The sequence below is a fragment of the Chiloscyllium plagiosum genome, unplaced genomic scaffold (genome assembly GCF_037043375.1).
Source record: "Chiloscyllium plagiosum isolate Xiang-an unplaced genomic scaffold, Cpla_swu_hap1 HiC_scaffold_33, whole genome shotgun sequence".
Taxonomy (NCBI): Eukaryota; Metazoa; Chordata; class Chondrichthyes; order Orectolobiformes; family Hemiscylliidae; genus Chiloscyllium; species Chiloscyllium plagiosum.
Genome location: NW_028270171.1, coordinates 52,786,057 through 53,074,414, shown reverse-complemented (window position 1 = coordinate 53,074,414; position 288,358 = coordinate 52,786,057). Strand labels below are relative to the sequence as shown.

General features: G+C 44.1%; 1 non-coding gene across 1 annotated transcript; it reads left to right on the top strand.

The window, feature by feature from the left end:
• The first annotated feature begins 89,791 nt into the window (after positions 1–89,791).
• trnas-gcu (transfer RNA serine (anticodon GCU)) lies at positions 89,792–89,873 on the top strand. The gene has a single exon. It is a non-coding gene; the product is annotated as a tRNA-Ser (tRNA).
• Positions 89,874–288,358: the final 198,485 nt, after the last annotated feature.

Sequence of the window (288,358 nt, the reverse complement as noted above, 5' to 3'; positions counted from 1 at the left end):
CCCGTCCATATTCACAGCTACATCATTTCTGAATACCACAAATATTAAAGTGGAGAATGCTAAAAATCTCGTAACATCAGGTTAGAGTCCAACAAGTTTATTCGGAGGCACTAGCTTTCGAAGCGCTACTTCATCAGGTGATTGTGCGCTTTGATGAAGAAGCAGCACTTCGAAAGCTAGTGGCGCCGAATAAACCTGTTGAACTATAATCTGTTGTTACGAGATTTTTAGCATTCTCCACTCAGTCCAACACCAGCACATCCGAATCACAAATAATAAGGGACACAGCACTGATCCCTGTAGTATACTCTTGGACACTGGCCTCCAGTCACACAAGCAGCCGTCTACCACCACCTTCTGTCTCCTACCACTAAAGTTCATTTGGATGCAACTTGGCACGTCACTAAAGAGTCTTACCTGTTCCCTGGTTATTCTGTTCCGCTGGACACACTTGTCGAATAACTGGGAATTCTCCCTACTCTTGCGCTGCCAGCAGGTCTCCATGCCACTGTGTTAGTTAGTCCCCTACGCGTGCAGAATTTCCTCCTTATTGCAGCCTTAAATGGTCGTCATTTATCCTGCCATTATTTGCCTTGAATGTGGATTAGACAGCCGGAGAAACATCCTATTAATTTCCAACTTGTGACATGTTTTGTGAATTTTATACATTTCACAGTGACCCACCTCTCATTCTTTGAAACTTTAGAGAACACAGGCCCAGTTTCCTCATCACACAATCTGGCCAATTGAGGATTTAATCTGTAGAATGTCAATTGCACTTCCTCTGTGGTCAGTATATTCTTTCTCAGGTTTGGTCACCAAAACTGTACTCAGTATTCCAGGTACAGTCTCATCAACACGCTGTTAAACTGCTTCAACATGTCTTTACATCTATATTTTAATTCCCTTAAAGGAAGGCAATCCAAACTTTAACTTACCACTTGCATATAGCCCTCCCAATACCCTTCACATTCATTGCATTTACAAACTCATTGTGTGAGTTCTTATAGAAAGCCTTCTGATAATCTAAAATATGCAAATTCTACTGGTTCCCCATTATCTCTGCTGTAAGAATCAACTTCAAACAATTCCAAAGCTTGTCTAGTATTATTTTCCTTTTAGAAATGCATACTGATTTTCTCCAATGTTGTTGTTAATTTCTAAATAATGAATATCACATCATATATAATAGATTCCAACAGTTTCCCCACAAATGTCACGTTAATTAGTCTGCAGTTCTCTACACTATCTATTCTCCCCTTTGTAGATGCTTCGATCACTACCGTACATCTATAGTGCTTGGATCACGTTTACTAATGTCCATTTATCGACAATGGCTTCCAGACTATGCAGAATGCACTGGGTAAGAGAACACAGTCATCGACAGTGCAACTAACGCTTCTATTAGTGGTTTATTTCTGAAGATTTTGGTATGAAGTACATCTGGTTTGTCAATGTTAGCAATGCTCAATCCAGCTGCATGTTCAAATAAAGCCTTGCTACTGATATAAATTGACTTTATGTTTTTCGATCCACAAGTCTTATATAATGACGTCGTATTTCTGGGAGATTTTCTGGATCTTCCTCCATGAAGATAGATGCAAAGTAACTGGTTATTTGTTGGCCATTTCCCTGTTATCCATAATAAGCTCGTCTCTCCTGATTGAAGATTTCCACATTTGACTTTGCTTTTCTCTTTCCTTTGAAATATAGAACATAGGTTTATGCACTCTTTGTGTTCCTGTTTGTTTGCATGCATGTTCGCTTTTTGATTTGCTTACCCATTTCATCGCCCTCCTTTTCTGGATTGTACATTTCTGAGAATTCTCAGGATTCCACTATATCTGGAATTCTTCTGAAGTCACTTCCTGTGATTAATATAATTTTTAATTTATTATGCTAATCATTGCCAACTCACTTTCTCACTCTTGGGTGTTTTACCTGAAATAAATAGACATATTTTTCAGACTTTGTTGCATTTCTATAAATCTCCTGGTCCTGACCAGATATATTCAGGAACACTGCAGGAGGACAGGAAAGAAATAACGGGGGCCCTCGTTGGTAATTTGCATCATCGGTAGCCATTGGGTGAGGTCCTGGAGGGTAGTGAATGCTGCACCCTTATTCAAGAAGAGGGACGAAGAAAAACCTGGGAACCATATACCAGTAAAACTAAAATCAGTAGCAGATAATTTACTTAAGAAGATTTTGAGAGAGAAGATATACATGCATTTGGAAAGACAGGGCTTTGTGAATGGGGGAATCATGGCACACCAATTTGTTAGACTGCTTTGATGAAGTGACCAGTAACTTTGACAAGGGCTTGGTTGTATACATAGTCTATATGGATTTCAGTAAGGCCTTCAATAAGGTTCCACATAGTACGCTGCTCTGGAAGGTTAGATCGCATGGAATTGAGGGGGAGCTGGCAAATTATGTCCAAACTTGGCTTGATGATAGGAAGAAGAGGGTAATCGTGGAAGGATGCTTGTCACACTGGTGGCCTGTGATGAGTGGAATGCCTCAGGGGTCGGTGCTGAGACCATTACTGTTTGTTTGAATCATATATATGCATTCATATATTACACGTATCTATGATTTAGCTGAAAATGCACGATTTGTAAGTTTCAAGGTGACACTAAAATAGGTGGTATCGTAGACAGTGAGGAAGGTTAACAGAAATTTCAGCAATTACAGCAGTACCTTGATCAGGCGGGGAAATGGGCCGAGAAATGACAAATGGAGTAAAATACAGATAAGCGTAAGTCCTTGCATTTTAGAAATTCAAATCAAGGTAGGGGTTTCGTGGTGAATGGCAGGGCCTTAAGGATTGCAGTGAAACAGTGGGATCTTGGAATTCAGGAGCACCGTTCTCTGTAAGTGGAGTCCCAGGTAGACAAGGCAGTGAAAAGGGCATTTGGCACACTATCCTCCATCAGTTAGAGCATTGAGTATCGAAATTAGAAAGTTCTGTTGCAGTTATACAGGATGTTGGCGAGTCCGTACTTGGAGTATCATGTTCAGTTTTGTTCAATTTGCTCGGGGAAGGATGTTATTTAACTGGAAAGAATGCAGAAGAAATTTACAAGGGTGTTGCCAAGACACAATGGTCTGAGTTATAGTGAGAGGTTGAACAAGCTAGGAGTTTGTACTTTAGACTGTATGAGGCTGAGAGGGAGCTGATAGTAGTGTATAAGATCATGGGAGGCATGGATAGAGTCAATGCACTCAGTCTTTTTCTCCCCAGGATTGGGTAATCACGGACTAGAGGGCATCAATTTAAGGTCAGAGGGGAAAGAGTAAAAGTGAACCTGAGGGGCAATTTCTTTTACACACAGGGTGGTATGCATATGGAATGAGCTGCCAGCAGAAATGGTTGAGGCGGGTACATCCACAAACTTTAAAATAAATTTGGACAAATACACAGGTAGGAAAGGATTAGAAGGATACAGGGAAATGGCAGGGAAATGGGGTTAGTGTGAATGGACATTTTATTCGGAATGGACCAGTTTGGGCCGAATGGCCTGTTTCCGTGCTGGAAGACTCGATGAGTCTCACAACCATTGTTCTCCCACTGAATGTTATATTGTATTTTCCCAATTCATTGGAGCGTACTTGACATTCTAGCCTCTGGGCTTCCATAATGTTTGATCAGAATGTTCAAACATTCCACATTGAATGCAGACGCCGTGTAAAATACAACATATTAATGTCACTATTCCTCCAAAGCTGCTTCAGAGCAAGGTTAGTAATTAGTCCTTCCGACCACACAACACCAAATCCGAAATAATCTGCTCTCTCGTTTGGTTCACAACATACTCTTCAACCTACCAGATATACACTTATGGAATTTATTTTTCACAACATTAGCAGTCACTTTGTTAACTCAGTTTCGATGCAACTTGACACCATCCATTATTACTGCAGGACCCACGAGTATTTGTTACTCGTTCACAGGATGAGGGCTTCTCTGGACAACCAGCATTTACTGGCCATGCCAGACGGCAGTTCAGGGTCAACAGCATTGCTTTGGATGTGGAGTGACGTCTCGACCAGACCAGGTAAGAATAACCGTTTCCTTCCCTAAAGGACATCAGTGAACCAGATGAATTTTTCCAACAATCAACAATGAATTCCTGATCATCATAAACCCTCGATTCCAGATACTTCTTGAATTAAATATCCACAATCTGCCATGGCAGGATTTGAAACCATGTCCCCAGAACTTTAACTGGGTCTCTGGGTCAAGAGCCCAGCGATAATATCAGTATGCCATGGCTTCCCTTAGCATACAGTTGCATATATGATTTCCAGAGCATATGATGCAAAACATTTGCGGGACAGTTTTGGTTCAGATATATAACACATCAAGGTTGTTTCTCCTTGCTATTTGTAAGAGCCCCCAAAGTGATTCTGTGGAATCTGAGAGACAGAGCCTGTGTCGTTATTAGTGATAGACTTGGATAAGGCATTCGGGGAAGCTCACCTCGATGCTGACATGATCTGAAGAAATGTTCAGCAATACAGGACAAGCATCAATATCCACCCCGCTCTGTCAGGATAAGTGTCACCGTATATTCTCACTGCTCCCTCACACTCACTGTATGTCTCATAGCACCTACACTCAACCAACGCTCACGCTCCATCTCCAATAAAGGCTCAAGCACGACCAATCTCACTGTTGAATTCAGCACCTTCCCTCCCCCACATTTTCTGTCTCTGACGCAATAGCCCCGCACACTAATAACACTGCATGGATATAACACTGTGGACAGACTCCCTATGGCTACCTCGCAATGTCACACCTCACCTACTCCAGCACTAACAGCATGGTCATCCACTCCCACCCTCACTCATTCCCTCCCTTTCTCCCATTCCAGTAGAAACAGCCTGGAATAGGACAGAAAGGGCCAGGTCGGGTGATGGAGTGCCGGATATCTGTTCCCTCATCCCCCTACCCCGACATGTGGGGAGGAACCTGGAGAGAGCCGAAGTGGACCAGGAGGCCTTGTGTGGAGATTCTGAAGCATCCACCGTATAAGGAGCAGTGTTCATTAAAGAACAATTTTCAATTCAAACCTACTGTCAGTTACAACCTCATCTCTCTCACTCGCAGAAGAACAGATGCCCCATTGCACAAAGATGCAGGCATCGAAATACACAGGTGTATTGGTAAATACCCCAATATACTAACATGCACAATGCATACAAGGAGATAAGCATGCACACACGTAGAAGCACGCAAAGACATATACCGTCACACACAAATAGACACAAACACAGATAGAAACACACAGGCTGATACACAGACAGACAGACATAATCACACAAATACACAGATGACAAGCACATGGACACACACAACACATAAATAAACATTAAGACACAGACCACGAGTGCCATTAAGACACAAATAAATACGTTTTTGATTTTTAAGGAGATCAAGGATTCTCAGGAGAAGGTAGGAGAATGATGTTGAGGAACATATTAGAAATGACTGAATGGCATATCAGACTCGATAGGCCAAATCGTCTAATTCTGCTCCTTTTTTAATGCTCGTGTGGTGTTATGCTATCAGGAATTCTCTTCCTGAGACAGCAACAGCATCATATTTGATTGGAAAGAGTCAGTGGTAATATGGGAAAAGATTGGAGGGCAGAATGGTTAATGTCTATTCGTAGTTATTGTACCACTCTCTCCGAGAAGGGGCAGTGAATTTATGTGAGGTTAACCCAGTATTAAAAAAATGGGTCCCACAATGAAAGAAGGATGCCCCTTTCCCTTTACTGTTGTGCTATCTGTGGTGTCCTCGCCCTCAGGGAGCACTGAAGACTCTAGGTTGAGCTTGACTGATCTTTGCTGGACAGGAGAGTCAATGTTTATTGGGAACAGACAGGAGACGGATGGTCACACACACTCGAGTCAACCATGAGCATTCTGAATGGTGTTACCAAATGGCCAACTACCGCCCCTATTCCATGCGTTGTTCCCTCAATCCACACTCCCGGCCGTTACAGAGATATACTGCTGTCCCGACCCCATGTGCTGTTCCCTCAATCCACCCCTGGATGCTGTTACAGAGATATCCTGCTGTCCCTAACCCATGTGTTGTTCCCTCAATCCACCCCTCGATGTTGTTACAGAGATGTACTGCTGTTTCTTCTCCATGTGTTGCTCCCTCAATCCACCCTCGATGGAGTTACAGAGATACACTGCTGTCCTTACACCATGAACTGTTCCCTCAATGCGATTACAGAGTAGAGGACCATCCCATTCAGCCAGACTGGATCGTTACAATGAGACGGGAGGAGACCTTTCTGCCTCTCTAAGTAATTATGCAGACATATAGAATGAAGTAATTCAGCTCGTTGAGTACATTACACAGCCCAGGACGAGGCCCGCCTGAACTGCTGCACAGGAACAGGGATGCTGTCACTAACAGGAAATAGTCAGTAGAGATATATGATTTTTAAAACAAAGTTGTAACTAGTTTTGCCTCAGAGATCACTGTGTAGTCAGCAATGATCAATAATCTATGTCAAATATTTGGATGAGGGACTGAATGGATCAAAGCTGAATTACTTTGTACACCAAAATGATCATTCAATGTATCTTCAAATGGAGGTAGTGAATCTGCATTATGATGTAGACAGGGAAGGTTAGTGAGCATACCCTCAACAGAAATAATATTATGTGATTTGTCTATTGCAGTCGGAAACAATTTAAATGGAGAGAGATTGTAGAACTCTGCGATGCAGATGTTTTTCATATTCTTGGTACATGAATCATATGAAGTCTGTCTGCAGGTGCAGCAAGTGATTTGGAAGGTAAGTGGAATGATGCTGTTTGTGGCAACGGGTATTAAGTTTAATTAGGAATGTTTCATTGTATCTCTACAGCGCATTGCTGATAACACATCAGATACACTGGGTGCAGTTTTTATCCTCTAAACTAAAAAAAAGGTACAATTCCTTTCAAAGATGTTCAAAGATGCTTCCCTTTACACATTCCTGAAACGAAGGCCTTTTGTTTTAAAGGATTATCTGTTTCGATCTTAGATGAGAAATCTTATTGAACCACGATTTTCAGAGAAGTGTTTTGGCTGGCTAAATATTTTCTCTTGTTAAGGAGACTAAAGCTAGATAATATTTTTTTGAATGAGATGCATTGGTATTAACACAAATATTATGAAGATATCAAGCTATTTTTAAAAATTATGCAGACGCATGTAAACATGTCATCAAATTATAAAGAGGGCACTTTTGTCTTTTGCTAATGAAAGGCACTATGCAAAACAACAGCAATGATGCTGCATACAGCATACAGTCTATTATCATCCATTCCAGAGAATGTACATGGAGAGTGCGCATTGTCCAGTTTGGTGTTCAGTTGACATTAGTGGAAATTTCCACACAGACACTAAGAAAAATATTACTTGCTTCAGAAGCAACAGCCAATTGGTCTCTCTCTCTTACTTTGTTCTGCCTGAAAACAAAGTATGAGAGCAGAAAATTCGCGAGTCATCTTTACCACTCGTCGAGGATTCCTGATGAGGATTCATAGGAATCTCTGTACAGGTCGAAGCAAAGGGAATTCAACCAAATCCAACTGTTCCGGGAATAAATCCGCATTCTCAGACATTTCTGTGAGCAGAATAACTTCAAAGACAGAAAAACATTTGGGACCCTCTAACATTTCACCATTTGTTCAGAAATCAACTTTCTGTGTCTCAGATTTTTTTTAGAAAATTACCCAGTCTGAGACCTTTTTCATTGGACTCAGCATTCAACTCGTCACATATAAAATTTGCTTTCACCAATAGAGGAGTGGGAAAAGACAGGGGTGACGCTCCAATATTGGTCAGAACACGAACAACAGATTCTCAAAGGGTTGGTAAGATGTGTATTCCCTTCCCCAGAAGTTTGTGACGACTGGATATTTCCATTTGTTCAAAATTGTCTGTGTTAAACATTTGACAGACAAATGAATGTAGGAAAATGGTGAACTGACAGAAAAGTGCTGCTGAGACCTTAATCGGATCATAGTGCGTGGTAGAGCAGTGACAAAGTGTCTGATGACCCATTCTTGCTCAACAGTCCCGTCTTACTATGTTGCATTCAGCCTCTCACATCTCGTGCATGGTGCAGACGGGGGCCACTTGCTCCAAATACCTGGTCCACAGTAACACAGGATCTCATTTAATCCCTCACAATTGTCACACACAGATTAGTACAGAATGGAAAATGTTATTGGAATCCAGACTGGGTTCGTAAGACGCCTCTAGTCTGTTTACAGAGTGCCCCCTCTCTGCAACTTGTGCTTCATTTATTGGTCTTGGTCTAGACCAATATTCATTATGAATAAAGCCCCATAACGCATTCAGATATGACTCAAAAATGATTTGCTCTCCATGATTGCAACATTCAATAACAGAACGTCCAGGAAAATTACAGCCGTTTACTTTGGAATTACAGAAAATGAAAACACAAGGAACAGGAATAGGTAATTCGGGCTGACAAGCCATTGTATACGATCATGGCTGATCTTTGTTTGCATTAACTCCTCCTTAATGCCCAGTTCTTCATACTGCTCAGCTCTCTGACGGGTCAAAATTCCATCGACCTCCTCTTTAAATACTTTCAATGATATAGCTCCCCTAACTCTCTAAGCCAGATAATTCCTGACAGTGATTACCCCCTGTGAGAGGAAAACACTCTCTACACATACACCGTCACCTATTGAAATGAAAAGGAGGTGACCACAGGGGCTCAGGGAAGAGTGAATACCCCTGATATCAAGGCAGTATTTGACTGAGGATGGCACCAGGACCACCTACTTATTTGAGCTGAATGGGAATCAGGTGTAACCTCCGCACTGGATTGGGTCTTTCAGAGCACAAAGGAAGATGTTTGTAATCAGTGGCCGGCAATCATCTCAGTCCAGAGACATCTCTTCAGGAGATCCTCAGATTAACTTCCTCAGCACAAACATTTTCAGCTCCTTCGTCAATGTCTACGTGCCCCCACTCACGGCGCCCCGCATCCATCACAAGGTCAGAAGCGGGGTGATCACTGAAGATCACACAATATTCTGAACATTTTCCCCCCTCAGCTCCTAAACAAGTCTGCGTCCATATACAGCAAGACCTCGATAGCATTCAGGTTTGTGCTGTTAAAGTGTCGTTAACATTCATGTAACAGCACAGCCAGACACTGCACATTTCCACAGTTAAAAGAGGAGCTCATTCAGCGTCTCAAGCTGGTTCCACCCGGATATGTGGAGGCCATTCAGTCCATCGAAACGACTGAACATGAAGAGGGACAGCCCATTCAATCCTCCTGCATGTTCCATAAGAAGCGTAGGGGTCTGGTCAGTACATTGAGCTGTTAAACAGTAATAGGCAGAGCCCAACCTGACCCCTAAAACTGTGCTATGGAACCAGGAGGAGACCATTCACCCCTCGAGACACTTACACAGGAATAGGAGGGTGTCATTGATGCTCCAACCTGAAAAACGAATGGAGCTGACAATGCACTCATAGACTGCTCACAATGCTCCTCCTGGCTCCATTGCCTGTGGAACAAATGATACTTTAACGTGTTTTGCCGGCAGTGAGGAAGGCAGCCAAATGTTTTTTTGCCAAGCCTCAAGGAGGCATCTTCCATCTCTAAGAAAACAGACCCATGTTCTGCGTGGGGGTCAGTAGCTGATGGGAATAGTTAACTGTTTTAGAATGAAGGTATTGTGGCTCCTGTCTGGGTGGTGGATAACGTGAAGGTCTATGCATGATCACACACCGAATGCACTGTCTTAATGTGGGAAATGTTTAGTCAAAACTGGCCCTCTCTCTCAATCGAAATGGGGAGTTGCGTGAAGTGAGACGAACGTTCTCAGAGGCTTGTAAGCCATCGAGTATCATGTTAACCAAGTAACCGACAAGCCATGGAATTTATCACCGTATTAGTGTCTGTTTGGAATATAATGAGTGACTGTCCATCCCCTTAAGGTTCAATGCAATCACCTCTTATTCCTTCAAAGCGCTACAGATTAATCCTTATGCACTTCCAATGGTACAATCATGCCAACAATTAGTCTGGTGAAATTCCTTTACACTCTTTCTGCCAAGAGGATTATTCCTTCGAAAGGAGAGAAAATCTGTGCACAATACCTCAAATACTATCTCAACAACACTCTCAGGGTTGATCACAATAATTCTGATCCCTCGCTTAGCTGTCTCAGCTTCTTTCCGGTGGTACAAAAAGCCACCGCTGCGAATGATGTGGAATTTTGAAGTTTCTTACATCTTTGCATTAGTCATCGCCAGAGGTTCCGATGGAGATGAATACCACTCTCGGAGGGAGATTCAATCCAAAAGAATTCACTCGGAACAGGGGATGGTCACCTACCTGAATGGAAATGATTTGTGGGAACATGGAAATCGAACAGAGGAAGGGAGCTAGCTTTCCTGTTGTTCTTCCCTCACGGGATGTGTGCAGCCTTGGGCAGACCAGCATGTTATGCCAAACTTGAACTGCGTGGCTGTTTCACCTGTTCCACAGGACAGTAAAGAGTAAACAACATTGCTGTGGGTTTGCAGTCACACAAATACCTGACCAGGGAAGGATAACCCATTGCCTTCTCTAAAGGACATGAGGCAAACAGATCGGCTTCCGTTTAAAATAAGTGGTGATGATTTCATTTGCATTTCATAAACTTCCTTCATGATACATCAAAAGATTATTATTTTGTGCCTCACAATTATGAGTCAATGACTTGACCACCATACGCTCTCTGCCCATCTGAAAAATTCTGTGCAGACAACAAATTAACCATCTCACGTGCAAGTATTTTGTGACTGAAGCATAGTTAGAAGGGACTTGAAACGGTTATATCTGGACTTAACAAAGTCACCAACGATGGATTATTCAGCAGTGGCACTGAGGCTGAAAAGGAGACTAAAATATCCTGGTAGTGGTCCAGGGCAGTGTTGGTGAGTGAGGAGAATATGTAGAAATGTAAACCTGAAGGGAGAAAAAAAGATAATGGAGTTTGCAAACAGTGTGGTTTCTCCACGCATATTGTTGGGTAAGTTGTGAATAGTAATTTGCCAGTTATAATTTGCAAGGAATAATATTTTACACTGGATATGAAAATGATGACTTCTAAATTCTAAAATTTGAATGTGAACAGCAATTCAGTTCAACTCAGCTTAATCGTCAGATGGAATGACTTACCAGGAACACCAACTGTAGCAAGGATGGGATATTAACCACCTTGAATAATCCAAAGGATATCTTCGATCCGTGAGGCTAATTATATCCAAGGCTGAGAAAGATAGTAAAGACACCAGGATAAACTTCTGTCTGTTATTGCAATATTCCAGTCTAATGTTCTCAGACTCTGATCCATTATTGGAACATTCCAGTCTAATATTCTCAGATGCTGATCCATTATTGGAACATTCCAGCCTTATGTTCTCAGATTCTGATCTCTCCTCCCTCCTCTCTCGAACTGTTGTAACCTGTTAGTGCTGACGGTGATACTCCTGCCCATACTATGGGAAAACACATTGAACTGAGTCCCGAATTAATAGAAGAGGCAAACCCTCCAGTGACACATTTAGGATCTACGTAGACTGACATCAATTACATTCGCTGAAGAAATAGCTTCAACCAACGCCTTTTAATACAATGCTGTTTTATTAAAATTCAAAACAATGATTTTTCTTTTGCATTATTAATGGGGTAGGTGAGGGTGACTGATGGAGCAAATGTTGGGGCTGGTAGATCAATTGCGTGTAACCATTCAATCTGCCTTGGACATGAGAGTAATGCCAAAAGTTTATCAGAATGTAAACATGCATTCTGTTTATAAATGGAAACATACATTCTGTAACTACTGACCAAGCATTATAATTTCAATAAAACATTGAGACCATTTTTATAGTTCATGATCTGAGGGGAATGTTGCCTGAGATAACGTGGGGTTATAACAGACAAATGGCATGAATATGTTAACAGAGAATTGTACGTGACAAATGCAATTCAGTTTGATATTCCAGGATCAGAGGGGGCCGACAAGGCCTGTGCTATTGATGTTATTGATATTAATGAACTGTGTGGAAGTGTCATTTATTGGACTTTAATTACAGTGTGATTATGGCATTGTGGAGGAGATAGAAAACAGAGAGACTTTGGGGACATGGCAGTTCAGACTGGAGGTAGGGACAATAATATTCCCCAGTCATCAGTATTGGAATGTTACTCTTTATAACTCTTTATAACTCATATGAAGAACAGATTAAAGGATACATTTAAAGTGAGGAATGAGCACTGATATTTGTTTATTAACACAAAATACAGCGACAAAATGATTTTCTGTCCATACTAAACATAGAGATAAGATAGTTAAAATTGAGCAATATAAATCGAAATGTGTATTACAAAACCGTGGAAATGATGTGGAAACGTTATCAATCATTATTTGACCCACAGCTGAGATGCTGATTCCCTGTCTAACAGTGATCTACCTCACTGAGATTCACTGGCATCGTATCTCAGTATCGAGTGGGTTTCTCAGTGCTTGCTACTGTTCTATTTAAGTTAATCCACTTTCTACCAGGGTCCGGGGTTTATGCTGCCTGACCTGCTGTGCTTTTCCAGCAACACATTTTCAGCTCTGATCTCCAGCATCTGCAGTCCTCACTTTCTCTCCGGGGTTTAGATGCTACATTAAGAACAGGGAAGGTACGAAAAGTAGGGAGGGTGGCATTGTTAATCAGAGACAGTATTACAGTGGCAGAAAGGATGTTTGATGAGGACTTGTTTACTGAGGTAGTATGGGAAGAGGTTAGAAACAGGAAAGAAAAGGTCACCCTGTTGAGAGTTCTCTATAGACCTCTGAAACGTTCCAGAGATGTAGAGAAAATGATGAAAAAATGATACTGGATTGGAGCGAAAGTAGAAGAATAATTGTTATGGAGGACTTTAATTTTCCAAATATTGACGGGAAATGCTACAGTTCAAATACTTTATGTGGGTCAGTTTTTTTGTCAAATCTGTGCGGAATGGTTTCCTGACAGTATGCCGATAGGTCAACAAGGGACGAGGCCAAATTGGATTTGATACTGGGTAGTGAACCAGACCAGATGTTTGATTTGGAGGTAGGTGAGCAACTCGGTGATAGTGACCACAATTCGGATTGAAAGGGACAGGTGTACACCGCAGGGCAAGTGTTATAGCTGGGGGGAAAGCCTATTATGATACGATTAGGAAAGGTTTTAGGATGCATGGGATGGGGAAAGAAACTGCAGGGGATGGGCACAATTCAAATGTGGAGCTTTTTCAAGGAACAGCTACTGCGTGTCCTTGATAAGGTTATACCTGTCAGGAAAGGAGGAAGTGGTCGAATAAGGGTGCTGTGCTTCACTGAATAAATTGAATCTCTTGTCAAGAGGAAGAAACAGGCTTCCTTCTCCATGAGGTTATGCTGCAGCTGTACAAATTCTGGTGCAGCCACACTTTGAGCATTGAGTACAGTTCTGGTCGCCGCATTATAGGAAGGATGTGGATGCATTGGAAAAGGTGAAGAGGAGATTTGCTGGGATGTAGCCTGGTATGCAGGGAAGGTCTTACAGGAAAGGCTAATGGACTTGAGGCTGTTTTCATGAAATAGAAGAAGGTTGAGAGACATGCAAGATGATCAGAGAATTAGATATTTTGGAAATTGACAGCCTTTTTCCTCGGATGATGATTGCTAGCGTTAGGGGATGTAGTGTTAAAATGAGGGATGATAGATTTCAGACAGATTTCAGAAATAATTTCTTTACACAGAGAGTAATAAGGGCGTGGAATATGCTGCCTGCCCAACAATAGTAGACTCACCAGCTTTAAGACCATTTAAATGAGCATTGAATAAACATAAGGATGAAAATGTAATAGTGTCAGTTAGATGGGCATCAGTTTGGTTTCACAGGTCGGTGCAACATTGAGATCCGAAGGGCCTGTACTGCGCTGTAATGTTCTGTGCTCTTGGACATACAATGGGCTGAATAGCTTCCTTCTGTGATGTAACAATTCTGAAGTCCTCTGACACACAATAAAAGCTTCAGGTGCCTGGAGAGGCAAGTTGGTCCAGTCCGGCATTTATAGTGGTTTGTCTCTGCAGCTTCCGGTTGTCAGTTCTCGCTGTCCGCTGCAGTGGCTGGTATATTGGGTCCAGGTCGATGTGCTTATTGATTGAATCTGTGGATGAGTGCCATGCCTCTAGGAATTCCCTGGCTGTTCTCTGTTTGGCTTGTCCTATAATAGTAGTGTTGTCCCAGTTGAACTCATGTTGCTTGTCATCTGCGTGTGTGGCTACTAAGGTCGTGTCGTTTCGTGGCTAGTTGGTGTTCATGGATGCTATTTTCCAGCTTGTCCTATGTAGTGTTTTGTGCAGTCCTTGCATGGGAATTGCAAAATCACTATAAATGCCGGAGGAAACATCACAGAAGTGCTTCACAGGAGGCTCCCAAGCACTGAGGATGTCACCTAGACAGGGGACGAAACGTCTGCAACACAAATTCCCAACTCGGCGAACAGGACCACAACGAAGGGCTTCACACTCTGTCATAAAATTGATTTTAACGCAGATGTAATGAAGACATCAACCGATTTCTTAAAATTATGCAAACACATGTAAACATGCCATCAAATTTTACAGCTGGGATTTTGTTTTTTTGTTGTTGCTAAGGAAAGGCTCAATGTACAACAGCAGTAATGATGCATTTGCATATAGCACCTTATCATCCATTCTAGAAAATGTTCAAGGAAATTACCCCTGGTCCTTTTTGATGTTCAGTTGGCATTATTGCATATTTTAGCACAGGGTGGGAGAAAAATGCCTCAGAAGCAGCAGCATAGTGCCCCCCTCTCATTTTGTTCCGCCTGACAAGAGGAAAAAATCCTGCGTCATCTTTACCAATCGTGGGGGTTTTCTGTTGAAAGTTTATTTGGCATTTTACCACCATCTGACGCAAAGCGAATTGAAACAAATCCAACTGTTCCAGGGCGATATCCCATTACCAGCAGCTTGTGTGAGCAGAAGAACTTCAGAGGACAGAATAACATTTGGGACATTCTGTCATCTTTCCATTTGTTACGAGTTCAGCCATTATGAAACTCTGGAAAGTATTCATTTTTCTGTTTTATCTTAAAATGTGTGTGTTCATGTGTGCATGCAGCTTCACATTTTGCGAGAAGATGAGCCAAGCTGACACTAATATTATTGGCCTTATCACTAAACTTTGAAATTTGTTGGAACCAGTGGAGGATTGTGACTGCAAAAGGAATCAGTGACCCTGTAACATTGGTTGGGGAACACGAATGAGAAATTCTGAAAGAGTTGTACAAGTGGGAATTCCCTTTCCCAGAAGTTTGTGATGTCTAAGTGTTTGCATTGAACAGAGAATTGAATGAAGGAAAATGGTGCATACAGTAAAGTGCTTCTAAGACCACAACCAGATCAGCCACGAACTTAGTGCCTGGTACAGCAGTGGCAAAGTGGTTAATAACCCACTCCTGTTCCTCACTTAAATGTTCCAATGTTCTATTCAGCCCAGCACAGGAGCAGATGGAGGCCACTTGCTCTAAATACCTGGTCCACGTTTACATATGATATCATTCAGTCCCTCCAGACTGACACACACAGCTTGGTGTGGGTTGGAAAATGTTATTTGGAAATCCACTCTGGGTTCGAAAGACGCCTCTGGTCTCTTTACAGAGAGCCTCCTCTCTGCAAATTGTGTTTCATTTGTTGGTCATGTAGTGGATCCAGATTCACTGTGAATACAACCCACAGACATCGCTCAGAGATGATACACAAAATACTTTGCTCTCTCTGACTGCAACATTCAGGAAAATTACAACCATTAACTTTCCAGTTACAGAATATGAGCTCATAAGGAATAGGATGAGGTAATTCGGCCAGTCAACCCTGCTGTGCCATTGTATACCATCATGGCTGATCCACTGTCCGCATCAACTCCATTGAATTCTCAATTCTTCACACCCTTCGACTCAATGATAGTGGGTAAAAAACAATCTCCCTCCTCTGTAAATACTTTCAGTGATCTAGCTCCCTGGATTCTCTAGTTCAGATAGTTCCTGACATTCACTACCCTCTGTGAGAAGAAAACACTCCCCACACAGATACAATTACCTATTAATATGTTCAAAACAGGGGAACACAGGAGCTCAGCTAAGAGTGACAGACCCTGTCATCAAGGCAGGAGTTGGCTCAGGATGGTATCAAGGAACGCTGACTACATTAAATTTAGTGGGCATCAGCCACATTATCTCCTTTGGTTGGGGTCATCCATAGCACAACGGAAGGTATGTTTGGTTTGTGGACATCAGTCCTTTCAGTCCCAGGACATCACTTCGGGAGATCCTTCGGGGAGCTTCCTTAACATAAACAGCTCCAGCTGCTGCATCAATCCTTTCCTCCAGCATAAGATCAGAAGTTGTGATGGTCACTGAAGATCAGGCAATTTTCAGAACATTTTGTCCACTGTCAGCTTCTGAACCAGTCTGTGTCCATATGCAGCAAAACCCAGACAATATTCAGGCTTGTGCTGTTAAAGTGTCGGTAACATTCATGTAACAGCACGGCCAGACACTGCACATTTCCACAGTTAAAAGAGGAGCTCATTCAGCATCTCAAGGTGGTTACACATGGGTATGTGGGAGTCATTCAGTCCATCAAAACGAATGAACAAGAAGAGGGACAAACCATTTAACCCTTCTGCCTGTTCCACAGGAAAAGCAGTCTGGTCAGTACATCTAATTGCTAAACAGGAACGTGCAAAGTCCAATCAGATCATTAAACGTGTTCCATGCGACCAGGGCGAGAACATTCATCTCCTCCAGGGCTTATTCAGGAATAGGAAGATGTAATTGATGATCCAACGTGACAAAGCAATGGAGCAGAGACTGCACTCAGAGACGGCTCAATGATATTCCTCATGGCCCCATTGCATGTGGAACGTGTGCTATTTTAACATGGTATCCTGGTAGTGAAGAGAGAAGCCAAATATTTTATGCGATGTCTCAAGGAGGCATCTTCTACCTCCGAGAAGACAGACCCATGTTCTCCATCAAGGACAGAAGCTGTTGGGAAGGTATTGTGGGAAGGTATTGGGAACTGTGTTAGAGTGAAGGTATTGTGGCTGCTGTCGGGATTGTGGATAACATGCCGTTCAGTGCAGACTCACACACCAAATGCATTGCATTAATGTAGGGAGACTGTATGCAAAGCCTGAATCTGTCTCTGTCAATCGACATGGAGAGTGGGGCTGAAGTAGGGGAAACGTTCTCAAAGGCATTTAAACTTTCGAGAATTATAATCCGAGTAAAAAAAAACAAACTATGGAATTTATCACGTTCATAGTGTCTATTTAGAACATAATGAGTGATTATCCATTCCCCTCAAGTTTCAATGCAATCACCTCTTATTCTCTCACTGCGCTACAGATTAATCTTCACTCACTCCTCATGGTACCATGATCCCAGTGATTAGTCTGTTGACATTCTTTCATACTCTCTCTGTGACGAGGAGATCATTCCTTATAAAGGAGAGAAAATCTGTCCACAATACCCTAACTACTGCCTCAACAACACTCTCAGAGATGATCACAATAATTGAATTACCTCACTTTTCCGTCTCTGTTTCTTTCTTGTGGTGTGAAAAAGCCATTCTTTTTCTATGCCCTGTGACTGACGTGAAATTTACAAGTTCCTTACGTCTGGACATCAACATCAATAAAGCCAACACCAAACATGGAGATGAACATCACTCTTTTGAAGAACTTCAAAGATAAAGAATACACATAAAACAAGGAATGGTCACCGCCTGAATGGAAATGAGCTGTCGGAATATGTTAAACAGGCAGAGGCAGGAGTTATATTTCCTTTTTTTTAGATTAGATTACAGTGTGGAAACAGGCCCTTCGGCCCAACAAGTCCACACCGACCCGCCGAAGCGAAACCCACCCATACCCCTACATTTACCCCTTATCTAACACTACGGGCAATTTAGTATGGCCAATTCACCTGACCCTGCACATCTTTGGACTGTGGGAGGAAACCGGAGCACCCGGAGGAAACCCACGCAGACACGGGGAGAACGTGCAAACTCCACACAGTCAGTCGCCTGAGGCGGGAAATGAACCCGGGTCTCTGGCGCTGTGAGGCAGCAGTGCTAACCACTGTGCCATCTCCTCACGGGATGTGTGCAGCCCTGGTCAGGCTGGCATGTTATACCGATCTGAAACTGAGTGGCTGGTTCTGCTGTTCCACAGGACAGTAAAGAGTAAACTATATTGCTGTGGGATTGCAGTCACACGGAGACCTGACCAGGCAAGGATGACCCATTGCCTTCTCTAAAGGACATGAGGCAAACAGATGGACGTTTTCTCACAAATGATAATGGGTTCATTTTAATTGTGTCAACTTCCTTCATGAGATATCAATGCATTATTATTCGATGGCAGTAGGTTAAGAGTCTACGACTTGAGTACTATACACTCAAGTCTTACATCTGACAGATTCTGTGCAGAGACCAAGTTAAACATCTCAAGTGCAATTATTTTGTAATTGGCACGTGCTTTGAAGAGACTTGAAGAAACAGCTGTATCTGATTTAACAAAAGCACAAACGGTGGTTCATTCAGGAATTGCACTGAGGCTGAGGAGGCGACTGGGATATCATAATGGTGATATTAGACAGGATTGGTGTGTGGGGAGTATATAATAATGTAAATTTGTGCAGGACAGAGTTTGAGAACAGTCTGGTTCCTTCTCGCATATCAGTAAAAAATTGGTAAATAGTAATTTGCTTTATATATTATATGAGGAAAGGAATTTTTGATTGGAACCGAAGACATTGGTTTCCCTTTTCCACAATTTCCATATCATGAGCAGAAATTCAGTTTAACCCAGTTTAACGGTCAAAGAGAATGACTTACTAGGAACACCAACTATAGTGAGGATGGGATAATAACCACCTTGAATAATCCAAAGGATTTACTGGATCCGCCATGCTAATGATATCCAAGGCCGAGAAAGAAAGTAAAGACCCAAGGAAAAACTCCTCTCCATTGTTGGAACATTCAAGTCTAATGTTCTCAGATTCTGATCTCTCCTCCCTTCCCTTTGGAGCTGCTGATCCCTGTTAGTGCTGTCGGTGATACTCCCTCTCACACTATGGGATCATACATTGACAGAGCCCATTTATCGTTTAACGATGGAAACCATCCACTGGAATAATTAGAATCGACAGAGATTGACAACAATCACAGTCGGTGAACAAATAGCTCCAGTAAACCCCTTTCAATTCAATATTAATTTTATTAAAATTCAAAATAACGTTTAACATTTACACATTAAGCATGGGATATGTGGGAGTGACTGGGAGAAGGGATGTTGGAGATGGCAGATTGTTTGTGTGTAATCATTCAATCTGCCTTGAATATGAGAGTAATGACAGAGGATTGTTGGAACATAAACCAGTTTCTCCATTTATCAATGGAAACTTATAGCCTGAAATTACTGATCACTGATTATATTAATGAGTGAAACTTTATGTTGCCTAATCTGATGGGAAAATGTGCTTAAGAAAACATGGATTATAACAGGCAAACTGCATGAATATGTTAACAGAGAATCTTACGTGACAAATACAATTCAGATTGGTATTAGAGGATCAGAAGGGGCAAGTGAAGGTCATGCTGTTGATGTTATTGATGTCAATGAACTATGATGAAGTATCATTTATTGGACTTCAATTACTGTGTGATTATGACATTGGGGAGGAGACAGAGGAATTGGAGGAAATGGCTGCTGCGACTGGAGGGAGAGATAATTATATTGCCAGTCATCAGTATTGGAACGGGCCTCTTTATAAATCATAACGTCAGAATCATGACGCATCTCTCGTGAGGGATGAGGACAATCTACATTAACCGTAAGACCAGAAGACATAGGAGCAGAAATTTGGCCTTTCAGCCCATTGAGTCTGCTCCGCCATTTGATCATAGCTGTTAAGCTTCTCAACATCACTCTCCCGATTTCTCCAAATAACCCCTGATCCGTTGAGGAGAATCGGTGGAGCACCTTTCTGCAAGCTCTCCTCCTCTTCAATGCTATCTGGCACTCTTCATGTCTTTGCACTGTCTGAACTCAGGCTGTGGGTGGCACGGTAGCTTAGTGGTTAGTACAGTGCTAGGGACACAGGTTTGATTCCCACTTCGGATGACTTCCAGTTTGGGGTTTGCACATTCTCCCCATATCTGCATGGGTTCCCTGTCAGTGTTCTGGTTTCCTCCTGCAGTCCAAACATACGCAGATTTGGTGAAATGAGTATGCTAAATTGCCCATAAATTACGTTATTAGTCAGCAGAAATGGGTCTGCCTGGGTTACTCTTCGGAGGGTTGGTGTGAACCGATTTTGCCAAAAGGCCTGTTTCCACACTCTGGTGATTTTAATACTAAAAATTATCCAAAGTGCCCTCAGTTCCTTCATCTAGATCGTTAACTGTATAATGTGAAATTTGGTCCTCCCAACACCGAGCCTTGTGGAACAATGCTTGTCACTGACTGCCATCGTGAGAAGGCACATTCTACCCTTACTCTCTGCTAGTTTTTATCGATGCTAGCACGTTGCCTCTGTCACCATGGGTTCCCTTTCTCAATAACCTCCAGTGTAGCAATTTGTCAAAGGACATCTTGAGGTATAGGTAGATAATATCCATTGGTTCTTCTAATCTGCTCAGTATTCCTCAAAACATTCTAGCGGGTTTGTCAGACATGCCCGCCCCTTGATGAAACCATGCTAACTCTGCCCCATTTTACCATCTACATCCAAGTATTCAGAAATCGCATTCTTCATGATGGATTTCAGGATCGTACCCACAACTGAAGTTAGGTTAATCAGTCTGTAATTTTCTGTCTTCTGCCTTAATTCGTTGTTAAACGGGGTGTCACGTTCGCGATTTTCCGGTCCACTTTGTCCTTTCCTGATTCTAGTCATTCCTGAAAGATCACAACTAATGCTTGCACTACGCCTTCAGCTATCTCCCTTACAAGGCTTGGGTGTAGTCCATCTGGTCCAGAAAATGTATCTGCATTCTGTCCATTCAGTTTCCTAACCCGTTCTCTTTGGTGATGACCACCATTCTCCGTTCTTACCCTCACTCTGTTGAATTTTTGCGAAATTAATCGTGTCTTCCACTGTGAAGACTGATGCAAAGTTCCTCAGCCATTCCTTTGTTCCATGCCACTACCTCTCTGGCATCATTTCCATTATCCACTTTTGCCTCTCGTTTGCACTTTATAAATCTCAGTGGCTAGCTTACCCACTTATTTAATTTTCTCCCTCCTTATACATTTTTGTTGCCCTCTGTTGGTCTTTGTAAGCTTCCCAATACTTTGGTTTCACACTGTCCTTCACCACATCATATATTTCTCTCTTTTGCTTTGATGCTATCCCTGACTTCACTCGTCAGCCATAGTTGCTTCATCCTCGTTGTACCATGACTCTTTCTCCTTGCAATGATTCTCTGTTGTGTATCCTAATTTACTCTTAGAGCCTCCTGCCATTGCTTTTCTACTGTCTTTTCTGCTGGGCTACTGTCCCCGTCAATTCTACCCAGCTTCTCCCTTATGCCTCTGCAGTTGCCCTTATTCAGCTGAAGTACTGTTGCCTCTGATTCTATCTTCTGCCTCTCAAATTGCAGGATAAATTCAACCATGTTATGATCGCTGCTTCCGACGACTTCCTTCAGTTTAAGCTCCCTTATCTAGTCTGCCTCTTTGCACAACACTAAAACCAGTATTGCCTGTTCCCTCGTGGACTGCACCACAAGCTACTAAAAAAAAAACACATCTTGTTCACATTCCATGAATTGTTTTTCTTACAATTCACTACCAATGTGATTTCCCAGTCCCCCTGCATATTGACATCGCCCATGATCACTGTAACCTTGCCTTTCCTACACATCTTTTCTATCTCCTGATATATCTAATGGCCCAGCTCCTCACTACTGTTTGTCGGCCTGTATAAGACTCCAACTGTGGTTGCTTTAATATTGTGCTTCCTCAATTTTACCCATGCAGATTCTACACCATCTGACCCTATGTTATTTCTTGCTATTGATTTAATTTCATTTCTTACTAATAAGGAAACCTCACCTCGTCAGCCCACCTGCATATCTTTTGGATACAGTGCATATACTTGAATATTTAGCTCCCAATCCTGATCCACTTGCAATCATGTCTCCGTGATGCCCATCACGTCATACCTGTCACTTTCGATCTGGGTCACGAATTCATTTACACTATTCCTTATACTGCATGCATTCAGACATAACACTGTCAGTCCTGTATTAACCATCCCTCCTCTCAATGTCATTCGTTTTCCAGTGTGCTCAAAGTTTATTTGTTAATCATTTCTAGATACTCTATCCTATTTATGTCTGTGATGGAGGTTTTCATAATCTATCCTGAATTCTGCACTTTTACCTCCTCTTTTAATTCAGGTTTCTGATTACCCCATAACTGATTCCCGTTCCCCCACTCCTCTTCCATTTACATCCCTGTCTTTCGCCCTAGTTAAGCAAATCATTCGGACTCTGGTCCCAGCATGGATCCGATAAAGGCTGTCCCATCAGAACATCTACTGCAAACCCACAGACAACCTCACAATGCATCACTTCTCCAGCTTGAACCCAAAACATATTAAAACAGCCAGCATCTATAGACAGGTCCTATGCATACACCGGATCTGCTCAGATGAGGAGGAACGTGATGGACACCTGGAAGGACTCAAGGATGCCCTCACAAGAACGGGGTACGATGCTCAACTCATCGACTGCCAGTTCCGATGTGCCACAGCAAGGAACCGTAATGACGTCCTCAGGAGACAGACACTGACAGGGTACCCTTCGTTGTTCAGTACTTCCCAGGAACTGAAAAATTGCGTCGTGTTCTTTATGACCTGCAAAACATCATCAATGAGGATGAGCACCTCACCAAGACCTTCCCCACACCTCCAGTACATGCCTTTAAACGCCGCCAAACCTCAAAAAGATCGTTGTTCGTAGCAAGCTGCCCGGCTCTCAGGACAACTTCAAACAACCATGTCACGGTGGACGCTTCAAGACGAATCAGAGTGTGGACATGGATACCACCATTGCACGTGGGGACACCTCCCACCTTGTACATAGCAGGTACTCATGTGTCTCAGCCAACGTTGTCTATCTTATTAGTTGCAGGCAAAGATGCCCGGAGCATTGGTACATTGAGGAAACCGTGCAAAGGGTATGGCAACGGAAGAATGGGAACTGCACAACAATCAACAGACAGGACGGTTCCCTCCCAGTTGGGGAACACTTCAGTGGTCCAGGGCATTCAGCCTCGGACCTTCGGGTGACCATCCTCCAAGGTGCACTTCGGGACAGGCAGCAGAGAAAAGTTGCCGAACAGAGGCTGATAGCTAAGTTCGGTATCAGAGGGAGGGCCTCAACCAGGACCTTGGGTGAATGTCACATTACAGGTGACCACCATTGCACTATACACACACACAGATGCTCCTACACACACACACACACACACACACACACACACACACACACACACACACACACACACTCACATACACACACACACACACACTCACATACACACGTATACACGTACAGAGGCGCGCACACAGACACCCACACACACCCTTACAGACACAAACAGACACTCCCACACCCACACGCACTCCCACACGCACCGCCAGACATTCTGCATTCACTAGACAAACACACATGTACTTTCTCACACTCACAACCCCCAATCCAGACAGACACACACACACAAAGACCCACATGGACACAAAAGTGGGGTGAATTTGTCCTTGCAGGGTGACATTGTATTTTGCTCAAAAACTGCATGCATTCATGTAGAACTCTGAGCTCAAAAACTGCATGAAATTATGTAAAACGCCGTTATCTCACTTTTTAGATTAGAATCAATCTAAGCACTATGACATATACAGAGAACACAGGGGGCCAACACCTTCAACATATTATCTAGATATCACCATTGCTAACAGCTAACCCGAGAATGCAACTTTTTAAAAAAACATTTTGTGATTTACAAATGAAAGAAGTGAAACTATCACTGTATTCTAACAGATGAAAGGCTTAACAGACACTCATTTTTTCAATGTATGATTTCAGTTACGTCACACTGTAAATTCTTGCTATAAATTATGTGTTACGATTGAGCCCTCCACTATCCCTGATGAAGGAGCGTCGCTACGAAAGCTAGTGTGCTTCCAATTAAACCTGTTGGACGATAACCTGGTGTTGAGTGATTTTTAACTTTGTACCCCCCGGTCCAACACCGGCACCTCCAAACCATCAGAACAGGTCCTTTCTTCCCCAGAAATCAAATGTGTTTATTCAACACAAAATACAGGGACAACACGATTTTCTGGACAAACCAAAATATGAAATGTACAAAGAGATAAGATTGTTAAAATACACTCATGATATCGAGCTATATGAGTGAAATGTGGATTACTAAACGATGGAAGTGGTGTGCAAACTTTTTAAGTCATTACTTGACCCACAGCTGAGATGCTGATTTGCCCTCTGACAGTGATCCCCCTCACTGTGACTCTCTGGCTCAGTCTCTCGCACAGTGACTCAGGAGGTTATCGGTTCCTGTTACGATTAACACAGTCCATTTAAATTAATCCACCTTCTCTCTGGAGGCAGTCAATTAGTCTATTGGATTCTGTTTAGCTGTCAGCCACTCAACGCTGTGATATTATAGGAGATAAATGATCTAGGATCACAACCAGTATCAGCATAGTGCTCACAGGGTATGGCTCCCAGACAAAGAGCTTGCGGTTCAGGGGAATGTTTAAATAAAACTTCCATCTACTGTCTATTTCTCCTCATGCTGCCTCCTGGTCTGTCTAATTTAATCCTAGTTTCACACCCCTTCATTTCTCACTCAGTGTGGCACTCCGTTCTCCTGTCTGTTTATCTCCCTTCACATTCTCTCTTTATATTTCATTCTCTCTCTCTGTCTATCTCCAATAACTCTCTCTGCTTTCAGATAGTGTAGTTGGAGAGCTCGTGGGTGTACGAAGGACTGAATGGCTTCCGTCTCTGCTCTATTAATTCTGAGGTTCTCGGACCCACAATAAAAACGTTAGGTGCCTGTAGAGACAAGCTGGTTCAGCGAAGGATACAGGGCACAATCATCCATTATCTCTTGCTGTTCTCTGGTATACAGCGACTTCGAAATATCTATCCAAATAAAATAGATAGAAGTTCGAATAGTCAGGAGGACGTTCGCCAGATGATATTGCAATCAGGATTTAATAAACAGTCGCCACACACAAAATGTGGATTTGCCTCATAGCTCATCCTCCCAATTAATACTCCCTAGCTCCTGCCTGATACTGACGTAACTTGCCTTACTCCAATTCCATAGCTTCTCAAAAGGTCCTGACTTATCCATGTTCTTAGCTATCTTAAAACTGAAGGAGTTTCCAAAATGATTCCACAATGCTGTCCCCCTGAAATGTCAGTCACCTGTCCAGGCTCATTACCCAATACGAGGTCCAGTATGGCCATTCCTGTTGTGGATTATCCACATACCGTTTCAAGTAACCCACTTGGATGCATCAGACAAATTCTGCCCCGTCTAATCCAGTTGCTCTAAGTGAGCCCCAGTCAATATTGAGGATGTTGAAGTCATTCACTATGACAACTCTGTTTTTATTACACCTTTCCATAACTGGCCCACACATTTGTTCTCAAAGTCTCGGTGGCTGGCAAAAGGACCATAGTATAATCCGAACAACAGTAATTGCATCAATCTTATTTTTGTGCAGTACTCATATTGCCTCAGTGGATGAGCCCTCCAGTACGAGCTCTCTGAGTGCAAATGCAACATTATTCCTGATTAGTAATACAGCTCCTCCACCTCTTTCACCTTCCTCTCTATCTCGTCTAACACAACAAAATGCTGGGACGTTGAACGCCCAGTCTTGTCCCTCTCTAAACTAAGTGCCTGTAATGGCTACAACATCATGGTCCCATGTATTGAATCAGGCCGTAAGCTCATCTGCCTTACCATTAATAATCATTGCGTTGACATAAACACACTTCAGCCCAATGCCATCAGGTCCTGAGTCAATAGGATATATACAAGAAGCAATCTCCGATATATGGATGATTGGGATTTGCAGGCCGGTAGGATGTATGCAAGAAGGACGGGATGGACTTGAACTGGCAGCGATTTCCTGGCAGGCAGGTTTGCTGTTGTCACTCAGGAGGGTTTAAACTAGTGTGGCCGTTGGGGGGAGGGGGGCGCAGTGGGAAACAGAGCAGTAGATCCACCAGTACACGACTGAGGCGGGGTTGGCGACTCATCCCAGTACAGCTAAGACCAAAAACAAACAGGCAGAGGTTACTGATTACAATGGGCCTGGCAATCTGAAGTTCGCTGATTATAATGTGAGGAGTATGACAGGCAAGACGGATGAACTTGGAGCTTGGGTGAGTATATATAACTGTTATGTTAATATTATAGAGATTTGTTTGAGAGAGGGACTTGGGAATCCCAATGATACACATATTGGAAGTGCTACCTCCTCTACCAGTTCTTTGCCCATGTATTTAACTCTACTATCATCCTATTCCTAACCTCATTGGCACATGGAATAGCCTTGTCGCACCAAAATTTAAATATCATTTCAGCACAACTCCGGCAAGACTTTTTTTTCTTTAATATGGACAGACTTGACAATAAATACTTAAGTGTGAGTTCATTAACTGGGAAAGAGGAGTCATCTGAATCAGTCTAATGATGACAGGATCTGATATTTATCACCTCCATCAAACCTGCTTGACAACGAACTCCATTTTCCCAAAGCGGCGTGGAAAGGAGGAGGAGTGAAGCGAGGCCTGCCGGGAACGTTAGGGCTTAATTTATATCTGGGCAGTGGCTATACCAAGATACTACACGTTTCTCTGCTCAACACCCCCCTCCACTAACCGGAAGAAAAGGTTCCTGTAAGGTAAGGTTTTTATTTCATATCCATCTTTTTCATTTATTTAAGTGCATTGTTTGGTTTTAGTTAGTTCATATAAATTTAAGTTTACAATGGAAGAGGATGTCAGACCCGTGGCATGTGACTATTGCTTGATGGGGGAGCTTAGGAACGTGTCTGACGTTCCTGACTCTTACAACTGCAAGAAGTGTGTCCAGCTGCAGGTGTTGTTTGACCGCATGACGGCTCTGGAGCTAAGGATTGACTCACTGTGGAGCATCCGCGATGCTGAGGACGTTGTGGATAGCACGTTTAGTGAACTGGTCACACCGCAGGTTAGGATTGCTGAGCGAGACAGTGAATGTCTCCAGCTAGCATATGATGCAGAAACAACACATCCCCCGACCCGCCATCGTTATTGTATTTAGCTAGTGCTGGATTTGTTGTTTTTTTACTTTTTAACTGTTTTTATATCTCTGCTCATGCAACTTGTAACCAATAGATGAACTAAATTCAATTTAAGGCAGATTCATATTTCGCAGAGTCCCAATTAGCCAATCAAATCACATCCTTCCTTTGTCAAACTTGCACATTATCATCTGAAAGAATTCTGGCAGACTTGTCAGCGAGTTCTCCCCTTGACAAATCATGCTGACTCAGACCTATTTTACTGTGCACCTCCCAGTACTGCATTACAAGGGCCCAGTTCTTCAGCAAAATATCCCAGGCCAAGCCATCTCCAGCTGCTTCATCAACATCCTTCCCTCTATCAGAAGCTCAAAAGCGTGAATGTTCAATGACAAATGTGCAATTAATACCAAACACAACTCCTCAGTTGAAATTTAACATAGCACAATCAATTAGAGATTGCGCTACTTTAGATTTAGTCCTAAGCAATAAGAAAGTATAATTAATAACGTCACTACAATGGACCCTGTGAGATCTGACTGTGGCGTCGTTCATTCTGGAATGCTGCTGGTTGTCAACCATTATGAGGACTGATGCAAAGCACCTATTCAGTTCATCCTCCAATTCTCTGTTCTCCGTATCTCTGCAGCTGCCCTCGTTTTCAAGTTGTCCAATGTTCACTCTTGCATCTTTTCCTTTTATAGATCTTAACTAAACTCCTTAACTTAACAGTCTCCTTTCATATGAGGAGCTAAATTATGCGTTCCATATTCTCCACCTTATTGTTTATTTTAAATTATCCTCTGCTGCTATAGAAAGGCTTCCCAATCTTACAGAGACTGAGGGAGAATATTCCAGGGAATTGACTGCAGAAGGCAACATGTAACTACACTAACCCTGTTAGCCATCATTGGGTGGCATGGTGACACATCTCTGCTGCCTCACAGTGCCAGGGACTCGGGTTCAATTCCAATCTCTGGAGCCTATCTGTCTGGCGTTAATACAATCTCCCCATGTTTGCATTAGCAGCATTAACCCCTTTCGTCTCTCCACTGTCTGTCTCCGTGTTTATGCCATTGGCAGTATTTCTGCCTCAGGTCGATGAAGAAATGCGGCAAATGCAACCAGTTTTCGTAAAAGCGACCCTGGTGTTCAGGCTGCCCTGGGTAACAGGAGACTTGCCTGGCTACTCGTGTGAGCGCAGTGTCACTGATTTCCAAGCTATCCCTCTCAGTCCCTCAGTCCATCCATCACTGCATGCAGCCTTTCATCAAGCCACTCCTGAGACTCCCCAGAACTCATCGCCTGGCAATGGTTGCTCCCTAACAGGGCTGGCTACACAAAGACACTGGGCACTTTCTGACCCACTAGGGATTCTGGGTGAAGACACAGACATTGAAAGGAACAGAATAACTACAATTCAGTTGAATAGCAAAGGCTGAATGGCATCCAATGGCGTGGTATACATCCTAACCGAGCTTGGACTAGACTACGAAGGGATTGCACATCCAGGGCTGTCAACAGGGCTTTAAACTAAATAGGGTGAGGGTGGGCAAGGTCAGATATTGGCGGAATTAAGAAAACCCGAGTTAAAGGAGGAGGCAAGAGTGCTGAACACAGGAGAAGTTATTAAAATCTCCAACACAGACATAAATATGACAGAGTGTATGGAGAGTGTTAGAAATCAAACTTCAAGCACACTGGACAAACGAATGACAACATGAAGAGGTTAATACAGGACTGAAGGCGTTATATCTGAATGTATGCAGTGGAAGGAATAGAGTAAATGAGCCTGTGGCGCAGGTCAGAATTGGCAGGTATGACGTGGCGGGCATCACGGAGACATGGCTTCAAGGGTATCAGGACTGGGAGCTGAATATTGAAGGGTATACATCTTATTGAAAAGATAGGCAGGTGGGTGGAAGAGGTGGAGTTGCCTTATTTATAAGAAATAAAACTAAATCAATAGTAAGAAATTCAGTAGGGTCAGATGATGGGGAATCTGTGTGGATAGAATTGAGGTATCGAAAAGATGAAAAAAAAACATAATTGGAGTCTTGTACAGGCCTCCAAACAGTAGTCAGGAGCTGGGGCACAAGATACACCAGAAGAGAGAAAAGATGTGTAGGAAAGGCAAAGTTAGAGTGATCATGGGGATGTTAAAACGAAAGGTTGTTGAGAATGAGGACGGGCTCAGCCAGTTGGAGGATGGTGGTGGTGTTGGGTGCAGTTCAGAACTTTGTTCCAGGAAGAAGCGGAGAGTCCTGAGACCATCCTAATGGGGGTGGGGGGTGGGGAGGGTGTTGGTGGATGTGTAATGGGATGGTACATCCATGGGAACGAGGAGGTGGATGGAACCTGCAAAATGGAAATTCTGAAATTTGTGTAAAGTGTCAGATGAATCACGGATGTATGTGAGCAGGGACTGGACCAGGAGGGATTACTGAGTCAAAGTAGGAAGGGATGAGTTGTTTGTAGCAGGTGCAGACTGAAGCAATGTATCTGCCTGGGCCAAACTGTTTGTGGAAGACTGGAGGATATGGAAACGACCTTTGCTATCAGAGGGCGATCAGCTTGGTGCCATTGGCTGCTGTTTGGGAGGGCAGTGTGGCGAGGGGGTGAAGGAGGGGATCACCAGGAGAAATTAGATCAGTTATCGCAGTTGGTACAATGGCCTGTTGTGCCATGGTGGGGGTCGTGGTGTAGGAAATGACTTGTTATATGTTTTTCTATCACTTGATTCTTGTTCAGATTGTGCAGCTATTCTGAATTTCTGTATCTCCATCAAGTGTAGACCACATGTATTTTCTCGCCTAGTGTGGCGGCTCAACAGTTCTTCAACATTTTTTTTTTACAGTATATGCAACAATGGGCGTTTGTTCTAATAATTTGCTTCCAATTCAAGGAAAACGTGAGAATATGATTTTGAATTCCGGCAGTGTGTCCATTACATGCAATTTAATTGAATCTTTATCCTCATCACACTCACTCTTTCAAACAAACAATGAATGAATCCGTAAATTCTGCAGATTTTTCTTTCAGCCCTGACGATTGTTGGGAGTGTTACAAAGTACACACTTCAGTGTCACGGAAAATATAAATGTTCCAGTGCAAGGTGCCAAATCCTGGTCCATCCTAAATTATTCACAAGCTTTATAAATAAAATATGCAGAGGTGGCAGAGCATACGTAAAAAGAGAGTTCAGCTCTGTGTTCAAAATGCTATTTCTGGCTCCCTCATAAAAGACCTTAACTACATCACTCTGTAAATTCCCCAAAATAAGAACAGCAAGAGACTGTCCCACTATTTCCATTGCTGTGAGCATCATGTGGCGGTAAGGTTACACAGCATCCTGGCTTGAATCAATGTCATTGTCCCTTCACTGTCACTTGTTCAGAATCCTGTGGCTCTCTTTGAGACATATCAGTTAGTGTCCCTGCACCGCGAGGATCACTGGAGTTCACCACCATATTCTGAATGGAAATTAGACATAGGCAATAAATGCTGGTCTTGCTAACGGAATTCACCTTACAAGAACAACTGACAGGAATCTGTTCTATTAAAGGCATCCATTCTAACCTATCTGATTTCTAACGCAGTTTTACTGAGGATTTTACTTTGACCTAAGCATCTGATCTTTCCATAACTCGATGAAGCTTCCACGAGGTTTTGCAGTGCTGATAAAAAATCAATTTACATGTTGTGCTCATCATTCTGAAAGGGAGAGACTTTGTGCGCTTAAGAATGCGTTCATTATTTGTCAGTATCTAAAGGCAATAGCAACGTAGAAACTAAGATCAGGAGTAAGTGATTGGGCAACTTGAACCAAGTCTGCCATGTGATAAGATCATGGATGATCTGATTGTGGCCAGAAACACACATTCCTGATATGCCCTATAACATTAATTCATGATTCATAGGCGATAAACTGTCTGACTGTGTCTTAAGAATATTCAATGTCTTACCTTCCATCACTCTCTGGGAGGGAAGTTCCCACAGACGCAGAACACTTTGAGATGGTTAAAACAATCACCAACTTCTTCACTAGGATATTCTCCAGTTTCCAGGAGTCCATCCATTTCTGAAAATCTCTCGCACAAATTGAAATATTGTTTCAGCATTCAACTTGAATAGACTACTCAGAATATTATTGGTTTAAACAGGATCATACGCCATTTGCCTAAACCCCAACTGATACAAGGCCATTCTGACAATGCTTCCTTCAGAGATAAATGCTCCTGACAGTAATCAGGTGAGTGAATTTTCTCTGGACTGCTTTTCATGTCATTGGGCCCTCAGCTCTCCTGAAGTAATCTCACCGTACCCTGCAAAACTGTAGGAAATCGTCCCTACTCCTGAATGTATTCTCTTTCAAAAGGTTTGAAAATTTATATTGCGTCCCTATGATGTGCACGCAACGTGTTTTTTTTTGCCATCCAGGTGCCTGATTCCTCTGTGCCTCAGATTTGAAATCTCTCCATTGGATTAATGCACTGTTTTTCCATTCAAACCACCAATCTATTCAAACACTGACACACTTTTCCTGCTAAGCCCCATATACCAATATATCATTCACTTGACCCACTTTGAACTCTCTATCTTATTATGAAGTGGAGGTCAACATCCATCTGATAATTAAAAACAATGCACCCAGCGAAGATTTCCTCGCCTTCTGATATGGTAAGGGAGTGTGACAAGTGATGTAACCCATCTCCTTTTTGACACCCAGTTTGTTTTCAACGAGTAGTTCAATGAAATGAAATCCTTTCAAGAATTCTGTAATTAACAATTACTATTTGCCTGTCTAGGGGTGACACCGTGGCTCGGGGCTAGCACTGCTTCCTCACAACGCTAAGGACCTAGGTTCGATTCCACCTCTATGTGGAGTTATCACATTCTACTCGTGTCTGCATGGGCTTCAAACACGTGCTCCTGCTTCCTCTCACAATGTGCAGGTTACTTGAATTGGGCATGCTAAATTGCGCACAGTGTTCACGGATGTGTACGTTAGGTGCATTAGCCAGGGGTAAACATAGTTAATAGGGTAGAGAATGCATCTGACTGGTTTATTCTTTGGAATGTCAGTGTGGACCTAGTTCGTCTGAAGGGCCTGTTTCCCTACTCTAGGTATTCTATGATTCTAACTTTAACAGTGAACAAATCACTAACAAACCGAACAATCTCTCTGTAGCTAATTACTTATTATGGAATAAAACAAGATTTTCCTGATATGCGGTTTCATTAATGCGGATTCCACTCATAAATCCATTATTAGTAAGAACAAAATTAAACTTAGTTCTCAAAGATCATCCAGAATGGGCTCTCTTGAAATTTCTGTATCTTATTCCCTCGTCTTTCTCTGTCTGAAATGTCTTCTCAGTTGTTTTCTGGTTTCAAGAATATTTGCTCAGCATGTTGTGCAACTTTATTGATGGATAGAGCTTTTTAGGCAGAGTATGGAGATTTTTTGTGAGACCCCAATATATCTTTCACAGATGACACTTCCCTGTCATCATTTGTTCAGATAGCAGTGGACTCTCCCCCTCTGTCCAATTGCCTCGCTGTTATATATATCTCCTTGACACAAGAAATTCTTATTATATGATTGGTTTCATATTGTTAACACTAAAATGGATCCTTAATCTCCAAGTGCCGTTTTAAGTTAATTGGCAGCATTTGAACTGTTGCCTGGATAAAAATGCTGCTTGGGCCTGATAACTGAACGGGTTTGATCCATTCTGTCAATTTGCGCACCTGCAAACTGCTTACCCACAGACATTCGTTCTTCTGTTTAATCACCGAAAAATACCTTACCTTTTCAAAGGTCATCATGGTATTGCCCCAAATTTTGCAAGTTCGCCGTTTTTACGCACCAATAGACTGATATGCATACCTCCACCTCTATAATAATAGTCCGATCAAAAAATCTTATTTCAAAACCAGCCAGCTATCGATTCTTCTCCATATTCCTGTCTTCTTTTCTTATTCTTGGGGTTTCTGCTTCCCAGGTCTTTGGCTGATAAAGGTACCTGTCAGAGAACAGATCTTTATGCTACTAGTCTGGACTTGTTGGCGGCTTGCTGCTCTTTTCCGCTCTGGCCAACTGTTCAAAATGTTTAATATTTATACCCCAAAAGATTGGATTGTTTCATTGGGTTTAATATTGTCAAAACACTGAATACAAACTTGATTAGCATTTGGCATCTTGGCACATTATTTAAACTGATTGGCTGAATTTGAATTTGAATTTGTCTCATAGCAACCTAGATACTGCTCGCTGTTTGACCAAATATTACATATCGATTAGATTAGATTAGATTACATTACAGTGTGGAAACAGGCCCTTCGGCCCAACAAGTCCACACCGACCCGCCGAAGCGAAACCCACCCATACCCCTACATTTACCCCTTACCTAACACTACGGGTAATTTAGCATGGCCAATTTACCTGACCCTGCACATCTTTGGACTGTGGGAGGAAACCGGAGCACCCGGAGGAAACCCACGCAGACACGGGGAGAACGTGCAAACTCCACACAGTCAGTCACCTGAGGCGGGAATTGAACCCGGGTCTCAGGCGCTGTGAGGCAGCAGTGCTAACCACTGTGCCACCGTGCCACCCACATTTTTAATTATTTCCAGTACTCTGGGCAGCCTTTCAACTCTCTTGAAGGTATGGTACACTTAAAAATTCAGAACACTGTCCACCCTATATAAACCTTTGCTTATCTTATATAGATCAATTCAGACAGGTCTCACCCTTCTTTGCTCGAATGAAAACAGCGGCAACTACCTCAGACTTTCCTTCTAAGACCTTCCCTCCAAATCAGGCAACATCCTCGTAAAACTCTTCTGAACTCTTTCCAAACGTTGTACGTCCTTTCTGTAATGCAGCAAGCAGAAATATAAACAGTACTCCAAGTGTGGTCACAGGGGAGTTTTGTGCACCTGCAGTATGATCGTTTGGCTCCAAAATTCTATCCCTCTTCCAATGTAAGCTAACATACTGTATCCCTTCTTAACAAGCCTATTAACCAGATTGGCAATTTTCAGTGATCTACATACATTGAAACCGAGATCTCTCTGCTCATCGACACTGCCAAGAATCTTGCCTTTGTCCCAGTACTCTTTATTCCTTTTGCTTCTTCCAAAGTGAATCAACTCACACTCTTGCATATTAAACTCAAGTTGCCACCTCTTAGGCCAGCTCTGCAGTTTATCTATGTCCCTCTGTAACCTGCAACATCCTTCAGCACTATCCACACTTCACCAACCTTCGTATCATCATTAAATTTACTAACATATCTTTTTTTATGCCCTCATCGAGGTAATTTATACAAAGGACAAATAGCAGTAATCCCAACAGGTTCCTCTGTAGGAACTACATTTTGTGGTGTCGTCTGTGAAAACGGAAAGCATTGATTTTGTGCCTCTGCCATTTTTGAGTTTTTCATCGTTACCTTGTCAGTTGCAAAGAGCCATCACTTAGTTTCACTCTGCGCTTATTTTTTTATGTACTAGTGAAAGCTACTGGTATCAGTATTTATGTTTCCGTTCATTTCCTGTCATAGCTCCTTTTAATGTTGTGTGTTAACCCTTTGCTGATATTTTTCGTTTGTTTTCATTAATTCACAGGAAGAGGGGATTGCTGCGTAGGCCGGCATTTATTACCTATCCTTGATTTCCCAGAGGGCAGTTAGGAGTTATCTACATTGCGGTGTGTCTGGAGTCACATATCGGTCAGACCAGCGAAGGATGGCAGTTTCCTTTCCCATTGGACATTCGTGAGCTTCTCCTGACAATTTATTCATGTTCACCATCTGTTTGTTAATCCCAAATTTGAATTCAAATTCCACCACCTGCCATGGCAGGATTCGAATCCAGCTCCCTAGAACATTATCTGAGTCTCTCGATGAACAGTTCAGCTATAATGCACTAGGCCACTGCCTTACCCAATCCAGCGGAGTGTGACTAACTTGTGCAATATGATTTGTCCTAGTTTTTGTCCTCATGCTGTCATTGACGTCCTTATCTAGACATGGATACTTTTTCTCTGTCATGCGATTCCTCTTCTCTCACAAATATACTTTAATTGAGAGGTATTTAGTATCCCCTTAAGTATTTGCCAAATTTCTTCATCTGCCTTGCCTTTGACTGTTCCCCCACATCCTAGCAACACCTTCCTTAGGCCACTGTAAGTATCATTACCCAATACTAAGGCTCTCGTATGTGACTCTGTTCTCACTCTTTCAATCTGAATTTGAAACTACAGTATGTTGTGGTCATTCTTTCCAAGAGGATCCTTAACTTTAAGATCGTGTTTTCATTCCTTCCTTATATCAAATCTAATGTAGCCTGCTCTCTGGGTGGTTCCTTGACATGCGTTCTCAGAAACAATCCTTCATATACTCTACGATTTGTACCTGGAGCCTACCATTTGCCAAGTTGATTAATTGATTCAATATGCACGTTTATCCAACCGTTGTTAACTTGGCACGAACCCTCATTATTTCCGACCTCAGAAGTACTTCGGGGAGACGGTGGCTGAAAATTACTCTTCCAAAGAGGTTTCTTCAGTTGCTTTTTATTTTCACCTGGACTGATTTTCATTTTGTTGCCACGTGCCAATACTATTTCTTAATATAGCCTTGATATCATCCTTAACCAATACACCAATTTCTCCTCCTTTACCTTCATATCTATCCTTTCGGAATACAGAGTACCCATGGACAGTTCACTGTTCAGTTCTGATCTTCCTGTAACCATGTTTCAATCATTCTTACCAAGTCATACCCATTTATCTCTGTATCTACTTCCAGCTCATCAATTTTATTCCAAATGCTGTATGTTTTTAGGCCTAAGGCTTTTAGATAAATTCTTTTGATTTGTTTTTCCCCTTTACTATTTCCTTGAGTACGAGTTTCCTGATCTCACACACCTCACTCCTTCACTAACCCTGTACATTCCATCTTCATTTGTTAATCTCTGACAAACATCTCTATCATTTATTCCAAATTCCAACTCACCTTTTGGACTGATTTGATTCCTTCTCGCAGCATGGTCATGAGACTGGCCGTGCCTGATGCCCTACTCACCTCTACCTACTGCTCAGTTCTTGACCTGCTGCTTTGTTTCCCAGCCTCCTGGTTTATTAGTTTAAATACCCCCAATTTGCACGAGACAACCTCCCCACTAGGATGTTTGTGCTCGTCCAGTTAAGATGCAATCTCTCCATTTCTTAAAGAGGCGCCAATAATCCAGACATCTGAAGCCATCGCCTGTGAACTAGCTATTTTACCATATGTTAATCGTTACCCAATCCTTACCCCTTTTACACGAGGCACTGGGTGTAATTCAGACATTACAGAAAATTGTTTTCTCCGTCTGCTCTCTGTCTCTCTCTCTCTCTCTCTCTCTCTCTCTCACACACACACACACACACACACACAGACACACACAGACACACCCTTCATTACTTTGGAGAAGAATACCTGTAACCTTATAAATAATCAGAATGGTAAGTGAAATGAAGAAATTAGTTATAGGTAGGATGCGAGAAATTAGAGTAATAAAAAAATACTCCTGATTGATCAGAACAGACGAAGATGCAAACTTATTGCAGTAATCAAAATTATGAAAAAAAGGGTAAAATAAGAATACCTCGTTTCTCTTAACTGGCATTGCAGCATCCCAGTTTCAAGATCGTCGGCACAAGACCTCGGAGTGAGATAAAGCAAAAGTTCTTTATGGAGAAAGTTGTTAGGAGATGGAATGCCCTGTTTGGGAGATTTATGAATGAAGATTCGAGAGGGAACTGGATATATATTTGAAAGTTCCGAAATTAAAAGGCAATAGTGATTGAGGCGGCAAGTGGGAGGATTTGGGAGACATTTCACAAGCTGATGCATACACCGTGGCCCAATAGCCTCCTTGTGTACATTTAAATTCTGTACTCTATCATGTACAAATGCAAGTCAAAGCCAGTATCAGATTATTTCCAATTGTAAATGTTGGCAAATATCTGATCATTTTGCTGCAGCATAACCATTTAACATGCAAGTATTACAAGGTCAGCTTGATGATGAAGTCTAATTAGAACTCAGCACACGAATATTTTATATCATGTAACCCTACAAATGAAACAAATATTTCCTTTGCTTTGCCACAAAACTCTTTGAAAATGTCTGACTGTTCAATCACACGGATGGATGTTCATCGTTCTTTTTCACATTTTACATTAACTACCATTCATTCTAAAAATTGCAAGGTTTCAAATTATTGTTCACTTCAATTTAATAACACAAATCATTTATTCAAACTAATATTCTCTGTTCATATTGAATTATTGTCATTTTTCAATTGTTGGTAAAGAGCTGAAGCTTGCACATTTAGTGAGAAATTAAACTGATTGATTATATATACATTTGTAAGAACTTTATTTCTATAAGATGGTTCAATCGCTTTCTTACTCTAAAAATGCAATCATTCAGAATCCAACGACTTTCCAAATGTTGGAGCGACGATGTATTCTTTTGAATACTGACAATGAGTATGTAATTGTAGCGAGCTTTGAGAATATTTGTAGCTCAGGTTAAGGTTTTGGATGTAGGCTTGCTCGTTGAGCTGGGAGGTTCATTTCCAGACTTTTAACTATCTTCATCCTCAGTGGGCCTCAGGCGAACTAACACTGAAAATTCCTGCTTTCTATTTATATGTTTGGGTTCCTTTGGATTGGTGATGTCATTTCGTGATGTTATGTTATTTCCTGTGGTGAAGTCACGTTCTTTTCCTTCTATCAGGGGTGGTAGTTGAGATCTAACTCGATGAGTTTGTGGACAGAGTTTTGGTTGGAATGCCATGCTTCTAGGAATTCTCGTGTATCCTCTATTTGATTTGTCCTAGGATGGATGCGTTGTCCCAGTCGAAGTGGTGTCCTTCCTCATCCGTATATGTGGATACCAGTGAGAGAGGATGATGTCCTTTTGTGGTTAGTTGGTGTTCATGTATCCTAAAGTATGTAATTGTGATCAGCACTATAATCAGATAACACGTTCTTTGTTCGATATTAAATAAAATATACATTCTTTTTTTTGTATCATAAAATGATAGCAGGAAAGTATATTTTAGTTCCATAAACATAATATCAACCTAATTGTTTTCAGAGATGATGCAATTATTGTTTGTTTGAATAATGATATTTCATATTTTTGTGAATCACAATTCACAAACATAGCAAATGTTTGATTTTTTTCAGATCAGCTTGCAATCATAACCTACAGTGAAAAAAGATTTTGAAAGATTTGAATTCAGTCACAGCTGCCTGTGATACTTGGTAAGACCTCGTTCTGCTCTTAAATGAATCCAGAGAGCTTCCACCTGGCTCAGGGCAGTCATTCAATCATTATTTCACAACAAATTATTTCGACTCCATCTTCGGTCTGAGCCTTGCCCAGAGGCAGATGAATGGACATGGAGTGTCAGAATCACATCGCACAAGTTACTTATGGTGATGGCATCTGTCCTGCCTTCCAGACTCCAAACATCTGCTACCTGGACCTGACGCTGGGTGAAGACGTCAACAAGTTGACAGTGTTCTGCAGCACATTGTGTCTCGCAAATAAACCTCGAAAACTGTGTCCAATAAACAGTGTCCAGTATCAAAATAAAATTGTACATCTCTGTTGATGGACAAAAAGTAATACACGGGTCACCCAACAGAATCTATCTGAAGAAAACAGCAGCAAATGGCAAGTCCAGCATCACGTTAATAACTGAAGTTGACGGATTCTGTCTGGTGTAGGTCGTCACACACATATTCTACTGTTACTCAGGTGACTGTAAGAATGCACACCATAAGTGGACGTCTTGGACTAACGCCCCTACAAAGCTTCTTGATCTCACACACATCACTCCCTCACACATTCAACAACTTGTAAGAATCCTCAAGCTGGTTGAAGCATGAAACACAGAACAGTACGGCACAGTGCAGACATTTCGGCCCTTGACGTCCACCCAACCTTTTATCCTACTCTAAGTTCAGACTAACCTACGTACCCTTCATTATGCTATCATTCATTTGCCAATCCAATATTCGCTTAATTTATCCCCAATGCAGCTGACTCTACTGCAGTTGCCAGCAGTACATTCCACCCATGCACCATTCTCTGTGTAAAGAACCTACCTCTGACATCTCCACTAAACCTTCCTCCAATTACATTAAAGTTTTTCGCCCTCGCGATAGATATTTCCACCATGGGAAAAGATCCCTGGTTATCCACTCTATCTTTGACTCTCATCATTTTGTACACATCTATCAAGTCATCTCTCATCCTTCTTTGCTCCAATGAGAAAAGCCCTGAACTCTTCTTTGTTACCATCCTGATAAATCTCCTCAGCACCCTCATTAAAGGTTCCACATCCTTCCTAAAATGAGGCGACCAGAACTGATCACAATATTCTAAGTGTGATCTCACCAGCTCTTAAACCCTATCCCTATGTAAATGAAAACATCATACGTCTTCTTAACAATCTTATCAAACTGGGTGGCAACTCTGAGGGAGCTATGACATGGACCACAAGATCACCCTGTTCCTCCACAATGCAAGAATCCTGCCTTTTTTTCTGCATTCAAATTCGACCTTCCAAAATGAATTGCTTCACACATTTCCAGATTGAACTCCATCTGCCACTTATCAGCCCCGTTCTGCATCCTGTCAATGTCCCATTGCAAACTACTACAGCTCTCCACACAATCCACAACTTCAACAATAAATGTAACGTCGACATACTTACTAACCTACCCTTCCACTTCCTCATCTAAGTCAGTTATAAAAATCACAAACAGCTGAGGTCCCAGAACTGATCCCAACCGAACACCACTGATCACTGAGCTCCAGACTGTATACTTCCCATTTACCACCACTTTGTGTCTTCTGTGTGCTAGCCAGTTCTGTATCCAGACAGACAGGTTTCCTTGTATGCCATCCCTCCTTCCTTTCTGAATGAACCTGCCTTGGGGAATATCATCAAACGCCTTGTTAAAATCCATGCACTCCACATCCATTGCTCCACCTTCTTCAATGTGTTTGATCCCATCCTCAAAGTTTTTAATAAGTTTTGTGAGGCATGACCTGCCCCTCACAAAGCCATGCCGACTATTTGTAATCAATCTATGATTTTCCAAAAATCATAAATTCTGTCTCTCAGAAACCCCTCCAATACTTTGCCCAATACTGATGTAAGACTGACTGGTCTGTAATTCTCAGGATAATTCCTAGTACCTTCCTTGAACAAGGAGTAACATTTACCGCCCTCCAATCATCTGGCACTACTCCAGTCGACAGTGAGGATGTAAAGATCATCGCAAAGGGCGCAGGAATCTCTTCCCTGTCTTCCTGTAGTAACCTCGGATTTCGTCCGTTTGGCCCAAGGGATTTATCAATTCTTGTGTTTGTACTTGAATTCAATCTGTACTTCACCTCAAAATGTCTAATCCCTGTCCAAACAAATGATTGACTGCTTTCCATATCAGGACTATATGCAGTGCTGCCTTCTGGAACACGTATGGTTCACAATATCCTGTCAATCGTGAAATGGGAAGGTACCAATTCCTTCCTGATGAAGGGCTGATGGCCAAAGCTTTGACTCTCCTGTTCCTCAGATGCTGCCCGACTGGCTGTGCTTAACCACGTTTCGATTCTGATCCCCAGGACCTTCAGTTCTCATTTTCTCCATTACTTAGAGCTCTCCCCTCTGCACACTGAACAGGGAAATAATCAGCAGAAACTCATTGCATGTGGAGCTGCCTGTTTATTTCTGGAGAGTTGCATTTGATGAATACATTTATTAAAAGAGAAATTACAATTCAACAAATATACATTCATTCCCAGAGTAACAGATTTGTTCATGAATTGGGCAGCTTGAGAACAAACAATCAATGACCGAAGAACTCCGCGTTGTAGAGTATTCCAGGTGTTATATACCAGGCTGGATGTCATTTACCTCAATGCTGGGAATATTATCCGACAGACAGATATGATAAGGGAACAATGTGAAATGGGGTAGTGTGACATTTTTACCATCACAGAGATGTGTTTGAGGGAGGTCAGGGCTGACAATACAATATCCAGTGGTACAAGAACTATAGGCACGACAGGAGAGGTGGTAAAAGAGGAAGTGTTGTTACATTATTAATTATAGAGTCAGTTACTGCAGTAAGAAGGGTCTTCTAATGAGGCTTGGTGGTTATAGCTCAGGATCAAAACCATGACAGACACACCGTTGGGGATATATTGTAGACTCCCAGATAAAAGAAAGTACAGGAGCTGATATAAAACCAATTTCCTGAGGTGTGTAAATATAACAATAGGATCACTATATTCAGGAATTTCAATTCCAAACATTGATTCAGGCAGTGATAACTTTTTTAGAGGGGACAGATGCCTCGAAAATTATTCCACAGAGCTCCTTATATCAACGTGTAGCAGTTACAACAATGGGCGGGGCTGTGCTGGGCCTCAGCGTGGGGAAAGAAGCCAGTCAGATGTTGCAGGCAAGATTGGGAGAGCATGAAATGACTAGTGGCCATCACTCATATGTTTTGAGTTTGCTTTGGAAAAGACCCAAAAATGTTTGAAAAATAAAAGCTTTTTGGATTTGGGAGACCGATTTTAGGAAAAATTATGTCAGGATCTGGCCAAAGTACGGTTGCTTCTGGGTGAAACTGTAACAGAACAGCGTGGGGCGGGGGGTTGAGGGATCACTTTATAAAAATGGGATTGATGACAGTGTTGGCCCAGCATGATTTAGGAAAACAAGCCAAGAGCACCTCAGATGTCGACACAAATTTCGAACAGAATTAAAAAGGATAGTGAAGCCTAAAGCTGTTACAAAATGAGGTCAATGGAGGTCCGAAAAGAATATAGAAAGTGTAGGGCTAAACTTAAAAAATTAGTAGAAGAGCAGAAGTGGAGGCGGGGAGTTAAAACATTCGAGAGTAAGATTAGCAAGAATTCAAAGACATTCTTTCGGTTTATTAAGGGGAAGAGGATAACGTGGGAGAGAAGTGGGAGTATTATGGACCAAGGGGGTGCACGGAGCCAGCGAATATGTTAAACAGGGACTTTCTTTCGGCTTCAGATTGAGGAAGGAGTTCCTGCATTCAGGGAGAGAGACCGTGTGATCCTTGAGTGAATTGATACGGAAGCTAACGAAGAATTGGAAGTTTATGCGGGATAGAGAGTGGGAAAATCCACAGATCAGAATGAACTGTATCTTCGGCTGACGTGGAAGACGAGTGAGGAGATTACAGTCTCTTAACTTTTCATTTTTGTTTTGCCTCTGGCCACAGAGAAGATGTGATCGGACAGGAGAATATCTAATATTGGTACAACTTTCAAACAGAGTGCTAGAAATACCGCATGGGGTTAAAGACCACTATGTCTCACATCAGTGAGAGGGAAAAATTGTAGAAGATTCTGTGGGCTGTTGAGGCTCGCCCATTAAATATATTCAGGGTTGAGGCAGACTGATTTTTATACAAATATTATGGGGAAAATGCAGAGAAGTGGATTATCAAAATAGATCTCATCTAATTGAGCGGAAACGCAGACTCAGTGAGCGGATAGACATACTGTTTTTTTCCTATGTCGAATTGTATCATTTTTACAATAGGCTTGTATTCACTGGAACGTCAACCTCTCTCGCTATGGAGTGAGACACAATTTGGAATGCAGTCGACGGATTCCAGGAATTCATAAATGCAGTACTATTAGACAGAAAGGACCAAGGGACTGTGACAATGCGGATTGGCTGTCGGGATGAAGATTAGCATCAGCGCAGTCAGCACGACCAAACGGAAGACCTCAGTAAGACACCCTCCAAGACCAAATTAGTGACTTTGTTTGGAGAGCAGATAGTCAGTGGCAAGGCGTCAAGGAGTGCTTAAAGCTCAAGTGCTACATCATTGCAGTGTCTCCATCTTTCCCTAACCAAAACTAAGTGCGAAGGGGTTGAGAGACACGCTTTTGCTAGTAGAGTAAGTAGCAATGTTTGGCTCAAGATGCTTTGCAAAGCAACAGCTCAGCAAAACCTACAGAGAAGCTCAAGTAAAGTCCATTCAACTTTAGTGTTGCAACAGTGGTGATAGCAGTTATGACAGTTGCACGTTCCGCCTACGGGATGTGGGATCTCAGGTAAATTTCCACCATCCCTGAAGACTACACGTGTGGAAAGTGAACACAACTGCGATACCTGGGAGACCGTGTTCGGGATCTGGAGCTGAATGTATTCAGGATAATCCGAGATACTGAGAACTTCATAGATAAGAGCTTTCTTGTTGTGGTCACACCCAAGACCCGCAGCAATCATGTTTCTGCAATGACTATAATATCCCAGTTCCACATTAAGATTCATGCCATGATTTCTTCAGGCTTACCAGTCAGTCCTGTTGCATTTAAATAAAGGCAATTTAATCCAACAGACAGTCCTTGCTTCCTGTTGTGTTCAAGACAGAGAGGAGGTGGACGACGACCTGGAATGGCGAACAGAGTAGGCAGAGAGTGCAGGAATCCCCGGTGGCCATTCCCGTCGAAAACAAGCACACCGTTTTGGATACTGTTCAGGGGAATGACGGTTCAGGGAAAAGCAGCAGTAGCCAGGTTGGTGGCATTACCATTGTCTCTGGGTCACAGTAGGAAAGGGTAACGCTAAACAAGACCTTAGAGATAGGAGAGTCGATTGTTAGAGGGACAGATCAGAGATTCCGTGGCCTCAAACGGGAATCCAGGAAGGTGTGTTATCTCCCAGGAGCCAGGATGTCTCCGAGTGGCTGCAGAACATTCTCAAGGTGGAATGGGAGCAGCCAGAAATCATTGTGCACATTGGCACAAATGACACAGGTAGATATAAGAATGAGGTCCTACAGAGTGATTACTGAGAACTAGGAGAAAAGTTAAAAACTAGGACATTGAAGGTGGTAATCTGCTGATTACTTCCAGTGGGATGAGCTAATGATAGTAAGAACAGGAGGATATGGCAGATAAATAAGTAACTAAAGAATTGGTGCGGGGTGGGGGGGGGGGGCAGAGAGATTCAAATGTTTAGATCATTGGTGTCTTTTCTGTGACAGGGTTGACCTGATCAGGAGATACAGGTGGCACATGCAATGTGGAGGAGAGCAATATCTTGTGGGCGAATTTTGCCAGTGCAACAAGGGAGGGTTTAAACTATATTGGCGAGGAGGGTATTCTCATGATCAGGGAGTCAAGTGCAAGGCTGCAAGGAAATACAGTAATCAGAAACAGTAAAGTGAAGAGACAGGTTAGGCTGTAAAACGACAGGGAGCAAGGAATGCCTGTTGGATTAAACTGCATTTATTTCGATGCTAGAGTGCTGGCAGGTAAGACCAATAAACTAAGGGCGAGGAAAGGATGGGTGTGATTGGGATAATACAGCCTTTATAGAAACATAGCTAAGCGAGGGACAGGACTGGTTGCTTAACGTACCAGAGTACAGGTGCTTTAGGCGGGACAGGGATGCTGGAAGGAGGGGAGGAGGAGTTGAATTTCTGATTAAGTGGATTATCACAGCAGTAATCAGAGATAAAATAACTGACCAATCACCAGTGAGGCTTTGTGGGTGGAGCTAAGAAGTAGGAAGTGGATGATGATGTCACCGGGTTGTACTATAGGCCTCCAAATAGCCAACGTGAATTAGAGTAACAAATATGCATGGAGAAGAGAGACATCCAGGAGCAATGTGGTTGTCATAACAGTGTATTTTAATTTTTGTAGCAGACTGAGACTGCCGGAACGTTACGGAATTTGATGGAGTGGAATCCGATAAGTGTGTTCAGGAAAGTTTCCTCAAGCAGTATGTAGAGGGTATTACTTGGGAAGGGTCAAAACGCGAACAACTCTTGAGAAACAGACCAGGACAGGTGACTGAGGTGACAGTGGGGGAGCACTTGTGGACCAGTGATCATCATTCTATTAATTTTCAAATAGCTATGGAGAGGGACAAAACTATGGAGAGGCTCAAGTTCTAAACTGGGACAAGATGAATGTTGATGGGATTAGACAGAAGCTTGCAGGGGTCAAGTGGAGTAGTATGTTTGCAGGTGAATGGTCTCCTGGCTAGTGGGAGACCTTTAAACGTGAGATAGCTAGAGTTCAAAGGTTTTTATGTTCCTGTGACAGTGAAGGGCAAGGTTGGCAGGAATGGGGAACTCAGCATGACAAGAGATATTTAGGCGTTGACTGAAAAAAGGGGGATGCGTGGCTCAGGTACAGACAACTGGGATCAAGGGAATCCCTGGTGGTATATAAGGGATATAGGAATCTACCTCTGATGGAAATCAAGAAGGGGACAAAGGTGCGAAAGAATCTTGGCTGAGAAAATTGGGATGAATCCAAAGAGGTACTTTAAGAGTATGAAAGGAAAGCAATAACTACGTGAGAGAATAGGACCCCTCAAATACCAAATTGGACATATATGTGTAGAACCATAAGAGATGGACGAGGTCCTCAGCAAATATTTCTTCACTGTATGTACCGTGGAGAAAGACATAAATACTTAGGAACTTGAGGAAGTTAGTGATAATATCTTAGGGGCAGTCCATGTCACTGTAGAGGAGGTATTGGGCACACAAGGATGATTGACAGTGGATTAATCTCACGGATCTTAACAAGTATATCCATGAACACTGCAAGGAGCTAGAGAAGAACTTGCGAGGACCCTTGTTAAAATTTTTTTTATCACCATTAACCAAATTTGAGATTCTGGAAGACTGGAGGATAACAAATGCTGTGCCTTTATTCAAAAAGATCTGTAAAAGAAATGTCAGGGAACTATAGACCAGTACGTTTAACATCATTGGTAGGTACATTACTTGAGAAGATACCAAGGAATAAGATGTACATGCATTTGGAAACGCAGGGTCTGATTCGGAATAGTAGGCATGGCTTTGTGCCTGGAGGTTTATGCCTAAAACCGTTTTAAACTTAATTGATGATGTGACCCGGAAGGTTGACTTTGGCTGGGTGTTAGACGTCGAAACGTATGGTGCTGGAAATGCACACCAGACCAGGGACAGCATTCAAGGGACAGGAGAATCGATATTTCAGGTATAACCCCTTAATCAGGAATGTCCAAACATCGATTCTCCTGCTTCTCGGATGGTGCCTGACCTGTCGTGCTTTTCCAATGCCATACGATTTTCGCTCTGATCTCCAGCATCTGCAGTGCTCACTTTCTCCTCTTAGTATTAGTCTGTATGGATTTCAGTTACAACAGAACAGGATGAATGTTTTCAGCTCCTCGACACTGATATACAGTAACAGGAGCAGGCTAATCAGCCCCTCAAGCCTATAAAACTGTACCCAGAGTAAATCACGCAGCACCAGTATCCTGATACACAGCAACAGGATCAGTCTATTCAGTTACTTGAAGTCCGTAACACAGGAAATCGAAGAGAACACAAACTGACTGAACTCTGGGGTACACTGGAATAACACGAGGCCCTTTAGCTCCTCAAGCCTGCCTTTCCCTTCAGTAACGTCAGGGCTGATCTGGTCTCGGCTGCAATTTCTCTTTCATGCCCAATTCCTTGTAGCCCTTGAATCTCTGAGGTGTCAAAATCCATTGACACCCATTCCCACCCCTCCCAAACATTTCTGTTATGCAACTGTGTGAGACAGAGAGTCCCCAACATTCTCTACCCTCTGAGAGAAGGCAACACTCCCCACACATATACCTTGGCCTATTGACATGAACAAATGATACAAACTCAGCGTCAGAGTGGCTGGCTATGACATTATGGCAGGATTTGATGGTGCAAGGTGTCAAGGAGTCTGTATAAGTTTGAACTGAATTGGATCAGGTGTAAACTCCCCACTGATTCATTCAGAAAACAGTGTGGTTGGTGGACAGCAATCCTCTTAGTCCCTGGATATCTCTGTGGGCAATCTGCAGGATAGCTTCCTCGGCACAAACACCTTCAGCTGCTTCATCAATGTCTTTCCCTATGTCATTCTATCAGAAGTGAAGATGTTCTGTGGAAATCTTATAAAACTTCAAAACCTGAACAACATTCATGCTCATGTTGTTAACGTGTAAGTAACATTCATGTAATAGCACTGCGCAACCCCGAACATTTCCACAGGATAAAGAGAGGAGCTCTTTCAGCATGTCAAGCTGGTTTCACAAGAATGTGAGAAAGCCATTCAACCCATCGAAACTATTGGACAAGCAGGGTCACAGCCAATTCACTCTGTCCTGCCTATTACACCTGAAGAGATTTTTTTAAAAAAGGTAAAAATTGAAAACCAGGAGGCTGGAAGACCACACAAAGCAAAGCAGCATCAGGAGGGGGAGTAGTCAGCACCTTGGGTGTAACATTTCTTAAGGAGTAGGGATTGAAGTAAGGAGGTTTACAGATAAAGATGCGGCGTGGGGAGGAGGAGGTGGTGTGGTGAGTTGGGGATAGATCAACACTGGTTAAGGGTACCACCGAATTAGTCGATTGCAGGAATGAATCCAGTTGGAAGCTGGAAGAAGGGTGGATCAGAGGAATGGAAGGGAGGTGAAGGGCTGGGAAGGGAGGGGGAGGTGATGGGAAGAGAGTGGGAGGAATTGGAAAGGGAGTCAGCAGATTGGAAGGGAGGTTATTTGAAATTGGAGTACTCAGTGTTTTCGAGACACTAGCGACACTGACACATCAAAAAGAAGAGGCCATTCAGCCCCTACAAACTGTGATACTGAAACAGGAGGATGTCTTTGATGCTGCAACATGACAAACTAATGAAACAGAGACTGCAGAGACAGATTGATCCATGTTGTTCCTCCTGGCTCCATTGCTAATGGTACACACGTGTTAAGTTAACATGGTTTGCTGATCGTGAGGAGGGACTTGGTTTGTATCAAGTTCCAAGGAGGCATTTTCCATCACCGAGATGTTATGGACGAGTCTAGATCACTCAAAACATTCTTGAGCAAACAACCTAGAGCATAACTTTGCAATTTGTTTCATTAAGCGTACAATGAAAATTACGTGGTGTAGTTTAGCTATGTCGACTACTGATTTTAAAACAGACAAAAACTTTATTCACAAAAGTACACAATGAAACACAAAGACAGAATAAAGTCCCCCTACAGAACTCCACCGATCAGGCTCGACTTAATTATGCTGTTCCGAATGCACATAACAGTCCCAATAAGCAAACTCCCTTTAAAAACCAGTATAAATGGAACACAAGCTTACAGGTTGAAGTTGAACGGCAGAAAAGAGAGAGAGTTTCCACACAGCTCCCTGTTGAACTTCCCAGTTCTAGACTCAACCGAAAGCTGCTCAGCTCAGCTCGTTCAGCAAAAAGAGCTCACCACTCCCCTTTCATTATATAAGTCACTTCTCAAGCCCAACATTTTGGCCTTAAGTCTCATCTGTTTACAGATAAACAAAAGGGCACTGAAAACCCTTTTAGTCTCTGTACCAAGTCAGACTGACCAGAATCAGGCCCCTTTTTATTGTCCCTCTGAAAAAAATCAAGGACAGAGTCCACCTGAGCCAAGAATAAGCTTCTTGACAAAAATGAGACTAGGTTTGTGACGCCTCCCCCCTTAAAAAATAAACCATAAATACCAAAATATGGCTGCATTTTTAACCATTCAAACTCAGTTGGTAGTTTAAAAACGCACATATGCACTATAGCAACTGGAAGCATGCAAACATGCACAACCCCATGCAAATTCAGGCCGCAGTACACCCACAACCAAACGCCTCCATATCTCATTCAAGTTTCAGAAACGCATCGGCAATAACGTTTTCACAACCTGCCACATGCACAATTGTCATAATGAATGGCTGCAACAACAAGCTTCATCGAAAGAGTCTGGCATTTTTGTCCTTAATTTTGTCCACAAATATCAATGTGTTGTGATCAGCATATACAATTGTCTCAGATGCATCGCTGGTGATATAAACACTGAAATGTTGTCATGCCAACACCAAGCTTAAATTCTCTAGATCCACCGTTGAATATTTCTGTTGATGAAGTTGAAAATGTCCGACTGTTCTCTTGATTCCCTCGTCATCTTCCTGCAGGAGCACCGCACTGACACCCACATCACTGGCATCGATAGCCACCTTGAAAGGCTTTGTGTAATCCGGTGTGGCTCATACTGGGGGCAGTGGTTAACACAGTTTTTAGGCTGGCAAATGCCTTTTGACACTTTGCTATCCAGTGAGAATTCATGCCCTTTTTTAATAATTTGGTGAGTGGAGCAGCCATACTGCTAAAGTTTGGCACAAACATTCAGTAAAATCCAGTCAATCCCAGGAACCGTAATACTACTTTTTGTTCAAAGTTTGTGCGAAGATTTGTAGCTCGGGTGCTCGTTGTTGTGGTTCTGTTCGCCGAGCTGGAAGTTTTTGTTGCAAACGTTTCGTCCCCTGGCTAGGCGACATCATCAGTGCTTGGGAGCCTCCTGCGAAGCGCTTCTTTGATGTTTCTTCCGGTGTTTATAGTGGTCTGTCCCTGCCTTTTCCGGTTGTCAGTTTCAGCTGTCCGCTGTCGTGGTTGGTATATTGGTCCAGGTCGATGTGCTTGTTGATGGAGTTTGTGGATGAATGCCATGCCTCTAGGAATTCCCTGGCTGTTCTCTATCTTGCTTGCCGTATGATAGTATTGTTGTCCCAGTCGAATTCATGTTGCTTGTTGTCTGCGTGTGTGGCTACTAAGTATAGCTGGTCGTGTCGTTTCGTGGCTAGTTGATGTTCATGTATGCGGATTGTTAGCTGTCTTCCTGTTTGTCCTATATAGTGTTTAGTGCAGTCCTTGCATGGTATTTTGTATACTACATTCGTCTTGCTCATGTTGGGTATCGGGTACTTCGTTCTGGTGAGTTGTTGTCTGAGCGCGGCTGTTGGTTTGTGTGCCGTTATGAGTCCAAGGGGTCGCAGTAGTCTGGCAGTCAGTTCCGAGATGCCCCTGATGTATGGTAGTGTGGCTAATCCTTTTGTTTGTGGTATGTCCTCGTTCCGTGGTCTTTCTCTTAGGCATCTGCTGATGAAGTTGCGCGGGTATCCGTTTTTGGCGAATACCTTGTATAGGTGTTCCTCTTCTTCTTTTTGCAGTCCTGGTGTACTGAAGTGTGTTGTGGCCCTTTTGAATAGTGTCCTGATGCAGCTTCGTTTGTGTGTGTTGGGGTGGTTACTTTCATAGTTTAGGACTTGGTCTGTGTGTGTGGCTTTCCTGTATACTCTTGTAGTGAATTCTCCGTCTGGTGTTCTCTGTACCATCACGTCTCGGAATGGGAGTTGGCTATCCTTTTCTTCTTCTCTCGTGAATCGGATTCCTGTGAGTGTGGCGTTGATGATCCGGTGCGTTTTTTCTATTTCCGTGTTTTTAATGATTACAAACGTGTCATCGACATATCTGACCCAGAGTTTGGGTTGAATTTGTGGTACGACTGTTTGTTCTAACCTTTGCATAACTGCCACTGCAATGAGTCCCGAGATTGGTGATCCCATGGGTGTTCCGTTGATTTGTTCGTAAAGCTGGTTGTTGAATGTGAAGTGTGTTGTGAGGCACAAGTCCAGTAGTTTAAGTATGCCGTCTTTGTTGAAACCGGAAAGCAACAACACCCCCAGATTCTATGGATTACCTAAAGTACACAAACCAGACATCCCACTCAGACCAACTACCAGGGACACCATCATACAAACTGGCCAAAGAACTACAACAGAAACTGAAACACCTGGTCAGCGGATCCAAACACTCTATACAATCAACACAGGATTTCTTGGACATCATCAGAAATATACACGTAGACAAAGAAGAAACCATGATATCATTCGACGTGACGGCACTGTTCACTTCAATTGAAAAAACCCTAGCCAGAGAAACAATAGCCACCTACTGGACATACAGAACATAAAACAGGACGCTGAACCTATCAACAAAGACGGCATACTTAAACTACTGGACTTGTGCCTCACAACACATTTCACATTCAATAACCAGATTTACGAACAAATCAACGGATCACCCATGGGATCACCAATCTCGAGACTCATAGCAGAGGCAGTTATGCAAAGGTTAGAACAAACAGTCCTACCACAAATTCAACCCAAACTCTGGGTCAGATATGTCGATGACACGTTTGTAATCATTAAAAACACGGAAATAGAAAAAACACACCGGATCATCAACGCCACACTCACAGGAATCCGATTCACGAGAGAAGAAGAAAAGGATAGCCAACTCCCATTCCTAGACGTGATGGTACAGAGAACACCAGACGGAGAATTCACTACAAGAGTATACAGGAAAGCCACACACACAGACCAAGTCCTAAACTATGAAAGTAACCACCCCAACACACACAAACGAAGCTGCATCAGGACACTATTCAAAAGGGCCACAACACACTTCAGTACACCAGGACTGCAAAAAGAAGAAGAGGAACACCTATACAAGGTATTCGCCAAAAACTGATACCCGCGCAACTTCATCAGCAGATGCCTAAGAGAAAGACCACGGAACGAGGACATACCACAACCAAAAGGACTAGCCACACTACCATACATCAGGGGCATCTCGGAACTGACTGCCAGCATACTGCGACCCCTAGGACTCATAACGGCACACAAACCAACAGCCGCGCTCAGACACCAACTCACCAGAACGAAGGACCCGATACCCAACATGAGCAAGACGAATGTAGTGTACAAAATACCATGCAAGGACTGCACTAAACACTATATAGGACAAACAGGAAGACAGCTAACAATCCGCATACATGAACATCAACTAGCCACGAAACGACACGACCAGCTATCCTTAGTAGCCACACACGCAGACAACAAGCAACATGAATTCGACTGGGACAACAATACTATCATACGGCAAGCAAGATAGAGCACAGCCAAGGAATTCCTAGAGGCATGGCATTCATCCACAAACTCCATCAACAAGCACATCGACCTGGACCCAATATACGAACCACGACAGCGGACAGCTGAAACTGACAACCGGAAGCGGCAGGGACAGACCACTATAAACACCGGAGGAAACATCAAAGAAGCGCTTCGCAGGAGGCTCCCAAGCACTGATGATGTCGCCTAGCCAGGGGACGAAACGTTTGCAACAAAAACTTCCAGCTCGGCGAACAGAACCACAACAACTACTTTTTGTCGATGGTGTGGGAATTTCCCCACTACTTACGTTTTTTGCATCTCATGGGGCTATTGGTCCATGTCCAATAACATGGCATAGGAACGTGACTTGGGCTTTTGCAAATTCACATTTAGCTATGTTTGTAACAGTGTTGACTTTTTCATAGTCCCCACATGACTGTGGGGTACCATCTCGCTTTGGCATCATGACTATAGGTGAGTTCCAGTCACTGCAACTCACTTCGATTATGCATCTTGGAGCATTCACTCTATCTCTTTCTGAACCTGTGCCAACTTTGGAGGGTTATGCCTATAACGCTGTTGCTTAATCGGAACAGCATCTCCTATATCTACACCATGCACAATTATGCTAGTACTTCCCGTTTAATACCGTATATATCCCAAAGTGATAATAATAAATCTTTTAGGTAATTTTGATTTTCTTGTGGAAGGTAACTCAATAATTTATCCTAATTTTTGAAAACTTTCTCATTGTTCAATTTGATTTGAGGAATGTCCCATTCAGAATCCTCTGAACTTGGTTCTTCCTTCTGTGTTGTAATTATGAACACCTTCTCCTCTTGCTTTCTTTCACTATCAAACTATCTTTTGAGCACATTCTTATGACACACTTTGTGAGATTTCTTCCTGTCAGGAGTCATTAGCAAGTAGTTCATCGCACTAAATTTCTTAACAATTTGATAAGGTACGCAAAACCTTGTTTTTTAAAGGCTCATCTGTTTCTGGAAAGAACACCAATGCCTTATTCCCGATTGCAAACTTGTAAATTTGTGATTTCGTATCCACTTTCTGTTTCATTGTATGCTGTTATACTTTTAAATGCTGTCTCGACAACTCTCCAGCTCTATTTAATCGTTCCCTAAAATTTGACACATTGTCCAAATGGGTGGTCTCTGAATTCTGACTTTTTAATTTCTCCTTCATCAATTTTAATGGTCCTCCTAGTTCTTGTCCAAAAAGTAATTCAAATGGACTGAATTTGGTCGATTCATTCGGTGCATCTCTGATTGCAAAAAGTTCATAAGGAATTTCGTGATCGCAATCATCTGGATAATCCTGACCATAAACGCACAACATAGTCTTCAGTTTTTGATGCCATCTCTCTCGTGCTCTCTGTGACTCTGGATAGTGAGCAGTAGATTTGAATTGTTTTATTCCCAAGTTATCCATCACCTCCTTGAATAGTTTGGATATGAAGTTTGATCATTGATCTGACTGTATCATTATTGGTAGTCCGTATCTAGGAAAAATATTAAGTTTTCTTTCCACAACCCTTTTAACTGTGATGCTGCAAAATGAGATTGCCCTCTGGATATCTAGTCGACACATCCATTATTGTTAATAAGTACTTATTCCCACCTTTTGTTTGTGGTAGGGGACCTACGCAGTCAATCAAGACTATTGTGAAAGGGTCGTCAAATGCTGGAATAGGTATTAAAGGTGCAAGTTTTATTACTGCCTGCGTGATATGTTTGACACGTCTGGCAAATTTCAGCTACATCTTTGTATAGTCCAGCCCTGTAAACAAATCCTTTTATTTTAGCTGGTGTTGTCCTCACCCCAAAATGAACTCCAACTGGTAGCTCAAGTGCCAATCGCGGCACCTTTTTTCTGTACCCATCTAGCAAAACATTTTAATGAATTTCTGCCATGTCTGATCTGATTGAAAGTGTGGTTGTCTACATTTCTTCATTAAGACATAATTTGTTAAGTAATAACAGACAGGAATGCTTTCTTTCTTGCTCGCTAAATGCCTTTTGATATAACTGTTTTAATTCCTCATCTTTCTGCTGCAAGTCAATCAGCTTAGCAGAGCTAAAAATACTTGCATGTTTTTCCTACTTGCTCCTTCTCTGTTCTACTTATCTGATCAAAATAACATTCGGATAAGTCTACATCAGCTTCTTTTTGATCCATGCCTTTTGATCCCTCCTGCTTCAACCTGAACATTGTGATCTGTGATCAAACAGTCAGGGAAAATTCCTGGATAAACATTCTCCAGGTCTTCCATTGCCTGCATCTCCACTGGCTTTTCAGCTAGAGGAGGCAGCACGCCTACCAGCGAATCAGCTATATCATTTGCAAGGACAAATTTTATTCCTGGAGCTGAGAGTTTGGGGTCCAGTACTCCTATCACACATTATCCACTGTTCTCCCTTTACATAACTGAGCACTTTTTGTCTCACGATGAATTCTTGTTACCAGCCCATTTTCTGGCAATAGTCTCTCAGGCGTGCATATCTTCTCATCCCTCAGTATTGCTGACTGAGAAGATCCTGTCTCCTTCAATATATTCCCTTACCTATGACTACTGGCCTATGTGAATAAACTTTACCCTTGTATGTATATTTTAAGCATATTTGGCACATATTCCTTGATCAACTTCTGATCATCTTGTACACTCTGAGGCAGTTGTCTAACTTCCCTTATGCTTTTTGTTACTGGTCCAACAAATCTTCCAGGGTTGTCTGGTTTTCCTACATCTGGTTTTCCTAGCCCACCAACACTGTGATTTTGTGTGGCCCATTTTATTACAATGAAAACACCGGGGGCATTTAGCAAGAAAGAGAGTGAATGCATTCCTATCTGTTACTACTTAACAAATGATGTCTAAATGAGGAAATGGAGGCCATCACTTCTTTGTCCCTCTCAAGGGTTTCTTTATTAACCTATGGTAAATTATCCTTATTATCTTCATTGAGATCTACCTTTTCCTTTCCACGTGAGGATATCGCTTTGCTCCAATTTCTATCCCCCATGGACTGAAATAGATTCTGAAAGCCAAACTGAGTTTATGGACCAACTGAGAATCATCAGCCACTTTAGCTGATAACTTTGCTGTTTTAACTCTCTTTTTATCCACATGAGGTCGCACTGCTTCAAGCAGTGAATATTCGAATTTCTCCAAATTACTTATCGTTCGAAGTGCAACGTAGGATTGCTTGCTTTATTCAAGCTCATATTCATCTATCAAAATTACTCTGTTTGATCCTTTCAAACTCAATGTAGTTTTGACCAGGATCCCTCATTAGATTCCAGAAGCCAGATCCGTCCTCTGATAGGGATGCGAATGCCTCACGAGCGCTACCTAAAAGTTCCGTTTGTATTAACAAAACCCACATTGACTGTGGCCATTGCATTTGTCTAGCCACCTTTTCAAATGAGTTGAAAAAGTCTTCCATATTCTTCTCATCAAACGTAGGCAATGCTTGACCGAAGATAAGCTTCTGACTACCAGGAGAAAGTGAGGTCTGCAAATGCTGGAGATCAGAGCTGAAAATGTGTTGCTGGAAAAGCGCAGCAGGTCAGGCAGCATTCAGGGAACAGGAGAATCCTGAAGAAGGGCTTATGCCCGAAACGTCGATTCTCCTGTTCCCTGGATACTGCCTGACCTGCTGCGCTTTTCCAGCAACACATTTTCTGACTACCAGGGGTTTGCTCATCCTCACTCATTTCCTCACTAACGCTACCCTCAGCCTTTATCTCCAGTCCTTTATGCTGACTTTCCTTTTTAAAGTGTCAGTTTTTGCTGTTCAAAAGCTCTCTCTTTCTTTCTCCTTTGCTGCTCTCTCTTTTTTCCATCTCTTCTGCTGTTTTTCCCTCTCTTCTGCTTTTAAATGTAACTCTAACTGTTTCATTTCTGCTGTCCTTTCCTTAAATCTCGCCGCTAACTCAAGCTGCCTCATTTGCAATTGAATTCTTGCCACCTCTGTAGATTCTGATGGTTTCTCCAGCAAGTTTAATTGAGAGCTACGGCTGTAAGTATCTCTCCTTTCCTCACAGAAGCAGGCAGGTCCAATTCCAGCTTCACTGCTAATTCCTGCAGCTTGGTCTTATTCACTTTTTTCAAACCTTCAAAAGTCATTGCATCCACATCCAGAAAACGTTTGGCGACTGAAATAGCCATTGCTATCCAAAGCTTCGTCTACCCAACAAACCCAACACCCGAAATAAAGACACGAGCACCTCACACTCGCTGTGTGAACTCCCGCAAAGAGCCCCCAGTCTGTTATGGACTGGGCTAGACAACTCAAAGCACTCTTAAGTAGGCCGCCCAGATCATAACATTGCAACGTGTTTCGGTAAGTGCACAATGTAAATTACCCGGACTAAGTTAGCGAGTTTGTCTACTAGATTTTAAAACAGACAAAAACTGTATGCAAAAAGACAAAAATTTACACAATGAAATACAAAGAACAGAATAAAGAAACCCTACTGAACTTAACATATGCAGATAGACTTAATTATGCTGTTCCAAATATACACAACAGTCACAATAGGCAAACTCCATTGAAAGACCAGTATAAATGGAGCACATGCTTTCAGGTTAAAGTTGAAGGGCAGAAGTCTCATCTGTTTACATATAATCAAAAGGCCTCTGGAAATCCTTTTCATCTCTGTACCAAAGGAGTCAGGCCCCGTTTAATTGTCCCTCTGATAAACATCAAAGACAGGGTCTCCTTGAGTCAAGGAACAGCTTTTAAACCAAAATGGGAGTAGCTTTGTGGCAGAAAAAAATAGGCTAGTGTTCTGTACGGGGGTCAGTAGCTGGCGGGAATGGCGAACTCTTTCAGAATTCGACTGCTGACAGATGTGTGAAAAACATAACGTTCAGTGCAGGCGTACACACCAACTGCACATTGAGATGATAAGATTTCATTCAGGACCTGGAAGTCTCTCTCAACCAACATGGTGGGGGAGGGAGAGTGTCCAGAGAGCTATGTACATTATCATGGAGTCATAGAGTCCTATAGCACGGAGACAGGCCTTTAGCCCAAACTGGTTCATGCTGACCAAAATGTTCATCCATGCTCAGCCCATTTCTCTGCACTTGGCCCAAATCGTTGTCAATGTTGCCGATCTATATATTTGTCCAAATGTGAAGACGTGTATTGCAGAAAACACACTATGTTTCACACTATCACGTTTTGTTTTGGAAATAATGACTGTTCGTGCATAACGTTCAAGTTTTAATGCAATCAGTTTTTATTCTTTTTGTAGCGTTACAGATTAAACACTAATTTCCTTCACACTCTCCTCATGGTACTAAAACTGCAGGGATTAGTCTGGTGAAACTCCTTTATTCTGTCTCTATGTAGCAAGGAAATTATTCATTACAAAGGAGAGAAAATCTGTTCACAGTGTCCCACGTCCTATCTCAAGAACACTCTACAAATGCAAGAAGATGGCTTCACTCTTACACTTTAATCATTTTGCAATGAACTTACTGTCAGTGACTCATGACCAAGGACATTCAGCTCATTTTCAACAGGAGCACTTCCCATTATCTCGCCTTCTCATAAATACAAAATGAAAATTGATGGTATGTTTTGCCAAATCATTTCTTTGCCTTATGAAGCAAAGCCACTCCAACAGCATCATCACTATTGACATTGGAGATGGTTGGAGATGCTGAGGAGGCAATGGCCTAGCTGTATGATCTCTGGAATATTAATTCAGGGACCCAGGTAATGACCCAGACCCCGGATTGCAATTCCACCTCGGCAAATGTTGGAACTTGAATTCAATAAAATATCAGGAATTAAGAATCAAATAAAACAATGAAACCATTGTCGATTGTCCTACCTGGCACCCCCATGCCCTTCAGGGAATGAAATCCAACATCTTCACCTGATTGGGCTTATGTGTGACACCAGACCCACATTAATATGGTTAGCTCTCAGTTGCAGTTTGAAATGGCCAAGCCAGCCATTCAGCTATATCAGTCACTATAAAGTCTCAAAGAAATGAAACCGGACAGAACTAAGCACTGACTATTTATTGCCCACATACTGCTCTGGTCAGCAAGGCAGCTCACAAACACCTTCTCAAGGACAATCGTGAAAGGGAATTAAATATTGGCCCAGCATCCCATTCATGAATAAAAGAATATGTTTACACTCAGGGAAGAGAGACAAAGCTACATATCTCACTTTAAACAGTAACTCTGATGTATACCTTACATGGTCACAGTTTTCAGTAATATGGTAACAGGAGAAAAATAAATAAGGTTAATCTCGTTTGTTTTCCATCCCAGCTAATCATCAAAAATGCGTTTGCTAGCTTCTTTCCCTCTGTCGTTCCCTTTCTCTATCTATTCTACTCATTCCTTCTCCCCTTTACAACAGACGTCCCTGTCACCAACATCAATCACACTATTTTCCGAGCAGCGTTCACTTCTGATGTCTGGTCATTGGACTCAAAATGCCAATTCTTTTTTTCTCTCGATCTGAGGCTGCCAAATCTGCTCAGTTTCTCTGGCACTTTCTCATTCTTTTTGATTCTGATCTCTTCCATCATTCTTTGATATATTTAACCTTTACTGTTGTTATTACATGGGATGTCTGCATCGCTGACAGGGGCAGTATTTGTTGACCCTTTACTGTGAGCTTATTCCCGAAGGTAGTACAGAGCCAAGCACATTACTGTGGGTCTGATGTCAGTCTTAAGCCAGATGTCTTTTCCAAGCGACATCAGTGAAATAGATAAACTTTTTGGACTAAATGCTGGTGATGCTATGGTTATAATTATTTAAAATTAATTTTATTTCCAATTCCTGAAATTTGAATTTACGTTCTGACATAATTTGTGGTAGGATGTGAACAGTGTCTTTATCTGTAATAACATGTGCCTCTGAGTTACATTTCTTGCAACAGTATTACACTGACACAGCGTCCCTATCATGAGGTTACTTTAGAGACCAGAACAAGGTAGTGATCAATATATTTGCAACTGAAATCATGCTTCGAGGAGACCTGTAAACATAAAGGCATGAATAATGGTTTATTAAGCGTCAGCGTTGATCCCAAGATGGTGACTGGGGATATTATCGAGCTGATCGTGGATAGGTTTAATGATGGACAGAATACCGAGACATAAATGAATTCCGGGTAAAAATGTTCTTCAGGATTGCGAACAAACTTGCTCTCAGGTGTTTGTGAGGGCGCGAGTGTGGACGGTTCTGAAATTTGTGGATAATGAATGGAATTTGCATTTGAAACTGAAGTCAACATTTTCCGTCTTTGCCAAATACCATCGTCGATTGTCAGAAATAACAAGGAAGTTCGCCATGGTTTATGGGATTAGTAAATGGATAGAGATGGAGGTACTTACCAGGAACACCAACAATAGCGAGCATGGGATAGTAACCTGTCTGAAGAATCATCAGTACACTGAATATCCGATCTGATAATGTCGACCAATACCAGGAAAGATAGAAAAGACCCGAGGACAAACTCCTGTCCATTGTTGCAGCATTCCAGTCTAATGTTAGCAGATTCTGATCCATTAATGGAACATTCTAGACGATTCTCAGATGGATACCTCTCCTCTTCCTATCTCTGCAGCTGCTGATCACTGTTAGTGATGGAGGCGATGCATCTGCTGATACAATGGCATAAAGCATTGCAAGAAACCCCTTACTAATTGGAGAGGGAAACCGTCCAGTGACATCATTAAGATCCATGGAGACTGACATCAATCATAGTCAATGAACAAACAGGCGTTGTTCATTTGCAATCCTGTAACCGCCTGAACCTCCACCACCACCCCTCTCAAAAACCACAATCCAGATATTGTTACCGTGCTGGTCGCTCCTCGATTAGAACAGGCACTAGCCAATATATTTACAGTGGCTACATTGACACTCCATTACACGGGAAATGTGGATTTGACTGGGCATTCCTTTCATTGACCTAATGAGGCAATTTTGTATCTTCAGCACTCAATATGCTTCAGCACCTTTTTTTAAAAAATAAACTCACAAACACCTTAACACACTTTATTGGCTTCAAAGCAGGAAGACTTACATAGTTTGTATTCAGTCCAAAGCCAAATGTAGCATATATTGTCACAAAGCCGGTCCTTCTACAAAGTTATATAATCCTTGAATTTTCTTCTTCAGTGAGGTTCCAAACGACCCAAGATTCCAACACGTCTGAGTTTTGAAAGGTTCATTTGGGGTCCCTTTGTTTAAACCTAACTGGAAATGCCTCAGACAGAACACGTTCAAGTCTTTAAATAAAAACATGTATAATCAAGCGGACGTGGCCAGCTCTCTAACTGGGCAGATCGATTCAGTTTGGGGGTTAGCTGAGTTAGGGTCACTGTTGAAATTGGACGCTCTCGCCCTCCTTCTCTTCCGACCTCATCACCTGTAAGCTTTTTGTATCAGATTTACTTTTTGTGATAAAGCATTTTTTTTTTTGCAATTCTTGCAAGTATATTGGAACAACATTCTAAAGTCAGGATAGCCTCTTGGTTGGATAACGCAATTTCGTTGGGTATTCTACTTTTAGTTTCATATGCATCATGCTGTAATTTGGTAAATTAAGTCTGTTTGTTTAAAACCCGGCAGTCTGACCAGCTAATTCTCTCCGGGAATATCCACTATACACAAACCTTCAACAAATACCAAAGTTACGTTTGGACTACCTGCTTAAAAATGTTTTGAGGGTTCTGGTCTGGTCCATAACAGATTGGAGGAGGGGGGCTTTGCGGAATTTAGACAGCGAGTGGTAGATATTACAGTCTCGTTTCTCGTGTGTTGATTTTTTGCGTAAATAGACCTTCAGAAAACAGTAGCTCTTGCAGTCAACAAAGGGTGTTTTGGAAATGGGAGAATCGACCTTGGGAGTTTTACAAAATGCACATAAATCCAAGCTGCGGGAGTTAGTAGACAAGCTGGAGTTGAAGCTCCCTCCTAAAATGAGGAAAGATGAGATGATTGCAGCAATAGCTCAGCATTCCAATTTGCTGGAAACTCCACTGGAGTCTGTAGAAATGGCTAAACTTCAATCACAAATAAAGCAGCTTGAGTTCGAAGCAGAAATGAAGCAGTTTGCGTTACGACTAAAATTAAACGATCAACAAAGAAAATGAATTGGTTTTATCCAGAAAAGAGAGAAAAAAAAACAAATGGCTTTAGCAGGAGAGAAACAAAAAGAGAGAGCGTTTGAGCTCCAGAGATGGACATTGTGAGTGGAAAGTCAGCTGAAAACGATGGTGATGAAGGCTGAAGGTAAGCTTAGTTTGCAACAGCGTGAGGATGAGCAAACTCATGGTAGTCAAAAGCCCGGTGAGATACTTTTTAAGTATATTCACGCCTTGCCTAAATATGATGAGTAGGATATGGAAATCTTTTTCATTTCATTTGGAAAAGTGGCTAAACAATTGCAGTTGGCATGTGGGTTTTGTTGATCCAAACGCAACTTGTAGGTAGAGCTAGTGAGGTATCTGCAACAATATCAGAGGAAGGATCTGGGGAGTATGAGGAGGCCGAGAAAGTGCATTTGATCTGGGAAGTATGAGGAGGCCGAGAAAGTGCCAGAGGCCTATAGACAACATTTCTGAAATCTTAGGAGTGACTCTGGTCAAACCTATATTGAGTTTGAAAGGGTCAAAGAAAGTAATTTTGATAAATGGGTAAAAACTTTAAAAATCGAGCAAATCTATGATGCACTTAGAGAGATAATTATTTTGGAGGAATTCAAAGATTCATTGCCTGAAGTAGTGCAAACTCTTGTGGAAGAGCGGAGAGTTAAAACAGCAAGGTTAGCAGCTGAAGAGCATGATGATTATGAATTGTTTCATAAAACGCATTTTGGCTTTCAGAACCAGTTTCAGTCCACAAGGGATTGGAATTAGGGCAAAGAGATATCCTCACGTGGAAAGGATATGTAGATCTCAGTGAAGATCAGAAGGATAACTTACCACAGGGTAAAAAGGAAACCCTTGAAGGGGACAAAGAAGCTAAAAAGCTCCGGTGTTTTCGTTGCAATAAATTAGGTCACAGGAAATCACTGTGTTTGTGGGCTATGGAAAAAAAAAACAGATGTCGGAAAACAGGATAAGCCTGGGAGTTTTATTGGAGCGGTAACAGAAAGCACAGTGGAGGCAAGAAAGCTGCATCAGAGTCTACAAGCTGATCGGAGGTTGGTTACGGAGGAAGTGCCAGATCCGCGTATAAAACATACCTGCAAAGGGAAAGTCAGGAGTAGCAGATAAAGAGGAAGCAATATTAAAGGACACAGGATGCTCAGTCTGTAATGCTGAAAGATGAGAAGGTATGTACTCCTGAAGGACTATTTCCAGAAAAGGTACTGCTGAAGTGAATTCATTTGAGACAAATATCACACAATTTTGTAAAGCGGGGATGGAATGTCCAGTAAAGTGTGGATATGTTGTGGTAGGAGCATTGGACAAATTGTCAGCTCCAGGAATACAACTTGTCCTTACAAAGTATATAACTAATTCACCGATAGAAATGCTGCCTGCTCTGGTTGAAAAGCGAGTGGAGACATTGGCAACTGAAGCAATGCATCGGGAGCCTCATCCTGGAATCTTTCCTGATTATGGGGCAACAAGGTCACAATGTCACCAGCTGAAACAGGAGTGATCACAAATGTAAAAATAAGGAAGCAGAAGTGGCATTGTCAGAGACATTGTTCCATCAGATAGTTGAGACAAAACTGGAGTAAATAGGTGATAATGGAAATATGTTTAGTTCAGCTGAACTAATTGAGTTACAACATAAAAATGAACATTTAAAGCAGTTAGCTCCCATGGAATCCAGGGAAAGTTAACCAATTGGATGCAAAAATTGTGTTGAAGGTATGATTAGTACGTTTACAGATAACAGCAAAATCTGGTGCAGTGGACAGTGAGGAAGATTCCCTTAGAATGCAACAGCAACCATGAATGCGGATATAATCACGCATTTAAAATATATCTGGATAGGTACATTAATAAGAATTTTTCAGAGGTATATTGGCAAAATGCTGGGAAAATGAGACGAGATCAGATTAGGATGTCTGGTCGGCGCAGATAATTTGGACAAAATTGTCTGTTTCCGTGCTGTTTCACCCTCTGATTCGATCATAGGAATGAGGAAAAGTTCCAAAAGGCCTTTAGAGTGGAGATTCTCTTCCCAAATTTTTGTGGTGCTTCTTTGTTGACAATTATTCAAAGATGTTAGCTAGTTAAATATTTGACAGTGAAGTGAATCATGGATAATAGGATTAGGACAGGACAGTGGGGCTGAGACCCCAACCTGATCAGCCACAATCTTAGTGCCTGGAGGATAAGGCTCACAGTATCCAATGACCCATTCCTGCTCCTCAGTCCCATGTTTCTGTGTTCCATTCAGCCTCTAAAACCTGGTAGAATGGAGCAGTTGGAGGCCACTTACTGGTATCACCTCGTGCACAGAAACAGAGGAGACCATTCTGTCCTTCAATACTTTCCCACATGGTTTGGATGATCTGGAAAATGATATTGGAAAACCCAGGCTGGGTATGAAAGAGGCCCCTCATCTCTCTTCCCAGAGCTTCCCCATTCTGCAAAATATGTTCCATTTGTTGGTCACGTTATCGACCAATTTCACTGTGAACACAGCTCAGGTACCTCACCCAGAGATGGCTCAGAAAATCCTCTGGACTCCCTGACTATAACATTCAATATCAGAACTTCCTGGAAAATAACACCCACTAACTTTTCAATGTGAGAACATAGAAACAGAAGCAAGTCATTCGCTCCCTACCCCCACCCCTCAAGATTGACTTGCCCTTCAGTAAGATCATGGCTGATCTTCTCTCGGTCTCAAGTCCTCTGTCATGCCTAAATATTCGTAGCACTCAACTCTGACAGGTCAAAATCCATCTAAAGCCTCTTTAAATACTTTCGTAGAACAGAGAACATTGGACAGTACAGCACAGTACAGGCCCTTCGGTCCTCCATGTTGTGCTGCTCTTTTATCTTATTCTAAGATCAAACTCATCAAAATACTTAAGTGCATTATCCTTCATGTGCTATCCAAGCATCATTTAAATGACCCGCAGGTATCTGACTCGACCAGCATTGCCGGCAGTGCATTCATGCACCCAACATTCTCTGTGTAAGGAACCGAGCTCTGACATCTCCCCAAAACCTTCCTCCATCACGTGAAAATTATGTACCCTCGTTATATACATTTCTGCTTGGGGAAAAGGTCTCTGGCTATTCACTCTATCTATGCCTATCATATTGTACATCTCTATCCAGTCACCTTTCATCCTGCTTCACTCCATTGAGAAAAGCCCTAGCTCCCTCAACCTTTCTTCATAAGACCTGCTCTCCAGTCCAGTCAGTATCCTGGAAACTTCCTTCTGCACCGTCTCTAAAGCTTCCTCATCCTCCCTAGAATGAGGTGACCAGAACTAAACAAAATTTTCCAAGTGTGGTCTACCCAGGGCGTTACAGATCTGCAGCATCACCTCGCGGCTCTTAAACTCAATCTTCCTGCTAATTAAAGCTAACATACTATGCGCCGTCTTAACAACCCTATCACAATTTGGGTGGCAAACTTAATGGATCTATGGACATGGAACCCAAGATCTCTCTTTTCCTCCACACTGCCAACAATCCTGACTTTATTCCTGTATTCTGCATTCACATTAGACCTTGCAAACAGAATCATTTCATGCTTTGCCAGGTTAAACTCCATCTGCCACTTATCAGCCCAGCTCTGCCCTGTGAATGCCCCATTGCAACCGACATCAGCCCTACACACTATGTACCAGTCCACAAACGTCCGTGTAATCGGTAAACTTACTAACCCTCTCTTCCACTTCCTCATCCAAGTCATTTATAAAAATCACAACGAGCAGCGGTCCCACAACCGATCCCTGCAGAACACCACTGGTCCCTTTCAGTGACCTAGCTCCCTTAACTCTCTGTGTAAGAGAATTCCTGATATTCATTTCCCTCTGAAGAAAACATTCTCTGTTTCTCCACCATGACCTACTGAAATGAACAAAAGAGGGAACACAGGCGCTCAAGTAAGAGAGACTGTCCCCGAAGTCAAGGCAGTATTAGACTGAGGATGGCATCAAGGAGCCTGAGAAAAATCGCATTAATGAGAATCGATTATGACCTCTCCACCGCTCGGAGTTGTTCACAGCACAAGGGAAGGTATTTATTTTTGGTGGACATCATTCATCTCAGCCGTGGGGTATCTCTGCAGGAGATTCTCAGGGTCTCTCCCTCAGCCCAGGCATCTGCAGTTGGCCAGCGGGGAATCCCTGCAGTGTGGAAGCAGGCCATTCAGCCCATTGACTTCACACCGATCCAAAGTGGGGTTATTCACTGAGGACTACGCAATGTTCAGAAAAAATTTCAGCCCTCAGCTTCTGAATCCATCTGTGTCCATGTGCGACAAGACCTAGAGAACATTCAAACTTTTGCTGTTCAAGTTTTGGTAACATTCATGTAACTGCACTGCCAGGCACTGTGCATATCCCCAGAAAAAGGAAAAACTCATTCCGTAGCTCAATGTGGGTTCACAAGAATATGGGGAAGTCATTCACCCCATCAAAACGACTGGGCAAGAAGAGGGATAGCCCAATCAGTCCCTCCTGCCTATGCCATAGAAAGACAAGGAGACCGCTCACTCCCATGAATCATTTGCACGGGTCAGAAAGAGACCATTTCATATCTGGAGCCATTTAAAAAGCTACAAGAAGTGGTCATTCAGCTTCTTAGGTCACTGACACAGGAAGAGGAAGGTGTCAGAGATGCTCCAATATCACAAACAAATGGTGCATGGACTGCTTTAACTTGTTCCATATTGCTTCATTACTCATAGTACGTATGTGTTACTTTAACATGGTTTTCTGGCAGTGGGAATGAAGACAACATTTTTACCCATTCACCAAAATGTTGTCGATTCCAGGAAGTTAGACCCATGGTCTCTATGTAGGTCAGAAGCTGGTGGGGAATGGCTAATTGTTTCAGTATGAAGGTATTGTGGCTGCTGACAATGTAACATTCAGTGCGGGGTCACACAGCAACTGTACATTAAAGTTAATTCAGAGTCTGTACTTCTCTGCCTTGAGACATGGGCTCTGCAGAGGCATGGACACTACCACTATAATGAGTGTCCAACTATAACCATCAAGTTTCAACTTCCCTCATATTGTTACATATTAAACACGAGTTTCTTCACTTTCTCCTTATAGTAACATCATGCCAGGGTTTAGTCTGGTGAAATCTCTTTGGACCGTATCGCTGACAAGATCATTAGTTATTAATCAGATTATGTCTGTACACAATATCCCAAATAGTCTCCAAACAAAACACTACCATTGGGAAAGATGCATTACTCTGGTACTTTAATCATTTTGCATGAAGAGCCATATAACATTTACTTGCTGCTGCGTAAAAATTCTGTCAGTGATTTATGACCAAGTGCATCCAGGTCTGTTTCAACAACAGCACTTCCCAACTTCTCACTATTTAATGAATATAAATGTGAATGATGATATTTGTTGTTCCTGTCTGAAACATTTTATGTTTTGCGAAGAGCTATTGCCCAAACACTGATCCTACTGATACCCCACAGTGTTCACTCCAGATAAAAAAAAACCCACTACTCTCTTCATTCCCTCGATTATCCAACTTTTAATACATTCAGTGCATTCCACTCCTACCTACCCATGGACTCTAACATTCACACCTCACCTGCATTCAACCATGTCAAATATCTGCTTAAAATGCAAATACTCCACTCCCATTGGTTCTCAATTGTCGATATCACTACAGACAACCTCCACAAAACCCAGCAGGTTTATCAAAGATCATTTCCCCTTCCTAAATCTAGGCCGAATCTACCGAATCATGTCATTATTTTCTAAGTGTCTAGTTGTCACATTCCTCACAAAAGGTTACAATGTTTTTCTCACAGCTGATACCAAGCTAACCACTATTTAGTGATCTGTTTACCCTCTCCGTCCTGTTTTAAATATTTAGGTTTACAATAGCTGCTTTCCAGTCTGCAGGATCCTTTCCAGAATCTAACCAGCTTTGAATAATAATCAGTAATTCCTTCACTCGTTCTACTGCCACCTCCTCAATACTCTGGGATGTAGCTCATCAGATGCAGCAACATACCAACCTTCAATTTAATTAGATTTTCAAAGAAATAACTTTTTATCAATTCTAATTTCTTGCTGTTACTCATTTTAACCAGTCACTATGTTCCCTTGTATTTCTGGAAGGTGGTTTTTGTACCTTCCTCAGGGAGATGGACTCAATATATAGCTCTCAGCGGACAGGTGGCTTCTGTCAGCTAGTCAATACATCGGAGGACTGCACTTCGGTGATGATGGATATGTTATTCGCTCCTGTCTGGAAAGTGCCAGAATTAATCTAGTTTAATTCATGGTCAGCATCAGCACAGTCCTGTCACTAATGTGAAGCTACATAGCATACTGAACGAGGGAACAAAGCTCAGTGACCACCTCAAATTTGAAACTAACTGGATTCATACCATACACTTGGCCCAGCTGAGACAAATGTCCCGGGAAATCACAGGGAGAATAGTGCACTGTCCTGCTCCTTCCTATTTATACAGCTTCCGTTCTGTGGAATTTCATGTCCATTTGTTCACCATGGACCCAGACACTCTGTAAATGCAGTGTACAGAGTGGGCTAACCAGACCCAGCGGCTGACAATACAAATCCGAGATAAGCATCCACAGAAACTCCACTGATTTTCCAAAGTCAGGAACAAGTCAATTCCCCATACGCTTGGTGCACGCATTCAGTTTTGAAAACTATTTCCACTCCCGAGTTTCTCTTCCTGGTTGAGAAAGCCGTTGCATCTCTGCACAGTCCCACAGTAAACGTTTCTCTCCTCAAAGAAGCATTTGACAGTGTAACATTACTTTTCTCTGTATGTCAGCAACTATAAATGCAGCACCAGTATTGCCAATAGATTTGATCATGACACTCAGAAAAGAGAGATAGAGGGAACCTAACTCACTATAAACAGGGACATATCTAAATGGACGTGATATTCAGGAATATGGGAAGTGGGGAAATGTGAGATTAATTTGCCAATTTGTTTTTCTTTCAGTTCATCATCAGCAATCCCTTTGCTTACTTTTCATTTATTTTCCTCTCTTTTTCTGGCAATTACCCCGTCCATTCTATTTAAACCTGGCCCCCACCTCACTCTCCAAGCTAACCATCCCTGATGCCAGGATTAAGAATATTATTTCCCAGTTTGCTTTCAGTTGTGAAGCAGGGTCACTGGACTCCAACCGTTATCTGCATTGCTACTGACAGAGGCTGCCATACCTACTGAGATTCTCCAACAATTTCCGAAGGTGGAGAATTTTATTTTCGATCTCTAGCACCCACCGTTCCTCAGTTTATTTCACCTTTAATGCTGTTGTGTCACGGGATGCCAGTCTCACGGGAAAAGGCAGCATTTGCTGTCCATCACTAATTGTCCTTGACCACGCAGCCATTTGTCAAAACAAAATGGAGTCAACAATTTTGTTGTGGGTCTGAAGTCACACTGAGTTCATACTGGGCAATAATGTTAAGTTTCTTTACCAAAGACTATCAGTCAAATAATAACAATAAACCCTGACGGTTTCTGGTTTCCATGAGTGAAATTAGGTTTCATTCCAAGTTTTGTCATTCGAAGTTAAGCTCTGATATGAGCTGTGGTAGGATTTTAAACACTGCCTTAGAGTCACAGCCCGTGCCTCTGAATTACCCGTCTAGTTACATTATCACTCGGATACAGAGTCCTTATTCCCTAATCCATATTCCCTAGTCACTGCCCGAGTGGCTTGGCGGGGAAATCAGTTTAACTACCAACAGTCAAAAGGATTTTGGGAAAAAAAGAGAAAGAGAGATTGAGAGACAATTTCATGCAAGAGCACAGATTTCAGAATGTTGAAATGAAGATATTTCGAAAGCATTATGCAATATGAGCCTGTATTCCCTGTAAAGATAAATGAAGGGGACATTGGTGTTAGTAAAGATGATGGAGAGTTTTGGATGAGCATTTGTTCTGCAACTTTGTAACTGGGTGTGGGGTCAGCAGAGTCTTCGACTCATTGGTCTGAATCTAACAATAATTTGTCTCAGTGACATTTTTAATGAGTGTGACGAGGGATTGTACGAGGCTGAGCTAGTTTCTTGGTGCTATCGTATCGAACTCACCTCATTAACTACCCACTCAATCTCATAGCATTACACTCATTCAATGCCAGCCCAATTCTCCAAACCAACATGGCTGAAAGGACTTACCATCTCACTGATGCCCCTGGATATTCCGTGATCACTGGTATTGGTGCCATCTTTCAAATTGTTGAACTTTCTCACTTTGGAGCGACCCTGTAAAGTTGACCCCGCACATGGCGGATAAGGGGAATTAACACAACAATTTTTCATCTCTCTCTCTCTCTCTCTCTCTCTCTCTCCACTTATGTTATATTCAAACACAATTCGTAATGCTGGCTCACTCTGTCTCACTTTATTCTATTCAGCCAAACAATGTTTCCAAACACGTGTCCCGTTATTAAATACAATTTCGAGCAGAGAACGTTTTTATCCTCAGCTGTTATCTTGACCGTTATCTGAATTGTACCACTATTCTTGTAATGAACGTTTCTTTTGCCCTTTATCTGTGACTGTTTCTGTCTGTAGCAGTTACACTGTCTCTCACTCAGTTGGCTGGACGGCTGATTTGTGATGCAGAGGGAGTCCAGCAGAGCAGTTTCAATTCCCCCACACTGACAGAGGTTACCATGAAGGGGACGCTCTCTCAACAATGGGCAACCTAGCATGGTCAATCCACTCTAAACTGCACATCTTTGTACTCTGGGAGGAAACTGGAGAATTGGGGAGAACCCATATAGATACGTGGTGAATGTTCAAAGTCCACATAGAGGGTCACCTGAGGTTTGGAATTGAACCCAGCTCCTTGGTGACGTGAGGCAGCAGTGCTAACCACATATCCATCATACTCCTCAGTAGGTTCTATTAATTGCCTGTAGCTGACTAAAGAAATCTAACTGAGTTGTTCTGATAACTGAACCTGTCTTAGACCTTTAGCATTGGCCATATTACCAACCTGGTTACATTTAAAATCTGCTGTGAACAGTAGAGGAGTGGGACTAGAAAGGGAAACAGTGGCACCCTCCAACCTCAGTCAGAACCGGAGTGAGGAGAAATTCGCAAAGTGGGAATTCATTCAAGTGGGAATTCCGTTTCCCAGCAGTTTGGAAGGGCTGAATCATTACATTATTTTGAGGTTGGCTTAATCTGATTGTCCATAGACAGGTGAATCAGGGATAATGGTGCATGGAGAGAAAAGTGCAGCTGGGAACACAATGAGATGAGCCATGAGCTAATTGACTGATGGAGTAGTGTCAAACGGCCGAATGGCCTACTCGTTTCCTCAGCCCTGAGTTTTGATGTTGATTTCAGCTCTTCGGACCTGCTGCACAGGAGCAGATCGAGGCCACTCCGAAACTTAGGTGTAGGTTGGGAAATGTACTTGGAAAATCCAGGCTGGGTCAGGGAGTGACACCCCCTCCCCCCACTCCAATCCCTGTTTCCAGGCTTCTCCTCTCTGTAACTTCTACTCCAGATGTCGGTTATGTTACAGACCTAGGTTCGCTGTGAATACAGCAACCATACCACACACAAGGTCAACTCAGACAAATCCTCTGCTCTCCCTGAATGCAACATTTTACATCAAGACTTCCAGGAAAATAACCAGTTATTTTCCAAAAGCATAACATGAGAACGTACGAAATAGGTGAGTAGCGGGTTATTCGGCCCCTCAAGCCTGCACTGTCAATCAATAAGAACATGGCTGGTCTACTCCAGGGCTCAACTCCACTTTCCTGCTAACCCCTTGTATCGCTCAACTGGCAGATATGTCAAAAACCAATCCAGCCCGTCTGTAAAGACGTTCAGTGTCCCAGCATCCACACTCTCTGAGTTCGGGAATTCCAGCCATTCACTACCTTCTGAAAAAGATAATCATTTACATCTCAGTTTGAAATCGATATTCCTTATTCTGTATCGACATCACTGAGTTCGAGACTCTGCCCTGGTGTGGAATCACGTTCTCAACACCTACCTTGTCAAGCCCACTCTGTATTTTGTCCGTTTCAGTAATGCCACCCTCATTCATTTAAAGCACAATGAATAATCGCCTCAGCATTTTTGATGTATTCAATAAATCAACTCTTTCATCCCAGGAACCAGTCTAATGAACCAACACTTCTGCATCGGCATGCTGACGTTATGTTTCATATACAGGAATACTCCAGTCCGTTGTACTGCTCCTTTTTTGGGAGTCTTCCCCATTAAATAAGAGCCTGCCTTTTGGTTGTCAGTGTCATCCACAAACTTGGATGTCTCCTGCACTGAGCTCCCGTCGTCAGGCTATCAGTATAGACTGTAAGCAGCTCTAGCCATCGCACTGATATTTGTGGTCTTCCAGATGATACTTTTTTCATAAAGATCGATGTATCCTGACTCTCTGATTTCTAAGTGTTCACCAATTGTCATCTCATGCTAATGCATTATCCGTCATAATATGAGCTTCTGTCTTCTGTAAGAACATTTATTTTGTGATACCTTGTGGAAAATCTCTAGAAAGCTTCACGTCTACCAGTCCACCTTTATCAAGGCCACTTGTCACATTCTCAGGGATCTCCAGAAAAACCTTTGTATGATTTTACAGGCAAAATATAGTTCGCCTTTACCAAGACCATGCTGACTCTGTGTGAAGCTTTTTAAATGTCTTCCAGTCCCTTCCTTAACAACAGACTCTCAGAGATTCATAGCAATAAAGGTTAGGCTGAATTGTTCCTGCTTTCAGTCTAGCTCCTTTCTTGAAGACGGTCGCCACATTGGAAGGTCTCCAGGTTCACTGGATCACTCCTTTAATCCAGAGAGTTATGGGATATTCCATACAGAGTCACCAGGCACTCTGTGACCACTTCTTTTTAAACCAGCTATGAATTGCTGATGACCTGTTTACCTTTGGTCTTATCTGTTTGAGAAATGCCTTGTTCCTTTTGTTAGACGGGTACTTCCCTCCTATTACCATTTTGTTTATATAATTGAAATATTTACAGCATCTTCACCAGTGAGGAACGATGTAAAATACTGGTGTAAGTGATCTATCTGTTCCCTGTTGCCAGTTTCCCAGTCACAACCTCCAAATGTCCTCAATATACCTTTCTTTTTACCAAAGATCTCGCACACCTCTTGAACTCTTCTTGCACACATGGAAAAGCTCGTGCTGCTTGTTTTTACATTACTAGCCAATTTTCTTACATCACTTATTTTCTTCCCCTTTCGTCGTTTTCTATATTCACACAGTCATATCGCGCACACATACAATCTTTGGTCCAACATATCCATGCAAGCCAGATTTCCCAATATAAACTAGTCCCATCTGCTTACACTTGGCGCATACGCCTCAAAACGGTTCCCATTCGTATGTTTGTCAAAATGCCTTGTAAATGTTGGAGATGTACTTGCATCTGCCAGTCTTCCTCTGTCAGCTCATTCCATAAACACATCACCCTCTGTGTAAAAGAAGCTCCCTCTTCCTCCCTTTTAAATCTCCCCTCTTACACCGTAAACCTATGCTCTCTATGATTTCATTTTCCTGTGCCAAATCTTCTCTCACAAAATTCATTTTCCTATCCTGTCGAAAAGACCTTGGCTATTCACCCTATCCATGCCTTCCATGGTATTATAAACTTCTAGAATGTCACCCCTCAACCTCCTACACTCCATCTGATTCTAGCTTCAAGAACAAGCATTTAAAGATAAGCACTGCAAATTTGAAACAATATTAAAAATGATAGGTAAACAGCACTCAGCCCAAACTTCATACTGTTATTTGTTTTCTCCATGTTACAATACTAAGGCAGCATGAAAATCTTACTACTGACAATAAAAAGTCAAACAGCTGAATTCCTTTGTCTAATGGCTGTGATGATCTCTACAGTGAAAACGTATCTCTGGCCAGATCTATATAATACCACATGTTCAAACTTCTCCCTCCTGGCCTCCCTGTGACCTTGTGTGGTTGTGTCTTCTTTATCTTGCACTCAATAGAGAGAACTTCTTTCCCCCATTCACATTTTAACTTAATTCATTTATATCATCTTCTCGTTCACCACTGCTAAAAGCCTGTTTATCTGTTCTCACGCCCTCTTTTGCCTGTTACTTACCGCCCCCCACCAACCCACCCCCACCTCTGCCAAGGGACTAAAATGCCCAAATTCCAATCCTTTTCAGTTCTGAAGAAGTGTCACACTGGACTTGCAACGCTAACTCTGTTTTTATGTCTCCGCAGATGCTGCCAGACCTGCTGAGTTTCTCCAGAAATAAATAGGCACAGAATAAATTTTCAATTAAACAAATAATTGTGGATACTGGAAATAAAAATATAAAAATTGCTGGAGAAACTGGGAAGGGTCACTGCGCCTGAAAGATGAACTCAGCTTTCACGACACAAGATGCAGCTAGACCTGCTTAGTTTCTTCAGCAATTTCTGTTTTTGAACAAGTTCCTATGAAGTGTGTCAAATCTGCTCAAACGCCCTGTCCAACACAGAGCGCTGTACAATGGGAAGTGAACAATAACGGAAAGTGCACAAGTTAATTGGCTCTGAAACGACATAAGGCTGGCATCACTGATACGACAAAACTCTTAATCATGTTCAGGGAGAAAAACAGAGGAAAAAAAAATTCACTTCAAACACGGAAAATGGTATTACGGGAAAAAAAACGATTCAGATTAATATGTTAAAGTATCGGAGTAATTTAACATATTGGAGGCGTGACATCAGGGAGAGACTCTCAACAGAATGAGAAATATGAAACTGGAAGTGTTCGCACATTAGAAACCAGGTTAGGTCACTGAGTACGTTGCTGATGGGTGAATGGGCCTCGGTGTGAACTGGGGGAAAGTCAGTGGAATTGGTTTGGAGATATTGCAGCTCCCACTGGGTTATCATGTGATGCTGTAGATCACAGCAGCAGCCGCAGTACAATTGCATTCAATCACAATTCATAATTTATCCCCCAGGATAATCCATCAGTCTATCGTTACCATTAAACCGAGAGATGGTTCAGTGGCGATTTTGGGTGAACATGCCAGAGTCAGAACCATGTCTATCTAAACCTGATGACAACCCATTAAAGCTACCGCACTTGACTGGTTACATTCCAAGCAGCAGAATTACCATCTGATGGAGAGGGGGAAATGATCCCAGGACTAACAGATAAGAACGAAGCTCAGCAGTCCTGTCACATTCAGTCATCAATGTCCAAGGACGATTAAACAACTTACTCGAGGAGAGGACTCTACAAATATCCCCATCGTAAATAACGGAACGGCCGTGTACATCAGCGTAGAAGACAAGGATGTAATGTCTGCACCATCCACAGCAAGAAGAGTTGAGTCGATAATCCACCTCATCCTCCTCATGATGCTCACAGAATCACAGATGCCAGTCTTCAACCGATTCGATTTGCTGCACATGACATGTAGAAACAGTTGAACACAGTAGCTAAACAAAGGCAATAGGCCCTGACCCCGTTCCTGCAATAGGATTGAAGACTTGTGCTGCACAACAAGCCGTGTCCTTCGGGAAGCTGTTTCATTCCAGCTCCAAATCTGACATCTGCCTGGCCACGTGGAAAATTACTCAACTATATCCAGTCTCATAACAAGAGAATGACTACAGTCTGACCATTTACCACGCCCTCAGTCCCGTCGCGATAGTCACATTGGTAGGAGTTCTTTTTAACAGAGCTGCCCAGTAGCATAGAAATAACCTGCTCAGTGTGATTTCTGACAGGTCCCCATGAGGAAATGGTGCTGTTGTGGAATTGTCACTGGATTACAAATCCAGAGCAGGATAATGCTCTGGCAGCTGGTGGAAATTAATAACAATTAATAAAGTATGGAGATATAAAATCTGGCGTCAGTAACAATGTCGATTGTAAACGCCAATTTCCTTCCCCACTGTACTTTCAAGAAGTGAATATCCTGTGCTTTCCTCGTCTGGCCTAAAAGTGACTGCAGACACACAGACATGTGAGAAACTCTTCAATGGTCTCTGAATCGGCCAAGCAAGACACTCAATTGTATCAAACCCCTCCGGGTCTTAAAGGATAAAACCGGACAGAACACCCAGCACCAGCCTCGGCATTGGAAAAGGGAATTGGAAACACAGTCCTGTCATCCTGCAGAGATCTCCTTCCTAACATCTGAGAGCTTGTGACAACAGTTATAGAGCTGCCCCACAGACTGCACAGAAACATCAGGAAAGGAGGAGGTCTTTAGACACATTGAGCTTTCTCCATTCTAGTTCATGGTGAAAATTTTCTCAATAGTTTTCCCCACACAGTGTTCATAACCCTTCGTATGTTTAAACATCGGGACATATAAAATAAGAATTACTCCCGTCCATCAATTTTGCTCCTCCATTCAATATACAGGTAGTTCTCCAATAATGTGGGTTTATTAAAAACGATTTGGCTGCAACACGATTATTAATTGTGCACCTTTCTTTATAAAGCGAGCTCCTGTTCACTGGGACGTGATTCCATTCCCGGCCCCAGCTGAACAGCAAAACCCAGCCTCAGGATCCTCTGTCTGCCAAATGCACCCTCAATGTGTTCAGCTAAACCAGGAATGTAATCCGCTCTGCAAGCCTTGAAACTGCGACTGAAACTGGAAATTGTTATCGAGTTTTGAGAAGATTTGTGGCACAGGTTGAAGTTCTCCATGTATGAACCTTCCAGCGAGCAAACCTCCATCCAGAACTGGGAATTGTAGTCGACATTGAGAAGAAACTTTATTTCAAACCAGGGGAAGAATCTTGGGGAGAAACCTTGGGATGGCAGAGAGGCTCAGTGGTTATCACCAGGGACCCGGGTTCAATTTCCGCATTGGGTGACTGTCTGTGTGCAGTTTGCACCTTCTCCCTGTGTCTGCGTGGGTTTCCTCCGGGTGCTCCAGTTTCCTCCCACAAAGATGTGCTGGTCAGGTGAATTGGTCATGCTAAATTGGCCATAGTGCTAGGTGTGTTAGTCACGAGTGAATATAGGGTCGAAGAATGAGTCTGTGCGGGTTACTCTTCGGAGGGTGATGTGGACTTGTTGGGCCGAAGGGCCTGTTTACATACTATCGGGAATCTACTCTAACTGTAAACCCGCAGCAGCGTCATGTGGTCAGTCAGCTCGCGTGCTTTCAGGTGAAGCCCTTGTTGAAAGGTACAGTGCTGTAGCCGGTAACTGTAGTGTGAAAGTGGTATATTTACAGCACTATTAAATTACAATATATGGTTTAAAAATTTACGTAGACTGTGCTGTTGTTTGTGTTACGTTGACTATCATTTTTGTTTTGATTTTTCCTGACATTATTGGGCGTTCGCCCCATACACGCTTTTCCTCATAGCCCCCATTATTTATATTGCACCACTTTCTATATTTCGGTGTTACACAAGAACACAGCTGCCGAGCTATCAGAGAACAACCTGCAATGATCGCTAGTCCTCTATCACCACACCATTCTCCTGCTCTCTTCCCATCCCTTTCCTGTCTAAAAATCATTATTTATATTCAGTGCCTTGTTTTCCACAGCCTGATCTGGGAGAGAATTCCCCAGGTTCAGCAGTCTCTGAGTGCAGACATCTATTCTCATCTCAATGCAGAGTGGCCTGCCTGTACCTAATACTGTGTGCCTTTGTTTTAGACGCCCCAGACTGGGAAATCATCATCCCTGCTTCCATATTTTCTCCTCCTGTCAGAGTTTTATATATTTCACTCGTTTTCCTAAAGCTCATGGAATACAGGCCCAGTAACCCCAAACTCTGCTCCCACAACAAGCCTGTCATACCAGAAATTGAACTTGTCATCCTTCACCACTCCCCCTCAATGTCAGTTTGTCCTTTATCAGGTAAGGACATTAAAACTGCACATAATACTGCACAATGTTTGAGATGGGGCCTCACCAAGGCTCTGTGCAGCTGCAGTAAGACGCCCTTAGTCCTGTACTCAAGTCCCCCTGAAATGATGGTCAACGCACCACTTATCTTCTTAACTGCTTTCACCGTCGATAATCAAACAATCACAGAAGCATATAATCTGGACTGTCAGAAAAGCAATACGAACTACATTAGTCCCTCTTTTCCATGAGATCTGTAGCCATAAATGTTATGATACTTCAAGTACATTTTAACGGTTTTTGAGGTTACTCATCACAACTATCCTCTCAGGAAGTTTAATACTGACCCAACACCCTCTGGGTAAAAAACAATCCTCATATCTTCTCTAAACCTCAAACCCTTCACTTTAAAAGTGTGCTCCCTTGTTGTTGTCCCTTTTTACAAAATGGAACAGTTGCTGTCTATCCACCCTGTCCATGCCTCTTGGAATCCCATCCTTCTGAATCACGTCCCCCTCAGCCTTCTCTGTTCCAAGGTAAACAACCCGATCCTATCAAGCCTCTCTCCGTAGCAAATCTGCTCCATCCCAGGGAACATCCTGGTGAATCTCCTCTGCAACCTCTCCACTGCAATCGCATTCTTCCATAATGTGACTCCCAGAACTCCACACAGTATTCCATCTGTGGCTGAATTAAAATTTTGCATAACTCTTACAATCTATGTCTCGATGAATAAAGGCTATGCCGACAGGCGCATGTGACTTCTAAACTTACCGATTACTCTGCCTAGTGACATTTAGGAATGTGTCGAGAGACACCCTCGGAGCTTCCTAGTGTGCTGTCATTCATTGAGTCCTCCCCTGTCTGATTTCTTCTTCCAAGGTGCATCACCTCATATTTATCAGGTTTACATTCCATCTGCAATTGCTCTGCACATCTGATCATTCCGTCTGTATCTTCCTGTAACATAAAACCTTTCTCCTCACTGACAACCACCTGGACAATATTTGTGCTAAACGCAAACTTACTTAACACACTCTCCCCATCCCCTCCTCCACATTCACATCTAAATCATTTCTGACCAACACAAATAATAAGGGACACAGCACTGAACCATGTGGTACGCCAGGGGAGACTGGTCTCCAGTCACACAAACAATTTTCTACTCTCTGTCTCCTGAGAGTACAATGAACAACATTGTAAGTTGTTCATTAGTTTCCCATGCGGGGCTTTGACAAAGGTCTTGCTGAAAAACCATATAAATCACCTCTTCAAAAAAAAATCAATAAAATTCGTTCGGTACGACTTCCCTCTGATATCTTCATGCTGGTGATCCTGATCAAACAATGCCTCTCTAAATGAAGATCAATTTTCTCAATCTCTATTTTCCCCAGTGGTTTCCTTGACAATGATCTGATACTCACTGATCTACAGTTCCCTGGTCTACCTCCACCCGCACTCCTGTAAAGGCTCTAGTCCTCGAAGCACCTCCTATGTGACAGGGTCCTACATAAACATTTGAGTCAGTGCCTTTCCTCCCTTGCCTCCAACAGCAGCCTGTGAAACAACTCATCCAGACCTGGGGACTTGTCCAATTTTATACCAGCCAAAACCATCAATCCCTGCTCGCATCTTATATCAATCTGTTTAAGAACTTCCCAGTCTATCTTCTTGAACTATGTATCTGCCTCCTGATTCTCCCAAGTTAAACAGATGGGAAGCTCTCATGTCACAATCCATCAATGTTTTCCAGCTTCGCACACAGATTGCCCTCTTGTTTTCTAATGGGCCCTGATTGTTCCCTGGTTATTCTGTTCTGCTTGATGTTCTTGTGGAATATTTTGAAATCCTCGCTAATCTTGCTCACACTTTTCAATGCCCCTATGTTCGTCACTCCCCTCTGAGTGATATTTTGAAAGTTTCATTTCGATCACCTCTCATTCTCTGAAACTCTACAGCATACAGGCGGAGTTCCCTCATTGGACAATATTGCCATCCGAGGGAGTAATCTGGAAAACGTCCACTCAGTATATGAGATCAGTATGATTTACTTGGATCAGGAAATCAAAGCTGTACTCAATACTCCAGGTACAGACTAACCAACATTATGTGTCACTGGTGCAGAACATTTTTACTCCTTGTCGGTGCAAATTAGTTCAGAAGCTGGAATCTGTACTGAAACCAAGACATGGAGATCATAGTGAATCAGATATCATCCATGGAGAGAGAGCACAGAGCCTTTCATCGTCTATATTCTGATTCCCTTCAAACAAAGGGAAACTTAACTTTTACCTTCCCCCATTTGCGTATGTTCCTCCCAATACAATTTTCTTTATTGTTTTACGGATAACTTACTATATGAATTCTTTAACAATCCTCCTGATATCCAACTAGACCACTTCTACTGATTGTCCATTGTTTATGTCGACAAGAGACATCTTCAAGCAAAAATTTGGTAAATGTTGCCTTCCCTTTCAGAAATCTAGCATCATTCTCTAGACTATGCTATAACTTTCCAAGTGTCCAATATCACATTCTTTATAATAAATTCCGACAGATTCCCCATTGTGAACAATAAGTTAACTGGTCTGTAGTTCACCATTCCCCCTCTTCTTCACTTTGTAAATCCTTACAATGCATTTATAACGTTCCAAATTGAATATGGAAAAATAGAATGATTCCCAATGCAATTATTATCTCTATTTCTGTTTTCTCTGAAATTCTGGTATGAAGTACATTTGGTCCTTCAGACTTATCAATACAGTTATGTTTTCAAATGCTATCTCGTCACTGATTTTAGTCTTTAGTTACACAAGTCCCATGGTCACTTGGTATTTCTGGGAGATATTCTGGACCCTCCTCCGTGAAGACAGATATAAAATAACTGTTTAGTTTCCCTATCATTTTTCTGTTCTAGCAATAAATTATCCTGTCCACACATTCACTGTTCCACATTTGACCTTGTTTTTATTTTCCTTTTAAATGTTCATAGAGGTTTTTCGACAGTCCTTTTGTTTCTGGTTAGTTTGTATTGCTGTTCTCTTTATACTTTACTTATCAGTTTATCTGTCCTCTTTGGTTGCGTCCAAAGGTTCAATGAATGCACAATATATGACCCCTTTCTAAGGCACTTTCTTCGATCTCATGTAATTTTTAACTTCTTTTGTTCACCATCGTTGAGTTTGCCTTTTGTGAATTATGACTTGGAGGGATATATGTATATTACAGACCTTACAGTGCTTCTGTAAATAACAGATATTGCCTGTCTTTCATTAAGTCATTTTAACGTACTTTCCAAATTCACTAAAGCCAACTTTACTCTTGTATCTTAATGGCTTGCACGACTTAGGTATATATCCATAATATAAGAAAAAGAACTGCTTGCATTCAGACGTCATGTAAAATTCAATATTTTAAGATCACTATTCACCAAAGATCCTCAAGAGCAAAGTATTCGATTTGCTCTTCTGATCACACAACACCAATTCCAAAATTTCCTGATCAACAGCCCGGTGCTCAACATACTACTAAAGCAACCCGGCTCATACACACTCAACATTAACATTCACTTGGGTAAACAGTGGTTAGACGTAAATTGAAACTGTCCATTATTACTGCAGTACCCACAAACTTGTATGTCTAATTTCTTGTTTTATAACATAGCCAACATTTGCATTGCAGCTTTCAATTTGATACGTAACTCACATGAATGTTTGCTTCTCCTTGCTGTTTCTAAGATCACCTCAACAGATTCTGTGAAATCTGAGTGACGTGGGCTCTGGCGAGGTTAATGGTAGATTCAGGCGAGATGTTTGGAGAGGCATATCTCAACACGGATATTATCTCACCACCTCTTACCCGTTCTTCTCAAGCGGCATTGTAAGATTTTCTCCAGATTTCCTGTTATACTGGTGTAGTAGAGAAGGGCAATGAACTTTCAGCAATGCTGTGTATTCCCCAGAGAGTTGAGACTGCTCTAACCTGGGTGGGAACCTTATAGCAGGCTGGTAAAGTGCTACTGCTGCTGTACAGGATCTTCGTGAGATCAAATCTGGAGTCGTGTGTACAGATGTAATCTCCTCACTGAGGAAAGGATATTGTACATAACTCAAAGATTGTTCCCTCAACTGAATTCTGCAATAAAGGTGTTAATCATCGAATCTCTCCAGAGTGGAAACAGACCACTTGACCCATCGACAACACACTGATACTCCGAAGATCATCCCATCCAATCCCCACCACCCACCCCACCCAATATTTATAACCTGGCATTTTCCATGACTGATGCGCCTAGCTTCCACATCCCCGGATATTATGGGTAATTTAGCTTGGCCAATCCACCTAACCTGCATATCTTGGGACTGTGGGAGGAAACTGGAGACTGAAATTGAACTAGGATCGCTGGTGTAGTGAGACAGGAGTTCTAACCACTGAGCTATCCAGTGTGGGCAACATCATTTGCCTGCATATTTCAGACCTTGAAAAGTGGCATTTGAGCAGGGAGATTCCAGAAGTCCCCAAAACTGTGATTGAACGACAGGAGGAGAACATTGAGATCATGAACGGCTTGGTCAGGAACAGAAGCAGGACATGCAAGTCCATGAGACTATAATGTATGAACACCAGGAGGACATTTCGCCCAGCGAGTGTGTAAAGAAGGAACAGATTGAGTCCAATCAGCCACACATGCCTCTTATACAGCAATTGGAACAGATCTTTTCCAGCCTTGTGCCTGTTACACAGGAATTGTTAAACGGAACACAATGGTTATAGAAAGGGTAGAACTTCGAATAACCAGCTTCACTCGGGAATGATAAGTGGTGAGAAAATTATTCGGATTGAAGACAAATTGTTAGGATGCGTTATGACAGAATTAATAACAGGAGATTTCCAAAGTCAAGCCACAATCCAGCACAATCAACATAGTTATATGAAGGATAAATCATGATTGAATCATTTGACTAACTTTCTTTAAAAAAAAACGTAACAAGCAAGGTAGATAATGGGGTTTCTATAGATGTATTATATCTGGACTTCCAGACATCAGTGCGTAACGTGTCACAAAAGATTATTATGCAAGACAAAAACATTTGGGATTAGGAACAATTTACTTGCTAGGGGAGAGGATTAGCTAACCAGTAAAAGTCATGATATGGAGCCGTTTGATTTGGACTGCGTTGGACAATGTCAAAAATGAAATGAAACCCATTAGAGTCCAATGGGTTTATTTTAAACACAAGGTTTCATTGTGCTGCTCCTTCATCAGGTGTAAGCGACAGGAAGACCTTAAACACAGAAGATATAAGGAAAAGATCAAAGGGTTGTACAACTCATGCACATGAATTGTACACACACCTAAGATGGCTCTTAAATACTTAATCAGTTAGAATGGAGGTGCGAGTTTGATTGGTTAATATGAAAATTGCCAAATTTATTTCAAGTCACTGCCTGGAGATACCTTCATGTATTATCGATGTAAATGAAGTAACACGTGCGGTCAGACAATGTATTCTAAGCTTGACGCCTTGTTTGGACTCTGTCTGTGTCTTGACCTGGAGTTAGACTGGTTTTATTTACAAAGTACGACTTATAAAATAACACATTGACTGAATGTCTACAAATTGTATGTTTTGGAACAAAATAAAATGTATCTGCAAATACAAATGGGAAAATGTAAATTCAACCCACAGATTTATATGTGCATTCGTGTGTGTGCGTGTGCATATGTGTGAGAGAGGGGTGTGTATGTGTGAAGGGGAGACAGAGACATTGTCTGTATGTCAGAGACAGTGAGGTGGAGTGTGGGTGTGAGTGCGGGAGGGAGAGAGAGTGGTTGTGTGTGCATGTGTGTGTGACAGAGTGCAGTACGTGTGTGAAATGTGAGAGAGGGTGAGTGTGAGTGTGTGTGAGGGGTAGAAAGGGAGAATGTGCATCAATGTATGTAACAGGGAGAGTGAGAGGGTGTGCTTGTCCGGCTAAGACACAAGCAGATATGGCTGATCCCTTTCCCCACACACACTCACTCCATGATTTTCAGAGCTTCTCCTCTCTGCAGCCTCTGCTCCATTTGTTGTTCATGTTACAGACCCAGATGCTGTTACTACAGTCCCATGCTACGTCCCGAGCTGGGACACCAAATCCTCCGGTCTCCTGGAATGTCTGAAGCAGCTGACAGCACAACTTCTAGCAAACAATCCCCAGTACCTCCACTAAGAGGAGGCAGTCAGAGTCCCCTCAGCTACAGGTTAGATGCCTTGTCCTTTACAATTATACTCAAGGACCTTCCTTGCATTACTGACCGCACCATCAACTGAGAGGGACAAATAGAGGCATTCCATGGGAAGGCGCATACCAAGATTCAAACACGTGAATCAAAGCTCCTGGAACACCCTTGTCCATGGAGTATCACATGGGACACATGGAGAAGTGAACAACAGCCTGACACACACTATTTCAATGTTTCTGAGCTTCACCATGCCATCACTCGATACACGAGGGAGTCAAAATCCAATGCCAGGGAAAGACGCAAAAAAAACCCAAATAATTAATTAACTGATAACTTGGTGAAAATATGGATAAGGAGATGGAGGGACTGTATTAACTGGATAAGTGAGACAACGATGGGCCCAATCACAAGAATGCAAACATTGAATAAATACATCTCTAGATCAGCTGAATTGGTCAATTGCCTCAAATTCTAAATCTGCTTCACAGAACCAGCCCAGACACCTTAAATTGGGGTAAGGTAACGGCCAAGATGGAGAGCTGTGCAGGCCGTGCTAGTGGATTACTCCATAAACCGGACTATCTGCACAGCATGGGGAGCATTGCAAACCTTTGTCAGGATATTGCAACCTCTTCCACCACTCTCTGTCTGGACCTTTGAGTCAATTTTGTATCCAAATGGCTAGTTTTCCATGTATTTCATATGAACCAACCTTGCTAAACAGATGACCATGCACAATGTTGTTCAACACCTTACTGATGTCCATATCGCCAATGTGCACCTCTCTACCTCAATTAATCTTTTTAGTCATTTCTTCAAAAAAATCTCAGTCAAGTCATTGAGACACAACATTGCTTCCACAAAGCCATGTTGACTATCCCTAATCCGTCGTTACCTTTCAAAGTGCGTGAAAATACTATGCCTCATAATTCCCTCCAACAACTTACCCACCACTAACGTCATACTCACTGCTTTTCCTTATTACCTTTCTTAAATTGCTTAAGTTATGGCACCACGTTAGCCAACCTCCAGTCTTCCGGCACATTACCAGTGGCTATTGATGATAGCACGAGGCCTAGCAATCACTTTCCTTGCTTCTCACAGAGATCTAGCGTACATCTAATAAAAGTCAGGACATTTTCCTTCCTTTGCATATTTTGAGACCTCCAGCAGCTCCTCTGTGATGCAGACACTTTCCAAGATGTCATTACTTATTTCCTAAATTATTTAGCTTCCACATCCTCCTCCACAGTAAATACTGGTACAAAATATTCGTTCAGTATATCCCCCATTTCCTGTGGTTCTGCATATGGGCCGCCTTGCTGATGTTGAAGGATGTCCTATTCTTTCCACAGTTACTGTTTTGTCCTTGACGTATTTGAAGAAGCCAAAGCTATCACATGTCCCCTGCTTTACGCTCGCAATTTCCCTCTCAAGTATACTATTGTTGCCTTCAGTCTCTTCTATTGATTCACTTTAAATCAGGAATTAAGAGGCAAATGCTGACCATTCCAATTGTCGAAAAAATCCATCTGGTTCACTGATACCCTTTAAGGAAGCAAACTGCCATGCTTAACTGGTGTGGCCTACATGTGACTCCAGACCCACAGCAATGTGGTTGACTGTTAACTGCTCTCTAGGCAATTAGGGATGGGTAATGGATGTTTGCCTAGCCAGGAACGCCCTCATCCCGTGAATGCATTAAGAAAAATCCCTCAATTCCTGCTGTCTATACCTCACATATTCTTCCCTCTTATCCGTGACCAGAACCTCAATTTCTCCAATCCTCCAGCATTCCTTACACGTAACAGCCTTACCCTTCAACCTAAGAGGGACATACTGTCTCTTTACTCCTGACATCACATTTTTGAAGGCTTCTCACTTCACAACTGACCCATTTGTCTGCGAATATATATCCCAACCGACTTTGACATTTTCATTGAGTAGGACAGAGGGCTTGTCTGCATGAGGCTGAGCTAAATGATGCTATCCTATCAAACTCACCTCATTAACTACCCACCCCACCCCATGGAGTCCCTCCTATTCAATGCCAACCCGATTCTCCCATTCATCATGGCTGGAGGTTCTCACCATCGCCCTGATGCCCCCGATACTCCACGACCCCTGGCATTGAAGCCATCTTTAAAAGGTCAATGGGCACATGGTTGTGCTTTCTCAAGTTGGAGCTGCCCTCCATAGTTTATCCTGAACATGGCAGATAAGTGGAAATTATACCACAGTTTGTCGACTGGGGCCCGCAGATTCTGGTGGATTGGCTAGTACAGAGACGGAAATTCTCTCCCCAAAATGGGGGCCACACCACCAGACCCACCAATCATGGTCTGAACTCAGAGCAGTATCTGCGGTCTGAAAAAATATCCAGCAATACAGGACAACAATCAATGTCCTTCCCCACTCTGTCAGGATAAGATCACCGTATTTTCTCTACTCCCCCACAGTCACTGTATATCTGTTATAACACCTACCCCGGAACAGGACTTATGCCCCACCACTCTCACTGCTGCATGCAGCACCTTCCCTTTCTCTCTTTTCCCCACTACTGTATCTCCTTCACTCGTAGCACTGCATGGATACAACACTCTTGAACAACTCTCTTTGTACAAGTCACCATCTCACCCACCCAACCACCCCACCCACCCCCCCCACCTTCACCAGCACGAACAGTAGTGTCATCCACTCCCACCCTCACTGAATCCTTCCCCGTCTCCTATTCCAGAAGAAACAGCTCGGAATAGGATAGAAAGTGCGAAGTCGGGTAGTGGAGTGGTCGATATCCACCTCCCCCCACCCTCTGTATTTGTGTGTCTGTATTTCTCTCTGTGAGTGTCTGCGTGTGGTTGCAGGTCTGGCAGTCTCTGTGGTGCTTAAAATGGCATAATCTCTCTCTTATCTGGCCACCACACCCTACTGCAGTGATGGTGACAGAGGGTGATAACCTTCGATGATTCCGTCTGAGTGGGAGAGAAGGCAGCAGCTCACAGCACCATCCAAACTGACAGCACCGTCAGCACACACACCTTCCCGCCCGCTACACCCCGCGCCCCACCACACACACACACACACACACACACAATGCTGGTAGATGGAGAGCTGCAAATATACTTGGGCTCGTCAGAATGGAAATGCTCACCTCCGAGTGAACCACTTTGTCAGGAGATGACATGAATTGATTTCTGATTCTGTGACTTGCAATGCTTAAAAATTACGTGGAAAAATATTGAAAATTCCCAAAAAAGGCCTAGTAGTGTTGATAATGACGCAGGGACAATATCGCTTAGTATCAGACAAAACTGCTCTGTGTTTCCAAAGATATTATTTGAAAAAATCAAACGAACGTGTAATTTGAGAGATTCACAGCAAAGGATTTGCTATCTCCTCAGAGCCAAAAACTGTGACACTGATGCAGTGGCGTGGCGGGGCCAGCAGAGGGTAGTATTGGATGAATCTAATCATAAAACTGAGTGGTTCGCACTCCCTCTATAAAGATTAGAGATGTTGGCCTTAAAAACCTTCCGCACATTCCGTGGAAGAATAAAGGGAGTGATAGATAATTTTCGTCTCCATGTAGACGATGTTCATGAACTGGATAGATAAAATTTATCTTATTGGAGTTTATAGATAGAGAAGTCATATTTAAAAAGCAGAGTTCATAGTGTAACTGTAAAATCTTTAGGTCACCCTCAGTGGGAGCATTGTGTGTAATCCTTATCCTCATTCTCCACCAAAATCATGTAAAGAAGTTAGAAAGGGCACAGACGCTATTCCTTGGATAGCAAGATATTAGAATGCCAAGTGGCGTTGTTTACTGAGACATAAAAATATCAGAAAGGATACAAAAGGTTTAATCGGGATGGTAGAAAGAATGAATGAGTTTACTCACGAGATTTGGGAATACTGGAGCAGAAACACACGTTTTTATGTAAACAAATGAGATTTTCATATAACGCGAGGTTTGAATGACTAAGTCAGGGAAATGCGCTCTTTCGAGTGGAACAATAACTTTAGTTAGAGCTTCAAAACCATTAGTGAATGATTAATTAAGGTTTGGATGAGAGTTTCTTCCACTCAATAGAGTTATTTAAATCGTGAATGACTTTCAAGAAATAAAGCGTAGAAGCTGATTTCATAGTGTTTTAAAAGATACACGAGCAAACATACAAGGAGGGAATTTGCCATTGAGAGAAAGTCAGTGTGGTTGCGTTACAATTTCGAATTTGGTTGAGTTCGGAAACAAAGACATTTCATGAACACGTACAACTGAATAAGATTGAATATAAAATGTTCATGGATTGGTAAGGTGTGACGTATTATTCAAGGTGAAACTCTGCAAATGGAGCTGATGTCTTAAAATAACTGCAGAGAGACGTTATATCCTAATGAGTAGGAATTGAATCGTCACTAGCAGACACAACACCTACTTTAAAGATTTGACCACATTCACATGATGTTATGTATATTTCATACATTCTTAACTCCACCCAAGAAATCCACCAAGAAGACTCTGTCCTTTTGTGTTGTTAACCCTCTGTACTTCTCTGCACCACGCCATCGAAGATAAACTATGCTCAGACCAAAATTCAATTCAATACAATATTCAAACAGTCCTATGTTATTTCTTTTTTTTATTATTGCAACAACCTTTGTGAGTTTGCAACAAACTGTGTAACATGAAACCAGTTCAACATCTATTTTCCCGGAATTTAACGCAGTGCACATGGGAAACGCTATCCATCTGCTGAAAAATCACCTTCGGCTCTTTCTCCATACATGTCTCTTCACGTTTTACATACTTGCACTATGTTTGTTGATCAAGGAGTCATTATCCAGAAAAGGTCGTTTCTCAATCCACAAACACGGGTATCTTCCCATAAACTTGGCTTTGCTCAATAGCAAATTTTATCTGTACCCCTCAACACGACGACAAATTGAAGCTTCTCCATGTGATGCTCAAACGTAAAACTTCGGCACAGCACAGCCCACTATACTGGCACAGAGATACGGTGCACTGGTCACCTGTAGCACAAGAGCAACACATTAATGCTTACCTCCACATTCCTGGTTTTATCTTAACGTTTGGGAAACCGAATTTCTCTGATTCCATGGCTAGTAACGGGGATTATAGGATCATCTTCACCAGTGGTTCTGACCCCGAGTGAGGAAAGTGGTGAGCTACTCATTGCAAAGATGGGTAGATTGTTGAAATATACAATTTCGACATTTGCCATCAAATTCCTAAGTGTAAACCCCCTCTGAATTCTTCCACCGCAGTCCGCTGTTTGGGAAGTGTTCCTGTTGTGGGAAATGCACTTCCCCGTGTGTCATCTGCTGCTCCTAGCATGCGCTCTGGCACTGCACTCATTTTCCTTCTGACACTTGCTCACTGTGTTGCTGTGATCATACAATGACTTGGTGTCGCACGGCTCAGGAAAATGATGCAGATCAAGGTTTTTGCATTGTTGAATTCAATTGTCAGTTTCGCCTTATTTAGGATTTTGAAATTGTCTGTTCTGTACACAGGTGCGTGTCAAACATATCTGAGTGGAAGAAAGGTGTTCCGAATAATGACATTGAGCACTATGCACTCTCCTCCAGTCTGGCAAACAATTCCTCACAAAGGCAATTTAATAGACAATACACAATAGGTGCGGGAGTAGGCAATTCTGCCCTTCGAGCCAGCACCACCATTCATTATGATCATGGCTGATCATCCTCAATCAGTATCCTGTTCCTGCCTTATCCACATAACCCTTTATTACACTATCCTTAAGAGCTCTATCCAACTATTTCTTGAATGAACACCTCCTGTTGTCTCGGGTTCTTCATTCCATTGACTTCAAATCTTCACAGAATTCAACAGACCTTGTTACATAGTCATTTCTTCATTTTTGTTCAGATCCCTGTGAGCAGAGTGTCACAGTGGGAATGCGCTTGCCCCACAACCCAGAGGTCAGACCATAGTCTAGGAACCGTACTGTGCTATTTATCATTTCACCAAAACAAGGGAGAAATATCTGCTGCTCTGCATAATTTATGCAATTCACTTACTCATAATGTTATAGGCACTTAGGCATATGTGGCGAGCTGGCCGAGAGGTTAAGGCGATGGACTGCTAATCTATTGTGCTCTGCAGGCGTGGGTTCGAGTCCCACTCTCGTCGGTTTTCAATGTTGCTGTTTTTGGATGATCTCAGCTGTCTTACTGAAATTGGAACTGCAATGTCAGTTTGTATGCATCGACGCTATTATAAAATCTCAAAGAATAATTTGGTCCTGTTGCCTGAACTGCATTGAAATGTATATTGCATTGGGATATTGAAAAGGAACGCGACTTTCTTTTTCAAGTCAAGCTGCTGTGACCTTTTATCATATGAAAGAGATCCAGGAAAACCAAATAACAAGAGATGTGAGGGGCATGTTTATGTAGTGGGATTCTTAATGAATGTTTTGTCAAATGAAATCTGGAGCAGGTTGAGTAGAAGTGATTCATCTTGGTGAGAAGAGCACAAAATAATGGAGATATTTCAAAAGGAGCAGGGCGTGGGTGTAGGGGCACCGAGAACTAGCTGTAAATGCACAGTAGAGAATTGCCGATGTGGGTGCTGTGCATGGGCACGGAAAGACTTACAAATTGGTCTCGCCCTCACCCCTTGCTCTCGCCATTGAGGAATGCTGGACATAAGGCCCAAACGCAAGATGTGGGAAGCGAGCTCCCTCTCGTTGTGCACACACTGGATGCATCACATTGAACTATGAACAACTGAAGAAGTCAGCATATTAACTTTAGGGACTGAACCTAAACTGTGCATCAATAACCTCAGATTCATGCAGCATAAACATTAAAAATGATTTAAAGTGTCTTTATGCGCATGTCATTAACAGACGTTTCGTCATAATACCCGTGTGGTTGAAAGAATAAGGCACCACATTTCAGATGGATGACAACGTAATCAATTTTGTTTTGAAACTGAGATCTATTTGATCATTTTACACAGTGAACAAGTTTATTTTAAATAATGCAAACCACATTCCCTTACCTGGAGTAAAAGCGTGATTTCATTACAAACATTGTCCTTGCTAAGTCGCAATTACTCAACATGAAAAATAGGATGTAATTTTTATTTAGAATACATCAATTAGCACCATTATCTAACTTCAGATTGACTGCAATATGCACATGCTAAATAAGGTTTAAGAAAGAATGACTTTTGGAAATAATGATTCGGTGGTGACTAAAATTAATATTAAGTTCTCATAATGTGGATATTCCACCAATAGCTCCATGGTGGAAATGCTCAGTGGGCAGTATTTCTATGATGGTATAGAGGTGTGTGATCTGCCAGGGATGGGAGCTCCCACTTCATCTGGAGCAGCGTCTGTTGACATGGACCAGGGAGCATTGTGACATCAGTCTGGGAGTTCCAACCACACCTGGAGCAGCTTTTATTGACATTGAGCAGCAGGGAGCATTGGAACATTAGATTGAGATCCAGCCTCACCTGGAGCAGCCTCTATTGACATGAAGCAGCAGGGAGCATTGGAACATCAGACTGCGAGATCTAACCTCATTTGGAGCAGCTTCAGTTGACATGGAGCATTGAGGTTTGCGAGATCCGTCTGGGAGCTCCACTCTCACATGGAGCAGCCTTTAATGACATGTAGCAGCAGAAAGCATTGGGACATCAGAGTGATAGATCCAACCTCAACTGGACCGCTTCTATTGACATGGAGCAGGGAGCATTGGGACATCAAATAGGAGCTCCAACTGCAAGTAGAGCAGCTTCTATTGAATGGTGCAGCAAGGAGAATTGAAACGTCACGTTGGGAGCTCCAACCGCACTTGGAGCAGCTGTTATTTACATGGAAGAGGAGGGAGGATTGGGACATTAGGCGGGGGGAAAGGATATTCAACTATTTTAATCTGAAGTAAAATATGAGTCAACAACTCTGATGTTAATTGATTTATGAAGAATCTTTCCCGGGGAAATAATTGATTATTTAGATATTAAAGACAAGTTCTGCAAATATTCAACTCAGGAAAACGCATTGGTACAGAGAGAAATGGGAGTGATGTTTCATGTCTTTGTCTATTCTTTTCTGGCCGACTCTGCACTGGTTTACATCACCGGAAGGACGTTTTCAGTCATTTCATGTTGTTCAGTTTCCTGCAAATACGGACAGATCATTAAAGTAATCTAAAACTGAAAATTAACGGGAATATGCGATGTTATGATTAGGCTGGAGTATACCTCAAATTATTTTGAAAACGCAGCAAAGTAAGTTGCAATTTCCTTGATCAGCAGTGACCTCATTGATTGGCTGATCAGATTGTAAATGTCGTTTTTTGAGGACAATTTGAAGTGAATCAATGATGGTGATTATCTTTGTTCTTTGTTCACCTTGTGACTGTTACTGTTATTGCTCATGTCCATGTTAACACCGCAGCTCTGTAGCGTGTAAAATCTCAGCTGTGCATCTGGCCAGGGGTACAAACATTCGTATAGCTGGCTACGGATCAGGCGGTTGTAAGTGCGACTTTTACTTGGAGCAAGCGCATTGTGGAGATTCATCACACATACAAACTAATCATTTTTGTTCCGCTGAGGTGGATAATATTTGAAATTTTCATCTCCACGAACGAAAATTCTTTCACTGTCTTCGATGAGTTAAATATTACCAAGAACAATTAGAGTAAAGATCACACAGCACCAGATTGTATCGAACAGACGTATTTGGAAGCATCAGTGTTCCATGCACTGCTTCTTCATCAGGTGTTTGTCAACTGTTGGAATCTAAAGTGGCTTTGTGTGATTTTTAAATTTGGCCACCCCAGTCCAACACCAACACCTCCAAGTCATGGGTACCATCGACACCACGAACGGTCTGCTAAAGTCCAGATGATCTTCCAAAAGATCTCGCATATTGACACACACACCAAGGTTCTGCAGAAAAACACCCACCTGGTGAAGGAGCGGCTCTCTGAAAGCTAGTGCTTCCTTATAAACCTGGTGGACTATGCCCTGATATTGTGTAATTTTTAACTTTGTCTACTCAACTCAAACACTGGCACTTCCATATCATAGACAACATCAATCATGTCCCACCGTTGTCAGAGAAGGCAATCCTGGAATAGCCTCACACATTGCTCATAGGTACGTTTCGTTTTCAGAAACCAATGCACTCAATCGCTGCAGCTCCTTTGTATGAAAAGCACAGAAAAGAAATAGCTGAAACTCAGTTTTTACGGTATTTTGAAACTCTTTGGGAAGTGGAATCAGAGGAGAATGAAGGATTAACTGTCCAATTGTGCAGAGAGAGGGAAGAAATTTTCCCTTCTTTGAAGAGCTGCGGTATTGACTGATCTAAGGCATGAAACAGATTCCTGGTAGACCTGCGCTCTCTGCAACAGGAACAAGAAGTCCTGATTTCCTGAACGGTAATGAAACCCAGGCCACTCAGTTAAAGCGCAGAATATTAACCACTAGACCACCAGGGATGAGGGCAGAAGCAGTTGCACCGTTTCTTCATAACACCGTTTTTGGAATTATGTCAGTGCAGATATGTTTCTCTTAAAAAATGATTGAATTATCCAATGTTTACAGCACAGAAATGGGTCCCTTGATCTCATTCCCAGCACTTGGTCTGTAAACTTGTAAGCTCTGACGTTTCACGTGTTCATCTGAATGCTAATTTCTCTGAAAAGTTTTAATCTCGGAAGACACAACAAATGGGATTAAAGTTTGAGATGGGAAAAATGTATTCACATTCAGTCGGGTAACTGAACCCCATTTTTACCCACAGGCTGAAGCACGCAGGCACATTTCCCCAAGAGTGACACAATCCTCGAGAGAAAACAAGCAGAAAGTAAGATTACACGGACTTGGCTGATATTGTCCCATTTTAGACTTCAACATCAGTGTCTGGCTACAGCAAAGAAAGGAAGCATTCAACCCCTCCCGTCCCAGTGTTCCTTGTGCATTGTTTCCCCTTCATTCTGTAGTTTGTACTGCCTCACCTCGTTCTTGCTGTCAAACTTGATCATTGTTCACGCCCGCTATTTCCTGTCCTGCCGAACGGTTTTCCTCAAGTTCTTGGAATGAAAAACAGGAATGGTCTATTTCAAGCACTTTTGTAGTTTACAAGTCCAGTGTTATCGCCACTGAGCAAGCACTTTGCCAGCTCAGAGAGAAGGTCTCATACATTAGAAACTGAAATGCAAAGATGATTGGATAGCCTCAGTATTGTAAACCAACCAACAAGACCGGCAGAGAGCCGAGGGGATCATGCGCAGAAGGATGAGAGTATAGAATGACGAATCTTATGGTGTCCAGGGTGGTGTTAACAGAAATCTTCCCTGGTAATATAGTGATGAGGATTCAATACTTTCACTGTCATGACTTGTTAAAGGTTAACGTTTACAGTAACCAATATGAAATACTGTCTGATATTTCGAAGCAGAATGGTGTTGTGCAGAAGACAGAATCGTTTCCCTGCATGACCTAATAAGAGAGCTCAGAAGTGCCAGGAGGAGACATGAGAGCCAGGAGGAGACATGAGATGTTGTTTGCGGATAGGATCAGTGTTAACCCTAAGGCTTTCCATAGGTATGTCATGAATAAACGAATGACGAGAGTTAAATTAGGGCCAATCAAGAATAATAGTGGGAAATTGTGTGTGGTGTCAGAGGAGACATAGGGAAACACTAAATAAATATTTTTCGACAGTGTTCGCTATAGAAAATGAGAATGTTGGCGAGGAAGATACAGAGATATTTGCATCTAGATTAGAAGAGATTGAGGTTCACAAGGAAGAGGTATTAGAAATACTGCAGGGTGTGAAAATAGACAAGTCCTCTGGGCCGGATGGGATGCATCCTAGGATCATCTGGGAAGCAAGAGAAGAGATTGCCGAGCCTGTGGTATTGATCTAGAAATCATCATTGTCTACAGGAATAGTGCCTGAGGACTGGAGGATAGCAAATGTGGTTCCCTTGTTCCTAGTAGAGACAACCCGGGTAATTACAGACCAGTGAGTCTCACTTCAGTTGTTGGTAAAGCTTTGGAAAAGGTTATAAGAGATAGGATTTATAATCATCTCGAAAATAATAATCTGATCAGGGTCAGTCAGCACTGTTTTGTAAAGGGTAGGTCGTGCCTAACGAATCTTATTGAGTTTTTTGACAAAAAGACCAAACAGGTAGATGAGCGTCAATAGGTTGATGTGGGTGTATATGGATTTCAGCAAGGCGTTCGATAAGGTTCCCCACAGTAGGCTATTATACAAAATGCGGAGGAATGGGATTGTGGGAGACATAGCAGTTTGAATCAGTAATTGGCTCGCTGAAAGAAAACAGAGTGTTGTAGTTGATGTAACATGTTCATCTTGGTATCCAGTTACTAGAAGCGTTCCACAAGGGTCGGTGTTGGGTCCAGTGCTATTCGTCATTTTTATAAATGACCTGGATGAGGGCTTAGAAGGGTGGGTTAGTAAATTTGCGGATGACACTACAGTCGGTGGAGTTGTGGATAGTGACCAAGGATGTAGTAGGTTGCAGAGAGACATAGATAGGATGCAGAGCTGGGCTGAGAGGTGGCAAATGGAGTTTAATGAGGACAAGTGTGAGGTGATACACTTTGGACGGCGTAATCGGAATGCAAATACTGGGCTGATAGTAAGATTCTTGGGAGTGCAGATGAATGGAGAGATATCGGTGTCCAAGTACACAGATCCCTGAAAGTTGCCACCTAGATTGACAGGGTTGTGCAGAAGGCATACAGTGTTTTGGCCTTTATTAATAGAGTGATTGAGTTCCGGAATCAGGAGGTTATGCTACAGCTATACAAAGCTCTGTTACGGCCACATTTGGAGTATTGTGAACAGTTCTGGTCACCGCATTATAATAAGAATGTTAAAGCTTTGGAAAGAGTGCAGAGGAGATTTTCTAGGATGTTGCCTGATATGGAAGGAATGTCTTACAAGGAAAGACTGAGGGCCTTGAGGCTGTTCTCGTTAGAGAGAAGAAGATTGAGAGGTGACTTAATGGAGACATACAAGATAATCAGAGGGTTAGATAGGGTGGAAAGGGAGAGCCTTTTTCCAATTATGGGGACGCCAAACACGAGGGGACACAACTTTAAAGTGAGGGGAGATAGGTATAAGACAGATGTCAGAGGTAGCTTCTTTACTCAGATTGTAATTAGGGTATGGAATGCTTTGCCTGCAACGGTAGTAGATTCGCCAAGATTAAGTGCATTTAAATCGTCATTGGAGAGGCATATGGACGTACATGGAATAGTATAGATGGGATGGGCTTCAGATTAGTATGACAGGGCGGCGCAACATCGAGGGCCGAAGGGCCTGTACTGCCTGTACTACAGCTAAAAGTGCCCACGCATGTTCTATATGCTACAGTTCCACATCAGCAATGTCATCTACAATTGCCTGAAGTTCAATCAGTTTAAAACAAGAACGGAGGGGGCGTCAGGAAAACGGAAGGGGAATAGTGGTTTGTGAGAGTTAACTACATGCCTCGTGGAGCCAGGTTCAATGTCGATACTGAATATCGGTTTTTCTGTTTACCTTGGTATACTGATCACTCCGGATCAATTACCCAATATTGTCTGCCGTTTGTGCGTTGTTCTTTGTACATTTCACCTCGGTTCACTGATCTGGGAGGACCTCGCTTTTTTTAAAATTTGGCACATTTTACTCAGGTCGGTTTTGCAGCTTCATATTAAGGCCAACAATTTTAGGAACAGATAGACACCATTCAGACCATCAAGTCTGCTCCGCCATTGAATGGTTTCATATCTGATCTGATAACCTTGAACTGCACTTTCTTGCCTTTCCCCATAACGCTTGATGTCTTTGCTGCTTGAAGATCTGCCGATCTCAGCCTCATTACACCTAATGACACTTCCTCAACAGCCTTCTGCTACAAGACAGTCCACTGATACAGAACTATCTGAGAGAAAAAATGCTTCTTCATCTCTATTTTAATTGTGAGATCCACATTCTAATATGAAGTTAAAAACCACACAACGCCAGGTCATAGTCCAACAGGTTTAAAGGGAGCAATAGCTTGTGGAGAGCTGCCCCTTCATCAGGTGGCTGTGGAGTACACAGTGGTAAGATACAGAATTTATAGCAAAAGGTTACAGTGTAATGTCACTGAAATTATACTTTGAAAAATACCTTGATCGGTTGTTAAGTCTTCCATCTGTTAGAATGACTATGTTAGGATCACTTCTTTCTTCTGTAAATCGAAAAACTTTCTTTTAACAGTTACATTCTCAGGTGAACTTTACCAATTAGTGTCATCACAGATAGATTGTTGACAGTGTTAGTCGCTGTGTGCTGCGTCCGTGCCATAATGTTTAGACTGACGCTAATCTAAAAAAAAAAACACACTGCAGGCAATGATGCTTTAAGGCATGGTACATTGGTGAAGCCGAGCAGAGGCTACAGCAATGGAATGAGCACTGCACATCAATCAACAGACAGGTATGCACATTCCCAGTTGGAGAGCACTTCAGGGGTCCAGGACATTCGACCTCGGTGACAATCCTCCAAGGCGGGCTTCGGAACAGGCAGCAGCTAAAAGTGCTCACGCAGAGGCTGATAGCTAAATTCGGTACCCATGGGAATGGCCTCAGCCGGCTCCTTGGGTATATGTCACAGTACAGGTGATCCCATTGCCCGATCTACAAATAGAGACGCTCCTACACACACACACACACACACACACACACGTTTTTGGCGTGAATTTGTACTTGCAGAGTTACAGTGCACTTCGCTCAAAAAAAACTGCATGAATCCATGTAAGTCTCTGGTAACTCATTTTTATAAACTAGAATCAGTCTAAACATTATGAAACAGATAGCAGCACACGGGGGCAGACACCAGTTGTTAAATTTCACCTGAGAATGAAACTTTAAAATAAAAAGTTTTGCACTTTACATATGAAAGAAGTGAAGCTAACATGGTCATTCTAACAGATCGGAGACTTAGCAAACAATCAAGGTATTTTTCAATGTATCATTTGAGTTACATCACACTGTAAACTTGTGCTATAAATTCTGTGTCTTACATCTGTGTACTCCACAATCACCTGATGAATGAGCAGCAGTCCGAAAGCTAGTACATCCAATTAAGCCTGTTGGAGTGTAATCTGGTGTTGTGTGATTTTCAAATTTGCATACCCCAGTCCAAAACCGGCATCTTCAACTCATTCGATACGAGGCGCTCTGGTCACAGAACCAAACTTTCTGCATCCAACTTATTAAATCCTTGAAAAAAACCTATATGTTTCAATAAGGATCATATTTGTAGTACTGAGTCTGAGCAGGCAAAGGCAACTGATTTCAGTGTTTCTTCCCATTTGATTTCATCTCCGATATCAAATTCTCACTGACTCTGACAGAACTGCTACCTTTGCTGTTTTGTAATGTTCGGAACTCATGTTTAATTTAATATTTTCATAAGGAGCAACAATTCTGTTTCCCTGACCTGGAAATCAAGATTGGGAAATTGCATGAATTGAGCTGAATTTCAGCACTTGCGCTCCAAGGAAGACATACGCAATTCTTGCAACATTTCTTGATGACTTTGATTTTGCCTTTTTGGTTCAGTTGAAAAATGAAAGTTTTTGAGTATTTCAAAGCATGGCGAGAGGCCCTTCAGCCTATTGCATCATTATCAGTCATTAAACAGCTGGCTTGTAAACACAGTTTCTAGCACGTGACTCATCGTCTGGTGTGTTCTAACATTTCAAGTCTTTAGTTAAATTGTTATTCAATTTCTTAAGGGCTTAAAATGGAACAAAAACATCTCTGTGAACTAATAGTTCTGAAAGACAAATTCTTTCTCAGAGCAGTTTGTCAGTTTTCCTCATGATGCTGCGGAAAATGTTTCTGCGCTCCCATCTGAATTGCTTTACCCTGTTTCTTCTTCAGCTTCCTTCTTCTTTCTATTAAATGGTTTAGATTCCAATCCAGACACAAGGTGCGGGTTGCAGAAGTCACGTGTTTGCACTTTCACTGATACTCTGTCTCGCCGGGAGCTGCATTCCTTCCCCACGCTGATTCAGACCGCACTGTCCTTCCTGTGACATGTCCCATGGAGAATGGAAGGACAGGCATTAATAACCCGCACTTGGAAACGGAGCGAATGTTTTAAAACCTTTACAGTGCCCCAGCGAGGAATTGAGCTCCTATCTCCCGCATAACATACGGCGACACTAACCACTATACCACCGAGAACAACAGTTTCAAAGGAGACACTTCAGCCCATTGTGGTTGCATTTGTCAAAAGCAACTGCTTAACGACCCGAATCGTTTAGCCCATAGCCTTACAGGTATTGGCATAACATATTCACATCTGAATATTCCTTCAGGTTATAAGGATTGCTGCCTCTCTGAACCTTACAGACAGTGTGTTCCAAATTCGAACACCCGCCGGCCTATACCACTTTTCTACACATCTACTTAAACCTTTCTGTCTCTCATATCAAATTTCTGGCCCTCCGTGATCGTTCTTTCCATCGATGGGAAACGCTTCTTTAGTCTACTTTATCTATACCTCTCACAAACTCCTTTGCACGGTGACAAACAACCCCAGTTTGTCCTGTCTCCCTTCATGACTGAAACTCTTCTGCCCAGATACTATCCGAGTGAATCTCTCCTGCAACTTTCCCAGTGCGATCTCACCCCTGGACAATTCTAGCAATGAGCCGAATGAACATATTTCCATTCTATAACAGCATCGGGGTAGCTCTGCAGCATTTATTGCCTTCCGGTTTGGAGTCACGTGGACGCTAGACCAGATAAGGACGGTAGTTTCCTTCCCTCAAGGACGTCAGTGAAACAGATGGGTTTTTCAGACAACGTATTCTAAATTCTAGGCATTTATTGCATTCACATACGACCATCGTCGTGGTGTGGTGGGAATCCAACTCGTCTCCACAGAACATTACCTGGCTTTACTGTGTTAACAATCCAGCAATAAGACCACTAGGCTATCGCAGAAAGCCCTCATGGGGGATTTTTTCCAATAGAGCCTCTTTTCCCCTATTATTCCCTATGCCCTTTTATTGAGCCGCACGCTCCAATAATCTCTGGTCCATGTCAGTAAAAGCTGCTAAAAGAGAATTGATCTCACAGCCACGATATCCAAACGGGTCGAATGATTTGAAGATGCCAATGAAGAGATGGTCACCCAGCAACAGTGAGTGCAACGGCACAGACTGGATGGCATCAACGTGAAAATGTATGTTAGATTGTGCAATGCCTCAGTCAAATGGGATGAGGGACGGAAGAGTGAGTTAGGGAGAGTGCGAGGGAGAGACATCTTCAAGAACTTTTGGGTTTAAATCCTGATACATGAAACGCAGAAATATCAGTTAACAAAATTCGATGGAAAACAAATCATCACCTCGGAGAATATTATCATGTGAAAACGATTAATTGTTTACCGTGTTTCACCAAAAGTAAACCTTTGAGAGAACTGACCGCCATGATGTGGATTCAAGCCGAATTCGCTGCAATCACAATGCAGAATACGAACTATTGAACGGTTACAGCATTCCACAGACAACGTTTGCAAACTGCAACCAGTATGGTAGTGGAGGAAATGTCAGGAAGAATGTATAATATCAAGACTTAGCGACAGGCATGTAGGAACGCAGAATGAACCGAATCTTTAACCTTAGCGTCCCCAGAGACTGTGGAGATTCCATGAATGAGAGTATTGAAGAATGGGATTAATGAAACTCTCCAAACTCTTGGGACAGTGCAGGATATTGTTGAAATGTATGCTTCAATAGCAGTATAGTTCAACATCGGCTACTTCATCACTTTGCCCACACATGGCAGTACCAACTGCTGCATGCAATCACACATAATCCCAGGTCCGGACCCGGAATCAGAGAAATTGTGTGAAGTATGCACGAAGATCCAATCGGAAATTGGGATGGAATGACGAGAGAGAGGCGCATGTGTTTCCGAGGTTGGGACAGCTCCTGGTCAAAAGCGGGGCGGAAGGAAATACTTTCCCTCATTTATAATATTATGACCATGAACAGTACATGTTGCTGAGACAGCCGATTGGCGCATCTCGAGCGTGTGGAGACTTTAACTTTGGGGTGGCAAGTTTCGAAATTTCATTTTCCTATTTGGATCAGTGTTTTTGACATTGACAGTAGGATCTGCTTTTGTCGCATCAGCTCAGAATCAGCTTCTTGTTCCCAATAAATACTGCAACCTGGAGAAGGTGGTGTTGTGGTTTTATAATAAACTAGTCATCCGTGGGGACTCACACACGGAACTGGTAATGTTAAAGTTCGACGAATAAAACCTGGAATGAAAGCCTGACCTCAGGAACAGAGAACATGCCTTTAATTTCCTGCAATCCATTCATGCATATCGCTTATGCAGGGGATGCCACCATCTTTATCCAATCCGGTCTACTTGTGACTCCAGGACCTGAACAACATAGCTGACCTTTAATTCGAGAATGACGACCATGTGGGAAAGCAGGCCATTCGGCCCTTCCCATCGACACCATCCCTTCGAAGCGCATCCTATCAGACCCACACTCCATACCAATTCCTTTCCCCTTCATTTTCCATGGCTGATCCCAGTAATCTGTACACCTTCAGACTGTGGGAGGAAACTCACACAAGGAAAGAGAGAATGTGCAAAATGCACACAATCACATGAGATTGGGATCGAATCCATGTCTCTCATGCAGCGAGACAGCAACGAATCAGGAAGAACAACAAATGCTGTCCTGAGCAGCGACATCCACACCCTGTGGGTATATCGGGAAGAATAAAAACACATTCACAACATGGACAACGGGACTTGTGTCTGCGTGGACATGAGTTGAACCTATCGTTCTTCCTGGGTAGATACAAGGACACCGATATCACAGAGAAACCAGCGCAATGCGGGATTCAATTATCTGCTGAAGTGGAAACTTATCTACTCAGTCAAACTGGGGACAGGCTATTCAACAGTCCCGTGTGTGGGAAGGGCTCAATGAGCAGAAGAACCTCCAGAGTAACCAGCAAGATTACATATCCCAGAAGGAGATCAACTAAACTGTCAACGCTGCTGATAATCCAAACCAGCTGCCAGTTTCATAGTGTCAAAGTCATAGACTCACACAGAATGAAAACAGGCCTTTCACTCCTACCAACTCATACTGCACATAATGCCAAACTAAATGAGTCGCATCTGACGGCTGTTGTAACTGCTGAGGGTTAATAATGCCCTTGTGATATTATTACTGCATTGTTAATATGAATGTCCAGATATAATTCTATGGACACGGGTTCAAACCCTGGCATGGCAGATGCTGGAATTTTATTTAAAAAAATACCTCGAGTCTAATGGTGATATTGAATCAGTTGTTATGGATCTGATTCACTAATGCCTGATAGGGAAGGAAACTGCCATACCTATCTGGTCTGGCTGGTATGTGACTCCTGATCCATCATATCGTCGTTTATTCTGAACTTCCCTCTGGCAATAAATAATGTACTAGTCATGAATGAATAGCTTTTGTTAATCCCACTGAAACTTTCCAATTCATTTATCGATCCAAATATCCTGCAAATATTGTAAATGTACTTTCATTCATCACTTCCTCAGGAAGTGAATTGCACACATAAACCATCCTCTTTTAAAGAACAAGCCTCTCATGTCTTATTTTAAATCCCTCTTTTCATTTTAAACATTTGCCCTCTCGTCTTGAAGTGCCCCTCCTTGAAGAAAAGACAGTTACAGTTAACTCTAGCTGAACTCTCAATAATTTATAAATTTCTATCAGGTCGCCTTTAAAATTCCAGTGTTTGAGTGAAAATATTCTCAGCCTATCCAGCCTTTCGTTATAACACAAACCTTCCCCACTAGCCATACGCTGGTATCCCTGTTATAAACCTACTCCAGCTGAATATTTTCCTTGCTATTCCTGGGCGACAAGAACTGGACACAATATTCCAGAAGAGGCATCACCTAATGTCCTATTCAACTTCAACATAACATACCAACTCCTACTCTCAAAGGACTGAGCAACGAAGGCAAGATGACACTTTTGTTAACCATTCTGTCTATATATGAAGCAAACTAAAATGAATTATGTACTTGCATTCCTGGCCTTCGTTTCCCACAACACTAGGCATTGCCCGATCATTAATTGTATAAGCCCTACTCTTATTTGATGTAGAAAAATGCAATACCTTCCATTTATCCAGATTGAACACTATGTGACATTTTTCTGCCCAAAGACGCATTGGATTCAGAGCCGTCTGGAATCTTAGATCACCTTCTTTACATCTCCAATTCTGCTGTCCTCTGCAAGCTTATGAACCATGGCTTCTACGAGTTCTATTGTTTTCTCATATAGGTCAACGATTTTTAATTATTTGTCGTGGCCATCATTTAGCAGTTTGCAAATCATGTAACAATTAGTCATGTAGTTAACCATGAGGAAGAATGCCATAGACTGCAGGGAGATTGGAAACAATTGACAAGAAAATGTGCTGAAAGGAATTCAATCCAGTTAATTGAATGATAATGAATTTGGGGAGGAACAATGATAAAAGTGTGACTGTTAAAAGTAATAAAAGAGAAATTGGAGTAGGCATTCACGAATTTTTGAAGGTGATTGGGCAAGGGATCAAGTGGTCTCGCGGGGTAAGAGATGCTTTCTGTTCTTGAAAGCAGGTGGGAATATAAGAGCAGGGAAATGATGCTGGAACTTTAGCAACTGCCTGTTCAGAGAACAGTCAGGGGACCGGCCACAAGTCTGGTCATTGCGTTAATCTTTTTTTTCCAGAAGAATGATAAAATAGAAGATGGAGGGCGGAAAGAGACCATTTGGCCCATCAAGTCTGGATCAGCACTAAATCAGATCTTCGCTGACAATGCTTCAAGGCAGGCTGGCACGTTCCTTGGAGGGGAACTTGCAGATTGAGGTCATTCGATGCATAAGTCCATAAGACAATAGAGCAGAAATTAAGCCAATCAGCGCAGTGAGTCTGCTCTGCTTTCTGTACTGCGAGCGCACCTTGCCTCCGACACCATGGGCTCTTATCTTATTCTGTAGCCTCCTGTGCGGCAAATATCAAAGGCCTTTATGAAGTCCCGACACATAACATCCAATGGCTCTCCTTGGTCTACCTTCCTCGTTACTTCCTCAAAGCGGAATTCTTACAGATTTATCAAGCATGGCCTCCCCTTGAAGCCATGCTGACTTTGCCTTATTTTTACATACACTTCCAAGTATTCAGAAATTTCTTCCAACGCAATAGATTCCAGGACCTTTTCCACAACCAAGTTTCGGCTGATTGGTCTGTAATTTGCAGCTTTTGTGTTGTTTCTTTTTAACGTGGGGTGTCACGTTTGTGATTTTTCAGTCCTGTAGCACCCTTCCTGATTCTAGCGATTCCTGAAAGTTCTCCACTAACGCATGCACGATTTCTTCAGTTGTCTACCTGGCGGGTACTCCACCTGATCCAGATGATTTATCCACTTTCAGGCCATTCAGTGCTTCTGGCACCTTCTCAGTGATGGCACGAGACTCACTTCTGTTCCCCCATTCTCTTGTATGTTTGGGTATAACTCATGTCTTCCACTGCGAAGACAGGCACAAAATATTTTTTCAGTTCCTCAACCCATTGTCGACTTCTTCCTCTCTTTTGCGTTTATATGAATAGAGAAACAACTGCAGTCTTCCTTTATATTCTTAGTTTTCTTATATTTAATCTTCTCCCACCTCATTTGTTTTGTTGTTGCCCTTTGTAGGTCTTTGTGAGCGTTCCAATCCTCTAATTGCTCACTGCCCTTCGCCACATTATATATTTTCTCTTTTGCTTTTATGCTATTGATGACTTCCTAAGTCAGCCATGGTTGTCTCATTCTCCCTGCACCATGCCTCATTTTCCACACGATGTGTCTCTGATGTGTCTGCTGAATTATGCTCAGACACTTCTGCCATTGCATTTCCACTTTCCTGCTTTCTTGCTAGGCTCCTCACCTCACCAATTTCATCCAGCTCCTCCCTCATGCCTCTGTAATTGTCTTTATTCAACTTTAAAACCGTTAACTCTGATCGTGTATTCTCCCTCTCAAATTGCAGGGTAAATTTAATCATGTTATCATCACCGCCTCCTAAGGGTTCCTTTATCTTCAGCTCCCTTGTCACGTCTGCCTCATTGCACAACTCTAAATCCAGTATTGCCTGTTCCCTACTTGGCTCCACCACAAGCTGCTCCAAAAATCCATCTCGTCGACATTTCACATTTGAATTGAATTGAATTTATTGTCACGCGTTCTGAGGCACAGTGAAAAGCTTTGTCTTGCGATCAATACAAGCAGATCGCAGTGTTAAGTAGCATAGATGTATTAAGAAAATGTAAACATATAATATGTTGGCCTTTGTGATTGTCCAGGCCGAGTTCACCACTCGCTGTGTCTCCGATCTTGAATGGTACAGATGCCATACCTGGTACTGATACATCCAGACAGAATGCTCTCAATGCCGCACCAATAAATGTTGGCAAACGTATTCGTAGTAGTGCTTCAAGTGATCATCAATTAAAAAAAACATTTCCACCACCTTTTGCGAGATGTCATCATCACACATATATCCCTCTCCCCCCTTGTCCACCATCTACAGGGATCATTCCCTACAGGAAGCCCTGTTGCACTGTGCCTTCACTCCCAACACCTCCCGCAACTCGTCCCATGGAGTCTTCCACCGCATCGCTGCTTTTGTGACACATAAATGCATAGAACCTAAAAACCCGAGCAGGGGTAGGCTGTCCGGCCCTTCAAGCCTGCTCCGCCGTTCAATGACATCATTGCTGATCTTTCTAAAGACTCAAATCCGCTTACTTGCCCTCTCACTCTATCGCTTATTTCATTTATTGTTCAAAAGAAGTATCGCTCTTAGCTATAAAAACCTTTGTTGTACCAGCATCAAGTTCTTCGCTGGGCAAGGTTTTCCAAATAGTAATATCCGTCTGGGTGGAGAAGGTCCTTCTGAACTCAGTCCTAAATCTGCTCCCTCTAATCCTGAGGCTATTCCCTCCTGTCAGAATTTCACCCGCAATGTGGAAGCATCCTTTCCAATTCTACCTAAGCTATTCCGTTCAAAGTAAGATTCCCCGCTCATTCTTCTAAATTCCAAAGACAATAATCCTAATCTACGTAGTCTCTCTTTATAGGTCAACCCCCTCACCTCCGGAATCAACCTCGTGAACCTACTCTCCACCGCCACCCCCCACCCCATTCCGCCCAGTGCCAGTACATCCGTTCGCAAGTAAGGGGACCAAAAGCGCACGCAATGCACCAAGGATAGCCTCACCAGCACCTTTTACAGCTGCAACATAACATCTCTGCTTGAACCTTCATGAACTTACGTTGCATCTGTCGAATTTCTATTGTGATGCCCCGCTACGTCTTCCTTGATAATAGGCTCAAACATCTTCCCAACTGCAGAAATTAAGCTAACTAATCAACAATTCCCAATCTTTTATCCACCTCCCTTTTTAAACAGTGGTGTCACACCAGCTGTATTCCAGTCTGCTGGGACTGCCACGCAGTCTAGTGAATTTGAAAATTGCCACTAGAGCACTTGCTGTTTCTCCCGCCATCTCCTTTCATACGCTGAGGTGCATTCCCTCACGGCCAGGAGACTTGTCCATCCTCAGCTCCATTAGCTTGCCTAACACTACCTCTAACGTAATAATGTTTGTTTCCAGGTCCTCACGTGCATTTCTCTATTTGCCACATACTGGCATGTTATTAGCATCCTCCACTGTGATGACTGACACCAAATACCTGTTCAATGCCTCGGTCATTTCATCACATCGCAAGACTAAATGTCCCTTCTCATCCTCGAAAGGACCAATCTTTACTTTAGCCACTGTTTTTTTCGTTTTATATTTTTATACAAACTTTTCCTATCCGTCTTTGTATTCTGTACTAGTTTGTTTTTCCCCTCATGCTTATCTTTAAAATTTTCCCTCTCTTCCAGTTTCATGCTGTTCTTGGCCACTTGGTATGCCTTCTCTTTCACTTTGATAGCCTCCCTTATTTCCTAAGACACGCAGGGCAGATTACCCCTTTTCTTACAGTCTTTCCTTTTCACTTGAATATAATTTTGATGAGCACTTCTACAAAAACATCGTTTCAGGGAGTCGGTCCACTGCTCGTTATCTGTCCCACCATATAACCTTTGCGTCCAGTCTACTTTAGCCAGGTGCACTCTCGTTCTATTGTTGTGCCCCCTGTACGTGCACAGGACCCTGGTATTGGATCTTCACTTCACACTCCCCATCTGAATTCTAAGTTCTGCCATACTGTGATCACTCTTTCCAAGAGGATCCCTAACTATGAGATCATTAATTATTCCTGTTCCTTTACACAGTACCAGATCGAGGATTGCTTTCTCCCTCGTCGGTTCCATTGCATATTGTTCAAGAAGACTATCACGGGTGCTCTCAAAGAACTCCTCCTAAAAGGTACTGTGACTGAGTTGGTTCGACCAGGCTACATGTAAATTAAAATCCCTAATGATAAAAGCTGACCCACTTTTACAGGCATTGCTTATTTATTTGTTTTGTTGCATTTACCAGTGTGATGTTATTATTTGCTGGCCTATGGACTGCACCTGTCAGTGACTTGTTTTTCTTAGAATTTCTACTTTCCACGCAAATTAATTCAAACTCATTCTCCATAGAACATATATTGTCTCTCCACACAGCCCTGATGTCGGCCTTGAATAACAAAGAAACACCACCTTCTTTACACTGCTGTCTGACCTTCCAAATAGTCTCGTACTCCTGGGTATTTCACTCACAGTGGTGGCCTTCCTGTAGCCGTGTCTCTCTAATGGCTATTAAATATTTTCATTTACGTTGATTTGTGCCATTAACTCTTCAACCATGTTATGAATGCGACGAGCATTCAGGTGAAGTGCTTTTTTGTTAGGTTTCTTGTCCTCATGATTTCTCTAATAATATCACCTTATGCTTCTTTTCTCTCCTCATCTGTCCATTGACGTCTTCCCTGCTTTGATTCCAATGGCCCAAACAGACCTTCCAGTTGAATCAACATATGAACTGCACTTCACGCAGTCCACTCCACTACAATCACTGCTCGCAATGTGGCTTCCACTATCTTGGGAAACGAAGTTTGGACTGGGTGACCACACTGCAGAACATCCAAGTTCTGCCTTCAAGGAGAGTTTCAGCGAATCTCAAGGAAGGACACCACCTCAGTTTCTATTTGGGGAGTCTGCAGACCTCCAGACCACATATCAATTTCAATTTTTTTAGGGCCTGAACTCTCCCATGTCCTATTCCCCTATCCCACACGCCAGGCCTTGTTGTCACATAATCTTCGCTACTAGCAGTCACATATGGTTCGCTACTAGCAGTCTCCATTAACAACTATTCACCCTGCTAGCCAGATCATCATCCACTCCTTTGTCCAACTGTTCTTCTCTCTATTTGAACTCTATCCCTACCTATCGTTTACTCCTTACCCTCCCCCAACCACCACTATATCTTCTGCAGATAGACCAACATTTTCCCAGCTATCGTCAGTTCTGAGGAATGATCACTGGACTCGAAATGTTAACTCTGATTTCTTTTTTCAGATGCTACTAGACCTGCTGAGTTTTTCCAGCACCATCTGGTTTTGTTCTAGTTAGAGTCGGATACTGTGAATGTTCGAGGAAGAATGACTGCACATGGCCTTGTAGAAGCTTGATACTGCGCTTGTGAAATGATCCCTTGCACAGAAGACAGAACTGTGTTCCTGTTGAAAAGTTCTCTTGTGGATAGTTCCCATTACAAGGTGAGCCATCGGCATCAACTACTTCGATCAATGAACACAGTAATAATTTCTGCCGCAGTTCTATCCTGGATGTGATGAACAGCAGAGGGGAAAACATCCTTCATGTCAGATGTGAACGGATTGGAGTCCACGCAGGAGTGTAATCAAGTCCAATCAGATAGAGAACGCTCAAACGCTTTCTCACTGCAGCAATGTTCCATTGGGTATCAAAGCTACATGGTTTGTTGCCGCAAAGGCTAAACACAATGTTTTCCAGTTAAAATACGTGGATGTGTTCTCTCATGTGTGACAGTACAGTTGTGTATAGTTGTAAACAGGATAACTGGATGAATCACTTTACACATTCCGCTGGCAAACAGTCTTTTTGTGGAAAGACATCTGTATAGAATGCAGGAAGAGGCACTGAGAGGTTTTTGATCAGTTTCATATAGGGGCTGAGACAACACTGGAGGTTTTGAGAGTCTTGAACGTGGACAAATCCCCAGCTCAGAGTGAAGTTGTATCTCACGTTGCTCTGTGAGAAAAAGGAGCAATTTCAGGGGTTCTGACCAATGTTTCACATTCCTCTTTGGCCAAAGAGGAATTGGTCGAGGACTGCGGGTCTACTAATGGGGTTCCACTTTTTAACAAGGCAAATAGAAACAAACTAGGGAAATACAGCCAAGTGAGTCTCACAGGAGTGGTCGGGAAACGTTTGGGGAAACCTCTGAAGGAGAGAATTAATTGCAACTTGTCCAGGCAAGGTTTGATCAAGGAGTCAGCATGGTTTTGTCAGAGGAGGTGATGCCTAACACATCTGTGGCCACAGACAAAATAAGTGTCATTGTATGTTCTTAGGTTGTGGGTTTGTGTTCCTGTCTAAATATTATTGAAAATGGAATTGTCGGCAGACAAGTTGTGGTCAAGTAAATGTTTTGAGGAAGTGATCAGAGGGGTGTGAAAATAATGTAGTGTATGTGGGTTTCACTGAGATCCCACACAGGAGACTGATACCACGGTAAAAACATAAGCAATTCACGATCACGTGGTGTCAGAGAAATTCAGCTCAATGGATCAGAGACCAGATACAATTAAACAAATTGACATCGCGGAAAAGACATTGACCAGGCTGACAAAGAACTGATTCTCCGCACAGATGGCCAGAATGTTCTCCCCCAAGCAGAGGGTGCAGGCAGGTTTCATAGGGGTACAAAACAAAGGTGATAAATGTACAGCAGTAACAGTACAGTGGTGAAAATTGTAAAGCGATTAAAACAAGAATAAACTGAATGGAATTTAATCAAGCGTCTGGCAGTAACAATTCAATTGTAATTGACACTGGAGATTCCAGCCATCTCCTTGAATAGGTGAGAATGGCTTCTCGGGGATTCATAACTGTATTTCCTATCTGCACGAGTATGTGTCAGTGTTCCTTCTGCTGGCATTCAGTTTGTCCATTGTGTTCCTTCTGGGAGCAAAGTCTTCCACGGTCTCTCAGTCTGCCTCTTTGTTTATGCGCCATCGGTTTATATGGGAAACAAGCTTGTGCTCAGGGTATTTGGACTGAAGAGATGATCGAGGCTAGGAGCTTACTGAGAAGTGTCTTATTTGGTTTGGGAGTAGCTTAGAATATCTGGATTCTATATTCGCCTGTTTGGCCAAAACTGAGGCATTGTGGGTGTGTTCTATGTGTGTTAGCAGGCATGCTTTCTGTGTTTCGTAGACATGCTTCCGTGTTTTTTTATGTGTTTATGCTGTGGGTGGACAGTGTAGCAGATTTTCTCCCACAGTTACTCTTTTTTTTTGTTAAGGGCATTTTGAAAAAAGTGCGATGTAGCCCAGACCAAGTAGGCTATCAGATGGTGGGATTTCGGTGTCAGACAGTTAGTAGTCAGTGTCTGAATCTGACCAAGTGTAATTTGTGTCAGGGGAGGGGATCTCACTCCAGCGAACTTGTACAAGCTGGTTTGTGAGGAGAGCAGGGATAAAAGTGCTGTACAAAACCGGCAGCAGCACATACGGAGGCCCATGACCAGGATAATGATACCCACCACCGCAATACGGGATATTAGTTCCTCCAGCAGTTCAGTGCCCCGTGAGCCAAGCCAGGCGGTTGCCCAGATCCACAGATCCCCGTGGGACTCCGGTTCATTTGGGGCAGCAGCAGCCTGTGGAAAGTGGTGTGTCATGTCCGTTATATTTTCGTTGGGGTCAGGGATGTCGGTACAGCAGTCTGTGCCAATGAACGTGCAAGTGCCCCAGTTTTGGCCAGCCAGTTGTCCAGGGCCAATCTGTTTTGTAGGGTGAGAGTACGAATGGCGACAACCTCTGCATTCAGCTCGGCAAGTACTTCAGCCGTGGCATGTTATCTCCTCGAGCGTGGTGGCCAGTTGATATGCATCTATGCCGAGGTACAGGGTTTCGTAAGTGGACACGAAAACGGGGGTGGGGGAGTATATCGTTTAGGGCAGTGAGGGCGCGTTTTCTGTGGGGAAAAAAAACTTCTGGAAAGGAGACGAATGGGACTGGAAAATGAGTGGTACAACACACCACGAGTCAGCCCATCACAACGCCAGCCAGGGTATGCCTTGTGGCCGCAGACAAAGGAAGTGTTATTGTATATTCTTACGTGGTGGGTTTTGGTTCCTGTCTAAATATTATTGAAAATGGAATTGTGGGCAGACATATTGTGGCCAAGTAAATCTAGGATGCTGAACTCTGCTCCAGACCAGAACGCTGCAGGTATCAATAGCAGTGAGTTAGTGCATCACCTCCACCCAGCCACCCATGCGGATGGCTGGCTTCTCGTTAGGCAGATGGTCCTCTGCGTGACACTCGTGCGGTGGTGTCAGTGATGGTAAAAGTTGGGTGTTCATGTGAGAGGTTCTGGGGTGCGTATGACCATCCTGTGAATTTGTCGAGGTCGTATCCTGCGGATTTCCAGCAGTCTGAGCTCTTGGCCACATGAATGGCCGGTCAGGTTAGCAGACTGAGCATTGTGTACCCGAGGACCTGTCCAGTTTCAGCCACAATTCTGCCATCCCTGCGATGTTAAAAGGGACTGCGCCGTGGGGAATGTGCCGGTGGGAATGTTCAGGTACATGGGCACAGACCCAGCAGCTGGTCTCGTTTACCCTCTGGGCATACATGTGGGTCATGTCAAGGAAAATGTTTACCCACGGCTCAAGGTGGAGTAAGTGCCCTGTTCTATGTGCCCTGTTAATGATCAGTGGAGAAGTGCAGGTCAGAACAAAAGTGATGATCCCGATGGCTGCAGGGAGCAGCTGGATCCCTCTGTGGTGTCTGGAGCTGTATCCTGTTCTGCTTGGTTGTCCATCTGTGGAGGCGGAGCCCTCTTTCACCGGGTCACATTCTGGTCTCCCTTGGAGCGGGACAGCTGTCATTGCCGTGAGACAGACCAAGAGTGGTCCTTTCCATCCAGGGGAGAGAGAATCTTTCGGCAGGGACTGTCACGTTACATAGTGCCCAATTTAAACGGGTGAAGTGGTTCCTGCAGCGGTGTGGACACCGCAGCTTTTTATTTGTTTTTTTTTGGTTTACCCCCACACTATCGCCTAACTATGGTAGTGCTTATTTTTTTCCCCAGTTGTGTGTGTACACGTTTGAGCACAGTGAAGGACACAAGATGCGCAAATCTTTATTCAGTTTCCATCAGCAGGAAAAAAAGAAACACACAAGTGGCCAGTATATCGCAGCTTTTAACAAATCATGGTTTAAAGTGATCCTTCTACTAAGGGCTTGAACGTAATCCAAGAGCGTTTCCTGTGTTAAGAGCAGCGCTGTGTCATTGGCTGGTTTTGGGGGTCCGGCAGCTGTGGGAATTCGTCGTTCCATTAGCACTTCAAAGGGTGTGATTTCTGTTATTCGGTTTCCCTGTCCTCTTACTGTGTAAAACACCAGTGGCTGGCCATCTGGCCAAGCCAGTCCTGTGTCCTGAGTGATTTTGGGGAGTGTGGTTTTGAGGGTGCCGTTCATTCTCTCCACCAATCCTGATGACTGGGGGGTGGTACAGAATGTGGTATCTCTAGCATATCCCGAGGGTGGAACAGTCAGCAGTAATGAAATTTGCGGTGAAATGGGCCCCATCCCCCGTATGTTTCTAAGCGCCCTGGGATATAAAACTCTTGTAATAACGTCCTGCAGGATACATTTTACCACTGCTCAGGTGGCATTTTTTTGTTGATGGGTAATGACTCTACCCATTTTGAAAACATGTCGACAATAACCAGGGCATATTTTTATTCCTCTTTCTGAGGCAAATGGGCAAGGTCAGTTAGAAGGTGCGTGAATGGACTCTCAGGAACTGGTATGTAGTCATGTTTGTCCATCGGCTTCACTGCATTTTACAGTAGACAGATGAGGCACTGTGACAGCAGGGCTTGGGCAGCTGCAGCGAATCCCGCTGCATACCAGGAATGGCTGGCAGCATCTTGCCTTTGTGTCCGATTCCGTGTGCCGCCAGGTCCAGTAAGTGCAGGTGGGCTTTCAGGTAGATGATGCAGCCATCAAGGTGGGTAAGAACCTGTAAGGATGGTGATTGCACGGCACCAATGTGGGCCCATGCGGCCCTCTCTTCTGGTGTGGCGGCTAGCTGATCTGCTCGGACTGCATTGAGAGGGTCAGGAGACTCTGAAGGTTTCACCACCTTGGGGGTCTGCAGGGCATAACTGACCAGGGGTAATACGGATTCCCGGGTGGCTGCATCAGCAGAGGCATTTGCTAAGGTGATGGGGTCGGTGGCAGAGTTGTTGGCAACATATATTATAATAGCAACAGCGGCGAGTAGCAGGACTGCTTCTCGAATTTTGGCAATGTGTGCAGCATGTTTGATTCGTCTCCCTGCTGAGCCGATAAACCCCACTGTTTCCATGTTGTGCCAAAGTCCTGAACGACTCCAAAGGCATATCTGGAGTTTGTGTAGATAGTGGCTGTGCTACCCTGTGCCAGTTTGCAGGCTCTGGTGAGAGCAAAGAGCTCTGCCACCTGTGTGGAAACCCCGTCTGATAATGCAGCTGATTCGAGAGTGGTGAAGGGGGTGCAGATTGCATGACCTGCTAATGTGTATTGGTCTGATGCCGGAAGGAAAAGCTGCTGGTGAAAAGAATCTGGTCAGGGTTTTCTCAGATCGATCAGGACACCTGCTGAACCAGGCAAAGGTGAGGACTGCAGATGCTGGAGATTAGAGTCAAGATGAGAATGGTGCTGAAAACCACAGCAGGTAAGACAGCATCCGAGAAGCAGGAAAATCAATGATTCTGGCAGGAGCCCGTTTGTCAGGAATGCTGAACCATGTCCAATAAGTTGTGGTTGTCTGCAGCATCATGTTTGGTGAGCGGAATTAGGGTGGCAGGTATCAAAGCTAGGGCACGGTGTAGGGAACGGTTAATCTAGATCACCAAGCGACCTGATGACCAGTTCTCTGAGTTGCAGTAAAATGTTGGATTGCTGCTGAATTAAGCAGCAGGAAGATTGACAGTGGGACCAAAACAGTACACGGATTATATAGCACAATGGGGGTGGCCTTATCCATTGTTACTGTGGCTGCTGCCAACGCGCACAAACATGCCGGCATTCCACTCATAACAGGTGGTAACTAAACAATAGTAAAACGCAACAGGGCGATGGAGATCCCCATGAAGCTGTGTTAAAATGCCAGACGCGAACCCTTCTAGCTTGGTTACATAAAGACAGAAGGGCTGGGATTAATCTGGACTCCCAGAGCAGGAGTGGAAATTATTTGTTGCTTCAGATCAATGAATGTCTGTTGCATTTTGGATCTTCACTTCATTCTGTTTACGGGAAGCTACCTCCCATAGAGGTGCATTAATAACACTTTGGGCAGGAATCCAAGGCCTGCCTTTATTTACCAGCCCCAGAAACACTTGCAGCTGCCTACTTGTGGCAGGTCGAGGAAGCCTAGTGATGACAGCCAATTGCTCCATGGACAGTGCTCTGAGGCCATAGGAAAAATATTAGACATTTTGCTGACAGAGCTCCATTTTCTTGATAGGCACCCTATGCCCATCCTGTGCCAGACTAAAGAGCAAGGCAACCGTAAACTGCTTTCATGCAGTAGTGGAGGTGGAAGCCAATAGCAGGCCATTCGCATACTGGAGGAACGTGCTGTGGCATGGTAGGTGAAGGGTGGACAGGGTGAGGTATACTGCAGCGGCAAAAATTTGGGGCTCTCGAATACCCTGAGGGAAATCCGGCCCATGTATCTTTGCAGCCGCCATATGTAAAAACATAAAGTTTCGGGGAATAACTTAATGGAGAATGATGCTGAGCAAAGGTCGATTACAAGAATATCAGGAGGAGGAGGCGGGGTACTGACAGGAGTGCATTTGTGTCCGAGACTACTGGGAAGCAGGGAACAACAATGGCATTGACATCCCTAAGGTTTTGCACAAAGCGCCATTTTCATGGTCGTCCACGCTTCGGGATAGTTAAGAAGGGAGTGTTGCATGGGCTGCTTGTGGGCCCGAGGATTCCCTGTTGCAGAGGTGATTCAATGACTGGTTTGATTCCCAATACTGCCACAGGTGATACGGGTATTGTTGTATTGATGGCAGGATTGCTCCCTGTCTGAGTGTAACTGTCCGTGATTGGGCGGAAAATAGCTGGCCTGCATGGTTCTATTGCTGTGCCCACAGTGATTATGGGATGTCAGCTAATAAGAGTCGGCTGTCGTTGGTGGAGGAAGCGCCTGGGCCTTGTTTTGTAAAGGTAGATCTAGTAATGCGGGAGCACAGCGCATACAAAACTCGCCCTGTCCAGTGAGTGGTAGCTCTACTAAAGGGCCTGTGTCTTGCCTAAAGGATGTGAAATGTATTGTTGGTAGTGCGACATGCCCGATCATGGTTGTGAGATCTATGGGGAGCCACATGTTCTTAATTAGAAAGGAATTGTGCGGGACTGCCGTTGGGTCTTTGCAGGCCAGTGCAGCCTGTTCTGCGCTGAGTTGCACGTCTGCTGCAACACTCTGTGCTCTGGCAAAGTATCTGACAGTGATGGTTAGTGGGGAGGTGAGCTCAAGATGTGAGTCCATGAGTGGAGGATATGTTGATGCTGGTTCCTGGGGGGCTAAAGCTGGACAGTGAAATTGACAGATAAAACGGCCACCCACCTGAGAATGGGTGGACGATGGAGGGGTAGTTGATATCCGGGAGCGGAGAGGGTCAGGCCGGATGAGGGTAGGTTCTGGCGGGCACAACCAGGGGCATGAGCAATATACTAATCTCAGAACTAACAGCAGGGCTATTCCAGACTACTGTTTCAAACATCCTGGAGCCTTAGTGCACGGCCACATCCCAGAAAGTGTTGAAAAGGGAGAAAGAAAGAACACAATAAGAATGGGCAATAAAAAGTGAACTTCACCAATTAGATTCTCGATTAGATTTCCTTTCCATTCCGCCGTGTCCAGGACAGAAATGAAGGAAATGGGAGAAATTTTTGAACATATGTAATCGTAATTCATTGGCATAATTTTCTCATTTGCCAGAACACCAAATAACGGCGGGTAGAGTAACGGAAGGACTATGTTTCACAAAAGCAATGAAATAACAGTCTCTCCTCGGTTGCAGTGAAAAGTTAACAAGCCTGGAAAAAAACAGTGGCAGTAAAGCTGCTTGTTATTTTACATGTGGGAGGCAAACACGATCATGACAGCACAGAAACTGACCCCTTTGAGAGAGACTGCACTCTCCCACACCGTCGTTAATTTTCCAACAAGCAAACCTACCAGGTCTTTTTTTTTGCTTTGAATACGGCACTTAAACACGCTGCAGCTTTGCTGTTGACCAACAGAAATGGCAGTGGTGGGATTGGAAGTGACGTCCCATTCGAGACCGGCCTCGTTAACACCCGCGCGTGCGCGCGGCCTATTTTCATACATTTTCAATTGGGCTCCTGCAAAACAACAGATGAAAAAGCACAGGGAAAACATTTTGCGGTCCTTGTCCTCCTCGCATACAGTTGGGATATGCCCGACTCTGATATCAATTTCACAGCAGATAATGATAGCCTATCAACCCACACAAAACTCAATGGAAAGCTGAATCTATCTTCTGACAATATTTTCAGCTACAAATGTATATGCGAGTGTAAGAATGCATGTTCTATCATGATTTGATAAAATAACCATGAGCTGCATGACATTACTGGAATTTCGATTCTTGCTATGGTAAATTATTTCGACCATTGCTCGAAACAAAACGGAACACAAAACATTTCGGATGACAGGGAAAATGCACAAAGCTGAGCAGGCCGTGTTCCACATCATACCGTGCAGCATAGTTTCAGTTACTGCGACTGTTTTGCAGAATAAGCGTCCCAAAGAATGTTCTCTACCTGAAAAGCCGAGGTATCAGGACAATCCGAGAAGGACAGATCACATTGTGAGCATGCTCAAACCTTGGTGCCAGTACGAGTTGGCATTTCCTTGTCTTTCAACTAATCCATGCAACTTGCTGCAGAATGTCCACATCAGGACATGAGTGACATGCCTGCCAGCTGAGGTGGAAACCAATGTGGGAATCGATGGGACGCGACTCAGAAAAGTTACAAAATTCCATGGTGCTTATTAGGGAAGCAGTTTCTGTTCTCATCAATGTAAAAGATAGTTTCTGAACATATTAACAGAAGTCAAAAAGTGATTATCCCACCCTCCCACCACACTCGATGTCAAAGAGTTGCTAACTGTGCATGAGTGTTCTTTGTTCTCAATGTGAAAATCTCTCCCGCCTGAGTCACCTTCACGTCTCTTGTTGTTGAGTGAATCAAAAAGCAGGAAGTTCACCAAACTGCAACTGCCTCACTTTGTTATCCCGCTTGCATCATCCCCTCCCCCTCCCCGTTTACATTTTCCTGCTTTTCTGTGATATTAAGAAAACCAAATGGATGCAATGTCATTCTGTAGCCTGTCTGTTATTTCCGCAGTCTCAGTTCCATCATGGCTTAGATCTCGGTGCATACCTAAATATTAGTAACGCTATGACAGCACAACTCTAGAGGATCATCTGAGATTGTAAATCCAGTTATTGCTGTTGCTGATGGAATGAGCTGCTAACGTGCGAAAACACGGTTCAGGACTTCTGGTGCTAATTCTCGCATGTTGAATAACGGCAGTCAGCTTCCAAATGAGGCCTTTCAGAGACTACTTTGGGATACTTTTGACAGAGAGGCGACATTAGAAATCCGTGGTGCACCGTGTCCCAGCATATCACCTTTCTCCTTGGCTTTGAACCGGGCCGCCTGTGCAAGGAATGCAAATGTGTTACTGCTTTTCGTCGAAGGACAAGAACGCGGTAACTACAGTCTTAAACAGGATGGCGTATGATCAGAAGCCGGTTGGAGAAACACTTAACAACGTTTCGCCCAGTACTTAAATGGAATTGCATTACTTTTCACCCTGAGAGCGGATTTGCACGAGCAAACGCAAAGCCAGGTTTGCTGATGGGAAAGCAAGCAGGAAGGATCCATTCTCGTCCATCTAAAAGGCTGCGGTTGGGGACAGGGCTGTTTCTGCCCAGTTTCAAACTGGGGATCTTTCGCGTGTGAAGCGAATGTGATAACCACTACACACCAGAGACAATCCCGCCAGGGCCTGCTGTTGTTCAGCGGTGCCCAGCTGTCATTTGCAACAGGTCTCCGCTTCACATTTCCATTTCCAATAGCCAGTTGTTGTCCAGCGTAATTGGCATCATCGAAAAAATAAGAAAATCATGTCAAATTGCTTACAAAATGTTTAGAATGTTGTCAATGTATCGACTGTCGGGTGAAGCTGAATAGGCTGGGTCAATTTGCTCTGCAGCGCAGCGGCTGGGGCATGATCTTATGGAAAGTTTGTAAACTGAGTATTTAAGTATTTTACCCAAGGTGGGGTGAGTTGAAAACTGGAGAGCGTAGGTTTCAGGTGAGAGGGCTAAAAGTTAAACGGAATCTGAGGCACATTTCCCACACAGACAGGTGTGCGTGTTTGGAATTGGCTACCAGAGGAAGCGGAGGAGGCTAGTACACTCAGAAGGTTTTAAAGGCAACTAGAGGAGTTTCTGGATCGGAAGGGTTCAGAGGGATAGGGGCCAAGTGCTGGAAAGTGCGACTTGTTTAATTTTGGCGATGTGGTCAGCATGGACGAGATCCACAAAGACACTGTTTCCATGCTGTGTGCCCCAATAACGTTGTGTTACTTACACCGGCTTGAACGGATTACTTTTAGCGGGGCTTGCCATCGCACTCTGCGGCTGTTCACCGGAAAGGTAGTATTGTGAAATACTGCAGAACCGAAAGACTTTCTTACTTTTGCCCCGACTGACCATACTCCGTGAAATATTCCCGGATCTTCAGTTGAGGATGTTTGCTGCTGGAAGTTACCTCACAAACCGTGTTATCTCGTAATGTATTGAGCAAATGGCAAAACAGTCAGCATTTAACACGGAACAGAAACAAAAGTGACAAAGCAAATGCATTTTTCAGACACAGCGAAGCATGAACGCTGAATGTGATACAGACCGTGGGCATGAGCCATAAACTAATCTCACAACTAACAGCAGGGCAATTCCAAACTACTCTTTCAATCATACTGGAGCCTTAGTGCACCACCACTTCCCAGAAAGTGCTGAAAAGAGACGAAGAAACAACACAACAAGAATGGTCCATAAAAAGTGAAGTTCACCAATGACAGTCTAGATTAGATTACCTTTCCCTTCTAATGTCTGTAGGATAGGAATGAAGAATACTTAAGACCATGTAACATCGTAACTCATTGGAAACATTTCCCTTTCATCAGAGCACCAAATAACGACGTGTGGAGTCACCGCAGGACTTTGTTTCACCCCAGCGATGAAGTAACAGTCTCTTTTTGGTTCCAGTGAAAGCTCAACTCGCTGTGGGACGAAACAACAGCAGTAGAGCCTGCGATTTTCAGTATGGGAGGCGACCACCGCATGGACTGTGTCACCTTTGCACTCGCCAACACTGCATTCAACTCTCCAATAGCGCTGCTTTTAGCTTGGCTTTGACCAGAGCACATTAACACGCTGCAGCGGTGGGAGTCGAACCTCCGCCCGCCTGGCGAACAGGAACGTGAATCCCGCGGCTTAGGCCGCTTGGCCACGGTACAGAGGCCTGCTTCTCTGCACCACCCCCCCCCCCCGCCCCCCTAGTGAAGTGTGCTGTTTCTGATCCGCAGGACACACTGCAGGATTTTCAGACAGCGCCATCCTTCCTGCGACATGTCCGTGCTGGATAATATTCTGTTGTGTCGATGTGCCCCGGCCTTGCCAGCATCACCGTGGTCTAACTCCTTACATTCTGTTGGTCGGACTGTGATTCCACTCTGAGTCACAAAGGTGTCACAAACTACCTTAGATGTGCTGGCTCTCCACAGAGATAAATGTGTTTCTCTTTTGGTATAATTCTCTTGCCTTCTTCCTGTAACTATGCACACTTTCACTTTCAACATAAACATCGAATTAGTTTTTAAATAATTCGAATGATACTGCGTCTTTGTCAATTTCAGGCAGTGGTTTACAGCCACTAACCACTCGCTTTGTGAAAACGTTTCTCCTCAAGTACATTTTTCTTCTTTTACTAATGACTTTAGAACTCTGCTGAATTGTTCTCGATCCTTTCAGGCGTGGGAGCATTCTCCCTTCCTTATTTCCTCTGTCTATCCCACTCATGTAGAACATAGAACATAGAACATTGAAAAATATAGCACAGAACAGGCCCTTCGGCCCACGATGTTGTGCCGAACATTTGTCCTAGCTTAAGCACCCATCCATGTACCTATCCAATTGCCGCTAAAAGGTCACCAAAGATTCTGACTCTACCACTCCCACAGGCAGCGCATTCCATACCCCCACCAATCTCTGGGTAAAGAACCCACCCCTGACATCTCCCCTAGACCTTCCACCCTTCACCTTAAATTTATGTCCACTTGTAACACTCTGTTGCACCCGGGCAAAAAGCTTCTGACTGTCTACTCTATCTATTCCTCTGATCATCTTATAAACCTCCATCAAGTCACACCTCATCCTTCGCCGTTCCAACGAGAAAAGGCCTAGCACTCTCAACCTATCCTCGTACGACCTATTCTCCATTCCAGGCAACATCCTGGTAAATCTTCTCTGCACCCTCTCCAAAGCTTCCACATCTTTCCTAAAGTGAGGCGACCAGAACTGCACACAGTACTCCAAATGTGGCCTAACCAAAGTCCTGTACAGCTGCAACATCACTTCACGACTCTTGAATTCAATCCCTCTGCGAATGAACGCTAATACACCATAGGCCTTCTTACAAGCTCTATCCACCTGAGTGGCAACTTTCAAAGATCTATGAATATAGACCCCAAGATCCCTCTGTTCCTCCACCTCATTAAGAACGCTACCGTTAACCCTGTATTCCGCATTCTTAATTGTCTTTCCAAAATGGAAACCTCACACTTGGCAGGGTTGAACTCCATCTGCCACTCCTCAGGCCAGGTCTGCCTCATATCTAAGTCTCTGTTCAGCCGACAACTGCCCTCCTCACTATCCACAACTCCACCAATCTTCGTATCATCTGCAAATTTACTGACCCACCCTTCGACTCCCTCATCCAAGTCATTAATAAAACTTACAATCAGCAGAGGACCCAGAACTGATCCCTGCGGAACTCCACTTGTAAGGGGACTCCAGGTGAATATTTGCCATCTACCACCACTCTCTGACTTCGACCGGTTGGCCAGTTTTCTATCCAATTGGCCAAATGTCCCTCAATCCCGTGCCTCCTGACTTTCCACATAAGCCTACAATGGGGAACCTTATCAAATGCCTTACTAAAATCCATGTATAGTACATCCACTGCTCTACCCTCATCCACATGCTTGGACACCTCCTCAAATAATTGAATAAGACTTGTAAGGCAAGACCTATCCTTCACAAATCCGTGCTGGCTGGCTGTCGCTAATCAAGCAGTGTCTTTCCAGATACGCATAAATTCTATCCCTCAGGACCCTTTCCATTACTTTGCCTACCACCGAAGTAAGACTAACTTGCCTGTAATTCAAGGGGTTATCCCTATTCCCTTTTTGAACATGGGCACAACATTCGCCACTCTCCAGTCCCCCGTTGACAATGAAGACAAAAAGATCATTGCCAACGGTACTGCAATTTCCTCACTTGCTTCCCACATAACCCTAGGATATATCCCGTCAGGCCCAGGGGACTTGTCTATCCTCAAGTTGTTCAAAATGTCCAACACAACTTCCTTCCTAACAAGTATCTCCTCTAGCTTACCAGTCGTTTCACACTCTCCTCTTCAACAATACGGTGCCTCTCGTTCGTAAATATGGAAGAAAAGTATTCATTCAAGACCTCTCCTATCTCTTCCGACTCAATACACAGTCTCCCACTACTGTCCTTGATCGGACCTACCCTCGTTCTCGTCATTCTCATGTTTCTCACATACGCATAAAATGCCTTTGGGTTATCCTTGAGCCTATCCGCCAAAGATTTTTCATGCCCTCTCTTAGCTCTCCTAATCCCTTTATTCAGGTCCCTTCTGGCTATTCTGTATCCCTCCACTGCTCTGTCTGAACCCTGTTTCCTCACCCTTTTGTAAGCCTCCTTCTTGCTCTTTACAAGACATTCAACCTCCCTCGTCAACCAAGGTTCCCTCACATGACCATTTCTTTCCTGCCTGACAGGTACATACATATCAAGGACACGTCGTATCTGTTCCTTGAAAAAGTTCCACAATTCCACGACATCCTTCTCTGACAGCCTATGCTCCCAACTTATGCTCCTCAGATCCTGTCTTACAGCATCGTAATTACCCATCCCCCAATTCGAAAACCTACCCTGTTGCAAGCACCTATCTCTCTCCACAACCAAGGTGAAAGTCACAGAATTGTGGTCACCATCAGCAAAATGTCTTGGAAAGGTTTAACAAGGCCAACTGTTGGCCTTCTGCTCTCCAAGAAGAACTGCCCCAACCTTACAAATCACCTTTATTGCTGACATTCCTCATATACCACACCATTGCCGTTAACCTGTTAGCGCTGTTTCCAATCTTTCCTCTCCCCACTTCCTCAAGTTTAATACGCAGAACTGTGCAAACAACCAAGATGGTGGATTTATTCAGAACGGGATTGTGTGGGTGAGCATCCTGAAACACTTGTTTCGCTTTCACCACATGTGGTACTGTGCCATGCCTACTGAAATGACACTTCTTACTCCAGAATTCAACGTTATTTCAAGGGGGGAAACTTCCTAATTTACACCTTTTTTCATCAAATAGCTGATAGGACGACGGGCAAAAGTGAAATCAAACGACCAAGGCTCGATGGTGACTTCAAGTAAGACATTCTCACATGCCAGTATTAACACAAGCTGCTGAGCGAAGATGATGCCCCTTGATAAATGGCATTCTTACGTTTTCAGCACCACACCAGCTGAAAGTCGCTCAGATCCAACAAAATTATACTTTGATCTCGGGTTTCTAAGCACCAAAATGTTTCAAGAATATCGCCTTCTCATTCCGTAACCTTGTTCACGGGACAGTGCTGTTTAATCCTTCCGCTTAGACTGCATCGGCAGAGTATTCAGTTATTTCCCTCCACCTGCAAGCAGTGTGAGGGGAGGTAAGCGCGGATATGCTGTCATCGGCAGAGCCAGCTCCACAAGTGCTGGAAATCAGCAAGTTTGATTGTGAACTTTCTGTAAATATTATTTATCTGAGAGACCGGTAAAGATGTTGAGTTGTTGGGAAAGACAGAATGTACTCCGGATTCTCTACCCTCAAGTAAATTGATGTGAGGACATTTTGGCGCAGCCTGTTTGCTGTTCATAATCCATCTTCACACAGCAATCCTGCAGAAAGGCTTTTGTAACAGTGACATCGGTTTCTTTGCTGCAATCGGGCAGCAGTTAACAACTGATCCCCAGCTGTCCTTGATGAAGAGAAAGCGAATAAAACCCTTCGTCTCTGAGAGTCATCCCTACGGTCCTGAGCTGCGGAGCTGCAGACAGTCTAACGCGGAAGGGAGGGTTAACAATGAGACATTATTTCACCATCAGCCACTCTGTCCCAGAGACAGGACGAGGGGCAGCATCAATGTGTGGATCACTCACTTGCTGACAGAAGCTGTTCAGCCCATCGAGTCCATGGCAACTCTCTGTCGCTTGTATATCTCTGTGGTTATTCATAATTGGCTATCTCTGTTATAATAATGCGGAACTGTGTCAGTGTCATAATGCTGTCTCCAACAAGTTGATCCAATTGTTACTCTCGTCTTTTCATTTCACGGGGAGGACATGGCTGTGTGAAACAGGGTGGGGAATAACTGCAGGGCGTCATGCGTATAGAGCACTAAACAACGAATATAACTCACCTTCACCAGTTTATTCCCAGCTCTGGCAAATGATTTTGCGAATCAGATCAGAGCAGACCGACAGAGAACAGGAAAAGAGCTTCCCGAACTTCACGAGTGTGTTTCCTCACCTTTGTCAATTTGGCGGGTGTATCAGTACGAAATATTCATTTCAGATACAATGAGTGAATGGAAATGGAAAGGGAAACAACATGCAATACGTAGAATGGAGCTATGTTATAGAGGAACACTGCCAGGGACAGTACACACACTGAAAGGTGGAATTGTCAACGAGCAGAGGATGTTTTCAATCCATTAATTTCCGGGTTATGAGCCCAATAGGCTGCAGCTGGCCCGCTCTGTTAGCGCTGACTTTAGCATGAATTACACTATTTTCAGCATTTCGCCTGCCGTGTGGCATGTACCTCAGAGGATGATGTTGAAAGGTCTTCACTATTATTGTGTGTGGCGCAGGTGTGTCCCGGCTGTTCAATATAACCTGTGGGCAACTTCCACATTCTGTTGCTTTAACAGTGATTTAATTTGGAATCAGAAAGTATGTCACAGTGAAAAGTGAGGCCATGCAGCCAACCTTCGCTGTGCTGGCACCAAACAATAAGGAAATGTCTGTGTGGTTCGATTGATTGACTTTATTTGATTGTTTGATTGTCACATGAACCTGAGTACAGTGAAAACATTTGTTTGCGATTGTTAAAGGCAGATCACACTAATCAAGGACATGCAGATTACCGTGTGAGTAAAAACAACATTTTGGTCAGCTTAAGGCTTTCAGGTTAATTCACTCAGGACGTGCGCTCGGCAAGATCGACATTAAAAGGATCAGCATCATTTGAATTAGGGAATCCATTTCTCAGTCTAGTAACGGCCGACAAGAAGTTGCTGGTGTATGTCTTGAAGCTTCGGTATCTTGCCTTCTGAGTCAAACATAGAATTAAATGCAAAACTCCAGGGCTCAAGTGTGACTTCTCAAACGTACATCACCCAACCGAGGCGACGTCACACCCAAGACCAACGAGCCAGAACTGCAGCTTGTGCGTGATCTATAAATCAGGTGAGTCCCTTTGTTTAAAAATAGGCTTTTTCTGTTGTTTCGGAGTGAAGGCAGCATTGAGATTTAAGAACAGTTCCTTGCCATTCTGACTTCATTTTTCTCGGAAGCTGTGCTAGCCACTTTCCCCGCGAGCTGGCTCCCACCATTGGCAGCTGGACGAACTCATCTTCTATTGGCAATCAGTGTCGTGGGAGAGAAACGTGAACGCGCTCTTTAGCTTCATATCAAACACGCGTTTAGGGATCGGGGCGGGGGCTAGAGGGAGTGGGAGTTATGAAAATTCTGGAAAGTTGTACAAAAGGGAGATCACGCATGCACAGGAACCCATCTTCTTTTGGGAACCTGTGCAAATAACGCCATCTGAAACAAATAGAAAAGTGCACAACTGCAGGGAAAAAGAGAATCTCTCCCAGTCATCGGGAACTGTTTCTGTGTCCTTCTCGAAGTCACATCGAAGCCTCTGCTGTCTGAATCAGCATGGGATGTTACTGCAGCGAGTTCTGTCGCTCGGGCACACTGCACATGATATGTATAAGCTTTATCACATTACCCCAAGCTCAGAGAATGGATTTCACAGCTCACATCATCCTAGCGTGACAGGGAACAGAAGAAAGCGATTCAGACAATCATCTTTACACCCATGGGAAAGGAAACGGATGTCTGCGAGCAGGTTGTCTCCACCAGTGCTGTTGTTCTCTGTGTGACAACAACCAGGAAATATTTATCTTGTTTCTTAAAACAGGTGTGAAAATTTCCAGAGCGTCTACTTGCTGTTAGTGAAATGATGAACAGCAGAGTACAGTTCACAGAGTATGGTCTGACCTCTGGGTTATGGGCTCAGCACGCTCCAACTGTGACGCTCTGCTCACAGGTTTCGAGCACAAACAAAGGAATGACTCAGTGACAAAATCTGTTGAAACGGATTCTGTGAGGAATTGAAAGCGATGGAATGAAAAGCCCCTTGAGAGCGGGATGCAACATTATCTGTGAAGGGGTTGTTTTCCATACTCGAGGAGAGTAGGCACTGCTGTTTCCATGGGTCAACATCAGGATAGATAGACTGAATCAGCGTCGAATGTTATTGTAGGGAGCCTTGTCGCCGAGACCCATTGTTCCTTTTGTACAATGGTGCAAAAGCGCGGACGTTTTGTGTGGAGGGGAACAACTTCAAAATCGTTAATGAGGCAAAATGCACAAATGAGCAAAACAACAAAGCAACCACAGGAACTGGTTTTACGTGACGGGGTAAACCCCCTCTGCTAATGTAAACCAGCAAAGCAGAAAGGATTCATCCCGTGCTGTATTCTGTTAAAATTCAACAGGCAAAGAACTATCCCAAAAATCACTATTTAAACAAATCACTATTTATTGTCATTTTTAACATGTGACAGAGAACAATCAACTTTCAACTACTTACAACTCCTTTCTCTAAACCTTCTGATCTACAATACCTTCCCTCACCCAGACCCCATTCACATTTACAAAAAAAAAGTCAAATTTACAAACCAGCTAGTTGTCGAATGTTCTCTTTGTATCTTCCTCTGTAGATTTTTTTTCTCCAGGTCGGTGTTAATGCTTTTTTTCTGTGCAATCTATTTCTCCAGATAGTCACTCTTGGAGATTTTACTAACATCCTACATCTGTTGGCCTTTTAGCTGTTCTCTTTGCTGTTCTTTGCCGCTCTGGGTAACTGTTCAAAATATCTGATAATTGTCTCACAAAACGTCGGATCGTTTCATTGGTTTTAACATTGTAAAAATACCAAATTCAAACTTGATTGCGGCATAATTTAAACTGATTGGCCGAGTTCGAATTTGTTTTTTGTATCCATATAACACAGCTCTTAGTTGTTTCGACCAACTGTTATGTTGTTACCTTGTTCTGGACTCCTTGTGCTTGCCAAACATTTCAACACCATTAAAAGTACATTACACCCAAAACTTCATAACACTGGCATTTGCCAAGAAAGTCTATTTCGCTCAACATCGCTCTCTGTCAATCACATGTGCCTGAGATTTGAGCAATCTCTGGTCTATGTTAATCAAAACTGCCCTATTCTCATAACTTCAGATTTAACCCGCCACCTTATGTATGTCTTACAATATTAATTGATTCCTCACTGTGTTACTTAAGCACACGTTAAGAAGAAATACAAATGAGAACAACAGTCACCTGTGTGACTGCGATTTGACCCAATGTTGCAGCAGCCAACCGACTCAGCTGTAAGTGAAATAACCCACACCATTCCGGTACCAGTAAAGAGATTGCATAGCATAGTGGTAAGTTTTCATGAGTTGAGTTAGACTCAGCATCATTACGCAGGACGAAATTTACTGGGATATGAAATAGACGGGGATTGGGGGGTGGAATATGGTTAGGAAAGATATGATCAGCGTTCCCTTGATACAAAATCGTTTGAGACGACGGAAATGAGATTCCGCACAATTTCATCAACAGATGCCGAAGGGAAAGACAACGGAACGAGGACATGCCGCAACCCAAAGAACTAGCCACAATAGCATATATCAGAAGCATTTACGAACTGACAGCCAGGCTACTGCGACCACTTGCACTTATAACAGCACACAAACCAACAGCCACTCTCAGACAACAACTCACCAGAACGAAGGACCCGATACCCAGCATGAGCAAAACCAATGTAGTGTACAAAATCCCATGCAAGGACTACACAAAACACTACATAGGACAAACAGGAGGGCAGCTAACGATCCGTATCCATGAACACCAACGAGCCACGAATCGACACGACCAGCTATCCTTAGTAGCCACACACGCAGATGACAAGCAACATGAATTCGACTGGAACAACACTACCATTATAGGGCAAGCCAAACAAAGAACAGCCAGGGAATTCCTAGAGGCATGGCGCTCATCCACAGACTCTATCAACGAACACATCGACCTGACCCAATATACCGGCCACTATAGCGGACAGCTGGAACTGACAACCGGAAGCGGCAGAGACAGGCCACCATAAATGCCGGAGGAAACATCACAGAAGCGCTTCACAGGAGGCTCCCAAGCACTGAGGATGTCACCTAGACAGGGGACGAAACATTTGCAACACAAATTCCCAGCTCGGCCAACAGAACCACAACAAAAGAGACTTGATTGAAAGCTGGGTTTCCGTGGGTCGCTGCGTTGTTTATAGACAATGTTATATTATCGCTGACACAGGGCTTCTCATTCGGTCGGCTTCAATTTGGCACAGTATTCGATTCAACGACACTTCACTAACTTCCTTCTTCAAGTGCCTACTGACAACATGAAACATACTGCACTCATCATCAATCTTCATCATGGCCAGATCCAACGACATGTTGCACAGTTTTCATGAATACTGAAGATAGAAGAATGTTTTGCAAGAGTAAATTGAATTTCAATTTAAATTTTAAAGTGAGAAGGATCCAGAGAAAGATACTGAATTTCCCAAATTCATGTTTATTACCTTGGCCAGAACTCTAGCCAGGCAAAGGGGAAATCTGTCCCTGAATCCCCAATATCCGCACTGCCGTTTTCTCCATGTGCACAGTTGGAAACCTGTGTGAAGGAGCATGCAGTCTTCAGAGTGCCTGGGAGAATCCTCCACTGTCTGATCTAAAGCTGCAACAGGAGCTGTGTATTCCAGCTGTGAGAGCAGTGGAATAAAGGAACTTGCTATTCCGTGGTGTGGATTCACAGGGTCCGCATCATGTTATTGTTTAAAACCCTCTATCAGAAACAGCACAGACAGAGAGGATTAGATGGGGACCATTTCGGTCGCCAGCGCTACCCCGCCATTTGATGTCATCATGGCTAACCGAACCATCAATTTCCTTTCCCAGCCCATCCACATCAACCTGTCGCCCAAAGGGAAAGAGGCACTGAATAAACCGAAAAACTCTGCAACTGTGGGTGGGAAATGTGTTCAGAGATAGTGGGCTTCTGCAGTGGGTTTTGTGAATGAGAGGCCGATTCTGGGCTGATTAAGTTTCAAGTGATATGATTCCCTCAAAACTCACCACCCAGAAAGTGAGGAATCTTTTCTGGTCAGTAGCAGGGCGGAGAACTCCAGACGATGGGAACTGATGATGAATCAGCAGAATGATCATTCATTCAGCTGAAATCCGAACTAAATTCCGATTCTGGTGGGACTCAAACCCACAAACTTTGAATCGCAATCTTAACAATGCAGTAGAAGTCCAACACGTCTTTCATTGTGCCACAGAGCTGTACTAGCCTCCATTTTACTACACCTGAAGTTACGGTGTTCAAGTCTCTGATCAAAGATCTGTTTATCCTCGCCCCAGTTTACAGTACTAGATCCTCATCCGTGCATGCTCTAGCTCCTCAAGTGTTCGGCTAAGTACTCCTGAAGCATTTTAATGACACTTAGCTTCTCCTCACGTTCAAATAGTGAGTTCCAGACAAACAACACTCTCAGGATGTAAACCTTCTTCCTAAACCTATTTTGAACATTTTCTCTCCAGCGTGTCATCTATATCCCTGGTTATTAATCCTTCCCATAAGAAGTTTATTCCTTTCACACATATCTATCCCCGTTCTATGCACGTTAATCAATTCCTCTCTCAGCTTTCTCCTCTCTCAGATAAAGACCCCCAGTCCAGCTTATCTAGCTTTGCAGTGGCGTGAGAGTAGTGCTTTCAAAGCACAGCAGGTCAGGCAGCATCCGAGCAGCAGGACAATTGATGTGTCGGGAATATGTGTCAGGAATGAGACTTTTGAACGGGGTTGAGGGTGGGGAATGGGAGTGGAGGTCAGGTTGCGGGGAAAGTGATAGGTGGATGAAGGTGAGGGAAGTGGTGGTAGTTCAGAGGGGGGATTGTTGGCCGGTTCCAGAGAGCAGTGCCTAATTGGAGGCTTTGCACTGGGATAATGTGGGGGGAGGTGAAATGAGGAAGGTATTAAAATACACATTTGGCCCATGTGGTTGCAGGATCCTAAGGTGGAATATGGGACGTTCTTCCTCCAGGCATCGGCTGGTAATGCAATGGCGGTGGCTTGTGCCAGAAGCAGTGATTCTTTTCTCCTCAGATGCTGTCTAACGTACTGTGCTTTTCCAGCACTACACTCTCGACTCTGAGCTCCAGCATCTGCAGCCCTCACTTTTGCTTATCGACACAGGGAGAATGTTCGAGCTCAGGAACCATCTTGGTAAATCTCCTCTGATCACGCTTCCGTGCAAACACACGCTTCCTGAAGGCTGGCGAAGAGAACAGAATAAAGTTATCCAAAGAAAAGCAGAAATAACGGAACAAAATCAGCAGGTCCAGTGCATCTGGGGAGAGATTTTCGAGCCAAATGATCCGCCTTTGGAACGAATGGTATGCGTAGGTGGGGCAGGAATGTGAAAGAAGGTGGACAGGGTCTAAAATGATTGAACTCGATACTGGGTATTGAAGATTGCACGGTGTCTCAGCAGGAAATGACGTTCCGCTCATCCAAAGTACGCTGTGCTATGCGGGAGCTCTGCAGCAGACCAAACTGAAATGGATGCATGGGAACACAGTGGGATGTTGCAGTGACAGGAACCTGGAAGCTCACGGTCTTATTTTGCTTGCAGACAGAACGAAGGTGCTCACACGTTTGTCACCCACTCTGTTTCTCTCTCCCCAGTCTGGACGAGATCACATTCTGAGCAGGAATTGCAGTTTGCTAAATTGAGTGATGGGCAGATAAATCACTGAAACTTACACAATGAGGAGAGACATCATAAACGATCAGCATTGCACCTTCTTAGATTTCGTGGAATGGTGCCATATGGGGAAGTGCTGGAAGTCAAGAAGGATTGGACGATGGCGTACAGAGAGAAAGTTTCCTGCATTGTGCCGGTATTCAGTAGTATGGGCTAGTGGGGAAAGGGCAGAATGTATATCTTCCTGTGCTACATGCTATAAATGAACAGCTCACTCCGGAGCAAAAGTATTTAATGATTTTCATTCAAACACTGACAGTAGATACAGCTTGCAGAAGTCACGTGTTTGCGCTATCACTATCACTCTGTCTCCCCGAGAGCAGCAGTACTCCCCCACGTTGATTCAGACAGAACAGTTCTTCCTGTGACATGCCCATTCGAGAATGGAAGGACAGGTGTTAATAACCCGTCCTTGGAATGGAGTAACTGTATTGCTCAGTAACAATCACTGAACTGTCCGAACTCGATTTCAAATAACTTTACGCATAGCCTTGTATGTCTTGGCATCACAAATTCACATCCGAATATTTCGGAAAGTTATGGGGATTTCTGCCTCTTCGATCCTTGCATACACTGTCTTCCAGATTTCAAACACCCACTGTTTGAAAACGTTTTTCCACGCCTCTGACCTTAAATCGATGGCCAACCGTGGTCGAAGTCTCCATCAAAGTGTAACATGTACTTCCGTCTATTCTATCCATATCCCTCAGTACTTTTTACATCTTAATCATGCCCCCCTCAATCCTCTCTGCTCTAAAAAAAACAACTCTAGTTTGTCCAATCTCACTTCTTCAGCCCAGACAATATCTTATCAAATCTCCCCTGCATCGTTTCCCGTTCTATTACATCCCTGCTGCAATGTAAATTGCATAACTACACACATTGGTCTCACTTGAGCCGAATGAACAAGTGAAACAGATAAGGTGAAAATAGATAAGTCCCCTGGGCAAGATGGCATTTATCCTAGGATTCTCTGGGAAGCAAGGGAGGAGATTACAGAGCCATTGGCCTTGATTTTTATGTTCTCGTTGTCTACAGGAGTAGTGCCAGAAGACTGGAGGCTAGCACATGTGGTTCCCTTGTTCAAGAAGGGGAGTAGGGATAACCCTAGTAACTATAGGCCGGTGAGTCTCACTTCTGTTGTGGGAAAAGTCTTAGAGAGAATTGTAAGGGATAGGATTTATGAACATCTGGATAGGAATAATGTGATCAAGGCTAGTCAGCATGGTTTTGTGAAGGGCAGGTCGTGCCTCACAAACCTTATTGAATTCTTTGAGAAGGTGACTAAGGAGGTGGACGAGGGGAAAGCGGTAGATGTGGTGTATATGGATTTTAGTCAGGCGTTTGATAAGGTTCCCCATGGTAGGCTACTTCAAAAAATACGGAGGTATGGCATTGAGGGTGAGTTGGAGGTTTGGATTAGGAATTGGCTGGCTCGAAGAAGGCAGAGGGTAGTAGTTAATGGTAAAGATTCATCTTGGAATGCCGTTACTAGCGGCATTCCGCAAGGATCTGTTTTGGGACCATTGCTGTTTGTCATTTTTATAAATGACCTGGAGGAGGGGCTAGAAGGTTGGGTGAGCAAGTTTGCGGATGATACGAAAGTCGGAGGAGTTGTTGACAGTGAGGAAGGATGTGGCAGGTTACAGCGGGATATAGATAAGCTGCAGAACTGGGCATAAAAGTGGAATATGGAGTTCAATGTAGCTAAGTGTGAGGTGATTCACTTTGGTAAGAATAACAAAAAGATGGGGTATTGGGCTAATGGTCGGATACTTGGTAGTGTGGATGAGCAGAGGGATCTTGGTGTCCATGTACACAGATCTTTGAAAGTTGCCAACCAGGTAAATAGTGCGGTGAAGAAGGCATATGGTGTACTGGCTTTTATTGGTAGAGGAATTGAGTTCCGGAGCCCTGAGGTCATGTTGCAGTTGTATAAGACTCTGGTGCGGCTGCATCTGGAGTATTGTGTGCAGTTTTGGTCGCCATACTATAGAAAGGATGTGGAGGCACTGGAACTGGTGCAGAGGAGGTATGGTATGGTATGGTAGGAAGATCGTATGAGGAAAGGCTGAGGCACTTGGGGTTGTTTTCATTGGAGAAAAGAAGGTTTAGGGGTGACTTGATAGAGGTGTACAATAAGATTAGGGGTTTAGATAGGGTTGACCGTGAGAACCTTTTTCCACGTATGGAGTCAGCTATTACGAGGGGGCATAGCTTTAAATTAAGTGGGGGTAGGTATAGGACAGATGTTAGGGGTAGGTTCTTTACTCAGCGTGTCGTGAGTTCATGGAATGCACTGCCAGTAGCAGTGGTGGACTCTCCCTCTTTATGGGCATTTAAACGGGCATTGGATAAGCATATCGAGGATAGTGGGCTATTGTAGGTTAGGTGGACTTGGATCGGCGCAACATCGAGGGCCAAAGGGCCTCTACTGCGCTGTATTCTTCTATGTTCTATGTTCTATGAAATAAATGATGCGCAATTCGACAAAAAAACTGGTGTTTTGTTGAATAAAGTATCTTTTCCTCAATGCTGCCCTGTGCCCTATTCCTGAGCCTGATGTTTCAATAATCGCTGATCCATGTCAGTAACAGCTGCGACATGAGGAGTGATCTCACAACCGCGGTATCCAAATGGATCAACTAGTTTGAAGGTCCCGATGGTGAGACTTGGGCATGGTCACACAGCAACAGTGAGTGCAGTAACACCAACTGAACGGGGTCAATGTGAAAGTAATTGTAAGGGAAATGGGAGGGGGGACGTAAAGGAGGTATGTGATTGCGGGAGGGAGGGAAGACTCCGAGAAGGGGTGAGTCTGAATCCTGAAACATGACGCGCAGAGATGTTTGTGAGAGAGAGGGGTTTGGTGGCAAAGTAATCATAATCTCTGAGAAGGTTTTCATGTAAAATCAACTACTTTCTTTCTGTGTGTTCTCTGCATGAGTCACAAGGAATAAAATGCAGTGACTCGGATTCGTACGAGCTTACTGCGGCCACAATGCAGAATATTTTATCATTGAAACCATTACTGAGTCATGCAGAGACACGCGTTTAAAAACAAGAAAAATTATAGTGACAGAAGATATGTTAGGAAGAGTAGCAGATGCACAACAGGGATATTAGCCGAGGGATAGCAGACATGTGGGAATTCAGAATTGGCTGAATTTTAAATTCGATATCCTCAGACGCGGTGGTGGTTCCATCGGACTGCATGTTGAAGACTGAGTTTGATGAATTTCGAGAAACAAAAAGTTTCAGGGGACAGTGCGAGATATTATTGCAATGTATGTTTCAATAACAATGAGATTTAAAATTTTTGCTTCACTAACTTACCCACACAAGGAGGTACCCATTGCTGCAGTCAGTAACATAACCCCTGTTCCTGGAACCAGAATCTGGCAAACTCTGTGGCTGAGCCGCTAATATCAAACCGGAAGTGGGGGCGGAAATGAGCACGTGAAGCTATTCTGTGGCACCAGTGACATGATTGGTAAAGGTGCGGACATTGAGTCATAGAGATGTACAGCATGGAAACAGACTCTTTGGTCCAACCCGTCCATGCCGACCAAATATCCCAACCTAATCTAGTCCCACCTGCCAGTACTCTGCCGATATCCCTCCAAACCCTTCCTATTCATATACTCATCCAAATGCCTTTGAAATGTTGCAATTGTACAAGCTTCCACCACTTCCTCTGGCAGCTTATTCCATACACGCATCACCTTCTGTATGAAAAGGTTACCCCTTAAGTCTCTTTTATATCTTCCCCTTCTCAACCTAAATCTATGCCCTCGAGTTCTGGACTCCGCGCCACCAGTGAAAAGACATTGTCTATCTATTCAAGCGTGTGAAATGCTGAGGATGGGAGTGCTTCTGGTCAAAGGCGAGGTGGAAGGGCATCTTGGTCTCAATTTATTATATTATTAAGATTCAGCAGCAGCATTAACCAGCACTGAGGATTGGCTCAGAGGAAGCTTACTGAAGCCTTAAGTGAGAGGTCGATGTATTGAAAGCATTCTAAGAGATTTTCCTTAACAAATCGGTATTTTGTTATTTTGACAGTAAGAACTGATTTTGCTCACATCGTCTCCACATCAGTCTCTTGCTCCAGTAAACACTCCAATCCATTGTACATTTCTTCCATTCCAACACAGGAACGCGTAGTAATCTCTCTCCATCTGGGATAATCGAAATTGACAATGTCATTCTTTGAATGGAGAAATGCAGCAGGGAGTTGTTAGTGCAGCGGCGATCTATTGGGCTAGTAATCTTTGAAGAATGGAACGTGGCAGCTGTTCTTATTTGAATTCGATGAACAAAATCTGGAAAATGAACCCAACCTCAGGAACAGAGACAATGATTTTAATATGCAGAAAACGCATTCGTTCATGTCCCTTCGAAAGGGGAATCTGCCGACCGTAACGAGTCCTGCCAACATGTGTCTCCAGACCTACAACAATGTGGTTCACACATAAATACCCTCTGACTCAGTTCAAGGTGAATTACAAATGAAGAACTAATGGTCTTCAGACCAATGATAACAACTTTTCGTGGGAGAATAAGGAAGCATAAACATACATGGACAACGGGGGAAATGGGAATCGTGTCTGTGTGGACTCGAATTCAACTGTTTATCAAACTAAATAGACAAAAGGATACCCGCAACGCCAAGAAGTCAGGGCATGGGATGACTGCTGGAAGGGATTCAATTACCCGCTGAGGTGTAAACTCACTTGCTCAGTCAGAATGCGCACAGATCACTCACCACACCCATATGTAAGAAGTGATCACTCCGGAGAACAACTGACAGAGTGAACAGCTAGTTTCCAAATTACAGTAGGAGTTAGATTCTGCTTTATCGCAGCTGTTAACCCCAACCAGCAATGAACCCTGTTTGGACGCGTGTTTCCAGTGGAGTTCCACTGTTTTTTGATGTCGACCAATGATTTCGACTTAGTTGTAGGAGCTATGATTCAGAGGTGTGCTGATGATTCAACAATTGGTCGTGTCGTTGACTATGACGAAGAATGTCAGAGACTGCAGGGATGTATCAATAAGATGGAAAGGAAAAATAGCGAATTGCATTGAATTCAGACCAATGAGTGTGAACGAAATTGGGGAGAAGAAACAATAGCAATGAGTATTTTGTGTGGTGTAGACAGACAAAGTGATCTTGGAGTGGACATTCATGATCGCTGAAGATCAATTGACAGGGGAATCAGTTGGACGGAAGTGCGTACTGTCGATGCTGGAGATCAGAGTCAAGAGTTGAGTGGTGCTGAAGAAGCACAGCAGGTCAGGCAGCATCCGAGTTGCAGACAAAAAATGACGCGTTGAGCAAAAGGCCTTCATCAGGAATAAGGCTTGGAGCCTCGAGGTTGGGGAGATAAATGGGTGGGGTTGGGTTTGGGAGAATTTAGCTGAGACAGCAATAGGTGGATGGAGGTGGGGATAAGAGTGTTAGTTCGGAGAAGATGTTGGAGTGGATAGGTGGGAAGGAAGATAGACAGGTGGGATAGGTCAGTAGGACAGTGCCAAGCTGGAAGGTTGGAACTAGGGTAAGATGAGAGGTGAGGGGAAATGAGGAAACTGGTGAAATCCACATTGATGCCATGGGGTTAAGTGTCATGAGGCAGAAGATAAGACGTTCTTCCTCTAGGCGTCGGGTGGTGAGGGCGTGGCGGTGAAGGAGGCCCCAGGACCTGCATGTCCTCGGGAGAGTGGCGGGGGGAGCTGATGTGTTCGGTCACGGGGCATTGGTGTTGATTGTTGCCGGTTTCCTGGAGATGTCCTCTGAAGCGCTCTCTGAGAAGGTGTCCAGTGACCCCATTGTCGAGGAAACTGCATCAGGAGCAACGGATGCAATAAATGGCATGTGTGGAAGTGCAGGTGAATCTTTGATGGATGTGGAAGGCGTCTTTGGGTCAGTGGGCGGAGTTGGGAATGTGTGGGCGCAGGTTTTACAATTCCTGTGGTGGCAGATGAAGGTGCCGGGAGGGGAGCGTGGGTCATTTGAGGGTGTGGACTTGACTAGGTAGTCATGGAGGGAATGGTCTTTGCGGAAAGTGGATAGGGGTAGGGATTGAAAAATATCCCTGGAGGTCAGTGTTACTGATATGTTTTTAGAAATCCACTAACTCCCACAGCTGTCTGAATTTCAACTCCTCCCATCGCACCTCCTACACCAAAGTTATCCTGTATTCCCAACTCCTCCGCCTCTGCCGCATCTTCTCCAAGAGGACCAGTTCCACAACAGAACACAGCAGATGGCCTTCTTCTTTAAAGAACGGAACTTTCCCTCCCATGTCGTTTAAGATGCCCTCTAACGCATTTCATCCATGTCCTGCACGTCCATCCATGAACCCCATATGTCCCCAAACACAACAAGGACAGATCAAGGCCAGAGGAAGGTTCTCAACTTCCATTCCACCAACCTCCGCAAAAATCACATCATCCACCGATATTTTCGCTACTTCTAAATTGACCCAAACACCAGGGATATATTTCCCTCACCAAACCCATTAATTTTCCTCAAAGACCATTCCCTCCGCGACTACCTAGTCACGTCCATGCCCTCAAATGACCCACCATTCCCTCTCAGCACCTTCCTTTCCACCGCTGGAATTGCAAAGCCTGCACCCACATCGTACCACTCACATCTATCCAAGGCTCCAGTGGAGCCTTCCATATCCATCAAAGGTTCACCTATACTTCCACAGATGTCAATTGTTGTATCTGCTGTTCCAGATGCGGTCACCTCTAAATTGGGGAGACCGGATATCTTCTGACAGAGCACTTCAGAGAACATCTCCAGGATACCTGTAAGAATCAACTCCACTGACCTATGGCCAAACATTCCAACTTCGCCTCCCACTCTCCTGAGGAAATGCAGGTCCTGAGCCACCTGCATCGCCACTCCCTCACGACCCAACGCCTGGAGGAAGAACGCCTCATCTTCTTCCTCTGGACCCTTGAACCCCATGGCATCAATGTGGATTTCATCAGTTTCCTCATTTCCACTCTCTCATCTTACCCCAGTTCTAACCTTCCAGCTCAGCACCGTCCTCCTGACCTGTCCAACCTGTGTATTTTCATTCCCACCTATCCATTCCACCTTCCTCTCTGACATATCACCGTCAACCCACCTCTATCCACCTATTGCACTCTCAGCGACCTTCTCCCCAGACCCACGACCTCCCATTTCTCTCCAACCCATAAGCTGCCTGCCTCATTCCTGATGAAGGGCTTTTGCCCGAAACGTTGATTTTTCCTCAGATGCTGACGGACTTGCCTGTGCTTCTCCAACACCACTTTAATCTTGAAGGGAATAAGTTGATTGAGAGGGATTTTGGATTTTTCTGTTGTTGACCACAGACTGTTGCAGCTAGTTGAACTTTAGCAAACACCACTTTACGGAATAGCTAAAGTTCTGAGCACAAGTCTGGTCACTGCATTAATCAACATTGATAAAGTTTTTAGATTAAAGATGGAGGGCTGAAGTATGCAACTTTGCCCATCAAGACTGATTCACCACTCAATGAATTTATAATTGATTCCTTTCAAAGTCAGGCTGCTATTGGCCTTGGAGGGGAACTTGCAAATGGTGGAGTTTCGTTGCATGTTCCAAACTTGTCCTATTAGTCAGTACAGCTGTTCAGATTTGAAGGTTCGGTCAAAAATTCTCGGATGACTTACTCCAGTGCATCGTGTCGTTGGTGCACTCTGCTGCTATTGTGCCTTAACGATGAAGGGAATAAATATTCAGGTATTGAATCGGGTACAATCAATTGACTGCATTGTCGTGGATGGTGTCCAGTTCCTTAAGTGTTGTTGAAGTCACACCCATCTCGGCAAATGGAGAGAGTCCTGTTCCGCATCTCATTTGTACCTTGCAAACGATGTCGGATTCACGGAGCAATGAGTTGAGTTTACAATCCAAAACTGTCTACCAACGGTCATGTTTTTGTTGTTGAAAGTGTTTATATAGCCGGTCTCAATCCGTTTTTCCCAAATTCTAGCTCCGTGGACGATTACACAGGGGAACTAGGTTACAGTAAAGCCATTGAATGTCAATGGAATATGACAAGGTTCTCATTTGTCAGATTTATAATTACTCTATTTCGTCCTTGTGTGGACCAATCTGATTCAAATCGCTAGCTGATTTCAAGTTCCAATTCTCGGCTGTGCATGAAATTTCAACCGTTGCCTCACATAAATTTCTCCACCTGCCTTAATAATATGTAAGGACGTATAAGGGACAGCAGAGATTTACAGACATGGTGCCAACCCTGTATAAAATGGAGCTCTATAATCACATAATAACAATTATAAACGTTCAATATTCGTGGGATCCTGACAGGGTAGATACGGTCAGGTGGTTTGCCCTCTGGTATGAGGAGAGCACCAGAGGACATGAACTCAGAATTAGATATTGCCTATTTAATTCAGAAATGAGGAGGAGTTTCTTTGCTCAGGGCCCAGTGATTCTGTGGAACTCTTTCCTGAAACTGTTGTTGAGGCTGAGTTGTTATGTATTTTCAAACTGTGCCAGACAGATATTTAACCAGAAAGTCGATGAAGCATTATCGAGGTTAGACAGGAAAATTGAGTTGAAGATTATCAGATCAGCCATGAGTTCGTTGAATGGTGGAGAAGGGCTGAATGGGCCGACTTCCAATCCTATATCATTTGATGTAATACCTTATTTTATTGATAAGTTTAGAATTCTGAGGGGATGGGATGAAGTGATAGAAAAGGTTTCTCAAACTGATCAGACAGATCAGGAACTAGGCTCATCAACTGATGAACAAGAAATGTGCTGTGGCTTGGAGGCATCAATGGCACTGGGCACACCACAGGTGGGTATGTGCAGACGCTGTGATTGCTAAACAAAATTGGTGGATCTTATATTGTTGCCAACTTGGTGATCACGCTGGATGATGGATCGCCGTATGATTCACACAGCAAAAGGTTGTGAAAGAATGAATGATTCGTTTCATTGGAAAAGTTTTCTGCAGTTCCAATTCAATTGACTGTTTAAAATACTGATCAGAACTTTGTGTGGAGTGTGATATTAAAATTCACAAGCCCACTGTATAAACTATTGCACCCGATCTCTCCTTATTTGTTCCTCTTTCATTCGATGTAAGTTCATAGAAAGTCAAGATGGAATGAAAGGAGGAAAGAAACGTTACACTCCTTTTCATTATCTCAATGTAACTTACAACAGAAACAAATTGCTTAATTACAACTTTCAGGAGGTATCGATTTATCACAAATCTACGGTGCAATGAAGGGCAAGAGCAAAATTCTTCATCCAATGTATCCTAAAGATGCGAGGCGCAAAGGGAAACCACAGCTGCTTATGATGGAAGTAACAGCCCGAGTAGGATTCAAATCCACACATGCGCAGTGAAAGAGCAACCCGTCGCCTTAACCTCTGGGCCACTTCAGCCCATGGCAAAGGGGCTCACATGTGACCACATCAAGATCACATACGGTGCACCTAGGGGATAAGAAATTCCCTGAGCGGAATCGACTCCACACCATTATGTTTCTGCTTTCAGCGGAAAAATAATACCAGCAAAATCCAAGGGATTGACCTCATCCTTGGAAGGAATACCTTGTCCTTGATTTAGTCCGAGTCGGAACTGTCTCAGAATGAACCAGAAAACATGAAATTTCCGTCACATTCACACACACATTTAGTCTTGATGCATAATTTCTGCAGACAGTTTCTCTCTCACGTGAAGAGAACTATATACGGAGAGAGAAGTGAAGGTGATGTTTTAGCTCGATGGGCTTTCTCATATGGCTGAACCTGAAGGGGATAAAATTCCCGGAAATGCAGTGTTGTTCGTTTTATTTTATTAATTTTGCTGCAACTTCACTTTGTTCATTTGCAATGATTGGAAGTGAATTGGATTTATGTTATTGGAACGTTAAATGTTGCATTCAATTTTGCTCCGAATTTATTTCAGCTTAAAGAAAATACTGATGAGAAAAACAGAAGATTAAACTACAAAACAAGATGCCAGTTTTGACGCTCAGTTACTTTGGCAGATTTCAGTGGGTGTCAAATGAACCCAACATTATGGCGATTGTCCTCCCACCTTTAAGACATGGGATTAAAGCAGGAAATCGATGTCTAAGAGACGGGTCACTTCCGATTCATTATGGAATAGCCTTCCTTGACAATATACAAAATCTGCTCAGTTCCATTTATAATGCTTCATGTGGAATATTAATAGAATTGTTTCAAAACTCTAAGGTTTTTTTTGATGAATCTTACTCACCTGCAGACGTTTCCGATATTTCTTTGCATCTGAAGTCGTCCAAATAAGATATTGTTTCCTCGCACCTTCTACCCCCCACACCCCACTTTTACACTTTTACCTGGCCACAGGCTGTCTCTCTCCTGGTGAAACTCACTGTTTGTGTGTCGCTAAATATGCCTTTCCAAGTATTTTGGAAACGGATTCTCTGAGTGACAGAAATTCTGCTCCCATCATTTCTTTGTCCTACATCGATGGTTTTGAAAACCTGACGTTCAGAAATATACGAACTTTAAAGAGTGAATTTGCCACCTATTTATTCTCTCCAAACCCCAAATACTCTGGAAAACTTCCATTCGGTTTTCCTTGGTTCAGTGTCAAATTTTCCAACACACAAATAAATAAAATGCCATCCCCACTAAACGCCGTCAGCATCGTCTCTAATGCCTTAGCAGCCCAGGAAACGCTGGCAGTGTCCTCTCTGATAAAATCACCGATTCCCTACAATGCAGAAAGTACAGTTCAGCCAATCGAGTCTGTAGGAACACTCTGAACAGCATCTCAACCAGATCTAGCTCCCGTCTCTATCCCCGCAGGCCTCTGGCTTGTGATTTCAAATAAACCTGCTGGAATAAAACCTGGCATTGTATGACTGCTGACCTTATCACTGCGGTACCCATGGCTAAATCACTTAACTTACTGAATTCACTCTCTGGACACATCAGCGCAATTTAACATGACCAATCTACCTAATCTTCAGACTTAATAGCAGTTCGAACCACTGAGCAAATGTACCATTACATTGAACACTATCTGTATAATTTAAACACTGGTAACTCAGCCTAGTGAAAGCAAGCTGCGCCCATCAACCGGAATTCAATGCACTCAAACGCGGTTCTGCGCTGTACAACCTCATTAGTGCTGCTGGAAATGTTTCTGCACTCAGGTCTGAATGGGTTTACTCTGTTTTCTTCCTCAGATTCCAGCTTTAAATAAACACATCAGTCAGGAACAACTCTATATATTGGTTTTCATTGCAACACAAACACAATGTGCAGTTTGCTGAAGTTACGTGTTTGCACTTTCACTGACACCCTCTCTCCCCAGGAGCTGCAGTCCTTCTCCAGCTGATTCAGACAGCACTGTCCTTCCTGTGACATACCCAATCGAGAATGGAAGGCCAAGCATAAATAACCTTCAGTGGGGAATATAGCCACAGGTTTAAAACCTTTAAGATGCGTCCAGTGGAGAATTGAGCCCTGTGACAGGAGGGGACACTAACCACGATACTGTGGAGGACAACATCGAAGGAAGTCCTTCAACCTGTTGTGGCCGCACTTGTCCAACACAATTGCTTAACGACCTGAATCAAGTTTTCCATTGTTGAGCCCATAGTCTTATATGTTTTGGCATCGCAAATTAACATCTCAATTTTTTTCAGGTTGGAAGGGTTTCCACCTCTCTGACCCTTTCCGCACATCCACTCAAAACTTTCTGCCTTTTCCCGAAATCTCTTGGCCCCAGTGTTCGATCCCTCCATCAATAACAAAAGCTTCTTTCAGTCTATCCTATCCATATCCCTCATTATTTTGTACATCTCAGTCATGTCTTCTCCAATCTCCTCTGCTCGGTAACAAACAACACCAGTCTGTCCAATCTCTCCACATAACCGAAACTCTTCAGTGAAGACAATATCCCATTGAATCTCTCCTGCAATATTCCCAGTGCGATCACATCATTGCTATACTGTGAATTGCAGAATTGCACACAGTAATCTAGCTAGAGCCGAATTAACTTTTGTTTTCTATCCTGTTACTGTATGAGGGCGTCGCTGGCTCGGCAGTATTGATTGCGATCCCTAAATGCACAGCGGGCAGTTAGGACTCAACCGTATTACAGTGAGTCTGGAGTCACATCGAGGCCCGACCAGAAAAGAATGGCAGGTTCTTTCCTCAAAGGACGTCAGTGAATCCGATGGTTTTGTTTTTTCAACAATTGACCATGGATTTATAGGTGTTATTAGATTCGTAATTCTAGATATTTATTGAATCTCAATTCTAACACCTGGCATGGTTGGAGTCCAACCCGGGTCCCTGGTTCATTTGCTTAGTGTCTGAGTCAACAGTCCAGTGGTAATAGTGCTCAGCCATTGCAGAAAACCCGTGAAACTAATCTTTCCGAATGAAGTCGCTTTTCCTCGATATTGTCCTGTGTCATTTTTCTGAGCTTGACCCCCAATAATCGCAAGTCCATATCAGTGAAAGCTGTAACCTGAGGATTGGCCTCACAACAGCTGTAACCAAATGGATCAACTGGTCTGCAGGTCCCGATGGTGGGGTTGGGGCACGTTCACCCAGCAACAGTGACCGCAGCAGCACAGACTGAACAGTATCAATGTGAGAGTCAGTGTTAGATTCTGCAGTGCCTGAATGAAATAGGAAATGACTCCACAACCACATGATGAAAGTGCAGCGCTCCGAAACCTCGTCCTCAGTTCAACCTGTTATACTCTAACCTGGTGTTGTGTGATTTTTAACTTTGTACACCATAGTCCAACACCGGCATCTCTAAATTAATGAAATGGGGGTGTGGGACGGAACGTTCAGTTAGTGATCGAAGGAGGGAGAGAAATCTCTGAGAAGGGATGGATTTGAATTCTGACTTATGAAACACAGAGTTGTGAACGAGCAGAATTTGAAGGGAAAAGATTGGAGAAAATTGCCATGCTAAAACAACTGATTCCATTGTGTTTCACAAAAACGGGGACAGATAGAGCAATTACTGCCGTGACTCGGATTCGAACCGTGGTTGCTGCGGCCACAACGCAGAACAATAACCACTATACGATCACGGCATTCCACCGACGCACACGCTCGCAGGGGCCAATAAGTACAGTATCATAGGAAATGTTAGGCAGCGCACCAAATGCACAATATCAGTGCTTAGCGAACAGTGGCAGATATGTGGGAACTCAGAATGGGCTGACCGGTTAATATCGGTTCCCCCAGAGGCTGTGGTGATTCCATCATTAATATGCTGAAGGCTGAGATAAATAGATTTCTCGAAAACATCAAAACCTCCGGTGGATAGTGCAGGTGTTGTTGAAATGTATGCTTCAATAGTAATGCAGTTTAACATCGGCTACTTCACCAGTATCCCCCCCACAAGGCAGTAACCACTGCTACCACATAGTTCCAATTCCCAGTCCCAGAATCAGAGGAATTGAGTGACGCAGTCGCGAAAATGCAACTGGAAGTCGGGATAGGAATGAGGTCGCAGAGATACTCGAACACTCCAGTGACACAAGCGGTGAATGCAGGGCATTTCTGTGATGGTTTCGAGGCGCAAGCAATTCCGAGGTTGGGAGTGCTCCTGGTCAAAGGCGGGGCAGAAGGGAAATTATTTTCTCGTTTATAGCAATCTACAGTACATCTTGCTGAGACAGCTGAGTGCCACAACTGGAACGAGGGCGGCTGGTTTGAAGTTTGAACTTGGTTCACTGTCACCAACTTGCCTGGAATGAATTGCCTCCCCCATTTTCATTTCCAATAGTTTAATATCTCCCTGCAGTCTGCGGCTTTCTTCCTCATGGTTAATTGCATGACTAACTGTTGTATGATCTGCACATCGCTAAATCATGGCCACTACAAGTAAATATGAATCATTAATCTATATGAGAAAACAGTGGAACTCACTGCAGGCATGCTTTGTCGGTTTGCAGGCGACGCCAGAATTGGTGACAGTGGGGAAGATTATCTAAGTTTCAAAAGGATCTTAATCCAATGAGTCGTTGGACTGAAAAATGTAACTTCGAGTTCAATCTGGATAAATGGAAGGTATTGCATTTTGGTACAACAACAAGAGTAGGGCTTTGCGTAGTGTTGGAGAACACAGAAGCTAGGGGTGCAGGTGCATAATTTCTTGTAGTTTGCATCACCTACAGACAAGATGGTTCAAAGGCATTTAACATACTTCCATACTTAACATACTTAACATTTAAGGCAGTGTTGTGTGATTTTTAACTTTGTACACCATAGTCCAACACCGGCATCTCTAAATTGATGAAATGGGGGTGTGGGACGGAACGTTCAGTTAGTGATCGAAGGTGGGAGAGACATTTCTGAGAACGGGTGAATTTGAATTCGGACAGATGAAACACAGAGATGTGAGCAAGCAGAATTTGAAGGGAAAAGATCATCACCTTGGAGAAAATTACCATGTTAAAGCAACTGATTCCTTTGTGTTTCACAAAAACTGGGACACTTCGAGCGATTACTGCTGTGACTCGCATTCGAACCGAGGTTACTGCGGCCACAACACAGAGTACTAACCACGATACGATCACAGCGGCCCACAGACGCGCACGCGAGCAACAGGCAATAAGTACAGTATCATAGGAAATGTTAGGCAGCGCACCAAATGCACAATATCAGTGATAAGCGAACAGTGGCAGATATGTTAGAACTCAGAATGGGCTGACCGTTTCATATCGGTTCCGCCAGTGGCTGTGGTGATTCCATTATTTATATGCCGTAGGCTGAGATAAATAGATTTCTCGAAAACATAAAACAACTCCGGGGACAGTGCAGGTGTTGTTGAAATGTATGCTTCAATAGTAATGCAGTTTACCATCGGCTACTTCACCAGTTTCCCCACACAAGGCAGTAAACACTGCTGCCACATAGTCCCAATTCCCAGCCCCAGAATCAGAGGAATTGAGTGGCGCAGTCGCGAAGATTCAACTGGAAGTCGGGATGGGAATGAGGTCGCACAGATACTCGAAAACTCCAGTGACACAACCGGTGAATGCAGGGCATTTCTATGACGGTTTAGAGGCGCAAGCAATTCCGAGGTTGGGAGTGCTCCTGGTCAAAGACGGGGCAGAAGGGTAATTTTTTTCCCGTTTATAGCAATCTACAGAGCATCTTGTTGAGACAGCTGAGTGCCACAACTGGAGCGTGGGCAGCTGGTTTGAAGTTTGAACTTGCTTCACTATCACCAACATGCCTGGAATGAATTGCTTTCACCATTTTCATTTCCGAATGTTTAATATCTCCCTGCAGTCTGCGGCTTTCTTCCACACTGTTAATTGCATGACTAACTTTTGTATGATCAGCACACCGCTAAATCATGGCCACTATAAGTAAATATGAATCATTGATCTATATGAGAAAACAGTGGAACTCACTGCAGGCATTATTCGTAGGTTTGCAGGCGACGCCAGAATTGTAGACAGTGAGGAAGATTATCGAAGTTTCAAAAGGATCTTCATCCAATGAGTCGTTGGACTGAAAAATGTAACATGGAGTTCAATCTGGATGAATGGAAGGTATTGCATTTTGTTACAACAACAAGTTGCGTAGTGTTGGAGAACACAGAAGCTAGGGGTGCAGGTACATAATTCCTTGTAGTTTTCATCACCTACAGACAAGGTGGTTCAAAGGCATTTAACATACTTCCCTTCATTCTTCAGTCCTTTGTGTATAGGAGCAGGGACGTTTTGTTGAAGCTTTGCAGGACATTGATGAGGCCTCTTCTGCAGTATTATTTCCAGTTCCGGTCGCCCAGTTGTAGGAATGATATTATTCAGCTGGAGCAGGTTCAGAAAAGTATACACGCATGTTGCTGTGTGTGGAAGGTTTGAGTTATAATGAAAGGCTGGATAGGCTGAGACTATTTTCAGCTTCGAGATCGGGGTGATGGAAAACCACAACAGGTAAGGCAGCATCCCAGGAGCAGAAGAATATTTTTTTTGCGCAAGTGTTCTTCATCAGGCTCTTCCCCGAAATGTCGATTCTCCTGCTCCTCAAATGCTGCATGACCTGTTGTGCATCCCAGCACAACACTCTGGGTTCTGATCTCTCACCTGCAGTTCTCACTGTCTCCTAGTTGAGACTGTTTTCACTCTAGGTTATGGGTTTGAACGGCGACCTGACAGAATTTGGGAGAAGATATGTAGCTCGGGTGCTCGTTGTTGTGGTTCTGTTCGCCGAGCTGGAAATTTTTGTTGCAAATGTTTCATCCCCTGTCTAGGTGACATCGTCAGTGCTTGGGAGCCTCCTGTGAAGCGCTTCTGTGGTGTTTCCTCCGGCATTTATAGTGGCCTGTCCCTGCTGCTTCCGGTTGTCAGTCCGGCACACTGCAGCACACCAGAACTGCAAAAAGAGGAAGAGGAACACCTGTACAAGGTATTCCCCAAAAACGGATTCCCGCGCAATTTCATCAACAGATGCCTAAGAGAAAGACAATGGAACGAGGACATGCCACAACCCAAAGGACTAGCCACACTACCATACATCAGAAGCATTTCAGAACTGACAGCCAGACTACTGCGACCACTCGGACTCATAACAGCACACAAACCAACAGCCACCCTCAGACAACAACTCACCAGAACGAAGGACCCGATACACAGCATGAGCAAAACTAATGTAGTGTACAAAATCCCATGCAAGGACTGCACAAAACACTACATAGGACAAACAGGAAGACAGCTAACGATCCGCATCCATGAACATCAACTAGCCACGAAACGACACGACCAGCTATCCTTAGTAGCCACACACGCAGACGACAAGCAACATGAATTCGACTGGGACAACACTACCATTATAGGGCAAGCCAAACAAAGAACAGCCAGGGAATTCCTAGAAGTATGGCACTCATCCACAAACTCCATCAACAAACACATCGACCTGGACCCAATAAATAGGCCACTACAGCGGACAGCTGCAACTGACAACCAGAAGCGGCAGGGACAGGCCACTATAAATGCCGGACGAAACACCACAGAAGCGCTTCACAGGAGGCTCCCAAGCACTGAGGATGTCACCTAGACAGGGGACGAAACGTTTGCAACAAAAATTTCCAGCTCGGCGAACAGAACCACAACAACCTGAAAGAAGTTTATGAATTATTGAGAGGCAAGTTAGAGTTAACGATAACTGCCTTTTCTCAGGATGGGGATTTCAAGGTGAGAGGGCATATGTTTAAGATGAAAAGACAGAGTTTTTTTTAAATCATGTGAGGCTTTTTTTAAGGAAGGTGTTTCACGTGTGCAATTAACTAGCTGAGGAAGTGATGGATGAGGGTATGTTTGCAACATTTAATGGACAATTGATTCCAAATATGAATGGGAAAGTGGGATTTTTAAAATAAATGTATTCATGCCTAGTACATCAGTTATTTCCCAGAGGATATTTAAGAGTCAACCGCGGGATTATACATCTGGAGTCTCCTGTGGGACAGAGCAGCTGAATATGACAATTTACTTCCCGAACTGGCATGCGTGAATCAGATGGAATTTTCCACACAACTGAGTTAGGTCATCACGAGATTCTTCAATTCCAGGTGCTTATTGAATTCAAACTCCACCATCTGTCATGCCAGGACCTGAACTCTTTGTCCCCAAAATATTACCTGGTTTTTTGGATTAACAACACAGTAATAAAACTACAAGGGCATTATAACCACTCAACGGGTACAGGAGGAGGCAGATGGGAGTAGATTAGTTTGGCAGTATGTTCAGCATGGATTGGTTGCACTGACGGGCCTGTATGCCTTCATGCTGTATGACTCTATGATTGACGCTATGGAGCGAATAGCTGGTTGGGATTAACAGCAGCACTGAAAACATAATCGAACACCTGATGGGATATGTAATCCTGCTGGAGTCTCGGAGGTTGTTTCATCAGTCATCCCTTCCCACACACGGGACTGGTGAACGGTCTCTCTCCAGTGTTACTGATTAAATGAGTTTCAATTTTTGTGGTTAATTGAATCCCTTCCAGCAGTTCCCACATTGCCCTGCTTTCTCTGCGGTATCAGTGTCCTTTTTTCTACTCAGGGTGAACGATCCTTTCAAATTGTGAGCACACAGGTACAAATCCCGTTTTCCATGTTGTTAATGTGTTTTCATTCTTCCTTATTCACCCACAGGGTGTAAGTAACACTGGTCAGGACAACATTTATTTTTCGCCCCTCGTTCGTTGCTGTCTGGCTACACCACAAACCTGGGTGCGATCCCAGCCTCGGGTGTCTGTCTGTGGGCAGTCTGCACATTCTCTGTGTGTTTGTGTTTTTATTTCTCCCTCTGACCAAAGGTGTACCTGTTACAGGGATCAACAATGGGAAATACAGGCTTATGGGACAGGGAATAACCTGGGGTCTGGTGGGATGCACTTCCGATGTACCGTTTGAACTGGAAGGGCCGACAAGCCTGCTTCCCCACATGATGGGGATTCCTGAATTAAGGGTGAGCTCATGTTTTTTTTTCTGGTCCTGGAGTCTCTCGTAGGCCGGACTGGATGAAGATGGTTGAATCCCCTGCATAAGGGACATGTATGAATGAGATTGCAGGAAATTAAAATCATGATCTCTGTTCCTGAGGTCAGGCTTGCATTTCAGGTTTTATTCGTCGAACGTAAACATCACCTTTTCTGTATTCCAGTCGCCAAGGATGACTAGTTTAAAATATCACCCCAACACCACCTTCTCCAGGTTGAGGTCTTGACTGTGTGGAAGAAACTGATACTGAGCAGATGCGAGCAAATGTAGCTGCCACCGCCAGTGTCGGAAACACAGATCCAAATAGCAAAATCATCTTTTAAACCCACCACTGAAAGGTTAAGGGTTCAACACGTTCCACTTGTGCCACTCAGTTGTCTTAGAAAGATGCACCAGAAATCGCTATGGTAATATAAACGGGGACAACCATTCCCTTGAGCAGGAGCACACTCAACCGAGGAATTTTCTGCGCCTCTGTACCATCACAGAAGGACAGGACGCTCACCTATTGCATCACTGGAGCCAGAGAGTAACTCTGCACATTCATTCCCATCCACATTTCCAGTTGGATCTGGGCGGCTGTGCCGATGTTAAGCTAAAATGCTATTGAAGCAGACATTTCAACAATATCCTGTACTGTCTCCCGAGTCTTTGATGTTTTGTCGAAATCGATCAATCTCAGTTTTCAACTTTCTCATTCAAGGGATCTCCACAGCCTCTGAGGACATCGAACTCAAAGATTCAGCTCATTCTCAGTTCCCACATGTCTGTCACTGTTCGCTGAGTACTGATACTGTACATTTGCTGTTCTTCCGAACATTTCCTCTGCTAGTATACTTATTGCTGCTTGCAAGCATCCTGTTCTGTGGTGACTGTGATCGTGGTCAACTGTATTTTGCATTGTGACCACAGCAACCTCTATTTGAAACCAAATCACGGCACTCAGTGTTCTCTCCGTTGTCCTTTTTGTGACACATGCTAAGAAATTAATTGTTTTATCTTCAAATTCCGCTCTCTCACATCTCTGCGTTTCATATATCAAGATTCAAACATACCGGTTGTCGGAGATTTCTCTCCTCTCCTTCCCACGATCATTAAACCTCCTTTCCGTCCCTCCTCCCATTTCTCTGGGGCAATGCTCAATCTATCACTGTCTTTCACATTCATGCTGTTCTGTCTGTGCTGCTGCTGCGGTCACCTTTGTTGGGTGAACGTGCCCCAATACCACCATCGGGACCTTCAAACAAATCGATCCATTTGAATACCAAGGTTGTGAAATCAATCCCCATGTGGCAGCTTTTACTGACCAGAGACAATTGTAGCGTCAGACTCATGGAGAACACCAGGACAGTTCTGGTGAAAAGACATTTTACTGTTAAAGATCAGCTTTTATGGCTTTCTGCGTTGGTCTTGTGATAATTTCATAGGACTGATAATCCAGAGACCGAGGTAATAGTCTGTGTAGTCGGGCTTGAATCCCATCATGCCATAATTGTCAAATTTGGATTAAAAAATTATCTGCAAGGAAGAATCTAATGACTACTATAGATCCATTGACAATTGTTGAAAAAAAAATCTGTTTCACTGATGTCATTGCGGGATGGAATTTGCGATCCTTACATGGCCTGGGCTGCATGTGACTTCAGACTCATAACAATATGGTTGAGTCTCAACTGCCATCTGGGCAATTCGGAATGGGTAACAAATTCTGCTTAGCCAAAATCTCCCTCACACTAATACAGACATTTTAAAACAAATGCTCATTAGGCTCAAGCAAGAGTGTTGTGTGCAGTTTTGCAAGTCACATTATCGCAGGGATGTGATCACACTGAGAACATTGCAGGAGATATTTACCGGGATACTGTTTGGGATGAAGAGTTTCAGTTGTGAAGAAAGACAGGACAGAGTGGAGTGTTTGTTGCAGTGCCAAAGAGATGTATACAAGACATGATTGAGTTAGGGCACGGACAGGGTTGAATAAACGAGTTTCCCATTGATGGAGGGATCGATCAGAGGGGCCAGAGACTTAAGGAGAAAGACAGAAACGCTTGAGAAGATGTGCGAAAAAGCTTTATCAGCAAGTGGATGGTTGGAATTTGGAATACACTGTCTGCATTTTTCAGAGCGGCAGAAAGCTTCATAACCTGAATAAATATTCAGATGTGAACTTTTGATGCCAAGACATATAAGGCTGTGAGGTAAGCATTATGAAATGGGATTCAGTTCATTAGGCAGTTGTTTTTGTCAAGTGTGGCCACATTTAGTTGAAGGGCCTCCTTTGACACTCTTGTCCTCGGTAGTATAATGGTTAATGTCCCCGCCTGTCACAGGGCTCAATTCTCCGCTGGGGACAATGTAAACGTTTTAAAACTATCGCTCCATTCCCAAGTGCGGGTATTGATACCTGTCCTTCCATTCTCGATGAGGCATATCACACGAAGGACAGTGCTGCCTGAATAAAGGTGGGGAAGGACTGCAACTCTCAGGGAGGCAGAGTGTCAGTGAACGGCCAAACACGTGACTTCTGCAAACTTCACCTTGTGACTGTGTTGGAATGCAAAGCATTTGACAGACTTGTTCCGGATTGAAATGTTTACTAGAAGCAGGAAGCTGAGGAAGAAACAACATAAACGCATTCAAGTATGAGTGCAGAAACATTTCCCGCAGAACAAATTAAATTGTAAAGGACAGAGTGGCGTTTCAATACAGTGAATTTGGGTTCATTTGTTTTGATGAGGCTGTTACCAGGGTATAAAACCATTAAAAAATGATACAGCATTTGCTCAGTATGATGGAACATTGTCTCAGTAATTCGCACTGCTGTTCAGAGGGAGGGTTAGGTTGATTGGCAAAGTTAAATTGCCCTCTCGTGTCCAGGGAGTGAATTAAGTAAGTTAGGTGAATTAGCCATGGGTAACGCGGGGATAAGGTCAGCAGTCACAGGACGTCAGGTTATACTCCAACAGGTTTATTTGAAATCATAAGAGGGAGGGATTCCCCTTCTTCAGGTGAAATATAAGGAAATAGGGAGGGGAGCTAGGTTTGGTTGAGATGTTCGTCAGAGAGTCAACACCGGCTAAATTGACTGAAATGCTCTTTCTGCACTGTAGAATTTTGTGATTCTATGAATTGTTAATGACGGTGTTTACTGAGGTGTAAAGCCATTAGATAAGATGCTGATGGGGGTGTACTGAGGATGAGATTTTATTCACTTGTCTTCTTTGAAAATTGAGAATAGTTATCCCTGAACCAAGGAAGACATAATGGGGGTTTTCAGGTTATGAAATGTTTGGACAGAGTAAATAGGTGGAAAATTCCCTCTTTCAAGAAAGTAAACATCTAGATGTCAGGCATTCAATACCTTTGACAAACCCTTTTAAGGACAAAGCAATGATGAGAACAGAATCGCTGTCACTCCGAGAATCTGTTTTTCAAAATATTTGGACATTTGGTGACATACAAGGAATAAATTTCACAAGGAGAGAGACAGCGTGTGGCTAGGTAAAGGTGCAGAGGTGGGGTGTAGTCGGTCGGAAGTTGCGGGGAAACAATGTCTAAGTTGGTTGACTTTAAATGTAAAGAAATTTCTTTAATGTGTGCAGCTGAATAAGATTCGGTTCCAAAACTCTGCATTTTGAAAGATTTGGCATAATATTCCACCTAAAGCATTGTAAATGGTACTGAGTGGATTTTTATTTATTGTGAAGAAGAATATATTACATAATGAATGGGAAGTTACCAATTGCTTGAAGATCGACTTCCTGCTTTCATCACATGCGTTAAGGATGTGAGAACAAACACCATGATGTTTGGTCCATTTAATACTCAGTGAAATCTGCCAAAACAACGAGCAACGAAACTGGTGGGTTTTATTTTGCACTTTAACCCTCTGTTGTTCTTAGCAGTATTTTCCTTAAGCTGAAAGAAAGTCAGAGCAAATTTGAATACAACATTAATAGTTCCAATGAGATATATCTAATTCACTTCTGATTATTACAATGAACATTGTGAGGTTTCAGCAAAATTAAAATGAAACGAACAAATCGGCATTTCTTGCGATTTAATCCAATTCAGGTTTAGCCATATGAGAAAGGCCATTGAGCGACAACGTCGCCTTTATTTCCCTCACCATGGCTTCTTCACGTGAGAGAGAAAGTGACTGAAGAAATTATGTGTCAAATGTAGGTGTAAATATGACGGTATATTTTGTCCTGTTTCATTCTGACTCAGTTATGACTCAGAATGTATCACTGACAGCTATTCATTCTGACCAGCATGGCTATTTATTGGAATTTCCTCTTATTATAATTCAAGTGGAAGCAGAAACACAATGGTGTGGATTCGATTCCGCTCTGGAACTTTCTCATCCATGACGTTCACCACATGTAACCTGATGAGGTCACATGTCATCCCTCTACAAAATGTGCTGAGGAGACCGAGAGATGATGGTGGTGGGTTATTATATCGCTGTGCTCCACATTCACGGGTTCGAATCGCACTCTGGTTGTTAACTTTACACACCGCTCTGGCAGTTTTTCTTTGCACCTCACACCTCTGGTATACACTGGATCTAGAATCTTGTTCTTGCCCTTCACTGAACGTGAGACTCACAAATAATCGGCACCACATTAAATTCGAAATGAAGAGTGAGAGCTGTAATTCTATTCAATTGTAGATGAAATTGGTGTAATGGGAAGGAACGCATTTTTCTTTCCGCCCTACATTCCATCTTGTCTTTCTATGAATTTACATCGAAAGAAAGAGAAAAAAATAACAAGAGATTGGGAGCAAAAGTTTATCCATTGGGGTTGTTCATGAGTATTTTAACCTAACACTTCTCACAAAGATCTATCATTATTTCAAACAGTCACTCGGAATTGGAACCGCAGAAAATTTCTCCAATGGAAAAAAATTCTTTCTTTCACAAATTTCTGCTGTGTGTGAATCATACAACAGTCCATCATCCAGCGTGATCACTGACTTTCCAACTGTATAAGATCTAGCAACTTCCTTCAGCAATCGCAGCTTCTGTACACAGCCACCTGTGCTGTGCCCAGTGTCAGTTGTTGCCCCCAGGTCACAGCACATTTCTTCTTCCTGAGTTTATGAGCCTTGTTCCTGATCTGTCTGATTTGTTTAATAAACCTTTTCTGTCACTTCATCACATCCCCTCATAATTCTGAACGCATGAATAAAATAAGGCGTTAGACGAAATGTTAAACCAAGTGGAAGTATGCTATTCAGCCCAAGGAGTCTGCTCAACCATTCAACGAACTCATGGTTGATCTGTTTTGGAGATGCCGGTGTTGGACTGGCGTGTTCAAAGTTAAAAATTACACAACACCTGATAGTCACCTGACTATTACCTGATGAAGGAGTGATGCTCCGAAAGCTAGTGTGCTTCCAATTAAACCTGTTGGACTATAACCTGGTGTTGTGTGATTTTTAACATAGTTGATCTGATAATCTTGAATTCCTTTCAGCTCACTTACCTCGACAAAGTTTCATCATCTTCCTGATTAACTATCTGGCACAGTTTGAAAATACCCAACCACACAGTCTCAACAGCGGGTACTGGAAAATGCCACAGATCTTTGATCCCTGAGCAAAGAAATTACTCCTCATTTCTGAATTAAATGGGCAATATCTAATTCTGAGATTATGTCCTCTGGTGCTCTCCTCAGAGCATAGCGCAAGCCACCTGCCCGTATCTACCCTGTCAAGATCCCACGAAAATTGAACGTTTACAAATGTTATTATGTGATTATAAAGTTCCCCTCCTCCTCCTTTGTTTCAAGGAGAATAATCCCAGCCTAACCAATCATTCCACGACGTTCTACTGTATACAGAGTTAGCAACATGTTAGTAAGTCTGCGCTGTCCCTTACAGCGTCCTTACATATTATTAAGAAAGGTGGAGAAATTTCGGTGAGGAAACGGGTTGAAATTTCAGGCGCAGACGGGAATTGAAACTTGAAATCAGAAAGCGATTATAATCGGATTGACCCACAGAAGGACCAAATGCAGCGAAGTTAACTCTGACAAATGCGAATCTAATCATATTCGAGTGACATTCAATGGCTTCAATGTAACTGAATTCCTCCGTGTAATCATCCTGGGAGCTAGTATTTGGGAAAATTGGAACCTGACCTCCCATATAAAGAAGTTGACGACAAACACCTGTCCGTGGGTCGACCTTGTTTGATTATTAACTCAACTCTTCTCTCCGTGAAGCCTACATCGTCCACAACGCACAAATTAGATGTTTAACAGAACTCTCTCCATTTGCCGAGGTGGGTGCAGCTTCAATGCCACTGAAGGAACTGGGCACCCTCCACGACAATGCAGTCACATAACTGTATATTGTTCAACACCTGAATATTTATTCCCTTAACTGCTAAGGCACAATTGCAGCAGAGTGCACCACATAGAAGATTCACTGGAGTAAGTCATCCAGGCTTTGTTGACAGAACCTTCAAAGCTCAAAAATTGTACTGACTATAAGGACAAGGTTGAAGATGCACTGAACCTCCACCATTTGCAAATTACCCTCTAAGGCACATACCAGCATTACCTGGAGAGGAATCAGTGGTAAATTCATTGAGTGGTGAAGTAGTTTGATGGGCAAAGATTTATACTTCAGCCCTCTATCTTTCAACTTTCAATTTTTTAAAATGTAGATTATTGCATGGACCAGACTTGTGCTCATTCCTTTAGTTGTTTCCTAAACTGGCGGTTACTAAAGATCGAATATCATCCACAGTCTGTGGTCAACAATGGAAAATATCCAAAAACCTCTCGAACAACTGATCTACATGTCCAACAATCTTCAGGGATCTGTGAATGTCCACTCCAAGATCTCTTTGTTCATGTACACCACTCAGAATCCTCACTGTTATTGTTACAACTCCCCAATTTCACGACCACTCATTAGTCTGGATTCAATTCCATTCGCCATTTTTCCTTTCCACCTGATGGATACATCCCTGCGGTCCCTGACATTATTCATCATAGTCAACCACACGACTATGTATCGTCAGTAAACTTCTAAATTATGACTCCTAATAAAAAAGTTTGAATTATTGATCTACATCAGGAAACAGTGGTTCTTCACTGGGAACAAGAATCCAAACATGGTTACTTGCTGCATGTGATGAACAACTGCCATGTTCCAATCTCCAAGGGTTGCTAGCCCAGTATCTCGCCACTACATTTGCAGATGACACAAAGATTGGTGGAGTAGCCAGAAAACATAGGGGACTGTCAAAGAATGAAGTGGAATATAGATAGACAGAAGAGTTGAGCGGAGAAGTGGCAAATGGTGTTCCATCCAAGCAAATGTGAGGTGATGATTTGGGGAAGTCTAATTCCAGAGCCAAGTAAACGGAAGAGCCTTGGGTAAACTTTATGAGAAGAGAGATCTGGGAGTTCAGGTCCTTTGTACCCTGCAGTTGACTGCACAGGTGGATAGAGTGGTCAAGAAGGCGTATGGCATTCTTGCCTTCACCGGATAGGGCACTGAGTATAAGAGCAGGCAAGCCCTGCTAAAATTGTACAAGAGTTTGTTTCGGCCACGTTTACAATACTCTGTACAGTTCTGGTCGCCAAATTATCAAAATTATGTGGACGTTTAGGAGAGAATGCGGAGAAGGTTTACGCAGATGCTGCCTGGCATGGAAGATGCAAGCTCTGAAGAGAGGTTGAGTAGGTTACTTCTGCTTTCATTAGAAAAAACGAGATTGAGGGGACCTGATTGAGGTCTACAATATCATGAAGGGTACAGACAGGGTGGATAGAGATAAGCTTTTTCCCAAGATGAGGGATTCAATAATGAGAGATAACGCGTTCAATGAGAGAGGTGAAACGTTTAAGGGAGATAGACATGGGAAGTATTTTACACAGAGGGTGGTGGGTGCTGGAATGCGTTGCCAGCAGAGGTAATAAAGGCAGGCATGGTAGATTCATTTCAGGTACGCCTGGACCGATGCATGAGTAAGTAAGAAGCAGAGGGATACGGATGCTCAGAAATTGGGCGATATGTTTAGATAGTTGATTTGGATTGGCTCAGGCTCGGCTGTCCAAAGGGCCTGTTCCTGGGCTACACATTTTCTGTATTCTTTGTTCTTCTTTGTTCACTGCACTACCAACTGTGGGTTACAGGTGAAGTTGTGTTACTTCTGCAGTCATAATTACTTATGCAAGGTAAATGAACTCACACCAGTGTCCAACTGTTTCAACCAAGAGCTTAGTCAACAAGAATGAAACCTATGTGAAGGAAATATATAATTGTTTTCATATTAGCTAAAATGTGCATACAAGAATGAAAGGTGTCTGCAGACAATGGTAGATGGTACAGACAAATAGATAAGGTGCTGTGAGGATGTAGGTTAAGCCAGAAATGCTTGTACAAGCAGCTGTTATAAGCATTTGTTTCCCATTTCTGCAAAAATAAAAAAACAAACCCCAAATAAAAGGTAGTAAGGTTCAATATGGTTGGGGAAAGGGAGGAAATGTCACAAGTGGGGGAAATAGATCGCAGTGAAGGAGGACATACCTAACAGTTGACCACAGCCAAGATGTGGTGAAAAGGCCAAGTCAAACCTGTACTTTGTTATGCCCAAGGCAGGTTAAGGCAAGAGAGAAACAATAGTAATGGGTACCGGGTTTGGAGTAGTGAATCCTATGTACTTGCTAAACTCTGCGAGTCGAGTTCAGGCACCATGTTTGCAAGCGTGTAATAAACATACTGATTGCTTCAGATCTTGTCTCGCACTGAAATTATTGAAGTGAGTGGGCTTAGTTTCTTACAATTGGGGGATCGTCCGGGATATTCTTCCATCGCCGGGGGGAGTGGCTGGCCCTGGACACTGGGAAGATGCCTCCCATTCACAATTGAGGAGCGGTTTCTTGTCCAGGTTTTGTCCGCTCCCTTGGGCGACTGGTACGAATCCCACAATAGAGACATCTGAATCAGACAGTGAAAGAAGGTCGATAAAAAGTATAGAAAAAAAGGGGCCAGGCAACTCTGTGCACAGACCAACGTCAGAAAACTGACTTTTAAGTATTAACTTGGTGGCCGGGAAAAGGGATATTTAATCGCTGAGGGACTGGTGAGGGCCTCGAGAAATGGGGCGGGGGGAGGGGTAGGTCGAACTGTCACGGAGTAAAGAAAGAAAAAGTCCCTGGTAACATTCTTCCTGAAAGTCCGTTGGGGAGGATATTGAGGGAATGGACAAGTGACACTTGTACAAGGGAAAAAGATAAAAAGAAAATGATTAAATATTGTTGTTTGGTATGGACCAAAGAACCAATCCTTCATCCAGCTGTCTTCTGGCCAAAGTATGATTCGGATGAGGATTGGGTATGTCAATATTTAGATTTGTATGTGAATTAAAAACAAACTTATAGTGAAGAAGAGGCGGACTATGCATCCTGTTGGAAGGGCAGTTTGGGAATGATGGTAGTAAAGACAAATGATTCCCCCTCTGCCCCACCCAGTCCCTGAGATCATTTTGCCTGTTTGCACTCCCGCCCCCCATACCATAAAATCAAATTAGGTGAAAATGGGGGAGGAGGAGAGACAGACAGACAGGGACAGGGAACGGATGACGCACAAGAGGAGAACGAAGGTGCGGTGGGCGGGGATGTTGTTGTTCCCGACCCTCAATCCGCAACAAAAGGAAGGGAAGATAAAGTAGATGTAGAGGAGGCCTCTGGCGTAACTAAACGAAAGCCTAAGGGGGAAAAACAAAAACAAAAAAGGGGAAGAATATAAAGACTTATCCCCTTCGCGAGGTACCAAAAGTGGACAAAGAGATTGGGTTTTAAAGTGCCCCACTCACCAGTGGGGAGGTCAGAACAGTTAAAAAGGAGATGAAGGTCCTGGTTCAGGATCCGGTAGGGCTGTCTGATCAAATTGATCAATTCTTGGGGCCCAGTCTGTATACGTGGGCTGAGTTAATGTCTATTTTGAATGTACTACTTACTTGGGAAGAAAGGGGACTTATATCAGGAGGAACCATTAAAATATGGGATAGTGAACTTCCCATTGGGAATGGGGATACTGGACAGGGAGAGACGGAGTTTCCCCTCAGAGACACACAGTGGTAAAATCAAAACCCGGAGCATAGGGAAGAAATGATGGAATTGAAAGACCTGATTCTAAAAGGAATAAGAGAGGCAGTTCCGAAGTCTCAGAATTTGACTAAAGCCTTTGAAGTTAAAGAGGAGAAAGATGACACACCCTCAGCTTTCTTGCAAAGATTAAGAGACTCAATGCAAAAATATTCTGGAATGAACCCTGAGGACCCAGTGGCACAGTCTTTTGAAAATATATTTTGTGACAAAGGCATGGCCAGACATCGAGAAAGATACTGAAGATAGAAGGGAGGAGTGAAACACCATTAGATGAATTGTTAAGAGAGGCACAGAAAGTATTTGCAAAGAGAGAGGATGAGAGACAAAAACAGAAGGCAAAAATGATGGTAGCTACGATTGATGACGTAGTTAAGAAAAGAATGGAACCAATAGTGAGCAACCGGAGCGGTGGGTGGCAGCATGTAGGACAGAGAGGAAGAGGGAGAGGGAGAGGACAAGGGGGAGCATTTGATAGAGGGTTCGGGCGACAGGGGCAGAGATGGAAGTCTCCACAGGCAGAATGATGTTATTGCAGTAACTCGGGCATTTTAAGCGGGAGTGTCCTGATCTACAAAGTGTAGAAAGGGCAATTCCGCTTATGAATTTTGATGAAGAATACGGGTGTCAGGGGTTCGTGCCCCCGGGGAGCCACGAGGAACTGTTGATAAACTTGAAAGTGGGACCCTGTGGGGAAGAGGTAGTCTTCCTAGAAGATACGGGGGCAGCACGGTCATTGCTGAATTTTAAACCAAAGACAGTAGGAATGTCAACACGGTCAATTACTGTATCCGGGGTAAAAGGGGAAGGATTTCCTGTTCCAGAATTTGAACCTATGATGATAGAAGGTCTGAAGGATACAGTCACAGGGGAACTGTTGTATATCCCTGATATAGGAAGTAACTAACTAGACAGAGATTTAATTACCCTCTTAGGACTGGAGATTTGAATTCAGGAAAAAGAATTAGTTGTACAAATGGCAATGTTGACAGAAGATGTGGAGAGAGAGGTAGACTCTATTATATGGGCTAGAGAAGGGAATCGTGGAAAAATACAGATCCGTCCCCTAGAAATAAGTTTAAAAAGGAAAGGGGACGTTGTTTATGAGCGACAATATCCCATTTCCATAGAAGGTAAACGAGGACTGCAGCCAGTAATTGAGGGGCTAGAGATTGACTGTTGGAGCCATGTATGTCTCCTTATAATATCCTAATTCTACCAGTGAGAAATTCCGATGGAACTTATCGATTGGTGCACGATTTGAGTACATTGAATCGAATAGAACAGGTCAGGCACCCAGTGGTGTCAAATATGTTATTAAGTAAGATCCCTCATGACCACAAATTGTTTAGTGTGATAGATTTAAAGGATGCCTTTTGGGCTTGTCCCTTGGCGGAGGAAAGTAGGATTTTTTTGCCTTTGAATGGGAAGATCCCAAGACAGGACGGAAACAGCAATACCGGTCGACCGCGCTCCCCCAGGTGTTTACGCAATCCCCGAATTTATTTGGACAGATGCTAGAACAAATATTGGAGAAATTTAGCAGCCCCAAGGGGACTACCCTGTTGCAGTATGTAGACGACCTCTTAGTATCAGGAATAAGAAGAGAAAGAGTAGTAGAAGCCACTAAAAAATATTGAATTTCCTGGGACAGCAGGGACTGCGAGTATCTAAAAACAAAATACAATATGTGGAGTGAGAAGTGAAATTCTTGGGACATTTAGTTAGTGAGGGAAAGCGAAAGATAAGCCCGGAACGTTTAGAGGGAATACTGGGGATTCCACTGCTCAGGACCAAACGGGAATTACGTATTGTTTTGGGTTTAACGAGATATTGTAGATTGTGGATTGATGCTTATGCTCAAAAGAGGAATAAATTATATCTCAAACGATTAGAGGAGGAACCAAAGTGTCTGAGTTGGGAAGAAGAGGAAAATGAAGCATTTAAGAATTCAAAAGTGATCTAATCCATGCCCCCATGTTAGCCTTACCTTCTCTAGATAAACCTTACCATCTCTTTGCTACCGTAGATAAGGGAGCGGCTTTGGGAGTATTAACCCAGAGGTGGGGAGGAATGAGACAGCCAGTAGCATATCTTTCGAAGCTATTGGATCCAATATCCCGGAAGTGGCCTGAGTGTGTGCAGACCGTGGCTGCCACTGCACTGTTGGTGGAGGAAAGCAGGAAGCTTACATTTGGGGGAGTCCTAATAGTAAGTACCCCACACCAAGTGAGAATGATCCTAAACCAAAAAGCTGGGCGATGGTTGACAGACTCGAGGGTTCTGAAATATGAGGCAATATTAATACAAAAGGATGATTTCGTGTTGGTCACGGACAATTGTTTAAATCCAGCTGCCTTTCTTTGGAAAGGGGAAGAAGAACCTCCTCAGAATCCAGAACACGACTGCCTTGACATTATAGAATACCAAACTAAGGTCCACATGGACCTGAGAGATGTTCCGCTTCATGTAGGAGCCTGACTTTTTATAGACGGATCATCCCAGGTGACTGAAGGGAAAAGACATAATGGGTATGCAGTCATAGACGGGACAAACGGTAGTGTGGTGGAGGCAGGAAGGTTGCCAAATTGGTGGTCAGCTCAGACCTGCGAACTCTATGCATTGGAAAGCGCCCTTAGGGCATTAGAAAATAAAGAGGGAGCAGCATACAGTGACTCTAAATATGCATTTGGTGTTGTGCACACTTTTGGAAAGATTTGGCAGGAAAGAGGACTGATCAATAGCCGGGGGAAGGAATTAGCAAATGATGAGTTGATTAAACGGGTCTTGGAATCCCTATTACACCCCCGAGAAATAGCGGTCGGGCATGTAAATGGTCATCAGAAAGGAAATGAACCAGAAGTTAGGGGGAATAGATTAGCCGATGAAGTGGCTAAGGAATCAGGCCTGGACCCACAAGGGGTGCTGATTCATTCCCTAATACCTATTGTCCCTGATCCCTGGAAGCTCCTATATTTACTGAACGAGAAGAAAAATTATTGAAACATTTTGGGGATGCAAAAAACAGCATACGGGCAATGGATGTTACCTGATGGACGGGAAATGTTAAGCAAAATGATGATGCGATAAATTATGGCTGTCCTACATCAAGTCAGCCATTGGGGAGTACAAGCAACGTATCTTTTAGTTCTTAGGGAATACGGATGTAAAGGAATATATACAATTGCTAAACAAATATGTGAGGCATGTATAATATGCAGAAAGGTAAATAAGAAAGTCTTGAGAAAACATACCCTGGGAGGAAGAGACCCAGGATTGAGACCCTTCCAGAGTATACAAGTAGATTATACTGAACTATCCAGAGTAGGAAGACTAAAATATATGCTGGTCATAGTATATCAACTATCTGGTTGGGTTGAGGCATACCACCTAGCTACCGCCACTGCGAGTGTGGTGTCTAAAACAATATTAGAGCACATAATTCCCCCATATGGGCCAATGGACGGTATAGAATCCGACCAAGGAACTCATTTTGCCTCTAAAGTGTTACAGGAGATAATTAAAAGTTTGGGAATTTCCTGGGAGTTCCATGCTCCATGGAACCCACCATCATCAGGAAGGGTTGAGAGAATGAACCAAACACTCAAACGACAGCTCTCTAAATTGATAATAGAAACCAGACTCCCTTGGACCAAATGTTTACCGATAACTCTCTTGCGAGTATGAACAGCCCCAAGGAAAGATTTGGGACTATCACCTATGAAATCATATTTAGATTACCTTACCTGGGAACGAACGGAGAATTGACAATTCCCGAAACTAAAGACTTGTTCGAAATAAATATATACTGGGCTTGTCCGCCTCTTTATCTCTCCTCAGGAAACAGAGTTTATTGGCACAGACTCCGCCCCTTGAATTTACCGTTCATCCCATGCGGCCAGGAGATTGGGTCGTGGCAAAATCATGGATCGAGACTAAATTGCAGCCGGACTGGAAAGGGCTGTATCAGGATCCTTTGATTACCGAAACGACAATAAGGCCAGCGGAGAAAGGCTGGACTCACTACACTCGGGCCAGTGAAATCTCCAGTTGAGGAAGAAGTCTGGACAGCCGAATCAACGCAAGACGCGCTGAAACTCAGGCTGAAGAGACTTGGAGTAACTGATTATAGAGTGGCGACGCGAGCGCAGGATTATTTCTGTAGGATTGTGTATTAGGTTTTTTGTGCTTCAGCACAATTTTTAGAATGTTGGGGATGCTTAGAGTTATGATACTAGCTCTCTTGGTAATGGGATTTTGTCAAATATTATTTTCATATGTGTTATTAACGGTCTCTGAGTCTGATAATCCGCAAGTAATAGATCTGATGCATGTAGCTTAGTAAATTGTGGGGATGTAGATAATCAGAGACAGTACCGCAGCTCAGAGATACATCTTAAGTCCTTTGGGGATGATACTTGTCACAATACACAGGGCTATCTTCCGATCACCTCTCGATTGTCCCAATAAAGAGCGTAACCCAATATACCTATTGATAAAGAAAACCATATGGCACAAAGCAATTCTCGGGATGGGGGTGGGGAATTAGATGAAACATTTGGGACAGAAATGTAAGCAAACGGGAAGGATTTCTAGGGCTGTTGTTTTCAAATTAGTGCAGGACAGGGAAAACGGGCAGAACTATTGGATACTGAGCTGAAAATGTGCTGCTGGTCAGGCAGCATCCAAGGAACAGGAGAATCGACGTTTCGGGCATAAGCCCTACTTCAGGAATCGGGCATAAGCCCTTCTTCAGAACTATTGGATATTAAGGTACAACCTTTCACCCCTCCCGATGATCCTGAACTAGTAAAAATTATAGAGATAAAGGACTTGAAACTGACTATCCAAATAGAAACTGGGTATGGGGATGCAAACGCCTGGTTTGAATGGGTAAAATATACTGCAAAAAGTCTGAACAAGAGCAATTGCTATGCATGTGCCTCCAGTAGGCCAGTGACCCAGGTGGTTCCCTTTCCGCTCGGGTGTAAGCGAGACAGGAAGGGCTTGAAATGTATAATAGCCCTGTAACAGGGTAAGACTGCATGGAATGATAGGAAGTGTACCTCCCTATCTCTGATGTTCGCTCCCTTGGAGAAGAAAGATTCAAAAGACCCGCTACGTTTTCAGCTGCAGTCGGAAATCACACGACGTGTGTGCATAGACGCGATACAAGTCAGTCTAGAGATTTGGGGGAACTGAAAGTATGTTCAGAGATTAAGAATGTCACCGATATCGGACAAGGGAGGGAACTACTCAGCACCAAAGGCTCCCCGAGCGGATCTGTGGTGGTACTGTGGAGGCAAAATATTGAGACCCACCCTACCACTGGATTGGAGAGGGATATGTGCAATTCTACAATTCGTAATTCCATTTACCCTGGCATTTGAGAAGGAAAAGATAGTGGGGGAAAAGGAAAGGAGTAAGAGATCACTGTTAGACACTTCTTTCGATGACAGGATTTATCTCGATTCTGTAGGAGTCCCTAGGAGAATACCTGATGAGTTCAAGGCTCATCATCAGATTGCAGAAGGCTTTGAGTCAGCTCTCCTTTGGTAGACAACAATTAATAAAAATGTACATTGGATAAATTACATTTTCTATAATCAACAGCGATTTATAAATTATACAAGAGATGTGGTTAAAGGAATATCAGAACAGCTTGATAAGACAAGTAGGATGGCATGGGAAAACAGAATGGCCCTTGACATGATTTTAGCGGAAAACGTGTGTGTGTGATGTTAGGAGGAAGCTGTTGCACCTTTATTCCTAATAACACTGCACCTGATGGTTCAACTACTCTGGCCTTAAGGGGATTGACTACCTTAGCAGAGGAACTGGCTGAGAATTCAGCAGTAGATACATCTCTCAGGGGATGGCGTGAATGATGGTTTGGAAAATGGAAGGGGGTGGTGGTTTCCATCCTTACTTCCCTGATAGTAGTAGCCATTGGCTGCTGTATCATGCCCGAAATACGAGGACTCACCCAAAGACTGATTCAGACAGCCTTAGTAAAACAGATACCCCTAAAATGGAATCAGGCAGAGGAACTTTGTCGACTAAATAATGAGGGGATGAGTGAGTGCAAGATGGATGAAATCTCCAGAATGATGCTTGCGAATTTTGGAGGCAATGCTTAAAAGAAAAATGCAGAAGAAAACAAATGGTAATTAACGAAAAAGGGGGAAATTTTGGGATATAGGTAAAGTAGTGTCACTTCTGCAATCATAATTATTTATGCAAGGTTTATGCACTCACACCAGTGTATAATTGCTTCAACCAAGAGCTGAGTCAACAAGAATGAAAACTATGTGAAGGAAATATATAATTGTTTTTGTATTAGCTAAAATGTGCATACAAGAATGAAACGTGCCTGCAAACAATGGTAGATGTTACAGACAAGGAGATAAGGTGCTGTGAGGATGTAGGTTAAGCCAGATATGCTTCTACAAGCAGTAGTTATAAGCATCTGTTTCCCACTTTTGCAAAAACACAAAAACAAACTCCAATTAAAAGGTCATAAGGACCAATATGGTTGGTGAAAGGGAGGAAATGTCACAGGTGGGGGATTTAGATAATAGTGAAGGAGGATATACCTAACAATGGGCCAGAACAGGATGTGGTGAAATGGCCAAGTAAATCTTGTACGTTATTATGTACAAGGCCGGATAAGGCAAGCGAGAAACAATAGTAATGGGCACCGGGTTTGGAGTAGTGAGTCCTATATAAGGTATGTATTTGCTAAACTCTGTGTGCCTTATTCCAGGCACCACGCTTGCAAGCACCTAATAAACAAACTGATTGCTTCAGATCTTGTCTTGGGCTGAAATTATTGAAGTTAGTGAGCTTTGTTTCTCACAGTCTGTAATTAAAATTTGCTGTGCTTTCTATTCTCTCAAGTTCTCTTATTAATTGCTCCTCGTTTTCTTCATAACTTTGAGACAAATCTAAAAATTCCGGGCACAATAAAAGCGATATGAATTATAAATTAGTATCTGACAAGAGAACCAATGAACAGCTACATAGACCTCTTGAACATGGGGTTGGGCATTGAGAACAGAGGATCAGTGGTTAGCACTCGTATCTTACAGTCTTATGCACTTGGGTTTGATTCCATCCTCGGCCACATGTTTGTGTGGAGTTTGCATGTTCTGGTTTTCTCCCACACTCCAAAGATGTGCAGATTAGGTAACTTGGCCATGCTAAGCTGTACGTTCTGTTCAGGGATGTGTAGATTATGTGCATTAGTCAGGGGTAAATGTTCAGTAATCTGAGAGCAGAATGGTGCTGAGTGGATCATTCTGTGGAACGTCAGTGTAGACTTCTTGGGGCAAATGGCCTATTTCCACACAGTAGGGATTCCATAAACGTAGAATTGTGTTTCGCTAAACATAACTGACAATTTTTTTTTAAATGTTGCATTTAAAACTTATCTTTAACCATCAATTGTCAATCTTGTAAAATATCTCAATGTTACTGAAATCAATGTTCAAACAAAACACTGTACATAAAGCCACACAAAGATCTTCATGACCATCTAATTACTGTTCAGTGGAATAATCACAGTAAAATTTTATTGTTTCTGAGATCAATCCCCACTATCACAGTAAGGATCTGGTTATCATTCCCTTCAATAAATGCAATCGTTGTCCTCTGGTGCTTCAGTTCAGTCGTTATACAGCACACTGGCTGTTCAAAGTATGGTTATTCTTTATTATGAAGGGCCAAGGGTTCTAACGGCAAGAGATGTTGTTCGATCTTATTTGTTGCACGTTCTCAAACAAGTTTTCACTATAAATATTGCACAAAATGTGTTTATTTGGTCTTGTTCAACTGCTGATCCTAACATTTTCAGTTAATGTTCATTAAGCATATTTGGAGAAAGTGAGGAAAGCTGTGGTGCTGGAAAAGTGCAGGCACATTCAAAGAGCAGGAGTATCGAAAAGTTTCCTGGTGAAGGACTCATGCCCAAAACGTCGATTCTGCTTCTCCTTGAAAGCTGCCTGAACTGCTGTGCTTTACCAGCACCACGCTCTTGCCATTAGAAATATTTGACTGAATATTCAGAGACAATACCAGAAGTTACCTCTGTCAATTTAATTTACTGTGCTGTTTATTCACTAAAGTTTTCATGTTAATTGCTCCTCTTTTTCTTCTTAAATCTGATACAAATTTCTAAATAAAGAACGCATTACAATTCACATGAATTATACATTTACATTCGCGACAAGAAAACCAATGGAAGGCGATATAGAATTCTCGAACAGCCTACACATTTGAATGAAAAAGCAATTCCTTCTAAAAAATGTTTCCATGTCTATATCTTTTTCTCAATTCAATAATCCTGCAAATAGTTTATAATTGTCAGTTGATCTCTCTGAATGAGTACCTAATCAATGTCAATGTAACAGCTGAAACATTAACAACAGATTGATAACTGGGAGTTAAAGACCTTATTTGGAGCCAACAAATGTTTGGTATTTACTAGAATTCCACCAGTAAACATTCTTGAATCATAGTACAAGAAGTGAGATTTGTGAGAGATGTGCAAACCTTATTTTTAAATGAACAAACTCCAATATTTTCAAAGCATTTCAATCTTACGGTCAAAATGAACAGGTGAATGGAAAAATAAAAACAAGTTTCTGACAATTCATAAACTGAACAACGATTACATATTCACTTTGATCAAAGGACAGAGGAATATTTAGATGAATCACAACATTTAGTTACAAAGTAGGTAATCAGCTGACTGACAAGTAATAGGTGGTAGCATTTGTTAGTTTACTGAAGAAGATATCAACTTTATTTCCAATTTATAGCACGAGAGAATAATGTTTAATGTGTTTCAATTTTTTGGACTTGCACCTTTGCAACAAAAAAAGATCAATCTCATTACTTAGACATCGTAATCTTTAATTCTGCAACATTTTCAAATATTCTCCAGGAACTTATAAGCAACAGAATTAGATACAGTTATCCCCACTATCCGAAAATAGAGCGTTATTATGAAACCTTACATAAACTGAAAAGGCGTAGATCGAAGAAGCATTAATTTATATGGGAAGCACCTCCCCTTTTTTCTTAAAAGTGAAAATCCTCTTCAGATTTCTTTCAGTTAGAGAAAACAGGAACAGATGTAAGTCTTTTGTAAAAGCAAAGTGGCTAAAGCGAATTTTCCAACACATATTTCTTGGTACACTGACACAAATAAGTATCAGATTTTGTGATTATTGATATAATTGATAAAAGCAGATCTAATGTTGGATTGAAAAGCAGTTCAATCTGTGCTTAGGTGCTCTCTAATCACCATTCAGATAGCTCTTGATATATTTCTGGTGAAGGTGTGATTTGAAACCTTCCCTCGGGTCTAGTAATAGAGACAATGCCACAGCTCCACAGGCTCCATTCATAATTTTCCCACTCAGGACGGCAGGACTGCAATACTATGTTTAAAGTGGTTACACAAGTGAAAACTAATCATCTGTTTATTGTAGTAATTCGAACGGGAATTAATTAGGTACTTTCTGTGTGTAATGGACTGGAAATTAAACAATATTGTACAATAACAATAGAATAAATGAATGATAGTCTTAAATAAAGAGGAATCTCATGACAATTCTTTGAAAGACACATTGACAAAACTGCGTGATCATTGTACTTGAATTTTAAAAATGCATCAGTCATTCAATGTGAATATTCAGCCGAAGACAAGTTCCCTTCCTTTCAACAATGTACAACTTCCACAATGTGCTGAAAATATTTAAAAATCATGGGGATAGATAAGTCCCCTGGGCCAGAAAGGATATAACTTAGGTTGTTATGAGAAGGGAGGCAAGTGATTACTGTGTTTTGGCAATGATCTTTGCATCCTCACTGTCCACTGGAGTCATACCAGATGTTTGGAGGGTGGCAAACGTCATTCCCTTATTCAAGAAAGGCAATTGAGATAATCCTGGGAATCATTGATGAGTCAGTCTTACATCAGTTGTGGGCAAATGTTTGGAGAGAAATCTGAGAGACAGGATTGATAATTATTTGGAAAAGCAGAGATTGATTAGAAATGGTCAGCATGGCTTTGTGAGCGGCAGGTTATGCCTTACAAGCCTCATTGATTTATTTGAGGTTGTAGCAAACACATTGGTGAGGACAGAGTAGTGGATGTGGTGTATAAGGACTTTAGCAACGTGTTTGATATGGTTCCCCATGGTAGGCTCATTTAGAAAGTAATGAGGCCTGGGATATAGGGAAACCCGCCTGGTTAGATAATAAATTGGCTGACCCATAGAAGACAGGGTGAGATTAAATGGATAGTTTTCAGCTTAGAGCACGGTGACCAATGGTGTTCTGAAGGGATTAGTTATGGGACCTCTGCTCTTTGTGATTTGTGAAGTTATTCATTTTGGAATATCAAATTTGAATGCATATTTTCAGATTAAATACAGGATTCTTGACAATATGGAGGAGCAGAGGGATCGTGGGGTGCACGTCCATACATCCCTCATAGCTGACATCCAAGATGATAGGGTTATTAAGATGGTGCATAGTGTGTTGGCTTTCATTAGCGGGGAAATTGAGTTTAAGAGCCACGAGGTTATGCTGCAGCTCGATGGATCCCTCGTGAGACTACACTTGGAATATTGTGTTCTGTTCTGATCACCTCATTAGACATAGGATGCGAAAGCTTTAGAGAAGGTGCAGATGAGATTTATCAAGATGTTGCCTGGACTGGAAGGCATGTCTTATGAATAAAGGTTGACAGAGCTGGGACTTTGTTCACTGCAGTGAAAGAGGATGATAGTTTACTTGATAGCTTTGTGTAAGATGATGAGAGGCATAGGTAGAGTGGACAATGAAAGACTTTTCCCCACAAAGTGGCATAATTTTAAGATGAATGGGGGAAGTTGTGGGGAGATGTCAGAGACTGTTTCTTTATCTATAGTGGTGAGTGTCTGGAATGCACTGCCAGTGGTGGTAGTAGATTCAGATCCATCAGGGACATCTAAGCGACTCTTGGATAGGCACATGGATGATAGTAAATGAAGGGCATGTTGGTTAGTTTGATCTTAGAGTAGGATAAAAGGTCGGAACAACATTGTGGCCAAAGGGCCCTGACTGTGCTGTACTGTTCTATATTCTATGGATTGAAATGAGCAATTATTATATATTAGCAACATATAGCTTTTCAAAAATCTATTAGCATACTTAAGAATAATGATAAATGTCATCTTGCTATTTGACTGTGCTATCTGCAAAAATGAACAGGAATTGTTGCAGGGAAAGCAATTAGGTTTTTCTAAATTTATAAGGCTGAGATTACACAGATCATTCAAACGAGGAATAGTCATATTTTTAACAGTGCGCTATGCATCAGAAATAATGGATTCTTTTGTAGGTGTGTTGATTGGAAATAAAATGGATTTTTATATTACTGTATAGGTACGAGGGAAGATCGGATTAAATTCAAATATAAACTTCACTGTAGTTGTTAGCAAGACTAAACTAAAGTATACTATAATTATTGTCATGCAAATGCCTTAACAATTACTCTTAGATTCCTGAAAAAAGGATATATCGTACCATATTTCAAACAGTCAATAAATTAAATTGTGAACCTCAGTATATTTGTTACCCAGACCAATTATTATGCAATTATTGTAATGGTAATGACTTGATAACTAATGCTAAAACCTAAACAGGTAAATTGGTTCAATACTTTGTCAGCATGTTGCTCTGAAATTGATTGGATATTTATTAAGATCGGTAAACTGAGGGACAAAATATAATAGCTCGCTTGATAGAATTGAAGGAAAAAATGAGACAGTGTTTATTGAACAGGATTGTTTTTGTTTAAAAATGCAGTTGATGCAAGAATAATATATTTTCCTCCATTGGTTTTCTTGTAGACACATGTTTTTTTTTTAATTGTCATGATTCAAGGTTGAGACACTTGTGTCAGAGTCTGCAAAGGGGAGAGTGAGAGATAAATATTTTTTTAAAAAAGCAGAAAGGAAAGGAACTGGCGAGCAGAGGAGCTCCAACTGTAGTGTCCCACCCTGCCAACATCTTATTGGGTGAGCTGGAACGCAGACTATTCAAGCAACAAGCTGACACAGTCATACACACAGAATTATTGCTTACAATGTCCTAGACACCATCGTCACCATCCCTGTATGTCCTGTCCCACCAGCAGGACATGGATGTAACTGAAATGCTGGAACATGCAGGGTTATGGACTAAGATCTGCAGAATGCGATCAATGTGATTTATTTGACATTTCTCCAGAATATTAAACTCCAGTCCAATTTGAAAAGTTACTATCGTCATCAGACTTGAACTACAAATGTCAGAAAAAAAATTATCAGAAAGTTACAGCACACTTGGCCAATCCTGGGTATATGTTGGCTGTGATAGAACTCCCCAGGCTTTACAGCTTCTTATACTCACCATTGAGAGTAAAAATTTCAGACTGAACTCTGCCCTCTATGCTTTTATGATCTGTTTTTAAACATATTTCTTTGGCAGCTGCACACCTTCTTTCCTTGTTTCTTTCCCAGCTCAAACTCCATTCCCCGTGGCCTTGAGGGACTAGCATTTCTGCTACTTAATTTCTCCTGCCATCCCCCGTGTGACAGACTGTCTTTTTGTCCTTGTCTCACCCCCACCTTGCTCACAACCTGTTACATTTCTGATGGTTCCCAGACCTCTGTAACTTTCACTGCGCCCCCCTGGGTCAATGGCGCGAGTTTTGAATTCTTTTCCTCCTGAGATAATCAGAATTTTTTTCGGTTGCAGTATCCACCAGATTTTATTTTGAAAAGCAGAGCATTTGTGTCAGAGTCAAGTATTTGTGAGCCCTCATCCACAATTCCCAGCATTTGGATGTAATTTGTGACCCTCCCACAGATGTGTAACGTTACTGGATTGGCTATGCTAACATGGCCTGCAGTGTGTAATTTAGGTGGGTTGGACGAGCCATGGTTAATGTGGGATTATGGAGGTAGGGTGGGTGAGCAGGTCATTGCAGACTCTATGGGCCGAATGGACTCTCTCTGCACCCACTCGATTCTGTGATTCTAACTAGTTGTGATTGTTGTCTTGTTTTCCTCATGTCAGGTTCATTCAACTCATACGTATGATTCTGTGGGTGCTCACTCACTCATTTCCTTCAGTTTTACATCAATTTCACACTGAATGTGAGGGTGGGAATGGATTTGTAAATCTAAATACTCCAACCAAAACCCCTCACAGGTCAGGAAATGTTTCTGCTACTTTCCTCACTCACAAGGAACAGGGAAATAAAGGTTCAGTAACAAATCTTACAGGAACATAGCGGTTATAATCACCAGGAAAGGCTGAACAGCTCAAAACGCTTTTCTCAAGAAAACAGGAGGCTCAGAGACAACCTGTTACAAGTAGAAAGCTTTGTGTCTGTGTTTTCAGATATTTGAGGTTGAAATCTTTGGGTTGGAAGCATGTTTCATTGCCCCAGATCATCGAAGGTGCTGTCTAAATGTGCATCTTTCTTTCTATCTGTCTGAGTTAACAATCAGATGGACAGGTCAATGTCTGAGTGTCTTACCAAATCCCTGATTGAATCTATCTACGCCCACAAACTCAGGTGCCTCACCACTCACTGGGTCATGGAGAAAGTCTGCCGGTACAATGAGAACTATCTTTGCTGTCAGCTCTCCTCGTACTTCCGCCTAATCCCCACTTCACTTCATTAAATCCCAGCTGCATCTCGTCCACCCACATGGACATGTTGAAGAGCATGACAGGAGAAAGGATTGAAACCGAGAGTTCAATAGCCAGAATGAGAGAGGAAGAAGGAAATAAAGGGTGATTGTGGGTATACAGACTCCAGGATTAGTCCTTGTGGGCATTCCCGCAGTAATACAAGACAGCATTCCATGATGAGAGTTAAACGCGGGTGGCAGGAGAGGGAGCCACTGAACATTAGCAAGTTTATTTCAAACACAGGAGATTTGTTCAGTCAGTAACAATGTGTTCGACATGGAGGTGAAGTGAGCAGTGGGGGGAAATGTTACCACAAGCTGACGATGGATAACTTTCATTGGAACAGGAGGAGGCCATTCTGCCCCTCAACTTTGCTCTGCCATTCATGATGATCATAGCTGATGTGTGACCTAACGTACAATTTTCAAAACACTCTAATTTCATCAATAAACTCCTCTGCAACAGACAAGATGAGTATTGAAAAACTAAACATCTGCAAGTGCTGGGAAATCAGAAAATAACAGAAATTGCTGGAAAAATTCAGCAGATCTGGCAGCATCTGTGGAGAGTGAACCTTTCAGGACCAGTGACCGGTCAGGTGACCAGCTGCAGCTGACCTTTCTGCCTATTCTGGAACACTCTCTGGAACAGGTTCTGGTGTGAGATTGTCAATAATAACTGAGAGAAACAGGAGGACGGGCTCAATTAGAATAAGGAATTCACTTAAGCCTCCCAGTGGGACACTCACCAACACAGTCACACTGCGGAGAGGCCATTCACCTGCCCCACATATGGGAAGGGATTTACTCGATCTTACAATCTGCTGAGGCACCAGAGATAGCACAGTGGATTTAGACCCTTCACCAGCTCCATGTGTGAGAAAGGTTTCATTCAAATCTCTCACCTGCGGAGACATTAGTGCATTCCCACCGGGGTGAGGCCATTCACCTGCTCAGTGTGTGGGAAAGCATTCCCTCAGTCCTCTGACCGACTTAAACACCAGCGAGCTCACTCTGGGGAAAGATCATTCACTTGTCCCCAGTGTGGGGGGAGATTCACTCAAATGCAGCACCTGCGGAGTCCCCAATGAGCCCACACAGGGGGAGAGGCCATTCAGATGCTCAGTGTGTGAGAGGGGATTCAGTGATTCATCCACCCCCCCCCCCCACCCCGAGACACCAGTGAGCCCACACAGGGGACAGCTCATTCAGATGCTCAGTGTGGGAGAGGGGATTCAGTGATTCATCCCATCCCCTGAGACCCCAGCGGGTTCACACTGGGTGGGAGCTGTTCACCCCTCTGTCTGACAAGGGATTTGCTACATCTTCAACACGATTGAGAGACCAGTGAGTGCTCACAGGGAAGTGGTCATCCACCTGCTCCCTGTGGACTGCAGGACTCTGATTCTGATGTTACTGTCCATCAGAGTCAGGAGAGGACCTTGTTCATGATGACACTGTTGGAGTATTGATGTTGTTGTTAACCACATTAACTGGGCTGGAATTGATTGAATTTATTTTGCCACTTTCTGAACCTCAGCATGTCTCCCTGGGCAGTAAGTCTCCACAAACAGCAATGTGACAATAAACAGGGATCATATGTTTTGATTTAAATTGTGACTGTAGCACTGCTGCTTCAGGTACAAAGTTGGAGTCCAGGCTTGTCCAACGGCCGGTGTGGAGTTCCCACATTCTCCCCATGATAGTGTGGGTCCCCTCGGGGTGCTCTGGTTTCCTCCCACAGTCCAAAGATGTACAGGTCAGGTGGATCAGTCGTGCTAAATTGTCCACAGGATCCAGGATTGTGCAGACTAGGTGGAACAGCCATGGGAAATGCAGTGTTACAGTGATGGAGTGCTCTGGGCGTGATGTTCTTCGGATGGTCGCTGGGGTTTGATGGGCCAATGCTCTCCTTCCACACTGTAGGGATTTTATTCTATGATTGTGGATAAAGGCTACACAGCAGGTGTCCTTGGAGAAGGAGCATGTGGTGTGCATCAATACTCTCGATGCCTTTAGTTAGAGGTGGGCACCATAGGGGATATAGTGCTTTATCTCCACCACTGCCCCCTCCGCACAACTCTCCTTTGATTTAGTCCCTTCTCACTCTGTCACTTATAATGGTTTGCTTGGCCCATAATGGGCTTTGTTTGGAAATATTCAATTGTTTACACAAATGGTTTACTGCTGGTGATTATGTGTCTAGATTAGAGTGGTGCTGGAAAAGCACAGCAGGTCAGGCAGGATCCGAGGAGCTGGAAAATCAACGTTTTGGCAAAAGGCCTTTTCCAGCACCCCTCTAATCTTGGCTCTGGTTTCCAGCATCTGCAGTCCTCACTTTTGCACTGCTGGTTATTCCATGTTAACCAAAAGCAAAATGGCGTTATGATTATTTTGATGGTGGGAAGGTTGCTGTGATCACATTTCTGGGTAGGAGAAATGGGGAAAAAGAACGCTTCACAGCTCACAGAACGAGAACTGAAAAGCAGTTAAATCAAGCCAAAGGTTCAGACGGGGAGGGAATATTTCTCTGGAGTTTGAGTAGATGGAAAGTGATAGTATCCGGGAATAGACAGGCTTTTGTTTTACAAAGGTTGAAAGTTTTAAAATTGTTATAGTCAGACAATTTACGTTATTTTCTTTAATTTTATTTGTTGTGCAAAAAACTTTTACAACATTTTAAAACCAAAATTTACAAACCTTGTGTTAAAGATAAATGTTAAATAAAATCCATCAAACCATCCCTCACTGAAAACTGTTGTGGAAGTGCAATCTCCTGGAGAACCGCTGCCTACTCCTTCCTACCCGGGCTCCATGACTATATACATAATTGGGAGATAGCAGCAGGAGGAGACCATTCAGCCTTTCAATCCTGCTCCACCATTCAATGGGAAACAGCTGACCATCCAGCTCAGTCTCCTGTTCCTGCTGTGCTCCAATCCCCTTTCATGACTTTACCTCGAATAACTATATCTAAGTCCTCCTTTGGTTTCACTGCCTTTTGTTCCAGTGACGTTGCTATGTTACTGTGTGGGTGTAGGCAGGGTTAATGTGATGGTGCTGCCTCCTGGAGGATGCACTCAGCATCCCTTATCATCCTGCAGTAACATCAATTGGGTTTCAACAACTAGAGATAGAAACCATTTACAGGATATGGGCATCACTGGCTCAGCCAGCATTTATTCCCCATCTCTAGATACCCTTGAGAAGATGGTAGTGAGCTGCAGTCTTGAACCATTCGCAGTCCATTTGGCACAGATAGACCGACAATGCTGGGAGGGACAGTGTTGCAGGATTTTGGCCGAGTGATTCTCTATCTTTGGTTCTTCAAATGTTGTTTAACTTAATCACGATCTGCGCATGATTTTAAGGTTCCAGTCTGCAAATCTTCACCATCTAGCACCCTGTATAAAGGAAATGTACAGGTTAGAAATTCAGAACAGACAATTCTAGTTTCTCTGGAATATATTTTTCCCCTTTCTTCCCCAAAAGCTGTAACCCTCCAGCCCACGTACTCTCTCCCTCCATTCTGACTCTGCTACCCCCTAATGTACACCCTCCACATTTTCATGGAGTTGTTGATAAACAGATCCATGCCACTACTTCCCGTCCCTGGGTCGACTCTGCACCCTTTCTGGGTTCACTTCCGTTCCCTTCAGTTGCTGCAAGTCAATAATGTAACAGCAGAATGAAACAAAAGGAAACAGGAAGGGAGGTGGCAGATCCTGGACAGAAGAGGAACCTTCAGTCTGGGAGAATGGGTCAGATCTTTCTTTGTTTCCCATTAGTTGATTCCCACCATTACAACGAAATGGGGATGGAGAGTGGTCCTACATGGGTGTGGTGACACTTTGACACCCCAACTGATCAATACTATAAGCAGGTGCATTCCTCCTCCAGCCAATCACTATGTGAAATACTTTCCGCAAAGTATACTTACCCAAAGCACATGCTCCAAAACCCGCCAACATTCTGTACATGTCCAGTGCCGGGGTTTCCCCGCACACGTGTGGGCCCTGCTTCAGGGATTGTGGGAGTTGTAGACCCCATGAAGCTACTGGAGCCATGTCTCTGGAAAGTGAATGAAAAGTGTGGACTGGAGGGTGTTGTGTATAGGATCCCCATTCAGACACAGAGAACATATGGACTGTCACTGGGTTTTACTGAGACACCTGCTTCCACAACCTGATTTTCTGATGTAAGGAATATAGATTCACCAATTGGGGCGTGGGGTTGTGAATAGGAGGAGCAGATTTAAGCAGAGGTGGCCCAATGGTTAGCATTGCTGACTCACAGTGTCAGGGACCTGGAATTTATTCCAGCCTTAGGCGACTGTGTGGAGTTTACACGTTCTCCCCGTGTCTGTGTGAGTTTCCTCTGGGTGCTCTAGTTTCATCCCACAGTCCAAAGATGTGCAGCTTAGGCGGATTGGATATGCTAAATTCCAACAGTGTCCATGCCAGTGCAGGTTAAGCCATTAACCACGGGAAATACGGGGAATGGGTGAGTCTGAATGGGATGCACATCATAGGGTTGGTGTGGACTCCATGGACGATTACCCTGTTTCTGCACTATAGGGATTCTATTCTATTCTCATGAAGAAGAATGCACCTATCTCAATGTGCTGTGAATCTGTGGAATTCCCTATTCAAAATGCAGTGGATGCCAGGACAATGAGCAAATCTACTGAAGAGCTACAGATGTTGAATTTGCAATGCGATGAAAGGTGAGAGAGAGCAGGCGGGAAAATTCAGCTGAGACCGAGGTGAGCTCAGTCATCACCGTATTAAATGGTGGGGCTGGTTCGAAGGGCTGCACTGCCTCTTCTGTGCCCAGGGCTTATCTTCTTACGGTAATAACTGGAAAGCTGAATCCAAAATTCACCACCTTCACCAAAGGAGATTTTCGGAAAAAGCAGGATAGTCAGATGGATTAGCATTCCAAACGTAGATAGTGAGGAAGCATGGGGAGATAATGATTTTGCAATTTTAAACTGAGGTGAGTTAAAAATCACACAACAACAGGTTATAGTCCAACAGGTTTAATTGGATCATGATGAAGGAGCAACGCTCCGAAATCTAGTGTGTTTCCAATTAAACCTGAGGGACTATAACCTGGTGTTGAGATTTTTAACTTTCTACATCCCAATCCAACATCAACATCTCCAAAAATGTAAACTGAGGGCCGACAGTGATTTATGGTTTTCGACTGTGTAGTACATTCACACCCGTCCAGAATACTCTGCTGTGAATATCTATCCTGTACTTTATCACAAAGCCATGATCTCTGACAATGAAAACCGAAACACCCAAGTAACATCGCCTCACCTCGTAATCTGATAAAAGACTTGTAACAAGTATGGTTGAATTTAGAATATATTTGGAAAGAGGGAAGATTAAATCCAATCCCAAGATCCTGTGCTTAAACAAAGGAGACTACAATAGGATGAGGCAGGAGTTGGCTAATGTAGACTGGAAGCAAAGACTTTAGGGTGGGACAGTTGACAGACAGTGGAGGAATATCAATGAATTTTTCAAACTGCTCAGCAAAAGTATATATCAGTGAAAAGAAAGGACTGTAGGAAAAGGAATAATCTTCCATGGGTGGTTAAGGAAAAAAGGGAGTCTATCAAATTGAAATAGAAAGCATACAAATTGGCAAAGACCAAAGAGAAACTAGGAGATTAGAAAAACGTTTAAGATCAACAGAAAACTAGATGGGATTGGGGGAGAAAAGTGATGAGTAGCTGTCCCCAGGGCCAGAATAGCAGTTTACACTGCTAGAGGGGAACCTATTGTGTGGGGAACATATGGCCTCTGTCGTTGTTGAAGCACTTAACTGTTACCATAGAGATAATCCTGATCAAGTTCAAAATCCCAGCACACTCCAAAAGCTTGTACTTCCAAATAAACCTGTTGGACAATAACCTGGTGATGTGTGGTTTTTAACTTTGCCCAACCCGCTCCAACACCAGCTCTTTCACATCAGAATCTTGACAGACAGCCCCACTGAAACTGAACCGCCTGTCAGATACCTGACTGAGCCACAGGGGCGTGGGGAAGGGATATGTGGTTTAACCACAAAGTGCTGAGCTGAACTCGACTTTTTAACTGCCGTTGCCATAGAGATAATACTGAGAAACAGCCTCCATTCAAAACCACAAACCACAAAGGTATAAGAATGGGAGTGGCACATCGGACAGGCGGGGAGTTACCTGATGCTGCCTGGAGGTGTTCTGCATGTACACTATCCATGTAACCGCCATGTTTCATCAATAAAGACTCAAAGAAGACCTCTCAGAGTTCTGTACCTAGTTATTCCTATCCAGCATGGTTCAGGAATATGAGTACACAGCAGTCAGTCTTCACAGTGGAGGATACGAAGAACATGCCAGTAATTGATAAGGAGACTGAGGAAGGTGAGGACCAAGAAACAATCATTATCACGAAAGCGTTAGAGTTGAACAAGCTAATGGAGCTAAAGGTAGACAAGTGTCTTTGCCCTGATGGAATACATCCCAGGATGCTACCAGAGATAGCGGGAGAAATAGTAAATATATTTCGAGTCAGAGTCCTGCAGCAGTAACAGGCCCTTTGGCCCAAACTGGCCCATGCCGACAGAATGTCCATCCACGCTAACCCCATTTCCCTGCACTTGGCCCATCTGCTTCTGACCCTTTGCTATCCACGTATTTGTCCAAATGTCTTTTACATGTTGTTAATGTACCCACCTCAACCACTTCCACTGGCAGCTCAGTCCATATACATGCCCCCCTCTGTGTAAAACAAGTGCCCCTCAGGTTCCCTTTCATTCTTTCTCCTCCAACCTTAAACTGATGCCCTCCAGTCCTTGATTTCCTGGGAAAAAGACTGAATGCATTCTCCTTATCCAAGCCTCTTATACACTTCCAGAAAAGATCCCCTTCTGTTTCCTCTGCTCGAAACAAAAAAAAAATCCTCACTTGCACAACCTCTCCCGATAATTCAGACCCCTGAGCCCTGGCAAAAATCCCTGTAAATTTCTTCTGCACTTTTTACAGTTTAATAATTGAAACCTACATTACATTCATTACATTTTCAGTGTTTCCCAAAGGCGCTGGAGCCGACGTGACAACGCCAATGGATTAAAAGCCATGATCGATAATTAAGCCCTTTACAACAGTCCCGCTTTCATAGTTTTTTTTCCATGGTGCAGGTATCGTGGTGTCTTTCTGGTTGCATGATTAATTAAAAACCTGTCCTCATACAAAACAATTCTGTAGCTTAATTGTTCCTGGGAATATGTGCCATGTTTTTTCAGACTTTTAACAACAAATGAACTCTCTCTCCACAGTCACCACGCTGACATGTACTTGGCTTTGTCTCAGTAATTTTTCCAGTCACTGACATTTGAAATATTCGCCCACGGACAGAATACACACCTTTCCTTCCACATGGAAAGGCCAGTGATATTCAGAGCGGCACGGATCAAGTAACTATCAAAACTGAACAGGAAGTTCAATTTGAATTTCTCATCCACAAAGCCACCCTTTCAGAACCCTACAATAAAGAAAACAGGTCACCACCGTTGACACAGGATGGAAATTCATAAGACAGTGATAGTATTAAATTGTAGTTTCTTTGTTTCCCCAAAGCTTTAAATCTCAGTCTCACAATTGCTCTCTTCTGTGACTGAAATACAAACCAATCTCCTCGCTCCTTCCCTCCACACCCAGTTCTAACACTCTCTCCTCTCTTTTAATTCAGTTTCCTCGCTCCTGTCTGCAGACTAAGAACCTAAAAAAGGGGCGGCACGATGGCACAGTAGTTAGCACTGCTGCCTCACAGCACTCGGGTCCCAGATTCTCTCCGTGTCTGCGTGGGCACCCCTCCGGGAGGTTCAGAGGCTGATGGGTGACCTTATAGAGGTTTATAAAATCAGCAGGGGCATGGATACGGTAAATACACAAGGTCTTTTCCCTGCGTTGGGGAGGAGGTACGATGGGAGGTGGGAGACAGAGGGGAGAGACCGAGAGCAGAGGGTGACCGTTATTTTGTAGATTACAACGCAACCCTGTTCCTGTTTTCTCCCTACCCCCTTCAATCTCTCTGAAGGGCTCAGAACAAGTGCACAGTCTCTGGAAAGTAGAGCTTCAGGGTGATCAAGTGCTGAAGGTTGCATTTGGGACGCAGACCTTTATTGGTCTTTACACCTATCAATAAATGGACCTAGGTTCAATTCCACTGTCCTGGATTCATATCTGTGGCCACAGACACGCCTGTCTCTGACCCTGACTACTGGATCCCCTGTCATTAAAGCTCTGCCATTCTCCTTCCTCTCGTTCTGTGCAGTGGAGCTATCTGTGGTGTCATGAACCTGCCCGTTGCTGAGTTCCCCTGAGAGGCTACCCCACCTGTCCCCCCCCCCCCACCCTTATAGAATCCCTAGTGGTGCACAATATCTGTATGAGAAGGGGAATGATCACAGGGGAATCCTGCACTTCCTTCCTGAGCCTTTTACTTGATCTGAAGGTCACCCATTCCCTTTCTGCCTGTGTAACCCTCACCTGCAGTGTGACTAACTCACTAAACGTGCTGTCCATAACATTCTCAGTATCGCAGATGCTCCACAGTAAATCCACTCACAGCTCCAGGTCTGAAAAGCAGTTTCCCAGTAGCTGCAGATGGACACACTTCCTGCACACACAGCCGTCTGGGACACTGGAAGCGGCCCTTATTCCCCACATTGTACAAGAGGAGCACACCAAGGGTCTAAGGGCTCCAGTAACAATGCGTCTCTAGATTCAGCTAGTTAATCCAATTAAGAGAATTTAAATGAGCGAGAAACCTTCCTTCACTTCAAACATTTCCATTATAATCAAAAGCCCCAATATTTACTTAAGCTGACATTTTATACTTTAAAAAACTGTTATAAATATCTCAGCAGGTTTCACTTACAAACTGGCTGTTCCCATTGGGACCATGTGAATTTCTGAATGGCCTGAACTAAAACTGAAGCTGTGGTTCACCTTTTCCCTGTCTCACCACGCTCTGTTTACACCCAACTCCAAAACACACATTGAGCCAAGCAGCACTCGCAGTGCAGCCCTGTCATTTTCGTTACCTTCTCACACCTACATTGCCCTCAGCTTCCTGTACTGTTCCAATACATCTCAATGGGAGCTCAGGAAGTGCATCTCATCTTTCAATTCAGCCCTTTGTAACCCCAGAGTCAACATAGACCTCAGCAGTTTCTGGATGAACAGACAGTTGTCAGAATCTGGAACATTCCACCCGACATGGTGCTGGAATTTGAGTCCATAAGGAATTTTAATGAGAAGTTTGCAGTGAATTGAAAATAAGGAGTTTACAGGTTAACATCATGACGTGGGTGACTGGGACAAAATCTGACATTTCCTACAAAGAGACGAGGTGTAATTTGGATAAATCTGTGCTCCCTCTCAGGGCAATATCTCCTTCCACAGCTGCAGCGCCCAGAACAGAGCACAAACCCAAAGGGTGATCCAACCACAAATTTGAATATCTTTCTGCTTTTTGCTCGAAAAAAACATACTTTCCCACAGACAGAACAGACAAACCTTTCTCCTTTCCACAGTAAAATGTCAATGGTATTCAGATCCTGATGATCCTGATGACGATAGAAAATTGCTTTTGAGAACCCTGTCTCAATTATTCTCAATTAATCTCCTATAAAATGAATTCACAAAACAAAGCTCATAGTCAGTGCAGGATGAATATTGAAGGCAAGCATTTCTCTTGGTATGTGTTTGATGTGTAAATGCTCCTCTTCAAATCACCCCTCCCCCACCCAGGAAGACGACATGTCCATGTGTCTCGCTGTAACTTGCCCCCAAATAAAGATGGTGGCCATAACCCAGGACCTATCACTGCCTGAGGGTCACAGCCATTTTCCCATTTGCTATAAACGTGGGACCAAGAGTTTCTAATTCAGGCCTAAATACCTGTACACAGTGTAATTAAACCCTCCCTCTAAACTGGATCCAACTCCCCTTTCCCGTTTCCTCCTCCTGCACACACTAAGGGTCATTCTAGGTCAAGTGACTCTTCCTCAGAACCAATGGCAGCTGGGAAAATTAGAATCCCTACAGTGTGGCAACAGGCCATTCGGCCCAACAAGTCCACACCCACCCTCTGAAGAGTTTCTCAACCAAACCCATTCCCCGACCCTATTATTCTACATTCAAAGTTTGTGCGAAGATTTGTAGCTCGGTTGCTCGTTGTTGTGGTTCTGTTCGCCGAGCTGGAAGTTTTTGTTTCAAACGTTTCGTCCCCTGGCTCGGCGACATCATCAGTGCTTGGGAGCCTCCTGCGAAGCGCTTCTTTGATGTTTCCTCCGGTGTTTATGGTGGTCTGTCCCTGCCGCTTCCGGTTGACAACCGAAAGCGGCAGGGACAGACCACTATAAACACCGGAGGAAACATCAAAGAAGCGCTTCGCAGGAGGCTCCCAAGCACTGATGATGTCGCCTATTATTCTACATTTCTCCTGACTAATGCACCTAACCTATACATCCCTGAGCACTACGGGAAATTTAGCTTGGCCAATTCACCTAACCTGCATATCTTTGGACTATAGGAGATAGGGGTTAAAGAGTAAATAATAGATGGGGACAGAGCCCAAAAGAGAGACAGGAACATTTGGAAAGACAAACGAGTGGATAACAATCTGGCTGGGAGGGTGCATAGCTGTTAATGGAGGGGACAGGAACCTGTGTCTGGCAGCATCTCAGTGGAGGTGCTGGAAATGGCAGCTGATGATCTACGTTCTGCTGCAAAACAGACCCTGAGCTTCCAGTTGCCTGTCACTTTAACACACGAGTCTGTTCCCTGGCCAACATCTCTGTCTCATGCATACTGCAGTGTTCCAGTGAAGCTGGCAGAACACTCGAGAACATACCAAAACGCCCCGTATTTCAAGGACAGCAATTTCCCCTCCCATGTGGTCAACAATACTCTCCAGTGTATCTCCATCACTTCCCACACCTCTGCCATTAAACCACACCTCTCCAACTGCAGCAAGTATAGAATCCCCCAGTCCTCACCTTCCACCCAGATACAACGCATCATCCTCTGCCATTTCCACCACCTACAATCAGATCCCACCGGAGATGTTTTTCCCTCTCCATTCCTTTCAGCATTCCACAGAGACCATTCCCTGTGAATTCCTAGTCAGATCCATGCTCCCCACTAACCTACCTTCCACTCCCAGCACCTTCACTTGTCAATGCAAGAGGTGTAAAACCTGTGCCCACACTCCCCCCTCACCTCTAAAGGACCCTTCCACATCCAGCAAGAGATTTTCCTGCACATCCATCCACCTCACCTATTATGGCCTTTGCTTTCGATGTGGTCTCATCTCCACTGGGGAGTCAGGACACCAACTTGTGGAATGTTTCAGGGAACATTTCTGGGACACATGCACCAACCAACCCCACCATCCTGTGGCCGACCACTTCAACTTCCCCACCCACTCCGGCAAGGACATGCAAGTCCTGGGCCACCTCCACCACCAAATCCCAGCCACCCGACGCCTGGAGGAAGAAAACCTCATTTTCCACATTGGGACCCTTTAACCACAGAATCAAGGTTTCCTCATCTCCTCTACCTTACCTTATCCCAGATCCAACCCTCCAACTCGACACCACCCTCTTGAACTGTCCCACCTGTCCATCTTCCTTTCCAATTATCCACTCCACCATCTCTCCATTACCCTCCACCTACATCTACCTATTGCCTTCCTAGATCCCTTCCCACCAACCTCACACATCCCTCTTATTTAACTCTCTGCCCTCTTACTCACCCCTCCTCCCCCAAATCCCTGCATTCCTGAAGAAAGGAATATGCCCAAAACGTCAATTCTCTTGATCCTGAGATGCTGCCTGACCTGCTGTGATTTTCCAGCACCACACGTTAATGCAAGCTGGAAGAACAACACCTCATCTTCTACTTGGGGACCCTGCACACCTCTAGCCCCAGTATCAAATTCAATAATTTTAGGTCCTGAACTCTCCAATGTCCTAGCGCCCTAGCCTCTTAACCCACATACCAAGCCTTGTTATCACATAGCCTACCACTACACATTACCTATGGTTAGCCACTAACAGTCCCCATAAACAGCTATTCGCCCTCCCCCAGCCAGATCGTTATGCACTCCTTTGTCCAACTGCTCCCATCTCTTTGGACTCTATCACCACCTATCATTTACTCCTTAACCCCTACCTTCTGCATATAAACCGACATTTCTTTTCAGTAACATCAGCTCTGAGGAAGGGTCAGCGGATCGAAAACGTTAACTCTGATTTCTCTTCACAGATGCTGCCAGACCTGCTGAGGTTTTCCAGTACCTTTTGGATGTTGTGTGAGATTTACAGCATCCGCAGTTCTTTTGGTTCTAACTTAGCAGGAATTTCTAATTCAGGTCTAGCAGCCTAAAACCGTGCATTTATAAACCCTCCGAGTCCACAATTGCTCCATTTCTTCCCCAGACTTTGCAGTCTCTCCCACTCCCTTCACACTCACTAGGTCCCCCCTCACCGTGACACTGCACCTGCACAACTTATGGCCACGTGTTGGCCTGCTGGACCCACCCCAATTCACTCCCATTGGCTGGAGGATCATGCCCATTCTCCTATTGGTCTGAAGCTGCTGTCAATCACCCGGGCCCATTGTGACATGAGTGGGCTCCTCCCAAGGGCATCGGATGCTGAGGGGTGACCTCATAGAGCTTTATAAAATCCTGAGGAGTATGGATGGGAAAAATAGACAAGGTCTTTTCCCTGGGGTGGGAGAGTCTAGAACGAGAAGGTGTAGGTTTAAGGTGAGAGGGGAAAGATTTAAAAGGGACCCAAGAGGCAACTTTTTTCACACTGAGATTGGTGCGTGTATGGAATCGTCTGTTCAGAGAAGTGGTGGAGGCTGGTACAATTACACCATTTGGCATCTGGATAGGTATGTGAATAGTAAGGGTGTAGAGGGATATGTGCCAAGTGTTGGCAAATGGGACTAGATTAGGTTGGGATATCTGGTTGGCATGGACCAGTTCGACCAAAGGGTCTAATTCCATGCTGTAGGTCTCAATGACTCTGCCCTGGGATGAGCTTCATCATTCACAGTGAATGGGGCAGTAACACCGAGCACAGGGGTTTGGGGCTGTTCAGCCCATTGGGGCTGCACTCTCCCCCTCTGGAGATGGTGCCAGTCTATCCCAACTCACCTCCCATTTGTCTGTAGCCCTCCAAATCCTTCCTTAAAAAAGTTAAATTCCAAATTTGTTTTGACAATAACTACTGAATCTGCATCCAGCTGTTGGTCAAACTGTTCCAGATGCTCAGAACTTAGTGAGCAAAATAATCTTCACATTTTTAACCTGTATTATTTGTCAGTTACTTGAAGGTAGTTACTAAAAATTGTGACGTTAATAATTTCTCCCTCTGTCTCTCTGTAAATTAAAAATCCTGGAAACAAATCTGCTCCTGGTCGAAATCACTGCCTAACCTTCTCAGCTCCAAGGAGAATTATCTGATCTTCTGCTAACTCTCCATCAAAGAGAAACCCATCTTAATTTTAGTAGTGCCATAAAGATGTACGGCAGAGAAAGAGACCCTTCGATCCAACTTGACCATGCTGACCAGATATCCTAAATTAATCTCATCCCATATGCCATCTCTTGGCCTATATCCTTCTAAACTTTTGGTAATCACATACAACATCTCAAAGGCATAATTGGGTAATTGTACCAGCCTCCACACTTCCTCTGGCAGCTCATTCCATATACGTACCATGTTCAGCTGGAAACATTGCTCCTTAGATCCCTTTTAAATCTTTTCCCTCACGCCTGAAGCCTGTGCCCCCAAACTTTGGACTCACATATCCTGGGAATAAGACTCTGGGATTTCACCCTATCCATGCTCCTCACAATTGTATCCGATGCTCCAGGTAAAACAGCCCCAGCCTATTCAGCATCAACCTATATAGCTCAAACCCTCAACCCTGGCAACATCTTTGCGGATCTATTCCCAACCCTTTCAAGTTTCACAATATCATTCCAATAGTGGGGAGACCAGGACTGAAAGCAGAATTCCAGAAGTGGCCGAATCAATGTGCTGTGCAGCCGCAAAATGACGTCCCAACTCCACTACTCAATGCACTGACCAGTAAAGGCAAGTACACCAAACACCTTCTTCACTACCCTGCCTATGATTCCACTTTCAAGGAACTATGAATCTGCACTCCAAGGTCTCTTTGTTCAGCAACATTCCCCAGGATCTTCCCATTAAGTGTATAATTCCTGCCCTCATTTGCTTTTCCAAGATGGAGCACCTCACATTTATCTGAAATAAACTCGATCTGATAATCCTCAGCCCATTTGATTGAAGTCCCATTGTACTCGGAGGTAACCTTCTTCGCTGTCCAGTGCCCCTCCAATTTTGATGTCTACTGTAAACCTACTAACTATACCTCATATATTCACATAGAAATCACTGATATAAATGATGACAAGCAGTGGACCCAGCACTGATCCTTACACCATATTGCTCATCACAGGCCTCCAGTCCGAAAAGCACTACCCTCCGTCTCCAACCTTACAACCAATTTGTATCCAAATAGCTGGTTCTCTCCGTATCCCATGGTGTCTAACTCGCTAACCAGTCTATTATGTGGTACCCTTTTGAATGTCTTTCTGAAGTCCAAGTTCGTGATTTATGTACAAAGCCATGCTGACTATCCCTAATCACTTCTTGCCTTTCCAATTACATATAAACCTGTCCTTTAGAATTCCTTCCAACACCTTGTCTGCCACTAACCTCAGGCTCATCAGTGTATTGTTCCCTGGCCTTTCCTCATCACCTTTCTCAAATAATGGTGCTGTCTCGCAGCACCTCACCTGTGGCTATCAGTGATGGAAATATCTCAGCGAGGGGCCCAGCAATCACTTCCCTCACTTCCCATAAAGATTTGGGATACACCTGATAAGGTCCCACAGATTTACTCAGCTTTATGTATAAGACATCAAGTACAACCTTCTCTTTAATATGGGCAGTTGTCAAGTTCTCACTTTTTATTTCTCCAAAGTCTCTAGCTTCCATATCCTCTTTCAGTAAAAGCTGACATGAAATCCTCGGATTCTGTGGTTCCACACCTTCTGTGGTTCCACAGACAGCCTTGTTGATCTTTGAGGGTCCCTATTCTCTGCCTGGTTACTCTTTTGTCCTTAGTGTTTTGCAGAATCTCTTTGGATTGTCCTTAAACCTCTTTCCCCACAAAGCTATCTCATGTATGCTTTTTGCCCTCCAGTTTTCCCTCAAGTGTACTCCTACTGCCCATATACTCCGAGGGATTCACTCAAACCCAGCTGTCTGTACCTGCCATATCCCTCCTTCATCTTTTTGACCAGACCCTCAATTTTTCTAGACACACAGCATTCTCTACACCTACCAGACTTGGCCTTAACAGGAACATGCTGTCTATGTACTCTTGTTGTCTCATTTTCACAGGCCTATGGATGCAATGGAAGATGAGGACATGGAAACAGTCATTCTCAGTAAAGAGGTAGTGTTGGGAAAGATAACAGCCCAAAAGTACATGGGTATCCTGACCATGATGGAATGCATCCCAGGGGACTAAAAGAGATGGTGAAGGGTCTATTGTCCTTCCTTGCTAGAGGGATGGTTACGCTGCAGCTGTACAGGGTGCTGGTGAGGCTACACCTGGAGTACTGTGTATAGGCTTGATCTCCTTACTTCAGCGAAGATATACTAACACTGGAGGGGGTGCAGAGGAGGGTCACTAGTTTGAGTCGGGAGTTGAGAGGTTTGGTGTATGTGGAGAGACAGAATAGACTGGGACTATCCTTGTTGGAATTTAGAAGAATGGGAGGTTGTATTGGAAAAAATAAAATTAAGAAGTGAATAGATAAGATAGAAGCAGGGAGGTTATTTCCATTGGGGGGAGCGGGTCAACCTAGAGACCATAGCGTCAAAATAAGGGTGTATCTGATTTAGGACAGAGTTGAGAAGGAACTTCTTCAGCTAAAAGGTTATAAATCTGTGGAATTCCCTGCTGAGTGTAGCAGTTGACATTATCATCTTGAATGCCTTTAAGGCAAAATGTAGATTTGCAAACAGAAAATAAATTAAGGGTTATGGTGAGAGAGCAGGAAAGTGGAGCTGAGGCCATGAAAAGATCAGCCCTGACCTTATTCAATGGCAGTGCAGGCTTGAGTGGCCAGATGGCCTACTCCTGCTCCTATTTCTTCTGTTCTTATGTTCCCACTTTCCAGCCATCCCTTTACCTGGGGGTTGCAAGGAAATATTGAAAGTTCTCGCCTTGTACCGTCAAAATTCACCTTTGTCCAATTTTGAACACAAACTTTTAGATCTGGTCTATTATTTTCTGCAACTATATTAAAACTAGTAGAATTATCGTCAGAGAATCCCAAGTGTGGAATCAGGCCATTCGGCCAATCACTTCCACACTGACCCTTAGATCCTCCTATCTTACCCCTGTAACGCTGCATTTCCCATGGCCAATCCATTTAGCCTGCATATCCCTGAACACTGTAGGCACTTCACATGGCCAATCCACCCAACCTGCACATCCCTGAACAATATGGGCAATTCAGCCTGGATTATCCACCCTTTGGACTGTGGGAGGAAACCAGAGCACCCGGACGAAACCCACACAGACAACCTCAATAAGGTGAGCATCCTGTTCTTATTTCCCAGTTCAACCCAAGTAAGTTCACTGGGCGAATTCCCATGAATATCCTCCCTAAGCACAACAATAATGTTATCCCTAATCAAAAACACCATTCCACCTTCTCTCTTATCCCCCTTTCTAACCTTCCTCTTACATCTATTCCCTGGAACATTAAGCTACCTGTCCTCTCCAACCTAAGCCACGTTTCTGTAATACCCACTTTCTCCCAGTCCCATGTTCAAAACCATATCTTAAGTTCATCTGCTTTCCCTGTCAAACCTCTTGCATTGAAATAAATGCAGTGCAGTGCTATCAAAAGGACAGACTGATGGGCAAAGGGGGTGGGATGGCCCTGTTGGTGAGGGATGACGTTCAGCCCCTTGCGAAGGGGGAGACAGAGAATCAGGAGATGTAGAGTCAGACTGGAGGGTGGCTAATGTTGTCCCACTTTTCAAGAAAGGTGGGAGAGAGAAAACAAGGAAGTATGGATCGGTTAGACTGATGTCGGTGCTGAGAAAGATGCTGGAGTCAATTATAAAAGATGAAATTATGGCTCATTTGGATAGCGGTAATAGGATTCGTCAGAGTCAGTATGGATTTACAAAGGGGAATATACTGATTGAAAATTGGCTGCTGACAGGAAGCAAAGAGTAGTGATAAACGCTTTCTTTCGGAATGGCAGGCCGTGACTAGTGGGGTACCACAAGGTTCAGTGCTGGGACCGCAGCTGTTTACAATATACATTAATAATATAAATGAATATATTAAAAGTAATATCAGCAAATTTGCTGATGACACAAAGCTGGGTGGCAGGGTGAAATGTGAGGAGGATGTTATGAGAATACAGGTTAACTTGGATAGGCGAGGTGAGTGGTATTGTGTGCTGTTTTGGTCTCGACATTTGACGAAGAGCATTGTGGCTATTGAGGGAGTGTAGGGTAGGTTCACGAGGTCAATTCCCGGAATGGCGGAATGATCATATGTTGAAAGATTAGAGCGACTGAGTTTGTATACACTTGAGTTTAGAAGAATTAGAGGGGATCTGATAGAGAGCTACAAGATTATTAAAGGGTTGGACACTCTGGACGCGGGAAGCATGGTTCCACGGATGGGTGAGTCCAGAACCAGAGGACACAGTTTAAAAATAAGGGAGAGGCCATTTAGAACAGAGTTGAGGAGAAACGTCTTCACCCAGAAAGTAGTGGGCACAAGGAATGCTCTGGTCCAGAAGGCAGTGGAGGACAAGTCTCTGGATACTTTCAAGAAAGAGATGGATAGAGCTGTTAAAGATAATGGAATCAAGTGTTATGGAGATAAGGCAGGAACAGGATACTGATTGTGGACGATCGGCCATGATCATAATGAATGGTGATGCTGACTCAAAGGGCAGAATGGCCTATTCCTGCACCTATTGTCTATTGTAACTTGTCAGTCCTACCTCATTCTGTGCCTTGCGCTTGCCTGTCTAACTTCTAAACTGTACCAGTCTCAGACTTGGGTCCTTTCTCACTATCTCTTTATGTTTACCCCCACGCCCTCACTGGTTTAATGCCTCCCGAGTAGCACTAGCAAATCTCCCTGCTTGGATATGAGACAGCTTCCAATTCAGGGTGTAATCCATCCTTCTTATGCACGTCAATTCTACCCCAGCAGAGATTCCAATGATCCAAAAATGTGAATCATTCTCCCCTGTATCAGATCCTTACCCACACATTCATCTGCTGTACCCTGCTATTCCTACTCTCACTAGCATGTGGCACCGGGAGTAATCCAGATATTACTACCCACAAGGACCCTGCTTATTATCCTCCAGGCTATTTTGCTATATTCCCTCATCAGGACTTCATCCTTTTCTCTTATGTCATTGGTACCAATGTACAGCGAGCTCCATCTGATCATTCTCCCCTTTCAGAATATTCTGCACCCTCGGAGCCATCCTTCACCCAGACATTAGGGAGGCACCCCACCCCATTCTGATGTCTCACCGTTAGCTACAGAAACTGCATTCTGTGCTGCAGACTAGAGAGGCCCCTATCACCATCGATCGCGTGGAACCTGATATACCTCACGTTACACTAGGAACTTGGCTGTCAGTGCGATATTTCCCTGAGAGTCTGTGACACCCGATGCTTTCCCAAACAGTATACTTGTTGGAAATGGAAATAACTACAGGAGATTCCTGCACTACTTGCCCTCCACTCCTCCCTTTCCGAAAGGAAAGCCATCTACCTGACTGGATTGGCAGTTTTCCTTCCTTTCTGAAACTGCGACCTATCACACACCCCGGCTCCTGTAAATTCTTCATTACCTTTAACCATCGCTCCATCTAGTCCATGAAATCCTACAGGATTTGCATCCTCACTTTCTGCAGACAATCAGGATCATTGAAACTTGCCTTAATCTCCTACATCCAACAGGAAGAACACATCACTGTACGAATGGCCATCTCTGCACCTTAACAAACCACAGACCCAGAAAAAGGCACAGTCTTACAGCTTTACAAAACACGACTCTCGAATAAATTAGTACCAATATTTTATATTTAAAAACTTAATCAAAGTATCATAAGATGTGTATTTAAACAAATAAACCGTCGCCCTACTGACTGTTGTAGCTTTACTGAAATAAAACAGACTAAGATTGATCTTTGAAGAGACTGAAACCCACTGAGCTGTGAGTCACAGATGAACAGCACTAAACAGAACCTTCGCTCAAATGTGTCCATGCCGACCAGATATCCGAACTTAATCTTATCCCTCTTGTCAGCACCTGGGCCATATCCCTCTAAATCTTTCCTATTCTTGTCAAGAGTCAAAATGCCTTTAAAATGCAATAATTGTCAGCCTCCACCACTTCTTCTGGCAGCTTATTCCATACACGCACCACTCTCTGCATGAAAAAGTTGCTCCTTAGTTCCCTTTTATATCTTTCCCCTCTCACCCTCAACCTATGCTCTCTATTTCTGGACTCTCCTACTCAGACAAAGACCTTGTCTGTTTACTCCATCCATGCTACCAATGATTTTTTCAACCTCTATGGAGGTCACCCCTCAGTCTCTGATGCTCCAGGGAAAGAAAGCCCCAGCCTTTTTGCTCTCTTCCTGCAGCTCAAACCCTCCAACCCTGGAAATATCCTTGTAAATCTTTTTTTGAACCCTTTCAAGTTTCACAACATCCTTCCGATTGGCGGAGAACAGAATTGCATGCAATATTCCAAAAGTGGCCTAACCAACATCCTGTACGTGACCTTCCAACTTCTATACTCAATGCTCTGATCAATAAAGGAATGTATTCCAAATACTTTCTTCAATATCCTATCTACCTGCAACTCTACGTTCAAGGAAATATGAACCTGCACTGCAAGATATCTTTGTTCATCAACACTATCTAGGAATTTGCCACTAAGTGTATCAGTCCTGTTAAGATTTGCTTTACCAACATGCAGCATGTCACATTTATCTGAATTAAACTCCATCTGCCACTTCTCACCCATCTGAACAACATCTTGTTGTAATCTGAGGTGACCCTCTTTGCTGTCCACTATACCTCCAATTGTGGTGTCATCTGCAAACTTACTATCTATGCCTCCTATGTTCATATCTAAATCATATATATATGATTTAGCACTTATCCTTGCGGCACTCCACTGGTCACATGCCTCCAATCTGAAAAACAACCCTCCACCACCACCCTGCCTTCTACATTTGATCCAGTTCTATGTCCAAACAGCAAGTTCTCCCTGTATTCATGAGATCCAACCTTGCTGACCAGTTTTCCATGGGGAACCTTGTCGAGCACCTTACTGAATTCCATAGATCATGTCCACCTCTCTTCCCTCATCAATCCTCTTTGATACATCTTCAAATCACTCAGTCGAGTTTGTGAGACATGATTTCCAACGCACATAGTCATGCTGGCTATTACTAATCAGTCCTTGCTTTTCAGAATACATGCGCATCTTGTTCCGCAGGATTCCCTCCAACAACTTGCCCAGCATCAATGTCAGGCTCACCAGTCGATAGTTCCCTGGCTTGTCCTTACCTCCTTTCTTAAATAGCGGCACCACGTTAGCCAATCTCTAGTCTTTCGGCATCTCACCTGTGACAATTGATGATACAAATATCTCAGCAAGAGGCCCAGCAATCACATCCCAGCTTCCCAGAGTTCTAGGGTTCACCTGATCAGGTGCTGGGGATTAACCAAGCTTTACGGTTTACAAGACACCCAGCACGTCCTCCTCTGTAAGATGGACATATTCAACATGTCGACATCAATTTCCCCAAATTCTATATTGCCCATTTCCTTCTCCACAGTACACACTGATGCAAAATATTCAGTTAGTATCTCTCACATCTCCTGCGGCTTCACGCATAGGCTGCCTTGCTGATCTTTGAGGAGCCCTATTCTCTCTCTCGAGTTACCCTTTTGTTCTTAATGTATTTATAAACACCCTTGGGATTATTCATAACTCTATTTGCCAAAGCTATCTCATGTCCCCTTTTTGCCCTCCTGATTTTCCTCTTAAGTATACTCCTGCTGTCTTTAATGCTCAGGGTTTTTTTGGATTTTTGGATTGGAATAAATGCAAAATATTACATCTTGATAAAACAAACGAGGGCATACGTACACTAATTAAAGATAGGGCCTCGAGTAGTGATGTGGAACAACGAGGCCGAGGGGTTCCGGTCTTTCAAGTCTGTGTCACATGTCGACAGGGTGGTTAAGAAGGTGCTTAGCACACTTGCCTTCATTGCTCAGACCTTTGAGTACAAAAGTTGGGACATTATTATGGATGTTGGGGAGGCCTTTTCTGGAATTCCATGTCCAATTCTGGTCATGCTGATATCGGGAGGACATTATGTAGTTGGAGCGGATTCAGAAGAGATTTACCAGGATGTTGATGGGAATGGATAGTTTGAATTATAAGCAGACACTGGATAGGCTGCGACTTCTTTCACTGGCGCGCAGGAGGCTGAGGAGTGACCTTATTAGATGTTTCTCAAATCATGGAGGGTTGGTATCAGTGATGTGAATAGCAGGTGTCCTTCCAGGAAGAGACGCAATTCAAGACTGGGTACATACCTTTTAAGGTGACAGCAGAACGGCTTTTAAAAGGCGTTGTGGATTTTTTTTTTGTTCAGACAATGGTTTGTGTGTGGAATGGACTATCAGAGGAAGTGGTAGTTGTGAATCAAATTACAATTTTAGGGTGGCACAGTGGCTCAGTGATTAACACTGCTGCCAGGGCCCCAGGTTCGATTCCAGCTTTGGACATCTGTCTCTGTGGGACTTGCACATTCTCCCAGTGTCTGCATGGGTTTCTTCCAGGGGCTACAGTTTCCTCCTTAATGAGAGAGAAGCCCTATGGTCTGGTAGGACAATGCTGCCTTTACCTTTTACACAGTGATGCCATGGTGTCTCTGGGGTGGGGAGAGGGAATGCTGAAGGTGGTGGATGGGACACCACTCAGGCACAATGCTTTGTCCTGGAGGATGTTCACTTTCTTTAATAGTGTTGGTGTCTCCACTGATGCAGGCAAGTGGAGAATGTTCCAACACAATCCTGATGTGTGCCTTATAGAGAGCAAACAGACATTGGGGAATCAGGGGTTTGGGGAAACTGAGGTGTTCTCCTTGTAGCAAAGACAATTGAGAGGAGCTGTGACAGAGGGGTTTAGAAAAGTTACACGCTATAATAATAAACCTTACACCCATCAGCTCATTATACAAGGATTATAGGACACACATTAAAGGTTTGGGAAGATTCAAAGGAGAACTTTTATGCAGCAAATGGGATTCAGATGGAATACAATACTCTCTCACAATGCGAATATCCAGGTCTGGATGAATTGACTAATTCAATCACAGTTAGGTGTTACAATGACTGAGATTACCAGCTGAATGTCCACCTGTAGTATCCTGTAATGCAAGTTTATAAAATCCATCTCTGTCAGTTCAGGTTAGAAACTCGCACCATCCCCTCCTCCTGGCCCAGGATGACTGGACACATTACCCCTTGTGGAGGTTAGCAGTCAGTTCAGGTGGGAAATCTATGTGGGTTTCTAGGTGTTTCCACTTTGGAATTTCATGTGACTGAACAGGGCTGATGTTTGACACATGGGACAGAATATTCCAAGAGTCAGTGAGATGTGGAGAGCAGGATTTGCTTCTTCTTTTTTTTCCTTCCGTTCTGCTGCTGTGCCTCATCAATAAGACATGGGGTGTGAAAGGCTCATGCAGCTCGATGGGCAAGTTGTCTCCATTCTGACCAATGGGCTGCAAGCTCCTCCCATTGTGCATCTCTAAAAACAGAGCAACTCTGCATGCTTCACACTGCCCAGTGCTCCCAGTAAATGTTTAGAGGAATGGGGGTGGAGTGTGGGGGGGATCTCCTGGAAAAGTTATTACTGTAAAGTTCTAAGAGCATTGTGAAGAGAGATTGGGCGGCACGGTGGCACAGTGGTTAGCACTGCTGCCTCACAGCGCCTGTAGACCCGGGTTCAATTCCCACCTCAGGCGACTGACTGTGTGGAGTTTGCACGTTCTCCCCGAGTCTGCGTGGGTTTCCTCCGGGTGCTCCGGTTTCTTCCCACAGTCCAAAAGATGTGCAGGGTCAGGTGAATTGGCCATGCTAAATTGCCCATAGTGTTAGGTAAGGGGTAAATGTAGGGGTATGGGTGGTTTCGCTTCGGCGGGTCGGTGTGGACTTGTTGGGCCGAAGGGCCTGTTTCTACACTGTAATGTAATCTAATCTAAAAAAAAAGATGCACAGGAGAAGGGGGAAACAAGTTGTCAGATGGGAAAAAGTTAAGTCGGTCATTTGGGAGGGGATAATAAAAGAACAGAGGTCTATTTAAATGGTGGAAACTGTTGAAAGGGATCGGGGGGTAATTGTGCAGGAAACACTGAAAGCTAGCAGATTCTGGGTCAGTCACGAAATCAAGGGTTCATTTCAGATTCATCAAGTTTAAGGTAACACCAACACGGGTAAGGGGTTTCAGTAGAAATGGAGCTGGGGTGAGGTGGAGACAAGCAACATTTTAGAGTTTGGAATTCCAGGTGTTTGTGATTGCGTAGAAGTCTGATCAGAAGGTCACCTTGGGATTACAGATATGACAGCAATGTTGTGAAGAGTAGTTCTATCTCAGACTGCACTCAGTGAGAGTGAGGGGCTCAGCAGTAAGGGAAAGGAACTTGTAATAGCAACTGAAGGTAATGGGTTTAACCGTAACAATGTTTCTTTGGAGGAAATTGCAGTTAATCGAGTAGTGGGAATGTGATAAGCAGTTTGGTAACTGAGTAACAGTGGAGCAATGGAGAGGGATGGTGGGGAGGGAGAGCTGGACATATTCGATGTACATGTGAAACCTAACACAGTGCTTTTAGACGATGTCATCTCCTGGCAGTGCGTAGGTGAGAAACAGGACGGACCAAGGATAGATCCTTGAGGGACACCAAATGCAAGAAATTCAGAAAGGAAAGGGAGAGTGAGATGGAGCAGGATTGACAAATGATGGTGAGGTCAAATGTTAGTTTTTTTTTGCAGAATGGATGAGAAGGACATAACCAGGAAAGACAGACAGACAGAACAAGGAACAATACCTGTGAATTGGCGAGGGGGAGTTATGAGGAGGAAACAGAGTTGGAATGTCTGTAGTTTAGCGAGACTAGTAAAAGATCAAGGTGAGCTCTGATAAGGCTTGACAAGAGACTGGAGAAAGATGTAAGTTTGGAACAAAAATCAGGAACACCATGTAAGGCAGTTTGCCTCGGTGGGCTAGTGGGAGGGAGGGAAGCAGCAGAGGCAGTTGATCGGATTGTCTCAGTCTTAGTGACAGAGAAACTCAATGTGTTCCTTGCTCTTGTTGTTGGAGGGAAGGATGAAGGAGACAGGATGATGGACAGTGTTTTACAAAGAAACAAATCCAGTGTTAGTGATATTTAAAATGAGTGAACAAGCCTAATATATTTAACTTTTATCCAGAATATTAAAATGTCCAACTGAAGTCCTTGTTCGAATCCTAGCTCGGCAGATGGTAGAATCTGAATTCAAGAAAAAATAACGAATTAGGAATCTCCTGATCTCCATGAAACCATTGTCAATGGCGAAACAAATCCTGCCAACCTGACAGTCGCCCAACAAGCTACTCACTGTATTAATTACTGCAAAGTCTCAACAAAGGAATGAAACTGGATGGACCTAACAAGATATTAGAAAATACAACCACAGAATCAGCCCTCTCGACTCTGCAACATCCTGCTCACTAACATCTGTTTTTTTTTTCTTATGCCAAAACGTGGCGAGCTGTCTCACAGACTAGTCAAGGAACAGCCTGACATAGTCATACTCACAGAGTAACCCCTTACAGATAATGGCCAGACACCACTATCACCATCCCTAGATAGAGAGTGTGATGATGGAAAACCACAACAGGTCAGGCAGCATCCGAGGAGCAGGAGAATCGACGTTTCGAGCCTAAGCCTTTCATCAAGATGACCTGCTGTGCTTTTCCAGCACCACACTCTTGACTCTGATCTCCAGCATCTGCAGTCTTCACTTTCTCCTGAAATCTCTGGATAAGTCCTGTCCCACCAGCAGGACAGACCAGGCAGAGGTGATGGCACAGTGGTATATACACAGGAACCATTTGCCCTCGGAGTACTCAGCATTGACTTTGGACACCTTATGTCTCATGGCTCCTGCTGATTGCCACGTACCATGCTCCCACGGCTGATGAATCAGTGCTCCTCCATATTGAATAACACTTGGAGGAAGCACTGAGGCAATAAAATGGTGACAAGCCTACTCTGGGTACAGGATTTCCATGTCCTCTACCAAGAGTAGCTCAGCAGCAGGATTACTGACTGAGCTGGTAGGGTCCTCAAGGACATAGCTGCTCAACAGGGTTTGCAGCAGGCGGTAACGGAACCAGCAAGAGGGAAAAACATACTAGATCTTATCAGTATGAATCTGCCAGCTGCAAATGCATCTGTCCATGATAGTATCGGTAAGAGCGACCATCCCACAGTCTTTTGGGAGACAAAGCCTCACCTTAATGTTGAGAAAAATCTCCATTGTGCTGAGTGGTACTATCACTGTGCTAAATGGGACCGGGGTAGGAACTCAAACTGGATCTCTCTGAGGCACTGTGGGCTAACAACAGCAGCAGAACTGTACTCCAGCACAATCTGTAATCTCATGGGTTTGTACATCCTGCTCTCACCCATCACAATGGACAGCAAAGGACAGAATGCCATGAGCAGCACCAGACAGACCTAAAAACGAAGTGCCAACCTGGTGAAGCTACCAAGCAGGACTATCTGCACATCAAAAAGCATCAGCAGCAAGCAACAGAGCTAAGTGATCCCACAATCAATGGATCAGATCAGAGTTCTGCCACACCCAGTTGTGAATGGTAATGAACAATTAAACAGCATGTTGCAGGAAGCACCACCCTTACTGATGGAGGGGTTTCACACATCCATGCAAAAGATAAGATGAGAGCATTTGCAGTAATTTGCAGCCAGATGCAAAGTGAGATGATCCATCTCAGCCTTCTCCAGTGGTTCCTAACGTCACAGATGTCAACTTTAAGCCAGTTCAATTTAGTTCGAACAATATCGAGAAATGGTTAAGTAGTGTAAAGGCTATGGGTCCTGCTAACATTCTGGCAATAATACTGATAGCTTGTGCTCCAGAACTTGCCACCCACCAATCACGTACCGCTCCAGCACTGGCATCGACCGACAATGTGGAACATTACCCAGGCATGTTCAACTTAAAAACACAGGGCAAATCCAACTCAGGCAATTTCCCTCTGTCAGTCCACACTCGATCAGCAGTAAAGTGATGGAAGGAGTCATCAACAGAGCTATCTAGCAGCAGGTGCTTAGCAACAGCCAGCTGAGTGACACTCATTTTAGTCTCCACCAGGGCCACTCAGCTCCCGATTGTGTTACCGCCCTGATTCACAACCTGACAACCAGCTGAATCCCAGAGGTGAGGTGAGAGTGACAGCCCAGTCCCACTCCAACACCACTATTTCTAGCTGATTCCACCCTCATCTCAGCTCATATACTGAAACTCTCATCCATCGTGTGTTATCTCCAAACTTAATTATCCAAACACACTCCTGGCCAGCCTCCCAAATTCAACCTCCTTGTAATCTCAAGAAAAAAATGAAAGCTCTATCGCCCACATGCTCACTTCTCTCCGAACATGTTCATCCGTCAAAAGGCTCCTATTCAGAACCAACAACAATTTAAAATTCTCATTCTTGATTTGATTCCTGGGTGTTATCATCCCTAGCTCCCTGCACCACACATCCTTTGTCGAGGTCTCAACCCATTTTCTTCGAGACTCCCAACGATTTGTTAATTCATTACTTCAACTGTGTGGCTGATTCTACAGTTACTAAAGCAACATGGTCTGGAATTTGCAGACAAAACCTCACAGGTCTGCTTTCCACCTTTAAGACATCCCTCAAAACCTGCTTTTTGGCAATGCTTTTGGTCACCTGACCTAAAATCTCCATCTCTGGCCTTATAGCTAAAGTTCTCGATCGTATTTTTGTGAAATTAAAAGCATGATAATAAAACTACAAACTGTTCTTGATTTGGACATTATCTTCAAATAAACACTGTTGCTGTAATGAATAATCTGTAATGTCTCTTACCCAACCACATTGTGGGAGCACCTTCACCCCATAAACTGCAGCTGTACAAGAAAGTCAAACATCACACTCTCCCCAGGCTCCAGGGTTTTGGCATTAATCACTGGCATCTGTGGAAGGAGAAACACAGTTGATGTTTAAGGGAGTGCAAAATGAATTACAGGGAATGAAAAAGAAAAAAAGTAATCTGATAATAGAGCAGCACATGGTCAGGGGCTGGGCCGCAGTGAAAAACTAATTTACAAAAAGTCTATAAAAGTAATAATACAGTACTAAACAGACCAAAAATACACTTATGGTTCGAGACTGAGGAAGGTAGACATTGACAAAGTGGTCATGAGGGAGCCCAGAAATGAATCAGAACAGTATGAGCTGCTATGATCACAATGACTCTTTCCTGGAGAAAGGCTGCACCTTGCCCCTGGCTGCACCTTGCCCCTTACAAAGATGGCGACGGTGCACATGTCCAGTGAATCATTGTCCCGAATAAAGATGGCGGCGCTCACTCAGGCTTGCAGCCGCGCTGAGGCCATTCCTCATTTACTGCAAACACGGGACTGGGACGTTCAAATTTGTGTTTTCCGACGTGCACAATTTGTTTGTAAAACCTCTCCGCTCATAGCAACACAGTCTTTCTCCCGTTTCCATGTTTATTTCTTTCCTTACCGTATCCTTTCTCTCCATAACTTCCCGAGCATTCATTACAGCGACTCTGCGCCCCGCGCGGGGGTGATCACGTGGTTGTTTAGCTCCGCCCTTTATTCACTTTGATTGGTTGGAGGACCAACAACCCGCTAGGTCCTCCAGATCCGCCCACCGTCCTTTCATTGGTCCGGTGTTGATATCAATCACCCTCGGGTCACTTTGTTGGCTTCAGCATGCGCTTCAGCTGATATGTTGGGGAATGTGATGGGAGAGTTTGCTGAGGGTAAGAATTCCCTTTGTGTGAGCTCTGCAGTAGATTTCCTTTATTCATGGAGGGAATTGCCTTCCTACTCATAACTGTATAGCTGTGATTGATGAATCAATGCCATCTGAATCAGTACAGAAACACCCAATTTTCACTCCTTTTCACAACATCTGAGATCTTTAGCACATTGTATCTCGTTCTTCTTTGGAAACAAAAAAACACATTTACAAATCGGAGCAGGAGTAGGGCATTTATCGCCCTCAACTTGATCCTCCATTCTATCAGATCATGGCTTGGCCAACCCAGACCTCAACACCTCTTTTATGCTTGATCCGCATAGCCCTCAACTGGTCAATATTTCAAAAATCTATCTGCCCTCTTTTAAAATAATTTGAAATAGAATCACAGATTCCCTACTGTGTGGAAACAGGCCCTTCAGCCCAACAAGCCAGAACAACCCTCTGAAGAGTAACTCAACCATTCCCCTCCCACATTTAACTTTCACAATTGTTTGGGCGAGAAAATTCTAGCCATTCACTGAGAGAAAAAATTCTTTACTTTTTCTAAAATGAATGTTCCCTTATGTAATGTCCCCTGGTTTGAGACGTCACTGGTGCTAGAAGATCTAGTCAACATCTACCCTGTCAAGCTCCTCAGAATCTTGTTTTCATAAGATCACCCCTGCTTATCTATTCTTGATAGGTCAACCCTTTTGTCCTCAAAGCAGCTCAGTGAATCTTTTTTGAATGGTCTCCGATGTTAGTTTATCCTTTATTAAATATGGGAGCTAACATTGTATACAGTACGCCAAGTGTGAACTCAGCAACTGCCAGTGTGGTTAACCAATCCTCAGTCCATGCTAATACATTACCCTGATACCATGAGCTCCTAAATTGTGCAATTAACTTTTATGTAGCACCTTATCATTTACATTTTTTAAAATCCAAATACAGAACATCATTGGATTGCCCTTTATCAGCCCTGCTTGTTATCTCCTCAATGAACTATCGTAAATTTGTCAAATATAGTTTCTCTTTCACAAAACCGAGTCTACCATGTTTAATGATAAGCTTTTCTAAATGTCCTCCAATTTCTTTCTTTAATATTCGACTCTGTAGATTCTTTCAGTAGATTTGCTAAGTATGATTCCCCTCTCTTAAATCCATGCAGACCCTATCCAATCTTGTCACTGTTCAGTAAGAAACTTGACTGTACTCCAATATAGTTAGTAAATGTATCTGTATTTATTTTTAAAAATTGATTACTTATAAATGCTGGACCCATGCAATATCAATGAATTAGTGACTTTGAATTTGGGTTATAATTTTTTTTTGTTAATTCCTTTTCGTACTGTGTTATGCAGACAGCACCAAGTGATCACTCTTAATTGTGAGTAACTTCGAAAATAATATATTTTAAAAATGACATCCCAAAATGTTGCCTCATTATTGTGCAAGGAGGATTTTGCATTCAATAGGTTGCAGATAAAATTGAACAGATTTTTGCTGCAATTTGGCCAGACTGCAGGTTACACCGAAGTGGCAACTCTGTTGTCAAATTCTTACTTGACACTGCCCAAGGCGATACTGATGGGACTTCACTTTGCCATTAAAGTTCACCAGCTTTATTTCCAGGTTTAATCGTATAATCATTCGAGAGCTTGTAATTTTAGACAACTTCTCTTTTAGGTACACATGTAAATATCATACTGAAATGTTGCACTGAATGGTACCAAATCTGAAATTAGTCTGTAATCTGATAGTAACATGCTCTGACCCTTCTACATATGTATTGGCATAAGTCTATGCCAGTTATTTTTCTGAAGCCTGTGATTCCTCATGAAGGGCTTACGCCTGAAACATCAACTCTCCTGCTTCTCGGATGCTGCCTGACTTGCTGTGCTTTTACAACATGACACTTTTCGACTCTGATGTCTAGCTTCTTTGGTCATCACTTTCTCCTTTGATCAACAAAAATTATTCTTGGTTTAATCTTCTCAAAGTGCAATACGAACCAATTCATGAAATTCAGATATCTCACATTTACCTTAACTATGGGAAGGCTAAGACATTACTAAATTATTGTCAGTAATTGAAACCGTGCTGACAAACTTGTGCAGTATCAATGCCTCAGCTTTAGACTGTTTCCAGATATCACGCAGCTGCAGTATTTTGTTTTTCTCTCCGCTATATGTTGTTCTCACTTGTTTCTTTGTGAAAGATTACAAAATTAACTTAGATGAATGAACTTATGATTTCTTTAACCAATGTTGGGAGAAAAAAATGTCAGTATTCCAAGTGCTGATAAAATAAAATAAACTGATAATCAGTAGAAAGTGTTTAAGATGGATATGGAACAAATGCTGGCAAATGTTTTAGATTAATTTTGGATATATGGTCAGCATGGGCAAGTTGGACTGAAGGGTCTGATTTTGTGTTGTACAACTGTGACTTCATTCTCTCAATTATTGAAGAAGTTGAATACTTCGAGGAGGAAAAGGAGAATTTATGCAGAGAATGCACTTGAAATGATGATTGAGGTATATGAAACTCACATTGTTTCATGACCTTTTCCTCTGAGTTCTTCAATAAACAAACTTGTTTTATTATCTGAATAACTATGTATCATGTGATTTGTTTCGCACAAAATATTTCGTTAGGATCTGGCGAACTATTAAGAAGTGTTCATATTTAACATTTAAGCAGCGTGATTGTTAAGCAAGATAAGGTTGGCGTTTTACTCCCACTGAATCATTGCTGTATAAAAGGTAACAAGATTTTTATCTGTTCTGGGCACTGAATATATGGAAGTCAATTCTGAAGGAAAAAAATCCTCATTGGTAATGTTCCCACATGTGTGGAGTAATTGCTTCTGGTCACTCTTCAGGCTGTAGAGGCTAGGAAAGAAATGAGTTGGCCAAAGTTAACAACATCATTTGGATGGACTATGCTCATTAGGGAAACTTGCCGGATCTGTAGAAGGAACACGGGTTTCAGAGTGTATGCAATAAACCTGAACATTGTTATTTTTTTTTTCACAGAGCTTGGGACCCGACAGGAGCAGCAATGAAGCTCGTATTGTTTATTAAATTTCCGAGCTTGCCAAATTATTGTTGGTAAATGCAGGTGACTTTATCAAAGCACATTTCACATGCCCCAGCTAGGAATTTCGTCCCAATTCTGTCAGTCCATCCATTCCTATGGATAACAGGTATTTTAAATGTGAGCACTCCATTTAACTATTTGAATTGAATACTTCAGTGGTTAAGTCCTCTTGGATTCTTAATTTCAAATTAATCAATGTGATTTTTTGTCCCCCCTAAATTTGCCAAGCACTGGGCAGTTCTGGAATATTCCAAATATTTACAATAGGTGCATTCACACTATTGAAGGCAACCTTGCAGATTTGAATACCTTGCACGTAGTCAGCAACAATACATAAGTAACTTTATGAATTGCTTACTATACACCAACAACGCAAAGCTGAAAATGTGTTGCTGGAAAAGCGCAGCATGTCAGGCAGCATCCAGGGAACAGGAGAGTCGAAGTTTCGGGCATAAGCCCTTCTTTAGGAATGAGGAAAGTTTGTCCAGCAGGCTAAGATAAAAGGTAGGGAGGAGGGACTTGGAGGAGGGGCGTCGGAAATGTGATAGGTGGAAAGAGGTCAAGGTGAGGGTGATAGGTCAGACTGGGGTGGGGGCGGAGAGGTCGGGAAGAAGATTGCAGGTTAGGAAGGAGGTGCTGAATTCGATGGATTAGACTGAGACAAGGTGGGGGGAGGGGAAATGAGGAAACTGGTGAAATCCGAGTTCATCCCTTGTGATTGGAGGGTTCCTAGGCGGAAGATGAGGCGCTCTTCCTCCAACCGTCGATTTGTTGTGGTCTGGCGATGGAGAAGTCTAAAGACCTGCATATCCTTGGTGGAGTGGGAGGGGGAATTGAAATGTTGAGCCACAGGGTGGTTGGGTTGGTTGGTCCGGGTGTCCCAGAGGTGTTCTCTGAAACGCTCCGCAAGTAGCCGGCCTGTCTCCCCAATATAGAGGAAACCACATCGGGTGCAGAGGATGCAAGAGATGATGTGTGTGGAGGTGCAGGTGACTCTGTGGCGGATATGGAAGTTTCCTTTAGGGCCTTGGAGGGAGGTGAGGGGGAAGGTGTTAGCGCAAGTCTTGTATCTCCTGCGTTTGCAGGGGAAGGTGCCGGGAGTGGAGGTTGGGTTGGTGGGGGGTGTGGACCTGACGAGGGAGTCACGGAGGGAGTGGTCTTTACGGAACGCTGATAGGGGAGGGGAGGGAAATATATCCGTGGTGGTGGGGTCCGTTTGGAGGTGGCGGAAATGACGGCGGATGATGCGCTGAATATGGAGATTGGTGGGGTGGTAGGTGAGGACCAGTGGGGTTCTGTCCTGGTGGCGGTTGGAGGGGCGGGGCTCAAGGGCGGAGGATCGGGAAGTGGAAGAGATGCGGTGGAGGGCATCGTCGACCACGTTGGGGCGGACCTTCTTCAAGGACCGCAATTTCCCCCCCAACGTGGTCGACGATGCTCCCAGAATTTAGAAAGCGCATAAACTGCCCTCCAAAGCTAAATCTGCTGTCACAGGCTTCACTCTTATTGCATACAGAGACATTTATTGTCCAGTTCTTTAATGTCACAAATGATTTTACAAACAATTTATAAAATACTTTAAAACCTGAAGAAATGTGATGTCAGCCCTTTTTCGAAGTGAACGGAAAGTGTGATGTTTGCTTGACATTTGGCTCTATGTGTCAGGCCGAACTGAACCTTTACCAAGATGTGGGATGTTTAAAAAAGCAAAGATTATGCTCTGAGATTTAAATGTTCAATCAGGTTCAACAAAAATCCTTCCAAAAATTGAGTTTGACTTCAGCTCCTTCAAAGAGACATGCTCTTGGCCTTCAATTTTGTGACATGTGATCATTCTTTGATAAAGGTGGCTGTTTGCAATACTGCAGGATGTTGTGCTGAAGTGCCTCATTGGGTGGATGAGCTTTATCACTGGTGTAACTTTGCTAATTTTGAGATGGAATATTACTTTGAGTTCAATCTTGTTTTTAAACTGAGGTGTGCTTGTGTAACTCAAGTGAAGAAACTCTGCTCATGTTTGCAATGAACCTTTCACTTTTGGAGATTAGTATTTTTCCGATCTGTTTTGTAAATAAAGTTCACTATAGAAAGCACAGTGCTGGAGAACTGCAGGTCCAGCAGCATCTCTGTGGGGAATTAACATTGTAAGTTCCAAGTCCAGTGACCTTTTGTCTGTTCAGATGAAGAGTCAGTGAACTTGAAATTTAACATTTTTTTCTCTTCACCGATGCCCTCAGAACTGCTGAGTTTCTTCAGCACTTTGTTTCTGGGATTCAGATCTCCAGCACCTCCAGTTTATTGTTTTGTTATCGATCCTATTATTTGACTTGCGGAGCGAGAGGCAGCAACTATGAACAACGAGGATAAAACTCCCCAACCATGAAAAAAAAAATGACTGTAAATAAGAAATGCAATTAAGCTAAGTGAAAGATGGTATACTACCTGCCTTGTCTCAAACTTGCTACTCATCTTTGAGGATTAATCTGTCAGAATTGTGCTTGCTCGCTTCCTTTGAGATCACAGTCCACAAATGTCCCAGTTCCAATTTCTGGGCCGGGCCCAGTTACCACATTGCAGTGGGGTGGGGAGCTTTGTGTCAGCCTGAAGTTTTTGTTAATAACAACATTGCAGTTTGAAATTGACGGTTTTGACGAATATTGCGTCATCAAACTTGGAGGAAATCCTTCTGAATGTATTGATTAACTGGACTGAGCCTGTTTACATGCAGCCCTGTTAGTAGTGCTGTAATATTCTAAGTTAATAATCACACAACACCAGGTTATAGTCCAACAGGTTTAATTGGAAGCACACTAGCTTTCGGAGCACCCCTCCTTCATCAGGTGATTGTGGAGGGCACAATTCCAAGGCACAGAATTTATAGCAAAACTTTAGTGTGATGTAACTGAAATTATCCATTGAAAAATACCTTGATTGTCTGTTGAGTCTTTCATCTGTTCGAATACCATGATAGATTCACTTCTTTCATGTGGAAATCACAAAACCCTTTTTAAAAGTTGCATTCCTGACAGTGGCCCATCAAATCACTCATTGTATTAATCACTGCACAGTCTCAACAAAGGAATGAAACTGGATGGACCACATTATATCTACCAATGCACTGGAAAATACAACAACACAATCAGCCCTCTTGACCCTGCAACGTCAATCTCACTGTGGGCCTAAACAGCAGCAGAACTGGACTCCAGCCCAATCTGAAATCTCATGGCCTGGTATATCCCCCACTCAACCATTAACATCAAGCCAGGGGATCAACCCTGGTTCAATGAAGAGTTCCGCAGGGAATGCCAGGAGCAATACCAGGCATACCTAAAAATGTGGTGCCAACCTGGTGAAGCTACCCAACCTGCACGCCAAACAGCGCAAGCAACACCAAATAGAACTATGTGATCCAATAACCAATGGATCAGATCTGAGCTCTTCAGTTCTGCCACACCTAGTCAGGAATGGAGATGGGCAATTAAACAACTCACTGCAGGAAGCATCACAGATATCCCCACCCTTACTGATGGAGGGGTCTCGCACATCCATGCAACAGACAAGGCAACAGCATTTGAGGCAATCTTCAGCCATTAGTGCCAAGTGGATGAGCCTTCTACATTGGTCCCTGACATCACAGACGTGAATCAACTTGGTTGAAAACTGACTTCAAATCAGATCAAGAAATGAAGAAGTAGCGTAAAGGCTGTCAGCCCTACCAATATTGTGGCAATAATACTGTTGGCTGTGCTCCAGAAATTGCTGCCCACCAAGACAAGTACTGCACCAGCACCGGCATCTACTGACATTGTGGAACATTTCTCAGGGATGTTCAACACAAAAATGCAGGACAGAGCCAACCCAGCCAATTTCCCTCCATCAGTCGACACTCGCTCAGCAGTGAAGTGATGGAAGGTGTCATCAACAGTGCTGTCATGCAACTGCTCAGCAATAACCTTCTGTGACACCTAGTTTGGGTTCTGCCAGGGCCACTCAGTTCCTGATCTTGTTACAGACTTGATTCACAAACTGACAAACAGCTGAATTCCAGAGGTGAGGTGAGGGTAATAGCCCAGTCCCACTCCAAGACCACTATTTCGACTTCAGTGATATCACCTGAACTCACCACAGTCTCAGCTCATTTAATGAAACTCTCATTCATTCCTTTTGTTAACTCTAGATTTCATTATCTATATCCACTCCTGGCCAGCATCCCACAATCACCCTCCCTATAATCTCCAGAATATTGAAAACTCTACCGCCCAAGTGCTCACTTGTACCAGAACTTGCTGATCCATCGAAAGTCTCCCATTTATAAGCAACAGCAATTTTCTTTCACACCCTTGACTTAATTCCTGGCTGTAATCATTCCTATCTCCATGCATCAGACACCCTTTCACATCTCAATAACTCATTTTAGCTTCGACTCCCAATGATGCGTTTATTTTTGAGTTCAGCTGTGTGACTGTTTCTATAGATTCCAAGGCAACACGGTCTGGAATTCCCACCCTCTAAGATCTGCTTTCTTCCTTTAAGGCATTCCTGAAAAATTGCTTATTTGGCAATAGGTTTGGTCACTAGACATAATATTCTCCAGCTGTGGCCTTATGTCAAACGTTCTCAATATTTTTGTGAAATTAAAAACATGTTGAGTTGTACAGATATCTTCTACTTTTCACTATCGCTGAGTGAATAATCTGTAATGTCTCTTACCCAACCATGTTGTGGGAGCACCTTCACCATTCAAACTGCAGCTGTACAAGGAAGTCAAACATCACCCTCTCCACAGGCAACAGGGCTTTGGCAATGATCACTGGTATCCGTGGAAGGAGAAATACACATGATGTTTCAGGGAGTGCAATATGAATTATAGGGAATGAAAATGGTGCAGAATTTGACTGTCAGAAATGGAAGAAAAATCCACTCACTATTGGAAAAAAGAATTCTTGACTGTCAAAGATATTGTGGAAAAAATAACCTGATAATGGAGCAGCATACGGTCAGGAGTCGGGCAGCAGTGGACAATCCATTTACAAAAAGGTCTGTGAACGTATTAGTAAAATACTTAACATGGCAAAAATACACTCATGTGAGACTGAGGAAGCTAGATAACGAACAAGTGGACATCAATGAGCCCAGAGGTGAATCAGAGCAGTGTTCACTTTTATGATCCCACAGTCAGAGATGTCTAGCACAAAAACAGACTCTTCAGTCCAACCCATCTACGCAAATCAGATATTCTAACCTAAACTATTCCCATTTGCCAGTACTTGACCGACATCCCTCTGGACCCTTCCTATTCAAATGCCTTTTAAATGTTACAATTTTAGTTGCGCTTTAGGCTCCTTTTGAATTTTCCCCTTTCACCCTAAACCTATATCCTCTAGTTCTGGGCTCCACCACCCCAGGGTAAACACCTTGTCTATTTACGCTATCCATGCCCCTCGCGATTTTATAAACCTCTTCAACATCACACCTCAGCCCTTGACACTCCAGGGAAAATGGCCCCAGCCTATTATGCTTCTCGCTGCAACTCAAATCCTCCAACCCTGACAACATCCTTAAACAATCAATTCTCAAACCTTCCATGTTTTAGTGCCTCTTTCTGATAAGAGGGAGACCAGAATTCCACACAATATTCCAAAAGTGGCCTAACCAATGTCCTGTACAGCTCCTTTACTCAATGCTCTGACCAACGAAGGGAAGAATCCCAAACAATTTCTTCACTATCCTATCTACCTGTGACTCTACTTTCAAGGAACCATGAACATGCACTCCAAGGTCTCTTTGTTCAGCAAGACTCACCAAGACCTTACAATTCAGTGTGAGTGCTGCTCTGATTTGCTTTTCTAAAATGCAGCACCTCACATTTATCTAAATTAAACCCTATCTGCCTCTCCGCAGCCCATTGGCCCATCTGATCAATATCCCATTGTATTCAGAGACAACCTTTAACACTGTCGACAATACCTCCAATTTTGGTGTCATCTGCAAACTTACTAACTGTACCGCCTCTATTCACATCCAGATCATTTAAATGGATGAAGAAACAAATCCAGAAAAAAAAACCACCCATTTCTCTGGGTTTGAATGTGCTCTGTGTAAATCCTGCCCTATGACTCTCTACCAGGGAGGGCTACCTCTGAACTTTGCCCCCGACAAAGCTAGCGGCCGCGCACGTGTCCAGTGAATCTTTGCCACAAATAATGATGGCGGCGATCACGCGATGAGGTTATTTTCCAGTTTACTGCAAAAACGGGACTGAAAGTTTCAAATTTGTATTTTCTGATGTGCACCAAATGTTTGTAAAATCTCTCAGCCCATACCAGCACCATTTCCGTCCAACTTCCTGCTGTTTATTTCTTTCCTTACGAACAGCTCTCCATCCACAGGTCCCGCACACCCGCACCCACCGTGCGGATGATCACGTGGTATAGTCTAGTCCCATCCCTCATTTACTCTGATTGGTCGGAGGACAAAATGCCCCGCCAGGTCCTCCAGTTCTGCCCCTGCCTTTCCATTGGTCTTCCGCTGACATCAACCACCAGGGGCCCATTGTTGCCTGGAGCATGCTCACTGCTTCGTGGCTTTTGTTGCTGTTTATCAGTTACAAGAGTGAGACACAAAGTTAAAAATCACACAACCACCTGATGAAGAAGCTGCAAAGTGAGTGCTTCCAAATAAACCTGGTGTTCTGTGAATTTTAATTTTGTCCATCCTAATCCAATGCCAGCACCTGAAAGTCAAGAGTGCGGGAGGAATGCAAAATATAACAACAAAAGAACTCGGAACAGGAGAAGGCCGTCCTGCCCTTTGAGCTTGCTCTGCCATTCATTAAGATCATGGCTGATCATTTCGTGGATGCAGAACCATTTACCAACGTTCTCACCATATCCCTTAATTAATTAGTTATTTCTTTAAAAAAAAAAGCTTCCTTAGCTTTAAAAACGTTTACTGAACTAGCATCAGCTACTTCCCTGGGCAATAAATTCCATAGAGGTCAAGAAGTTCCTTCTCAATTCAGTCCTAAATTTGCTGCCTCTAATCTTGAGGTGATGCCCTCTTGTCCTGGCTTCATCTGCCAGTGGAAACATTCTCTCTACTTCTGTTTTATCCATTCCATTCATGATTTTATATGTTTCCCATTCTTCTGATTTTCAATGAATATAATCCCAATCTACTCAGTCTCTGTTAAGCCAACCCCCTCAACTCCGTAATCAACCTAGTTAACCTCCTCTGCACCCCCTCTAGTGCTGGTACATCCTTGAGCAAGTGAGGAGACAGAAACTGCATGCAGTACTCCAGGTGTGGCCTCACCAGCACCCAATACAGCTGGAACATAACCTCTGCTTTCAAACGCAATCCCTTCAGCAATGAAGGCCAAACTTCCATTTGCTTTCTGAATTGCTTGTTGTACCTGTTGACCAACCTTCATGCAGAAGGTTACTCAGGTGACCCCTGCATAGCAAATGATGCAACCTTTTAAAATTCAAGTAATAATCTCTTTTTTAATGTTACTCCAACCAAACAGTAGGACTTTATGAACATTATTTTCCAAATGCCAGACCATTGCCCACTCACTCAATATATTTATGTTCCTCTGCAAAGTTTCACAGTCCTCTGCTTCAATTTGTTCCACTAATCACCTTAGTGTCATATGCAAACGTTGACACCCTACATGTGGTCGCCAACTCCAAATCATCTGTATCAATTCTAAATAATCGCAGTCCCAAACAGTGATCCCTGAGTCACACTATTAGTCACTGATTGCCAGCCTGGCTAGTACTCATTTATCCCCACACTTTGCTTCCTGTTCGTCAACCAATCTTCTATCCATGCTAATACTCTACTCCTAACGCCATGCACCTTTATATTATGCAACAGCCTCTTGCACAGCACTTTGTTGAAGGCCTTTTCGAAATCCAGGTACACCGCATCCACTGGGTCCCCGTTGTCCACCTTGCTCAAAATGTCTTCATAGAATTCCAAACGATTTGTGAAGCATGACCTGCCCTACATGAACCCATGCTCTGTCTGTCCAATGGGACAATTTCTATTAAGATTCCCTGCTATTTCTTATTTGATAATAGACCCAAGCATCTTTCCCACTACAGAGAATAAGTTAACTTGTGTATAATTCCCCACTTTTTGTCCACCTCCTTTTTAAAAACGTGGCATCACTTTTGCTGCTTTCCAATCTGCTGGGATTGCCACAGAGTCCAGTGAATTTTGGAAAATTACTGCCAGTGCATTTGCTATTTCTCCTGGTATCTCCTTTAGTACCCTGGGATGCATTCCATCAGCATCAGAAGACTTTTCTGTCATTAGCTCAATTAACTCCAACAGTCCAACACTAGCTGTTCCGTAATAATGATAGTTTCCAAATCCTCACCTATGTTTGTCTCTTTGCTAATTATTGGCAAGATATTAGTTTCCTCCACTGTGATATCCCATAATTAAATGTTCCTTCTCATTTTCCAAAGGACTTTAGCCACTTTTCTCATTCAATATAAAATTTTGCTATCTGTCTTTATAGTCTGTGCTAGTTTATTTTTCTCATGTTCTATCTTAGTTTTCTTTATAGCTCTTCTGTGGCTTTCTGTTGACCTTTAACCTTTTCCCAGTTCTAGTTTCAGGCTGTTTTTGGCCACGTTGCATGCCTTCTCTTTCAGTTTGATCGCTTTCCTTAGAAACCCATCGCAGAGTATGCCTTTTCTTACAGTCCTTCCTTTTCACTGAAATATACCATTGCTGAGCACTTCGTAAAGTGCGTTTGAAAATCTTCCACTGCTCATCAACTGTCCCACCATAAAATCTTTGTTTCCAGTCTACTTTATCCAGGTTCTCCCTCATTCTATTGTAGTTCCCTGTGTTGAAGCCCAGGACCCAGGTATTAGAATTTATCTTCACACTCTGCATATGTATTCTAAATTCAACTATACAGTGATCATTTCTTCCAAGAGGATCCCTAACTCTGAGGTCATTAATTATTCCTGTCTCATTGCACAGCGCCAAATGCTGGATAGATTGCTCCCTTGTCAGTTCCATATCATATAGTTCAAGAAAACTATCATGGATACACTTAATAAACTCAAGGCTACCCTGACTGAGCTGGTTCGATCAATCTACATGTAGATTAAAATCACCCATGGTAATAGCCGTACCATTTTTACAGGCAATAGTTATTTCTTTGTTTATTGCCCATCCCAATGTGATGTTATTATTTGGTGGCCTACACACTACACCTGTCAGTGACTTACTTGTTAGAATTTTGAATGCGTCATTCCTGTTTCTCCTAATGTACGACAATAACAACAACTACTTGCATTGTATGGAATCTTTCACAATGGCAAATCTCCTAAGGTGTTTCATGGATGATCAAAACGTTGATTAAAGAGAATGATTTTAAAATACATCTTAAAGGAGGATAGAGAAGGTGAGGGAGGGTATTCCACTGACTTCTGCCCTTGACAGCAGCATTCGTGGAGTGATGCAGGTGGGGTGGGTTGGAAAGGGAACGTGCAAAGGGGAAATGGAGGAGCATAGTCAGTGCATAAGGTCTTAAGGACAGAGGAGGTTCCAGACTGAGTCTGTCTGTCAGAGAGTATGGCTGCCTCATGGAGTTTGAAGCTCTGCAATGGGTCCATGCATGTCACCTTAGATGAGGAGAGCATAACGGTGGCTGAGAGAACTTTTGATGAGGACTCGTCTACTGAGGTAGTGTGGGCTGAGGTTAGAAACAGGAGAGGAGAGGTCACACAGCTTGGAGTTCTTTTTTAATATAGGCCTCTGCAGAGTTCCAGGGAGGTGGAATAGAGGATTAGCAAAATTATTCTGGATAGGGGTGAAAGTAACAGGGTGGTCATTATGGGAGACTTTAACTTCCCCAAAATTGACTGGAAATGCGTTCACTCTAATACGTTGGATGGATCAGTTTTATCCAATGTGTACAGGAGGGTTTCCTGACACAGTATGTCGAAGGGCCGACAAGAGGGGAGGCCACATTGGATCTGGTCCTTGGTAATGAACCAGACTAGGTGTTTGATTTAGTTGTAGGTGAGCACTTTGGAGAGAGTGAGCATAATTCAGTTAAGTTTTGTTTAGCGATGGAAAGGAATAAGAACATGCCACAGGTCAAGAGTTATTGATGGGTCAAGGGCAATTACAATGCTATTAGGCAAGATTTAGATGCACAGAATGGGGTAGCAAAGTGCAGGGGATGCAGAGAATGGAAATGTGGAGCTGGTTTAAGAAACAGATATTGCGTGTCCTTGATAGGTATGTCCCTGTCAGGCAGAGAGGAAGTGATAAGGTAAGGGAACCGCGGTTTACTGTGGAACTGCATCTCTTGTTACGAAGAAGAAGGAGGCTAAGGTGTTGATGAGGCAAGATGGTTCAGATGAGGCGATGGAGATTTACAGATCAGCTAAGAACGATTTAAAGAGAGAGTTCAGAAGAGCAAAGAGAGGACACGAGCAGTCTTTAACAAATAGAATGAAGGAGAACACCTAAAGCTTTCTATGGGTATGTGAGGAATAAAAAGATGATTAGGGTAGGAATAGGGCCTATCACAGACAGAATGAGAAGATGAGTGTTGATCCTGTGGAGATCAGAGAGATGCTAAATGAACATTTCTCATCGGTTTTCACTCAGGAAAAGGAGAATAGTGTAGAGGAGGAGAATGAGGTATGAGATATTAGACTAGAAATTATCAAGGTTAGTTCCGAACAGGTGTTAAGAATGCTGGAAGGAGTGAAAATAGTCAAGTCCCCTGGGCTGGATGGGATTTATCCGAGGATTCTCTGGGAAGCTAGGGAGAAGGTGGCATAGCCTTTGGCTTGGATATTTGAGTTGTCATTGTCTGCAGATTTGGTACCAGAGCACTGGAAGATTGCAAATGTTGTGCCCTTGTTCAAGAAGGGCAGTAGAGATGACCCAGGTAATTATAGACCAGTAAGCCTTACTTCTGTTGTAGGAAAGGTTTAGGAAAGGCTTATATGAGATAAGATTTATAATCATCTGGCAAACATCAATTTGATTTCAGATAGTCAACTTGGTTTTGTCAAGAGCAGGTCATGTCTCACAAAACTCATTGAGTTTTTTGAGAAGGTCACCAAGCTTGTAGACGAGGGTAGGGCATTTGACGTGGTACACATGGACAAAAGTAAAGCCTTTGACAAGGTTCCACGTGGTAAGCTGTTGGAGAAAATGCAGAGGCATAGAATTGAGGGTGATTTAGCAGTTTGGATTAGAAACTTGCTTTCTGAAAGAAGGCAACGTGTGGTGGTTGATGGAAAATATTCAGCCTGGAGTCCAGTTACCAGTCACGTGCCACCAGGATCTGTTTTGGGACCACTGCCGGTATAGGTGAATGGATGAGGAAATTTGCAGATGACACTAAAGTCAGTGTAGTACTGGACAGTTTGGAAGAATGTTACAGGTTGCAAGGGGACTTGGATAAACTGCAGAATTGGGCTGAGAGGTGGCAAATAGAGTTCAATACAACTAAATGTGAGGTGATGCACTTTGAGAAGAATAACAGGAAGGCTGGATACTGGGTCAATGGAAATATTCTTGTTAGTGTGGTGTGCAGAGGGATCTTTGAGTCCATGTACACAGATCCCTGAAAGTTGCCACCCAGGATGATAGTGCTGTTAAGAAGGCAAACGGTGTGTTAGGTTTCATTCGTGGAGGGATTGAGTTCCGAAGTTGAAATACCATACAACAACTACACAAAACGCTGGTGCAGCCACACTTGGAATATTGTGTTCAGTTCTGGTGCCCATATTTCCAGAAGGATCTGGAAACATTGGGAAAGGTGCAGAGGAGATTTACCAGAACGTTGCCTGGTCTGGAGAGAAGGTCTTGTGAGGAAAGGCTGAGAGACTTGAAACTCTTCTCATTGGCAAGAATAAGGCTAGAGGGAATTTGATAGAGACATACAAGATGATCAGAGGATGAGAAAGGTAGACAGTGGAAGTCTTTTTCCTAGGATGATGATGCCAGCTCCACACCCACACCAGATCCCAGCTCCCAGCCCTGCCGAGTTTTCACCATCCCTCCAGACCTTCCACTCACTGAGGACGAACGATCAGTTCTCAGCAAAGGCCTCACCTTCGTCCCTCTCCGTCCACGCATCAATGAATTTAATGCACGCTGTGACGTCGAACAATTCTTCCGCCCCCTCCGAGCTTACTTTCATAATCAGGACTCCCGCCCACCTTCCGAGGACCCCTTCGCCCACCACCAACACACTGCATCCACCTGGACACCCCGCGCTGGCCTATTACCTGCCTTCAACCTCTTCATTTCCAACTGCCGCCAGGACATTAACCGCCTCAACCTGCCTACCCCCCTCCCCGACTCCAACCTCTCACCCTCACAACGTGCAGCCCTCCAATCCCATCCTCACCATCAAGCCAGCAGGTAAAGGGGGTAGTCTGGCGCACTGACCTCTACACCACTGAAGCCAAACCCCAACTCGAGGACACCTCGTAATACCGCCCCCTCGAACATGACCCCACCCCCCATCACCCCCCACACGTGGTTAAAGATGCCCTCCAACGCATCTCGTCCACATCCCGCACCTAAAACCCTGAGACCTCACCCCTCTAACCGTAACAAGGACAGAACACCCCTGGTGCTCACCTTCCACCCCACCAACCTTCGAAAATGCCTAAATCATCCGCCGACATTTCCGCGACCACCAAAAAGACCCCACTACCAGGGATATATTTCCCTCCCCACCCCTTTCCGCCTTCCGCAAAGACCATTCCCTCTGCGACTACCTGGTCAGGTCCACACCCCCCTACAACCCACCCTCCCAACCTGGCACCTTCCCCTGCCACCACAGGAATTGCAAAACCTGCACCCACACCTCCTCCCTCATCTCTCTCCAAGGCCCTAAAGGAGACTTCCACATCCAAAGATTTACCTGCGCATCCACTAATATCATTTATTATATCCGTTGCTCCCGATGCGGTCTCCTCTACAGTGAGGAGACTGGACGCCTCCTAGCAGAGTGCTTTAGGGAACATCTTCGGGACATCCACACCAATCAACCCACCACCCTGTGGTCCAACATTTCAACTCTCCCTCCCACTCTGCCGAGGACATGGAGGTCCTGGGCCTCCTTCACCGCCGCTCCCTCACCACCAGACGCCTGGAGGAAGAACGCCTCATCTTCTGCCTCGCAACACTTCAACCCCAGGGCATCAATGTGGACTTCAACAGTTTCCTCATTTCCCCTTCCCCCCTCATCCCAGTTCCAAACTTCCAGCTCAGCACTGTCCCCGTGACTTGTCCTGACTTGTCCTACCTGCCTATCTTCTTTTCCACCTATCCACTCCATCCTCCGACCGCCCCCGACCTATCACCTTCATCCCCTCCCCCACTCACCCTATTGTACTTTATGCTACTTTCTCCCCATCCCCACTCTCCACTAGCTTATCTCTCCACGCTTCAGGCTCTCTGCCTGTATTCCTGATGAAGAGCTTTTGCCCGAAACGTCGATTTTACTGCTACCTCGGATGCAGCCTGAACTGCTGTGCTCTTCCAACACCACTAATCCAGAATCTGTACCCCACCACATCACTTTGCCCCACAATCGTGGTATGTGGCTGTGCAGAAGGAGGAATGGCAGTCTGTACTGGGATGCCCTGGGGACCTGAAACACATGGTAAAGACTAAAATTACCAGAGCATTGAGAGCCCCACCACATTGTTTGCATGTTCTATTGTTTTTACTCTGTTCCTGCCTTCCCTTGTTTTTTCTTAATAAAGTTGTTATTATACACACCTGCACAAGCTGTGAAATGAACTCAGGCATCTCGATCCAAGATTCGGGATATTTTCACCACATCACAAAGCATCGACTCTAACTTCCTTTGTCCCTTAGCCTGCTGAGTCGCGCCTGAATCAACTCCGTAATTGGGAGGAAGGGGCGGAACAGAAGGACCGAGCAGCGGCCGGTCGTCTAACCGGAGTGAGTGAGAAGCGGGGCCAAAGCATTCTCGGGCAGTGAACGCTTCAGAATTGGTCAGAAAGCAAACTATTTTGCAGGATTGATCATTCTCACTACATAGTGGAGCATTAAACCTCTCCCATGAATCAATGTGAGATTTTTAAGAAATAGTAGAGATGTAAATCTGATAACGGACATTAGGGAGATTTAAACAATCCTTAGAAAAACACATGGGTGATTTTGCAATAATGTAGGGGACGAGCTGAGAATAAATCACAGGTCGGCGTGAATAATTCACAGGTCGGTTTACACAACTCGAGTAAGAAATTTATTTTCAAATTCCCAGAACGATTGGTAATTTACATACCTAGCTAGTATGGTTAAGTTGGACCGAACAATCTCTTTGCATACTAATCAGCTCAATGTCTGTAACTCGACATAGCAATTGTTAATGACTAATATTTCACCCATGATCCTGTGCAGATATGAATATTCACTATAAACCCACCGATAACCTCAGACGCACGCGCATTTTGGTTTCTATGCAGAGCATGCGCAGTGTCACATTGATCAGGAGAGAGACAGGTAGAGACATGGAGCTGCTTTCTCCAGCAGCGGCTGCGATCGGCTTCAGAGAGCGGCGCTCATAGCTGGTGTGTGGGAGCCTCGCTGGGAGAAAGGAGCGGAGAGATTTCACAAGTCCCGGATACAGGTTAAAAATAACTCGAAAAAGACCATCCAGGCCCGGGTAAGGAGGTGGCGGTCTCTGATCAAGGAAGCCGCCCACAGCCACGGCCGCCATTTGTTTGAGGGAAGAGGGAGCGCTCAGGGCCGCCATCTTGAGAAGGTCAAGGTGCAGGAGGACGGGGCTCTCGGGATCTGTAGAACAATCAGAGGAAAGGGAAGACCCATTGTTATTGATTAATTCCACAAACACAGCTTCACTGGGCGATCCCGCAGGAATATCCTCTCTCAGTCCTGCTGGGATGTTTCACCCAGTCAGAGCCAGCAGCTCTCCTCCTCTCTCAGCTCCCCTTCTGTCCTTCCTGCAGCATCTGTCGCCTGGAACATTGAACTGCCTGTCCTGTCCCTCCCTCAGCTGTTGTTTCTGTAATATCTGTGATATCCCAGTCCCATCTTAGGTTACTTCACTAAAGACAGGAATGCACCCGATGGATTTTTCTTAACATCTGCAATTGTTTAATACTCATTTACAGGTTTTTAATTACATCGTTTTTGAAGCATTTACTTCACATTCAATCATTTGCAATGGTGATATTTGAACCTGTGGCCAGAGAACACTTGCTGAGTTTCTGGATAAATTGTCACACAATAATGCCACTAGGCCATCACGTCGCCTGTTCACAGTTTGTATATCCCAGCAACATGAATCAAAACTCTTTCTTCCTGCACAATTGTTTGACCCGGCACTCTGTTGATGTGACTCAGTACCTCTCCATGTGGTATTCCTCATTGTGTGGATCTAATTGCTGCCTCTGTCAGCGTCTCTCACTTTTGAAGCTACTCCAGATCATGAGCCAACAGAATTCTCCACTCCAGAGAGATGAGCCAGCACAGGTCAGGAATGTAGACTGGGATTTTCCAGATCTCTGTGGGCTCAGTGCATTCTATATGTGTCACCCTCAAAGCATTAGTCTAATTTCCCATTCTGCCTGTTTCTGTGTCTTCTACAGGTACTCATGGAGTTCCTGACTCAATAGATTTGCCAACTGCTGGTTGGGACGATGGTTGGTCAGCCAGAAAGACAAAGTCGGGGAGGTCGGAAGTCTTCAATAAATCCTGCTGCCAGGTAAGATCATTCCAGTGCACAGAGCAGAAAGTAATAAGGGGGATCCAAACATCACCTAACAAGACATGACATAGAGAAAGTGCTGGAGGGGGAGCACAGTACAGACACAACCCAGGCTCAATCACCTCGCCTGCTGCAAGTTTTGTTGTAATGTGACAGAATCCGGAGTTCCCAGTTATTAGTCCAGGCCTGTGCTTTCTTAGGGAGCATCAGAACAACTGAGGGGAAAGCAGGCCTCCCACGAGAGGATGGTAATGCTGCCTGGGATCTTTCTCTCTCCAACACTGTATCTATGGCTTGTATTGTGGACCAGTGTCTTCAATCATTCTAACTCCTATAACAGTTCCTATCTCTGTCATCTCCTCCCCTCTCACCAATTATTTTACATATTTGAAACCTCCAGTCCAGATGACCATCCGTATTGCTGTAACTTGCGTCAGTCTCTACAACATGCCTTGTCTCGAGACTCTCCTCCTCCAATAACTAGAGACATCAGGTCTGTTTCTGTGCGGCATGACTCTTTGGCCGAGGTTTCCTAAATGGAATGAGTCGCGTTTGCCTGTGTTTGGCTCATATCCCTTCAAAACTTCTCCTTTCCACGTACCTGCCCGAGTTTCTTTTCCATGTTGTAATTGTACTTGTTTTTGCCATTTCCTCTGGCGGCCAGTTCCGTCTATGCACCATCCTCTGTGGATAATGTTGCCCATCAGCTCCCTCTTTAAATCCTTGCTCTCTCACCTCACGTTTATGCTTCTAGCTTTGGACTCACCTACCCTTGGCAATTCACCTTACTTAAACCCTACATGGTTTCATAAATCTTTATAAAGTCACCCCGTGGCCTCCTCTGCCCAGGAGAAATATTGACGACAGTGTTACCAATATCTCCAACGCATGTATTGAATGCTCTGACCAATCAAGACAAGTGTGCCAATTGCTGCTTTCAACACCATGTCGCCCTGTGATGCCAGTCCAAGGATCAATGTAACTGCACCCCTTGGTCTCTCTCTTTTCTACAACACTGAACAGGGCCCAACCATTACCCGTGTTAGTCCTCCCTGGTTTGTCTTAACTGAATCCAACACCTGAATTAAACTCCATCTTTCATTCCTTGGCCCAGTTGATTAACATCCCCTTCGATAACTATATTCCCTGCCCACTCTTCCACTAATCTTGGTATCTATAAACATATTAACAGGGACTCCTATATTTTCACTCAAATTGTTTATGTAAGTGGTCCACAACAGTGGTCCCAGCACCAATTCTTACAGCACACTGCTGGTCAAAGGCCTCCAATCTGAACAACAACCCTCTCCCACCACCCTCTGTCTCCCACTGTCATTCCATTTTGTATGCAGTTGGCTAGCTCTCCCTGATCCCTTGTGATCTACCCTTACTAACCAATGTCTCATGCTACATCCTAAACAAGGGTTTGCGGAAGCCAGAAACAACGCCTGTTGCTCTGCCTTCATCTGTCTTTTTGGTCGCATCTTGAGCAAACTCCAGTCACGTTGTAAGACATGTTTTTCCATGCACAAAGCCATGCTGGCTGTCCGTAATCAGACATTATCTTTCCAAATTCATGTAAGGCCTACCTCTCAGAATGACCTCCAACAACTGACCCACCCTGATGTCTCGCTCATCAGTCTGCAGTTCCCTGGCTTTCTCTTGCAGCCTTTATTAATTGATGACACAAAATTATAATCATAGTCAGAGAGTCATAGCGCACTGTTCCTTTAACGCTAACCATACTCGAAAACACATCTCATCCCACCTGCCTGTTCCTGTATCATATCCCTTCAAACCTTTCCTATTCCTGTACTAATCCAAATGTCTTTTAAACATTGTAATTGTCCCCATGTTCACCCCTTCCTTGGGAAGTTCATTTCACACACAACCCATCCTCTGTGCAAAAATGTGCCTCTCATGTCTTTTATTTTGTATGTCTCTCCTCTAACTTAAAAATGTAGTGCCTTGTCTTGAAACTCCCCTGTCCATGGGAAAACACAACTCCCACTAACTCTATCTATCCCCCTCATGACTTTATAAACTTCTATGAGGTCATTTGTCAAGATTCAGGTTTCAGTGAAAAATACCAACCTATTCAGCCTTTCTTTATACTGAAGCCTTTCGTATCCAGCCACATCCCAGTAAATCTCACAATCCTTTCCAGCTTAATAATATCCTTCCTATAACTGGGCGACCAGAACTGGACACAGTATTCCAGAAGAGGACTCACCAATGGCCTGTATAATCTCAATCTGACTTCCCAATTCCTATATGAAAAGGACTGGGCAATGAAAGCAAGTGACGCAAGCACCTTTTTTAAACTATCCTGTCTCTCCATGTTGCAAACTTCAAAGAATTATGTAGCTGAACCCTGAGGTCCCTCTGTTCTACAACCACTACCGAAGGTCTTGCCATTAATTGTATAAGTCCTGTCCGTGTTTGTTGTACAAAATGCATTACCTCGCATTTATTCAGATTGAACTCCATCTACAGTTTTTAAGCCATTCACACATTTCATCAGTATCCCTTTGTAATCTCAGAAAACCTTCTTCACTGTCCACAATTCCACCCTCCAGTCTAACAGCCAATCACACATAGCACTCCATGGTACAAATATCTCTGCTAGGGGCCCTACAATTTCTTCACCAGATTCCTACAATGTCCTGAGATCCATTTGATCAGGTCCTGGGGTTTTATCTACCTTTGTGTTTTAAAACCTCCAGCACCTCCTTTTCTATAATGTGGACTCATTTCAAGACATTGAGTCTTAGAGATGTGCAGCACAGAAACAGGCCCTTTGGACCAACTCCTGCATGGCGTTTCTAGTCACATTTGCCACAATTTTGCCAATATCCCTCTAAACCCTTGCTATTCATAGAGGAGAAAGTGAGGTCTGCAGATGCTGGAGATCAGAACTGAAAATGTGTTGCTGGAAAACGCAGCAGGTCAGGCAGCATCCAGGGAACGGGAGAATCGACGTTTTGGGCATAAGCCCTTCTTCAGGAATTCCTGAAGAAGGGCTTATGCCCGAAACGTCGATTCTCCTGTTCCCTGGATGCTGCCTGACCTTGCAATTCATACACCCATCCACATGCCTTTTAAATGCATTTCTATCAACATCCATTATTTGCTCTGGCAGCTTATTCCATCCACTCTGTTACGGCCAGTTGTCCTTTAGATCCCTTTGAAAAGTTTCCCTCGCCTGGGGAAATGACCTTGTCTGTTGACCCTGTCGATGACCATCATGATTTTAAACACCTTTTATCGGTTAAATCCTCAGCCTCCCATGTTCAACTGAAAACAGTCCCAGCCTATTCAGGCTTTTCCCTGAAGCGGAAACCCTCCAGCCCTGGCAACATCCTTGGTCATTTCTTCTGAACCCTTTCATGTTCCACGACATCCTCCCGATGGCATTGAGACCAGATTGCACAGTATTCCAATAGTAGTCAGGCCAAACACTGTTTAGTTCCCTGAGCGCCCCAGTCATTACCCACAGTAAGTTCCAGAGTGAAATATTTGTTTTGGATCTTGTAGTTTCACACATCGTTGTCTTCATTGATCATTAAGGATACCGGTTTTGTCCCGAGACCTTCTATTGGTGTTAATACCCTTGTAGCGTCCCTTTGGATTCTCCTTAACTTCCTGTGCCAAAGCTATCTCGTGTCCCCTTTTTACAACCCTGATTTCCATCCTAAGTGTATTTCTGCTGCCCCGATGCTCCTGAAGGGATTCCCTTGAGTCAGCCAGCTATATCTGACATGTGACCCCTTTTGTTCTTGACCACAGTCTCGAAACGCAGCCAGTGTTTCCTAATTCAGTCAGCATTGAGCTGCACACTAACAGGAACACGCTGGCGCTGAACTCTCCTTTTATCTCGGTTTTACAATATTCCTACTTGCCAGATTTCCCTTTATCTGCAAATAGCCTCCCCAGATCTACTTTAAAAATTCATGTCTAATACTATCTTGCTCCATTGAATAACTTGAACTTGTGGACCAGGCCTGTCCTTTTCCATCGCTATTTTCAAACTAATACAATTGTGGTAACTTTCCAAAGTGCTCCCTCACTAACACCTCAGTCCTGTTCCCTACCTTGTTTTCCAAGGGGAAGTCAGGTTTAGCCCCATTCTCCAGTTGGGCCACTTACATAATGACTAGGAGTTTTCAGAACACACTTAACAAATTCCTTCCATCCAAATGCTTAACTTAGTAGCAATCCCAGTCCAGGTTTGGAACGGTTAAGATCCCCTATCATTACATCCGTATTATTCTCAGAGATATCTGAAATCTCCTGACATATTTGCTCCTTCATCTCCCATTGCCTATCGCTGTAGTCCGACAGTAGAAAACTAATGGACAATTTTTATTTCTCAGTTCCACCAATATCGCTTAACTGGGCGATGCTGCATGAATACTCCCTCTAGGTACTGCTGGGATGTTTCCCCCAATCAAAACCAACAGCTCTCCTCCTGTTTTGCCTCCTGTTCTATCCTTCCTTTAGCATCTGTCTCCGGAACATTGAGCTGCTGGTCCAGTTGCTCCCTCAGCTGTGTTTCTGTAATATCTGTGGTATCCCAATCCCATGTTCCCATCCATGCTCTGGGTTCATCTGCCTTATCTGTTATGGCCCTTTGTATTGAAATAACTGCAGTTTAATCCACCAGTTTTCCCTAATTGTCTGCTATGTTCTTGCCTGCCTTGCCTACTTATATTGTTCTCTTAAACATTTGTACCAGCCTCAATTTGCTTTCTGGCCTTACGGCTCTTTGGGGTCACACAGCCCTGCCAGACGAGTTTAAATCCTCTCAAGCAGCTCCAGCAACGTTCCCCACCAGGATGTGGGTCCCCCTCCTGCTCCCAGTTCAGGTGTATTCCCCACCCTGTCTACCTGTGCTGACACCTTCAGACATCAAGGTCCACCAAGGTCCCTGTGTTCCTCAGTACTCCAGGAGGACCTACCATTCATGATGTATATCATTCGTTTATTAGACTTGCCACAGTGAATTACCACACAGTGATCAGAAGTAAACTCTGTCTGCCATTACTCTGCTCAATTTATCATCTGATCGATATCAGACTGCAGCCTGAGTGCATCCCCCTCACTATGGACAACACCCTTACCTTTCATGTTATCTGCAAACGTACTAGTGTTACCTTCTGCTTTCACATCTGAGTGATTAATGCCCATAATGAACACCAATGGCTCCAGCACAGATCACAATGATACACCCGCTGGACAATGGCTTTCAATCACAAAACCAACCCTCCACCAATTGTGGAGCCAATTTACCAACTTGCCTTGGATCCCATGGGATCTTTCCTTTTGGACCAGACTTCCGTGTGGGACCTTGTCAAAGACCTTAATGAACTCCATATAAACCACATCATCTGCACTGCCCTCATCAATATCAGAGGACAGTCGTCCAGCAAATCCATACAAACAATCCCTAATGAAATTGCGGGGGTATCCGTTTTTGGCGAATACATTGTATAGGTGTTTTTCTTCCTCTTTTTGCCGTTCTGGTGTACTGCAGTGTGTTGTGGACCTTTTGAACAGTGTCTTGATGCAACTTCTTTTGTGTGTGTGTTGGGGTGGTTGCTTTCGTAGTTTAGGACTTGGTCTGTGTGTGTGTGTCTATCCTGTATATCTTTGTGGTGAATTTTCCGTTCGGTGTTCTCTGCATTACCGCTTCTGTTATGAGTCCAGAGATGGGTGAGCCCATGGGTGTGCCGTTGATTTGTTCATATATTTGGTTGTTGAATGTGAAGTGAGTTGTGAGGCACAGGTCCAGTAGTTTGAGTATGCCATCTTTGTTGATAGGTTTACCGTCCTGTTGTCTGTTCTGTATGTCCAGCAGGTTGGCTATTGTTTCTCTGGCTAGGGTTTTGACGATAGAGGTGAACAGTGCCGTGACATCGAATGAGACCATAGTTTCTTCCTTGTCTATGTGTATATTTCTGATCATGTCCACGAATTCCTTTGTTGACTGTCTCGAGTGTCTGGATACGCTGATCAGGTGTTCCAGTTTCTGCTGTAGTTCTTTAGCCAGTTTGTGTGATGGTGTCCCTGGTAGTGATACTATGGGTCTGAGTGGGATGTCTGGTTTGTGCACTTTAGGTAGTCCATAGAATCTGAGGATGTTGTTGCTTTCAGATTTCACTCTCTGTCGGTCAAAACTGGTTATCTGTCCGTTTTGTTTTTGTAGGTTTCTCAGTGTGCTGTTTATCCTATTGGTGAGCTGCGGCGTGGGGTCAAACTCCACGCAATCTCATCCACAGATGCCTCAGGAAAAGACAACGGAATGAAGACATGCCACAACCCAAAGGACGAGCCATATTGGAATACATCAAGAACATTTCCGAACTGACAGCCAGACTACTGCGACCACTAGGACTCATAACAGCACACAAACCAACAGCCACTCTCAGACAACAACTCACCAGGACAAAGGAATCGATACCCAGCATGAGCAAAACCAATGTAGTGTACAAAATCCCATGCAAGGACTGCACAAAACACTACATAGGACAAACAGGAAGACAGCTAACGATCCGCATCCATGAACACCAACTAGCCACGAAACGACACGACCATCTATCCTTAGTAGCCACACAAGCAGATGACAAGCAACGTGAGTTCGACTGGGACAACACTACCATTATCGGACAAGCCAAACAGAGAACAGCCAGGGAATTCCTCGAAGCATGGCACTCATCCACAGTTTCAATCAATAAGCACATCGACCTGGACCCAATATACCGGCCACTGCAACGGACAGCTGAACTGACAACCGGAAGCGGCAGAGACAAATCACTATAGTTGCCAGAGGAAACATCACAGAAGGGCTTCACAGGAGGCTCCCTGAGGATGTCACCTAGACAGGGGACGAAACGTCTGCAACACAAATTCCCAACTCTGCGAACAGAACCACTACAATGAGCACCCGAGCTACAAATCTTCTCACAAACTTTGAAGCCCTTTAGACTCGACAAAGCTCCGTCATGAACAAGCCACCATCTCTCTATTTCCTTTGCCTTCTTCAGTGTCTGCAACTCTCGCTCCAGTAACGTTCTTTAGTTACTGCAGGTCTGCCTAGCTCCCCAGACAACCTGTTTCATCCCCTACAACTCCCCCAATCACTGTAACACCCTCTGCTCTGTCTAATCCTCGTCTGTTCCACTGTATTTCAGGCATAACTGTGATCCCCGTCGCCTCCTTTGCCCAGGAGAAATATAGACGACAATGTTACCAATATGCTGTATTGTTCTATGACTATTGTACTACAAAAGACTTCCGCTGTCTTAAACAGAGTGACAGATCTTGTATTGTGGGCTTATGAAATGTCACTGATCTCTACCAAACATGTATGAGATCAAGTCAGGGCAATAATAAGATGCTGCAGCAGGAGTGCAACAGGTAACTCCATACAAAGCCCTGCTCCTTCTCACCTATTTTCACCTCCAAAACCGAGGGAGTGCCAGAAAAACACCTCTGTAGCACAACACCCACAATCGTGGTATCTGGCTATGCACTATTAGAGTGGAACAGTCTGTACTGGGACCCATTGGGACCCTGAAACACTTGGTAAAGACTAAAATCATCTGAGCATTGAGAGCCCCACCACATTTTGTGCATTTTCAATTGTTTTTACTCTGTTCTTGTTTTTCCCTTGTTTTTCCAAATGAACCTGTTCAAAGTTGTTATTAGACACACCTGCATTAGCTGTGAATTGAACCCAAGCCTCCCGGTCCAAGATTTGGGATATTTTCACCGCATCACAAGACATCGACTCTAACTTCCCTTGTCCCTTAATGTTTCTGGTGCTTAGCTGCTGAGTCACGCCCGAATCAACTCTGCAAATGGGAGGAAGGGGCGGAACTGGAGCACCAAGCAGCGGCCGGACCTCCAACCAGAGTGAGTGAGAAGCGGGGCCAAAGCATTCTCGGGAGTGAACGCTTCAGGATTGGTCAGAAAGCAAACTGTTTTGCAGGATTGATCGTTCTCACTACATAGTGGAGTATTCAACCTTTCTCACAAATCAATGTGAGATTTTAAGAAATAGTTGAGATGTAAATCTGATAACGTATATTAGGGAGATTTAAACAATCCTTAGATAAACACATAGGTGATTTTGCAATAGTGTAGGGAGACGAGCTGAGAATAATTCACAGGTCGGCGTGAATAATTCACAGGAGAAAGTGAGGTCTGCAGATGCTGGAGTCAGAGCTGAAAATGTGTTGCTGGAAAAGCGCAGCAGGTCAGGCAGCATCCAGGGAACAGGAGAATCGACGTTTCGGGCATAAGCCCTTCTTCAGGAAGAATTCACAGGTCGGTTTACACAACTCGAGTCAGAAACTTATATTCAAACTCCCAGAACGATTGGTAATTTACATACCTGGCCGGTATGGTTAAGTTGAACCGAACAATCTATTTACATAGTTAGCAGCTCAATGACTGTAACTCTACAGAGCAATTCTTAATGACTAGTATTTCACCCATGATCCTGCGCAGATGTGAATATTCTCTATAAACTCACCGGTAACCTCAGACGCACGCGCAGTTTGGTTTCTATGCAGAGCATGCGCAGTGTCACATTGATCAGGAGAGAGACAGGGAGAGACAAGGAGCTGCTTTCTCCAGCAGCGGCTGCGATCGGCTTCAGAGAGCGGCGTTCAGAGCCGGTGTGTGGGAGCCTCGCTGGGAGAAAGGAGCGGAGAGATTTCACAAGTCCCGGATACAGGTTAAAAATAAATCGACAAAGACCCTCCAGGCCCGGGTAAGGAGGTGGCGGTCTCTGATCAAGGAAGCGGCTCAGGTTCACGGCCGCCATTTGTTTGAGGGAAGAGGGAGCGCTCAGGGCCGCCATCTTGAGAAGGTCAAGGTGCAGGAGGACGGGGCTCTCGGGATCTGTAGAACAATCAGAGGAAAGGGAAGACCCATTGTTATTGATTAATTCCACAAACACAGCTTCACTGGGCGGTCCCGCAGGAATATCCTCTCTCAGTCCTGCTGGGATGTTTCACCCAGTCAGAACCAGCAGCTCTCCTCCTCTCTCAGCTCCCCTTCTGTCCTTCCTGCAGCATCTGTCCCCTGGAACATTGAGCTGCCTGTCCTTTCACTCCCTCAGCTGTGTTTCTGTAATGCCTGTGATATCCCAGTCCCACCTTAGATTACTTCACTAACGACAGGAATGCACCCGATGGATTTTTCTTAGCATCAGCAATTGTTTAATATTCACTTACAGGTTTTAATTACATCGTTTTTGAAGCATTTACTTCACATTCAATCATTTGCAATGGTGGGATTTGGATCTGTGTCCAGAGATCACTTGCTGAGTTTCTGGATAAATTGTCACACAATAATGCCACTAGGCCATCACTTCGCCTGCTCACAGTTTGTATATCCCAGTGCAACATGAATCAAAACTCTCTTCCTGCACAATTGTTTGACCCGGCACTCTGGTGATGTGACTCAGTACCTCTCCATGTGGTATCCCTCACTGTGTGGATCTAATTGCTGCTTCTGTCATCGTCTCTCACTCTTGCAGCTACTCCAGATCATGAGCCAACAGAATTCTCCACTCCAGAGAGATGAGGCAGCACAGGTCAGGAATGTAGAATGGGAATTTCCAGATCTCTGTGGGCTCAGTGCCATTCTATGTCTGTAACCCTCAAAGCATTAGTCTAATTTCCCATTCTGCCTGTTTCTGTGTCTGCTACAGGTACTCATGGAATTCCTGACTCAATAGACTTGCCAACTGCTGGTTGGGACGATGGTTGGTCAGCCAGAAAGACAAAGTCAGGGAGCTCGGGAGTCTTCAATAATTCCTGCTACCAGGTAAGATCATTCCAGTGCACAGAGCAGAAAGTAATAAGGGGGATCCAAACATCAGCTAACAGGACATGACATAGAGAAAGTGCTGGAGGGGGAGCACAGTACAGACACACCCCAGGCTCAATCACCAAGCCTGCTGCAAGTTTTGTTGTAATGAGACAGCATCGGGAGTTCCCAGTTATCAGTCCAGGCCTGTGCTTTCTTAGGGAGCATCAGAACAGCTGAGGGGAAAGCAGGCCTCCCACGAGAGGGTGGTAATGCTGCCTGGGATCTTTCTGTTCCCTATTCCCTCTCCAACACTGTATCTATGGCTTGTATTGAGGACCAGTGTCTTCAATCATTCTAACTCCTATAACAGTTCCTATCTCTGTCATCTCCTCCCCTCTCACCAATTATTTCACATATTTGAAACTTCCAGTCCAGATGACCATCCTTATCGCTGTACCTTGCTTTAGTCTCTACAACATGTCTTGTCACGATAGTCTCCTCCTCCAATAACTGGAGACATTGGGTCTGTTTCTGTGCGGCATGACTCTTTGGCCAAGGTTCCCTAAATGGAATGCGTTGCGTTTGCCGATGTTTGGCTCATATCCCTTCAAATCTTCTCCTTCCATGTACCTGCCCAAGTGTCTTTTCCATGTTGTAATTGTACTTGTTTTTACCATTTCCTCTGGCAGTCCATTCCGTCTATGCACCATCCTCTGTGGACAATGTTGCCCCTCAGCTCCCTCTTTAAATCCTTGCTCTCACACCTCACGTTTATGCCTCCTGCTATGGACTCACCTAACCTTGGCAATTCACCTTAATTCGGCCCTACATCGTTTCATAAACCATTATAACGTCACCCCGTGGCCTCCTCTGCCCAGTTGAAATATAGACGACAATGGTACCAATATCTCCAACTCATGTTCTCAATGCTCTGACCAATGAAGACAAGTGTGCCAATTGCCGCTTTCAACACCCTGTCGCCCCGTGATGCCAGTCCAAGGAACAGTGTAACTGCACCCCTTGGTCTCTCCCTTTTCTACAACACTGTCCAGGGCCCAACCATTACCCGTGTTAGTCCTCCCTGGTTTGTCTTAACTGAATCCAACACTTGAATTAAACGCCATCTTTCATTCCTTGGCCCAGTTGATTAACATCCCCTTCGATAACTATATTCCCTGCCCACTCTTCCACTAATCTTGGTATCTATAAACATATTAACAGGGACTCCTATATTTTCACTCAAATTGTTTATGTAAGTGGTCCACAACAGTGGTCCCAGCACCAATCCTTACAGCACACTGCTGGTCAGAGCCCTCCAGTCTGAACAACAACCCTCTTCCACCACCCTCTGCCTCCCACTGTCATTCCATTTTGTATCCAGTTGGCTAGCTCTCCCTGATCTTTTGTGATCTACCCCTTCTAACTAATGTATCATGCTACATCCTGAACAAGGGTTTGCGGAAGCCAGAAACAACGTCTGTTGCTCTGCCTTCGTCTATCTTTTTGGTCACATCTTGAGCAAACTCCAGACAAGTTTGTGGGACATGTTTTCCCACGCACAAAGCCATGCTTGCTGTCCGTAAACAGGCCTTATCTTTCCAAATGCAAGTAAGGCCTACCTCTCAGAATGACCTCCAACAACTGACCCACCATGTCTCCCTCATCAGTCTGTAGTTCCCTGGCTATCTCTTGCAGCCTTTCTTAATTGATGACACAAATTTATAATCATAGTCAGAGTCATTCCGCACTGTTCCGTTAACCCTAACCATACTCTAAAACAGATCTCATCCCACCTGCCTGTTCCTGGATCATATCCCTTCAAACCTTTCCTATTCCTGTACTAATCCAAATGTCTTTTGAACATTGTAATTGTCCCCATGTTCACCCCTTCCTTGGGAAGTTCATTTCACACACAACCCATCCTCTGTGTAACAATGTGCCTCTCATGTCTTTTATTTTGTATGTCTCTCCTCTAACTTAAAAATGTAGTGCCTTGTCTTGAAACTCCCCTGTCCATGGGAAAAGACAAGTCTCATTAACTCTATCTATCCTCCTCATGATTTTATAAACTTCTAATGGGTCATTTGTCAACATTCAGGTTTCAGTGAAAAATACCAACCTATTCAGCCTTTCTTTATACTGAAGCCTTTCGTATCCAGCCACATCCCAGTAAATCTCCTCCCAACCCTTTCCAACTTAATAATACCCTTCCGATAACTGTTCGACCAGAACCGGACACAGTATTCCAGAAGAGGACTCATCAATGGCCTGTATAATCTCAATATGACTTCCCAACTCCTATATCCAAAGGATTGAGCAATGGAAGCAAGTGAGGCAAATACCTTTTTTTTGAACTATCCTGTCTATCCATGTTGCAAACTTCAAATAATTATGTAGCTGAACCCTGAGGTCCCTCTGTTCTACAACACTACCGAAGGTCTTGCCATTAATTGTATAAGTCCTGCCCGTGTTTGTTGTACCAAATGCATTACCTCGCATTTATTCAGATTAAACTCCATCTACAGTTTTTTAGCCAGTCACACATTTCATCAGGATCCCTTTGTAATCTTAGAAAACCTTCTTCACTGTCCACAATGCCACCCTCCAGTCTAACAGCCTATCAAATGCAGCTCTCAATTGTACAAATATCTCTGCTAGTGGCGCTACAATTTCTTCACCAGCTTCCCACAATGTCTTGAGATGCATTTGATCAGGTCCTGGGGATTTATCTACCTTTGTGTTTTAAAACCTCCAGCACCTCCTTTTCTACAATTTGGACTCATTTCAAGACATTGAGTCTTAAAAATGTACAGCACGGAAACAGGCCCTTTGGACCAACTCCTGAATGGTGTTTCGAGTCGCATTTGCCACAATTTTACCAATATTCCTCTAAACCTTTGCTTTTCATACACCCATCCACATGCCTTTTAAATGTATGTCTATCAGCCTCCACTATTTGCTCTGGCAGCTTATCCCATCCACTCTGCGAGAGTCAGTTGTCCTTTAGATCCCTTTGAAAAGTTTCCCTCGCCTGGGGAAATAATCTTGTCTCTTGAACCTGTCGATGACTATCATGATCTTAAACACCTTTTATCGGTTAACTCCTCAGCTTCCCATGTTCAACTGAAAACAGCCCCAGCCTATTCAGGCTTCTCCCTGAAGCGCAAGCCCTCCAACCCTGGCAACAACTTTGGTCATTTCTTCTGAACCCTTTCATGTTCCACGACATCCTTCCGATGGCATTGAGATCAGAATTGCACACAGTATTCCAATAGTGGTCAGGCCAAACACTGTTTAGTTCCATGAGCGCCCCAGTCTTTATCCACAGTAAGTTCCAAAGTGAAATATTTGTTTCGGATCTTGTAGTTTCACACATCGTTGGCTTCATTGATCATTAAGAATACCGGGTTTGTCCCTAGCTCTTCTTTTCCTCTTAATACACTTGCAGAGTCTCTTTGGATTCTCCTTAACGTTCTCTGCCAAATCTATCTCATGTCCTCTTTTTACATTCCTGATTTCCATCCTAAGTGTATTTCTACTGCCCCGATGCTCCCTTGAGTCAGCCAGTTATATCTGACATGTGACCTCTTTTTTTCTTGACCACAGTCTCGAAACTCAGCCAGTGTTTCCTAATTCAGTCAGCATTGAGCTGCACACTAACAGGAACACGCTGGCGTTGAACCCTCCTGTTATCTCGGTTTTAAAATATTCCTACTTGCCAGGCTTCCCTTTATCTGCAAATAGCCTCCACAGATCTACTTTAAAAATTCATGTCTTATACTATCTTGCTCCATTGAATAACTTTAACTTGTGGACCAGGTCCTTTTCCATCGCTATTTTCAAACTAATACAATTGTGGTAACTTTCCAAAGTGCTCCCTCACTAACACCTCAGTCCTGTTCCCTACCTTGTTTTCCAAGGGGAAGTCAGGTTTAGCCCCATTCTCCAGTTGGACCACTTACATAATGACTAGGAGTTTTCGGAACACACGAAACAAATTCCTTCCATCCAAATGCTTAACTTAGTAGCAATCCCAGTCCAGGTTTGGAACGGTTAAGATCCCCTATCATTACAACCCTATTAATTTAAGAGATATCTGAAATCTCCTGATATATTTGCTCCTTCATCTCCCATTGACTATCGCTGTCGCACGATCGTAGAAAACTAACGACCAGTTTTATTTCTCAGTTCCACTAATATCGCTTAACTGGGCGATGCTGCATGAATCCTCCCTCTCGGTCCTGCTGGGATGTTTCCCCCAATCAAAACCACCAGCTCTCCTCCTGTTGTGCCTCCTGTTCTATCCTTCCTGAAGAGTCTGTCTCCGGAACATTGAGCTGCTGGTCCTGTTGCTCCCTCAACTGTGTTTTTGTAATATCTATGGTATCCCAATCCCATGTTCCCATCCATGCTCTGGGTTCATCGGCCTTATCTGTCTGGCACTTTGCATTGAAATAACTGCAGTTTAATCCACCAGTTTTTCCTAATTGTCTACTATGTTCTTGCCTGCCTTGCCTACTTATATTGCTCTCTTGAACATTTGTACCAGCCTCAACTTTCTTTCTGGCCCTACGACTCTTTGGGGTCACACAGCCCTGCCAGATGAGTTTAAATGCTCTCGAGCAGCTCCAGCAATGCTTCCCAAGGGAATGTGGGTCCCCCCTCCTGCTCACAGTTCAAGTGTATTCCCCACCCTGTTGACCTGTGCTGACACCTTCAGACATCCAGGGACTTGCCCACCAATGTCCCTATATTCCTCAGTACCCCAGGAGGACCTTCCATTCATGATGTATATCATTTGTTAATTAAACTTGCCACAGTGCATTACCTCACCGTGATCTGAAGTAAACTCTGTCTGACATTACTCTGCTCAGTTTATCATGTGATGGATATCAGACTGCAGCCTGAGTGCATCCCCCTCACTGTGGAGAACACCCTCACCTTTCATGTCATCTGCAAACCTACTAATGTTACCTTCTGCTTTCACATCCCAGTGATTAATGTCCATAATGAACAGCAAAGGCTCCTGCACAGATACCTGTGGTACACCCGCTGGGCAAAGGCTTTCAATCACAAAACCAACCCTCCACCAATTGTGGAGCCAATTTACCAATGTACCTTGGAACCCATGGTACCTTCCCTTTTGGTCCAGCCTTCCGTGTGGGACCTTAATGAACTCCATATAAACCACATCATCTGCACTGCCCTCATCAATATCAGAGGACAGTCGTCTCGCAAATCCATACAGACAATCCCTAATGAAATTGCGGGGGTATCCACTTTTGGCGAATACATTGTATAGGTGTTCTTCTTCCTCTTTTTCCAGTTCTGGTATACTGCAGTGTGTTGTGGCCCTTTTGAATAGTGTCTTGATGCAACTTCTTTTGTGTGTGTTGGGGTGGATGCTTTCGTAGTTCAGGACTCGGTCTGTGTGTGTGGGTTTCCTGTATGCCTTTGTGGTGAATTCTCCGTTAGATGTTCTCTGTACCGTCACATCTAGGAATGGGAGTTGGTTGTACTTTTCTTCCTCTCTAGTGAATCGGATTCCTGTGAGTGTGGCGTTGATGATCCGGTGTGTGTTCTCTATTTCTGTGTTTTTAATTATTACAAAGGTGTCATCCACATATCTGACCCAGAGTTTGGGTTGAATTTGCGGTAAGACACTTTGTTCTAATCTTTGCATTACCGCTTCTGCTATGAGTCCAGAGATGGGTGAGCCCATGGGTGTGCCGTTGATTTGTTCATATATTTGGTTGTTGAATGTGAAGTGTGTTGTGAGGTACAGATCCAGTAGTTTGAGTATGCCGTCTTTGTTGATAGGTTCCCCGTCTTGTTGTCTGTTCTGTATGTCCAGCAGGTTGGCTATTGTTTCTCTGGCTAGGGTTTTGTCGATAGAGGTGAACAGTGCCGTGACATCGAATGAGACCATGGTTTCTTCCTTGTCTATGTGTATATTTCTGATGATGTCCAAGAATTCCTGTGTTGACTGTATAGAGTATCTGGATCCGCTGATCAGGTGTTTCAGTTTCTGCTGTAGTTCTTTCGCCAGTTTGTGTGATATTATGGGTCTGAGTGGGATGCCTGGTTTGTGCACTTTAGGTAGTCCATAGAATCTGGGGGTGTTGTTGCTTTCAGGTTTCATTCTCTGTAGATCAAACCTGGTTAGCGGTCCGGTTTTTTTGGTAGGTTTCTCAGTGTGTTGTTTATCCTATTGGTGAGCTGTGGGGTGGAGTCAAACTTCACGCAATTTCATCCACAGATGCCTAAGGGAAAGACAACGGAATGAGGACATGCCACAACCCAAAGGACTAGCCACACTACCATACATCAAGAATATTTCTGAACTGACAGCCAGACTACTGCGACCACTAGGACTCATAACAGCACACAAACCAACAGCCACCCTCAGACAACAACTCATCAGGATGAAAGACCCGATACCCAGCATGAGCAAAACCAATGTAGTGTACAAAATCCCATGCAAGGACTGCACAAAACACTACATAGGACAAACAGGAAGACAGCTAACAATCCGCATCCATGAACACCAACTAGCCACGAAAGGACACGACCAGCTATCCTTCGTAGCCGCACACGCAGATGACAAGCAACGTGAGTTCGACTGGGACAAAACTACTATTATCGGACAAGCCAAACAGAGAACAGCCAGGGAATTCCTAGAGGCATGGCACTCATCCACAGTTTTAATCAATAAGCACATCGACCTGGACCCAATATACCGGCCTCAGCAGCGGACAACTGGAACTGACAACCGGAAGCGGCAGATACAAATCACTACATTTGCCAGAGGAAACATCACAGATACGCTTCACGGGAGACTCCCTGAGGATGTCACCTAGACAGGGGACGAAACGCCTGCAACACAAATTCCCAACTCGGCGAACAGAACCACAAAAATGCCCACCCGTGCCACAAATCTTCTCCCAAACTTTGAAGCCCTTTAGACTCTACAATGCTCCGTCATGAACAAGCCACCATCTCTCTATTTCCTTTGTCTTCTTCAGTGTCTGCAACTCTCGCTATATCTTCCAGTAATATTTTTTAGTTTCTGCAGGTCTGCCTGGCTCCCCAGACAACCTATTTCATCCCCTAAGCTCCCTCAATCACTGTAACACCCTCTGCTCTGTCTAATCCTCCTCTTTCCCACTGTCTTCCAGGTACAACGGCGATCCTGTAAGAGAGCAGTGCGGAATGGGATGTTATAAATCTCAGTTCAGGCTTGAGGACTACCATTACCTGGGAGTCACAAAGGAGAGAACCTGAGAGAGAGCAGCACAGAGCGGGAGAATATAAATCAGCAGCGAGGATCGAGGCCGACTGGGACTTGGATTTGGATAATAAGCAGAGCAGGAGGTTCGAAATCAGCACCGAGTCACAGAGGGAGTGACCACGTGAGGGAGCAACTTGAAGCAGGAGCTTGAGGCTGTCTCACACCTGGGAGAATATAAATCAGCACTGAGGATCGAGGCGTAGTTGTACCTGGGAGTCACAGAGACGGTGACCCTGTGAATGAGAAGACTGGAGTGAGAGCTGGACGATTACACGTCCGAGGAGACACATCACTGTGTGTGCACGTGTCCCTCCCTTGGTCTGTGTTTGTGTGTGTGTATGCATGTATGTCCCCTTCCCTCGCTGTGTGTGTGTAACTCTCCTCAATGTGTGTTTGTCTCTCCCTCACTGTGTGTGCGTTTCCCTCCCTCACTGTGTGTGTGTTTGTGTGTGCGTATGTCTGCATGTCCACCTCCCTCACTTTGTGTGTGTGCGTCCCCTCGCTGTGTGTGTTTGTGTGTCCCCTCTCGCTTTCTGAGCACATGTCCCACCACTTGCTATGTCTGCGTGTCCTACTCTCGCTGCGTGTGTGTGTGTGCCCCTCTTGCTGTGTGTGAGGGTGTCCTCCCCTCGCTCTGTATGTGTGTGTATGCGTATCACTCACTCACTGTGTGTCTGTGCGTGTCCCTCTCTCACTGTGTGCGCGTTAATCTTGCTGTGTGTGTGTGTGTGTGTGATTGTGTGTGTGTCCCTCGCTGTGTGTGTATGTGCGTATGACTGTGTGTGTGCGTATGACTGTGTGTGTGTGTCCCTCGCTGTGTGTGTGTGTGTGACTGTATGTGTGTGTCCCTCGCTGTGTGTGTGTGTGTCCCGCCCGCGTTGTGTGTGTGTGTCCCTTCCTCGTTGTGTTTGTGTGTCCCTCCCTCGCTGTGTTTGTGCGTGTCCCTCCCTCGCTGTGTGTGTGTGTGTCCCTCCCTCGCTGTGTGCGTGTCCGTGTGTGTGTGTCCCTCCCTCACTGTGTGTGTGTGTGTGTCCCTCCCTCGTTGTGTATGTGTGTGTCCCTCCCTCGCTATGTGAGTGCATGTCTTTCACTCTTGCAGTTGTGCGTGTCCCCCTCACTGTGTGTGTGTGTGTCCCTCCCGCGTTGTGTATGTGTGTGTCCCTCCCTCGCTGTGTGTGTGTGTGTGTCCCTCCCTCGTTGTGTATGTGTGTGTCCCTCCCTCGCTATGTGTGTGTGTCCCTCCCTCGCTCTGTGTGTGTGTCCCTCCCTCGCTGTGTGTGTGCGTGTATCTCCCTTGCTGTGCGTGCGTGTCCCCCACTCGCGGTGTGTGTGCGTGTCCCTCCCACGCTGTGTATGAGCATGTCCCCTCCCTCGCTGTGTGTGTGTGTGAGACCCTGTGTGTGTGTCTCTCTCGGTCTGTGTGTGTGTCCCTCTCTCGCTGTGTGTGTGTCCCTCTCTCGCTGTGTGTGTGTGTGTATCTCTCCCTCCCTCGCTGTGTGTATGTGTCCCTCCCTCGCTGTGTGTGTGTGTGTGTGTGTGTGTGTGTGTGTGTGTCCTTCCTCATGCATGTGTCGCTCCCTCGCTGTCTCTGTGTGTGTCCCTCCCTCGCTGTGTGTGTGTGTGTGTGTGTGTCCCTCCCTCGCTCTGTGTATGCGTATGTGTCCCTCCCTCGCTGTGTGTGTGTGTGTGTGTGTGTGTGTGTGTGTGTGTGTGTGTGTGTGGTCCCACCCTCGCTGTCTGGGTGTGTGCGTGGCCCTCCCTCACAGTGTGTGCGCGTGTCATTCTCTTGCTCTCTGTGTGTGTGTGTGTGTGTGTATGTCTCTCCCTGGCTGTGTGAGTGCGTGTCCCTCTCTCACTGTGTGTGTCTGTGTTTGTGTGCTTCCTCATGCGCGTGTCGCTCCCTCGCTGTGTGTGGAGTGTCCCTCCCTCGCTGTGTGTGTGTGCCCACCCTCGCTGTCTGTGTGCGTGCGTGGCCCTCCCTCACTGTGTGTGCGCGTGTCCCTCTCTTGCTCTGTGTGTGTGTGTGTGTGTGTGTGCATGTCTCCCCCTGGCTGTGTGAGTGCGTGTCCCTCTCTCACTGTATGTGTCTGTGTTTGTGTGTTTCCTCATGCGCATGTCGCTCCCCCACTGTGTGTGCGTGTCCCTCCCTCGCTGTGTGTGTGTGTGTGTGTGTCCCTCCCTCACTGTGTGTGTGTGTGTGTCCCTCCCTCGTTGTGTATGTGTGTGTCCCTCCCTCGCTATGTGAGTGCATGTCTTTCACTCTTGCAGTTGTGCGTGTCCCCCTCACTGTGTGTGTGTGTGTGTGTCCCTCCCGCGTTGTGTATGTGTGTGTCCCTCCCTCACTGTGTGTGCGCGTGTCCCTCTCTTGCTCTGTGTGTGTGTGTGTGTGTGTGTATGTCTCTCCCTGGCTGTGTGAGTGCGTGTCCCTCTCTCACTGTATGTGTCTGTGTTTGTGTGTTTCCTCATGCGCATGTCGCTCCCCCACTGTGTGTGTGTGTCTCCTTCGCTCTGTGTGTGTGTATGTGGTCCCACCCTTGGTGTGTGTGTGTGTGTGTGTGTCCCTCTGTGTGTGTGTGTGTGTGTGTGTGTGGTCCCACCCTCGCTGTGTGTGTGTGTGCGTGTCCCTCCCTTGCTGTGTGTGCGTGCGTGTTCTTCCCTCGCTTGTATGTGTGAGTTACCTCCTTGCTATGTGTGTGTGTGTGTGTGTGTGCCCCCTCTCAATTTGTGTGCACATGCCCTCGCCCTCGCGGTGTGTGTGCTTGTCCCTCCTTCGCTGTGTGTCCCTCCCTCGCTGTGTGTGTACGTGTCCCACCCTCTCTGTGTGTGTTCGTGTCCCTCCCACGCTGTGTATGAGCATGTCCCCTCCCTCACTGCGTGTCTCAGCATGTCCTTCCCTCACTGTGTGTGTGTGTGTGTGTGTGTGTGTGTTTGTGTGTGCACGTCCCTCCCTTGCTGTGTGTTTGTGTGTCCCACACTCGCTGTGTGTGTGTGTGTGTGTGTGTGTATGTGTGTCTCCGTCGCTGTTTGCGTGTCCCTCCCCCGTTGTGTGTGTGCATGTCCTCCCCTCACTGTGTGTGCATGTCCTTCCCTCGCTGTGTCTGTGTGTGTATGCACGGATGCACGTCCCCCCCCCTTCGATGTGTGTGTCCGTGTTGCTCCCTCGCTGCGTGAGTGTGTGTCCCTCCCTCGCTGTGTGTGTCCGTATTCCTCCCTATCTGTATATGTCTGTGTCCCTCCCTCGCTGTGTGAGTGTGTGTCCCTCCCTATCTGTATGTGTCTGTGTCCCTCCCTCGCTGTGTGTGTCCCTCCCTCGCTTCGTGTGTGTTCCTCCCTCGCTGTGTGTGTGTGTGTGTGTGTGTGTGTGTGTGTGTGTCCCTCCCTCGCTGCGTGTGTGCGTGTCCCTTCTTCGCTGCGTGTGTGCGTGTCCCCCCTCGCTGTGTGTAGGTTCCTTCCTCGATTTGCGTGTGCGTCCCTGCCTCGCTGTGTGTCTGCGTGTATCCCCCTCACTGTGTGTGTGTATGTCCTTTCCTCGCTGTGTGTCTGCGTGTATCCCCCTCACTGTGTGTGCGTGCATGTCCTTCCCTCGCTGTGTGCCTGCGTGTCCCTCCCTCGCTGTGTGTGTGTGTGTCCCTCCCTCGCTGTGTGCGTGTCCGTGTGTGTGTGTCCCTCCCTCACTGTGTGTGTGTGTGTGTCCCTCCCTCGTTGTGTATGTGTGTGTCCCTCCCTCGCTATGTGAGTGCATGTCTTTCACTCTTGCAGTTGTGCGTGTCCCCCTCACTGTGTGTGTGTGTGTCCCTCCCGCGTTGTGTATGTGTGTGTCCCTCCCTCGCTGTGTGTGTGTGTGTGTGTGTGTCCCTCCCTCGTTGTGTATGTGTGTGTCCCTCCCTCGCTATGTGTGTGTGTCCCTCCCTCGCTCTGTGTGTGTGTCCCTCCCTCGCTGTGTGTGTGCGTGTATCTCCCTTGCTGTGCGTGCGTGTCCCCCACTCGCGGTGTGTGTGCGTGTCCCTCCCACGCTGTGTATGAGCATGTCCCCTCCCTCACTGCGTGTCTCAGCATGTCCTCCCCTCACTGTGTGTGTGTGTGTGTGTGTGTGTGTGCGCGCGTGTGTGTGCGCGTCCCTCCCTCACTGTGTGTCTGTGTGGGTGTGTCCCTCTCTTACTGTGTGTGTGTGTGTGTGGGTGTGTCCCTCTCTTCGTGTGTGTGTCCCTCCCTCGCTCTCTGTGTGTGTGCGCGTGCATGTCCTTCCCTCACTGTGTGTGCATGTCCTTCCCTCGCTGTGTCTGTGTGTGTCCCTTTCGCTGCGTGTCTCTCCCTTGCTGTGTGTGTGTCCCTTCCTCGCTGTGTGTGTGCGTCTCTATGTGTGTGTCCCTCCCTTGCTCTGTGTGTATGTGTGTGTGCGCGCGCGCGCTCGCATGTCCCCATTGCTGTGTGTGTGCATGTCCCTCCCTTGCTGTATGTGTGTGTGTCCCCGTGTGTGTCCCTCCTCACTGTGTGTGTGTGTGTGTGAGTGTGTGTGTGAGGGTGTGTCCCTCTCTCACTGTGTGTGTCCCTCTCTTCGTGTGTGTGTGTGTCCCTCCCTCGCTCTGTGTGTGTCTGTGTGTGTCCCTCCCTTGCTGTGTATGTGCGTGTCACTCCCTCACTGTGTATGTGTGAGTTTCCCCCCTTGCTCTGTGTGTATGTATGTGCGTGTATGTCCCTCTTGGTGTGTGTGTGTGTGCTTGGCCCTCCCTTCTTGTGTGAGCATGTGTCTCCCCACCTCGCTGTGTGTGCACGTGTCACTCTGTTGCTCTCTGTGTGTGTTTGTGTGTGACCCTCCCTCGCTGTGTGTGCATGTCCCTCCCTGGCTGTGTGTGTGCGTATCCCTCTCTCACTGTGTGTCTGTGTTTGTGTGCTTCCTCATGTGCGTGTCGCTCCCCCGCTGTGTGTACATGTCCCTCCCTCGCTGTGTGTGTGTGCGAGACCCTGTGTGTGTGTCTCTCTCGGTCTGTGTGTGTGTCCCTCTCTCGCTGTGTGTGTGTCCCTCTCTCGCTGTGTGTGTGTGTGTATCTCTCCCTCCCTCGCTGTGTGTATGTGTCCCTCCCTCGCTCTGTGTGTGTGTGTGTGTCCTTCCTCATGCATGTGTCGCTCCCTCGCTGTCTCTGTGTGTGTCCCTCCCTCGCTGTGTGTGTGTGTGTGTGTGTGTGTGTCCCTCCCTCGCTCTGTGTATGCGTATGTGTCCCTCCCTCGCTGTGTGTGTGTGTGTGTGTGTGTGTGTGTGTGGTCCCACCCTCGCTGTCTGGGTGTGTGCGTGGCCCTCCCTCACAGTGTGTGCGCGTGTCATTCTCTTGCTGTGTGTGTGTGTGTGTGTGTGTGTGTATGTCTCTCCCTGGCTGTGTGAGTGCGTGTCCCTCTCTCACTGTATGTGTCTGTGTTTGTGTGTTTCCTCATGCGCATGTCGCTCCCCCACTGTGTGTGCGTGTCCCTCCCTCGCTGTGTGTGTGTGTCCCTCCCTCACTGTGTGTGTGTGTGTGTCCCTCCCTCGTTGTGTATGTGTGTGTCCCTCCCTCGCTATGTGAGTGCATGTCTTTCACTCTTGCAGTTGTGCTTGTCCCCCTCACTGTGTGTGTGTGTGTGTGTCCCTCCCGCGTTGTGTATGTGTGTGTCCCTCCCTCACTGTGTGTGCGCGTGTCCCTCTCTTGCTCTCTGTGTGTGTGTGTGTGTGTGTGTGTGCATGTCTCCTCCTGGCTGTGTGAGTGCGTGTCCCTCTCTCACTGTATGTGTCTGTGTTTGTGTGTTTCCTCATGCGCATGTCGCTCCCCCACTGTGTGTGTGTGTCTCCTTCGCTCTGTGTGTGTGTATGTGGTCCCACCCTTGGTGTGTGTGTGTGTGTGTGTGTGTGTGTGTGTGTCCCTCTGTGTGTGTGTGTGTGTGTGTGTGTGTGTGGTCCCACCCTCGCTGTCTGTGTGTGTGCGTGTCCCTCCCTTGCTGTGTGTGCGTGCGTGTTCTTCCCTCGCTTGTATGTGTGAGTTACCTCCTTGCTATGTGTGTGTGTGTGTGCCCCCTCTCAATTTGTGTGCACATGCCCTCGCCCTCGCGGTGTGTGTGCTTGTCCCTCCTTCGCTGTGTGTCCCTCCCTCGCTGTGTGTGTACGTGTCCCACCCTCTCTGTGTGTGTTCGTGTCCCTCCCACGCTGTGTATGAGCATGTCCCCTCCCTCACTGCGTGTCTCAGCATGTCCTTCCCTCACTTCGTGTGTGTTCCTCCCTCGCTGTGTGTGTGTGTGTGTGTGTGTGTGTGTCCCTCCCTCGCTGCGTGTGTGCGTGTCCCTTCTTCGCTGCGTGTGTGCGTGTCCCCCCTCGCTGTGTGTATGTTCCTTCCTCGATTTGCGTGTGCGTCCCTGCCTCGCTGTGTGTCTGCGTGTATCCCCCTCACTGTGTGTGTGTATGTCCTTTCCTCGCTGTGTGTCTGCGTGTATCCCCCTCACTGTGTGTGCGTGCATGTCCTTCCCTCGCTGTGTGCCTGCGTGTATCCCCCTCACTGTGTGTGTGTGCATGTCCTTCCCTCGCTGTGTGTCTGCGTGTATTCCCCCTAACTGTATGTGTGTGCATGTCCTTCCCTCGCTGTGTGTCTGCGTGTATCCCCCTCACTGTGTGTGTGTGCATGTCCTTCCCTCGCTGTGTGTCTGCGTGTATCCCCCTCACTGTGTGTGTGTGCATGTCCTTCCCTCGCTGTGTCTCTGCGGGTATTCCCCTCACTGTGTGTGTGTGTGTGTCTGTCCTTCCCTCACTGTGTGTTTGCGGGTATCTCCCTCACTGTGTGTTTGCATGTCGCTCCTTTTCTGTGTGTGGTTTAAGTAAGTTCACCACGAGAAATGCAGGGTTTAATGTATAGGTAGAGGGGTCGGTCTGGGAAGGATGCTCTTCAGAGTTTTGGAATGGACTGGTTGGGCCGAATGGCCTGGTTACACACGATGGCGATTCTAATCAGGTTATTGTCCAGCCCTGTCCATCATCCCCGTCTCTTACACCTGGCCTGATCCCCAATATTCTCCTTAACACTGTAATCTCCTCCAGACTCTAAAACCCTCCTTGGCGATGTAACCTTCTCCAGTCCTTGCAAAGATCGATATGTCTGTCACATCTTCCTGCTTTTAGAACCCTCCCTATAACTATTACCATTTGGTAGAGCACTCCCAATCATTGTTCCCTCTTGAAACTCCCATAAACATTTGTATCTCTGAAAACTCATCTGGACTGTCTCAACTTTCCTTTGACAGTTATTTGCTGAGACCTGCTCTATTTCAGTGAAGTAATTAAGTCTTGGCAACACTCACTGTTCGAATCTCCCTCCAGCTTTACGGCACTGAGGATCTGCAGAAGCTCTTTTCAACCCGACAGCCATCTCTGTGTCTGTAATCTCCTCCACTCCCCATAATACATTCTCTCTGAGCTCCTCTGTAGTCCACTAAACACTCCCTAACACTGTCTGTATCAGTGTAACCTTCTCCAAAAACACAACCTTCCCTATTTGTGTAAATCCCTACATTGGTCCCTATCCCTCTCAGCTCCATCTAACAATACAACCCTCCATGTCTGTGTATTTACCTTCAGTTCCTAATCACCTCCCTATCTGTGTAACCTTCTCCATGCATTTTTGCATCAGTCTCTTCAACTGTCCCTGTCAGTGTAACCTCTTCCAGACGCGAAAACTCTCCTCTTTTTGACTTACTCAGACCACACAACCCTCACAACTATAACCTACTCCTGTCTGAGAAACCTACCTCTGCAAATTGCTCCAACTCTTCAACTCTCCATAAGCTCCAGCAGCTCTTACATCCCTCCCTATCTACCAAATCTCATCCAGTCCTTAAACACCAACAGTCTGTGGAGACCCGACCACCTTCCCTATCAGTGAAATCCTCTCAGGTCTCTGCAGTAATCCTGATCTGTCGAACTCACTCCATGCCTGTGCCTCTCCCAATCCAGAGCCTACAAAACCCACTATCTATTTAACACCCTCCTGTCACTATCAGTCCCATGTCAATGTAAGCTCCTCCTGTGTCTCCACCATCTACCCATCTTCATAACCTTGTCCAGCTCTTTCACCACTATCTGTTTAAACGTCACCTTCCTCTACAACTTCCTCCTGTTTGTGCTATGCTCCCTTATCTGTGAAACTGTTTCTGACCAAAATTGTTATCCCAGTCTCTGAAAAGAAATCCAGATTCCACAGCCTCCATTACCCCCAGAACCTAAGCCTTCCCTACATCCATTAACATCTCCAGTCACGACTATCCTGCATATCTCTGTTTGTTCTTCCAGTCGATACAAACATCTTTATCTCTGTAATCTGCTCAGCTCCCTAAAACACTCCCTGTCTGTGATCCAGCCCTGGCCTACAAACATCCCTGTAAACTTCTCTATCCCTCCCAACATTCCCATCTCCAAGACCTCCTGTCAGCCCTACAGCTCTCCACATTTCTGTAACCTCTTGAGGCCCTATGGTCCTCCCTCCCCGTGAAACCACCTCCAGTCCCCACATCCCTCCCAATCTGGGTCCTCTGCTCCAGAATAGACCATTGCTGTCTCTGTAAACATCTCCACCTCTGACAACTCTTCCCATTTGTGTAACCTCGTTCAGGCCCCATACTCTCCAGCGTCCTGAATCCTCTTCCTGCATTGCAACCAAAACCACATGTTTATGTAATATCCACCTGTGCTTACACCGTCCCAAACTCAGTAACTACTTGCAGCCCTAACAAAGCACCTAAACTGTGAAACATCTCATTTCCCTACAATCCTCCCTCCCTCCCTCCTCAAATGCCTTCATCACCATGAAACCTCACAATTACTGAAGCCTCATTTTATCACTGCAAACCTCCTAATGTCTGCAAAATCCTGCTGTGCTGATATTCCTCTCTATCTCTGTACCCCCCACCACCCTCCATTGCCCTTCTGGGGAACCTGGCAGAGGAGGGAAGATTTGTAAAGTCACAGCCATGTTACGGAGGTAGAATTCTGGGAATTACAGATTTGGTCGAATGTCTGTGGTGTGCGGATTATTGGCGAGGACTCTAAAGAGAGGATTTATGACTACTTGGAAAACCATTGTTAAATTACCCCACAGTCAGTATGGGTTTGTGAGGGGTCGGGTCATGCCTCACAAACCTTATTGAATTCTTTGAGGATATGGCAGAATATGTTGATGGCTCATTCAGAAAAGAAAGAAAATTAGGATACAGGGAAATCTGTCTGTCTGGATACAGGATTGGATGGCCTAGAGAAGACAGAGGGTGGCAGCAGATGGACAGTATTGAGCCTGGAGCACAGTGACCACTGATGTTCTGTAACAATCGGTTCTGAGACTCTGCTCTTTGTGATTGTGGTCAATGACTTGGATGTGGATGTTGGAGAGTGAGTTAGTAGGTTTGCCAATAACATGAAGGTTGGTGGAGTGGTGGGGAATGTGGAGGGCTGTTGGAGGTTGCAATGGGACATTGACAGGATGCAGAGCTGGACTGTAAGTGGCAGATGGAGTCCAATCTGGAAAAGTGTGAAGTGATTCATTCTGGAAGGTCGAATTTGAATATAGAATACAGGATGAAAGGCAGAATACTTGGCAATGCAGAGGAACAGAGATCATGGGGTCCATGTCCATGGATCCCTCAAAATCGGCACGCACGTCGGTAGAGTTGTTAAAAAAGCATATGTTGTGTTGTCTCCCCTTAGAAGTGGATTGACTGTAAGAGCCGTGAGGTTTTACCGCATCTTTATAGCGTCCTGGTGAGACCACACTTGGAATATTGTGTTCATTTCTGGTCCCCTGTTTACAGGAATGCTGTGCAAGTTTTAGAGAGTGTACACAGGAGATTTACCAGGATGCTGCCTGTAATGGAGGGCAGTTCTTACGAAGAAAGGTTGAGGGAGCTAAGGCTTTTTTCATTGGAGAAGGGGGCGGGGGATTTTGTGGAGGTGAACAAGATGATAAGAGGCACAGAGTGAGTGAATAGTCAGAGACTTTTCCTTCTATGGCATAAATGACTATTACAAGGCGGCATAATTTTAAGGTGATTGGAGGATGGATAAGAGGATAGAGAATGGTAGGTGGTTGGATGGACTGCCAATGGTGGTAGTAAAATTAGATACATTCGGGACATTTAATAGACTCTTGGACAGACTCGTGGATAATAGTAAAATGAAGGGTATGTAGTTTACTTTGATCTTACAGTTGGATAAAAGGTTGGCATGAAATCATGACTGAAGGGTCTTGGGCTGAACTGTTCTGCATTCTGTGTTCTGTCTGGTAAACTGGGTAATAATCTCAGATCAGTGTAAAAGGATATAGCATTCAGGAGAAGCTAGTGAACAGGATACAAAATTTGCCTGATGGTTGGAGACAGAGGGTACTGGGTAACATGTTGTTTTTCTGACTGGAGGTATGTGACCAGCGGTGGAGTGGGTCCCCTGTTGTTTGTCATTTGGATAAATGGTTTGGATGGAAATATTGGTTTCCTGGGAAGAAATTGTGTTGGGTGACACTGAAATTGATGGTAAAGTGGACAGTGAAGAAGGTTATCTATGATACAACAGGATGAACAGTCCTGCTGGGATAGTGGACTGAAGAATAGCTGATGGAGTTTAATTAAATAAATGTGAGGTGTTCCATTTTGGTGGAACAAACCAGGGTGGGACTTGTACAGTTAATGTGCGGGCCCTGCGTAGTGTTGTCAGTCAGTGACCCAGGGGTGAAGGTACACAGTTCTTTGTAAGTGGTGTCACAGGTAGACAGGCTGGTGAAGCAGGCGTTTGGGGTGGTTACCTTCATTCGGGAGAGCATTAAGAGTAAAAGTTGGGATGTCATGTTATGGCTAAAAAAGACATTGGTGGGGCCACCATTAAAACATTGTTGATCAGTAGGAAGAACTCATCTAGTTCACTAACCTGCTTGAGGGAAGGACATCTGACACTCTAACCTGGTCTGGCCGACAAGTGACACCAGACCCACAGCAATATGGCTGACTCTGAGCTACGCTCAGTAATTAGCAGTGAGGTGAAAGAATGTTGTTCCAGGAAATGACACCTGCATCCCATGAATGAATATATAAAAACACCTATGTCCCTCCCTACCTCGACAAACCCCTCCAGCTGCAGCAATCCTTCCTGGCTTTGTAACACCCTGACCACTCTCTGTCACACTCTCACCACCTCCAGCACCTTCACCTCTCCCTGATCCTATTATGTCAATGAACACTGGATGTGGCTCCTCTTCCCACAGCCCTCGTCCTGCGAGCAGACCCATTGAAATCCATTAACATTTACTCCGAAAACACACTCTCACTTCAGGATTTTAAGGATTTTTTGGTGATCGTCTCAGCCTCATAATCTAGTATGATCCTTTTTGTCCTGAGTGAGGGATCAGTGGGAATTTCTTGCTGAGGTTTTTACTGTTTCAATTCAATGTCCTTTTGTTGAGTATTTTGCATTCTCCCTTCAATTGTTTTCCACTGTTCATTGACAGGCACATATTTCAGTCTGTTTAGCCTGTTTACCTTGGTCAGTTCTCCTCTGAAACTCATGTCATTGGCTATTTTTGATTCTAGTTGCAGCTTGTCCTTTCTGTGATTCACTTAAAAACTTTATATTTATATAAACTGCACTTTATTACAATTTCCCGAAGGATCTCTCCAGGTGACATTACTCATTCACTAAGTTTCATTACATGGTCACTCTGTGATAATTGTGCCTCTTAACAGTTGCACAATGTGTTTCTCAAAGAAACACTGAAAAAAAAATTAACCGAACTCCTCTTCCAATATCAATGTAGCCCGTGTGTTTGTCCCAGATTATACAAATATTGAAGTTTTCCAAAATTATCACAATGCCTTTGCTAAAACATTCCAATGAGTTCCTGTTTATTGCAGTGATGAGCAATAAAATGCTGTTCGCTGGCTAAAACTGTCCTGCTGCTTGTGTCCTTGGCAAGTAGTAGCCAGAATTTACATTCAGACTGACTCTACTTCATGATCTGAGGCCAAATGCTTTCTCTGTAATGCCTTTGTTATACATTCTTGTAAGCGTTGCCCATTTTGCCTGGGTTTGAACGAGATGACGAACCACTGAATATTTTTGTTCACCCTGTATCCATGTCTCCCTGGTTCTAAATCTCTTTTATCTCTGTGTCACAAATCCATCGACCTTATTGCAGCAACGTTGTCCATTAAAAAAAAAACATGATATACTCTCTTCCACAATTTTCTGTCACAAATCTATTTGCTGATGTACAATTTTCGTTAAACTCTGTCCCATCCTGTTCCTTTCTGCTTGTCTTCAGCCACATCCCCATGCTGTTCCATTTCTTCACCTTTTCCCTTTGGATTTGGAAAGCTCCTTTCACCTGCATCCTCTCTGTCAATTTAATGCCATGTCCATAAACCTACTAACATGATTGGCCATGACATTGGTCCCAGCACAGTTCCAGGGGGACCATCCTAATAGATTTTTTTTAAAAATCAGGTATGGGATGTGTGAGTCTCTGGCTGACCAGCCTTTCTTGCCCAGTCCTAGAAGCCCTTGAACTGAGTAGCTTGCTCGGCCATTTCAGAGGATAATTGAGAGGCAAACAATTTGCTGTGGGTATGTTGTGCAGACCATGTGAGGATGGGCAGATGTCCTTCTCTAAAGGACAAGTGTTTGGATTTGTTGCACATCAGTAATGGTTTCATACTTATTTGTGGATTGTTAATTATTATTTTTAAAATTATTGATTTCAAATGTCTCCTTTTCAGATGGCTGGTTTCAATCCTGCCTCCCCTGAACATTGGCTGAGGTTTTGGATATATTCTCTAGCAATAATACCACTAGGCCATTACTTCACCTGCTCACTGGGTGCTCATCCCTGAGCACCGATACCAGGGCATCATGAAGCTAAACCCATTCTTCCGACACAATTGTGTGATCCTGACATCTTCCAGCAATCTGGGACTATTACTTAATATCGCTCCATTTTCCAGATCTCTGTGGAACTCAGTGCCATTCTCCATGTGTAACCCTCACTGCATCTGTTTAATTTCCCAATCTGTCTATTTCTCTGTCTCCTGTCGGTACTCAGGAAAGTCCTGACTTAATAGCCTTCCCAGCTGCGGGGTGGATCGTCCATCACCTCATTGAACGCAGTTGGTCTGCCAGAGACAGACAAAGGGAAAGGAGATCTGGAGCCTTCAATAAATCCTGCAGTGAAGTAAGGTCACCCACAGTGCACAGAGCAAAGAACAATGAAAGGGCTCCAAACATCTATTAACACAACATGACATTGATACAGTGCTGGAGGGAAGCACAATACACACACACACACCCCAGGCTCAATCACCACCCCAATGTAAGTTCTGTTATATTAAAATTCACTACTCTGCAACACTATGTATGGCATGCCTTGTGGTCCAGTATCTTCAATAATTTTTAATTCCTATAACAGATCCTATCGCTGTAACCTCCTCCCTTCCCGATAGTCCCTCCACATATTTGAAATGTATTGCATTCCTGACTACCATCCCTATCGCTGTAACCTGCTTCAGTGTCTACAACATGCCTTATCTCGGTAGTCTACTCCCCAATAAGGTAAAAACTGCAGATGCTGGAAACCAGAGTTTGGAATAGAGTGGTGCTGGAAACGCACGGCAGGTCAGGCAGCATTCGAGGAGCAGGAAAACCGACGTATCTGGCAAAAGCCCTTCATCAGGAACAGAGGCCGGGAGCCTGCAGAGTGGGGAGATAAATGAGAGGGGGGTGGGGATGGGGAGAAAGTAGCATGGAGTACAATAGGTGAATGGGGTGGGGAAGAAGGTGATAGGTCAGAGTGGAGGATGGGAGAAGGTAGCAAAGAGTACAATGGGTGAATTGGGGTGGGGATGGGGGTGATAGGTCAGAGTGGAGAGTGGAATGGAGAGGTGGGAAGGGAGATAGGCCATTAGGACAGTTCATGAGGGCGGTGCTGAGCTAGAAGGCTGGAGGTGGGGTGAGATGGGGGAAGGGAAAATGAGGAAACTGGTGAAGTTCACATTGATGCCCTGGGGTTGAAGTGTTCCGAAGCGGAAGGTGAGGCGTTCTTCCTCCAGGCGGCGGGTGGTGAGGAAGTGGCGGTGGAGGAAGCCCAGGACCTGCATGTCCTCGGCAGAGTGGGAGGGGGAGTTGAAATGTTGGGTCACAGAGTGGTGTGGTTGTTTGGTGCGGGTGTACCAGAGATGTTCCCTAAAGTGCTCTGCTAGGAGGAGTCCAGTCTCCCCAATGTAGAGGAGACCTCATCGGGAGCAACGGATACAATAAATGATATTGGTGGATGTGCAGGCAAAACTTTGGATGTGGAAGGCTCCTTTGAGGCCTTGGATGGTGGGGAGGGGAGAGGTGTGGGCGAAGATTTTGCAATTCCTGCAGTGGCAGCAGAAGGTGCCAGGAAGGAAGGGTGGGTTTTTGGGGGGCGTGGAACTGACCAAGTCGTCACGGAGGGAATGGTCTTTGAGGAAAGTGTAGAGGGGTGGGGAGGGAAATATATCCCTGGTGGTGGGGTCCGTTTGGAGGTGGTGGAAATGTCGGCGGATGATTTGGTTTATGCGACGGTTGGTGGGGTGGAAGGTGAGCACCAGGGGTGTTCTGTCCTTGTTACGGTTGAAGGGGTGGGGTCTGAGGGCGGAGGTGCGGGATGTGGATGAGATGCGTTGCAGGGCATCTTTTACCACGTGAGAAGGGAAATTTCGATCTCTAAAGAAGGAGGCTATCTGGTGTGTTATGTGGTCGAACTGGTCCTCCTGGGAGCAGGTACGGTGGAGGCGGAGGAATTGGAAATAGGGGTTGGGAATTTTGCAGGCGGTAGGGTGGGAAGATGTGTCATCTAGGTAGCTGTGGGAGTCGGTAGGTTTGTAGTAAATGTCGGTGTCAAGTCGGTTGTCATTAATGGGGATGGAGATATCCAGGAAGGGGAGGGAGGTGCCAGAGATGGTCCAGGTAAATTTAAGGTCAGGGTGGAATGTGTTGATAAAGTTGATGAATTGCTCAATCTCCTCGAGGGAGCACGAGGTGGTGCCAGTGCAGTCATCAGTGTTGCGGAGGAAGACGGGCGGAATGGTGCCATTGTAACTACGGAATATGGACTGTTCTATGTAGCCTTCAAAGAGACAGGCATTGCTGGAACCCATATGGGTGCCCATGGCTACCCCGTTGGTCTGGAGGCAGTGGGAGGATTTGAAGGAAAAATTGTTAAGGGTGAGGACAATCCTGAAGAAGGGCCTGTGCCCGAAACGTCGAATCTCCTGTTCCCTGGATGCTGCCTGACCTGCTGTGCTGTTCCAGCAATAAAGTTTCAACTGAGGACAAGTTCAGCCAAACGAATGAGAGTATCGGTGGAAGGGTACTGCTGTCGGGAGATGAAGAAGGTCCTGGTCATTGTGGATGGAGGTGTAGAGGGATTGGATATCCGTTGTGAAGATGAGGCGTTGGGGGCCAGGGAAACGGAAGTCTTGGAGGAGTGGAGGGTGTGAGTCGTGTCTCGAAAGAATGTGGGTAGTTCCTGGACTGGGGGATAAGACAATGTCGAGGTAGGCAGACATGAGTTCGGTGGGGTAGGAGCATGCTGAGACAGTGGGTCGGCCAGGGTGGTCAGGCTTGTGGATCTTGGGAGGGAGGTAGAACCGGGCAGTGGGGGATCCAGGGCTATGAGGTTGGAAGCTGTGGGTGGGAGATCTCCTCCTGAGGTGATGAGGTTATGTATGCTCTGGGAGATGACGGTTTAGTGATGGAAGTAGGGTCATGGTAGAGGGGGAAGTTGGAGGAGGTGTCTTTGAGTTGGCGTCATGGCTTCAGCGGTGTAGAGGTCAGTGCACCAGACTACCACTGCATCCCCTTTATCTGCTGGTTTGATGGTGAGGTCGGTATTGGAGCAGAGGAAGTGGAGGGCTGTACGTTGTGAGGGTGAGAGGTTGGAGTGGGGGAGGGGTAGATAGGTTGAGGTGGTTAAGGTCTCGGTGGAAGTTGGAAATGAAGAAATCGAAGGCAAGTAAGAGGCCAGCGCGGGGTGTCCAGGTGGATGGAGTGTATTGCATGCCGGCAAAGGGGTCCTCAGAAAATAGGCGGGAGTCTTCGTTGTAAAAGTAAGCTCTGAGGCGGAGGCGGTGGAAGAAGTGTTCGATGTCACGGCGTGTATTAAATTCATTGATGTGTGGACGGAGGGTGATAAAGGTGAGGCCTTTGCTGAAGACTGATCATTCGTCCTGTAACTGTAGTGGTTGTGGTGTTAGGGGGAATGGGGATGGAGTCATGAGCAGGGGTGGTATTCCCCTCAGGGTTCTGGGGGCAGGGATGGTGACGGTGGGACCTCGGGGTGGTGTCAGCAGAATGCAGATGAGTGGCGTTGGTGGGGGCGGAAGTGGTGGCAAACACGGCAGTGAGTGAGTGACATTAGCGATGATGTGAGGGGCGGAAGTGATGTCACTTGTGGTGTATGAGGAATTGCGAGGGGCGGAAATGGCATTTACTTTATTTTAACCAATAATTTCCTGTCACAAATCTGTTTGACAATGTCGTATTTTAATTAAACTCAGTCCTTTACTGTTTCTTTCTTTGGGTCTTCATTCACATCTCCATGGTGTTCCAATATTTCAACCTTTCTCTTTGGACTTGGGAATTTCCATTCACCTCAGACCTCTCCCCCTCCTCATCTGTGTCCATTTATAGCACACTGCATAATCTGGTACCAGAGGAGCCTATCCCAATAAAATAGCTCAGTCCTCTCTGAGTACTGTGAGCAGTGCTCACTGGTCAGAACCACTTCTGATGATACCATTGTGTTATCCTGATACATTCCTGCACTCTGCTGATATCACTGTCTCTCTCCATGTGATATCCCTCACTGTGTGGGTCTAATTGCAGACTCTATCAGTGTCTCTCACTCTTGCAGCTACTCCAGATCCTGAGCCAACAGCATTCTCCACTCCAGAGGGAAGCAACTGCACAAGCCATGGATGGAGACTGGGAATTTCCAGATCTCTGTGGGATTCAGTGCCATTCTCCATGTGTAATCTTCATTGCATTAGTCTAATTTCCCATTCTGTCTACTTCTCTGTCTCCAGTCGGTATTCCTGATGTCCCTGGCTCAGCAGAATTCCCAATTCCTGTCTCGTCCATCACCACATTGAAGACATTTGATCAGCCAGAGAGATGGAGAGTGAGATCTGGAGCCTTCAGTTAATCCTGCAGCCGGTAAGAACACTCACAGTAAACAGCACACGGAAGAGTTCATGGACTTTAATTCCGACCCTGAGGGCATGATGTAGGAACAATGCTGGGCAAGGAAGATGAGAAAATTCTCAGGCTTCATTATCACCATCATGTCTGTAAATTCATCTGTTCCACAGAACCCTCCCTATGTCTGTCAGTTTCTCCATTGTCTGTTTCATCAATACCACTTCCCCTATCTCTATCAGCCCCTACAATCCTGCTTATCCCTGTAAGCTCCTCATATCAGTAAAACTCTCCAAGTTTCTGCCTTTGCCTTGAATTCCCGGTTCTGTCACATCTCTCCTTAACTGAAGAAAAACAACTCTTCAGTTCCTTCAGCCATCCTGGTCAGTGTAGTCCTTTCCAGACCTGAAAAATCTCCCTGTCTTTGTGACTTTTTTGAACTCCTACTACCTTCATGATCTCTGTAACCTTCCCGTCACGACAACAAAAAAAGCTCTGTACGTTAGTAACCTCCTCCAGCTGTTGGACTCCTCCTTGACTCTGGACACAAAGCAGAGTGGCCCTGTTTCTCTCATAAATTTGTTTCTGCATTTCTAATGATGACTATGAACTCTTCCTGTCTCTGAAACGCACTCAGTCTCTGTCAACTCTGCTGGTCCCAATTGATGTAATTTTCTTTGATAACTACAAACCTTTATACCTTTAATCTCCCCCAGACGCGACCACACAGTTTATTTCTATAACCTCTGAGTGATAGAGTCATAGAGATGTACAGCACGGAAACAGACCCTTCGGTCCAACCCGTCCATGCCAACCAGATATCCCAACCCAATCTAGTCCCACCTGCCAGCACCCAACCCATATTTCTCCCATCCCTTTCCATTCATATACCCATCCAAATGCCTCTTAAATGTTGCAATTGTACCACCCTCCACCACATCCTCTGGCAGCTCGTTCCATACACGTACCATCATCTGCATGAAAAAGTTGCCACTTAGGTCTCTTTTATATCTTTCCTCTCTCAAACTAAACCTATGCCCTCGAGTTCTGGACTCCCCGACCCCAGGGAAAAGACTTTGTCTATTTATCCTATCCATGCCCCTCATAATTTTGTAAACCTCTATAAGGTCACCCCTCAGCCTCTGACACTCCAAGGAAAACCGCCCCAGCCTCTTCGGCCTCCCCCTGTAGCTCAAATCCTCCAATCCTGGCAACATCCTTGTAAATCTTTTCTGAACCCTTTCAAGTTTCACAACAATTCTTCCGATAGCAAGGAGACCGGAATTGCACAGAATATTCCAACAGTGGCCAAACCAATGTCCTGTACAGCCGCAACATGACCTCCCATCTCCTGTACTGAATACTCTGACCAATAAAGGAAAGCATACCAAATGCCGCCTTCACTATCCTATCTTCCTGCTACTCTACTTTCAAGGAGCTATGAACTTGCACTCCAAGGTTTCTTTGATCAGCAATACTCCCTAGGACCTTACCATTACGTGTATAAGTCCTGCTAAGATTTGCTTTCCCAAAATGCAGCACATCGCATTTATCTGAATTAAACTCCATCTGCAAGTTAGCCCATTGGTCCATCTGGTCAAGATCCTGTTGTAACCCTCTTCGCTGTCCACTACACCTCCAATGTTGGTGTCCTCTGTAAACTTACTAACTATACCTCTTATGCTCGCATCCAAATCATTTATGTAAATGACAAAATGTAGAGGGCCCAGCACCGATCCTTGTGGCACTGCACTGCTCACAGGCCTCCAGTCTGAAAAACAAACCTCCACCACCACTCTCTGTCTTTTACCTTTGAGCCAGTTCTGTATCCAAATGGTCAGTTCTCCCTGTATTCCATGAGTTCTAACCTTGCTGATCAGTCTCCCGTGGGGAACCTTGTCGAACGCCTTACTGAAGTCCATATGGATCACATCTACCATTCTGCCCTCCTCAATCTTCTTTGTTACTTCTTCAAGAAACTCAATCAAGTTTGTGAGACATGTTTTCCCACGCACAAAGCCATGTGGACTATTACTAATCAGTCCTTGCCTTTCCAAATACATGTGCATCTTGTCCCTCAGGATTCCCTCCAATAACTTGCCCACCACTAAGTTCAGGCTCACCGGTCTATAGTTCCCTGGCTTGTCTTTACCACCCTTCTTAAACAGTGGCACCACATTTGCCAACCTCCAGTCTTCCGGCATCTCACCTGTTACGATCGATGATACAAATATCTCAGCAAGAGGCCCAGCAATCACTTCTCAAGCTTCCCACAGAGTTCTTGGGGAAAACCTGATCAGTTCCTGGGGGTTTATTCACCTTCAACCATTTCAAGACATCCAGTCTACTTCCTCTGTATATCTGGACATTTTGCACGATGTCACCATCTATTTCCCTACAGTCTATATCTTCCATATGCTTTTTCCACAGTAAATGCTGATGCAAAATATTAATTTAGTATCTCCCCCATTTTCTGTGGCTCCACACAAAGGCCGCCTTGCTGATCTTTGTGGGGCCTTATTCTCTCCCTAGTTACCCTTTTTCCTTAATATATTTGTATAAACCCTTTGCATTCTCCTTAATTCTCTTTGTCAGACCTATCTCATGTCCGCGTTTTGCCCTCCTGATTTCCTTCTTAAGTATACTCCTACTTCCTTTATACTCTTCTAAGGATTCACTCGATCTATCCTGTCTATACCTGCCATATGCTTCCTTCTTTTTCTGAACCAAAGACTCAATTTCTTTAGTCATCCAGAATTCCCAATACTTACCAGCGTTCCCTTTCATCCCGACAGGAATATACTTTCTCTGGATTCTTGTTATCTCATTTCTGAAGGCTTCCCTTTTTCCAGCTGTCCCTTGAGCTGCGAACATCTGCCTCCAATCAGCTTTCAAAAGTTCTTGCCTAATACCGTCAAAATTGGCCTTTCTCCAATTTAAAACTTTGAGATCCGGTCTATCCTTTTCCATCACTATTTTAAAACAAATAGAATTATGGTCGCTGGCCCCAAAATGTTCCCCCACTGACACCTCACTGACCTGCCCTGCCTTATTTCCGAAGAGTAGGTCAGGTTTTGCACCTTCTCTAGTCGGTTCATCCACATACTAAATAAGAAAATTGTCTTGTACACACTTAAGAAATTCCTCTCCATCTAAACCTTTTACACTATGGCAGTCCCAGTCAATGTTTGGAAAGTTAAAATCCCCTACCATACGTACCCGATTATTCTTACAGATGGTTGAGGTCTCCTTACAAGTTTGTTTCTCAATTTCCCTCTGACTATTGGGGGGTCAATAATACAATCCCAATAAGATGATCTTTCCTTTCTTATTTCTCAGTTCCACACAAATAACTTCCCTGGATGTATTTCTGGGAATATTATCCCTCAGCACAGCTGTGATGTTATCCCTTATCAAAAATGTCACTCCCCCTCCTCTCTTGCCTCCCTTTCTATCCTTCCTGTAGCATTTGTATCCTGGAACATTAAGTTGCCAGTCCTGCCCATCCCTGAGCCATGTTTCTGTAATTGCTATGATAACCCAGTCCCATGTTCCGAACCATGCCCTGAGTTAATCTGCCTTCCCTGTTATACCCCTTGCATTGAAATAAATTTAATTTATTAGTTTAATTTATTAGTCCTACCTCGTCCCTGCCTGTCCTGAATGTTTGACTCACTTCTGTTCTCAGCTGTACCCATCTCAGATCGAGCTCCCAAAATCCTCCCTGTGATTGTTATCACATCCCATCCCTGCATTCCTCCAAATCCCTGCAAAGCCCTCCCATTCCTAAAACCCGCCATGTATCTGTCACCTGTCCCAGCTTTCACAACCCTCCCTATCTCTGTAATACACCCCCCATCCACCCCCCCACCCCCGTCCCAGTTACTACAGCCCACTGTATCACTAAATGCCAGCAGTCACTATAATATCAGAGTAAGGTGTGAAAGCAGGAATACTGTACTGGGTTAAATGATCAGTCGTGATCATATTGAATGGTGGGACCGACTCTGGTAAAATGGCCGATACCTGCTCTTCTTTCCTGTGCTTCTCTATAAACTTACAATCTATATAACCTCCTTCAGTCCCCACAGTCCTCCCTATCTCCATAAACTCCTTCAGTCCCCACGACTCTTCCTATCCATGTAACCTGAATCATTCCCCATAAACCTCCCTAACTCCACAACCTCCAGAACGCCCCACCACCCTCCCTATCTCCATAATCTCATCCTGACCCAACGAACTTCCCATTCAGAGCAACCTCCTTCAATCCCCATGATCCTCCTGCCTCACAGCGCCAGAGACCCGGGTTCAATTCCCGACTCAGGCGACTGACTGTGTGGAGTTTGCACATTCTCCCCGTGTCTGCGTGGGTTTCCTCCGGGTGCTCCGGTTTGCTCCAACAGTCAAAAGATGTGCAGGTCAGGTGAAATGGCCATGCTAAATTGCCCGGTAGTGTTATGTAAAGGGGTAAATGTAGGGGAATGGGTGGGTTGCGCTTCGGCGGGTTGGTGTGGACTTGTTGGGCCGAAGGGCCTGTTTTCACACTGTAAGTAATCTAATCTAATCCTGATCTTTGCAACATCCTTCAGGCCTAACAGCCCTGCAGATCTCTTTGGCCCCTTTCAGGCCCCACAGCACTCCCTATCTCCATAATGTTCTTCAATCACCACTGCATTCTCTACGTGCATAACCTCATAAAATCCCCACATCACTCCCCTTCTCCATAATGTCCTTCAGTCCCCACGACCCTCCTTATTTCCAAAACATCTATTTCCTGTTGAAACTGTAAGCTACCTTTTCCATATTGATAAACACGAACTCCCATAACCCTTTCTGCTGCCAGTCTGAAACCAAACAGTGTTAGCCTGATAGTAAGTCGGGAGGTGAAATATGTTTGAAAGGATATGTCAATGAACTGGACCGTTAGAAACGCTTTTAAGAAAAAGAGAATGTGTTTTTGAGCCTGTTGGATGTTATTTTTATTGGTGTGAATATAAATAGCAGAATAGATACGGATGTAGGAGTGGTTGTACCGAGGATACGGTTTATTTGAATTTTCAGAAACCTAACACAAGTTTCAATAGGGATAAAGAATAACTTGGTAGAGAATAGGGCACCTTAACTATCAGGAGGTGGGTGAGATATTAGACAAAATCGTGTTGTCAGAATTTACTGTAGAGAAAGACATGGAAGCTCAGGAACTTGGGGAAATAAATAGCGATGTCTTGGAAAGAATCCTCAACAGAGAAGAATAAGTGCTGGAATCTTAAAACAAATAAAGGTAGATCAATCCTCAGTCGCTAATTAGGTCTATCCTTGAATATTCATGGGAAGCTAGGGAAGAGATTGCAGTGTCCCTAACAGAGATATTTATATTATCAACAGACACAATGAGTTACCGGAAGACTGGAGGGTGGCTAATGCTATTCCATCACTTAAGGTCTGCAGGGAAAAGCCAGGAAATCACAGCCCAGTGAGCCAGTGCTGGGAAGTTGTTGGAGGCGATTCTGAGAGAAAGGAGGTACGTACATTTGGAAAGGCAAGGGCTGATTAGAGATAGTCAGCATGGCTTTGTTAGTGGAAAACCATGTTTCACAAACTGGATTGATTCTTTGACGAGTTTACCAAGAGATAGATGAAGGCAGAGCAGTCAACGTTGTCTACATGAAATTCAGCAAAGCATTTGACAAGGTTGCAAGGGATGTAGAACATCTAGTCAAGAGGAAGAAGGAAGCTAATTTAAGTTTGAGGAACCAAAGATCAGAAGCAGGGCTCTAGAGAGTTACATGGGGCAGCACGGTGGCTCAGTGGTTAGCACTGCTGCCTCACAGCACTCGGGACGCGATTTCAAATCCAGCCCCAGGCCACTGTCTGCGTGGAGTTTGCACATTCTCTCCATGTTTGCGTGGGTTTCCGACCGGTGCTCCGGTTTCCACCCACAGCCCAAAGATGTTCAGGTTATGTGAATCAGCCATGCGTTGTTCGAGAAAGGGAATAGAGATAATCCTGGGAATCACAGACCTGTCAGTCTTCTGTCTGTGATGTGCAGATTATTGGAGACTCTGAGTTACAGGGTTTATGATTCCTTAGAAAACCATAGTTTGATTAGAGAAAGTCAACATGACTTTGTAAGGGACAGGTCATGCCTCACAAATCTTGTTGAATCCTTTGAGAATGTGACAAAACATTTATGGCTCATTGAGAAAGTACAGAGCATGGGATACAGGGAAACCTGCCTGTCTGGATACAGAATTCCTGGCCCATAGAAGACAGGGTGATGACAGATGGAAATCATTCAGCCTGGAGCTCAGTGACCAGTGGTTTCCTGCAGGGAGAGGTCAAAAAATCTCTGTTCTTTGTGATTTTATGAATGATTTGGATGTGTGAGTGAAAGAGTGAGTAAGTAAGTTTGCCAATGACACGAAGGTTGGTGGAGTGGTGAATAGTTTGGATGTCTGCTGGAGGTTACAATGGGACATTGACAGGATGTAGAGCTGGGCTGAGAAGTGGCAGATGAAGTCAAATCTGGAAAAGTGTGAATTGATGCATTTTGGGTGGTGAGACATGAATGCAGAATACAGGGGTAAAAGAAGAATACTGAATAGTGTGGAGGAACAGATGAATCTTGGATTTCATGACCAGAGATCCATCAAATTTGCCACTAAGCTGGTAGTGTTGTTAAGAAATAATATGTTGTATTGGCTTTCATTAGCTGGGGGATTGAGTTTTAAAGCCATGAGGTTATGCTGCAGTTCTATACAGCCCTGTTTAAATCCCGATTAGAATATTGTGTTCAGTTTTGATCCCTTCATTACAGGAAGGATGTGGAAGCTTTAGAGAGGGTAAAGAGGAGATTTACCAGGATACTACCTGGTCTGGAGGGCATGTCTTATGAAGAAAGGTTGAGAGAGCTAAGGCTTTTCTCATTGGAGTGAAGAAGAGTGTGGTGTGATTTGGTAGAGATGAACAAGATGGTGTGAGGCAAAGATAGAGTGAACAGTGAGAGACCTCTTTATCCCATGGCATACATGGTACAAGGGGGCATAATTGTCAGGTGATTGGAGGATGGGTAAGGGGAGATTTCAGATGTAGGTTCTTTACAGAGAGAGTGGTGGGTGGGTGTAATGGGACATTTTAACAGACTCTTAGATAGTCACATGGATAATAGCAAAATGAAGGGTATGTAAGTTAGTTTGATCTTACAGTCGGTTAAAAGATGGGCATGGCATCATGGCCGAAGTGTCTTGTGCTGTACTGTTCTGTGTTCTACGTTCTGTATGGTAAACTGGGTAATAAGCTCAGATCAATGTAAAAGGATATGGCATTCAGGAGGAGCTAGTCAACTGGATACAAAATTTGCTTGATGGTAGGAGACAGTGGGTGATGGGAGGCATGTTGCCTTTCTGACTGGAGACATGTGACCAGCGGTGAAGTGGGTCCCCTGTTGTTTGTCATTTGGAGAAATGGTTTGGATGGGAATATTGGTTTTGTGGTAAATAAGTTTTTTGAGTGACACTGAAATTGTTGGTAAAGTGGACAGTGAAGAAAGTTATCTATGATACAACAGGACGAATAGTACACTGGGATAGTGGGCTGAAGAATAGCAGATGGAGTTTAATTAGATAAATGTGGGGTGTTCCATTTTGGTGAAACAAACCAGGGCGGGGCTTGTACAGTTAATGTTCGGGCCCTGGGTAGTGTTGTCAGTCAGAGACCCAGGGATGCAGGTACACAGTTCGTTGTAAGTGGTGTCACAGGTTGACAGGTTGGTGAAGCAGGCGTTTGGGATGGTTACCTTCTTTGGGCAGAGCATTGAGAGTAAGAGTTGAGATGTCATGTTGTATCTGTACAAGACATTGGTGAGGCCACCATAAAAGCATTGTTGACCAGTAGGAAGTACTCATCTGGTTCACTTACGTCCTTTAGAGAAGAACATCTGACATTCTAACCTGGTCTGGCCTGCACGTGACACCAGAACCAAAGCAATATGGCTGACTCTGTGCTCTCCTCTGGGTCATTAGCAGTTGGGCAAAGAATGTTGGTCCAATCAGTGACATCCTCATCCCATGAATGAATAAATAAAAATACATATATCCCTCCCTACCTCCAGCTGCAGCTGCAGCAATCCGTACTGGCTTTGTAACACCGTTCAGACCCTGACCACTCTCTGTAACACTCTCACCACCTCCAGCACCTTCACCTCTCCCAGTTCCTTTTGTGACATAAAACCTTGACAATTATTCCCTCTTCCATCTGACCTCCTCCTGAGGGCAGACCCTTTGCAATCCCGTTAAAACTTACTCCTAAAACATTCTCTCACTTCAGAATTTTAAGTACTTTTTGGTGATCCTCTGAGCCCAGTAATCTAATATGATCCTTTTTACTTGAGTGTGGGACAGATGGGGATTTCTTGCTTAGGATTTGTCTGTTTCAGTGGAATGTCCTTTTGTTGAGTGATTTACACTGCTCCTTCAAATGTTTTCCACTGTTCATTGACGGGCACATATTTCAGTCTGTTTAGCCTATTTACCTTGGTCACTTCTCCTCTCAAACTCATGTTATTGGTTATTTTTTGTTTCTAGTTGTAGCTTGTCCTTTCTGTTATTCACTTTAAAACTTTATATTTCTTTAAATTGCACTTTATCACTATTTCACAGAGGATCTCTCCAGGTGACATTACTCATTCACGAAGTTTCATCACACAACGGTCGCTCTGAGATAGTTCTGTCCTTAGCCAGTTGCACAATGTGTTATTCAAAGAAACACTGAAAACTAATTCTCTGAACTCCTCTTCCAATATCACTCTTGCCAGTGTGACTGTCCCACATTTTGTGAATATTGATGTTCCCAAAATTATCACCATGTGTTTGTTAAAAAAAATCCAATGAGTTCCTGTGTAATGCAGTTATGAGCAACGGAATGCTGTTCGGTGGCTAAAACTGTTCTGCTGCTTGTGTCCTTGGCAACTAGTAGCCGGAATTTACATTCAGACTGATTCTACTCCATGATCTGAGGTCAAATGCTTTCCCTGTGATGCCTTTCTTAGTGTTACCCATTTTGCCTGAGTTTCCGCAAGGTTATGATCCATTGAGTATTTATGTCCACCTTTTGTTCACCCTGTAACCATATCTTTCTTGTGTCTAAACCTCTTCTATCTCAGTGTCACAAATCCACTTGCCTTATTGATAAGACTTCATCCATTCAAAAAAGAATATAATTTCCTCTTTTCCACAATTTCCTGTCACAAACCTATTCACTGATGTACGGTTTTAGTTAATCGCTGTCCCTTCCTGTTTCTTTCTGTTTGCCTTCAGCCACATCCCCATGCTGTTCTGATGCTTCACCTTTTCTCTTTGGATTTGGAAAGCTGCTTTCACCTGGACCCTGTCGGTTTAAAGCCCTATCCATAAACCTACTGACATGATTGGCCAGGACACTGGTCCCAGCACGGCTCCAGTGGGACCATCCTATTGGATATTTTTATAAATCAGGTAGGGGATGTGAGTGTCTCTGGCTGACCAGCCTTTCTTGCCCAGCCCTAGGTGCCCATGAGCTGAGTAACTTGCTCGGCCATTTCAGAGGGCAATTGAGATGCAAACACTTTGCTTGTGGGTATGTCGTGCAGACCACGTGAGGATGATCAGATCTTGTTGTCGAAAGGACAAGTGGGCGGTACAGTGGCTCAGTGATTAGCACTCCAGTATCACAGCACCAGGGTCCCAGGTTCGATTCCAGACCCGGGCGACTGTGTGGAGTTTGCACATTCTCCCCGTGTCTAGGTGAATTGCCTCCGGATGCTCAGGTTTCCTCCCACAGTCCCAAGATGCGCAGGTCAGGCGAATTGGCCATGCTAAATTGCCAATAATGTTAGGTATATTAGGTCGAGGGAGATGGGTCTGAGTGGGTTACTCTTGGGCCGAAAGGCCTGTTTCCAGACTGTATGGAATCTAATCTAAGGGATTGGGATTTTTGTACATCAGCAATGGTTTCGTATTTGTTTATGGATTGTTAATTGCTATTTTTAAAATTATTGATTTTAAATTCCACCTTATCTTATGATGGGATTCAAACCTGCCTCCCCTGAACGTTAGCTGAGGTTTTGGACAAATGCCCTAACAATAACGTTACTAGGCCATCACTTCACCTGCTCACTGGTTGCTCATCCCTGAGCACTGACACATGAAGCTAAACCATTCTTCCAACATGATTGTGTGATCCTGAAGTCTTCCAGCACTCCAGTGATATCACTTAGTCTCTCTCCATGTGGTATCCCTCACTATGTGGGTCCAATTGCTGCCTCTGTCACTGTCTCTCTCTTGCAGTTACTCCAGATCCTGAGCCAACAGAATTCTCCACTCCAAAGAGACGCAACAGCACAGGCCAGGGATGGAGACTGGGATTTTTCAGATCTCTGTGGGGCTCATTTCCATTCTCCTTGTGCATCAGTCTAATTTCCTATTCCGTCTATTTCACTGTCTCTTTAGGTACTCAGGAAGTTGCTGACTCAATAGACTTCCCAACTGCTGTGTGTCTCATCCATCACCTCATTGAAGATGGTTGGTCAGCCAGAGAGACAAAGGGCAGGGAGATCTGGAGCCTTCAATAAATCCTGCAGTGAGGTAAGATCACTCACAGTGCACAGAGATCAAGGATAGTCAGCATGGTTTTGTGAAGGGCAGGTCGTGCCTCACAAACCTTATTGAATTCTTTGAAAAGGTGACGAAGGAGGTTGATGAGGGGAAAGCGGTAGATGTGGTATATATGGATTTTAGTAAGGCGTTTGATAAGGTTCCCCATGGTAGGCTACTGCAGAAAATACGGAGATATGGCATTGAGGGTGAGTTGGAGGTTTGGATTAGGAATTGGCTGGATGGAAGAAGACAGAGGGTAGTAGTTGATGGCAAAGTTTCTTCATGGAGTGCCGTCACTAGCGGTGTTCCGCAAGGATCTGTTTTGGGACCATTGCTGTTTGTCATTTTTATAAATGACCTGGAAGAGGGGTTAGAAGGTTGGGTGAGCAAGTTTGCGGATGATACGAAAGTCGGAGGAGTTGTTGACAGTGAGGAAGGATGTGGCAGGTTACAGCAGGATATAGAGAAGCTGCAGAGCTGGGCAGAAAGGTGGCAAATGGAATTCAATGTAGCTAAGTGTGAGGTGATTCACTTTGGGAAGAATAACAAAAAGATGGGGTACTGGGCTAATGGTCGGATACTTGGTAGTGTGGATGAGCAGAGGGATCTTGGTGTCCATGTACACAGATCTCTGAAAGTTGCCACCCAGGTAAATAGTGCGGTGAGGAAGGCATATGGCGTACTGGCTTTTATTGGTAGAGGAATTGAGTTCCGGAGTCCTGAGGTCATGATGCAGTTGTATAAGACTCTGGTGCGGCCGCATCTGGAATATTGTGTGCAGTTTTGGTCGCCATACTATAGGAAGGATGTGGAGGCACTGGAAAGGGTGGAGAGGAGGTTTACCAGGATGTTGCCTGGTATGGAAGGAAGATCGTATGAGGAAAGACTGAGACACTTGGGGCTGTTTTCATTAGAGAAAAGAAGGTTTAGGGGTGACTTGATTGAGGTGTACAAGATGATTAGGGGGTGAGATAGGGTTGACAGTGTGAACCTTTTACCGCGTATGGAGTCGGGTATTACAAGGGGGCATAGCTTTAAATTAAGGGGGGGTAGATATAGGACTGAAGTTAGGGGTAGGTTCTTCACTCAGCGAGTCGTAAGTTCATGGAATGCCCTGCCAGTAGCAGTGGTGGACTCTCCCTCTTTATGGGCATTTAAACGGGCATTGGATAGGTATATGGAGGATAGTGGGTTAGTATAGGTTAGGTGGGCTTGGATCGGCGCAACATCGAGGGCCAAAGGGCCTGTACTGCGCTGTATTCTTCTATGTTCTATGTTCTAGAGCGCAATGAGAGGGCTCAAAACATTGGCTAACAAGACATTATATAGATACAGTGCTGGATGGGGAGCACAGTATAGACACACGCCATGCTCAATCACCACATCTACTTTAACTTATGTTGCACTGAGACAGCATCGGGAGTTCAGTGTTATCAATCCAGGCCTGCGCTGCCGTAGTGAGCATGAGTACAACAGTGGTTAAAGCAGGCCTCCGACGAGAAGTTGGGAATGCTGCCTGGGATATTTCTGTTCTGTGTTCTTCCTCCAATACTGTACTAAGACTCATTACTCTGCAACACTGTATCTATGGCATGGCTTCTGCACCAGTGTCTTCAGTCATTTTTAACTCATATAACAGTAATTGTCCCAGTAACCTGCTCCATTCCCGATAGTCCCTCCAAATATTTGAAACATACTGCATTCCAGACTACAATCCCTATCGCTGCGACTTGCTTCAGTGTCTACAACATGCTTTATTTCGGTACTGTAATCCTCTTTAACTGGATACAGAGTGATACAGAACGGAAACAGAACCTGTGGTCCAACTCCTCAATGCTGAAAATGTGTTGCTGGAAAAGCGCAGCAGGTCAGGCAGCATTCAGGGAACAGGAGAATCGACGTTTCGGGCATAAGCCCTTCTTCAGGAATGAGGAAAGTTTGTCCAGCAGGCTAAGATAAAAGATAGGGTGGAGGGACTTGGGGGACGGGCGTCGGAAATGTGATAGGTGGAAAGAGTTCAAGGTGAGGGTGATAGGTCAGACTGGGGTGGGGGCGGAGAGGTCAGGAAGAAGATTGCAGGTTCGGAAGGCGGTGCTGAGTTCGATGGATTTGACTGAGACAAGGTGGGGGAGGGGAAATGAGGAAACTGGTGAAATCCAAGTTCATCCCTTGTGGTTGGAGGGTTCCTTGGCGGAAGATGAGGCGCTCTTCCTCCAACCGTCGTGTTGTTGTGGTCTGGCGATGCAGGAGTCCAAAGACCTGCATATCCTTGGTGGAGTGGGAGGGGGAGTTGAAGTGTTGAGCCACAAGGTGGTTGGGTTAGTTGGTCCGGGTGTCCCAGAGATGTTCTCTGAAATGCTCCGCAAGTAGGCGGACTGTCTCCCCAATATAGAGGAGGCCACATCGGGTGCAGAGGATGCAATAGATGATGTGTGTGGAGGTGCAGGTGAATCTGTGGCGGATATGGAAGTTTCCTTTGGGACCTTGGAGGGAGGTGAGGGGGGAGGTGTGGGCGCAAGTCTTGCACCTCCTGCGGTGGCAGGGGAAGGTGCCGGGAGTGGAGGTTGGGTTGGTGGGGTGTGTGGATCTGACGAGGGAGTCACAGAGGGAGTGGTCTTTACGGAATGCTGATAGGGGAGGGGAGGGAAATATATCCTTGGTGTTGGGGTCCGTTTGGAGGTGGCGGAAATGGCGGCGGATGATACGTTGTACATGGAGGTTGGTGGGGTGGGAGGTGAGGACCAGTGGGGTTCTGTCCTGGTGGCGGTTGGAGGGGCGGGGCTCAAGGGCGGAGGAGCGGGAAGTGGAAGAGATGCGGTGGAGGGCATCGTCGACCACGTCGCGGGGGGAAATTGCAGTCCTTGAAGAAGGAGGCCATCTGGGTTGTACGTTTTTGGAATTGGTCCTCCTGGGATCAGATGCGGCGGAGACAAAGGAATTGGGAGAATGGGACGGCGTTTTTACAGGGGGCAGGGTGGGAGGAGGTATAGTACAGGGGGCAGGGGCTCCGCCCTTGAGCCCCGCCCCTCCAACCGCCACCAGGACAGAACCCCACTGGTCCTCACCTACCACCCCACCAATCTCCATGTACAGCGCATCATCCACCGTCATTTCCGCCACCTCCAAACGGACCCCACCACCAAAGATATATTTCCCTCCCCTTCCCTATCAGCATTCCGTAAAGACCACTCCCTCCGTGAGTCCCTCGTCAGATCCACACACCCCACCAACCCAACCTCCACTCCCAGCACCTTCCACTGCAACCGCAGGAGGTTGAAGACTTGCGCCCACACCTCCCCCCTCACCTCCCTCCAAGGTCCCAAAGGAAACTTCCATATCCGCCACAGATTCACCTGCACCTCCACACACATCATCTATTGCATCCTCTGCACCCGATGTGGCCTCCTCTATATTGGGGAGACAGACCGCCTACTTGCAGAGCGTTTCAGAGAACACCTCTGGGACACCCGGACCAACTAACCCAACCACCCTGTGGCTCAACACTTCAACTCCCCCTCCCACACCACCAAGGATATGCAGGTCTTTGGACTCCTCCATCGCCAGACCACAACAACACGACGGTTGGAGGAAGAGCGCCTCATCTTCCGCCAAGGAACCCTCCAACCACAAGGGATGAACTCGGATTTCACCAGTTTCCTCATTTCCCCTCCCCCCACCTTGTCCCAGTCAAATCCATCGAACTCAGCACCGCCCTCCTAACCTGCAATCTTCTTCCTGTCCTCTCCGCCCCCACCCCAGTCTGACCTATCACCCTCACCTTGACCTCTTTCCACCTATCACATTTCCGACGCCCCTCCCCCAAGTCCGTCCTCCCTACCTTTTATCTTAGCCTGATGGACAAACTTTCCTCATTCCTGAAGAAGGGCGTATGGCCGAAACATCGATTCTCCTGTTCCCTGGATGCTGCCTGACCTGCTGCGCTTTTCCAGCAACACATTTTCAGCTCTGATCTCCAGCATCTGCAGACCTCACTTTCTCCAACTCCTCAATGCTGCCCATGTTACCCAAACTGAACGACTCTCATTTGCCTGCGTTTGGCCCTTATCTCATCAATCCTTCTCCTCTCAATATACCTCCCCAAATGTCTTTTCCATGCTGCAATTGTTCTTGTTTCTCCCATGTGCCCTTGGCTGTCCGTTCCGTCTGTGCACCATCCTCTGTGGATAATGTTCCCCCTCAGCTCCCACTTTAAATCCTTGCTCTCTCACCTCCGTTTATACCCTCCAATTTTGTACTCACCTACGCTTGGTTAATCACAATTCTTAGGGTCACCCCGTGGCCTCCTCTGCCCAAGGGAATTATTTAGGACAATATTACAAATATCTCCAATGTATGTAACAAAGTGCTGGCCAATGTTGGCAAATGTGCCAAATGTCGCTTTCCCCACCCTGTCCACCTGGTATGCCACTTCCGAGGAACAATGTAACGTGCACACCCTGGTCTTTCTCTCTCTGTTCAACCCTAGCCAGAGCCCTTCCATTAACTGTGTTTGTCTTAACAAACTCCAACAGCTGAATTAAACTCCATCTTTCATTCCTTGGTCCACTGGCCCATTTGGTCAAGATCCCCTTTGATAATCGTATTTACTGCCCACTACACCATTCATTTTATCATTAACAAACCTTCGCACAATCACTCCTATATTTTCAACCAAATCGTTTATGTAGATGATGCACATCAGTGGACCCAGCCCTGATCCTTTCTTCAATAATGGAATAAAACCATATTCTTGTCATAGAGCCATACAGCATGGAAACTGACCCTTCAGCTGATACCCACCATAATCTAAAACTAAACTCTTCCCAGCTGCCTGTTGCTGGCCCACATCACTCCAACCCTTCCCTATTCACCTGTCAATCCAAATATCTTTCAAATGTTGTAATTGCACCTCCATCAACCCCTTTCTCAGGAAGTTCATTCCACACTCATACCACCCTCTGTGTAGCAAATTGCCCCATATCTTTTTTTTGAACATCTCTCTCCTCTAACCTTAAAAATGTGGCCCCTCCTCTTGAGACTCCCCCATCCTGAGGGAAAGGCAACTACCATCAAATCGATCTATATACCTCATTTTTTTCCCCATAAACCTTTATAGCATCATGTCTGATCCTCCAGGCTCCAGTGAAAAAAGACTCAGCCTATCCAGCCATTTTTCAGAACTCAAGCCTTCCATACCCAGCAATATCCTGGTAAATTTCTTCTGAATCCCCTGCAGCTTAATAATATCCTCCCTGTTAACTTGGCGACCAGAAATGGACAGAGTATTGCAGAACAGGCCTCACAAATGTCTGTGCAATCTCAACATGACGTCCCAAATCCTCCACTCAATGGACTGAGCAATAGTCAGGCATGCAAAGCACTGTCTTATCCATCCTCTGATGCAAGCTTCAAGAATCATGTAGCTGAACCCAGAGGTCCCTCTGCTCTAAAACACTAACCGAAGCCTTAACATTAATTGTATAAGCTCTACCCTTGTATGTTTTACAAAATGGATTACCTCGTATTGAATTCCATCTCTAGTTTTGCTGCCCATTCACTCTCTTCATCAAGATCCCTTTGTAATCTCAGAAAACATCCTTCACTGTCCATGATGCCACCCTCCAGTCTGTCAGCCCATCACACATAGCTGTCAGTTAGTACACATACCTTTGCTCGGGGCTCCACCATTTCTTCCCTAGCATCCCACAGTGTCCTGTGATACACTTAATCAGGTTCTGGAACTTGCCATAGCTTTGTGTTTAAAGCCTCCAGCACCACTTCTTTTATAACATGCACTCTTTTCAAGTCATAGAGATATACAGCATAGAAACAGACTCTTCGGTCCCCACCTCGTCCAGGCTTACCAGAACATCTAAATAAATCCATTTCCTTTTCCAGCATTTGGCCCATATACGTCTACACCCTTACTATTCAGATGCCCATCCAGATACCTTTTAAATGTTGTAATTGTATCAGTCTCCATTACTTTCTCTCTCAGCTCCTTCCATACACACATCATCATGTATGTTAAGAAGCTGTCCCTTCAGTCCCTCTGTAAACCGTTCACCTCTAACCTTAAACTTATGCCCTCTAGTTTTGGACTCCCCAACTTCTGGGAAAAGGCCTTGAATGCTTACCCTATCCATGCCCCTCATGTTTATATAAACCTCTGTCAGGTCTTCCCTCAGTCTCCGATTCTCCAGTGACAGTAACCCCATCTTATTCAGCAACAACCCGGGCAATATCTTGTTAATCTTTTCTGAGCCCTTTCAAGTTTCACAACATCCTTCCTGTAGCAGAGAGACTGGAATTGCAGAGTACTCCAATTGTGGTCTAATGTATTACTCTTGTTCCCTGAGTTCCCCCGTCTTTCTCCACAGTAAGTTCTGGAGTTAAAAAATAGTTTACGATCTCAGCAAATATCCTGCAGTTCCAAACATCGATGGCCTCATTGATCTTTAATTGACACTATTTTGTTCCGAGTTACTTATGCACTCTTAATATACTGATACAATCACTTTTGGATTCCCCTTTCCTTCTCTGCTGAGGCTATTTCATTTAGCCTTTCTCCATTCCTGTTTTCTACTCAAAGTGTATTCCTACAGCCCCCGTATATCCTCAGGGATTCCCTTGATCCAGCTGACTATACCTGACACGTGCCCCCTTTTCCTTGACCAGACCCTCAACAGACAGCCTGTGATTCCGAATGCTGTCAGCATTGACCTGCACACAAACAGGAACATGCTGGCGCTGATCGATCAGTTTATGTCACTTTTAAAATATTCTCACTTGCCAAACTTCCCTTTCCCTGTAAATAATTCCTTTCCCTCATTACATTTTGAAAGGTCCTGGCTTATACGATCAAGATTGGTCAGGCTCTATTTTCTAACTTGCACTTGTGGACCAGGCCTGTCATTTACCAAAGCTGTTTTCAAACTACTAGAACTGTGGTCACTTTGGCAAAATGCTTTCCCACTCACGTCTCAGTCCGTTTCCCTACCTTAATTCCCAAGTGGAGGTCAGGTTTTGCCCATTTCTCTTTTCAGGCCATTTACATATTGATTGGGAGTTTTCTGGAACACAATTACCAAATTCCTCCCTTGCAAACGCTGAACACTGGCACTCCCAGTCTAGATTTGGAAAGTTCAAAAACCCTACCATAACAGCCTTATTATTATGGTTGATATTTAAGATGTCCCGACATATTTGTTCCTCAGTCTGCCACAGATTATTTGGGGTCAGCAGTCCGATCGTATCAAAGTGATAACCCATTCTTATTTCTCTGTTCCACTAACGTAGCTTCACTGGGTGATCCCACAGGAATATCCTCTCTAAGTACTGCTGTGATGATTCATGCATCAAAACCCACCACCACACGTCCTCTCTTGCCTCCCCTTCCTGTAGCATCTCTACCTTGAAACAATGAACTACCAGTCCTGCCCCTCCCTCAGTTGTGTTTCTGTTATAACTATAATATCCCAGTCCCATGTTCCAATCCATACCTTGAGTTCATCTTTCTTAGCTGTCTGGCCCCTTGCATTGAAATAAATGCAGTTTAATCATCAGTTTTCCCCCATTACCTGCTATTTTCTTGCCTGCCTTGTCTGCTGAAATTGCTGTCTTCAACTCGTGTACAAGCCTCAATCTTCTTTCTGGCCTTACGTTTATTTAAGGTCCAACACCCTGCCAGACCAGGTTATATCCTCTCAAGCAGCTCTAGCAATTCACCCCACTATGATATGGGCCCCTCTCCCGCTCCGAGTTGAGGTGCCTTTCACACCCTGTCTCCTTGTGCTGACACCTTCAGGGATCTATGGACTTATCCACCAAGGTCCCTGTATTCCTCAGTACTCCGCAAGGACCTACCGTTTATTATGTCTGTACTTCGCTTATCGTACCTCCCACAGAGTATTACCTCACTTCAATCAGAACTAAACTCTGCTTAGATTATCATCAATCGACATCGGACTGCAGACGGAGACCACCCTCCTCACTGTGAACAATACCCTCACCTTTCATGTCATCTGCAAACCTACTCTTGATACCTTCTGCTTTCACATCCGAGTTATTAATGTTCAATGGTTCCTGCACAGATCCCTGTAGTGAAAGTATTCTATCTATCAATTTTGCATCCAATTTGCCAACTTGCCTTGGAACCCAGTCTTTTTGGACCAGCCTTCCATGTTGGATCTTGTTTAAGGACTTATTCAAGTCTATGTAAACCACATCATCTGCACTTCACTCATCAATATACTTAAGCACCATTTCAAAAAAACTGAACTGAACTCCTCAGACAGTATCTTCCTCTGCCAAATCCGTGATGACTAAACCGTGTTGATCCTTACCTTTGCAAGTGTTGATTCATCCTCACAATTGTTCCAATAATTTCCCTCCCCCTGCTGTCAGACTATCTGCTCTAATTACCTGGCCTACCCGTTCTGCCCTTCTTGAACAAAGGAACCACATGCGCTATCCTCCAGTCATTCAGCACTTCACCTGTGTTCAGCAATGTAATATATTTATCCACCAGGGCCCCAACAATCTCTGGGTAATTAGCATGGGGTCAAAGAATGCTGGTCCAGGCAGTGACACCCACATCCCATGAATGAATAAATAAAAATACATATGTCCCTCCCTACCTCTGCAAACCACTCCAGCTGCAGCAATTTGTACTGGCTTGGTAACACCGTTCAGGCCCTGACCACTCTCTGTAACTCTCTCACTACCTCCAGCACCTTCACTTCTCCCTGTTCGTATCGTGTCAAGAAACCTTGACAACGATTCCCCTTTCCATTGCCCTCCTCATGCTAGCAGACCCATTGCAATCCCTTTAAAACTTACTCTAAAACTCTCTCTCTCACTTCAGGATTTTAAGTACTTTGTGGTGATCTTCTCAGACTCACAATCTAATATGATCCATTTTGTCCTGAATGAGGGGATTTCTTGCTGAGTTTTTATCTGTTTCAGTGGAATGTCCTTTTGTTGAGTATTTTACACTGTTCCTTCAAATGTTTTCCACTGTTCATTTACAGACACATATTTCAGTCTGTTCAGCCTGTTTACCTTGGTCAGTTCTCCTCTCAAACTCATGTAATTGGCTATTTTTGTTTCTAGTTGTAGCTTGTCCTTTCTGTGTTTCACTTTAAAACTTTATATTTCTTTAAACTGCACTTTATCACAATTTCCCAGAGGATCTCTCCAGGTGACATTACTCATTCACTACGTTTTATCACACAACAGTCTCTCTGAGACAGTTACATCCCTCGCCAGTTGCACAATGTGTTATTCTAAGAAACACTGAAAAAAATTCTCCGAACTCCTCTTCCAATATCACTGTTGTCAGTGTGATTGTCCCAGACGTTGCGAATATTGACGTTTCACTAAATGTTCACCATGCCTTTATTAAAAATTCCAATGAATTCCTATTTATTGCAGTGACGAGCCATGAAATGCTGTTCGGTGGTCTAAAACTGTTCTGCTGCTTGTGTCCTTGGCAAGTAGTAGCCAGAATTTACATTCAGATTGACTCTACTTCATGTTCTGATGCCAAATGATTTCTCTGTAATGCCTTTCTTACCCATTATTGTTAGCGTCGTCCATTTTGCCTGAGTTTGCACAAGGTTGTGATCCATTGAATATTTATGTTCTACCTTTTGTTCGCCCTGTAACCACATCTCTCTGGTGTCTAAATCCCTTTTATCTCTGTGTCATAAATCCATCTACCTTGTTGCAGAGTCTTTGTCCATTAATAAAAAAACATAATTTACTCATTCGCACAATTTCCTGTCACAAATGGATTTGCTGATCTACAGTTTTAGTTAAACTTTGTCCCATCCTGTTCCTTTCTGTTGTCTTCGGTCACATTCCCACGCTGCTCTGATGCTTCACGTTTTCTCTTTGGATTTGGAAAGCTCCTTTCACCTGGACCCTGTTCCTGCATCCTCTCTGTCAGTTTAAAGCCGTGTCCATAAATCTACCAACGTAATTGGCCAGGACATTGTTCCACTGGAACTGTGCTGGGACCAATCTGAATGGATTTTTTTTTTAAAACAGGTATGGAATGTGGGTGTCTCTGGCTGACTCGCCTTTATTGCCCATCCCTTGCTGCCTTGAGCTAAGCAGCTGGCTCGCCCATTTCACAGGGTAATTGAAAGGCAAACACTTTGCTGTGGGTATGTCGTGCAGACCACATGAGAGTGAACTGTTGTCTTTCTCTGAAGGTCAAGTGTTTGGATTTTTATAAATACTTATTTATGGATTGTTAATTCCAATTTTTAAAACATATATTCATTTAAAATTCCACATGGTTAGAAGTTAGAAAGAAGAAGAGGGGTGGTCACTATGTTGGGACTGTACTGTAGACTGTTGTAGACCCAACAGATACCAGAGGAGCAGCTGTGTAGAGAGATTGCAGATAACTATAGGAATAATAGAGAAGTATTGGCTGGAGATTTTAATATTCGCAGTTTTGACTGGGCCACCTCGAGTATAAAAAGACCTGGACAGAGGGCAATTTTTCAAATGTGTCCAAAAAAGGTTCCTAAATCAATATGCAGAGGGCCCTATTCTCCTCAGGCAGGTGCAACACTGGACGTCCCCTCAGAAAACGAGGTCGGGCAAGTGACTGAAGTGTCATTCAGAGAGCACTTTGGGTCCAGTGCCCACAACTGTCTTCGTTTTAACATAGTTATGGAAAAAGATCAGCAGGTCCGCAGATTGAAGAGGAAAACTGGAACAGGGCCAGGTTTGGGGCCATTAGGCAGGATCTGGCCAGCGTCAATGCCGTGAATTTAAAATTGCACAACAGCCAGTTGTAGTCCAGCTCGCTTTGGAAGCGCTGGTAATCACTGTAACAGATGAAGGGCTTAAACTAAGTATGTTTGATACTATATTCCATGACACTGCCATCCTGTTGCTATAAATTCTGTACCTTAGGATTGTGCTCCACAACCACCTGATGAAGAAGCAGTGCTCTGAAAGCTAGTGCTTTCAAATAAACCGGTTGGACTGGAACCGAGTGTCGTGTGATTTTTAACTTTGTCCACTCCCAGTCCGACACCGGCACCTCCACATTATGATTCCAATCGATCGGGTGAGTATGTTTGAAGGAAAAGGAACAACTGGCAAATGGGAGGCTTTTCAAAGTGTGATATCAAGAATCCAGGGCCAGTATGTCCCATTGGGGTAAAGGGAAAAGCTGGCAGGTTTAGGGATCCTTGGCTGATGAGGGATAATAAGGCTCTGGTCTTGAAATGAAGACTGCATGCATTGGGTTTAAGCTTTCCGTATCTACATAAACTCTTCTATTCTTAAAGACGCGATCAATCTGTGGAGACCCTACAATCCTCTCAGTCCCTGTAACACTCCCAATCTGCAGAAGTCATTCCAATGCCTGTGACTCTTCTGATCCAGACGAACTATCTATGCGCTATCTTTTCATTGCCAGCACCCACCCTGTCAATGTCTGCTCCTCCACTATATCCATCCATCTGCTCATTTCCATAATCTTCCCCAGTTCTTACATGTATAAACATCACCCTCCCCGACAACCCTTCCCACTTTGACCAAACTGGAGGAGGTTACAAATGCTCCATAATCTGTGAAACTGTCTCCAACCAAAATTGCTCTCTTTACCCCTTGGAAAATCTGTATGATTCCACTCCCTCCATGTCTAAATAACCTGCAGAACCTAAGCCTTCCTGTCTATAAACATCTTCAGTCACGACTACCCTCCACATGTCTGTTTGTTTTTCCAATCTGTACAACCCACGTTATCTCTGTATTCATCTCCATTCACCTGAAAGATTCATGTCTGTGTAAAACACCCCATCCTACCAACATCCCTATCCCTGTGAACTGATCCATCCCTCCCAACCTCCCCAACTCCATGAAACTCCTGTAGGCCCTACAGCTCTCCACATTTCTGTAACCTGCTGTGGCTCTGTGCTCCTCCCTCCCTGTGAAACCACCTCTAGTCCCCACAACCCTCTGTCTCTGTTACCTCATACAACCTCAGCAACGCCTCCTCTTTGTGTCTCTTCATTCAGACCCCATCCTCTACAGCTTCCCGAAACCTCTTCCTGCCTTCATAACACACGCTATTTAGAACATAGAATAGGACAGCCCAGGACAAGTCCTTCAGCGCTCGATATTGTGCTGACCCTTTATCCTACTCTTAAGACTAAACAAACCTACATACCCTACATTTTGCTATAATCGCTGTGCAATGCAAGAGTTGCTGAGATGTCCGTAATGTGTCTGAATCTCCTACCACGGCTGGCAGTCCATTCCACGCACCCACCATACTCTGTGTAAATAACTTATCTCTGATATCTTAGTTAAATCTTCCGCCAATTACCATAAAAAATATGTCCCCTTGTGATTGCCATTTTGCCATGGGAAGTTGTCTCTGGTTATCCACACAATTGATGCCTATCTTGCCTGAAGATTCCTGAAGAAGGGTTCATGCCCGAAACGTCGATTCTACTGCTCCCTGTATGCTGCCTGACCTGCTGCGCTTTTCCAGCAACACATTTTCAGCCCCTCTTTACCTTGTACACCTCTATCATGTCACCATTATTCTTTATTCACTCCGATCAGAAAAGCCCGAGCTTCCACAACTTACTTCAATGGGCATGACCTCCAGTCCAGGCAGCATCTTGCTAAGTATCCTCTGTCCTATCTTTAAAGCTTCCCCATCCTTCCTATAATGAGGTGAACAGAACTGTTCACAGCATTCCAAGTGTGGTGTAACCGGGGCTCTATAGAGCTGCAGCAAAACCCTGGAACTCTTAAACCCAATCCCTCGCTAATGAAAGCCAACACACCGTATGCCTTCTTAACACCCTCTCAACTTGGGAAGTAACTTCAGGGACACAGGAACCCTCTGTTCGTGCACACTGCTAAGTATCCTGCCTTTAACCATATAAAGTTCTTTTTCTGCAGAATCCTCCAATCTGAAACCATCCCTATCTTTGTAACTTCCTCCAGTCCCTACAACACTCATAAACTGTGAAACCTCCTCAAGTCCCAATATTCCTAATGCCTGCAAAATCTTCCATTCCCGATAGTCCTCCCTAACTCTGTAAATGCCACCGGCCTCCAGTACTCTTCTGGGGAACATTGCAGAAGAAGGAAGAGTTGTAGTGTCCGGGCCATGTGACAGAGGTAGGAAGGGCTGCAGAACCTGGATGATGGTACAAACATGGGAAGGGACGTGGGTCCTGTAGGAGTGTAGAGGGAGCGGGATACATAGAGCCTGCAAGATGGAACCAAGAATGGATTACGGAAACTGAAGGATGTTATGATTTGAACCACAGATCATTTTTGATTGGACCATTCAGCCCCTCTTAGAGTCAAATAGACGTACAGCAAGGAAACAGACCCTTTGGTCCAAACCGTCCATGCCGAACAGATATCCCAATCCAATCTAGTCCCACCTACCAGCATCTCTGGTCAACATTCTTGCAAACCCTTCCTATTCATATACCCATCCAGATGTCTTTGTATCAGCCTCCACCACTTTCTCTGGCAGCTCATTCCATACACGTAGCACCCTCTGCGGGGGAAAAAAAAGCTCGTTAAGTCTCTTTTATATCTTTCCCCTCTAACCATAAACCTTAGCCCTCCAGTTCTGGACTGCCACACCCAAGGATAAAGACTTTGTCTCTTTACCCTCTCAATGCCCCTCATGATTTTATAAACCTCTATTAGGTCACCCCTCAGCCTTCGAGGCTCCGGGAAAAACAGCCCCAGCGTATTCAACCTCTCAAACCCTCCAATCCTGGCAAAATCCTTGCAAATATTTTCTGAACGCTTTCAAGTTTCACAACATCTTTCCGATAGGTAGGAGACCAGAATTGGGCACAATATTCCAAAAGTGACCGAACCAATGTCCTGTACAGCCACAACATGACCTCCCAACTCCTGTACTCAATACTCAGACCAATAAAAGAAAGCATACCAAACACCTTCTTCACTATCCTACCTACCCGCGACTCTGCTTTCAAGGAGCTATGAACCTGCATTCCATTTTCCCTATGTTCAGCAACACTTCGTCAGACCTTACCATTAAGTATATAAGTCCAGCAAAGATTTGCTTTTGCGAAATGCAGCACTTCGCATTTATCTGAATTAATCTCCATCTGCCACTTCTCAGCCCATTGGTCCATCTGATCAAGATCCCATTGTAATCTGAAGTAACCTGTTTCACTGACCATTACACCTCCAATTTCGTTGTCAACTGAACACTTACAAACAATACCTCTTATGCTCACATCCAAATTATTTATGTAAATAATGCAAAGTATTGGACACAGCACCGATCCTTCTGTCACTCCACTGGTCACAGGCCTCCAGTTTGAAAACCAACCTTCCCCCACCACACTCTATCTTCTACCTTTGAGCCAGTTCTGTACCAATTGGCTAGTTCTCCCTGTATTCCGTGAGATCTAACCTTGCTAACCAATCTCCCATGGGGAATCTTGTTGAACACCTTACTGAAGTCCATATAGATCTGCCCTCATCAATCCTCTATGTTCCTTCTTCAAAAATCTCAATCAAGTTTGTGAGACATGATTTCCAACTCACAAAGCAATGATGACTATCCCTAATCAGTCCTTGCCTTTCCAAATACATGTACATCCTGTCCCTTACGATTCCCTCCAACAACTTGCCCACCGATGTCAGGCTCAACAGTCTATAGTTTCCTGGATTTTCTTTACTGCCTTCCTTAAATAATAGCAACACGATAGCCAACATCCAGTCTTCTGGTTCTGATGTCCTGTTTCTATAGATCTTTACCGGAATGGGTGAGCACAGCTTCAAATTCCCAGGCTGGGAGATGTGAATTCCAATGTGAATCTATTTTCCCGTTCTGTTTGTGCGCCTGATGCTGACCTGGTGGTGCTCTGTTAGAAAGCACTCTCCGTGGATCTGGTAACCTCCAGGTCTGTGTTACTGACCAGAGCTCACCTCATCAAAGCCTTCATTTGGAATGTTCTTTATTTTAACATTTAAAAATGGCAGTTTTGTGAGATGCAGGTATTGAGGAGTTGTCATTTTTGAAAGAATGAAACTTTTGTCATTGACCCTGACCCATGCAATGGGGATTTGTGGATTCTGTTGTTCTCTGCAGACTATCACTCAGAGGGTTGTATCACCAGGGAATCTGAGTGCAGATGGTCTTTGCCTGGAAGAGTGTGAATTTGCCAGGTTATGTCGGCTAGGACACAGAGTTTCTGGAAATGTATAACTGTGTAAATACTTCAACGACTGGTTCAGGGGTGAGTGCACTGGGACCTGAGCACCAGCAGCTGGGAAACCTCATGCTGTTTGTATGTGGGGCATGGCACCAGACTGGGTGAGAGCCGCTCCCTGAGTAAATGACAGGTACGGAGTTTGGGATCCTTCTGCTGTGTTTGACCTTGTGCCATTTCGTTATCTCCCTCTCATGACAGTGTTCTCCAGTCCTGACAATTTCCACTCCCTGTAAACCCTTCTTGCTGTTGAACATCTTCCTTCTCTCTCACTCCCTCCAGCCCTTCCAACCTGGCCTTCGTCTCATATCTCCTGCAGTCCCAAACAACCTTGCTCTTTGTTATCGCTTTGCTTTTCTTTGAGCTGTGCGGGAACAAACCTGAAGTAGGTTTGGGCCATTGGAAGAAAAAGACAACTCCCTCTTCTCCATCCTTGTCAGACTCTCGTTGTCTGCCTCTCTCCCATAAGGAGAAGGAAGCATCCTTTCAGCATCCACCCTGTACATTCCCCTGAGGATCTGTACATTTTAATGAGGAAGACTGTCGTCCTGATGACCCTCAGTGGCACAGCACCGAAGTGACATGTTTATGTTCTATAATTTTTGCAACCACTTCATTTTGCTCGACCCCTCCATCATTCTGAAGCCTCCCCCAGTCTGGACAGTGCTCCAAACCACTAATTACTGAGAATGCTCCAACCCCCGATCTCTGTAAACTTCCCACATTCCTACAATCCTCCTTGTCTGTGAGAACCCCTCCAGCTTCTACAGTCGTTCTAAATTATTGCATCTCCTACAGCCCTCACCATCTCCGTATGCTCCAGTCACTACATTTCTGCATGCATCTGTAAACCCCTTAGGCCCCTCCAAATCTACCTATCTTTCCAAAGTCCAACAATTCCAAAAACCATCCCTCTCCATGGAACTTCCACCAGAGACAACTGGCCACCATATCTCTGTAATCCCCTGTGCGTCTCTCTATCTCTGTTCCCAGCGTCAGTCCCTATAACTCTACTTCCATGTGCAACATCATCAAGTCCCTGCAATCCTCCCGAACTGTGGAACCTCCAAAAGACCTTACAATTCTATCTCCATCTCTAACTGCCTGCAGTGATTTGAAACTTCGGCAATTAAGGTCAGAGAATTATAGAGATGGTACAGCATGGAAACAAACCCTTTGGTCCAACTTGTCCATGACAATCCAGTCGCACCAAACAGCACGCAGTCCATCTCCCTGTAAACCCTTCCTATTCATGTACCCATCCATATGCCTTTTAAGTGTTGCAGTTGTACTAGCCTCCACCACTTTCTCTGGCAGCTCATTCCAAACACGTACCATCCTGTGTGAAAACGTTGCCCCTTAGGTCTCTTTAATATCTTTCCCCTCTCAACCTAAACCTATGCCCTCTAGTTCTGGACACCCGACTCCAGGGAAAATGCTTTGCCTATTTATCCTATCCATGCCCCTCATGATTTTATAAACCTCTCTAAGGTCGCCCCTCATAATTTTATAAGCCTTGAGAAGGTCACCCATCAACATCTGACGTTCCAGGGAAAACAGCCCCAGCCCGTTCAGCCTCTCCTTATAGCTCAAATCTTCCAACCCTGGCAAAATCCTTGTAAATCATTTCGGAACCATTTCAAGTTTCATAACATCCTTCTGATAGGAAAGAGACCGGAATTGCACACGGTATTCCAAAAGTGGCTTAACCATGTCCTGTACAGCCGCAACATGACCTCCCAACTCCTGTTCTCAATATACTGACCAATAAAGGAATGCATACCAAGTGCCTGCAACATCGTCGCACTCCCAAACATATCTCCAACTCTGTGACCTCTATCCATCCCTCAAAGGCCCTCTCTCGGTGATACACGACATGCATTTTCAACAAGGCAGATGGAATGACAGCATTAACTGAAGAGAACAGATGTGATCGACATGTTGTTATGGAGATGTGGCTGCAGAATGACCATGGCTGGGATCTGATTATTGAGGGGTTGTAGGGAGTTAGGCAGGATCAGTAAAAAAAAAAAAACAAGGTCCCGTTTTGTTGTGAAGAAAGGATGCAGTCAGTGCATTAGTGAGACAGCCAATTTAATCTGGGAATCAAAATTTAGAGTAATGTTGAATGGACAACTTTCAAATAGCAAGGGAAATCTGGAAGATCAAATCACAATCCATGGAATCCATGGTCGTTGGTAAGTTGGATACAATATTTTCTTGGTGATAGTAGACAGAGGCATGTGCAGTGGTGAGTTTCTGATTGGACGTCTGTGGCCAATGATGTTTCACAAGGATCAGTGCTGCGATATCTGTTTGTAATTTATATCTGTGATTCAGATGAAAAGGTCAGCAGTTTGAGTGGTAATTTTGCAGACGACATTTGGAAAGGCATGTAATGATTAGGGATAGTTGTGGATAGTGAGGAAGAGTGTTAAAAGTCGCAGCAGTGTGTCGATCAGCTGGAACGCTGGGCAGAGAAAGGGCAAATCGAATTTCATCGGGACAAGTGTGAGGTGATGCACTTATGAAGTCAAATGGAAGAGAGAATTACACCAATTGACTAATTGAAAACATTGATAAAACAGGCGACCTTGGATGCAAATCCGTAGCTTCCTGAAAATAACAACACAGCAGGATGTGGTGGTAAAGGAGGAATAGGGCATGCTTCCTTTCATTGGTCACAGTACTGAGTACAGACGTTTGCATGTCATGTTGTGACTGAATAAAACTTCATTCGGCCATGTTTGGTATGTTGTGTGTTGGTCTCATCGACACACTACAGGAATGATGTGGATGCTTTGGGGCCCGTGCAATAGAGGGTTACCAGAATGTTGTCTGGATGAGAATGTGTTTACTGTAAGGAGTATAGACACAGTTGGATTGTTTTGTGCGAGTATCGGCGGCTGAGGGGTGATCTGATACAGATATAGAGCATTAGGAGAGGCATGGATCGTGTGGATAGTTGGAATCCTTCTTCCAATGTTGAAATCTCAAATACTAGGTTGCGTTGATTTAAGGTGAGAGTGAGAATTTTTATGTGAGATGAAGGAGGCCAGTTTTTTTGCCAGAGAGAGTGGAAGATGCTCAGGAGGTGAGAGAAGTGGCAACGAGTGCGAAGTTTTGAAGTGGCATTTCGATAGTCACATGAACAGGCAGAGAATAGAGGGATACCGCCCATGTGCAGGCAGATATGATTAGTTTAGATTAGCATCACGGTCAGCACAGCCATGGTGGGCCGAAGGGCCTATTACTCTGCTGTACTGTTCGATTTTCTAACTTAACGGCATCTACCCTGTCAAAGCTCCTCCGAATCCTGGATGTTTCATTCAATTTCTCTCCCATTCTTCAAAACCCCAATGGTTTAAAGTCAATCTACTCCACCTCTTCTCATTGGAAAATCTCGCCATCTCCAGGTCAGCCAAGTGAACCTTCTCTGGCCTGCCTCTGATACAGGAATATCTTTACTTAGGGCATGCATACTGTTCATTATAATCTAGGTGTGGTCTGACTTGCACCTTGCATTGTCTTCGCAAGACTTCCCTAATTTTAGACTGCATTCCCCTGTAAGAAATGCCAACATTTGATTTGCCTTCTCTACTACCTGCTAACACTGTAAACTACCTTTTACAGAATGATCCACAAAGATTCCCAAAACCCTTTGTGCAGTCAGTCTGAAACCAAACGGTGTTAGCCTGACAGTAAGTCGGGAATGTGCTGGAATGTGTTATAAAGGATATGACAATAAATGATAACTGGACGCTTAGAAACAACGGGAGACGCATGATTTTATAAAAGGGGAATATTTTTAAAATTTGTTGCATTCTATATTTTAGTGTGACCATAAATGGCAGAATAGTTAAATCTGGGGGAGGCTAGTAGCGCTCGGGGGATATTTTAAATTTCAGAAGCATTTTGACAAGTTTCAACAAGGGTTAAAAAATAGCTCGGGATATAATAGGGCCCCTGAAATGTCAATGAGGCTGTCTATGTGGAATCACTGCTGATGGGTGAGATACTGAACAAGTGTTTTGCATTAGGATTTACTTTGGAGAAAGAGATGGAAGCTCGGGACCTTGGGAAAATACATAGTGATGTCTTGAACACAGTTCACATTGGAGAACAGGAGGTGCTGGAAGTCTAAAAATGCAAACCGTTAGATAAAACCTTGGGACATGATCAGCTGTATCCCAGCGCCTTGTGAGAAGCTACCAGGTCCCTCGCAGAGATGTTTGTGTCATCGACAGCCACTACAGACCAGTGAGACTGATGGTAGAGGTGGGTAAGTTGTTGGAGGTGATTCTGAGAGAAAGGATCATCATGCATTTGGAAAGGCAAGGACAGACTAACGATAGTCAGCATGGCTTTGTGTTTGGGAAATCATGCCTCAAACCTGTGTGTAGAGGTGGATAAGTGACAGATCAAAGCAGAGCAGTACATGATGTCCACATTACCTTTAGCAAGGCCTTTGACAATGATCTGCATGGCAGACTGGTTAATAAGTTTAGATCACACATAACCAGGGAGCACTCACCAACTGGATACAAAATTGGATTGACGGTAGGAGACAGAACGTATTCATAGAGGGTTGCTGTTCAAACTGCAGGCCTGTGACCAGCGGTGTGCTGGGTCACTGTTGTGCATCATTTATATAAACAATTTGGATGAGAAGAGAGGCGTCATGGTTAGTAAGTGTGTGAGTGACACTGAAAGTAGTGGTAAAATGGACAGTGAAGAGGGTTATCGAAGACTACAATGGGATCAACATTACTGCTGGGTCAGAGAGGTTAGGAATAGCAAGTGGAGAAATGCACAGTGTTGTATTCTGGTAAAGCAGACCAGGGCTGGACTTGTACAGTTAATGTTCGGACCCTGGATAGTGTTGTCAATCAGTGACCCGGGGGGGGGGGGGATACAGATACACAGTAATTTGAAAGTAGCGTCACAGGTAGACAGGCTGATGAAGCCGGCATTTGGGATAGTTAGCTTCATTGGTCAGAGTATTGAGAATAGGAGTTGGGATGTCAGGTTGTATCTGTACCGGACATTCATGAGGTCACCATATAAACATTGTTGATTATCTGGAAAAACTCATCTTGTTCACGTATGTCCTTTAGTTAAGGACATCTGAAATTCTTACCTGGCCTGGCCTACATGTGACTCCAGACCCACAGCAAAATGGCTGTCTCTGGGCACTTAGCAGGAGGGCAATGTGTGCTGGTCCAACCGATGACATCCTCAGGCCGTGAATGAATCAATGAAAAATACATACGTCCATCCCTACCTCTGCAAACAGCTCTAGCTGCAGCAATTCGTACTGGCTTTGTAACATTGTTTAGGCCTTTGCCCATTCTGTAACACTCTCACCACTTCCAGCACCTTCACCTCTCCCTGTTCCTATCTTCTGATTAAACACTGGCAACGTTTCCTCTTCCTACTGCACTCCTGCTCGGAGACTCCCTAGTGATCTCTTTAACAAATGTGTCAACATTTCTAAACTTTGGCTCCTTCAGAATTGATACGATTTTTCATCTCTTAATCAAATCTGGTAACTCCTGGGAAATACTAGGTCAAGGCCGTCCGATGTGGGGAAGGAGCATTGGGACGGTGTCGGGCACCTCGAGACTTGCTGTGGGAAAAAAGGGGAGTCCAGGAGAAAACAGCACAACGAGCGTGCTGCCACACCAACGCCCCACCCACCCCCTTCCCACGGCAACCTGTTAGCCCAAGTGTAAGAGAACATATGGAAGGCCACATCGGTCTGTACAGCCACCTACAGGCTCCACTGAGAGTGAATGAGAGTCAGCCTCGTCTGTGACCCATCACCAATGAGATGATGAGATAGGAAGGCTGAATTCCCTCTCAATTATCCCAGCGCCTTTGTTACAAATTCCAATAACTCCCCGTTAATGCAGTGTCGAAAAATGTAATGCTATAAAAGGGCTTTAACACTGTCCTTCCATTTTTGTGTTCTGACCGTTATTACCCAGAATTTGGTTTCCTATTACATGATAATCTGAGGACACATATTTTGCTGGTAATCCCATTGTAATCTCGAACTGTGGGAGTTCCCCATTCTGCTTCCCATTCTGTCTGTCTTTCCACAATGTTGTCTGACCTCGAATATCAATGACTCACCTTTTTTGTTCACTCTGTGAAAATGTCACCGATTGTGATTAGACAGAAATCACAGTCACACGTCCATGTAACTTATTGCAAATACTTCATGCATTCAAATTAAGAAACAGCAATTTACTTTTTTTAATCACAATTTCCGTCACAAACCTTTTTGCTGATGTGCAATTTCAGTTAAATGCAGTCCCTTCCTGTTTCTTTCTGTTTGTCTTTAACCACATCCCATGGTGTTCCAGTATTTCAACCTTTCTCTTTGGACTTGGGAATTTCCTTTCACCTATACCGTGTCCCTCCTCATCTTTGTCAGTTTAAAGCAATCTGCATAATCCTGGTCATATGATTGACAAGGACATTGGCCCTAGCACCGTACCACCCATTCCAATATAATGGCTAACGCCTCCTTGAGTACTGGTAGCTGTTCCCACCGCAACAAAACCACGTCTTCTGACAGCATTATATAATCCTGACAACTTCCTGTACTCTAGTGATATTACTCAGTCTCTCTCCATGTGGTACCCCTCGCTGTGTGGGTCTATTTGCTGCCTCTGTCAGTGTTTCTCCCACTTACAGCTTGTCTGATATCCTGAGTCAACAGAATTGTCCACTTCAGAGAGACGCAGCAGCGCAGGCCAGGAACGGAGACTGGGAGTTTTGTGATCTCTGGTGGACTCTGTGCCACTCTGCACAATTTATCCTCACTGAATCAGTCTAATTTCCCATTCTGTCTATTTCTCAGCCTCTTGCAGGTAATCAGAATATTCTGAATTCATCACCTCATTGAAGACGCTTGGTCAGCCAGAGAGAGATGGTGAGGGAGGTCTGGAGCCTTAAGTAAATCCTGCAGCCTGTAAGATTACTCACAGTAAACAGCACAGGGAGGAGTTAGTGGCCATATATATTGAGACTCGGAAGACAGGGCATAGATACAGAGCTGGGCAAGGAACAGCGACATTCTAGGCTTCACTCCCACCATCTTGTGAGGATCCTGCTCTCACCCCTTCTGTATTAGTCGTCCTTGAGACAGCACAGGGGATCGCAGGCATCAATCCTGGCCCATGCTGTATTAGTTATCTCTGTAATATCCTTCAAACCCGATAATCCTTCCTCTGTTTGGAATCTCCTCTAGTCCACACCATTCTCTCTGTCACTGTCAGTTTGTCTAACCCCTAACACCCTAATCCCTAACCTTCTCCAGTAGATGCCAATTTCCTTCATCCCTGCAAACCCCGACAGTCCTGTCTATCACTGTAAGCTCCTCCTACCAATACCACCCTCCATATCAATGTATTTGTCTTTTACCTCTCCATCGGTCCGTACCTAAGTAATCTTCTCCAGCTCCTACAACCCTTCCTTAGCTGTGAAAGATTTGTAATCTCCTTATCTTTCTCCAATTCTTCGATCTGAATTGTTTTGAATTTCACCCTCGTTCCCGACCCCACACCCATCTGTACCGTAGGAACCTATTTCAGTTTGTGCAACCCTCCCCATCTGTGTAACTGTCTCCAACCCAGTAGCCTGGCATTCTCCATTGCCTTCCGATCTATGAAGTCTCCAGAAAGTAGAAAACGCCTTATATCTGTAAACGTCTTCTGTCACTACAACCTTCCATATCTCTGTTAGTATATACAATACTATCCTACTGAAACACACTCCTGTCTGTGCCGCTCAGTCTGCCCCTCTCCCTAC